The sequence below is a fragment of the Thunnus maccoyii genome, chromosome 3, assembly GCF_910596095.1.
Source record: "Thunnus maccoyii chromosome 3, fThuMac1.1, whole genome shotgun sequence".
NCBI classification, from domain to species: Eukaryota; Metazoa; Chordata; class Actinopteri; order Scombriformes; family Scombridae; genus Thunnus; species Thunnus maccoyii.
In genome coordinates, this window is record NC_056535.1 from 32,484,508 (window position 1) to 32,728,300 (window position 243,793).

General features: G+C 39.3%; 8 protein-coding genes across 15 annotated transcripts in view; 3 read left to right on the forward strand and 5 right to left on the reverse strand.

Moving 5' to 3' along the window:
- Nucleotides 1-48,475, reverse strand: part of chd6 (chromodomain helicase DNA binding protein 6) — a 105,659-nt gene extending 57,184 nt beyond the window's left edge. For 4 of the 8 annotated variants that reach the window (XM_042407555.1, XM_042407557.1, XM_042407556.1 and 1 more), the window contains exons 1-3: nt 48,174-48,254; nt 28,691-28,740; nt 1,205-1,841 (exon numbers count right to left, since the gene is read on the reverse strand). In XM_042407555.1, the coding sequence (XP_042263489.1) occupies nt 1,205-1,841; nt 28,691-28,720 (667 nt within the window). In that variant the 5' untranslated portion in view covers nt 28,721-28,740; nt 48,174-48,254. Of the gene's footprint in view, nt 1-1,204; nt 1,842-28,690; nt 28,741-47,302; nt 47,452-47,776; nt 47,858-47,877; nt 47,954-48,173; nt 48,255-48,392 lie in introns of those variants that run through there. The other 4 variants (XM_042407552.1, XM_042407554.1, XM_042407553.1 and 1 more) reach the window with 4 other exon arrangements.
- A 68,427-nt stretch (nt 48,476-116,902) lies between these two features.
- Nucleotides 116,903-157,521, forward strand: ripor3 (RIPOR family member 3). Its single transcript, XM_042404830.1, has 26 exons — nt 116,903-116,969; nt 122,152-122,250; nt 125,973-126,128; nt 127,552-127,630; nt 127,800-127,823; nt 128,662-128,715; nt 129,849-129,998; nt 137,699-137,762; nt 137,858-137,901; nt 139,013-139,138; nt 139,353-139,498; nt 141,688-141,814; nt 142,514-142,674; nt 142,841-142,970; nt 143,001-143,098; nt 145,475-145,571; nt 149,526-149,792; nt 149,900-150,045; nt 150,134-150,299; nt 150,878-151,007; nt 151,246-151,410; nt 151,762-151,926; nt 155,531-155,733; nt 156,979-157,062; nt 157,167-157,257; nt 157,355-157,521. The coding sequence occupies exons 1-26, from the start codon at nt 116,932-116,934 to the stop codon at nt 157,453-157,455; spliced, it is 3,111 nt and encodes a 1,036-aa protein (XP_042260764.1). The 5' UTR covers nt 116,903-116,931; the 3' UTR covers nt 157,456-157,521.
- A 6,282-nt stretch (nt 157,522-163,803) lies between these two features.
- On the reverse strand, nt 163,804-169,626 carry LOC121894075 (bladder cancer associated protein). The gene is made up of 2 exons (XM_042406402.1): nt 169,500-169,626; nt 163,804-165,378 (listed from the first exon to the last, which is right to left on the reverse strand). The coding sequence occupies exon 2, from the start codon at nt 165,125-165,127 to the stop codon at nt 164,864-164,866; it is 264 nt and encodes an 87-aa protein (XP_042262336.1). The 5' UTR covers nt 165,128-165,378; nt 169,500-169,626; the 3' UTR covers nt 163,804-164,863.
- A 1,487-nt stretch (nt 169,627-171,113) lies between these two features.
- podxl2 (podocalyxin-like 2) lies at nt 171,114-197,329 on the reverse strand. The gene is made up of 13 exons (XM_042407490.1): nt 196,892-197,329; nt 187,075-187,421; nt 185,218-185,581; nt 183,848-183,957; nt 181,941-182,157; nt 180,634-180,816; nt 180,316-180,554; nt 180,167-180,247; nt 178,123-178,279; nt 177,566-177,627; nt 176,312-176,491; nt 176,001-176,162; nt 171,114-175,791 (listed from the first exon to the last, which is right to left on the reverse strand). Exons 1-13 carry the CDS (start codon nt 196,941-196,943, stop codon nt 175,732-175,734), a joined length of 2,214 nt encoding a protein of 737 aa, XP_042263424.1. The 5' UTR covers nt 196,944-197,329; the 3' UTR covers nt 171,114-175,731.
- Nucleotides 197,330-198,821: 1,492 nt separating this feature from the next.
- mcm2 (minichromosome maintenance complex component 2) lies at nt 198,822-207,814 on the reverse strand. The gene is made up of 19 exons (XM_042406940.1): nt 207,720-207,814; nt 205,786-205,979; nt 205,517-205,689; nt 205,288-205,418; nt 205,044-205,182; nt 204,843-204,940; nt 204,154-204,483; nt 203,857-203,991; nt 203,490-203,681; nt 203,255-203,348; nt 203,021-203,099; nt 202,704-202,875; nt 202,473-202,599; nt 201,597-201,709; nt 201,328-201,492; nt 200,910-200,984; nt 200,275-200,457; nt 200,019-200,174; nt 198,822-199,672 (listed from the first exon to the last, which is right to left on the reverse strand). Exons 1-19 carry the CDS (start codon nt 207,723-207,725, stop codon nt 199,562-199,564), a joined length of 2,673 nt encoding a protein of 890 aa, XP_042262874.1. The 5' UTR covers nt 207,726-207,814; the 3' UTR covers nt 198,822-199,561.
- Nucleotides 207,815-207,905: 91 nt separating this feature from the next.
- Nucleotides 207,906-214,837, forward strand: LOC121892077 (tumor necrosis factor ligand superfamily member 14-like). Its single transcript, XM_042404878.1, has 5 exons — nt 207,906-209,474; nt 211,866-212,072; nt 213,395-213,428; nt 213,515-213,571; nt 213,734-214,837. The coding sequence occupies exons 1-5, from the start codon at nt 209,274-209,276 to the stop codon at nt 214,081-214,083; spliced, it is 849 nt and encodes a 282-aa protein (XP_042260812.1). The 5' UTR covers nt 207,906-209,273; the 3' UTR covers nt 214,084-214,837.
- Nucleotides 214,838-215,698: 861 nt separating this feature from the next.
- Nucleotides 215,699-228,931, reverse strand: pigu (phosphatidylinositol glycan anchor biosynthesis, class U). The gene is made up of 12 exons (XM_042407628.1): nt 228,751-228,931; nt 224,978-225,042; nt 224,727-224,786; nt 224,292-224,354; nt 223,570-223,679; nt 223,381-223,481; nt 222,856-222,953; nt 221,527-221,681; nt 220,895-221,038; nt 219,822-219,946; nt 219,463-219,605; nt 215,699-218,238 (listed from the first exon to the last, which is right to left on the reverse strand). The coding sequence occupies exons 1-12, from the start codon at nt 228,878-228,880 to the stop codon at nt 218,125-218,127; spliced, it is 1,308 nt and encodes a 435-aa protein (XP_042263562.1). The 5' UTR covers nt 228,881-228,931; the 3' UTR covers nt 215,699-218,124.
- Nucleotides 228,932-230,961: 2,030 nt separating this feature from the next.
- Nucleotides 230,962-243,435, forward strand: psmf1 (proteasome inhibitor subunit 1). The gene is made up of 7 exons (XM_042407653.1): nt 230,962-231,198; nt 232,524-232,676; nt 235,074-235,156; nt 235,347-235,547; nt 239,325-239,381; nt 240,819-240,980; nt 242,540-243,435. Exons 1-7 carry the CDS (start codon nt 231,070-231,072, stop codon nt 242,589-242,591), a joined length of 837 nt encoding a protein of 278 aa, XP_042263587.1. The 5' UTR covers nt 230,962-231,069; the 3' UTR covers nt 242,592-243,435.
- Nucleotides 243,436-243,793: the final 358 nt, after the last annotated feature.

The following is a 243,793-nucleotide window of genomic DNA, read 5'->3' on the forward strand; positions in this document are numbered from 1 at the left end:
AATACCTGGGACTCCCCACCAGTAAGTTAGCACTGAAGAAGCCCCTCGGATGAGAGGAGAAACGTCTTCAAGTATCTACAACCAAGTCCAGTTGCCCTCGATACAACCCTCGTTGGAGAACCACAACCTGGATGACTGACAATCTACAAATCATTATTTCTTTCAAGTTTAAAAGCAGATTTTTGCTCCTGAATGAAAGTTAATGGTGGTTTTAAATTATTCTTTATGGTTAGAACATGACAAACACTTGCCAAACAATGGAACATATCACACATTTGAGGTAGAACATTCAAAACAATTATAATGATAAAATCTTTTTTCAGCATCATCAAGCGTAAAATGAAGTAAAATCCTTTTACAGTCCTTTATACTCAACAAAATAAAAAAAATAATTGCTACAGTGTGATACAGCACACATGACTGCAAAGTTAGTTACATGTCCAGTAACACATGATAACCTGAGTGTAACTCAGCAACTTTCTTGCTAATCCCACAGTTGTTTACAAGCTATTCAGATCCGCTAGTTCCTTTAGCTTAGCAGCTAGCGATAGCTTCCCTCTCTCCCTCTAACTCTCCTGCTCTCTCTTGCTCGGTGTGTCTTATGTTTAGCTATTCTTCTGCCTCCTTTAGTGATAATGGTACATGTAATAAATGTAGTTTATTTGCCATGATGGAAGCAAAGCTCAGTGAATTAGACGCACGGCTCTGCAGTATGAAAACCCAACTGTTAGCTGCCGTAGTTAGCCAGCACAGGCCAACCCAGCCTCTCAGTTTAATTATATCAAACATTTGTTATATTTCTGTGGAGGAAAATTATATCAAGATAATTATTTTTATCTTTTTATTGCCAGTACAGTATGTCTATAATCAATTCTTGTATAAAGTAATTAATGGGCACATTTAACTCCCACCCAGACAATCCTGAATCAAACACTGAACCTCTGTGTTTAAATGATCATAACGTCCTCCCACACGACAACCTTAACCCTGCCCCAGTCCACACACACACACACACACACAGACACACAGACACACACACACACACACACACACACACACACACACACACACACACACACACACACAATCTCCACTCAAACACACAACCACTTAAAAACAATCACCAACACACAAACTCTATATACACACACACTACAACAACCCACAGACACACTCAAAAAACCACACTCCAGTCAGTGCGTACCTTGATTTGTGGGTACAGGAGGTAGGATTTTGACCTTCGGCTTCCTTCCTCTTTTGCCAGGCACCTTGACGGGCACCTCAGCCGGCCCGGGGGCCACGGCGGCACCTGCCGATTTCCGCCCCGCCACATTCTTTAGCTCCGTTACACTTTCTTTCCTGCCCTCCCTCCCCTTGGTCCTGCGCTCCTTTCGCTCCTTGGCTTCCTTGGGCTCCATGCACTTCCTCAGCGTGACCACCGTGGCCTCCTTCTCCTCCTTTCGTTTCTTTGGTTTGCTGCTTTCCCTTTCCTCCGCCTCCCCTCCTCCTTTCTCCCGCCCTCTCTTGTCCTTTTTCTTTCGTTTCTTCTTCACCCTACCTCCGCCTCCTCCATCGTCCTCCTCGCTCAGGGAGGAAGGAGGTCGCGGGGCTCCTCCGGAGTGCTTAGCGGCGTGGGCCCCCGCCACCGTGCAGTGATTAGACGTCGCCGTGCTGCCCACGGGGGTGAGGAGGCGGAGCTGGTCCTTGGGGCCCACGACCAGGTGTCCCCGTGGGATTGTGGGAACTGTAGTTTGTGCGTTACTGTTTTGGTCCGAGGCAGAGGAGGAGGCTGCTGCAGCGGAGGCCGGAGGTGGCGTGTGCTTCAGGAGGCCAGTGAACATCTGAGGAAGAAAAAATGTGTCATAAATTAAATTTGTTTCATTAAATTTCACTGATTAATCGCAGTCAGTTCAAGCGTTTTCTCAAACATTGAAGCAGTGTTCATTTCGTGGACAAATCATTTTCATCAACAACATTTTTTCGCTGACGAAAACAAGACGATAACTTAATTAAAGCTAATTTATGATGCAAAAACTACGATAACATCTGCTGACACTTTGGTCAACAAATAAAAACAAGACAGTTGTTAGGGAGACGAGTTGGGGAGAGATCAGACATATAGATACATTTCACATTTGACGTCAAGGGAAACAAGACCCTTTGTAAACCAGTAAAAACACCTGAAATTCATGCAAAGGTAAGAACACTTAAATGTTTTGTTTTTTTCCAAGCTAACATTGTTTTATCAGCTAACCGCAGCTGGTGTGTTTTTGCTAAACTTGTAACTTCTGATTAGAGAAGTTGCTAATCTTAGATCATAAATTTAAAGATTGACTGACACATTAAAGATAATAAGTGTAAAATTGAAAACAAATATGTAACAAACAGAAAAACGCACACATGAAGGAATGTTTACACCGATGTGTCAAAAAAACATGTTAAATTTAATGTTCATGCTAACTTAATGTTAAGACATATGACAGGAGAAAAAGGAGCAGAAACGTAGCATAGAGACAGCCTGGAGCTGTGTGTGTTGATGAGTGAGAGACGGGGAGGTTGGGGGGGGGGGGTGAGAGAGAGAGAAAAATCAGAACTTGATTATGTTTTTTTTTTCTTCCTTATTCAACCTCACAGATACAGAAAGACCTCCGATGACGAGGACGGGGCCCGACTGAGTGCAAATAAAGCCGGTGCATCCCAGCAGAATATTTCAACAGCTCTTCTAAGTGCTTCTAGGAGGAAGGGCATAGCTAAATGGGATTGGGCGCACAGGATTACTGGTCACAATGACTGAAGATGAGGACTTTGTTCTAATGACGGAGACAGTAGAGTATATCCAATTATTCAGGGGGAGCAGGTCTAATGCGTACTGGTGTTACTTTGTTATTGTCTGAGACGAAATTTTGCAGAAAAAGCGAGGCCATGTTCTTTCTTTTATATGAGAGTAGGTTTTATTTGTGTATATTTCATCATCTAAAACTAGACAAACTAAAACAATTCAGACGACTAAAACTAAATGACGTTTTAGTCAAAAGACTGTGACTAAATCAAAACTCGCTGTCAGAAATGAACTCTGCATTGAAGTTACGGTCAAAGAAACTCAACAGTTTTTCTGCACAGATGTTAACATTAAAAAGCCCTTCAAGCAACAGCTCAGAGGGACCAGCTTTTATTTGTTTGTGCTGGACATTATTTCAGTATTCGTGGTAGAACTAATATTATTCAGCTGCACACATTTAACATTTCAGTGGATCAAATGTGTAATGTGAAAGGAGAGAAATACCACCAAAGCTAAAGAAGACATATTTTTCTCAGAAGTTTGTGGAGCCCAAAATAGATCCTCCCCCACCACCACCCCCAAAAAAAACACTTAATGCAGGTTTGAACACGTTGGAAATATGTTGGAAATACCCCTTTATTTAAATTATTTAAATCTAATTTAAATTTAACTTAAAACATCAGATTGGCGAGACCCCCTGATTATCTAACAGGATGAGAAATAAATGTGGAGAAGAAGAAGGAGAAAGCCAGTAAAGATGGCGAGGACGAGACGAGAGAGGAAGACGTTATTGTCGAGACACGGGTTCTTGATTTTTTTTTTTTTTTTTTTTTTTTTATGTAAACCAAATTGAAGATTTAATGAATCATGGGGCAGCAAACAGTGAACCATGGTGAGGAAAATTCACTAAATTACATTCTGGGCACGTGCTGTTTGATGTGTGAATCATGCAACGTGACTAAAAAAAAAAAATAAAAAAAAAAACTTAATATGCAGAAAATTCTTCCATCAACCCCGGGACGTTACAGCCTTTTATTACACATCCCAAAGAGCTGTGCCACCGAGGATATATCTACTACTTTTTAACCCCAAAAATCAAATAGTTCACAGGAGGGCAGGCTGGCAGGTTAGAGGGCAGGTCGTTTCTGGCTGATGATTCGACATCTCCTCCGCTCACAGTGCAGCCGGTAGTGATGAAGGAGTGATGTTCAGCGCTGCTACCATGTGACTGTGTTCAAAGTGGTTTACATGAATCCAGTAGAGAAAGAGCCCCCTCCCCCCCCCCAGCATACATACACTAAAAAAAGGACCCCAGGGGAGTTAAGAATAGATATTACTACCCCTCTGCAAAAAAAATAACTGAAACATGAAACGCATCACTTCCTGTATACTGCAGAAGTGTTCCCATAAAAAGCCCCCGTGCTTAGAATAGTAAATGTTATTTAAGTTTACAGTGTTTACACATCAGCATCAATCACACTATGACTGCAAAATGTCAAATCACAGTGAGGGTTCACATGTAATGTAAACCATCATGGTATATTTGAGACTTAAATGCCAACAAATCTACTTCAGATTAAATTTTTAAGGATGACCGAACTCCGTCACTAGCGTGGTCATTTCTTCTCCAACCCTCAGAGACACTGTGGTAGGCCGACACACTGAGAAGTGTATCCATGTCCTGGGTAGTCTGTGTGACATCACTGTTTCCATCATCCTCATCCCAAAACTGTTGAACCACAGTATCCAACCTCCATTCCCCCTTAAACTCCTCCAAAGTGCTTCAGCAGACCGGCAGCTTTCTTCCATCGTGCCTCACAGAGTCGTACACGATATCATGCTTGATATGCTGCTGCTTCCCTTGTTGCCATCACCTTCAAGAGATGTGAAAAAGGGGGGATTTTTCCAACATGGCTACTTCTGTGATACAGGCTAAAGGCTCATTTACACTGTGCGATTTTGGTCTATCGGAGACGAAAGTTAATGATCATGAGGGGAAATATGGTCAAATCTTTGGTCATCGATCCAAAACAGTGCTCCTAGATCTCACTGTGAGACTCGTCCACTGATGAACCACTTGGAGCTTTGGCAACCAACGACAGTGAGACAGAAATTTAAGATAAAATTCTCAGTGTGACTGCAGCTACTACAAGCCAACCAATCAGAATACAGTGTTTCCCCTGGGTTGAGTGGTTTGGCCTGGCGGTGGTGATGGTGGTGGCTATTTCTCTGTTTAGCATCATCAGGTTAAGCTAACCCATTGTTGCTAGCTTCAGAGCTAAACCCCTTCACTTTTCCAGCAGTTGGGGAGACAACAGACTTTTCTTGGTCTTGACAAGCTTATTAACTGACAAGCTGTAGTCTGTCTGTACTGTACGCACTGCCCTACTCCTTAAAAGGAGTTCCACTATCTGCAGTTTTCCATAACCTTTTAACTTAGGTTGTACAGATTTTGGGGATATGAAGCATTTTAAGATATTCTGGGAAATGACATTACAATAAGCAAATATACCAACGTAGGCACTGGGGAAATATGTCTAATGCAGATGAAACTAACAAAAGGCCTTTGCACTCTGCTCATAAAAATGAGCATATCTCCAAAACTAAAAAATGTACATAGTTCAAATAACTTAAGGAATGTTAAGAAATATTTTGTTCGCGTTTCTACATTCAGAAATGTTTTGGATCAATGTGTTTTGTGTGTTTATTCAGGAAAATTTGATGAAAAAACATGTCCAATTTTTGTATTTTTTTTTCAATATATGACACAATTTCAATATCTATTCTATATCAATTATTATGGTTTATTGACTTACATAACCTTTTAGCTTAGGTTGTACAGATTCTAGGGATATGAGGCATTTGAAGATACTCCAAAAAATGACATCACAATAAGCAAAAAATACCAGTGTAGGCACTGGCGGACCATTTCTATTTAGGAGTTCAAAAGGTTAAATGAAGTTTAAGGGGGAAACTCACTGATTTTCCTTTATATCCGCATCACTCACAAAACACAAAACGATGGATGTGAAATAAAAAAAGAAGTTTCTGTGACTTTTGCTGCATTTTCACAACATCAGATGATGACGTGTCTCTGTTTTCATAAAGCAGAGCTACGATTCACCACGCATTCATCTCAAAATCTGACACCTATAATTCATATTTGACACAGATTGTGACCAATATTTAATTATCTGCATCTCGCACAATGTGACATTTAATACACTTACAGGATTATTGTCGTGTCACAGTCTAAAAGGGAACTTCAGTGTCCAACCATCCACCTCTGATTTTCACACCAGGTTGTCTGCTCAAAGACATTAAGTGTGAAGCAGAGCTTTAAATGCGAGATATTATGCTCTAGATATTATAATACATAGCTGCTGTGTGCATAAACACTCGCCTCCATTAATATTCATGAGTAGTAGGTGGACCTCAAGGTCAGAACGGCATGTGGGCAAATAGTACTATCCGTTTAAAAAACAAAAAAACGCTTCAATATTCACTGGTGACTTCATATCACGTCGACTGAGACTGGAATTCCCCAGAGGTTAAATACAGCTTGTAATGAATTCTGTAATATTTTAATCAGGTATTATTGAACCATTGCAGCCACTGATGTACTGCAGGCTACATGAGAAACAGAAAAATTTAGCATGAAGCCAGTTTTCATCATTTATTCTGTACATTTCTTACAGCGACTTCAATTTCTGCCACATTAACAGCTTTTTTTTTTGGGGGGGGGGGGGGGGATATGCAAGTTAAGACTCTGCAGTCAGATCCGACGTCCTCTGCAGAGCCCTGACTCACCCCGATGGCTGTGATGCTTCACTAAGGATTAGAATCAAAGAGGTCTTTAGCACTATACGGAAAAAAAAAAAGTATGAACATGACAAGTTAAAATTTAATAACTTACTTCCAGATGACAGCCCATATGTAAATAATCCTGCCGCCCAGTTCTGAACAAAAGCCTGACTGATACTAAAGGCTGCTACAGATATCAATACATGACAGCCAAAGAAATTAATCTGAAAAATGACCTTTTCTGACACTATGTTTACAAAAAGAGGGCTGCTGTATTGATTGCATTAGATTGAGTACACATGCCTTATTAAGCCCTTATAAAAAATTACAATGTTCTCCGATATTTCCAGAAAGTACAACAAAAAAAAAAAAAAGAGGAAAGATCAAAGCTCCAACGCTCCAACAGTAGCTTTAATAAATATCACTTCCATTATCGGACGTACGGAGGGGATTGATTGGTTGGATCTTATTTTAGCGGAGGAATGATTTGACCTTGGCCCAGCTGTGGAACATTAGCTAATGTGTATTTGCTGCTTGGCTCAGGATGTGACGGTGCAGTCGAGTTATACTTGGAAACTGCATCAGACTCCTCATCCCCCCCCCCCCCAAAAAAATGCCTCAGTTTCCCAAAATGCACCAGGATAAATGATAAATTAAGGAATCTTTGGTTTTGATTTGCTGCTGCGCTTTTGTTTCCAGTGTTATTTTAGTTTGTTCTGTCATTTCTGACTTCTTGTTATTGTTTGTTGTCATGTAGTTTTAATTCATTTGTGGGGGGTTTTTTATATCGGCATCTTGATTTTTTAACGGCGACTGGAGTTATGTGGTGATGTTTGTCCGCATCCTTGGGGCGTTGTTCACAGTTTACTTTACATTTCATTTATTCGTTTATTTATTTATTCATCATAAATCCTGCCTGTTTTTCCTCTTCAGTGATTTCTGTAATCGTTGTAACTTATGCCTTGTTTTGTAATTATTTCAGCTCTCTGTTTACACACCGTTGAATGAATTAAGCTGAATTAACTAAAGACTGCAGCATTGCCAAAGAAGACTGAGATTAAGAAATTATATTACAAAATCTGCTCACACTTTCTTCTACAAATATGAGTTTCAGCGTGTGTGTGTGTGTGTGTGTGTGTGTGTGTGTGTGTGTATAATGAGCTTCATAATGAATAAAAAATGCATGACCTGATTGATCCTTGCAGGTAAACTCTGACCGCTTAGCCGCAACCCGGGGAAAGGTCAGAGCAAAAGGGTCAACTATTAAAAAAAACAGCCTGCTTTAACCGGTGCAGAGCAAGTGTCCCGCTCGGTAGGGTGCAGACGAAGGCTTGAAATGGAATCACAATGTTGAAACAACCTGCCAACTAATCTAAAACACCCCGAGGCTCCCGAGCAAAAAATCTGCTGTTCTGGCCTTGTTTTCAACGCCGTTATTGAGCAAGTACAGTATGAACGGCGGCGTAAACTGCCAGAAACTATGACAACCGGTGGCTACCTTTCCCCTAATGACTTAAATAAAAGTAACCCTAACCTTAACCATAACCCTAACCCTTACCCTAACCCTGGCCCTAACCCTGGCCCTAACCCTGGCCCTAACCCTGGCCCTGCCCCTAACCCTAAATCTAAACCTAACCCTAGCCCTGGCCCTGGCCCTAACCCTAACCCCGGCCCTAACCCTGACCCTAACCCTGGCCCTAACCCTAACCATAACCCTGGCCATAACCCTAACCCTGGCCCTAACCATAACCCTGGCCATAACCCTAACCCTGGCCATAACCCTAACCCTGGCCATAACCCTAAATCTAAACCTAACCCTAGTCCTGGCCCTAACCCTAACCCCGGCCCTAACCCTGACCTTAAACCTAACCCTAACCCTGGCCCTGACCCTAACCCTAAATCTAAACCTAACCCTAACCCTAACCATAACCCTAACCCTGGCCCTAACCCCCCAAAAATCTTTTTCTATCTATTTCTGACGTAAAATCATGCAAACCTAAATCAAGGACCATGACGTCAACCAAGAGAAGGACAGACACTGTCTATATTCTAAAAAAAAACAAACAAGCAAACCAAAGAGTATTGATAGAGTAACAAACAATTAGGTGATCTATCAATGTTTTAAACCGGTCGATACTGAATGACCGCCGAGTGTCAGGAAGAACTGCCTCAATGTGCCTTTTCCCCTCATCTGAAGGTCGTACAGCGGACGGGGAAGTCAATAAACTGGGATGCTGCAGCTCTGAACAACAAAAGCTGTGTGTGTGTGGTTGTGTGTGTGTGTGTCCTCAAGTGAATCTGACAGCAGAGTGGGACTGATTTACATCGACTCAAGCCGTTGATGGACACTTGGCCACCAAAAGAGTTTTCTTTCTGATGCAAACTATGGAGCACTTTACATTAGAGGCCACATGACTGTTTGTGTTGTTGTGACCACTGACTCTGATTTGTTTGGTAGAGTTTCTGTTTGTTTTTCTGCAGATTATGGGATGCATCTGCGCTCTGCACGAACGCTACCATGTAACTGTTAGCAGTAGAGTTTTTGCAGGTTGACACGATTTATAAATGAACAGACAGAAGAGGAACCTGCACGGTGGTGGAAAATGACAACTGTCGTGTTGAGGTTCATGATGCAACAGATCTGAAGAAAATTCTCACGCCTTCTCGCAGCTTCACATTTTCATATCTGAGCATCATACGTATGAAAAGCTTGGCATTTTAGCACATCCTGCTGTGTTCTGCTGAGTGAAAAGGTCTTATTTGTGTTTTTTACAAGTGTGCGTTAGTAAACCAGACTTCCCTGAGTGAGACGCTAAATTTAGTAAGTATGAAAAGTTTAGATTTAAAAGAGGGATCTGAAACACATCATTATAGTTTACATATGTCTGGATATGAAAGAATCCTATTAGGTTAGCTGGGATATAACAATACAGTTCAGTCTATTCAGTAAACAAAGAGAGTTTATTGTTTGATTTGACAAACAACTTAAATGTGTTCTCCATAGAGAGAAAAGCAAAATAACATCTGTTTAACATACAGAAGACCTCTTTGCATGTAAGCAGGTAACTGACTAACAAATATCATATACTGACTGACATTAAAGAGCCTGCAAACACACTCTTTGCACATGTGTGGAGTATGATTAGTCACAACATGTTACACAAGATCCCTTCCAGACATGTTTAAGATATATAAAAATACTCTGCTTGGAATAATAATGTGTTTTAACCACAAAAAAAGCCAATTACCTCATTAAAATCCTTCAAATTAAATCTTCTCCCTCACTGAACAATTGAGATCCATGAATATGTAAATATTGTTCATTTTAAAAGTCTCCTACTTCACTATAAAGTTCATTCTCAGAGTTTGTGCACCAAAGGCTTCAAGTTTCCACATCACACTTGCGGAAGTTGCATAACGGACCATGATTGGCTCCGAACTAGTTGTGATGTCACAAATCGTGCTCAAAGCTACATACCTTAAACCCAAGATTTTCCATTAGCAGAGAGAAAAACTTTCCCCCCTTTCAACAGATGAAAGTGAAAAAGTGTGCACATACATCAATCTGCACAGAGAAGCTCAAACATCCAACTGAAAGAACAGGAAGCAAAACATATTTTTTGAGGGGAATTTCAGAGGGGAATTTTATAAAAACCATTTTCTTGAACCCTGATGTAGTTTTGCCTTGTAGTCTTGAGTCTTGGAGAAAAGCACTAAACTTAAAGCAGGTTTGGTTTTAAACAATCTCTCTCCTCAGCATGACCTCATAGGTCAGTTCAGTAGACATCGCCCGACCCTCCTAGCAACCCATTCTGGAGTCCTGATTGTTAAATAAGCACCGTCCTACTGTAGAGTCCCAAATATGAACTGAATCAAGACTACAGGCATCACTGCAGCCTCACAAGAAGAGAGAAAGTCAATATTCATCAGAGTCACTGCTGGAGACTGAATCTAAAGCAGGTTTATTCTTATGGATGAAAAATCTATAGAAAAGTTAATTTATTCTCATACAGTGTGGATGTGACACTTTTTAAACAATATTTATAGAGTTTAACACTTAATAAAAAATAAAAACACAAAGATAAAAAGCAAAGACAAAGAAAAAAACTACAAAACCAATTTGTTTTTATTTATAAGCTACTTAAAGATACCACTGATGAGTAGGTGATCAGCCCTAACCCTAAACCAGTGAGATTAACACAGATTTTCTCAATAAAGACTGAAAATGTTATTAATATTGGAGCAAATAATCATTAATGCTTTTGCTTTCCTTTACAGCAACTGTCATGTCCCAAAAAATAACTTTAAGATATAACAAATAAATCAAACTCCTACATAAAAAAAGCTCCACATCATCTAACACATCCTCGGTCTGGAAAACAAATCCGCATCGGTGTCGGTGAAAAGGCAGAACCTTGCAAAATCAAATCTAAAAAAAAAAAGGTATGAATTTCACAGCCGCTTCAGCACAAACTGTAGCTGCAGCTTTAATTATTAAATACACATTAAATTCATCAATTAATGATACGGTGAGCTGCCTCTTGAATACAAACTTCATGCATAAAAACAATCAACGGATCAGGACGGGGAAGGTTGTATCTAGATTTATAACTACAGGTATCGACCGACAGCTGCTACAGTGTTTGATACACATACAGTCATGTGTGTATATATAAATATATATACAGTCTTGTGTGCAGCATGGTCCGCCGTCTGCTCTGTCTTCCAACACTGCTGTTGGTGGGCTCCGTCCATCTGTATGTAACGTGACAGACTATACGTGGTCCGTATGTTTCCGTACTAAAGTCGCCGCCACAAACTGTGGCACCGTTTCTTGGCAGAGGAAGTGATCTCTGCAAAAAAAAAAAAACGAAGCGGCGCTGGCTCATTACTGTAATTATGTGGAGTTCTGAATTAGAAAGGTTGAAGCTCGGCTAAAACACGGCTGATGAAAATACACACTGACATCCTTCGGAGGGCCTGTAGCAACAACACGGGCTTTTCAAAGCTGTCGATCCCCCCCCCCCCCCACCCCCCTTCCTCCCCCTTCCCCCCCCTCCTTACACACCTACATGCACGCATGTATTTGTTGCAGGTTGTCAGAGAAATCACTGCATGGCTCCTATGACAGCGAAGCAAAAGCAGAGAGAGTGATGAAGGGTATAAAAACTAAAAACCGGCTGCGGCTCTATTTAGAAAGCAGTGAACGGGGGGGAGGAGGGGGGTGGGGGGACGCACGCACTGTGGAGGGACTAACATGCCAGGTCAGAGCGATCTGGAATGACTGAGTGAGTGACGTCTGTGCATGTTTTTGTCTACACGCAAATTCCCATGTGGCGTGTGTGTGTGTGTGTGTATTTCCGTCTACGTGATATGTGTACATGTCATCATATTTGATGTATAGTCGGCGTGTGAAATACGTGGAGCAGGTGTGTGCGTGTGTGTGTGTGTGTGTGTGTGTGTGTGTGCGTGCGTGTGTGTGTGTGTGTGTGTGTGTGTGTGTGTGTGTGTGCGTGCGTGTGTGTGTAAGCGCTGTTTTCATGCAGCAAGAACGAGTGCGACCGCCTTGTGTCGTGAGGCCGTGAATGCAGATGCGCCGACGGACTCACACAGGTATGAGGAATCATCTCAATGAATCACACACACACACACACACACACACACACACACACACACACACAGACAGAGAGAGAGAGAGAGAGAGAGAGAGAGAGGGAGAGAGGGAGAGAGAGAGACACGCACAGCGAGCTCAACGGCCTCGTCGTCATTTAGTTCGATGTGGGGGGAGTGGGGGGGGGGTGGTATCAGGGCTGTTGCCATGGAAACTGGCTCTCTGTGCCAAAGCTGCGGGGAGGCAGACGTAAACACGTGGTCACCATGGTAACCCTTTCATTGCCACTGGCTCCCAACTGTCTATCCATTCAACTGTCTGTCTGATGGATGGACTGGTTCTCTGTATCTGATGTTCACCTCCTTCTGTCCGTCTACATATCCAGAGATATCGGTCCGTCTGTGCTTCTGACTTCTCCGATGAGAAGACAGAAGAAGAAAACAAGCCGTCGTGTGTGAGGGTAGAATAACATCAACCATGTCTGAAGGAAGTTCGGGTCACGCATCCTTTTAATTTTGGCTCGATAGGCCGGCTGACGTCAATGCCGGTTAAACTTAAAATACATCTCTGTCCTCTTTTGACTAAAATGTGGTGCAGCGTATCAGATGTCAGAGACGTCTCGTCAGCCAGAGATTGAAAAAAAAAAAAAAAAACAAGAAAAAAAATAAATAAATGAAGGTTTTTACGAGGACAAGTCTGATTTGTCATGATTTTTAAAGAGAAGCCTTACAAATCAAAGAATCCTACAAATAAAAAAACAAAGTCAATCCAGTCAATCTGGTATCTAACAGGCTGCAACCAGTGATTGTTATCAGTATTGATTAAACTGACATTCATTTTCAGTATTAATTAATGAAATATTAATTGTTAATAGTTTATAAAGTGTCAGAAAAATCACATCACAACTTCACAGAGTGTCTCATGTCTTCAAAGTCTTTGTTTTGTCAGAAAAGGACAAAAGATTTTATATATTTAATTTATTATCATAGAAGACAAAGAAAAACAGGAAATATTAATATCTGAGGAGAGTATTCTCCTCCAACTCATCATTTATTTCTTAATCTAATATCTTATTTTCTTCCACAAGACCAAACTAAAGTTGCAGACCTTTTATCTTTTATTTGGAAAATGCTAAAAAGAGTAAATGTTTTGTCATAAGAAATAATGTTTAATGGACTTTTTGAGATATAATTTTGGATTATTGTATATGACTGAAGTGCTTTTATTTTGTGTGTTTGTTTTGTTTTGTTTTTTGTGTCCTGGGGTGGAGGGACTGATGTGCACCGTTTGTAGTTTCTACAGATTGATGAAATAGAAAATAATAATAAATATATTCAAAAAAAAGGGGGGAAAAAAATGACTTCATAATCAAAATATTTGAAGGTTAATATTCTTTCAATCAACTAATCAATTCATCATTTTGTTACATGTTGTGTTGTGAAGCCATGTGCTGTCGGCGCGGTCGGTGATGAGCAAAACGCAGCAGATTAAATTACATATTTTTATTTAATGGATTTAACGTGATCAATACTGACCTCCAGAGAAGATACAGCAGACCACACGTGAGACATAACGCTTAGCTTTACAGGGATTATTATAATTTCACTTCCTTCACTTTCAGATTAGTTTGGACTCGCTGTCACTTTGCTGGATTCTTCAAATTGTCCAATAAACAATCTACTTGTGAGTTTCTGCTTACATCGTGTGATTCACTTGTGATCGTGCAGCTCGAGTCTCCACAAAGCAAACAAAGAAAAACAAAAGGAAAGTCAACTTTTCCACCGGTTAGAGAGAGAAAGACTGCAGGTGTTAAACAAAGAGTCAGCAGCAGAGTAACCAGTCTGACTCTCAGGGCGAGACGCTGCTCTGCTGAGGTCAACTGCTCGCCCTTCATCCAACCGAGGAAGAGTCAAGAGTTAAAACATCATCTATTCTCTAATAAAGGGTGTGACATATCTTTATGTGATCTGAACAATCACATGTTTATCTTTTAACAAGTTTTCACCTCACTGATTTTTCTTAAAATATATTCTTTTGGTTTATCACTATTTCAGCTGAGCCAAATTACATTTTGTAATGTAATATATATATATATATATATATATATATATATATATATATATATATATATATATATATATATATATATATATATATATATATATAGTGTGCTGTGTGAGAAAGACTAAACAGACAACATTTATTATTATTAATAACATTTATTTATTTTTTACCTCTAACTGCTGCTGTAAAACAGGAAGTAGTATAATAAATAAACTTTCCCTGTTTAAATACATCTGTTTTTACAAACTGGTACATGTGGTATTAATATACATTAGTATTATATATATATATATATATATATAGATATAGATATAGATATATATAAATAATGGTTGAGATGACTGGAAGTTTCATAGTTTTAAAAACAGGACTCTGTTTCCTGTCTGTTGCCTCTTCAGTGAAAAGTGAAACCTGTTTGGTTTCTGCTGTTGCAATAAACTGTTTTAGCTTCGTCTGCTCTTCATTTCCAACTAAAACTCCATCACATGTTGTTACAGTAAACAACATACATTTATAAACTACACTGTATGAAAAAATCAGTGCTCAAAGGGAAGAAATTTCTGTTTTATATTTTTTAATATTTCCCAGTCTGACTGCCAGAGAATTTCACTACAAATAGCCAAGTTTAACTTTATTTCACTGTATTTGAATAAAGCAGTAACTGTAATCAGTCCAAAAGAAGCATTTCTCATTTATCATAAAAGTAAGGATGTGTAAAAATGTTTGTTTATGATAAATACATCATGTCTGAAAAAAATAATGCTTAATTGATTTAATTGCAGCAAACAATTAAAGGTAGAGTCAGTGATTGTGGAGGAAGATTGTTTAACACACTCTTTGTTAAATTCAGTGAATATCTCCTCGTGCTCTGCTGTGTTCATACACATTCCTGGCTCTGTAAACACATAAACAAACACAACACTATTCCAGCCAATCAGCAGGGGGCGTTAATGTTTACGGACAAGACGGGGGGAAGTCATCGGAGCGGCCGTCTGTGTGAGGACACGACGGAGCCGTTGAACGGTGGGAGAGAGAGAGAGAGAGAGAGAGAGAGAGGTGTTTTCTCACCAAACACACACGCTTCTGTTTTATTAAACGTATCAATCCAAACTGGATCCCAGACGGTCTCACCGAGACCCCCCGTATTCATTTACGCTCCGAATGCGTTCCTGTCGTGTTTAGTGAAGCGTAATCTGAGCAGGCGGCTGTTTAAATATCACACAAACATCCCGAAACTTATCAAACTGTATCAATGAATCAAGAAATTCAAACGCTGTCTGTTTCTTCCTCCGGAGTCGACATGCAAACTACTCTGGTTGAGTAAATATCTGCTGTCGGTCAGTCCGGTGAAGGCAGTTTGTCCTCTCGGCTCTCCGGGAGCTGCAGCTGACGGACGAGACGCTGAACGCAGGTCGAGTGAGGAGTGAGGAAGAGGAGACCGCGGAGAGACGGAGAGTGACGATGGACTGTTTTTTTTCCCGCTCCTGATAAAGTGTGAGAAGAACAGAAGTGACTCAACAGCTGATGCATCTCTCTGGATTATTTCTCTTTTGGTCGTTTCCTTGGCAACGCATGAATTTAGAGGGGTGTGGGGGGGGGGCTTCTGAAGGAGCACGACAGGAGGAGGAGGAGGAGGAAGAGGAGTATTTGTTTGGGTGTTTAGTTCAAATATCAGTATTTCTCCAGACTGACTGACTCTTGCTTAAACTCTTCTTCCTCCCTGCTGCGCTGCTTCACTGATCCCCACTGGTCTCGTGCTCCTATTCACAGCGAGGTCAAAGGTCAAGGCATCCATGAAGCCCGGTAAGGATTCAGTGTCTTGCTCAAGGACACTTTGGCGAAGCAGATATTTCCTGTCAGGGTGGCTTTTGATTGTATTGATTGTATGTATCACACAGGAAGTGTCAAAATGATGAAATGATTAAAAATAAATAAACAGACCAAAACAACAAAAACATAATAAGTCGATTGAGCCAAAAGATTTACTTTCATCTAATTGAGTGCTTGAAGATGTCGGCCAGGGAGCAGAACAGATTTTCTTTCCTCTCCAAAAAAAAAAAAAAAAAAAAAAGCAGTTTAGATTAACATCTGCGATGGAGCACTGGCCATTCCACTGAAAGACTTTGATGACTTCTTTAAATAGACTTTAATCCGGCCGGTGGACACGTGACCGCTGGAGATCAGAAGCTCTGAAAACATCAGCATGGATCCTGCTGGGAGACGAGGACCTGACCGGGCCTTAACTGAGCACACGGGGGCCTGAGCAGCACCAGAGACCTGATCCTGACCCTCCTGGGCTTTACTCTAGGTCCTGACTAACACCTGGGAGGCAACTAAAACAATGCAACAGACTGAAACTACAAGGTGAGAGGAGGAAACCAGCGATACACTGGGTCAGAGGTTTAGGACTGAGAGCTACTACACAGGCTGAGCTCTGATTGGACAGTTTGCTTTTCTACACTTCCTCTTGTTGCTGCTTGGATACTGTCGTGTTGTGTATTAAGTGTTAGGATGTAGCTGCTTGCTGTGCTGTTTCTGAGTAGTTAGGATTTGCTTTTCGAAGAGGGGGGGGGGTATTAGCGATCACCCGCTTTGTTTTTGACTCTTTTCAGATTCTTTTGTGGTTCTGCGACGGCGGGATGAGCTGCCCAGCTCCACACGGTCTGCTGATTCCCTCGGTGCGTTCAAGAAGCTTGAAACTTTCTTGTTGTTTATGGTATTTATTATGTGTTTGTCTACTTCCAGTACTTCCTTACTTTATTTATTTATTTATTTATTTATTTATTTAACTTTTGTCTCAGGCTCTTCCTCACTGCAGTCAGCTGCTTGAGACGTGATATTGCAGCTCTTTTGACTCACTGTCCTCCAGGCCTGTCACTTTTTATTCAAAAAAATTAGAACTTTAGTTTGAACATGTGGACAAATTACTGTTCCAACTTCAAAAGTTTACAGTCTATAACCGCGACAGACGGTTTGAAGTAGTCTGACTTGTGATCCTGCAGATCAGCTGTTTGACAGTAAACTCAGCTAATAAATAAAAAAGGAGAAAGACAATAGCGAGCAAAGCCATGCTAATCAGATAATTACAACATAAAAGCATGTGAGAAGCAGCTTGTATTAGTATTTTTGGGGGGGGCTACACCATAGACGGAAACATTACCAACAAAGACAGCTGCCTTACTCTAAAACAACAACAACAACAACAACAACAACAAATCTGAGGACTCAGCAGCTAGTTTGACACACAAGTGCAGCAGCGGAGGCATCAAACCAGCGGACCAACGTCAACTCTACAACCTCGTCTGACACAGTGTGATCTCAAGACATGTAGCGCAGCTGCAGGACACAACAAGAGACGCTCTCTCTGACCGCTGACCATGACTGGTCGTATGTGACAGCGACAGCAGACTGTATCTCAGACACCTTACGCTATGTGGGTTGAGCTCCACTTAGTTCCAATTTGTTCAAACTTTTTTGAAAAAGTGACAACCCGACTGTCCTCTGATGCCTGATTGTGTCGCCTCGCCTGTAAGTCACTTTGGATAAAAGACAAAAAAGACAAAATATACTGGGATCTTTATTTTAGTCCAGTTTGGATTACAAGGCAAAAAAAAGGGCCCAGAAAGTCTATCTGGGCAACATTGAGAAGTGAAACAGGGTTAACCAGGTGTTATTAATTATTCAGAGCAGCATACATTTATTCAAGATGATTTTTTTTTTTTAACATGTTGTTTCCATTAATAGTGTTTTCAAGCTAAATACACAACAAATGAAATGAATCATTCAAAACTCTGCGTGCAACGTGTGAAATGATGAAGGCCGCTCGCACCAGAAACACAGAGAAACACAACCAACAAATCACTGCTCGTCAAATAGACCGCACAATTTGCACGACGCCACAAACTTCACCTGACACCAAGAAAAGCAAACCGAAGCGAAGAGCGAGTGACGGCGTTGTGTTGACACCTCTCTGTTGACTCAACACTGTAGATCAGACGACTCAGGTGCACGCTAGACAGGATACTATTATTTTTAATCTCTACATTTTAATTCTTTGCAGCTGTAATGACCCGTATTTCCAACAGATCGATGACATTCATCTTATAACCGTTTAGCAAATGTCATCTCTCCACCGGCTCCATTTACTCTCCACTACTGTAGAAACTCTCATCACTAATAGATGCATTCACTCCCAGTATCAACATATTAAAGGCTTCTTTATTATGTTAAATACTGTTGTTTTGTTATTATGTGTGAGTTATTTAATTATCTTACTCCGTACAGTGTGTGATTTCTGTATTTCACAGTTTTACACTCCTGGTTCTCTGTTTTCCCGTAGAAACCCATGTCATCAAACGCATCACGAATTGGGAAGTGAGGCAAATCTGGTTATTATTATGAATCAGTAACAATTTTAACAACTAATTAATTATTTACATAATTTAAGCAAAAATGCAAAAAAAATTATGTGGTTCCAGCTTCTTAAATGTGAATATTTCGTGGTTTTCTAGTCCTGTATAAATGTTAAATTGAGGATCTTTGGGTTTTTGTCTGTTTGTCGTACAAAATAAAACATTTAAAGACATCACCTTGGACTCTCGGACAATATGATGAACATTATTATAGACCAAATGATTAATCAAGATTAAAATTGGCAGTTTAAATTGTAAAAGAGAGAAGTAACAGTCCCTCAAACCGCCGGTGCTCATGGAAGGGAATAAATATGAAGAAGAGAAGAAGAATTATGACCGAAAAATGGCATAAAAAAAATCCAAGTCCAGGCACTCGAGGTGGGTTTGAAAAATAAAAGGCCTTTATTTCAGTGGGTGAGAGTCATTAAAGCACACACCAACGCATGTTGGCTTGAGCCTTCTTCTTCTTGTGGAGAAACAAAGCTTTATGTCTCCACAAGAAGAAGAAGAAGAAGAAGAAAGAAGAAGAAGAAGGAGGAGGAGGAGAAGAAGAAGAAAAAGAAGAATAAGAAGAAGAAGAAGAAGAAGAAGAAGAAGAAGAAGAAGAAGAAGAAGAAGAAGAAGAAGAAGAAGAAGAAGAAGTGTGTTTTTTAGTGACTGAAATAAAGGTCTTTTATTTGTCAAACCTTACTCTAGTGCCTGGACCTGGATTATTTATGCCATTTTTTGGCAGTTTAATTATTAAAGAAAATAAATATTAATTGCACCACTAAACAAGTTTTTTTTCCTAATATAACAATTAATTACAGAACTGTTCATACATCAGTAGGTTCATAAACTTACTTGAAATGAAGGAAAACTGAAGTTATTAAAAATATTTTAAAAATACCCCACAAAATATTCAACAACTCGTTTTAGCTGCTCTGTCAGTGTTGGTCTCCATCTTTATTATTCCAGAGTTTAGATGTATAACACCTCATCTTCAGGTTTGAACCTCTGTGCTGTTTACATGTCGATCAGCACTTTCACCCCCAATGATGCGCCACACAATGATTCAAGAAAGGCGTTACATGAATAAAAATAAACTAAGAATCGATCTCCGTCCTCACCTCGCTCCATCTTCCCTTCCTTTGTTTCCTCGCACAGAAAAAAACGACTCCACACACACACACACAGTTACAGGTAACCTAGAAGCTAAAATTAGCCGCTAAGCTAAGTCAGGCTCAGTAATGACCCGAGCCGCTGCCATCCATCTCCACAACAACAGAGCAACTGCAGCCCACACACACACACACACACACACACACACACAACATAGTGGCATCACGTCATGGTTGAATGTGCTTACATGACTGACTGACTACACACACACACACACACACACACACACACACTCTAAGAGTTTCTCCCTCACTCCCACACTGACACTGCATGGCTCAACGTGCTTACATGACTGACTACATACACATACATGACTCACAACAGCCCCTCTTCAACACACACACACACACACACTCACACACACACACACACACACACACACACACACACACACACACACACACACACACACACACACACACACACACTATCTAACACAAACACAAATTCACAAGCTTCATGGCTGAATGTGCTTACATGGATGACTACATGCTTTAAAAAAAAAAAAATACAAACACAGGGTCTGTCTCTGTCTCAAGCAAACACACACTAACACACAAGATTTTGTGTCTTCACACAAAGTCTCTCAGACACACACACACACACACACACACACACACGCAGCCTCCAGTGACGTGCTGCAGTGTAGCAGGCTTTGCCAGCCCAGTAAAGCCGAGAGAACACAGCTGAGGGAGGCTGCCTGCAATCACACTGCCGATGAATCAATAATACTGCCTCACAAACAAGCAGCGTGCACACACACACACACGCACACACACACACACACACAGTGTCCGTCTCTCTGTCGAATATAGACCGTGAGCACTGCTGCAGTCTCATCAATGCTGCCGCTTCCTTTCACAGCTACAACAGCTACAACAGCACCAGACAACGTAGCTAACAGCTATGCTAGGCTAACAACCTTTTCACCAGTGTTTGTGAAAAGGGGGTCAACATGCGTACAAAATCCTCGTACGTGACCTCGCATCCCAGCCGGGGGTTTAACACCGGCTTGACTTTTGTAAAAACAGAGTCGACGCTGAACACTGATTTTTTTTTTTTTTTGAGCTGCAGCTATTAAATATTTTTATGTTTTGTCTACAAAATATCAGAAAATAGTGAAAAACACTGCAAGAGAAAAGACAATTCTCACATTCACACTGAAGCAGCTGATGTTACATCACGGCTGATAAAGAGCATCAATCTAATACTGAAGCTCTTTATTATTGTCTATTGAACATCTGAATATTTCACTGATTGGGATCATTTCTCAGTGTATAGATAAAATAAAATCACTTCATAACCAGAAGCATCAACACACTGATTCATTTCTTCAGTTTTATACAAAGAAGTTTCTTTTTTTTTACAAGATGATACAAAACAAATAATAATGATTCAGTGTATTTGATGTGTGTGTTGATAATTGCAGTAACTTTGTGATGTAACGTGTTCGTGTCAGTTATACCTGCTGTGGATCATTATGAATTAATCTGACAATTATTTTTCCAGATTAATGAATTAATACTTTAGTCTATTAAATGAAAAAAAAAAAGTAATAGTGAATAACTCCCGTCACAATTTTTCAATTTCTCTTCATTTTTTAAAAAACTCACAAAAATAAAAATAAAAAACTCAACAATATATAAACAGACAACAGCAGCACATCTTCATCTTCATGTGAGAAGGCTGAAACCAGTCAATGTTTGGCATTTTTTCTCAATAAATGACATTTAGTTTATAAAATGAATAGTTGCCTGGTAGACTGGAGGTTTGAGGGACTGACTGTGTAACATCGTCCCCATTTAAAGAAGACCAACACTGGACTTCTGTTGCTTTCTCTTCCCTCATTTCTTGCCTTTCACTACTGTGTAATAAAGGTATAAAAAACACTTTCACACACTGTATTTTCCCGTCTTGCCTTTAATTGTTTTCTTCATGTTGCTCTTCTGTTGTTTAAATTACTACAAATCCTTTGTCATAATCTTCCAATATGTCGTTTCCTGTCGTTCGACCGCGTGACCTTCTGCTGCACTTTCAACCTTCTCATAAAGAAATCTATAACCTCGTTGTTCTCTCATTTAGCATCGTACTGATCAATCCTGACATCAATCTTTAACTGTAGAAAGCGATATCATCTTGATTCATGAATGAATCTTTATGCTTTTTCAGTGTAGCGATCTGCTTTTAAAAAAAAACATTGATGAAGGATCGCTTAGGAAAAAACATTGCGAGCTGGATGTAAGAGAAGCACGATGCTTATCTCTTCTAAAGCCTGACCAGACCCTAAGCAGAGACTGTGACAGTTATTAATGTTATATCTGTAGAGATGATTTGCATGTAATGCTGATGTCTTAGGGGGGGGGGATACGGTGCATGCACGTCTATGCTTCTGATGCATATTGTACGTTTTTCTATGTATTTTTATGCGCGCTGCAGCACATGTTGCCCACTTGGGACAAATAATAAAACTCGAAGTTGAACAAATCCCTTTTATCTCTCCATCTAGCAAAAAGCCATATGAAAATCCCAGATTAAACTGGAAAACAAGAGATGTATGGGCTCCACCGAATGGCCTGAGAAAAAGGAATTCCAGCTCAGAGGAGTTCTACATTCTTGTTGTTCCCTATTGGAAAAAAAAAAAAAAAAAAAAAAAGATGGAAGGAAAAGAGGAGGAGGAGGATGAGGAGGAGGAGGAGGAGGGGAGAGAAAGAGCGTTTCAGCTGTTTGGGTGAGTAGAGAAAAGATGATCAAAGTGACTGAATCTGGGCCTCAGACAGACAAAAGAATCCAGTCTTTGTGTCTGCTTTACCTTGAAGTGTAGAAATCCCAGTTTCACACAGCGTTTGCTGATTCATAGATTGTGGTGGGAAAAAAAAAAAAAATATTCAAGGGGGGAAGAAAAAAAAAAAAAAAAAAAACTGCTATCTCAGTGTAGAGAACAGTTCCCTTTGTGTGCGTTCATCACAGTACGGTGGGAACGCTGCCGTTACTCATACAGGTCGTTAGAGCTTTTAGATTAATTAGCGCCGAAACAATGAATCAATTACTTGATTAGTCGATTGACAGAAAAATGACCGTCATAGATTTTGACAATTATTCGTTTATCAAGGAAAAAAACGCCATAAATGTGTCAGTTCCAGCTTTTAAAACGTGAGGTTTTGCAGATTCTCTTTTTTTTATATCATTGTAAACTGAATTTTGGGACAAACAAGCATTTTTGAAGACTTGCATCTCTTCTCTCTCTCTCTCATCCTCTTCTTCCTCTCGTATTTTAAAAACGGAGAATATCAACTTCATTCAGTCTTTGCTGTTGTTTAACCAAGATGTGTGTCAACTTCTTAAACAGAACTGCAGAAGGACGCAAAATAAATTTGATTGTAAGCTGACAATCATGTTATATCGTATTATTAGACACCACCTTGACTTTTCAGGAATTCTTCACTATTTTCTAACATTTTATAGACCAAACGATTGATTCATCATATAAATAATCATTGAAAATAACCATTTCAGCCCCGCAATTAATTGAAAATAAAATAGTTGATAATTCTAAGCACCTGTAAGTCCGATTTTTCCTTGTATATAAGCCTTCTATAATCACCCGCCACAAAAACTAGATTTCATGTAAGAGGAAATCGTTCCCTTTTGTCAAAAGGAGGAGCCTGAACCTCTTAAGCTTACACACACACACACACACACACACACACACACACACACACACACACACACACACACACACACACACACACACACACACACACACACACACACACACACACACACACACAGAGGGATTTTCCCCTGACATTTTCAAGCACTGAAAAGGGGGGAAAAAAAGTACAAAAAGCTTCTTTCAGATCAAGCATATCATACCGCATAGACAATATTCATCTACACAACACATGTTTCCTGAAAGCCGTGCAGCACCGCAAATCCAGCACAATATACCTAACCACTCTGTCAATTATGTCAATCACAGAGCAAAAAAACGGTCACACAGATTTCAGAGAAAAGTGACAAATAGTCACCTCAAAGGAGACAAGGAAGTAACTAATGTCTGTTATTTGTACAGAGTAGTTCCTCCCTGTGATCACCTGTCGGATCACTATTCAATAAAATGTTTCCGCTATCACCTCTATAGCAACCTGCCGCCACGGAGTACAACATCTCTATCTCCTCTTTTGTTGTCATTCTTCCATCATGGTGGTACCGGCCTCCTCCAAAACTCCTACCAGACATACGATGACGTTATCGCTCTGTTGTTTTAAGATGCGGCGGGCAGATTACCAGATAACTTGATGGCCACTTGAAAATGTAGATGAGATACCAGACACTCCATCATCTGCATCATCACCTCCCCGCCGATGCAAACTGTAAAACCTTCTCCACGCTCCTAAAAAAATACAGGCCGGATTATTTAAGGATGCAAGCCAGCGGGTTCTTTCTGCCCTGACATGCTCTTTTATAACTCCATCTTAAACACCATGTTTTGATGTGGTGCTGTAGGCTTATAATCGTTTAAACTGTGGCTGCGCTGCAACCGAACTTTCCCCTTCTGGGATAATAAAGCTCATGTGACTGAGGGAAAATGATCAATACAACCAGTATGATAGTGAAGTACGAGATCACGTAGACTAATTTCACCTGAAGAGTCACTGATTAAGCAGTTCAACCTTCTCAAGTCTCTACAAATCAAATCAACACTCATTAAAAATGCAGCCACCAACAACATTTCAACACCTAAAACAGAAACACAGTTTCATAAAGAACTGAAATAGGGATGCACCATATTGGATTTTTTGCCAACAACATCCTGTCAGCCAAGGTGTTTCCTATCTGTGCAGCCGAACTTAGCAGCTCTTCGAGAGACTGTTTCTCCCTGACAGTCCCGGTGTTTCCTCTGTAGGCTGCACTTCACTCAGCTGCCCGTCAGACCCGCTGCTTCTTCCCACTTTAACTTGAATAACAAACCGGGGCTCAGTGCTCCGGTTGGATCCACATGGAGAGCCGGGGCTAACGTTAGCTGAGAAGCTAGCAGAGCATTAGCAGCAGCATGGCCGGAGGGAAGCACAGCAAGCTAGCCTCCGCTATTTTTACTCTTTTCATAATAACATAAAACATCTCTAACGTTGTGTTTTGCGCTGTTGCTTCAGCGATGTTGAAGCTCGTGGTGCTCGGGACTTTGTTGTCAGGTTTGTCTGCAGGTGAGTTGTTTATGTGAAATGATTGAGGTGTGTTTTCACTCAGCTGTTCATACGGGTAGCTTTAGCTACTAGCAGCCGCTACTACCTATAGGCATGCTAAGCTAACCATCACGGCTCCAAGTTAACACAAAGCTGCAACTTCAGTACGTCATATTTCACCGATAAGGAGAGGAGTTACTGAGAGAAAGCGTATTTTAATCTGGTAAAAAAAAGACTACACAACAGTTAAATATTATCTGTTTTCAAGCATCGGTTTGCAATGCAGGACGACAGCATGACCAACTATAAATGTTAAAGTCTTATCTTAATGTTATCTAAGAGCAAAACTAGGAAACAAACGGCTCTTTTCTGTTTCTGTGCTCCGGTGCCGAGTGCAGAGAAGTCGGCTGGACTCATTTTGAACCAGACAGCGGTGCAGCCCGCTGTGGTCGGTTCCTTGGCCGCTCACATTGGCCTCAGCCCGGGTTTCCAGAGTGACTGACAGGCTGCGCAGCCTCTGAGCTGACAGCATGTTCAGTGACACCCTGGAAGTCTCAGTTCATGCAATTAAAACAACTGATATCTCTGAGCACAAAACATTAAATACAAATATATTCAGTTTATTATCATGTTTGACACAAAAAAGTTTAAAATCCTCATATTTGAGAAGCTGCAACAAATACATTTTTCCCTTTAAAAAATATTATTTGTTTAGGAAAATAGTTGCTGACTGATTTTCTGTCAATCAACTAATCCATTAATCATTGCAGCTTTAATTTTTTGACCTGCTGTTTTCTGCTGTTATATTTGCTGCGTCATCACCATTCATCTATACAACCAATGTGTTTATGATTAAACTGTTTACAAGAGCACAAAGTTCTTCATAGATCTAGCCTCTCAAAGTGCATCAGATTGATGCTTTTAACTTTAAAATGTACAAAAACTTTCTTCCGGGGGAGGAGAACGCCCCCCCCCAGACCAGCATAGAGGGTCCGAGGTCCACCCACCACAGTCTCACAGAGTCCTGTGGGAAACGCTGGCTAAACTAACTGGATCTGATGAGCTTAAAAACACTTTTAACAAGGACAATCATGAAAAAATGTGTTTTAAAAGGCTGAAGTAGTATTTACACAGTCTGCTCAAACTCACAATCATGAAAAGAGTTTTAAACTATTTGTTTGTCTTGAAAATGAAGGACATCATAACCAGCATCGGTGGTTTTCTTTTTGTCTATTTTTTTCCACTCTAATCACAATGTTTAGTTTATATTAATGTTTGTGTGTTTAATCATTTTGACAATATAAAGTCATTAAGAAGAGAGCTTCAAAATCAAATTACACATTACAGCTTTTAGAGATCCAGCGTGTTCCTCATGAAACTTCACCGCGGCCGGAGTTTAAAATTTATGACGATCTGTCGACTTTCTATCTGTAACTGCGGTCGGAGCAGGAATCCTCTTCATCGTGCTACAACACTGAGCTTTCACCTTCATAAAAAAAAAAAAAAAAAAAAAAAACTGCTGAGATTGAACGCATTAAACCTTTGTAAAAGAAATCTCACAAAATGTCACAAGTGTGCAACGTCTTTGAAGTCATGCACCACAGCAATAAATAAAAAATCATGTGCTCCATTTGTACAAATGTGCCGTTTGTTAAGGAGAGAGAGATGTTGTGCATTAGAAAAACATGTCCTGGATGTTCTTTGTGGGTTTTTTGTTCTTGTCTGCTAAAGAAACGTACGAGAAAAGGTTTCTGAAACAAATAAAAAAAACAACACCGGCACTCGTGGATCTAACTACTTATTGTTTTTTTACTGTCTGTCCACAATTAAACAAAAAAAAAAACACAAGAAGAAGAAGATAGATCCGTTTGTATTGTTTGTTTTCATCTCTACAAGACATTAAAACCTACAATCTGTCATTTATCTGTTATTCTATATTAACCGACCGGATAACTGCGCCACATATGTGAACTATAAATATATAAGATGATGATAATGAGGGGCACGACCATGTTTTGCTGTTGTGACAGTGCTAACACTGTGTCACTGCAGTACGGAGGCCTCGTGCCTCAGCTGAGAGACTGCTGTGTCACCTCGCACTAACAGAAACTCTGAGTCATCACTCCGCTCAGCTTGACTCATAAATATTACAAAACAGTGAGACATCATCCCAGCGCAAACCGAGGAATATTAAAATATCTCCGACAGAGAGAAATTATACGTCGAGTAAAGACCTGGAAAATGTTAACGGAGGCTTTTAAGGGTTGCACCCTCTGTCGGTCGAGAGACACGTTGACCCTACGAGCTACGGACGTCCCGAGTCCATCCTAAAGACGATGATGATGTCACAGCCGAGCCTTTCGTTACTCTTCAGCCTGCTGCTCTACTTTACCACAGCTTACGGTGCAGCTTTTCCCCTCGTATATGAAAAGTGGAAAAGAGAGTGAAAAATGATTTGAGCACAGCGGGGTGAGTGGTTGGTAAAATATATGGATTAAAGTCTGATTCTAACTCTCTCTTCCTCACTGGAAAAGTCACTTTCTACAGTTAAAATGATCAGCTGTCGCTAATTAATGTTAAAATTGAACTTAACTGTTGTCAGTTTTTGTATGTTTGTAATCAGACAAAGATCATTTATGAAGGATGATCCTCCACTCTGTAACGATAGCGAGTGTTTTTGTAGTTCCCACAACTCTAAACAGGATCACGTCGCTTCAATTTGACAAGTCTCCAGTTCAACTTCCTTTCATATCAGATCAATAATTTAATATGTGCTAGATACATATTAAATCAACACTGTAAATCTTCTGCTGCTATGAACATGTAAATATCAGATCAGATTCTGTGTCGGCAGATATTAAAGGTAATCCTTACTAAAAAGGACAAGATGGGTTTTTTGTGTGAATTTTTGAGGGTATTACACCGTGCATGAATTTTACACTGAGAATTCATGCAGTTAAAAGTAAATGTAGTACATGAAAGGAGCAAATCAGGACTGATTAAAGACTCCAACATTAGACTCTGGGTGATTGGTTATAAAGTATTAACAAAATACTTCTTGTAAACGTCATAAATCAAAAATGCAGCTAAACGTTTGCCTTTTTTTGAAGATGAACTACATGATAACTCCTGGCAGGTAAGTTCCACCTTTTTCCTTCCATCAATATACAATTATTAACTCTTTTTTTGCCATCTGTGAATCAATTCAGAATCACAGAAGATACAACTTCCTCTGCTACTCTCTCACGTGGACGGCCGAGCTGAACGCCACGAATACCTTTGAGTAGGGACTGTCGGCGCGTCTCACCTGCCTCTGGTCTTTCAGAGCAGGTATATAAAGACTTCAGACGTGTACAGACATGTCTTTACAAACCGTTTAGTTTGAAGCACACCGAGACCTTCACTCAAGTGCTCTGTTGCCATCATAAAACAGTTGACAGCGTTCGTCATATCGATGTAGATCACGAGCCTCCACTCGTGTGTGTAAACGTACAACAACAGGATCTGATGTTAAGCTGCGTTAGAGAATAAAAAGCCTTGTGAATATGTCTAAAAAACACTCATTGAAGCTTAAAAATCATGTTGTGTTTGGTCTCCTGTGTGTACAGAGGTTTTTAAATGACCTACTTTTCCTTGTGTGCACGTGAATGTGTGTGTGTGTGAATACAATACAAACCTGCTGCTTGTCCTTCTTGTGTATTTTCATCTTCTATCCCTTCACTGCATCTGTTAAAACACAAAACAACATCATTCATATTACTTCAGGAAATGCACCCAAAACAAATAAAACCTTATTTTACCCTCCGATGATTCAGCCGTACTTCTTCACATCGCACATAAAATAAATACCCACCAGTATGAGGCACTGAAATCCCCCCAAAAAACAGAATTATGCATATGTATCCTTGAAAATGCAGATTACAACTTTATCCTTTCTAAACCATATTAGGAGAATGTTTTACTGAGCCAAATATTTCCCAGCAACAACCTTCTTCACATTCCAGTTACACACAATTACTTCTGGAAGCAACAGTCTTCTGCTGTCGGTGCCTTGCTAAAGGACATTAAGGCAGCGGCGACGACTTGTTTGACCGACCTTCACTCTCCCAGCTTACAATGCCGCTGTCATCGAGGGGGCTTAAACCGGTGTTAAAAGGACAAATCTGTTGTTTACCGACCAATAGATGAAGAGGATTTCGCTTCACAAGGTTCAGCTTGAGATTTAACATTAAAACGGGATATTTTCAATTATTTGCACTGACTGAAAAATGAAAAATATCTGTTGGTTGTTCTCTGGGGCAGCCACAGTGGGGATTATTAGCACAGAAGCAGATTCAAGGTGAACTTAGGGTTTGTGGAGACGGACATTTACGAGACATTTACACCATGTGGTCTAAAAGAGTGCCGACCGCATTTAAACACATGAGTTTGAATTAACTGGAGTAAAGGTTTTCCTGTCTTACCTCCCTCAGGGCTTTAAGAAATCTGATTCTAACCTCTACTGGGTTTATTTACTTGTACTTGAACGCAGCGGCGTCTCATCTAATCTGTAGTTTCATATTTCAGCTGGACTGCGGTGTGATTCTAACGTCAGGTGGAGTAAACGCAGCATAAATCTACAAAAACAACCTGCCGTAGTGACACCGCCGAGCCTCGTCGGGTAGTCGGACGTCTCTGAATATACGTTGAGAACAGGTCAGACTGTGGGACAAGCAACTGGTTACACAAGGATATCAATCCATTGACACTTCTCACCTCTCTGCCTTAAAGGCGAATACCACTGACATCACGTCAGCCCCGAAACATCCTGAAAGCATTTCAAGGGTTTCAGTTCAGTGTGTTATACGGATATATTAAGCAACGACAGAGAATACAACTGAAAATAGTTTCCTGCACAACAAAGACAGAAAAAAAACCTGCAGGTAAAGGAAGCTGAAACAGAGTCACATGTAGGGGCTGCAGCCAACGATTATTCTCATGATCAATTTATCTGCAGATTAACCTCTCAATTAAATCACTGCATCTATAGAAATGTCGTGAAAAATGTTACAATTTCAGTTTACTTCCACATAAATAAACAAAACCTACATGGAAAAACACTGGATCATATTTGAGAAGCTGGAACAAGAGAATGTTTTGTGTTTTTGCTTGAAAAATTACTTAATTATCAATATATTCCATTTATTTTTGGTCAACAGATTACGTGTTTCAGATCTAGTCATGTGACCCCTCTCATCCTAACATACAAACCTCAGCATTACAGAAAAATTAACATTGAGTATATTAAAGCAAATTCAGCTTATTAAAGCTACTAACTGGGCTGATCCTGGATGTTAATTAGGTTTGCAACAGATAATTTCTGGATATTATCGTGATAGATTAGCAGTTTCATCTATATAATGTCAGAAAATGGTGAAAAATGCTGATTATTGTTTCATTAAGACCGAGATGACGTCTTCACCGACAGTCCACAACACAAAAATATTCAGTTTTATATCACAGAAGATTAAAAAAAAAAACACATTTGAGAAGTTGGAAGTTGGGGATTTTTGGCAACTTTTGCTTAAAAAAAATGGTTCAGTGATTCAACCAATTATCAAAATAGTTGACGATTAATTTTCTGCTGATCTATTAATCGTTGAAGCTCTAACGTTATCAGATTGAAGATATTGTTATAATTCTTCTCACTCTCACCAGCACATGCAGCAGTGTGCAGCGCTATAAATAATAATAATAATATTTTATCTCTAACAGAACTTTTCTTACAGAGGTAGAAACTGCAGCTGCTATGACACAGATCTGATGTTTTCTAATCAGTGAGCAGAAAAAAATCTGCATGGAGTCACATGTTTCCTCTAGTTTGTATCTGGACCACAAGGGTGTGAGGTACAAAATCACATCCCTGGGCATGTGACCTACATGCAACTTACATTTGGACACTGAATATTAGAATCCGTCTGCACCACAGGAACGATGGGTAGAAGGTACAAACACAGAAATTTGTAGTTTACACATGCATATTAGCATAAGTTGTTTTTTGGAAAAATATGTGGGTTACATCCTTAAAATAGATATAATCATCCAAAACTCTAAAAGGAAAAAAAAATGAGTTGCAGACGGAAATTTAGCTGTGAAAACCAGTGATGGATTACACATGTACAACCAGGAAGTTGTTTCATTAACACTCAATAGACTCGACTTGGACTGACATGTCTTCAGCTTATAGATCATCTGTGTTTTCTGCAGTTAGTTTCCAAACATACAGTATCTCATAAAGCCTGGTTTCATTGGATGCTGCCAAAGTTGCTTCCAACAAGTTCTCTACGACATAAACAGGAACACGAAGCACTTTCAGCTCTTCCAACAGCAGGTTCGGAGGTGCTGATCTTGCAGTCTAACAGTACAGACAGTACAGGTTCAGTACCGGTGCAGTGGAAACAACTAAATATCTCCAGTTCACTCTATGCTGTACATGATACAGTGTGTGTGTGTGTGTGTGTGTGTTGTCACAGAGTCGGGGTGGAACCGATTCATTCCGTTCATTTCTTTCTAGGGAAGATGAGGAACGAGTGTTGCCTATTACTTCACAACGTCTTCCAGATATCAACGCTTATTATGCAACTCCCTTTGCTTGAAAAATGCAAATATCACGGCTTTGCAGGGAGAGAGAACGTCTTAAAGAGCGCAAACTCAAACAAATAACGAGACGGGTTGTGTTGCTTTTCCTTGTACCGTCAATTAATCCAGACAGATGTTGATTTTCCAGCTGTTTTAACAAGCTCTGCAGGTTTTTTCCCCCTCTAATCTAAATCTAAGGCTCCCCCTCAACCATTTAAGTCAAACTGGAAAAAAAAAAAAAGACACATTGCTCACAACGCATTAGCACAGAAAGTGCTGAGAGGAGCAGAAAACAATCATCAGAAATCAGGTGTGTGTGTGTACAGTTTAATACGCCGTTAATGCAAACTCGACACTTCCTGCGGCATCTTTACGGTAAAAGAGAAGCAGCTGCGGCCACTAGAGGACGGGGGGGGGGGGGGGGGGGGGGGCTGTGAAATTATCAAAATAAGATCACAAATCTGCACTCACTTTTATGTGACGATTCTGCGGTGTTTGTGTCAAATGAAAACTGAGCTGCATCAACAAATAAGGAACCGTGCACAGGAAGTGAGGGGAGGGACCCCGGTCTAAATAAATCCAGACAGAGCAGTAAAATATGGGGTTGTTTTTTTTTTAGGCAGAATAAAGACGTATCGGACACTTAGTTCTGACCAAAACACTAGACTTTTGCATCATCTGTTGTTTGGATCTGAACTCCAAGACGATGATGACAGTCAGAAGCATATATGTTGCTTAGCAACCGCCTAAAACGTCACAAAAAAAGCCAGAAAACTCTAAAATCTACATCTCCTGACCACTTAAACAGCCAGCAAAACATTTAAAAGACTACAGAGGCTTTTTACTACATGAGCCACAGACTTGGCTCCGGTCACCGCTTCACAAAAGAAAAGAATAAAAGGCTTCAGTAAGACAAACACACTCAGAGCCTCCCCGCAACTGTTGTGCTTCCTGCTCCGGTGTTACATTATTGTTAAGTGTGGAGGAGCGGCAAGGGCAGCGGTCGAGGCAGAAATGTGAAAAATGCAATCGTTTTGAGGCCGAAAGCAGATTTATGGTCAAGGTGAACTATGGAATCATACATGAGCCTGATAGTTTGTTGTTTTTTGTTTTTTTTTTATCTGTAATGATTTCATCAGGAGTCTGCAGACTGTGAGGATCCTTGAGGGTCTTAACAGGACTGAAGTAGACTCTTAATAAGTCTGAAGGTGGAGAAAATTTTCTAATAATGGATCAGACACTGAAATCAGTCTTCTTTTATAACAGGAGCAGAAGCTACATCCAGCTACAGGTGAAATGTCTGTAAACAAACACACTGGAAAACTTTCTTAAAAAATGTTTTAAATGGTGCAAAACAGCCTCAGCTTATTGTTCTTAAATGTAGCATTTTATGCAGTTACATATGAGCAAACAGTTTATTTTGAAAATAAAAAAAGCATTACCTTTACCAGAGGGCTGATAAATATTTATAGTTTGTTCTGTCTGCGTAAATTAATAAACTAGTCAAAGGTTTGGAAACAATTCTGAGTGAAAAAAGAAAATCATGATCAGTTTTGACCAGAATCTTGTCCTACTAGCTTAATTTAATTGGGTTTTAATGAATTTTTTATTGCTTTTCTGGCAGCAAATCACATTTTAACCAATCAGGTGAGCAATTCTGAAGGTTTGGATGAATTTAAAACGATCGATGTGAGCGATGTCTTTTCATTTTCTGGATTTGAACGGGTGATAGCAGCAGCTTCACTATGCTTGATGGAAAGAGCAGGTGTGTGCTCCTGCTCCATATATTTTGTACACTCAGTACATGACATTCAGTAGAATCGCCCTCTGCCTGCTTAGCACATGGATGATAAAACGGTAGGTTAGTAGTCTGTGGCAGCAAAACAGTCACAGACACTCCCACCACCTGTCTCGTTGTACCATCAAAGATTACCGCTGGATCTGCACACAAGTTCAGCTCTGACTCATAACCGCCATCTTTTTTAAAAAAGTGTGGCACTTAGCTAATCCTTACATCAAACACTGTCTTATGTCAATATAGGATTTGATTGCAGGTGAAGAAGACAGTCTGTGTGGTTATTGTGCAAATTCATTTTCTCCTGCACACCTGGTAGGATAACTAACACAGAAGTGGAGCACAAATACTTCTTTTTAGAGCATTTTTAGGGTACCTGCATGACTGTCAAGCTCATCAGTGAACCAATTTTCATTTTAATTTACAGGATTCCCCCCCCCCCCCCCCCCCCCCATAGAAAACTGTTTAACAACGTTTACCAACCGATATATCCCGACAGGTGTTCACCTAGCAGCAAATTCATGACAGCTTGGACATGTGCGGTTTTAAATATCTGGCATTTGACACACAGGAAGTGATTTGATAGTTCTAGCATCAGCGTTTTACTTTGAAATTTAGAAAAGCTGTTGCTGGCATGACGGATGATAAAAAAAAAAAAAAAGAGCGTTACCAATAAATGTAAGCCTCAACACAGAAACCGTAGCTAAAGCCGTCAGATTACCACCCACGCTGCAGGTGATCTCTGGGAAATGTAGTGCAGAGACACCAAAGCGATACACGCACATGTAAAGTGACTGAAACAAGCTGGTAAGTCTGATCAGTTAAGTGCTTTGAGGTAATATGGGACACCTCGCACCCCCCCACGCCCCGAGGCCCACCGACACCCACGCTACTGTAGTAGAGTACGCTCGCCGCTCTACCCTGAGGGGCGGGGCCTGTGTGATGTCTGTCATGTGCGGGGGGGGGGGGGGGGGGGGGGGGCATGCGGAGGGCACGCGGTACTGTGAAAACATCACTATCCAGCATCATGCCCTCGTTACTTCATCTCCTGTTGCCATAGAGATTCTAAATGAGATTGTGCAGCTTGTCAATCAAGTGTTCTGTTGTGTAAATGAGCAGTTTGTGTAACATATTTTCAAAATAAAGTGATTCTCAACCACAAATCTGTTTTATAGTTTTATTCCACTACTGCTCTATTATAATTATTATTATTATTATTAGCAGTTGACATAAGTTGAACCCTTTAGTCAAACCTTTGCTTGTGACTTTGTTCACTGCTTGTACAAACTTGCTTTTATGTCTTTTGTTTGTCTTGACTGTGATACATTTTATTTAATGAAAGCTCATGAAGTTACTACTCAGTAACTTAGTTATGATAATATCAAGTAAATAATATTTGGATCATAAAGTGCTTTAGTTGCAACTGCAGTTTGTTATGTTTGTCTAGATCAGTTTAGTCTCCTCCACATGTGATTCAAGTCATTTTTAAGTGTGAAAGATTATCACTGTTTCTACATGTGATACACACACAATACTGCATTAAACTACTGCAACAATTATTAATATGTAAACTGGGTGATATGAACAAAATAAAGGTCAAAATATTTATAATGCTGATGTGCTGAGTCAACATTTACATAACTCTACATTCAGTGCAAGAAAACTACACATGGCACATTTAAAGTATTATAATCAATATTGATCATAATAATATCTGAGCTGATAATATGTTGGTTGTGGCTTGTAGTGATGAACCTCTGCAGCTCCTCTCAGCTTTACGGAGCTTTATAGTGAGTTTTAGCTCATTGTTTATCTGTCCGGCTGAAACTTCACTGTTTTGGTTCTCTCTCAGCGCTCTAATAGCGTCGTTTTAGGTCGCAGCAGGCAGCTGTTTTCAGAGGAAAAAGCTCTAAAAATCCACTATACACTACCTGCTCAGCACCAAACAACAAACAGACACAGTTAACTGTAGACTAGCTGGTGAACATGGTGGAGCATTTAGCAGCTATATATTATTTCCCTCAGGAGTCGGTAGAGAGTTAAAACAGAGCTAAAAGAGAGTGAATATTGGACTTACACTCACCAAACACGACTTTAAATGAATGATAATGTGTTCACTTCTTGTTTTTGCTGAAAACTAGTGGACATAAAGTCAGTTAATGCAGATTTAAGTATTTAATAATCACATTGTATAAAGTTAAATTGATCTTCATGTCATTGAACGCAACATTTTCTGTATTTAACTTTTTTATTAATTAAATTATCCGATTATTTTCCAAACATTTAAGTAATAAGACCTCATGGCGTGACATTTATTACGTGTAACGTTAACTCATCATCCCTTTGTGTTAAGTAAACATTTTAGAAACAAGAACCACAATAATTCAGTAGAAGAACTGTGTCACACTGCGTTTATCTGTAGAGACGATAAACACAAATATTGAATTTCTGCTTTACCCCGCAGGAAACTCAACCATCTCCAGCGACACCAGACGTTCAAAATAAATGGCTTCATTATCTTCAATTTTGATCTGTTTCAATTGCAGGAAAAATAAAAAAAACAGTTTAGGATGAAACACATTTAAGCTGCTTTACTTTACTGCATGTCAACAACTCTTACTGTCACTCCTCGCTTAAAAAGGCCAGCGATCTAGTACAGTTAAAAGGCCACAAAAATGACCTTTAAAAATGACAAGGAGATGGTTTCATGGTAGATTCACCTCTACATACACACCTAGCCTCCCTTTTCCACTTCACACTTTGCATCACGTGTCTCCTACAGGTGTCACATCAAATCCCACCGGAGCTTTTTATATCCTTTGAAAGATAAAATACATTTTGACTCAAACCTTTCAACAGGTGATACAACTTAACCTCCTCGTCAATTTAACAATAGACAGTGAGCAAAAATACACCTTGATGTATAAACAGAAGAAGAGCAAGAAAAGAGAAATGGCGAGGTGAAAGAGGTGTGGACTTCCTGTTCTCCGTTTTAAACCATCCAATAAAATGAAAGCAGCAAAAAAAGCCTTTTTTTCCCCAAGTTTTGTGTTAAGTTGTTTTATCCCTACACACCTGTCACCCATGAATATTAATGCAAGGGTATGCTGTTTTCAGAATTGAAACAACCCGTCTGCTCCTCGCTCATTTTGCAGCCTTGTGAGGCAGAACTTGTGCACATAAACACATAAAACACACAAACACATAAACACACACACACACACACCAGATTGCATGTGTACAAAAGAAAGGGAGGCCACATCTGAATGGAAACTAATTTCTTCGTTGGCAAAAGAACAGAAAAAGTCAAATGAGAGGATTTACCCTTTTATATTATTGCAAATTAAATGTCTTGAGTTTTGGACTGTTAGTCATAGAGAGCTTAAGTCATGACGTCATTCGATGCAATCTCTCATTCAGTGTTTCTTTCATCACTCTTTCTGAAAAAAAAAAAAGAAGTGTAGCCGGCAAACATCTAGGGCTTATGGGAGATGGTGTTCGTTAAAGACCGCTAAAGAAACATAAATACTGGATAAACAACGATATTAGATTGTTCTTTGTCCTAATCTGAACATATGAAGCGAGCCACCTGAGGTTTTTCCTACTTCTGGAGCCGAATCCAGAAGTTCCGGTTTGACTTTGGCTCTGTATGAGGCTGGGCAATTAAATCGGAAAATAACCAAAACCAACATTATGACTCTATTCAATCTTATTTTAGTCATATTGATATGCTCCATAAAGTCATTCCTTCATACGTAGTGTCCACCTGCAGTTCATAGCGATGTAATTAACCAGACGTGTCCAGTGAAGAAACGACTCAAGTGTTGGAGAAATGCAGCGGGGGAGGGGGGGGAGTGCAGAGGAGAACAAGCTGGTACAGGGAAAAAAAAGAAGAAAAAAAAAAAAAAGATGTTTTGTCGGTTATAAGGGCACACTTTAGTTTCAGTCAACACCATACAGGACAACACGAAGTTAAACAGAAATACAGTCAGAGAGTTCTTTGGAAGCGTTCAGTGTGGAGTGTGTGAGGAGCTCAACAGCGTGGTATGCTGTATATGAGGTATTAGTATCTTTTTTTTTTGTGAAAATCAAGGTATGTTAGTCTGATTATGTGCCAGTCGAAAGGAGCAGCAGTACCTGACGAACACGGAAAACACTTTAAATCGTGTTGTGACAGGAAACAACGTTGGCTTTGACTTGGAGTCTGGCTGGACGCACCTTTAGACCGTATGATTGGTGGAAAACTACTTTACTCCGACAAAATGTTCAAACAGGTGTGTTTTTAACTACTGAGCATCAGTGCCAACCAACTGAGGTCAGCTCACCCCGAACCCAGCCCCGTTATGAGGGCTGGGAGCCAGGTTAGCTTGTTAGCCTGGATGCTAGCTGCGGGAGGCTCCATGAACTCAGTGCACGAGATGCTAACCAAACAATTAATCACTTAATCAAGAAAATAACCGTTAGTTGCCACTCTAGTTAGAAGTAAATGTTCAGTATGAGCTACAGTTTGTCAGAAAATAAAATGCTACAATTCTTTAACAACCAAGAGAAATTCAGAGTTTAACACGTTGACATATTCAGCTGCTGTTACGCAAAACTAACAACGTTAGCTAGTGTGGACCTGAACCTGTAACGCAGCCTCCTCTGTGCTTCCTGACCGAAGCTTGTTTCAGACGCAGCAGTCAGTTACACAAGTGTTAAAATAATAAATAACAAAACAACTTCACATTAAAAGAGCCAGCAAATAATATAATGAGACAACAGAAGTCATAAAAGTGTTTATTAAATCTATGTATTACTTTTTTTTGACATTCGCAAGCAATGTTAAACAGAGCCATATTTGACTCTGAATTTCCTCTTTTAGCAAACAAATATCTAAAAGTGTTGTTAACTACTGAATATGGAAGTCATAATTCAGGGTTTATTTTAGTACAAATAATAAAGAGCTGCACTGTGTGGATGGAGAATCTTGTGTATTTAATAAGATATCATCTGATTAATTATTACAGAGAGAAATGTGACAATTAATCGTGATATTGCTCAACCATGAGTTCTTACAAATTGTGATTTTTACTATTTCCTGGTGTTATAAAAGCCAATTAATTGACAAAACAATAAGTAGTGAAAACAATAAAAATAACTCAGATGCAGATATATTTGAGTTATTCTTATACTGTAAACATCCTTTTTGCAGTTTCAGTATCACAAGTGGAATCATTTCTAGAGTAAAAAACACCTCCAGATTTTATTTTTATGACCTGGAAAAAGTAGGTGTGCTACACAGCAGACTTTTGCTCAGCAGCCGCAGACAGAAACCCTCAGCGGAGAGACCCGTTCTCTTTTTCAATGACCTTATTCCCTTCGCTCAACCACTTGCCCTTGCACAGAAGAGCAGAGGAGCCCTAACTGTTGCTGCGTCTGAGAATCATCAGGAGACGACTCGCTTGAGGGACGAGGAGGAGCAGCCGGCTGTGCTAAATCAGAACCAAATTCAGCGCTCTTTTCCTAAACGTGTGTGTGTGTGTGTGTGTGTTAGTGTGAACAAAGAGGGGGAATGCATCTTTAAAATGGAACACAGCTCCTCCTCGCTCCTTCCCGGCTTCAGCCGTACGACGCTCCCACGAGGGAGCAAACAAAAGGAGCGGACGGCGTTGTCAGTGGGAGTCTGGCCCGGGGGGTTACGACGCACTGAAACTCAGCATTCTCATAGTAATTAAATAAATCACTAATCACCTCAACTTCTGCAGGATCTCCTGATGACACACTTTCCTCTTGTTTCCCCCCCCTTCATGCCCAGGATCTAGCTGACCTAGTCCGCTGCTACTGTGACATTGACATATTTACACTATTGCGTGCTATATTTAAGCCCACAACTGAATCCTCCAGCTTTTTCCACTCGCTGAATCACATCACCACACTGAAACCAGTGCTTAAGTTACAGCATTTTTAGGGAAAGACTTGCAGCTGACAGTGAAGACCTACATACAGTTATACTGTACGTGTATATTTCAAAATGTTTGGATTCAGAACTATAAAGTTTAACATTGCTTTGCACAAGAAGGTCCGTTGTGTATAACAGGGCTGCAACGAATGATTATTTTCATTATCAATTAATCATTTAGTCTATAAATTGTCAAAAAGTAATAAAAATCATTTCCCGGGGGCCAAGATAACGTCTTCAAATATCCTGTTTTGTCCGACCAAGAGTCCAAAACCCAAAGATATTCAGTTTATAATGACATAAAACAGAGAAACACCGAAAATCCTCACATTTGAAATACTGTAAAATGTGACTAATCGATTAAAATCAACTAATCATTTCAGCTCCAGTCTATAATTAGCACCTCATCACCACTTCTTACCTCCTTCCCGCCTTTTGTTCCCTTTGACAGGGTCAAAAAAATGTATATTTCCATTAATTTTACTTAAGAATTCATCTTTTTTTCTATAATTAGGCCTAATTGATTAAATTAAAAGTAAAATACATCACAATTTCCAAATCAATCAAATCAGTGAAGGTTTGGCCTTTTTCCTTGATAAATGACTGAAACAACTAATCAATTATCAAAACTTTAGTCCATCCTATCAATGAATAAACTGATCTTTTCAGTGATAATGCCCTTTTGCAGTTTTTTGGGGGGTTACCAAGTAAACACACACTTTCCCCTCACAGAAGATACTCACTGATTCATTAATGTCTTTCATTTTCTGTCATCTGCACACTGACTTATCAAGATTATTTTCAAGTACCTCACAATTGTTCCTCTTATTTGGTTCAATTATCATGACAAAGATTAAACAGAAGACGACCGACGTGACGACCTCCGACAGCTTTTCTAACAGCTCTACGCACACGTTTTGTGGGAAAGCTTTATAAAGAACAGTTGATATCACCATTAACGTGAAGAAGAAGAAGTAAGTGTACTGCGCTGGAGCACAGCCGTCTGCTCAGCCTAAAAACACAAAGCGAGACGACAGCTTTCCATCCCCCCACTAATTGAGATTCTGATTGACACTAATTGAGATACTAAACTGAGACTCACCCAATCTGCTTAAATCACATTTCTCCTGTCTCCACCGTGAGAAGCGACAAACCGAAACTACATAGAAATAACACAGAAACCGTCTACCGAAACAGCAGAGAATGTGAACTCCGAGAGAATGCTGAGACGACCAATATTGAATAGTTTTCCTCTCTCATCCCACTGGTTTCCTTTAGTAAGAAACATAACAAAACATCTCAGACTGGCTGGGTGAAAATGTGTTGTGGGAACAGCAGGGGTACTCAAATACAAGTCTTAGGAGGTCCACTTAAAGTCAAGATGAAATGAAAACTGACTTTTTAACCCTTTTAGATCACATCTCCAGTCATACTGTGCACTTATTTAACAATATATACCAAGAAAAATACAAAAAAAATCAATTTCTTTGTATTTTTCTATCAAAATCCAGTCATGTTTTCTTCCTGTAGAACAAAATATGACGTGCATTTACGTAGGCTTAAACCAACCAATAATATCATGACATCCAGCCATGAATCAATCTTCAACTTTTCGCAGCACAGACCTAAGATTGATTGATTGACACGCCAACTCCTCAACGTTCAAATCATAATCCTCCCAAAGTTACGTCCCGTCTGTCTATCCCGTTTCACTCGGAAATACATCACGATAGGGAAGTTAGATACTATCGAAATGTCGTTTCACATGAACTACCACATTAAAAAGGTCCAGTAAAGTTGCATTACATGATGGTATTTCAGTATAAAAACTCTAACTTCTGTATTAAAAGGGAGACCTGACATCTTCATTGTGTAACCAAGTCCTTAAACTTGGGCATATAAAAAGGTGTGATGGCCAAGAGGAGACTGAGTTTTTCACTGTTTTTCACATGGTTGAAAATGTTTGGTTTTACATTTATTCTGCTGAAGTCTTGACATCATGACTTCAACTGGTTCAGTTTTGTGGTTCTTTTCTCTGTTTGGAGGATAATATTGTTCAAAACGGGGTATCTTCGGTGTCATAGTGGCGTTTTTTGTTCCCACTCTTTATTATGACCACTGTGTGATTGCAAATCAAGCACAATCAAATGCATGTTTTTCACTCTCAATCTTTCTCTTTTTTTTGTATCGGCTGGTTTTGAACAAGACATTTTACTTCATCAACCGGAGCTCCTACATTCCACAACATCCTTGTTAACTGTGGCGACAGCCGGGCTGAATGATGGCAGCTGAGGTGAAGTGACAGTGATGTGTCACTCAAAAGCTGTCCGTGTCGGGTTGAGGTTACATTTTGGTCCTGGTCCTGATTAAATTGTTATTTGGTCCAGATATGGACCAGAGTCTGCTTATTGAGTATCTATGTCTAGATATTAAAGTCACCGTCACCTGTCTCTGCCTATACTTGCAGCTGACAGGCTGAATTATGGACAAAGTGGGTAAACAACCCCAAAAGCTCCAGATTCACTGCATGTCAATTGTTATTTGAGGTGTAAATTTGTACCAATAAATCAACTAAGGCTCATCCTGCATTATTACCCAACATTGTGTCATATAATCTAGTTTTAAGACTTTAATTGTTTTTGTTTCACATTGTCCGTATTCCCAAATAAACCACATTTATTCAAATAACCACAAACTAATTTACACATAGAAATCTTGCAGCCAGGTTCAGCAGAAGCCTCAGAGCTCAATTTTGTTTCAGGCCCCCAAAAAGTTAAGACCGGCCATGGCAGCTGGAAATCGAACCTGTGAACCCATAAAGAATGGATGAGGCCTATGAGGAAAAGCATGATACAGTAATTTTTGCAATTATCAGGAGTCAAGCCAGAACAACATTGAGATAAAAGCTAATAAGATATATTTTATACACTTTAAATGGGATTTTTTAACTTTACATAACATCACCACATATATGCACCTGTTCTTATGTCTAAATGCTTAATAAACCTGTTTTTTTTAACTTCCATATAAATAAAGGTTTTTAGTATCAAAACATTAGCTCCATTTGGAAAGAATGCATGACTCAAGCAATGATTACACTTATTTTAGACAAACTAGGGCAGCTGTTCAATTTTCTGGTTGATTTAACAAGACACTTTGATTCAATACTCAACCATAAATACAGGGTTGCTTTATATTTAATGTAAAGATGTGGGATGACAACCTGAGAAAACCAGGCACGTGACGGTATCGTATGCCTCTTGACGGGAGTTTGGATCATCTTTTTGACATTCTAAAAACATAAAGTTGTAATATGACTATAGCAATTTGGAAAGTTACAGAGTCTGTTATGTTGCTGTTTTTGGAGTCTTTCTTGTGCGATATAGCTGGAGCCAACAAATTCTAAATTGACGTTTGCTTCATAAATTGGCATTCGGTTCTGGCTTTGAACTCATCATACGAGGATTAACTTCATCGTCAGTTTAAAACGGTCGAATTTATTAGTCACCTGCTCTTACTTCATGTGCTCCTTTTCAATGCCAAAGTGCTTCAAAAACAGCAGATGCATCGAGATGTAGCTTTTTTTATTCCCTACAAACAATTATTTTGGACGGGTTTCTTCACTCGTTTTAAAATTAGACGCAAAAAAATCCATGAGACACTAAGTCATTTACTGCATAAAAAACAAACCTGCAACCAAAACGTAATTAATATTAAGTTGTATTAAATTATTTATTAGACAGATGTAATAGTTTGCTGTTAAGATGACTTATGAAAAAGCCGACTTCATTAACTTTCATTTTCTATAAAGCGGTAACATTGTCTGCATAGTTTACAATGGTGGACTTGGACTTTCCCACATTTTGCAGTGTTACAACCTGGAATTCAAATTGATTTTATTGGCCTTTTTACCATTTGATTAACACAGCATGCAAAGTGCTTTGAAGGTGCAAAATACTTCTTGTTGTGACACAAACAATAATTAAGACAAAAAAGCAGACATCTGTTGGATGCACAAGTATTCAACCCCCCCCCACCCCCGCCCCCCTGAGTCAATACTTGGTAGAACCACATTTCACTGCAATTACAGCAGCAACTCTTTTAGGGTATGTCTCTACCAGCTTTGCACATCTACAGACTGCATTTTTTTTTGACTATTCTTCTTGGCAAAATAGCTCAAGCTCAGTCAGATTGGATGGAGACCGTCTGAACAGCAATTTTCGAGTCTCGCCGCAGATTCTCAATTGGATTAAAGTCTGGGCTTTGACTGGGCTCTTCTAAGACATAAACATTCTTTGCCTTAAACCATTCCAGTGTAGCTCTGGTTGTATGCTTAGTATCATTGTCCTGCTGGAAGGTGAACCTGCATCCCAGTCTCAAGTCCCTTGCAGACAGCAACAGGTTTTCTTCTTTTTTTTTATATATATTTTTTTAATATTTGGCTCCATCCCTCTTGCCTCAATCCTGACCAGTTTCCCAGTACCTGCTGATGAAAAGCATCCAACAGCGTGATGCTGCCACCGCCGTGTTTCTCTGTGGGGATGGTGTGTTCAGGGTGATGTGAGGTGTTGGGTTTCTACCACACACAGCGTTTTGCACTAAGGCCAAAAAGTTCAATTTTGGTCTCATCTGACCGGAGTACCTTTTTTTTTTTCCACATGATTACTGTGTCTCCCGCATGGCTTGTGGCAAACTCTGAACGGGATTTCTTATGGCTTTCTTTCAGCTACGGCTTTCTTCTCACCAATCTTCCATAAAGGCCCGATTTGTGGAGTGCATAACTAATAGTTGTCCTGTGTACAGATTCTCCCACCTGAGCTGTGGATCCAGCTCCTCCAGAGTTACCATTGGCCTCTCGGCTGCTTCTCTGATCAACGCTCTCCTTGCCCGCTCCGTCAGTTTAGGTAGACAACCTTCTCTTGTTAGATTTGCATGTTCTTTCCATTTTCCAATGATGGATTTAATGGTGCTCTGTGAGCCTGCTTTATACTTCTCCACAACTTCATCCTGACCTGCTTTGCGAGCTTCTTGGTCTTCATGATGCTGTTTGTTCATGTAATGTTCTCTAACAAACTTTGAGGCCTTCACGGAATAGGTGTATTTATTTGAGATTCAACTAAACACAGATGGACTCCATTTAACTAATTATGTGACTTCTGAAGGCAACTGGTTGCACCTGATCTTATTTAGGGGGTTTCACAGCAAAAGAGGTGAATACATGTGCACTCAACACTTTTCAGATTTTTATTTGTAAATCATTTTAAAAAGCATGTCATATTCCCCCCCCCCAGTTCAAAATGGACTATTTTGTGTTGTACATACAACCCAATAAAATCCATTTTAATTTGTGGTTGTAACATAACAAAATGTGGAAGTTACTTAAATTAAAATGCAGGAAACATGTCATACTTTAGGTAGCATTTCTGTACAACAGCTGGGTCCTTGAAAATGTCCCCCATAAGATGATGCAGGTCATACTGTCACCTGAAGTTAAAACCTTAATTAAAAGTTGTTTATTCTAAAGTTTTTGTAAAATAACAAAAAAATGGAAATGTGTGCTATCCATGGCTTTAATTGTTATCTGTTCAAAAACGGTTATTAATTGTCACATATGTACATACATAAAACAGACCAAGTACTGATCAAATGAGCTCATAAGCTGGTAAAGGTGAGCTGTAACAGAAAGGTCACATGTTCACTCGCTCTGCGTTGCCTCTATGATCTCTATGTTTTCTCCACAAACAGAAGCAGAAAACATCTGCCACAGTGTTTATCCTGCATCACTATTAGCATTATACCGCAGACGACTTGATTTTTGAATGAATGTAACGAGTAGAACTAACTTGGCGTGCTGTAACATACACAAAAATACACTACTGTCCCGTCTTCTGTTTCTACTGTCAGCTGTCTCAACAACCGGGTGCAAAAGTTGTTGTTTTTCTGTCACCCAAGCAACTTCTCTTGGTGATGATGTCAAAGTGCAGCAGAAGTTTTGCAAGCAGGCAGTAAAACGTAAAGCTAACACTATGAGTGAACGAGCAGGCATACAGACAGACAGACGGATCCAGATTAGAGGCTTCATATTACATAATTTTCGCTGTGGGAGGACACAGGACAAAACGGGGGGGTGAACATGCAAACACAACATGAGGATGCAAAGCCAGACGAGGCGCTTCATTCATTCATTCATTGGTGTTTAAAGGCTGACCTGCCTGATGATGAAACTTTGCAGCAGAGACGTCCTGCTTGTTTGGTCCATAAAATGTCAAAAAATGGTGAAATATGTCAATCATTGTTTCCCAAAGCCAGACATGGCGTCCTCAAATGTCTTGCTTTGTCCTGACCAACAATCCATAAACCACAGATATTCAGTTTACTGTCATGGAGGACTAAAGAAACCAGAAAGTATTCACATCTGTGAAGCTGGAATCAGAGACTTTAAATTACTCAAAACGATTAACTGATTATCAAAATAGCTGGTGATTAATTTAATAGTTGCCAACTCATTAATTAATCAACTATTTGTTGCAGCTCTACCTGAAACCACACAGATCTTCACAGCTAGTCTTGAAAATCGAACCAGCGTCCTTTCACCTTGTCACAAATCTATCTACCAAATGAGAACAAATAACACATCATTCTCACTGGCAGCTGCTAATTATTCTACCAAATACAAAGGTTTCTCATGAAAAAAAAAATCAGTGGAGTGGAGGGCAACTCCCTTTCCAATACCATCTTGACAGGTAGGGACAAAACGTCCTTTGTCCACGCTCGCAGCAGAGTTAATTGAAATTGCACGTTCACATTTGGTGCAATTATCCATTAAGTCAGACCACAGAGACTGACAGTAGACATAGGTTAGCTCCTGGCGCACCCTTTGTCTGTTACCCGGGGGTGTTATACCTGGGCAGGTGAAGGTGTGACTCCAAGTACGTGCATGACTCACTATATACCTGCACATATGAGAGAATTTGGACTACTATTCCTTAAAAAATGACTCAAAATGATTAATTGATGATCACAATAGTTGCTGATTGATGTGATACTTGTCAACTCTACTTGAAACCACACAGATCTTCCCAGGTAGTCTTGAAAATTGTACCTGCGTCCTTTCATCTTGTCACAAATCTATAAAACTGCTACCGAATGAGAAGAAATAAAACCCATTCTCATTGGCAGCTTCTAATTTTTATGCCAGATAAAAAGGTTTTTCATGATAAATGAGTGGAGGACAACTCCCTGTCCAATACCATCTTGACAGGTAGAGACAAAACATCCTTTGGCCGTGCTGGCAGCAAAGTTGATGGATACTGCATGTTCATATTTGGTGCAATTATCCATTAAGTCAGATCACAATGATTGGGGTTAGCTCTTGGTGCACCCTTTGTCTTGGGTGTTACACCTGGCCAGGTGAATGTGTTGTCCGTTCATCCACACACAATCACTTCATGACTCACTATACACCTGCACACACACCAGACTGCTGTATCTACAAATGTTTCAGGAGGCTAGCAGGCTAACAACGTAGCTTACACCTTCTTTTGAGGCTTTGGCTGTAATTAATGCTAGCAGACGCAGGGGCTAACACTCAGCTAGCTTATGTATAGCCAGCCACTGGATTGCCACAAGTTGGGAGATCAAGCTAGGAGGAGGAAAAAAAAAGAAGTTCCCGGCGAGCAAAAACGGCGACTTGTGATGAAAAACACTAAACACACACTACACACACCGACAGAGAGAAAGGAGACACTGTGTCCTATTTCATGTTAGCACCCGTGGCTACCGAGCTAGCCTTCCCCGCTAGCTGTGTAATGTCACTGCATCGCTGTTGTAAATACATTATAACAGCCCCGCTCCTTACACGTGTGGACAGCCTCTAAAAACTCCTTCTCGGGGACATCTCTCCGCCGAAAAACCCTCCCCGGCGGACAGCTCACCTGCTCCGGACACCGGACACACGCTCTCACCGGCGACACATCCTCCAGGTTAGCCCGAAAAACACTGGCGCTTTTTATTTCCAAGGACACAAAATCGCCATGACAGTTTAGAAAAATGCATAAAAAATTAGCAGGCAGGGGAGGGAGGGGAGAGGAGAGAGAGAGAGAGAGAAAGAGAGAGAGAGAGAGCGAGAGAGGGAGAGAGAGAGAGATGGGGAGGGGAGGAGGAGGAGGAGGAGGAGGAGGAACTCCGTGCAATATCTATTTAATCCACATAAAGCTATAGCAGCCCCGCGGAGTTCATTCAGTCTGGATGCCGGAGTCCTGCACTGTTTTGCCACCACAGTCCAGTCTAGACACCACACACACACACACACACCTACCTATCCCCTGCACACACACACACACACACACGCACACACACACACATGCACAAAGCCGAGCCGCATCCAAAAGTTAAAGGACGCTTCTTACCTAAAATGGCCACTGCAGCAGCCAAAACACAAACAGCTTTTTATTTGGTGGAAGTTTCAGCAGCGGCGGCGGTGTGGCTGCTGCAGCCAGCCTAACCTTACCATTTGGATCCAGTAGCAGCTCAGCATTTCAGATTTTTCCATTGGCTGCAGCCTAGCGCAGCTGGCTCCATGCATATTTCCATTGGCCCTGCAGCTGTCAAGCAAGCAAAACGAGCGAGTCTGACCCGGGTTTGTCTGAGAGCTACAGCGGCAGCCCCAGGCAACACCATTGTGTATTGTGTACGGGTTTTTTTCTCTCTCTGTCCCTTCCTGGTGATTCGCATTGATGTGAGCCTCACGCACATTGCCTGTTGTTTATTCTAGGTGGTGGTGTTGTTCTGTTGTTGTGTCCTTACCGCAGACTTGCAGGGAAATCCTTCTCGTACCGGGGGAAGCTTCCCACCGCACCGCCCGGCTGGCTCCTGCTGTCATTGTAGGAAGGAAAAGGAGAAAAAAAACAAGAGGGGAGCGTTCAGTTTTCAACCCCCCCGATGCAACAAAACGAAGGGGTTTACATTTCTCCTCTGCTGGCTGCATCCACCAATCATGTCGCTTTTTTACTGCTCCATCATTACCGGGTTTGAAGGGCGGAAGAAAAGAAATGAGACATTCCACGTCTTTTGCAGATCAGGTTCCGTTTCCCGGATGTGCAGTTTGTTTGCAGGACTTAAAATTGCTTTTTATGAGCTGTCTGTTAAGCATGCAGTGTCCTCTTGTTTTTTTTAGAGGCGTCTTTTGGGCTGTAAGACTGATGGGGAGTGCTGCTTTTTGTGGGGTGCCTTCTTTTTCCAACTTCACCTGATGTGTGTGGAGCTTCAGCTTGGTCCTTCTGTCACTGCTGTCCCCCTGTTATTAGGAGGAGTGAAAGCTGCTAAAGTCACATTTTTATACAAAATACACCTCTTTTGAGACTAATGTATCCACCTCTAACAAGTTGAGACAACACAGATGTACCATTTATCCAAATTAAATTCTAGTGCTGTTCAGGTTACAGGATGGGTTCACTTTTTCTCAAGATTCAGATTGCTTCATTGTCCTTTCAATTTACATAAAATAGAAATTTGTCTTTGGCACTGGCATATGAGACAACACACACCGTACACACAACAATACAAAATAATTGTACATTAAAGGGGACCTATTATGCTTTTCCTTATTTTCAGTTATATATATATAATGTTACAGTGTTGGATATTCATATTAAATGTGGTCAAAGTGTCAAATAATGAGGTAAACATGAGTAGAAGTAATCCCTGTGAGCAAAAAGCATCAGTTTCAGACTGCCCTGAATGTTCGGTTTCCAACTTTTTTTCTACTTTCAGCCCGAGCTGACATTGGCTTGTGACAGATTTCTTTATATGGTCATCTGCTTCTCACACAGCACGCCAGTTTACTGCTCTGCTCCGCTAACATTATGGTGTTTTTCCATTGTTTTGGGGGTAGTCATGCCAAGCCATGACTGGAGTTGAGCTCTGTAAGTAAAATAAGTAGTTTACCTGTTGGAGGTGTGCTGATTTTCTGCAGCTCTTCAATAAACATCATCATCACTATTCCTCCCTGCATTATTTCTAATTGATCCACTGAACAAAGAGTTCCAAATATCTCCATATGTTCATGTGTCAAAGCTCTGCTAATTTTGTCAGGAATATGTTTAATTTCCCGTAAATTCTTAACAATAAAATTCTCCCATTATTTAGTCATTTAAAAACTTTTAATATGAAGAAGTAAAGCAGGAAATGTTGGGTTTTCATCAGCAGTAACTTAACACAACTGATAGGGCTGACCCTTGGCAAGCCTCCAGAAAGCTGGCCAGTCAGAACAGAGTGGGCTCATCGGGAGAGGGGCCTTAAAGAGACAGGAGCTAAAACTGCCTGTTTCAGACAGAGACTGAACTGAAGGGCTGCATAAAGGGCCAGTATAAGATAAATTAGTTTTTTTGAACTGTGAATCATGAAAAGTTATTCTAGTGGAGTCCCTGAATAAAAATATAGAGCTGGAAATGAGCATAATAGGCCACCTTTAAGGTAAGGTGGACTTTTAAAGTGACTTAGTGGCAAGTGGCAGTAATAAAAGTGATGAATGGATTGTTCGCCCACTGGCATGCGAGGCTGTCATAAATAACCATCGCAGCAATGCATAATACACAGTTGTACTTCACACCAAATAAGGTGATGGTGTTGGTTGCAGAATGTCCTGAAGAGCAGCCTTGAAAAAGCCTTAAAAAACCTTTAAACAAGAGGAAGGTTAAGGGAAAGGGTTTAAAAAAAAGTGTGTGTGGGTGGAGAGGTTGGTGGGGGAGCAGGGGAGTTTCAAGGGGCCTATTTAAACAGGCTCTTATTGACGATGGTCACAGCTGATGGAATAAAGGATTTCTTATAACCGTTCTTCCTGGCCATTGGGACTTTCAGGATTTTTTCAGGCAAGGTTTGATGGCAGCAACTGAAATGCTGAGTGGAGGGGATGGGTAGGATTGCCTTTTTGGTTGTGGATTGAGAAAATAAATCCAGAAGTTGGAGCTGTTTGTCTCCAATGATCTTGCTGGCCTGGTTGACAACTTGTGTCAGTTTGTTCTTTTGTTTTCCTGAGTGGTTTCCATACCATGAAACAATGTTAAATGGGGGAACACTCTCAGTAAGTGATTTGTAGACCATGGACAGGATCTGCTGGCAGCTGTTAAAGCTCCTCAGTTTCCTGAGAAGAGTGAGGCGCTGTCTTGCTCTCTTGTAGATGTAGTCAACACTGTCCTGAAAGGTGAGTTTATTGTCTACTACTGTTGAAGTGGGTGACCTGCTCCACTTCCTGGCCCTTCATACTGATTGGCTTGTAAGTAGGACCTGCACTGCTTACTCTCCTATTTCCTCCTAGACATAGCTCCTTGGTCGTGGTGACATTAAGGTCCAAGAAGCTGTCGTCAAACCAGGAGGCCAAGCTGTTGATGTACTGGCAGTCAGAGGCGCTGTTCATAACCTGCTGGAAGGAAACCAGGGTCATATTATCCACATACTTGATAAGGGTGAGGTCACTGCTCTTACACTGGACTTCATTTGTGTATATTGAGAACAGTAGGGGAGATAGTACACATCCCTGAGGGACTCCTGTATTCAGGACAAGGCAGTTAGAAAGGGTGTTGTTGACCAGACTACTGCTGACATTCAGGTCACACAGGCACTTTAAGAGGAGGTGGGGCTGGACTATATTAAAAGCAGAGGAAAAGTCCATAAAAACAATACAGACATGAGTGTTGGCTTTTTCTAGATGACTCTATCAAAGAGAATGAGTTTAGCCTCTTCAACACCTTGATTAGTTTGGTAGGCAAATTGCACGGGGTCCATAAACTTAGCTGTTTGAGATGAGAAATCTTTACACATTAGACACTCTGTAGTAGAGGTGTGAGAGTGATGGAACCGAAGTCATTAAGAGATTTGGCATGAGGTGTTATTGGTACAAGGATGATGGTCGCTGTCTTCCAGGCCTGGTGGACAAAGTTTGAGCTGAGGAATATTTGGAACAGTTGGGTGAAAATAAGTCCCAGTCGAGCCACACATTCCTTTAGAACCTTCCGCTTGAGTCTGGGCCAGGAGCCTTGGGGGGTTAACCCTTTGAAACACAGAGATAACCTCCCTCTCCTGTAGGATCATAGGGTATGGGGTCCAGTGCAGACAGCCTCACACTCATCACTGAAGTCCTGTTTATCAAATCTGGAGAAAAATGAGTTCAGATTGTTTGACAGACTGAGGGTGTCTTCACACTTAGGGTCTGTTTTCTGCTGCCTGCCCATCTATATACTCTGTGCTTTTTTGATCAAGCGTCCTGTCTCCTTGTTTAGCTCTTTCATTTTTTGAGACTCACCCTGCAGGAGGGCCTTTTTCTTCAAGTTTAGGTGATGTTTCAGTTCCTTGTTAACCCATGGTTTATTTTTAGTGTAGATTCTGACTTCCTTTGTTTTAATTCAAGAGTTTGCACAAAAGTTTACATAGCTGATAATGGTGTCATTTAGTAGTTCATAATTGTTGAGGCAATCCTGGTCATTGAGAAATAAGCCCCACTCAACAGACTTAAAGCAGCCCCTCAGTGCTTCCACTGAGTCATCTGTCCAGGCCTGAACATGCTGGACAGAGGGTTTAGTCCTCTTTAGTAACTGACAGTACTTTGGTAAAAGGTGGATAATTAGAGGAGGGCACGACCTAGGCACCGTCCAAATTACCAAAGCATTGATCCAGAGTTTTGTTCAGTCTCGTCAGGCATGTTACAAATTTTTCAAGATTTGGCAAGAGTGTGGCGACATTGCATCTGTTAAAACCTCCAAGTAGGAAGACCGGGTCATCGGCAGAATTACGCAGCGCCTTGTTATAAATGGAGGCTATGCAATCAGCTGCAAGTGCATAGTCTGGCCCAGACACAAGTCTGTCCTAAAACAACTGTCAGGTGCCCAAATGAACACTGACACATGTTTTTCTTGCTGTAATCATTCCTCCTGTTCATACTGACGATTAGAAGATCCTTTCATGATGCACTTACAATGTAAGTGATTTTTCTGTACAAAATGTATTTAAAAGTTTATTTGAAGCTAATATGAAGTTTCAGCTGTCCAAATTAATCAAATCAAGTCAATATTTTTAGTGCTTTTTAATCTTTTTAGTGCCAAATTCTCTATTTGTGTTACTGTACTTCCACTGCTGCTCAACAAGAAATTACTGTCTGTCAAAACACAAAGAAAGAAATTTCTTCTAACTTTGGAAGATATCCACTTTATCTGAATAAACTTTTGAATACAGTTTTTAGTATTACAAGTGGGAATGATAACAGCAAGAATAATGAACCTCTTTCAGTGTACAATTGGACACCTGACTGTTGTTTTCAGACAGACTTGAAAAACTGTGAAGCTATCTTTGACCATTTCTGCCCACAGACAGTGATGACAAAACTAAACCTTCCAGGCTTCTGTGGTCAAAAAACACTGGGAAACTGTGACCAGTACATTTTTCACCTCAGATTTGATTGTGTTCATGGTATAATGTGACAAAAAATATGAATGCACACAAGACTCCTATTAAGAAATATCAGGAATGTGACGGCTGCACCAGTCTTTCACTGGTGTTGCTAAACAAAATGGAAAATTAAGCCTCAAATTTCATTCTTGCTGGATTATTTGCTGGATCCGGAGTTGGCGACTTGCACAGAGTGACTGGCACCCTGGCCTGGTTCCTAGATTTCAGCATTTTGCAGAGCCATGCAATATCTTATGGTCTACACCAAGTTGGTCAGGCGTTCATCCTACAGCAAGATAATGATCCAAAACATACCTCAAGGCTGTCTGAACTACCTTAGAAGAAAAGAACAAGACGGTAGACTTCAAATCATGCAATGGCCGGCAAAGTCATCAAGCTAGTTTTGGATGACTGGACAGAAACCAAAGCAACCTACAAGTGAACCGCATCAGGAACAGTGTTGGGAAGAACTTTCCAAACAGTCTTTGATTTCAATTTTAGAAAGCATGCAATGAGTGTGTCTGCAGAAGGTGGCTACCATGATGAGTCAAAAGTTTAGACTCAGTTTTGTTAAAAAGATTTTTACTCCAATTGTTTATTTGTTCTATGCTTTAATTTCAGAGTACATCGTACATTATTCAATAAACAGACCTTACTGTTATGAATTTAGACAGATATAGTTAATCACTGTCATATAACTTCAATTTATTAAAAAACAATATGAAGGGCTGACATTTGATATTGCAGATATTGATTAGTGAGACTTAGTAACGGTGTACTCCGCATACATACCAGTAACAACTAAATTGCTGACACAGACAGCTCAGATCAGCCAGTTCAGAGTCTGGTAGATCTTTAGAAAAAAGGAGTAAGAGGGAGGAGGTGAGAGTGACAGAAAACAAAAGGGAGTATATTGAGAAATATGGCAACTACTACTGAATTTGACACCTGAATTTTGAAGACTGGTTTTAGTCTAGTAGTGGTATGAATTTGTTTGTCCTCAACTGTCACTCAACGTTCTCACATTCACTCATCGTTGGCGCCAAAACCCTGAAGAAGTTAAGTGGGTATAAAATATAGATGGATTGAGGATCTTTTTCCTTTTTTAGTATATATTTTTATAACCATTCAAATGTCTTTTAAATTGCTAATGTAAATTTAATGGTTAACCCTAACAACTGGAAAAAAGTAATCTTATATAAGGCGTTTATGTTTGCTGAGAAGCATGGCAATATTTAAGTGCAAGATTTCACTGTTTCACTGAGTGTGATGAGACATTAGTAAAAACAAGATAACAGTATTAACTGCAAGTAAAGATGCTGTAAGATAGAAATGTAGTTAACAAACCAGATGTGTAAAAACCACACCTGTTGAAAATTCTAGATTATCTGGGAAATTCTGGCCATTGTAAGGGAATGAGAAACTACAGTAGTACCACTTCAGTGCCACAGCATGAGACAAAAAAATCCCCCAAATCCCCAACTGCTCTGTTACCTGAGAGAGTGTGAAATGACCACTTTGACCAGGGGTTGACAATAAAAAAAGAAAAGAAACAGATGAAAACAGTTGTAAGGCTGAAAATGTTTAATACTTTATTTGTATATTCCGTTTTTAAAAAATAAAAATAAAGGGCAATCTAATAAAAATGAATCAATCAATAAATAAAAAGTGGTTTTAAGCAAAAGTTATGAAGTCATGACACCACAACCGCCCCCCAAATTATACAATTACACATATCAATATAGGCATAAACACATATATACATATACATATTTTTTTCCATAAGTTATAGATGCAGGCATTGTGCATCAAGATGAATATTAGGTACATTTTATAAAGCCCACAGCTGAAATAAGTACATTTTTAGAAGCAGTTACATTGTGACCCCACCATCCATATGGGTAAAAAGTAATAAGGTTAACCGATGAGCATACAAATGTACATTTAAGGCATGTAGCTGATTCTCATATCCAGAGTAACAATAAGGCAGGTAGGAGCTCAGTGTGCTGCTTTAGGACAAACTGCAGCGACAGGAATCAAATAAGTGACCTTTCAAAACCACAAGGATACCTTCATTATACACTACGCATTTGAAAAAGCATGTTGGACCATATTTGCTCATGACAGTGTGCTGGGTCTTTGTATTACAGAGATGCTGTAACTGTGTTAACCCTCAGCCGGACCAGCATGTTTTTTGAGGTTCATTAGACGAAAGGTCATGGTTTGTATCCGACTGAGAATATGATGAATATTCCTGTAGGCAGTTTTGAAAATCATCCAATAAAGCAAAAGTAAGTTGAATGGCACAATTTAGATGGCTAGAAGTCTACAGTCTTAGGAGCCCTGGTGGCCCAGAGGGCTTATTATGAGCGGGTTTGCGTCAGGTATCAAGCATGGAGAGATTTCTTACATCACTCCCAATCTCTGTAGTTTATTAGGCTGCAATTAGGCTGTAATTGTTATCACGTATCAGAAAATAAAACAGTTGGATCCATGAAAAATGGATTCCCAGCTTTACTTTTCTAAGATTCTTAGCACAAGTAGGATAAAAATAAACACTGGCCAAAGCGTGGCGCCAGAGAAATCACCATGGTTTATCCTTTATCCGCTGCATAGAAAATGAAATTAATCAATGTCAGTTCAGCTCATGGACTGTTTATAATATACATTATTTAGCCTACCTTTACATACAGTCCATGGTTCAGCTGTGCTTTGAGCCTTAGCATGCTAATGTGCTAACAGTAGGACCTACAATAAGCATGTTAGCATACACGTCAGCAATATTGGATGTTAACATGATTAGTAATGAAACACTTGAGGTATAATTTATTAGGGGTGTGCTCGAATACAAATACGTTATTCAGAAAAGCACAAATAGTGGGGGGTTTTTACGAATATTTGTTTCATACAAATATTTTAAAAATTATTTGATTTGGGGAAGAAAAAAAACACAGTTATAGTCGCTACCTCAGTGTCTCTCTGCTCCGTTGTTACGTCTATCAGCAGGTCTCAATGAGAGGAGTCACATCCACCTGTTACATGACGCATATTTCTTAATTTGGACATCACTTTAATTTTCATCTTTAATTTTCTAAAATTATAAGCTGAATAAAAATAAAAACAGGATTTTTAAGCCTCTTTCCACTTTTATTCAAATACAAATACAAATAATTTTGCTGCCTCAACAAATACAGATACAAATACAATTAAAGCTGCAAGCAGCGATGATCGGGCCCTCGCACCCCAGCGCATGTCGAAGTGACGCTCAGTCGAAGGGCTTTTGTCAGTGACTTGTTGTGTAAAGTTTGAGGCAGATCCAACCGTGTACACTCAAGTTATATCAATTTCCTCTGTCATGGCGAAACATCAAAACTCAACGCCACGCCACGGCCAAACCATCATGATCATACACTAGTCTAGATGACACACACTGATTTTTAAGTCCTTACCATGGATTCTGTAGGAGGAGTTCTTTAAAATACAAGGTATGCGAAATGGCCAAGAAAAGGCGAAAATGTACCATTTTTTTCAAGATGGCCGACTTCCTGTTCGACTTACAATAAGGCTTCAAGAGGCTTTTTTGTGCGTGTTGACATTATACATGTGCCCTGTGAATTTCATCTTTCTACATTAATCTGGAAGGCGGGGCTGCAATTTCGAAATTTTAAAGGGGGCGCTGTTGAGCCATTTTGCCACGCCCATTCAAAGCGACCACATAGGATTTTAGCTGACATCACTCTAGACATGTGTGTCAAGTTTCATGACTGTAGAGCAATCCCTTCTCCCTGAAAAACAGTATCATATTTCATGGCGAAGGATGTGTCGCCATGGCAACAGCATTCAGTTTTGGGTCATGAGCTGCCAAATGTAGCATCACCAAGGTCTTGTTTATTAGCTGACTTAATTTCAGGTGCATCAGCCAAATTTCCTAGGAGTAATTAGACAAAGTACGACGCATGATACTTCCTGTTGCCAGTAGGTGGCGCTATGACTTTCGCTAAATATGAGACTGAACATGTGTTCAGACCGGGACTCTTAACAAGCATATGAAATTTGGAAAAGATCAGACCACGTGGAGTCAAGTTATGAGGCATTGAAATTTCATGGCGTCACATCGAAATTCGCCGCGTCGCCATGGCAACACCTTTCAACGAAGGGTCACCAACTTCATAATATAAGATCTCCAAGGTCTTGAGGCTATTCTCAGTAAATTTCAGCTGGATTCCATCACCGTGCTGCCCACAGGGCGTCAGAGCGTAAAACATGTAACTTCCTGTTGCCAGGAGGTGGCGCTATGACTCATATCCTGTATTGTCACATGGACCCGTTCAGGGCGGGACTCTTATGAAGCACAAAAGGTTTGGCTCTCTTAGGATCATGTATGCCGGAGTTATAGCCGTTTCATTTTTCATGGCGAAGGATCGAAATTCGCCGCCCAGCCACGCCCCCTAGGAAAGACTAATGAGAATTGTTTTAGCAACTTTTAATCTCCTATGCCTGTAGATGATACGGACCGAATTTGAAAGTCCTGGGGTCAAATCTCTAGGAGGAGTTCGTTAAAGTATGCGGGCTGGAAATGACAAAATCGGTGCAAAATTTCAACTTTGATACAAAATGGCCGACTTCCTGTTGGAGTTAGGCTATGTGTCCTTGAGACTTTTTGGTGCGTCTGGTCATGATACATATGCATACCGAATTTCGTTCTCCTACGACAATCTGTATCGAGGGGCTCAATTTTCTTGACTTTCTAGGTGGCGCTGTCGAGCCATTTTGTCCCGCTTTATTTCGAGACCCATAAAATATCGAAATTTTCGCCAGTCCTGACATCTGTGCAAATTTTCATGAGTTTTCGTGCATGTTTAGGCCCTCAAAAATGCGTTTGTTTCGGAGGAATAATAATAATAATTAAAGCTGCAAGCAGCGATGATCGGGCCCTCGCACCCCAGCGCATGTCGAAGTGACGCTCAGTCGAAGGGCTTTTGTCAGTGACTTGTTGTGTAAAGTTTGAGGCAGATCCAACCGTGTACACTCAAGTTATATCAATTTCCTCTGTCATGGCGAAACATCAAAACTCAACGCCACGCCACGGCCAAACCATCATGATCATACACTAGTCTAGATGACACACACTGATTTTTAAGTCCTTACCATGGATTCTGTAGGAGGAGTTCTTTAAAATACAAGGTATGTGAAATGGCCAAGAAAAGGCGAAAATGTACCATTTTTTTCAAGATGGCCGACTTCCTGTTCGACTTACAATAAGGCTTCAAGAGGCTTTTTTGTGCGTGTTGACATTATACATGTGCCCTGTGAATTTCATCTTTCTACGTTAATCTGGAAGGCGGGGCTGCAATTTTGAAATTTTAAAGGGGGCGCTGTTGAGCCATTTTGCCACGCCCATTCAAAGCGACCACATAGGATTTTAGCTGACATCACTCTAGACATGTGTGTCAAGTTTCATGACTGTAGAGCAATCCCTTCTCCCTGAAAAACAGTATCATATTTCATGGCGAAGGATGTGTCGCCACGGTAACAGCATTCAGTTTTGGGTCATGAGCTGCCAAATGTAGCATCACCAAGGTCTTGTTTATTAGCTGACTTAATTTCAGGTGCATCAGCCAAATTTCCTAGGAGTAATTAGACAAAGTACGACGCATGATACTTCCTGTTGCCAGTAGGTGGCGCTATGACTTTCGCTAAATATGAGACTGAACATGTGTTCAGATTGGGACTCTTAACAAGCATATGAAATTTGGAAAAGATCAGACCACGTGGAGTCAAGTTATAAGGCATTGAAATTTCATGGCGTCACATCGAAATTCGCCGCGTCGCCATGGCAACACCTTTCAACGAAGGGTCACCAACTTCATAATATAAGATCTCCAAGGTCTTGAGGCTATTCTCAGTAAATTTCAGCTGGATTCCATCACCGTGCTGCCCACAGGGCGTCAGAGCGTAAAACATGTAACTTCCTGTTGCCAGGAGGTGGCGCTATGACTCATATCCTGTATTGTCACATGGACCCGTTCAGGGCGGGACTCTTATGAAGCACAAAAGGTTTGGCTCTCTTAGGATCATGTATGCCGGAGTTATAGCCGTTTCATTTTTCATGGCGAAGGATCGAAATTCGCCGCCCAGCCACGCCCCCTAGGAAAGACTAATGAGAATTGTTTTAGCAACTTTTAATCTCCTATGCCTGTAGATGATACGGACCGAATTTGAAAGTCCTGGGGTCAAATCTCTAGGAGGAGTTCGTTAAAGTATGCGGGCTGGAAATGACAAAATCGGTGCAAAATTTCAACTTTGATACAAAATGGCCGACTTCCTGTTGGAGTTAGGCTATGTGTCCTTGAGACTTTTTGGTGCGTCTGGTCATGATACATATGCATACCGAATTTCGTTCTCCTACGACAATCTGTATCGAGGGGCTCAATTTTCTTGACTTTCTAGGTGGCGCTGTCGAGCCATTTTGTCCCGCTTTATTTCGAGACCCATAAAATATCGAAATTTTCGCCAGTCCTGACATCTGTGCAAATTTTCATGAGTTTTCGTGCATGTTTAGGCCCTCAAAAATGCGTTTGTTTCGGAGGAATAATAATAATAATAATAATAATTCCTTCAGTTCCAATAGGGCTTCGCACCGGTCGGTGCTCGGGCCCTAAATACTGGGCTCTCTGCACATCCCTATTATTTATACAGCAAGTTGCTGTCGTGGCTGCCGCAGCTCCCTCCCGTCCTACCAGCATGTACACCACAGGCTGCTGCGATCCACCAGTGCAATCTCATCACGCTGCTAAACAGAAACAGAGCAGAACAGGACATGATGAGCAAAACATTGTTTTGCTGACTAATAACATAAATATTCTTTATTGTCTCAAACCAGATGATCAGACTTTGAGGCTGATGTTGCTCTGATACTGTTTCTCTCCATCGATCTCTGTTCTCTGCTGGTGAGGAAGTGAATAATTCAGGAAACTCAGATACCCTATGAGTAAAATCAGCTCCTGTATCGTTTCCCAAATGTGTTCCCCTTGCTGTGGTTTCTGTGGTTGTCATGGTTACACAGCGAGTTGTGGCATGTTAACTTGAGACTGACTAATTAACAAGTTGTTTTTAGAGTAAATAACATGGCATATTAGGTAATGTGCTAATGTTATGTGTCAGTATATTAGCATGCTATGTTAGCATTTTTCTTAAAATACAGATGAGCTGAGAGTCGGTCATTTGTTTTAGAGGTTTCCTGTCATGAACGGAAGTGTTTGACAAATTAGTGGTGCCACATCAGGGGATCAATAAAAGCTGTGTGTTCAGAGGCAACAGCATACTGTAGCTACAGAGTCTATGCATGTTAATTCCTCACATCAAGTAACGCTAAAATCATCAGGATTCATCCTCTGGGAACCATGAATGTCTATACTAAATTTAATAGCAATCCATCTAATAGATGTTTGTCTTTGGCAGGTGGATAAAGATATTTACTTGGCACCCAGGTGTGATGGCACATTTGAAACTTTAAATAGCAAAGATCACTGATAAATAATATGCTCTAAGTTCATATAACTATATTTCTGAGTTACTACAAATCTGAGAAATTTCACCCAAGTCTGTTTAATCCTTTTCAGGACTCAACAAAGACTTATTTTCTAGGAGTTCATTTTTTTTATCCCCGTTTTCAATATTTTACTGTGATTTCATGTTCATATGCACTTTGACAACTGTGCCCTTTGTCAAGCACTACATAAATACAATTACTCTAATTGTTATTATTACAATAACATAATAAAACTCAGATTTTCAAAGACTTGCATCTGTTATTTGATTCACACAGACTGCTTCCACTGTGTTTATACACTTTTGCAGATCTGAGAGGCCTCATTAGGGAAAATGTTTTTTCCCCCCCCTCGATTTCATTATATGGTCATTTCAAAGAATAACATAATCAGACGATCACACATCTAAATTCCCCGGGTAATGATGGAAATTAGTTTGACTTTTTGATGAAACAAAGACAAAAACACCACAGATTCTAACACCGTGATGGCGTTTTTATGATCTGCAGCTTTGCCTTGCATTATATCATGAGCCTACATTTTATATGACATAAAAATCATACAAAAGACGTCTACTTTTATAACATGATTATGTCACAGCCCGGCTCTGGACTGTGGCGAAAAAAGGGAAGTCACCTGGATATTCAATATTACAAAAGTACATTTATTTAAAACAAAGTACTCAAAACAATAAAAAAAATAACAAATGAGTAGGATAAGTCAGTAATGCAGGGAGTGGATGAGTGAGTATGTGATGTGTGGGTGTTGAATGGTGAACAAAGGGAAAAGAATCAAAAAGCAACACAGGAGTTTTTAGGTGAGAGAAGAGAAAGTCTGAACTGTCAGCTTCTCTGGTTTTATACATGAGGAACACCTGGTCCAGGTGTGTCCCATCCTGCTAATCAGGAACCTGCTCCTGCAGACAGAGAACACACAGCGAGGTTTTTGTTCACTTTCACAGCATGCGACCTGAAATTAAAGCAGAGATTTTGAGGTTTTTAGTATTTAATGGTAATGTGAGAACACTTCAAAACAAATGCCATCTCAGGTTTAAACATACCCAGATATAGAACTAGAAGTTTTATAGACCAAAAAAAAAAAGCTTTTTATGTTAGATTTTACAATAAATGAATTGCTGTGTTTTTACATTCATTGCAAATACAGGTTATATATGTATTGGGTAGTTAGAAAGTCAAACCACATCAACAGATAATCCAAAGCACAACACACAAAATCAACTAATAGAAAAATATAAATATAGTAAATGAAATGACCTAGACAGAGTAGCTGATGATCCTCCTCCTTTACTTTAGTGCACTGTAGATCTAGTTGTAGTGGTTGTACTGGATTCCCTTCTAGTGTAAATGTATCTGACTTCATGTACAGTATGTGTAGAGCAAAGTGGTGCTGAAATGTGTTCAACAGACCTTCATACATTTCATGAAAAAAAAAAATGCATTTGCAGTCGTATCTGATCTAAATGCGTTTTACTTCACTCTCAGAGTTTTAACAAAGCATCTTATTGAGCTGCTGAGTTGACTGAACCTTCAGAAATAAAAAAAAATGTAACAAACAATATTATGAGAGCATATTGCTGCCACCATGACAAAAAAAACATTTGCTCAGTTATAACAAAAAAATGGTTGAATAGGTGTGCTGTCCTAGCCGCCTTCTTTATTCAATTTCAGTATTTTAAGGATTCAGCACCCAGCTTTTTGATTGTGAGTTGAGCGCGTTGTGTTAAATATCTCAGTTATAACGTTATAATGAGAAAATGTCTCATTTTACAAGAGAACTTTCTTGTTTGACTGAGTTTAAACGACAAAAGGTTTCTCATTGTAACGTAAAAATGTATTTCTTTATTACGAAATTACAAAAGTAGCGTGTCATGATGAAAAGGTTTTTATCATTATAACAAAAAGGTTTTCTTGTCATATGGAGAAATTGATAAAATAATGTTTTGTCATGGTGGCAGCAATATGCTAACAACTATCTCTTAGTGAATACAGTGTAAGAACTCAGATCACATCAATGATAATACATATCTGTGAAAACGTTTCAATACATTTGACTAGAAGTGTGGCAGATTCCTGAATAATTAAGAAGTAATTCATTTCGAAATTGTTATGTCACCACAAGTCTTTATCGGCCCTTTTCATGGTATTTGAGTTTTAATCATGAGAAAGAGGAGAGCACTCAGGTGAATTAATAAAATTGGGAGCTATTTTATGATATAACATTATGTAAATTCAAGGTCGGCTTACCACACAAGCTGAGAGCTGCCATGTTACGATGAGTTTTTTTTTTGTTTTTTACAATCCTGTTACCTCAAGATCACAAGTCTTTTCCTGATCTTGGAATAACAGCCATTTATGATAATGAAATTACTTTCTCCTTGAAAACAAAAGGTTGTTTTCTGAACTTGATGTCACCTAACTTTGTCAAAACAAACGGTCATCTTCTTGAGATGAAGAGATCTTAACAAAATGACCTTTTTTTTCGGCGTGATATGTAGTAAACAAGTTTATCTCGTCATTAGTTAATTAGCTGGACTTCCATAAAAAACATATTTTTAAAGACTGCGACAAACTTTCACGACTTTAGTAGCTGTTGACAGCTAAATGCTAACATTGCTAGACTGAACTTAATGTTCAAGGTCAGCTAGGCTAATTAGCTTAGCATGGGTGACTTGCTTGTTTCTTTTACTATTCCATTAGTGTTTTCTTTTTTTACAGTGTGTTTTCTAACTGGGCTTCTGTTTGTTCTTTTCACCTTCACACTCCGACACCCAATGAAACACAACGAGATGAGAATTAAAGTCCCTCACACATGAATGTAAAGTCTGTACTATTTTTTTTAGAATTTACCACAGTCTTATCAGTGTAATTCAGCACTTCCTGTGTTCTGCATCTTGAAAGAATCAGTAGAAACTGCACTTCTGTTTTTTTGTGCGGTTTACAGTCAGGTGGAAAATACCGTAGCCCAGCATGCAGTTTAATAAACTCAAGTTAAGGATATAATCGCTAATATCTTCTTATTTTATAGTCTTATCTTAACTGTGATGTACTGTATGTACAACCTTTTGTTAACATTTTAGGAAGTATTTTTTTCTATTGCGTATTATTATCAAATAGCCCTGGTAATGTATGAGCTTCTGATTGAAATAAATAAACTGGAGTAATTGGTGCAACAGACTGTCTGTATCTGATGCTTTTTATGTGCTCCAGTAAAAATAGACCACACCATACCAAAATAAACATCACCCCTCTGACCAGAGAGCTGAGAGCTTTAACAGGCACTGATGTTAAAACCTACACCATGTGCAAAATATCACCTCCGTCAGATGATGGACAACCACTGTCAACAACTTCCTCTTAGACACGTATAAACAGAAAACACACAACAAAGGACCTACAACTGAACTCCAACCCATTTATAGAAAGAATTTGATTATTTCCATTCGTGAAATGCTTTTCTTGACTGATTCAGAGACTGCTGGAAAACCTGAGTCATTGTGTTTTGTGCGTGCCGCAGAAACTTAAAAACTTTTGAATGTTTACGGATCACGGAAAAAATGCTGTTTTCTGAATTTAAATATCAATTTATCCGAGTTAAGAGGTAGGACGCTGAAAAAAAAAAAAAAATAGGGGTGAGGTTTGCTATGAATAAGGGTGAGGTTTGCTATTCCAGATAAGCTGTGAGGTGCAGTCACAGTGCAGCAAATGTTTCAGGCAGACAGCCATCCATGCATACATAATTAGTGTGCCAGCCATTGTAGATGTTTACCTGACTCTGTCTATCCTGCATTTTCTAAATGATGTCTCTTCTGGGGGTTGGAGGGATGAGAGCAGCGCTGCATCATGCATGTAAAAACTGGGATATCTGTTATGGCTGAATGTGGATGTGAATATCAACCACAGTGTTGCTGGTTTTTGCTGCTATATTTGATCATATCAGGCATCATAAAAGCTCAACATCCTGCAATAATATCCATTAATCACACTGGAACATCCACTGCAGCCTATCGTTTATTAAATGTTTTAGATAATAATAGATTCAAAACTCTGATCTATTAAAATATTACTCGCTAGACTGTTATTTGCACCATCTAATTGGTGAGAAAGGTACAAAATATGAATTTTACACATGCAGTTTGGTGTTAAATGCCAGACTAACACTAACGTAAGCATACTGTCAGAAAGAAAGGGTGAAAGTGATATATTTATATTGATATAAAAAGAGTTCTTGCCCTTCAGTTATCATTATACACAGAGCATTTGGTCTGAATACTTGATTTTGTTCACTTAATTTGTAAGTTTTTCTCCATTTCGGTCAAACTCTTTCAAATTAAGCTAACAATCATCAGTCAGAGCCTCTCATTGGCTATTGGTCTTCCACACATGACATCATAGTCAAAATTGCAAATTATTTGGGACAATATTTCCAGAAATTAGGAAACGTCTTGGAATTGTTGGGAGACAAATCAGCCAGATTGTGCAGCAGGTATATAGACACTGAACAGTTAGCATTACCCAACCATTGCATGGTCACTTCTTTACTTCTCATAGTGATCAAACAACTCCGCCTCAATCTAAATGGCTTCAATCAACCTTTAATCAACTCTGGGCCACGTTTATGCTCTTTTGTGCATGAATTACTGTAAATGACACACAGTTTAGTAGCCAATGTGTCCATTTACTCTTGAACCCCTAAACTTTAGGCACTAAATGTGTTGAAAGGACTGTATCTCACACACAGTTCCTTCAAGCTGAATGTGCTGAAGCACAGAGCCTGAAGAACAAATAATAATGTGTAACTGTCCAAAATTTCTTTTCAGTTTTGTTTTGGTTTCATGTCTCTCTGTCTAAATTGGATTAACATGAAACTTGGAAAATGAAACTGTTTGAGAAGGTTTACGTGATGATGTTTGACATTCACTGTCATCATCAAGACCTTTCAAGAGAAAAAGCCTTTCTGTTATCATTTTGTATGTAAATACAGCCAATCAGACAATATACATGTATGTATTGACAAATCTTTATGTTTAGGCTGTCAGACGACTCCATGAGAATAAAAAAGTGATTTGATTAAGGCTCTTAAACGCACAATATGTCATTTCTGCCAGTAGGGGTCTCTCAATCAATGATGTTGTGAAGTAGCGTGAGATCATGGGAGTTGTTGTCTTCATTGTTAAACAACCAGCCTGTCCAAGTTAGGATTACTTCAGTATTCATCGTTCAGGATGTTTTTACTGGGAGCCGAATTATCCACAGAGGTCTCCTCCTCTCCAGAACAAACAGACCTGGGGATTAAAACAGGTCAAAACACTGAATAAAACAGTTTCACGTTAAAAATCAGTGTTTCTCTGACGCTGTTCGGTGGACACAGGACATCCAGGAGAGGCTGCTAGCCAAGCTGCTGCTAACGTTTGCTCAGCTTGTTTCTCTGATAACTTAAGATTCAGACATTCAGCAGGTTTTTACCAGGGGCCCAATTATCCACAGAGGTCTCCACCTCTCGAAAACAAACAGACACAGGGATTAAAACTAGTAAAAACACTGATTAAAGGAGTTTCACATAAAAAAATCTGTGTTTCTCCGGCGCTGTTTGACACAGAACGTCCAGGAGAGGCTGCTAGCCGCTAACTAGCTGCTAACGTTTGCTCAGCTTGTTTTTGGCGAACTGACTGTGACCTTGATTAAAATTACAGATTTTGTTGGAATTGTTGGAAACATTTGAGATAACTGAAGTACAAAACTGAACAAAATATATAACAAAGGTCGAGTCATTTTTAGACATTTTAATGCGGAATAGTTACATATTATAGCTTTAATTCAACAGCTCAGGAATTACTGGTCTCTATGAGCCACGATCAAATCACTATTTTATACTCATGCAGTCATCTGACAAAATAATTGAAAATATGTCAATGAGAACACCTTAATCTTGTGTTTGGCTTTCCTGAAATGCACAATAAATAATCACAGAGAAGATGTATGGGACTATAAACGAACTGTTGAGAGCAAATAGAGCAACCATGTTTATCAAAATTAATTAGTCAATTCCATTTTGCACCAAAAGATGTAAGTTTCATCAGGTTGTTTACACACGAAAAGAGGCAGAAGAAACAATTTAGCCTTTGTTTTCCCTGTTGCAGTGTTTTAGAGTGGAAAGCCTATTGTAGACTAATACATTTAAAAAGCTTTATATGCATTTCGGTGAAGACATCCCCTAAAATTCATCAATCGGTCAATCAAGGACCCAAACTACTAGCTATTGTTAGAAAGGATATGACAAATGTGATTGCAGCAGTTGTTTTTCAGGAATAAGTGCGAGTGGAGCTCTCTGTCTGGCACAAAGCTTTTCAACTGTGTTTCTAATCAGGCGAGCTGAATGCAGAGCCCACTGAGCGGGACGGGCTTTGGCTGAGGAAGAGTTAAATTATTCTGCATCTGTTCCATGCACCCCTGCAACCCCCACAGATCCTGCCTGTGCTCTCTCCTGCTTTTCCCCTCCCTGCCTCCCTCCCTCTCCCTCCTCTTCATCCCTCCTCCCCTCCTCCTCTTCGCCCTCCTTCCTTCCTCCCCTCGCTTGGCCCCGAGCCCAGAGAGTGCTGGAAGGAGGAACAGATTTTTTTTTTTGGTCTTGGTTTTTTTTTTTCCTCCCCAAAATGCTCAGATCTTGTGATGATTTTTTTTTTTTTTGTTACCAGATGTAAAGTGTTGATTTCCTTTTGTATTTCCTTCTTCTCTCGAAGGCAACTGACCACAACTTCCACCTTAACACCAGAGGAAATAAACTACAATATGAAGCAATTTCTGTGTGTTTTTTTTTTTTTTCGTTTGTTGTGAAGGTTGTGAACTCATTGGCCTCCCCTTCCCACACGGCTGCGGAGTATCACATCATTTCCTAATAATCTATCCTACGCTGGTAAACCTCTGCTCACCTTTTACGTTCTCTGTTTCCTCTTATGTCTGAAAACATCAACACAGGTATTTCTCAGTTCTGCTGTGCTGAAAGTGAACAACCTCAGTGTTCAATCATAATACAAGTATGATATGATTTATTTATGGATTACAGACACAAAAACAAAATCCAAGGGATAACATGTAAAAGGATATGGCTGCTGATTTTCTATATTTTTGTTATTGTCAACAAATCTCATGTGCAGAGCCAAACCAACAGTTGTGTGTGTATACAAAGCTTAATATGTCTTATTCCTCTGTGCTGTAGCTTGTTGTGCAACATATCAAAACAGCTTGACTTTATGCTAAAATTATTTATAATGTATAATGTAGTACAAAGTCAAGAGGTTGTGATATGTAGCACAGTAAGCTAGCTTGTTCCTGCACATGCTCAGTGGCGTCTGCCTTACAAAGAACTACTCTCTGGAAACTGAAAACGTGATCGCTGTTATTAGTCTTTGGAGCCGTTTCTAAACAAACTAATGTGACCAAAACTCTTCATAATGAAGGAACATGTCACCCAGTGCAGCGGTGTGGCTCACTGACATGTTTTTAATAGTTTTTGGACAACAGTGGAGGTCTACGGCACAGATATATATCAGGCTTTGGATACAATACTTGTTAGTAGATGAGTTTGTTGTTGGTTTGGCTCTGCACCTGAGATTTATTGACATAAAGAAAAATATAGAAAATCACCAACATGGTCCCAAGATGTTAAAAGACAAAGAAACACAAAGAAACACAAGACATTCAACATAAAACTGACAATAAAATCCTGAAATTCAAAACATCACCAAAAAAAGTAACTGATGGACCCAAAAAAGACTTGCAAATGATTATGAAGCAGCTCATTGAATGATAATAAACTGGACATACAAGAGGAAGATGAAAGAAATGAAATAAAAGAAAGAATGAAAAACTTTTGAAAAATAAACCAGTGAATAAAATCTGATAAATTAGGATCCAACACAATTTATGAACACAGAACATTAAGTTTAGAAAGGTCATATTTAAATAAACAAAAGGATTTGCAAATCAGTTGAACAATATTTTTTTTAAAACAAAAGTGAAAAAGCTTCTTTTTTAAAATTTGCACTTTATTTACAAGTTTGATCCCAGTTACCAGTTTCATTTTCAGTTTGTAGCCTCAATTAGTCTAAACATGAATGTAATAAGATCCTTTATTATGATCTTATGATATTAGTCATCTGTAAAGTCTTATTACTCCCAAAACAAAACATATAATCAATTTTATAACCAAGTTTTTGCAGGTTTCTTTAGGTTTTACAATACTGTATTTAGTCTCCTTCTCTTTTTAACATCTATATGGATGATCTGTCAATGCAGTTAAAAGGAAGTGGAAGAGAGTGTATGGTTGGTAATTCTCTCATTAACCACCTCATTAACCACTCTTATTTTCTGTCCATGTAGCATCAAATATAATGAAAATAAGAGTAATATTATGAAAGTCAGAAGTAGGGAAGACAGAATATTAGTGTTTCCTCATTTCCTCATCCTCTGGCATTGTAATGAGGCTAAATATTTGGGCCGTTACGTAACCGATGATCTATCAGATGATAAGAACATTTACAGACAGTGTCGAAAGTTGTACGCACAAGCAAACATGTTGGCTTGTAAATTTCAGTGTGTGTTCAGTGACTGTGAAGACCTCTCTTTTTAAAGCTCTTTGTGCCCCCACTATATACTGCCCACCTGTGGCGTTGCTACAGAAAAGGCAGCATGCAGAGACTCACAGTGGGTTATAATGACGCCTCAGTGTGAGGCTGCTGCTTAAAGCTCCAAGAAGCTGCAGCGCAAGCCAAATGTTTGTTAATGTTGGTTGTACCTACCTGCTCTGCTGTAAGACCAAATATTATATATATATATATAGATGTATGTGCAGGTTGGGGTCTGATTCTGCTGACGGTATTATTTCAGCTTTAACCAACCCTGAGCTGAGTCCCGTCAGGTTCTTGTCTAGAATGTGGAAACATTGGCGTTCCAGCCTGAATGCAAATGTCTGATCATTGTGGAAAGGAATTCATTTTTTTCCCCCCTCCTTCTTCTTCTTTGTATTTTATTGTGCTACAGACCCCCCATGAATCCTTATTAACTAAACTATAAGCTGCCATAAACAGAACTTTCATATAAGTTTAAATCAAAGAAACAAAACATGCATAAATAATATAAATATAACCTTTATTTTCATGCTTCTTTTGATGTTTATAACACGCAGCATCACGTCTTAATAAAGCTGCACAAGGTGGCAGCAAGAGGTAATGGTTTGACGATTTTGAACCCTCAAAAAATATACTTCAGTTTGATGTGTGGAAGCTGCACACAGCAGGTGGAGCTTTTTATTCTGCTCTGTAGTTTTAATTTTCACCTGCTGCTATGGAGCTGTGAGTATGTCCCGTCAAGCCTTTCTGTTGCAACCGAACTGTGATTTGGGGCTGAAACTCTAATCTGATGCAGCTTCATTGAAGTCTAACACAAATACTGTATGTAGGGACCGAAACTAGGCCCACGGATGCTGTGAAAAACAATCACACACACTTTTTTATGCGTGTTATTTGATTAAGTCATGTTTTGACTACATGTGTCAGAGCAGATTAGTGATATTTCAAAGGAGGTAGAGGGAAGCTGTGCCTCAGCAGGCTTCTGTAGACAATTGTTCCTCAATGTCTGTGTTGATTAGCATTAAAAATTAGATAGAAATTGCTGCTCTTCTTTGCTGTTCTCAAGTTTATAATTTTTGCTTCATTAAAGGGAATATACTGCAGACATAAAAATCAGGCTTCTTCATACAGTAACTCATCTCAGGTTTATTTACATCTCGTCTAAGTAGAACAAAGCACTGCTGAAGTCTGGACTTCAGTTGCCCTGCATATGCTGTAGATAGTGCATGGTGCTAACATGCTAACACTGCAGAGAGCTCTAACTTTCACATCCACAATCTAAAAATGCACTCACGGTGCGGTGCATATATTTTTAGTTAGCTGCTTGGGCTACAAGCATCCCTCACATGTCTCATGTTATTTTAAGTATCATACCAGACTCAAAACCAAGACTCTATGGACACTTAGAGCACATGCACAATGGGAGTAATTATTTTTTGATTCTGTTTACATCATTTTATTATTATTTTATAAGTACATTTAATCTAAGACATTCACCTGCTTGATACGCTCCATTTGACAGGAATGTATGCATGATCTGCTTACTGATTATCATAATCAGATGTGCAATTTTAATGTTAGAGTCCATCATTCTTCACTGAATTATAAGTGTGCATGTAAACATACAAACTGTTGGTGCATGGCATGTTCTTCAGCTCAGCTGACCTCCTGAAGCTGAATATTTTGGACAGCACAGTTCTAATTTTACCATGAGGTTTCATGTCCCACACAGCAGATGTGTAAAATCTTGTAGACAATATAGAAAACAAATAGTTTGCATATAAAACACAGAACTGATTCTTAAAAAGAGGATTTCCCTGAATACAGGAAGGTTACAAACCAGTGCGTTAGGATGTTGTGCTTGTCTCTCATGTGTGAAACCACACTGACAGAGGCAGCTTGGCTGCTGCAGTTCCCCCTTGGCAGCCATGTTGGCTCCACAGTATGGTTCACGGCTGTTACTATAGTAACTGATGCTGATCTCCAGTGTTGGGCATCTCGCCCTGGCACTGCTGTGGAGGACACTGTAACATATTTGCAACAGGAGCAGCAAAACTAGATTAAGGAATAACTGTGTTCTCTGTGAAATCCCTATCACTGACCTGCTGAAAGCTGAGATCCATGGCTGATTTCATCTATTAAACATTTCAAACCATGAAATATGATTTTATTCTCATTCAGAGTTATCTGGCCATGTGAAAAGTTTTAATGTGATTTGTTGAGGTTTGGCTAAAGTTCAGCAGGGCTCGAGAGACTCGGTTTAAGCTTCTCAAAGCACCAAAAATCATGTTTTAAAAAACTGAAAAGCCTCCTTCCATGCAAATAAAATAACATGAATTCTGCACAGTCTACAAAGAAAAATACAGGTGATGTTTTGTTTTTTTTGTTACAGTTGTTTTGCACACGCTGTAGTACAATGTGTGATTAGGACATCTCAGTCTGTTCACAGTAGTATTATACATAATGGCTTTTGTCCAAAAACTGGCTGGAATCTGTTTACACTGTGAGGATTCAATTCTTTACATTTTATTTCACAGCTTAGAAAATGACACAAAGAGACAGCACAGTGATGACAGCACAGACAGTCATGCTGTTGTGCACCAGACATTGTCTCCTTTGGACCAAATCTCAAAAAGAAATCTGTGCACTGCTCTGTGTCTCCCCCTGAGGACCTTGACATGGAAAACTTTGAGCGTTAAAAGTGCAAGACTTTCTTTATTTAGTACACCGAATTAACAGCAGAGGGCATCGTGCTCATACAGTACAGAGGCACTCTTCTGTTCAGTTCATATAATTTCAGTTCAGTACAATGGGTTTCACAATATGTATTACTATATCAGCAGTCAAAGGTTGTGATGTCACGGTCATGACAGTGCCTCCAGTTTATCCCCTGTGTCTCATGTGCTCCCCTGTCTGTATATGTGTGTGTGTGTGTGTGTGTGTGTGTGTGTGTGTGTGTGTCTGTGATGTGGGCGTGGCACTTCTCTCACTCTCTCCCTGCTTTCCGTCCAGCCTACACACCTGCTTCGATCCATACACCTGCAATCCATCAACTCATCTATCAGCAATATATCTTCATCCACTCATCGCCCGATCGTTGTTTCAGCAACTGTGGTAGATCACGTCCCAGACCGCTTTGAATTGTGCATTCATAGCTTAGTCTCGTGTTGTTTCGCTCATTGAAATAACCTTGTCTCTCTGTACCACAGGATCACTGCATGACTGCCTGGTTTCCTGCTTATCTCTCTGCCTGCTGACCAGTCATGTGGTCGACCCATCTACTAGCTTCCAAGCTAGCTAGCTTCATCCAACCATGCTCACATCCTTGTCTTCGTCCTTGCTCTGCGCTGCTTCGCCGGCCACCAGCTTCCCCCTGCCAACATCCTCAGTCAATAAACCTCTTATTCATGTGTCCTACGTTTTGGTTCCCCCCTGTCGTTCGTAACAGAAGGATCTGGCTAACATCAACCCAGCGGACACAGACTCACTCCACCAAGCCCTTGCCAGCCAAAGCGCTCCAGTGAGCCAGCATGACCAAATTCTCTGGGATGTCATGGAGAAGCTCAGGACTCTTTCAGCCCAGGTGACATGGATCAGGAACCAGGTGGTCATTGCCTCCATGCACCTCTCCCAGCCAGCCTCTCCTACTCCGCCAGCCCCCCTGTCCAGAGTATCTCATGTCCCAGCGCCAGAGCGTTACGCTGGAGATCTGGGGATGTGCAGGGCTTTTTATTCAGTGCCTTACTGTTATAATATATTATAGAGTCATTTCATATTAGTGTTGGGTAGATTTGGTTGATCAAAGATGCCAGCAAAGCAACACAGTACATAAAATATACACAACAGAAATGTCATATAAGTAGAACCACTGTGTTTAACTACATATGTTTAAAAGTTACAGTTACGGCTGAGAATGACAACAGAAATAAACAAGTTTGCTGATTTCAAATATTTCTCCGCAATTCAAATCAGCTGCCAGTTGTCTACCCAGAGGTGACTGTTGCTGTTAGTCATAGTCATTCAGTCTATAGTGAGGGTTGTTTCCTCTTTATGATTAAGCATTAATATAACTGCATTTCACAGACTTTCATGAAGAAGCAGCAGCAGCAGCAGTTTTCCCAAAACCCTGACCCTAACCTTAACCTAAACCTTATTCTAATTTTTACTTCTTAAACTAAATCTAAACCCTCAAGCAGCCCTTTTAAGGTATACTATACAGGATTTGTCGGTTGGTCAAAGTTGGCCCCTCCTCACTATAGCGAGAGAGAGAGAGAGAGAGAGCAGCAGTGGTTGAGCGAGCTAGAGAGTGAAGAGAGGGAGCTGTGCTGGTGAGAACAAAGCAGCATGAATCAGATAAATAAAACATTATTTTCTGATTGTTTCACAGCAGTTACATTCTAAAGTCCAGATAAACACACCCACACACCTCTGCACACCTCCTCACAACCCTGCAGGAAGGTGCCACATTACCGGGTTTTGTGTGTGATTGCAGAGCTTCATCCTGTCCGCTGTGGCCTCTCTGCTCTGCGTGTGTGTAGCTCGGTCAAGCAGACACACAGACCTGCATCTCTTTATACATCCATGACACAGAGACAGAGCAGAGCGGTGCAGAGGAGAGAGACGGAGACAGTCATGTAACCTGGGGAGTATACACCCACTGCCCAAAGGTTGATGCCAAGAAACGTACCGAACACAGCAAAATAATAAGAAAATACAGGCCGAAGACAGAGTCTCTGTAGATACATACACCACCACACACTTCTTGTGGGTCATAAGTGATGATTGTATGAGTGTATATATTGTTTTTTTAGCAAAATCCTGCATAGCATACCTTTTAAATAACTCAAAGAGCATACATACATACATATACGCACAAACACACACACACAAAAATTCACAGTCAGCTGTTACGGTGAGTGTGCGGTGAGGGAGTGGAGGCCTCCGGATACACAGGATGCATTCGTCTCTTCCTCCTTATCGCTGCCTGCCATGTGTTTGTGTGTGTGTGTGTGTGTGTGTATGTGTGTGTGCGTGTGTGTGCGTGTGTGCTTATAAAATGAACGTGCCAGCTGAAGTAAATATCAGTGTACGTTTCTGTGTTAGCAGCCAACTCATGATGTATGTGGGTGTGTGCGGTATGTGCATTTGTATATGTGTGTGTTACTTAAGAGATCTAAACTATGACAGAAATATTTGTGTATTTCAAAACATGTTTGGGTGTGTTTGTAGGTGTGTGTGTGTGTGTGTGTGTGTGTGTGTGTCTATCTCGGCAGTCTCTTCATATATATCGAACACTGGCAGCTGATTGACAAAACTGATCAGAAATTGAACTAACACACTCATGTTAGAGCCTTAATGTTGGTTTATTTAAGCATAAATCAATCATAAATGTACCTTTGCATGTTGTAGCACATTATCCACAAATCCTATGCAGCATATTAAGATGTTTTACTGAACATTTACTGAAGCATAGCGTACGTTTTTGTGTTTTCTGACTTTATATTTCCTTCCTTTCCAAACACCTGTCATCTTCCTGATATATTTTAATTTCATCCCAGTGAATAGTCCGTTGTCTGTTTTTCATCATAGCTATTGTTGAGTTATAATTCAACTGAGACCATTTTCAGAACAAAGTAGTGCCACCAAGGACGCCCTAACATCCGAGGACTGATAGTTTAAGAGAAGACAAACAATAACCAAACACATTTCTATGAAACAGAAAATGTCAGTTTGGTTGCTTTGCTCCCAGATCTCAGCAATTATTTTACTGATAATAATTTGTTGAAGACAGTGTTATCATAACTGAGATATACAATGACCAGAGATACAAAGATAAGATCAAAGTTGTAAAACAGTAAATTTTTTCACACTGCATTATTGGACACAAATCACACAACTTTGAGAAAAAATAAGCTGTTCAGTGTGATAAATATTAATCAGGTTTTACATAAGTGCAATTTCTTAATCTTATGTCATCACTATGCAGTAAGCTAAAAGGGTGATGACAGCAAGTGTGAAACTGTGAAAATAGTACAGGATAAAAACAAAAAGAAAAAAAAAGATAGTGATTAAAATCAAAAAACTATGAGATTAAGAGACAGACCAAAGGTACTGTAAGAATGAATTAGTATCATAATAATATTTGCATAAAAACAAGGAAACTGGATTCACAAAATAATAAATTAGCTGCTTAATTAGAATAAGAGAGTAAAATTCATAGCAATTAGGGTTAGGGTTAGGGTTAGGGTTAGGGTTAGGGGGTTAGGGGTTAGGGTTATGGTTAGGGTTAGGGTTAGGGTTAGCTGTTAGCCCAACAGTAAATTAACAGTTAGCAACTCATTAACCTCAGACAGCTAGTTTAATGGCTACCATGGTTAGCACTAAACCAATGGCAGGGAAACTAAATTAACAAATCACAAATCTTTGTCAACAACAAAGCTCCAGGTATTCTGCGTGCTGGAGATAAACTCGAAGAGCAGAATAACATGACGTCCATATATGCTACATAGCCAAAGCCGCAGCAGCTTTAGTCTGACAAACACATGTCTGCACAGGAGGCATTTTTCAGTCCTTTGTCCTCTATTTCTATTTTAATCAACACAGTTGTCTACTTTGGCTGCATATCGGCTCATGTTTCATATGTGCTTTATGCAGGTGACCGTACCCCGAAACGTATTTTCACGCTGCTTTCTTCTGTTTTAAATGTGTTAATACAGTGATTGTGTGTTGGGCTGAGCGCTGCAAAAACACACTCAATACTTTGCCTGAACGCATCCTCTGTGGGAGGACTGAAGCTGCTGCTGCAGTTCTGCTAACATGCTGCTGAATGTTAAGACTTTTTAAAATCTATATCTGGATCAAGATCTGCATCACAACTAACACTATATGGTCAAAACATGTAGGTCCATGTAGAGGACTAGACTTGTTTCTTTCAAATAAAAAACTGTTCATGAGAAAATAATCATGGAACGTAAAGACATCCTTTAATCACTCCTTTGCCGACTTTGCTTGAAATTCAATTGAAATCTGTTAAGTTCTTGAGAACAAACATCAGACAACCAACCAAACAAAAAGGAACCTAAAACATTCTCAGCTCATTATAGTCCATTAAGTTGTCCCACATGACCCTTGGTGTCAACATCCCCACATCACAGTTCCCCCCCCACCCCAGCAGGCCGATCTGGAGATTTTCACAAACACGACAACTTTGAGCTTAATTGCAGGTTCAAGGACTTCAGTCAGAGTACGAAGGCTTCTGAGGTTTTTCACACGGTGGCGGAGCAACGCCTCTGGACGGAGCAGATTTTAACAATCCTGCATACTTCACTTCATGTTCAAAGGCTGTGTATTTCTGTCTGACGGCATCTGATGTGATAATAACAGAACAACACTCACATTTATAAGACAAAGCTACAAAAACAGAATATAATGAAGGCAAGGCAAGCAAGTCTATTTGCATTAGCACCTTTCTACAACAAAGTGCTTCACAGTACATAAGACAGTAAATAACTGTACTTTGCATCTTCTTAACGGTAACTGAAGGCTCACATAAGATTATATGAAAAATAGAAAATGCTTTTAACTGACCCAGTCCAAGTTATTAATTTTCTCCCTCTCTAAAAATTGCCTAAATTGCACTGAGGTGGAGGCAAGAATCTCAGAGGGGGACGTCTCAAAACCTGAGCAAATAAAAGAAACAAAGAAAACCGTCTGCATGACCGGATACAACACTGCCCCCTAGAAATTATGTTTGAGAAAATGTTCATTTGTAATCAGGATGAACTGAAGCTTTAATGTTTTGTTTAGTAAAATGTCAAATCACAGGAAAACACCAGTGAAAAAACTCACTTATAATCTCATATAACAAGACAGACGTGTGATGTTTCTTTGTTTATTACTCAGGAGATTATTCCATCAATCTACTGACATATTTTTGCATATAAACCTTTTCCATTCACAATAAACCCCTCCACCAAACAATGACTTCAATATTTTTATGCTCACTTTTTCTATTTTTATCCACTAGAGTTAAAGGTTTGCTCCACTTTTGTGCACAACTGATAGACTTTCTCAAACATATACATCCAAACCTGCAGATCTGAAGAGTCTACTTTCAGTATGCAATGTTTATTTTCATAAATGCATGGCTATCAATCAGGACATGAAGCTGCAGTATTAGTGATGTATGTGGTCTGCGCCGGAGCCAAGTTCTTTAGTTTAAAGCCAATCTGCCAAACATGATACTCACCAAGCGGAGAGAGGGGGGGAAGGGGAGACCGAAAGAAAAAGAGAGGAAGGAAAGGAAAGGAGGAGGAGAGCTTCTGAAACATTTTTTTTTTCATTTACAACTCTGACAGACAGAAAGTAACAACATAGAGAAGAGAAAGAGTTGAAAGTAAAGAGGACTTAAAGAAGAGATATCTTAAGAGAGCAGAAAGAAAAACAGGGATTTAAAGGTAAACTTCACTATTTTTCATTTTCATTTTTCAACCTGGACCCCATTTTCCCATACTTTTGTGTCTACGAGCCTGTCAGTAGCAAACACAACGTACATTGACAAGACTCTATTGCCCCCCAAGGATTACACTGCAGCCTGTTCAGCAGCTGCCGGCTGCAGCGTTTTCTGGACCAATTTCAAAAATTGTTGTCCCCCATTAGTCACTTAGACACAAAGAGATGAGAAAATAGGGTCCGGGATGAAAAAGTTTCCCCTTTAAATAGAGAAAAGGAAAGAAGAGAACGGGAAGATCTGGCAGGAAAAGAGAGCAGAGTATGAAAAAGAAAAGAAGGAAAATTACAGATCAGAGATGACAGAGAGAAGCAATGAAGCATCTTGATGAGTGAAAAAAAAGAAGAGCAGAAGAAGGAGAGGAGGGGAAGAAAGGAGGAAAGAGTTGGAGGAAAGGAGGAGTGTATGGTGAAGGAGGAGAGGCAGAGAGGAAAAGATAAATAACTGAAAATAACAAGGGCTGAGAGCGCTGAAGGAAGGTGAGAGAAAGAAAGAAAACAGTGAGAAGAAAGAGGAGATGACAGTAAAGTCAGTTTGTTAATTGAAACTGACAAAAGGAAAGGAGCAGATTGGAAGAGTGGGATGTACTGAAAGAGGAGGAGAGAAACAGTCAAAAAAAAATAATAAATGGGAGTGGAGAAGAGCTAAGGAGGAGAGAGAGAGAGAGAGGGAGAGAGACAGGAGAAGGAGGCAGAGCTGTGTGACAGAGAAAAGAGAGAGAGAGAGAGCAGGCGTGAGGACGAGTGAGGAGAGCTAAGAGAGAAGAAGAACTTGCGTTGTGTGTTTTCAGTCTCTCCCTCTCTCTCTCTCTCTCTCGAGCCGCTGCAACGCTGAACGCTATCAGGACTGAGCAGGCAGCTGCCAAACCCACTGACACACACACACACACTCACACAAACACACACATTCACATACACAGAGAAAGCAAACGGAGGAGCTCCCCAGCAGTGTTGGATATGACTCGTCCGCTGGAGCAGTTTGGTGTGGAGTGACAGTTGGGAATAACTGGTTCTTCATCCAGTCAGGTAAGTTTAATATGCTTTTAATGGCTGTAATGGATCATTTGGAGATGTATTATGTGTGTTTAGTGTTTCTAAAGCTTTAATTCAGAATGCAAGTGAAGGTTTAGTGTCTTGTTTGAGGTCCATTTGGAAGGAAAAGCTTAAATGTTTACTTACATGAAGGAGATTTTGCATAAAGCCTCTTGAAACAGGCTGGAATAAAAGCTTGGAAAAGTTAAGTTTCACTGGTTGCCATGACATTTAGGAGCACACAGCTGACTGTTGACGTTTGTTTGAAGAGCTGCTAAGTGTGTGTGGGGGAAAATCCAAGTCTGAGTCGTGTTTTGAGACACAGCTGACCATCAGTTGTGTTGGTTTCACTCTCTTTCTTTCTCTCTCAGTTGTTACACAGAGCAGGGCCGGGATGCTCAGTCGCAGTAGTAGCTGCAAGTTGTTGAGAACTTTTTACTTTGGATCTTTAGTTTTATCAAAAACAGCAGCGACCTGATTGTTCTTGTAGAAATGTTGGCTGAACTCAGTTTACTTTGTGGTCCAGTGTTACAGAGTCTTCAGATGTTCATTCATTCAGTCTACTCAGGTTTGGAGACTGATACTGAGAGAGGTGAGTGAGAAAAGTCAAATTTATTTGCATAGCCCAATATCCCTAATCACAAATTTGCCTCAGGAGGCTTTACAACACACAACATCATCTGATCTTAGAAGTTTACATGCACTGAAATAAACTGATTGACTCTAAAACTCACATTTACACGTCTGATCATATTTTCAAACTAAGTCCGGCGTGTTTTATGTTTTTTTATGTGAGTGCTTTATGACCCTGCAGCTCACAGTTTCATCTGAACTTTAACAAAACTTTTGTTCCACATTTAGCTGCAGAAACCAACTTGTTTAGACTCATTTCAGTTTCAGTTTCACATTAAGTCAGACTTTGGATTGAATTATTTTTAATGAAAGTAATTATGGAAAAACTGAAGTATTTATCTAAATTACTTTACATAAAAGGGGAAAACCATCAACCACTCTGATTATCAATTAATCTGTCAACTTTTTTCTTGATTAATGCATTAATCATAATGAAAAAAATGGCCCCCACAAGTTCCTGAAGTTCAAAGTGACGTCTTCAAATCGCAGTCCAAAACCTGAAGATACTGAGTTTTCATCACATCTGACAAAGAAAAGCAGCAAATCTTCACAATTATGAAGCTGGTAACAATGAATTTTTGGCATTACTGATTAATCTTCAGTTAACAACAGTTAATTAAGTTTCAGCTCTTATCTCACTGCACTTCTGTTAGGAAACCTCTGAAGTCTTTATCTTTCACTATGTAAAAGACTATGACAACATTCACTACACAAACCAAGTTTCTCCTGCAGAAATCTAGCTGCGTTTAGTGTTTTTTAATCCTCTTCAGTATTCTGTCCTCTTTTGTCTCCTCTCTTCTGGTCTCATCTTCCTCTCCTCCCCTCTCCTTCATCATTTGCCCTCCTCCTCCTCCTTTTTTGCTCTCGGAGCCAGATGAGCGTCAGTTTCTCATGAACCCCCTCAGCGAGTGCAGCTCGAACTGACGAGCTGCCAGATAAAACATCAACAAAACAAGCCGGGTCAGGATCTGCTCGCTCGCCCCCCCCCCCTCGCTCTGCCTCTTCCTCTCTCTCTCTCTCTGTCTCCATCTCTTCTCCTCTTCATCCCTTCAGTTTCTTTTCTCTTTATCTATTCCATCAACTTCAGCTCTTGCAGTGTATGTGTCTTTGTGGTGGTTTTCACTACATGGGTCATTAGATGGACCCCAGGAGTTCACTGGTTTAATTGTGGTTGAATTAAATGCTAACACTTGTCTCTGAGGAAAGTGTGTGTGTGTGTGTGTGTGTGTGGTGATGAGAACACTTTCAACAATAAGAAAGCTGGCAGAGTTGTCTTTGTTGTTCAGTGAAGTGTAAATCTGTTCCGCGTTTATCGGCTTCAATCGTAATCGGTTCAGACTTCTCAACAATGGCTTGATTAGCGGTGAGGATGCCGGCACGTTATAAATGGTTGTGACCATTGTGAGATTAATAGTGTTTGTCTTTGTGGTTTAATGAAGCATGCAGATGTTTGGTATTGTAGCATTCATGGTTTTATTGTCACTGTCGACCGGTGGCATGTGTGTGTGTGTGTGTGTGTGTGTGTGTTTGTGTGTGTGTGTGTGATCTGAAAATCACAGAGGAAGTGTCGTTTCCACTTAAATGAAGTGTGTTTTTGAAATGAAGGAGGGCACAGTGTGTTAAGTATCATAAAACAGAGTCAAAAAGCATTTCATTGGTTTAGAGCTGCAACGATTAGTTGATTGACAGAAAATTCACTATTTTTGGTAACAGATTAATCGTTTTGAATTATTCTCAAGTCATTCTCTGGTCCCATCTTCTCAAATGTGAATATTTTCTGGTTTCTTTGATCCTCTTTGATAGAAAACTGAATATTTTTGGGTTGTTGACGGTTGTTCAGGACACAACAAAATATTTTTGGATATTTTGTTCTTGGGCGTTGGGAAACAGTGATCAACATGTTTCATCATTTTCTGACAATTTATAGATCAAACTAATCAAGGAAATAATTGACAGACATAATTGATAATGAAAATAATCATTAGTTGCCGTATTAGTTTGGACACATAACACACTTTTCCACATATTGACGAGGAAAACTAACAAACAAAAGCACACAGATTCAAACCATAAACATATAACATAGACATCCAGAAACAAGGAAAGTGTCACATATAAAACTGAAGCATATCTCGTTTCCATAGTAGTTCTGACCTTCGCAGAATCAAGACGACAAAGATTGTTGAGCTGCGACATTAAAGAGCAACTTGCAGGTTGAATTTCTTTCTGGATTTACAGTTGTGTCCTGTGGACTGTTTATTCTCTGTACTACACTATCATTGCTTTGGTTTGGATTAGAGCTGCAACGATTAGTCGATTAATCCATTAATCGATAAGTCAGTCGACAGAGAACTAATTGGCAACTATTTTGGTAATCGATAAATCGCTTTGATTGCATTTTTTGACTATTGAAGAGGCCTTAGCCACTGTGATGTCACCCATTGGTTGGTAGGTTACTGTTTTGAAGCCTTGAGTTTGGCATTTTGGCCGTCGCCATCTTGGTTTTTTGGAGTCAAAAGTGAATATATTTGGACGAGAGGGTGGAGCTAACCCTAACGTTAGCACTAGCTAGCTAGCTTGGTTGGCAAGGTGCATCCGTAATTCACGTTAACTATGATATTAATTGGGATGCTAATTTAGCTAGCGAAAAACAGGCTTAAAACAAAATGTACTTAATATACTTAAAATCTACTTACCTGAAAAACTGAACAGACTCCTTAGAGGATCTTTTAGTACAACTGAATGCTGAACAAGACTATTTAGGCGATCAAAATGTTACAATTAACTTTTTTTTAATTAGCTAGTGGAGTCGTCCCCTGCTGGCCATTAGAGAGAATGCAGGTTTAAGACACTTCCTCATTGGCTTCACTTTTCAGACCCAGAGCTACCAGGTTGATCTGACTATATAATTCTGACACATGTATGTGTTGGTCTCTAGTGGGCTCAAACATCTGAAAATAATCTGGTGCCATTAAGACATTTTATACACGACTTGCTGCAAGATACTGAACCCTGTTAGTACATGTTAACTATTGTAGTGATAATAAAAAATCATCTTTTGTACAATCGATTTTGTTCATATTGTTATTCACATCATCTCTTTATCTCTTTTACTTATATTCCATACAGTCATTGTGCTTTGGACAAACATGAAATGTCATGTCAATAAATCCTGTTTTAACTGAATTAAACTGAACTCTATTGGAGGAGGAGTGTTTGTGTGTTTTAAAGAAAGCTTTGCTAGGTGTAAAGGGGTAATTAAGAGTGCTACATGAAGCACTTCTACATCCAGAAATCTCTACCCAATTAATTAAGACACATTAGCATAATCACAGTAAACAAACAAGGGCAACCTCTTTGCTGTATTATATTTTAATGGGACTATGTTTGATTTGGAGGAATATCTTGCAGACTGCAGAAGTCGAGGGTAAACAGGGGTACAACTAACTAGTGACGACAGCATGATTCAGTAAAAACAAAGAGATTATATTTGTAACAGGAAGCTGCAGCTTTAACTGAAGCTGTTGTCTTAATATGAAGGAACAGCAGCATTAATGTTATTATTCTTTATTCGTAATTGTTTGTTTTGCAAGTTTTGCAAGTTTTTGCATGTGTCGATCGTGTGTGTGAGGTTCTGCATGTACCTGCATTTGTGTCTGCAGTTGGTGAGACAGCTGTTGGATGAATCATCATTTTTGCAGAGGTGTCCTACATGCATTAATCTGAGGTGGTTAGTGGTTGTATGTGTGTGTGTGTGTGTGTGTGTGCATGTGCTGTAACGTGAGCATGTGTGAGTGTGTGCAGATTTACAGCCTCAATGATTTATAGCAACAAGATCATCCTGTCAACAAAGAGCTCTATTCCCTGATGCCTCTAACTCCATTTACTATGCTTAAACACACACACACACACACACTGACACACACCTACGCTGCTTCCAATTAGTCACATGACATCATCCAACAACCACTTTACACATGCAAGCAGAGACACACGGAGAGCTTATCTAGCACTGTGCTCCGTGACCTCTGGGTCCACGAACCCTCTGGAGAAATGATGAACTGAAAGAAAAATCCTTTCCTGCTGCTTCACATGAGAACTTTCTGACACTGGATTATTTTAAGTGTTTGTTTCTGGGGAAAAACAAAAGTACCATAAAGCTGTTTAATTGCTAACAAATCAGTCAGTGTCGATTGAGGGCGGTCATCCAGAGCAACAGATGCGATGAAGAACGGTGACAGGTTAAATTCTTTCCACAAACATTTCTGGAGGCAATAAGAGCAAGTTTAGCCAAAAAGGACGATCTCTGAATCACTGCAGAGCTCCTGTTTTATCTCTGTTGTGGCTGGTTAGAGGTTCACTTGTGATTGTAAAGCAGCAGAAAACTGGAAGAGTGACAAAGAAATCAAAAACTGTATGCATAATGCATTACTCCTCTAGTTTGACTGCGTCGTTTAAAGATGTTTTATGTGGTGAAGACATTCCGCAGGTTATTTTGTAAAAGTGGAGCTATATTTTATGTGTATCTACTTTTCTTCAATCAGCTTTTTCTTCAGAGAACATGTCTGAATTCGTTGCCCTCTGCTGCGATACATACATACAGACGGGTGTCGAGAACCTGCTCTGAATCTGTTGCTGTATATAATTTAAAAAACAACAAGAAATATTGAATTCATTACAGAGCATATGTTTCATATGTTACTGATTTTAACACTCCTGGAACAACTTTTTTAAATTTAGACCTGCTGTTAACATAACATAACAAAATCTGGCATCATCCAAAATTGTTTCATTTGCCTAAATCTGTTTGAATTTAATATGTAAATCAGGAATTTTCAGGCTTTAAAGATGTTTTTTTTCCTTTCATCATAGTACTGTATCTTGGTTTCATTTCTTGCTCGAATAATATGCAAAGAATCTGCCAATTTTCCATAAAAATTTGAATTTGCATTGAATTTGGGGAAGAAGAAAGGAAGAAAAAAGTGATACAGTAGTAAAAGTGATAAAAACAGAAACCTCTGTATCTTTATAAGCGCTGTTTCTACCTGCTGCTTCAGTCGGAAGCAGGAAGACATTTCTTACAGTGTCTGCAGCCATGTTTCAAACATCATAATCAGTTTTTTTTTCTGATCTGAAAAGGCATTTAACTACAGCAGTGTGGAAAAGGAAACTCACTTTCCAACTGACTCAGCAGAGCTTTAGTGGTTTGATGGTGCTTCTTCTTCCTCAGTGTCATTGTCCTCTTAGCTCCAGCTGGTGACCCGGAAAGGTCAAAAGTCTCTCAGTGTCTGAAGATTTTGGCACTATACGTTCAGTTTTACTTAGTTTTACTGCAGTAAATATAGTTGTTAAAGCAACAAAGCAAATAGTTTTCTCATGCTGAACAAGTTGTGTTGGGTTATTGTTCATGAAATTCAAATTCAACACTCTGTTCCTGTTAATTTCACGGGAAAATCATCAGGGGAATCTCAGGGCTGATGTCCAGTGTTTGTATCATCGTCTCCTCAAGTTTCTCTTGTATAATGAATGATCTTTACTCATGTATTGCCAAAAACAAACCAGTGGAAGATAGAGATTAGGGAACTGAGGGATATATATTTTGATGCATGAATAATCAAATGTAAAGACTTAATATTTGAAGGGTAACTAATGTTGTTAAACCGTTCAACAATTTGGGAAAGAAGCTTATTCGCTTTCTTCCCAATACTTGGATAAGATCGATACCATTTTCTTACATATGAAGCTGCAGCCAGGAGACAGTTAGCTCCAGTTTAGCAAGCAGCTAGCTTGGCTCTGTGTAAAGGTAACAAAATCAGCTTACCAGCACCCTTAAAGCTCAGTAATTCAAACTATGTATCTTGTTTATTCAATCCTTACAAGTTCTGACTTTACAGGGGGTTATGTGCCAGACTATTTCTATGCCAGGCAACCAGCTGAGACTCCAGGAAGTCACTGCGCCCGGCCAAGAAATAATTCAGTACATAACCCCCCCGCCCCCCCGTAAAACCACAACATGTCATTTTTACACTTTGGTTTTTCATATAAATTGTTACTCGTTGAGCTTTAAGCCAAGCAGACACTGTTTGGATTTAGGCCGATTTTAACACTTCTACCAGATCGGTTGTTGTTTCACATGAAGTTTGAGGTCATGACGCCTGAATAATTACCCAAACGATCTGGCTCTCAGACTATCTGGTGGATTTCTTGCAGTTTGAGCAGTTCCATGATCAGAATTCCCACAAGTCAGAATAAGGTTACCTCAACGTGCTAGCGGTCATTTTGTTCGAATAGAACTCGATGGACAAACCTGTTCGATCCCCCTGTGAGAGGCAGCAATGTGCAACAAGACATCTAGTCTAGTCTGCATGAAAATCCATATGAGGAACAAGAAAATTGTGTTTGGGGGCTTCATGTAAATGTTCAGTGTTGTTCAGTGTGAGCACTCATGTCATGACTGGTCGATTGCAGTGTAAGCACAGAGGTTATAGGATAAAGAGTCGATTAAAATGTGTAGCGTGATTTAACACAACGTGCATTATAAATAAGAACAATGCACAGCATCTGCCCGGCTTTAGAGGTGCTGCTAGACAGATTTTGTTATCTTTAGACAGAGCTAGGCTAGCAGTTTCCCCCTGTTTCCAGTCTTTATGCTAAGCTAAGCTAACTGGCTGTAGCTTCATATTTAGCGTGTAAACAAGCCTCTTTCCCAAAAGGCCAAACTATTCCTTTAAGATCTGTTACCATGCTGCCAACATCAACATTTCTTTGACTTCAGATTTCAATAAAAAATTGTTCATATGCTTCAAAATGATGATTGACAATCATTCAAAAAGAATCTCAACCCTGGATGGTGTCCAACTGTAAGGTGACACAACCGTTTATAAAACAATACTCTGGCTCCAGAAACCGCACAGTAGTCGACAAGCTCAGGCTCGACATAATAATCCACATAATCTCAAAATACCATAAATGGCCCCCTTTGCACCTTGCATCAAATTGGGTTGCAATCGGATAGTGTTTGACCGCATGAAAGTACAGGTGTAAATGCACTCAAGACGCATTGAGGACAGATTGTGATCCGATCAGGCGAACTACCTCTAGATGTGCAAGAAAGCAGCAAGAAAGCAGCAAGAAAGCAGCAAGAAAGCAGCAAGAAAGCTATGGATATTCAAGACATTCATGGATGGAGTCAAGATGAGACCAAGTGTCTGCTTCCAATTTGATCAGACGAAAGTATACAAGAGAAATTTCACGGATGATTTGGACCCACGCAAACGAGAGGAGGATGTCACGTTTGGTTGTTTGAGCTAGAAAGAGCGATCGCACACAGGAGACACATATTAATACCAGGTGTAAATGCAATCAGGTTAAATCATTTCTAGATACAATCTGGACACGAGACACATTTTAATGTAAGGTGTAAAGGGACTCTGTTGGCAAGGAAATGGTACCATTAGGCAATATTTTTAAAAAAACAGATGATTCTTCTCTCCAAGCCATCTGTATTTGCAGGTAAAGACCTCACTCAAAGCACCAAAATGTACTTTACATCAATGAGAAAAATTATACCTTCAAGAGTAGGAGTGATTTCTTTTTCAAATGGTTGGATATCAGATTTTTTTGGGGAAGTAAAATTTTCCATTGTTCCACGTCTGCTGGAGTGAAATATGTTTTTAGTTTTTTTAAGTGGGAGTGGAGACAGACAGAAATCTTTTTTCTATTAGAATACATAAAGGGACTTTTGTATCTGGCCTCTGAGGAACCTGAATGGAAGAACTCCACTCCCTTACTGGTTTAATCAGCTCAACTGGTCTATCAACTAGTCTTAGTCTGGCCTACAAGTATAAACAAATCTTTGTCCAGTGTCTGTCATATGATGCATTCATACAGTCCACCCATATTGATTAAAGTCAGAAGCACTTAATTCAACATTATTTTTGACGTACAAGGATTTGTTCTGGTGGCTTTGGAGCAACAACATGTCAAACAATCCTGTTGTTGGGCTTTTAAGATATGTGGCAAGATTAGAATTTATTTATTTATTGATATTTATTAAGTCAGACTGAAATTAAATTGCTTTTTTTTATCTACTACAGCTGTTGTGTAGTGGAACCAGAACGGGTGTCTTTCAAACTGAGCATATTTATTCTCCTCCAACATGCTGCAGTTTACAAAACAGGGAAAACAACGAAGCTCACGCCCGACGTCTCGAGCGTTTTCTACTCTAAAACTAGTGACAACAACAGGCTAGGTAATTTCCCGGAAACCTTCAAAATAAAAGCATTTGCGTTTAACCCGTAAACCAGGCATTTACAGCGTATTCTCCGTATAAACACTGAATAATTACCATTTCCAGGTTTATCCTGATGTGTACATTTTTTACTGTAAATGCTATAACTGTAAATAAATGTAAATACTGTAAAAAGTGCATTCTGTATTTTTAACATACAACTCAAACTAAACATGAATTGCCTATCTTCATCACTCGTCATGTGTGACACCACCAAAAAAAAAAAAAGAAATTTATATTTTAAATTCTTTGGTTTCATGATTGTGCTCCCTCATTTTACATTATTTTGATTTAATACTGTTCCGCCATCTGTTTACGTAGCTGGAGTCCTTATTTGGATACAGAAAGTCAAATTTTGAATAAAACAGCAACTTAAAGATCACTGTTAACTGATTGTGAAGCTGCAGTTTTGGCCTCTCTACACTGCTACTGACGACCGATTCTCCTCAACTCCAACAGCTACAACAAGAATATTACAACATATTACAACTTATTACTCTTGGATCAACCAGAGGGGTTTATAGGATCTGCCAAACCTTTCTGCTCTATTTTTAACATTGGAAAAAAATCTCCATCAATGAGTTTTACTTTGTCAGTCAGTGGACAGTAAAGCTTTGAGGTCAAGATCTTTAATACTCCTACAACATAAATTCATGTCACCTCATCCTAAATTGTTTCGTTTGCCTAAATTAACTGTTGTGATTTCAAATTAAGAGCCTTCGAAAGTAATTTTAATGTTTCATATATTAGGTTTAGGACTTCCTGTGCAGTCAGACACACACACTTGGCACATTGTTGGGTTTTTTTTTTAACTGTGCACAGCCACCGAGAGGTCCTGTCTGCCCTCTAACATATTTCCTGTCACAATTCACTGCACTATGCTGCCTATTAAAGCAAGAATGCAGTAAAAGTCCTAAAAATAAGTTCTCTATTTATGATCCACAGCCATATATTTTTTTTATTGTTTTTGCACACAGCAGGTAAGGGGAGGGGGAGGCTTTTCAGACAGACTACCACAGTTGATCTCAATTCTCAATTAGCTCTTTTATTTGCCAACAATTGTAAATGATTACTGGGTAATCAGTGATACTGAGGTATACAATTAAAGAGTCAAAAATTAGGGGTTTCATTTCAATTAAATGGTAATTAACTCTTTTGTAAGTGTTGTTGGGAACCTGAGCAGGGTGTATTATGTTATTCCACAGTCAATCATGTTTCTAGACTACTTGAAAAATATTTCATGTGTTTTCTGTCTCACTCCAGAATTAAAGTCTTCAGTCATCTAAAAACCCTGTTTGACCTATTGCCACTGCCCAGTGGGAAAATATTGGTTTAACAGAACCATTAGATGGACCTGACAGCTTGTTCAGTAAATCACAGTCCCCGCGAGTCCAATCTAACAACACGGAGCTCGACCTCATCAGTCTGCTTCACCAACGTCTTTAAACATCTTAACTATAGAATAAACTGCGGGGAAGGAGAAACTATTCTGTCACTTGGTTTCTTAAGTTTCACCAGCAACTTTCATTATTATATTATTATAAATAAACCTCTAAAAACAGCTGTTTTCTTCTTCTTCTTCACTTTACCCAACTGGATGTTTAAATATATATAGACTAAATATATTTTAGCAGATATGATTTTAAGCTTTCCAGTGTGCTGCTGATACTGAAAGCCCAATAAGACATGTTTCTAATTTTATGAGCGCGTATGTGCGCTAATTTACATAAAACTTAAACAGCGGTGCATATACTTTGGTAACAAACCTGCAAAACCCATGAGACTTTTCTGAAATAATGGCTGCAGTGGTGAACAAGGTAGACTTTGTACTTCACCTTATACAGAGCAACACATTGAGCGTTATTGCTGTAATAAATCTGTCTTAGTTATTTGTGTACAATTTAGCAGAAATGAGCGGCGCTCCAGGTGGATAGATTAATACAATATGTCTTTATTCTAAATTAACTACAAATACTGCGAACTTCATATTACTGCTGCATATTTTCCAAAACTTACAATAAGTTTTTATATTGATTTCCTAATTTCCAGACAGACATTGGTTTCCTCTCAGTTTAGTAAACTGGGACACTGAGAAACGTGCTTGAGATTCAGTGGTTAATCTATCAGATTAAACAGTTAGTTACATTTGCATTTACATACCTATCTGTCTGTCTTTTCAGTGTTAATGTTGTGATGCAGTCAAGAGCAATGACAGGTTTGAAAAGTTAAAGGATATTCAAGATCAGAGTTTGAGAGATCCAGGAAAAAAATATGTTCAGCACTAAAATTGACTCCTGGAAAACAAATAATGAGCAAATGGTTACATGTTGCACAACTGGAACATTTTAAACAGCCAGTTTTCAATGTCAGAGCTTCCATGAGTGCAGGAGGACGTATCGAGGTGTGAAGTCACCCGTCGTCACCCGAGTTGAAGCTTATGGTCGACGCCATATTTTCCATTTGGAGCCAGGAGCTTCCCAGTAACACACATACGCACAGACACGCATTTGAAGATGCAGCAGGGACGACAGGACTTCATACACGAGCCAAAGACGCAGCTTAAGTCACATTTTAGTCCACACTTTGAGGTCAAAACTCTGGAAAGTTCATCCAGGCTCCACAGTGATCTACAAGCCCCACGAGTCCAATCTGACAATACACACTGATGCAGCAACACTCCCAACGCCCACGACACTGGCAGCTACTCAAGGTCAAAGGTCAGACCCGTCTTCTGATCCGTGACAGGTCGGCAGTGTTCAAAACACAAACCAGATACGAAATAGCTGTGAAAAGAAATGTGAAGGTCAATCTCACGCTCACACTAAGAGGATTTAAAATACAGCATGTGTGTGTGTGTGTGTGTGTGTGTGTGTGCATATTACTGATGCTGTGTGAATACCTCATATCTCTAAAGCATCAAACTTTAAGCAGAAACTGAAAACAATGCTGATGTATTTTTAGTGCAGCTAATTTACCTTGAAGTTTCTCATGAATACAAATATCAACCACACTGTCCAACACCAACAATATGCTCATAATATATACATAATACCCCTTCGTGTGTATGTGCATGTATGTGTATGATTGGATGCAACGTTTGCATGTGCTCATGCTCATATTTCGGTACGTGTTTGTTGGTTTGTTTTATCATTTTCTAGCATGCGTCCTGCTGCACTGACTGAGCCTCGGAGCCTCTCCTCTGTTTTCTACTGATAGAAGATAATGTCCTCCTCTGTGTCAGCCAGACGCACAAAAATACACAAAATACACAACACTCCTGAGCTGAAGCGGGGCCTGTTCCAAATAGCAGGTTTACTAAATTATAGAGCTCATCATCCCCCAAGAATAAAATTATTCTGAGCACCTCACGATTTGCATATAACGTCAAGCCTTTTAATAACTGTAATCACAATCGTTCCCTCTCATATATCAATCATACTGAAGTTGCACTGAAGTGAGAATTTGAAAAATGTTGGCATTGGGTGTAAAAAAAACAACAACTTGTCATTGAATGTAATCCAGGGTTTTGCAGAATCGTTCATGCAGATGTTCTTGTCTCATTGAAATTATATTCAGTTCAATTCAAGTTTATTGTTATTATACAGGACAGAGAACATGTACAATGAAAAGTGTCTTGTGGCTCCTAAAAGGCAGATACACAAACATAAAACAATATAAACATGTGCAACAACAAAAGAAGGAAACACTATTTAACACTATAACATTATATACATGTACAGTGTGTTTAGGGGAAGAGAGTATTTACATGTGCGTGTGTAAAGCAGACAGATAAGTGGCCTTTAGATATGAATAAACTTGCAGATTAAAACAGTTTTTCAGTCCTACATTTTAAGGGATTCCTGAGTTTATGATCCAGTAAACCTGCTTCTTGGAACAACAACATGAACATCTGTACAACTCAAAATTATTCATGTAAGCAAACTTTAATTCAACCAAATAAGTTCAAACTAATGTTTAATTCATATTCTTTTGACTGCATCAGTGTGATGTTTTGCCAAGTTACTCAGAGGGTTGAAGATTTCTTGTTTCCAACTTTATTTTAAAACCGTCTCTTGTGATCACACAGCGTTGACAACCAAAGAAATACGTTCTCTGTTTTCAGATTCTTCTTCTAATACAGCTGAGTTTTACTCTTGGTTGTCACTTCTGTGAATGAAACTCATCCATAAACAGAGCAGAAGATGTTCATCCAGTTGAAACAAGCAATATAGGAGAAGTTTGGTGGTTTTGGAACATTTGTACAAGGAAACCTGATGGAAAAACACAAGAGACATTTAAGGAAAAGAATATGAAAATGTTCTTACATGAGGCCTGTTGAATCCAAAGGGATAATAATGTTAAAGTGAGAACATTAATTTCCACCATGGCTCTAAGATATTAAGACAACAGCTTCATACACGTCCACCAGGAGCTTCTTATTATGGTGCAGGATCACTGCTTGCATTTGTTGCAAGAAGTCAGGCATGTTTCGAGCCACCCGCGTACTAAAACAGATTTGTAGCGGTCCTCGTCATAACTGTGGTTTTCCTAGAGCATCTGGTTTTTGCTCCACCTGCTGAGGAGAAAAGAAACCCAGTGAAACAGAAAAAAACTTTCTCTCTTCGCTCAGGACGACAAATCACTGTTGATCCGTCTCAGGTTAAATGAAAAACAAGTGTTGTGTTTTAGTGCGGATTTTCACTTGAACCGGCTGAGACATCGATGAGCCAGGAAGCCCCCCGCAAGTGTCATTTGTTTGAGTAAAATGCTCGTGGCCTCGGGAGGCAGAACAAGAATTTCCATTTCACACATGGGTGAAATTCCAGATTGGCTCGGCTCACACCACAGGGCCCTTTCATTGGCCTACATTATGCCAAGTAAAGTCAATCATGTGAGAGGAAAAACACTGGCAAAAAGCTCTCCACATACACAGGATATAGCTTCATATTTATATTTTAGGCGTTCGGCCGACTACTTCTATCTGAGTGAGTTATGCAAACTGAAAACACAAGAATAAATCATCATATTCTCTTCCAAATGGCCTGATAACAAGGAGAACGAGTTGCAGAAATGCTACAAAGTGCAGTCATATATATATAATAATATGCGAGAGGAGAGCTTTTTAAGGATTCAGTCTTATGACATTTGGCAGATGGGGGTTTATCTACGGTAATATGAGTGCATACATTTTTAACTCTGGACCCCCACATGCGTGGCAGCACTGCGGATTTTGAGCCAGATTTTTCAAACCTTATCCTGCTGAGCCTTGTCTTTGTGAAGCGCTGCACGCTGTGCCACATATATGCATTCTCCTCATTTTCAGATATCAGGTTTCCTGCTCCATAAGGGTGCCGGCCTCACTGATGCAAAGCAATATCTTGGCTGTGAGACAGAAATGCAGAAATTAAGACAACATTATACAGAGAGGGGGAGGTGGGAGGGGGGTTAAAGGAAGTTTGGAGAAGGGGGGCGTTTTAGTTTAAGTCTGAATATAAAATACAGAATTCCCAATTTCTGGAGATAATCACCTCCATGTGCAGGATATATGTTAGTTATAGGTTTGTGTATCCAACCTGTGATGTGACCCTCAGGCTGACAAAGGAATCCGATAAAGTGACTTCAGACACCTTCGACTTTCTCTCCTCAGCAGTTTAAAGTGTTTGACTTGCTGTAAGCTGTATTGTGTGTATTCTAAAATTTAGGTGTAATGTGTTTTCTTTAGCATATGTGACTGCTTGTGGACTTGTTTCCTGTTTAAAAAATTACAATTCTGATTATGTGGGGGGAAACTAATGCTTATCATTTTAGTGCTTTAAAATTGTGAAGCATTAATTCAAATCAAAGCAACACGAACATTTGTGTCGATGTGTCAGTTGTGGCAAAAATGTTGGCGCTGATATTTGAGCTGATACACAAAACTGTGTGTAGTTACTAAGGAATGAGTGAGTTATTAGGGAGGTATTAGAGTTATTAATGATTTATCAATTATCAGGTCGTTTTTTAACCCATTCCTCACTCGTTCCTTATGAACTACACACAGTTTGTACTGTACTGTTTTAACCCTCCTGTTGTCTTTGGGTCAATTTTGACCCGAGAGGACAACAGGTGTAATTATGTGCTGTCAATGAATGGTTTCAAAACAGTATCCTGACTAAGAAATTATGAATTATTTTAACTATAGTTGAGATCAGAGGAAAATATGTTGATGGATTATAGCAGACTGGTATATGTAAAAGTTTAGTCAGGATACTGTTTTAAAACCATTTCAGTTTTTTTGATGACAGCACATAACGACGCCTCGGGTCAATTTTGACCCGGGAGGACAACAGGAGGGTTAAGGTACATTATGTTTCATTTTTAGTTCATTATCACTATCAGACTACAAACTGTAGCGTCACTGTTATACACTGTTTTGGGGCAAAGTGTGAGGAAATTTTGGTGAACAAAAACGTCATGTGGCTGCACCTTTACCTGCCTGATTTACTTAAACAGCAGACAAAGAGAAGAGGCTGTTACTTAGGCAGCAAATAAACCAAAAAGGAGACAGACACAAGTTATCAAAAACAAGCAAACAAAAGCCCTCACAGTGTAGCAACTAGAGAATATAAGATTTAAAGACATACTTCTTTTGGACAAATAATGTATTGGCACCATTAACGTATGTTATTATCATTTTGCTTTTTTTGATGATTCATGCGGTTTCTTTGCAGAGGGTTGGGAACCAGTGACTGTAACTGATGAGACAAGCACGAATTGTTGCAGTTTGAACCTGCTGTAGAAGTTAACAATGTACAGAAAAGATACAGATTTCAGAATGAGCCACTGGTGAAACATTCAGAGAAAAAAAAACATTTATTTATAGGAGTCATGTGTGAATTATTGGTTTAATAACTCGCCACATCCCCACTGTTACAGTATTAGATCACTTCCTGTGAAGAAATCTAAAGGAGCGAGTGAAAATCAGGTTTGTGTTGTGTCACGGTTGTACCTGATGAGCCAACTGGACACCGACCGACCCCGCAATTAAATTACCTGACAACCAATTAGCCATGAAGCTCAAACTTTAATCAGCTGAGAGGAGAGATCGAGTCTCTGCCTGTTGTGCTACGATGGAGCTCCAGATCACCTTACTGACAGACTGCTGCGCTGAAACCAAACAACAGGCCAGTGTGTGTGTGTATGTGTGTGTGTGTGTGTGTGTGTGTGTGTGTGTGTGTGTGTGAATGTTTCTAAGTTTCTAAGTTGAATTTGTTCTTTGCGAGGTTGAACCCACTGGCCTCACTCCCTACAGGGCCACTGGGTATCAAATACAACACACACACACACATGCAGGTTCCCACTGTGTGATCTTTACTTTTGCAAACAGCGTGTGTGTGTGAGTGTGTGTGTGTGTGTTTGAGAGTGAGAGTGTGTAAAACAATTTCATAACAGAAAAAACTAGGTCAGAATGAAAATACAGTAATGTGGCAGGTGGATGAAGTGGAAACGGTACAAAATCTTCCTTTGTTAGATGCTCAGTTCAAATAAGGAAAGACTTCTTTTCCCAGGAAATAGATGTTGTGTGTAAAGACCAACGATAGCAAAATTACAAAAATACAGCCTGAACAAACAGGATGACAAAAACATAGATGGATTGATAACATTTATCAGGGGAGCAGCATCCGTTCAAATGAGACCTTTGCTAACATCAATATGACTCGAGTCGACACGCAGATATTTTATGCTACTTTCTGATTTATTATTTTAAAATCAATCAATTTTGTTGCCAACAAATCAATGACTAAGTGCATGTTGGCATATGAAAATAAAACATTAATGTAAAATCACATAAAGCAGAAAAGAGAAATGCAACAAATATTCATCCATTTCCCTATCAACTGACAACAGTAAATCACATGTGTTTTAATATCTGTATCATTCAGTAATTATACATTTGAATGCAGGTTATAGTTAGGCTAAGAATAGCCGTACCAATCAATGTTGGCACATGAAAATGACACAATGTAAAATTACAAACCGTTGAGGAGAACAAACAGCCTCAAAGAAGATATTTTTTCTTGTTCATACAACTTATAACAACCATAATTACAGATGGTGTTTAAATGTCTGAGTCATTAATTAGAGGCTACATTTGAATTAATGGTAGTTATAAAACGGTTATCCATTTTCCAGAATAGCTGGTTCAGATACTGTGTTCAGTCCAGCTGCCTTGATCAGCAGATTTAGAGTCCAGTGCGCTACAGTAACTATGGAGAAAAGGAGAGAGAGAGCGAGTGAGTGTCTGGTTCTACCGATGGGCTTAAGCCACAGATGTACTCCAGAGCGGATGCGTACATGGACATCTGTGGACGCCACGGTGGCGTAGTAGTTCTGTTTATACTACTTTCTGGAGTCTGCTTGGAGGACACATTCCACATGTGCGCAGTTGATCAGCGTCTACAGGAAAACAGCATGTGGCCACATGGTCACAACGGATTGGTGACGTGGATGTCCGCACAGAGCCTACGCGTACACCCTCCGATGATGAAATTTACGTCACGCGGGGACCAGCTTCATTAAGATGTCCATCAGCTGATTGTGCAGTTTGGACAAAGTTCATCATCATTAAAAGCCTTCTCACATAGATACGTTGTCCCAAACATGCAAAGTATCTTAGATGCAAAAGCTGTCATCTTGGTGTAATTTGGTGTCAGTCATTGATAATTGATAGATTCCAAACCAACAGACGTGAATTTATCCTTCAACGCTACGCTATACTGCAGTTTGATCAGCTCCGTTTGGAGTTTCTCAGGCACATCTGATGTGTTGATGGTGAACGGAAAGTGAAAGAGTGCAAAGTCCCTCTCCAGCTGAGTGAAGACAGTGAATCAACTCACATACAAGCCTTGACAGCATGTCCTTGTACGTATCCATATTCCTATTGATTGACAGGTGGAGAGTTCAGACGGGGGAAGTGGACTGGGTCATGCTGGGATAGCTGTGTCTCCCACAGAGCCAGTTTCATTTGGAAAGCACGAATGCCATCACAGTACTCAGCGATGAGTTTGTTGCAGCCCTGCATGTTCACATTCAACACATTCCACCGTAAACCAGTCTGGCTCTTCCAACTCTGCCACTGGTTTTCCTTTCTGTTCCATGAATTGTCCAATCTCCGTTTGAGCTCAGCTCAACCGGCGGACCCCGGTGTGGTAGAGCAGGCTGTGTGTGTTTAGCCTCTGTTGGTGGTGCGTTTATATTTCTGTTAGTTTATTCCAAACAAACCAGAAACATAAACTGCACAACTTCCTGTGGTTTGGCAGACTTTTCTTCAGAAAAAGCTACCTGATACCACATGAAAGACTGTTGAAAAACAGTAAAAAGGTTAAAGAGACTTCCTTGAATTGGTTTTTAGGTTAAATCACTGTTTCTAAATGGACATCTGCTATGAAGATTTTGCAGATAACTACTTTTATGAATGAAAGATAGTTACCTTTTCTGCCTCAGTCCAGTCTATTTAAATAATCTTCTAAATGAAATGAAATGACCTTAACAAACCCTAAAGCACACTTGCACATCATCTGGAGTATACATAACAGAAATATGGCGAGGCTTTACAGAGCATCCTGCACAATATGTATGTTTTTATGTCCCTGTATCATGAAGCAGCTGAGACTCAAGGGCAAGAAACTTGATCATGACACCAGATTCATTCTGTTTTTTCAAATTTCAGTGCAATTGAGTACATAAATAGATGGAGTTGACCACACAAAGTACAGAAGTCTCTTGTTGTGTTTACAGGTAGAATAGTTGAAGAGATTGTGATTTAAAAGTAAAAATTCAAACTTAAGGTTAAACAAGACTCATCTCAGTTTAACTGGTTGTCTAATTCGATCCTAGAAATAGCTTTCAGGCAGTAATTTAAAGTTGTGTGAATCCTAAACTGCAGTAACAGCTGTAGGACCCTCCAGTACGATAATAACCTCCAAAGTGCATCCTTCCTCATCTTCTGCTGAATCCATCAGACTCCGTGTCCACGAGTCAGTTTTGGATTTATAGAAGTTCATAGTCCAACAGATGTTTCGAGGATTAAGTGGCTACTGAAAAGCCCTTTTGAGTCATCAAGATTTTGCAAAAACATACTAAGCTGTCAGTGAAGCTACAAACACGCAACATTTAAAATGACTGGAATATGACTCTGGGACACAACTAATGTTTTTATGTCTGTGACTAATCTGTGAAATGCTGAAACAGGTAAGGTACAAAAAAAGAAGCTGTTTATGCAGTCTTTAGAAACAACGTCGCCAACATTTGGGCAGTCAGCAAAGACAAAAATATCCAAAAATGTAGCAGGCAGACAAACAAAAGAAACAAATCAGGTTAAAATCATGAGGCAAGCAAAAAAGGGATGTTTTCCATTTAGCTAATTATACTTCCTTCTGTCTTTGCTCCTCTGTCCTCCAGCCTTTAACCTGGAAATCAATCAGGGTCTGCCATCATCGAGGATGTTCAGATCACTTAAATGTGCATCAGAGTGAGGAGAGAGGTTTATCCTGCAGATGTTTTTTACCAGACAGCAACACTCCTCCAATCCAAATCTGTCTATCGACTGGTCTGCTGATCTGATGAGACAGTAAAAGAGCTACTGAAATATTAATAATACAGCATGATTGTAATACTGTTGATTAGTTAATCCTCCTGTTGTCCTCGGGTCAATTTTGACCTGGGAGGACAACAGTATCCTAACTAAGAAATTATGAATTATTTTAACTATAGTTGAGATCAGAGGAAAATATGTTGATGGATTATAGCAGACTGGTATATGTAAAAGTTTAGTCAGGATACTGTTTTAAAACCATTTCAATTTTTTTGATGACAGCACATAATGACACCTGTTGTCCTCCCGGGTCAAAACTGACCCGAAGACAACAGGAGGGTTAAACTACCTGGAGAAACAAGAACAACAACACCAGATATAAAGTTATTCAAATACATTCATGAATAACAGTATTACATGTGTAGAATCTGACTCATGAATGAATTATAAAAACATTTTTTGCATCTTTGTTTACTTTTTCTACATGAGCCGATATCTTCTTATTTTATGTTCCAAGTGCATCTTGGATGTTATTTAGAACATTTATAGGTGTTTTTATTGTTCTCTCATATCCGTTTGGTTCTTTCAGGATTAATTGTTTATATTTGCTATTTATATCAGTCATCAGGGATCCTCGCACCTCTTCCGTGCATCCTTTTCTTGTATGTGTTGGTAAGAGCTGAGGCATGAGGAAGAGATACGTGAGAAGCCTTCTGCTTTCTGTTTGTTATCCAAACAGAAAGCAACCAAGACCTGCAATGTTTAGGCAGTTAGCAAAGGCAAAGAAAAAAGGGACACGCAAAATCCAAAAGCTGGTTGAGATCAGGAGCAAGCAAACAAGGACTGGAAAAGGCTGAGGCAAAAACACAATCTAGTACAGTGTGTGGGTTTGAAGTATATATATAGATATTTGCAAACTCATGCAGCAGGATGGATGAGGTGTGGAAATGACAAAGAGTGCAGCTGGCAGGTATGAAAAATCAGCAGAAAAGTGTAAAAATCAACTAAGACGAAGCAATTTCCAACTTTCACTTTTAATAAAAAGACAAAAACTGAGAGCTTTGGGGATGAAGGATCACGAGTGAGTTTGCTAAACTCTGACTATTTTGAGTATGACTGTGTATGAGTGTAATTTATATGAATAAATTACACTCATAAATGAGAAGTTTTGATTTATACCAAATTACTCTTTGTTTTTGTCGTCTTTAAACAGCATATATATAGTTTTTTATTCTCTCCATTAAAACATTAACATCAGTTTGGAAGTGAAGGTAGTTTCCAGTTCTGTGTTTGAAATTTTACCATTTTGTATTAGAGATGGTGCCTTTAAGTCAGTGCTGGTAGCACTGGTTTCATAAATACATCACAGCTTTAAGTTTTAACAAACTTCCACCCAGTAGTTCAGATAAATCATAGTCTGCTGTAAAAGGACCCTCAGGTATCGTATAATATACATCTGCTGTCTTTCCAGGTTCTGTTGAATCTATTAGCGTCTTAAACCAACAATTGGATGCTTTAAGCATATGGACGTTTAAATCCTACAGACCAATTAGACTCGACACACTTAAGACAGTTATTTCTCTAGCAGAGAGTTTTCAGTACGGTACATTAGTTACAATGAGTGTCCTAAAACCACAAAGTGTCCAGTTCAGTCCCAGGATGTTTCTTAAAGTGTCCACAGTAAAGTGTGTTGAAGTGATCTGGAAAAAAGCCTGTAAATCTACGTCAGATTATTATATCTCAATATGATACACGCTGCAACTTTATGCTACCATTGTAGCATCTGTCTGTCCAGCGCACAGTGTTTAAAGCACAATACCTTGACAAGACAATAAGTTAATATCTAAAATACTGCAGAGGTTTAGATGATCTGGTTAGATGAAATGAATGAAAAATACAGTTTTTTTGTCATTAAATAAACATTATAATATGTAGCTTTGCTGATTATTAGCAAAAATTTAATTTATTGCAGATATTCTGTGAAAACAACTGTTGATACAAAAGTCCTTCTTTAGGACATGTAGACTCAAACACACATACTGTACATGCAGGAAAGAAAGAAAAGATAGAAAATAGCAAATCTATTGTGTCAGAAAAGAAACACCATTGCTGGCAGAGTTTAGCAGGACTCCAGATGAAGATAACTGTGTGGTCAGACACAAGGAGCAAAGGAAATGATGCAAATGATTGTTGTAAGGTTTAATCACTAATAATGATGATGATGCACGACTGACTGTTTTTCTCTGAGTAGAAAGAACAGAACATGCCATGTGAGTTATATAACAAGATCAATTTAATAAATAATCAATCAGCACATTAACGCAGAGCAAAGAAACTGCTGGTTGTAGAAAATGTTTCACACCTTGACAAAAAGTAGCACAATCAATTTCCATTTAGGAGAGTGTTTTGTACGCATCCTATCGCCTCTGGTATTTTGTTTTTTCAGTATAATTACACAAACAAAGTCTTTTAGATAATGTTGCATTAAACATTAAAACCTTTCACTCATATGAACAAGTGTTTCATCACAGAACTACGACAGAATAATAATCGGAATAGGAAAAACATTTCAACTTAGTTTTAATAAACCGAAGTGACATTTTGTTTTGACAGTCATCAGTTTTCAGTCATCGTGTATCCAGCTGACCCGACTGAACTCGGTCACTGTCAGTCTCAATCTGATTGGATGAGAGGAGGAGCTGATTTTTTTTGGTATATAGCCAAACTTTCTTGTACAATGGTACAAAAAGTAGGCCAGATTATTACACCCTATTTATAACCGTCCAATTAAATGGAAAGCTGGAAAACCGTCCGATCTGCCAACGCTGCCTGGTGTCTTCCTCCTTTTAACAGGGTTCTGTCAATCAGCCGGTTACAGGCCCTGCAGGTCCGGTTTAACTCTTCCCTCGCTGCTCTTCATAACAACCATGTTGCATCTGTCATGAAAAGTGTGCGTGGATGTGTTTGAAGATAAGAGAAAGAGAGGAAAAGTGTGTAATTCTATGTAAGTCTGGAGTATTGGAGTGTGTGTGTGCGCAGCATGTTTGGGGCCCAGTATAAGTGATGTTGACAGCAGGGCTAATGAGTGAAGGACCGTGGAGAGATGGAGTGATTAGAAACCCAGAACTCCTCTCCTCTACATTTCCTCCTCCTCCTCCTCCTCATCCTCATCCTGTCCTCTTCATTTCCTCATCCTCCTGTCCCTCACAGGGAACCAAGAGACAACCTCAGAGAGACAAATTAGGCGAGCCAGAAACGAGAGAGACGTACATGCAGACGGAGTGATGTCTCTTTATCTGCCCAGTTATTTCTCTACAGAGATGGAAACTCACATCTGGTAGCGAGGGAACGAGATGGATGAGGAAAGAAGAGGAAAAATTTTGGGATTCCCTGTTTCTTTCCACTCAGCTGTGAAAATAAGAGACCGGGACTCAGACAAAGAGAGAGAGAGTGAAATAGACGAATGTGTCTCAGATTGGTCTTTTCCACTACGGGGACTTAAACACCCCGTAACTTAAGGTGCAGAGCCGTCGCTTCGGGGCGAGTTCCTGAACCTAAATTTCAGCACTTCTCAGGAGGTAGTACTAAATCCAAGCTCCAGGGGGAAGGAATGCAACAGCTGGGTGGTAACATGGAATACATTAATAATGCAGGACGTGTGCTTAGATAAGTTTAGATTGGTTTGTTTCAATAGAATACATTTAGACTAACCATGGAAGCAGACATGTTTGGAGTTACCGCCCCCCCCCTCCAACAGATGATGGCAGCCTGTGTGAATGTGGATGTTATTCAGTCTCTAAACACTAGTTTGAAATGTATTAGGATCCAGGTTTTGTGTTGTTTCTGTCTGTCAAACTCCATGATTTCTGTCATTGCAATCAGAAGAAATGCACCATTTCAATAAAAATCGAAGATACTGTAAAAGTGGAATTTCATCCAGGAAATGTAACACAAGCTAAGCCAAGAGATATGTGGGGTGGCGGCTCACTATCGCTCCACCTTTAGCGTTCCCTGGTCGGTCAGAACGGGATGGAAACATAAGGATTTAAAGGAGATTTATGGAAGCAAAATGGATTTAATGGAGCAGAGGCTTATGACTTTTAGTTTCCATTATTTCCATATGTTCAGTTTGTTGTTGGAACAACTGGACTGAATTCCGTTGAAAAGTTAAGTTCAGTAGATGATAATCTATATGTTAATGGCATTTGATGACTATATGTATAACTGGTTCTACAGGATCTCCTTGACCAACACTGTCTCCTAGAAATTACATTCATATACAACTAAACTGTTTTCCCAACTGGGTTGACAAACAATAAAATGCTGCCTGGATTATGTTCACAGCTAATGTTTTTTTGAATGAATGAAGAGCTACATTCATATATTGCTCTGAAGTCGCAGGATGCAGGACTCTGACACCACAGACCCAGATTCACCTCCCGAGTCCTGCGTGTGGTTAGGTTTAGGCAACAAAATCACTTTGGTCAAGGTTAAATATTAATAAAAATGTTACGCTTCAAGTCACTGCAGACTTTTTATTTGTATTAGCTCTTCTCCTAACCTCAACCAAGCGCTGCCAGTGACTAAACATGCCCATAAAAAGTTTTGTATTTTTGTAGTTTCTACTAGCAGATATTTTACTGCAAGATCAAATATTTTGGTGAAACAAAAACGACTGTTTCACTCATACGTTTCTTGGCATCATACAGATTTCTTGGCAAAAGTGCTTAAAAGCACAAACCATCAGTCACATGAGTGACCTCTCCTGTTCTGACGTTTCTTCCATTTTTTTCCCTGTTAAAGGTTTTTTTAGGGATTTTTTTCATATTTGAATGGAAGGTCTGATGATAGAGGATGTTGTATTGCTGTATAGATTGTAAAGCTCCTTGAGGCAAATTTGTGATATTGAGCTATACAAATAAACTGGACTTGACGAGGGAGAGCTAGTGGTTATGGGTCATTAAGTTACCATAGTGGAAAAGAGCTAATAAGAGATATTCTGCTTTAGACAGAAGCTGATAGAAAAGCATGTGGAGAGACTGTAACCGCATATTGTAGTTTAATATACTGCTATATCTAGTGCATGACAATATTTCAGTTACTGCAGTCGTCCAAGGGTGTGGTGGGTAAATTTCATTTTTATTTTTAGTTTGTTTATTTATTTTTTATTTATTATTGTTGCAATTTCCCCTTTTTTTTGTCTCTTGCCGTTGTGGTTTTTCTCTCTTTGGTCATATGTATGTTCACAGGAGGAAGGCAGAACAGTCACTGTAAGAGCAAGATGTAAAACTGTTTAAATTTGATTTATTCTCTCAATAAAAAACTGAATTTTTGAATATTTAATACCCCAGTGGGTCCGAACTCCCCACTCCTACTAGTTTTTTTTATGTGATTTCCCAACACTTTTGATAAGTCTTTTAAATCATTCTTCTTTTCTGGATGCTGCTGCCCTGATGAAAGTCTAAAAGTTGGCCCGATGAACATAAACAGCCTGGATTTAAAGTGTAATCCACATCTGGATGCCAAAACTATCATTCACATTGCTCGCATAGTTCCTCACTCAGCTGTTTATTGATGAACATAATCAGATAAGGATTACATTCATCAACTTGCCACGCATGCATGTTTTGGAGCCGGCAGATGTTTTTCATCCTTTGTAGAGAAAAAGATGCATGTGAAAGTGTTTGTGCAAAGTTGGGAAGTACAGATGTTTGTATCTTTTTGTGGACTTAAAAAAAGGCAGGCATGTGCATGTGTGTGTGTGAAGAGCTCAGATGTTTGTATCTCCTCAGGAAAATAGAGATGTACGCTGTGTGTGAAAGGGTTTATGTCAATAGATTTAAGAGATTAAGTTACTTTAGAGTCTTTTAGTCTTTGCTCTGGCTCGGCCTAAACACACAGGAACCGTGGATATCACTACATAACACAATACACGGCAGGGAGATGGGGACAAAGGGTGGTCCGCACAATGAGTTAAAACTAGAGAGAGAAGAGAAACAGAGCAAAAAAAAGAGATACAGACAAAGAGAGTGATGGAGACGGGGGGGGGGGGGGGGGGGGGGGGGTGAAAGAGAGGCAGACAGGCAGAGATAAAGAAATCTGAGAAAATGGAAAAAGGAGAGGAGGGAGGAGGCACACCAGTGATGTGAAAGATGGCTAGCTGAAACATGAAGCCAGAGAGATGACAACTGAAGAGGAGGATAACTCCTCTCACACATTCTCTATCCTCTCTGTCTCCTTTAATCAACATTTTTTTTTCATTATTTCTAGTTGACGAACTGAATATTGCCTTTTCTCCTCTGTTGTTTGCGCCGTTTGCTTTATTCATGCAGTATGTATGAATAAAAGGGCAGGTACTTTCAAAAAAATACTTGGCAGGTGATTGGATGAGCCATCTGTCTGTCACATACAGATGGCGAGATCACGCGAGAATCCTCATAGGACGCTGATTGGTGGTTCGGACATAAGCGTATAACTTGAAGCCTGACGAGATGGATTCTCGCGTGATCTCGTGATGTTGCGAATCTAGCTGCCTCGCGAGGTAAGTTATCGCTACCTGAAAACCTAAATTTGCCTAGAACGAAAGAAACTTTGCTTAAATACTTGCAGTTCCTTAAAAGATCTTAATACTTCTCCCACATGTCTGTAACATTTAGTAATTCGGGTACACACAAAGGAAAAGTTTGACATTTTGGGGAAAATGCTTATCTGCTTTCTTAGAGGAGTTAGAGGAGAAGATTGAAACCACTCTCCAATTGCTTCCAGTAAAAACCTCAAAGGCAACCAGCTGTCTTCAACTTTTATTAGAAGTATGTTGAACTTGCTGCATAGTTGCGCATCTGCGCATTTAAAATTACGCTACAGCCAGCAGCTCGTTACCCTAGCTTAGCACAAAACAGATTGCTTGGCCAGGACTAGAAACTCCCTCGAGTTTCCATTAGTTGTCTGGCAACTGCTCCCAGCCAAGAGATAGTTTACTATATGATCTGTTGTACAATGGTGAAACATTAGTTTTTGTGTGGATTACACAAACAAGACATAACATGTTAATTAGTGAGATTTAGACGTGCTGTTAGGCAGATTTTGTTATCTTTGGACAGAGCCGGGTCGTGCTAAGCTAACCAGCTGCTGGTTGTAGCTTCATATTTAACGGACAGATATGAGATTGTATCAATCTTCTAAATCTAAATCTCTCTCAGAAAGTGAATCACCATATTTCCCAAAATGAACCAGTCCTTTGAGGAAATGTAAACATTTGTTTCCCCATATAAAAAGACAGAAATACAATGCAAAACTTATAAATTCCTGGATTTTTAGCTGAAATTTGACATTTCGTATATTTTGAGTTCTCCTTTGGCTGCACTTTGCAATTGATATGACAAAAGATCCTTTATTATTTATCATGTGTTCCCATCAACACAAGCATTTCAACCCCCAAACCACCTTTATCTGCCTCCTCTTACCTCTTTCCTGACATGACCTTTCTTTCTCTCCTAATAAACACTTTGACAGAACAGTCTGTTGAAAGATGATGTTAACAGAACTCGAGTTCAGTGCTAATTCACTCACTTAAAACAACAACTGATCGAATGACTTGAAGAAGAAAAAAAAAAAAAAACTCAGCTGTGAGCGAAAACACAAGGGTATGATTTAAAACCTCTCAAGGTTATTAGTCATAGCAGATCATACCAATGTGATGTGTTATCACCAGTTATAAATCAAATGTTTTTAGATGTTTGGCTTGTCTAGCAGCCATTTCGGAAGGAAACCAACCATCATTTTGAGCTTCGGTCCAAGAATAAATACCACGTCGACTCTGTCATGTGTGACATATTTATTTCTTCCCTCTGCCCTCGACTTTTGACACGCAGATTGTGTTTGTATGTCAGACGTTTTGATGCCCCAGTTTAAAACTTAAAGGACCAGTGTGTAGAATTTAGTGGCATCTAGCGGAACGGACTTAGCAGAAATGGAAATATAATATTCATAAGTATGTTTTAATTAGTGTATAATCACCTGAAAATAAGAATCATTGTGTTTTCGTTGCCTTAGAATGAGCCCTTTATATCTACATAGGGAGCAGGTCCTCTTCCACAGAGGCCGCCATGTTTCTACAGTAGCTCAGAATGGACAAACCAAATACTGGTGTTTCACGGCTTCTGTAGGTTCTCCTACACGCTTGGAAGGGGCGATCTAGCAACCTCACTGCTAGATACCACTAAATCTTACATTCCTACACTTATTGTAGAATGATAGTTTAGTTCTCTCCCTCTCCTCCACAAACACTTTAATTACTCATATCGAGTTGTGACCATAACGCCTTGTAAAACAGTAAAAAAAATCAACAAAAACAGATAAACAATAGAAGGCAGTGATGCAACATTATTTTGGATAGAGAGTAAGAAATACGATGTCTGTCCACACCTCTGACTTTTCTCTTATTAAATCTGTTTGAACACAAGTAATAGCAAAAGCCTAAGTGCTGACTTGACTTAGTTTCTTCCAGTCCAGGAAGTTTGACATCTTTATACCAGACAGAAGACAAAAAGAGGTTGCAAGTCATAAAAATGTTGATACTGAATGAATGAGTAAAACTTTCAGTGACAACATATTTTTATCTGATCTTGTAGTACAACATCCATTTGTGCTGACTAGCATACAATATTATTATTACATTGTTTTATGGTTATGTTTAGGCACTGGCAGCATTTAATTAAATGGGACCTATTCTGCTTTTTGTGATTTTCTGTGATTTATATCCTGTTACGATGTCCCATATCTACATTAAACACGGTAACATTCCGATATTTGAGGTGAACATATGTAAAAATGCTGCCTGTAAGACAAAGCCCAGGTTTCAGCCTGCTTGATCAATTTGTTCACATGTTTTTTCTTCTTACTTTCACAACAAGATGATGTCAGCTCGCCATGCAAGTCAATAAACAGCCGGTTATTCCATAGCCTTTGTTGCTGTTGTCCACTCTCATATTCCAGATCTGATTCAGGCAAGAACTTGTACAGATGTATTTGAGAAGTTGCCATTTCAAGTAAAGAACAAGAAAAAGAAGTGAAATCTTACTACCACTGTTTGTATACGTAGCCTCTGGAGCCAGAGGAAGCTTCCTGAAGCTGACCAATCAGAACAGAGCTGGCTCATCGGGAGGAGGGTCTTAAAGAGACAGGAGCTAAAACGGCCTGTTTCAGACAGAGGCTGAACTGAGGGGCTGCATAAAGGGCCAGTATAAGATAAAAAAGGAGTTTTTTAATCTTTAAATCAACTTCAACCTCACTTTATTTAAATTGCACATCACACAGAGAAATCATGCAGAGATATTCCAGTAGAGCCCCAGAATATAAATATAGGAAAATGGAAATGTGCATAATACCAGAAAGATGAGGGTCTTTGTTAAGTCTGCAGTAAAGTGAAGCACAAGACATTATGTGAATTACATTTTAGCCTCAGTCCCAATGAGTCCACTCTGGTTGATTAGGTTCTGGACGCTGCATCTCAATAGACTTCTGGCAGCACCGGTGGCTAAATAAAGAAACAGTAGTAGTAGAATTTCACTTCTCTTTTTCGTTCTTTACTCTAAATACACACTTCTCAAATGCATCCGAAATATAAGAGTGGACAACGTGAACAACCCATGGAACAACCCCTAGCAACAACAGCTACGAAATGGACGGCCGTTTGTGGGCATGTGTGAACAATCTGACATCATCACAAGGAGGAAGTAGAGGTAATATTGCAAATGAAGTGTTCAGAGCAGGCTGAAGCCCTGGCTTTTGACTTCCAGGGAACATTTTTACATATGTTCACCTCAGGTTTTGGACCTTTGACCATGTGTAATATAGACATCTGACATCTGACACCATAACAGTATATAACAAACAGAAAATCACAAAAAGAGCTAGAATCTTTTACTAAATTTAACACAAGTGCTTTTGTTGCCTAAATCTAACAACACACAGCACTCAGGATGCAAACCCTGGTCTCTGGTGTCAACGTCCAGCATAAGTTTGTGTACCCACCATCCCCCTCCCTTCCACTTCAGTGCAGTACATAAATTTAACGCTTCATTCATTCGAAAAAAAACATTGCCTGTAAACATAATCCAGGCAGCGATTATGTTTGTTAACGCAAAGTAATCAGGAAAACAATTTAGTCGTATATGGATGTAATTTGTTGGAGACAGGGTTGCTGTGCATGTGTGTGTGTGTGTGTGTGTGTTTTTCTATCCAGAACAGCATAGTTCTTCACCCTGGGGGACATGAGTCATCTATGACCTCTGACCCCTCAGCAATGAGCCAATCAGGTTTCAGCTGGCACTGAGCCAAAAATGAGCTTCTTCTTTCTTTCTTTCAAATACTCTCTTTCTCTTGTCTTGCTGAAAAATCTCTCTGAATGGACGATTTATGGCGACTAAATGTACTTGCACAACTCTCAGCTAAGATAGATTTGTTCATTCACTGCTCTTAATTAGATAAAAGATATTTTGTGGATTCAAAGTAATTTAAGGCATAGAAGAGAGAGAGAGAGAGAGAGAGAGAAAAAGAAAGGAAAGGAGACAAAGCAAAACCAAGAAGACAGAGGACACAAGATAACAAAAAAACATGTTTTCACTAACAGAGAGATGCCAGAAATAAGACCCCAAACAAACACACTCACACACACACACACCAGGACCCTGGAGATTGAGGATGTACATACAGAATGTGTTTGTCATGTTTCAATAAACAGAGATTCAAACTATTCCCCATATGGTCCGCTTACACACACATATATACACCACATACACAGGGATTAGCAGTATTTATGTATGTAGCATAATGATGTTTTGTCTTTATATCATATTGGAAACTTAAACAATTTCAGATCCAGATGTCCTTGGTAACGGCTTTGCTGTCTGAATGCTTACGGTGGCTTTACAGAAGTCATGAGCAGAATGTGCTTTGTGTGCATTTTTCTGTCCAAAAATATTGTTTAAACCTTCACTTGTTCAGAATATTGTGTTACTGTGTTAGTTTTTGTTTTGTCTACAGTCTAATTACTGTAAACCACAATCATCAAAAAGGAGTTTCAAAGACTTGTATACTTTATTCATAATTACCGTTTTCTAACTCAGCACTGTAATGACCATTTTTATGCTGATGACACCATCTTGTATGTCATCGGCCCTACCGCAAACCAGGCCTTCTCTAGGTTACAAGTCTGCTTTTGATGACCTCCAGACCTCTGATTGATTTTGTTTGAAACTAAAAAAAGACTAAATATGTGCATTTTACAAGAGCACAAACCGTTGATGTTCCCAAACCTATCCATGTTTTAAATGGAGGTCTAACTAATACTTAGGACTTTGGATGGACAGCAGATTTTCCTACAAAACTGTTTGAAAAATGTTGAACATCTTGCTCAAAAACTAAAAATTCAAATAGTTTTCTGGTACAAGAACAGAGCTTGCCTCTCCTTTTTTTTTTTTTTTTTTTTTTTTAAAAAGAAAAGCACATTATACAGCCCACCGTTCTGAATAAGGAGATATCCTGTATGCTAGTGCTGCCTCCACGACCCTTAAACCAGTATCTACCACAGTGCCATCTTGTATATATATATATAACCTCTTGTCTGGTCTCTCTTGTAAAGGAGTGAATAAATAAAGCTTAACAAACTGTATTGATTTGATATAAATTTATTGTGATTATTGTAGTTTGTGATTTTCATTACACACACAACAGTATTTTTATTGTTACCTTGATGATGATGATGATACATTGAACAGAATATTCATTTTGCATAAAGTTGATTTATATATTTTATTTCAGTCAATTTCATATATTATTTAAATTCCAAATTCATTCTCATTAAGATATTATAATTCTTTTAATTTATATATTGTAATTTTGCCATTTATTAAAGAGGCAGTAGAGAAGTGAAAGGAAACGGGTGGAGAGAGAGATGAGGTACGACATGCAACAAAGGTCCGCTGTCAGACTCAAACCACAGATGTGGCAGTTATGAGGGAGGCAACCGGTGCAAACCAAGGTGTTATAATTCTTAGTTCTCTCCTTGTGGAGAAGGGCAGACTATCTGTCAATGACTTGTACAACAGACCTGGGACCTCATTTATAAAACTGTGCGGAGGATTCACATCAAAAGGTTGCATACGGACAAAAAGCAGAAACGCACAAAAAACGCACAAAAAAACTCTGATTTATAACACAGTACACATGGATGTCCCACACCGATTTCCCTTTATAAATCACAATCAACTCAAAATTTGGTGCACGTGCGCATGCTTCTTGTCCTACCCCTTTTAATGCCCATAGTTGCCTATAAATAGTCGGTGAAATGCTCCTAATTAATATTAATCCATGCTGACGGCATGATGACAATGATGGCATATTCTGACAGAAAAGCTAAATAAAGAAATTTCACCCAGCGTGACATTAAAATTCTTATTGGTGAGGTTGAAGCAAGAAGATATTGTTTGGTGGGCACAGTGTGGGCATTACAAAGGCTTTTGAGTGGCAGCATGTGGTGGACGCAGTGAATGCTGTTGGCTCAGAAGGTCGGACCCTCTCCAAAATAAAAAGAAGCGGTCTGACATAAAAGTAGAAACCAAGCCCCGCCGGGTCCACCGCACCTTATGTGTCTCCAAGGACAAGGAGTTAAAAGAAATGACTTGTTTTATGTGACATAAGCTGTACACTTAAAGATCTACTTAATAAATAGTGTTATTTTTTCCATACCTTGTGTTTTTACAAGCAACACATCACATACTCACACTGGCGCATGGTAGCAGCCTTTGGCTCAAATGCCTGGGGATAGGGGTCGGGGTCAGGGCCAACACAACCAACAGCATCAGGGGGTAAAGCCACATTCTTTAGCTGCGCCGCATTATGTAGCATAGCAAACGCCCTCACAATTTCGCAAACCTTTATGGGCTTGTATAAAGGTTTTCTGCCTGTGGAATCGAGGCAACACCATTTGCCCTTCAGACGCCTGATGGTGCACTCCACAAAAGGGCACGCCTGGCAATGGCGCAAATTGTAGTTTCTCTCCTCTGTGCTCTGTCAGTTGGAGAAAAGGGTGAGCATTCACTGCTTGAGGGGATATCCACTGTTGCCTGCAAGGTTAGTGAATGGGTTTGGCACTGCAGAAGAGAAAAAATGCAATTGATTTAGAATTTCTGAATTAATCATCTATACCTAGAAGTCAGCCATCACGATCAGCTCCAGCTTCATGTCTGTGCCCAACACTGCTGCTTCTCTATATGAATAAGTCATGGGTTGACCCAGGCCACCGAGCCACTACATTAGTATTCTTTAGGGCATCGCTATATTGTGATTGACAAGTATAGGCGTCACTATTTCAGTGTGTTTTCAGTTCATTCAGTGAGAGTTAATTGTAACATTTTGGTCACCTAAAAGTCTTGTTCAGGGTTTGGTTTTCCTAAAAGACCCTCTAAGGAGTCGGATGTTCAGTTTTTTCAGTAAGTACATTGTGTTTTAAAGGTTTTAAGCTAGTTTTTTGCTAGCGAAAATTAACATCAGCATTAGCATTATCACAGTTAAACATAGACTGTAAATGCACCATGCTAATCAAGCTAGCTGCTAGTGTTAGGGTCAGCTCCACCCTCTTGTCTAAATATGGTCATGTCTCATCACTTCTGGCTCCAAAAATCCAAGATGGCGGTGGTCCAAAATGCCAAACTCAAGGCTTCAATACACGAGTCCACAAAGCAATGGGTGACATCACAGTGGCTCCATTATTTCTATACAGTCTATGACCCACAGTCACATGACCCAAGACCCGTGGTTAGAAATTGAACAATCAGAATGCAATGAATTGTGCATTAAAGATCTACTATTTCTCTCAACAAAAATACAAAAACATACCTGCTACAGGAACACAATCATTGCCACAACTCTGGAAGCTTGGTGGAGAACCAATAAGATCACACACCCTCACCATGTAAATTCACCTCAATTTGGAGCAACCCAGACTTCATGATCAACAAGCATACCTTCTCTTTTAATTCATGGAAAATCAAAGGAATTACTCACTTAGAACACCTGTTTGAAAAATATCATATTAACGCTCCATAAATTAACCCAGAAGTTTGTTCTCACTCAAGAACATTTTCTACAATATCCACAATTCAAGAACACAAACACACAAAAAAAACTGGTATCACACACAATGACTTGCAACCACCACCATTAGTAAAAGACCTATTTACAATATCAACCAAAGACTCCACCATAACCATCCCCACCACAGACTGGGGAAAAGATTAATCAATTCATATTGACGCCACCTTCGGGAAACTAATTTGCAATAACATCTTCTCGATTACCAGTAACCCCAGACTACAGCTTGTTCAATTTAAGACATACACAGAACACACATAACGCAACACAGGATGCACTTAATGGGTTTCACAGACACTGACATATGTCCCCAGTGCACTCTCAACACCAGACAACTACAACTACTTTCACTCTGTATGTCTTTGCACACCAACTCAAAATTTGTGGAATAACATAATAACCATTTACCAAATCTTGGGTCACAGGTTTTCACTTTCCCCTTCCCTCTGCCTCTTAGGAGACCTCATACCCAGCTCACACAAATACTACAATGCCATACTTATCATCTTGACCATTGCAAAAAAGACAGTATTGCTCAACTGGAAACACAGACACAAAATAACAAGGTCACGATGGCTTGATTTGTTGGCAGAACATCTCTCAATGGAAGAAATCACTGCATCTAATAAAAACCAAACAGCTGAATTTCATGACACCTGGGCCTCCTTTCTGAAAACTCTGAATCTGTTGACCGTTTAAGGAAACCTTATGTTGAGATGCATCAAACCAATTATACCTCCTAACACGTCTGGCATAACACAGCTAAAGTTTGGCTGAGAGATCCCTGACCTGTCAGCCAATTCCCTTTGACAAGTGCCGGTTGCCAGAAATCTGAGGGTTGTCAGGATTTGAAGTGGGACTGGCACGTCTTGGTTTCTGCGGGTGCTTCTCTGTAAAGTTGGGCCCAGTACATCACAGAGATCCAAGGGAACAGCTCTTGGAAATCAGAACCGGCTCATAAGGCACACATCATCACTGGCCAGTAAATCTTGCTGGTCTCTGAAAATTCGTTCTCTCCGAAGTTTTCCATTCGCCAAGTCTTCCAACAGTGCCAAAGCAGCCATTGTGCGTCATTATGCATTGTAATTGTATGCCTTTTTATACCCACACATTTGAAAAGCTAACACCTTCAGATGTGTGAATTACTCTGATTTTAATTGACAATGAAAGGGCCACTAGCTCATTGACAGCTCTGTGCAACAAACATGTGACAACAATATATGAAACTATGCTCTCGTATCCGCCCGACTGAGGCATCGAAAACAGCATCAGTTTAAACGCACTGTTCACCTCATTGTTTATGAGAATACATTTCATAACATGTAAGTATTGTTTTATAACTACCGATCCAATTGAATATGATTCCTGATGAAACAGTACAACATATTTGAGGGGTTCTTTTGCAAAAACAGATATCTGCGTTATTGTTGTTTTTGTGTATGTTCACTCCATCAACCAAACAGGGGCTTGTGTATTCATTTAAAGAACGGCTTTTATCTGTTTTTGCAAATTAACTCTTCATATATAATAATGAGAGGTAATATTTTGATGTATTTTACACAACGGTATCGATTTCAAACTGGTTCTCGAGTTTCATCCTTCTGCCATCCGAGTCACACTTTCTCCGGTTTATGTGCCTACCCATGGGTCAAAGTTTCCTTGGAGGACCGCACGTTCTCCCGTCAAGTTTGTTTTTTATTAATCCCAAAGTTTACTTAGAAAGTGGCGTACACCTTCTTTAGTGCCTATGCAACTTTTATAAATGAGACCCCTGGACCACTGGCGAATTTTGTACCTTGAAGAAAAATGTAAGTGTGAGAAAATCGATGAATGCAACAAATTCTTAAAAGCAAGAATGTGTTCTTGCACGAGTCCTGTTGACTTGTCAGGAGTTCTCTGGTTTGGAGGGGTTTGAATCTGCTGTCACTTACAAACCTGTTTGTTTGATGTCTCCGACCCCACTGCGACTGAGGGAAGGAACTGATCATTGCAGAGTCAAAACCAGGCAAACATGGAAGTTAAATGACGCTAATTACGCCGAGTTGGAGGGGAGAGATTACCGAAGAGACCGCTGAAACCACATTTAAAACACACTGATACCACACCCAGAGAAAGAGAGCAGAGAGAGAAAGAAGAAAATCATTTCCTTCTGCTTGACTTTTACATGGAATTTTAAACTTTGTGTGTGTGTGAATGTAAACATTTAAGTGTTTGACGTGTGTCTGCTTGTGTGTGTGTTTACCACCACAAATGATGTATGGGCCTCTTGTGAGGGTCTGCTGCATGATCACAGCTTTGCGGCCAGACACACATACACACATATATAGGCCCCAACCTCCTACCTCCTCACCACATGGGACCCCGTAAATCACTTGCAGGTCAAGGCTAATTTTTTAAGACCGGGGGGCCAGATGTATAATCGATGCATACACACAAAAAAAAACATGCATACATGTTTTTGATGTGATGAGGTGGGAATATAAGGTGAGAGATGGAATCTTTTGGTAAAACATTGTTTAGGTTGATAACCAGCTGCACTGATTGTGTGATTTTTTGCATTTACACATCGATTACACGGCGATTAACAAACATAATGTTGATTAATCATTTCTGTTAGATTCATTTTATCATTCTTTTAATTTACATGAGAGTCAAAATTTTATTTGTTGTTAATAATCTTTTTTATTGACACACCTTGTAAAGTCAGTTTAGATATGAGAGCTATAAACATTACATTTGATTACATTTCTGAGATAATTTACAGCTCCATATAATGAATTAATGATACGAACGCTATAAAGAGCCACACAGCCGCATGTAATGACAGCTGTTCTTCTGTTGGAGAACCTCACCGGCGCAACACAAACTGTGAAACTGCACGTCTTCTTTCCCGTTTGTTTCATTGACAGATTGGTGAAGCAGTTGGCGAACTGATATGAAAACAGCTGGCTAAAGGCTTGTCTTCATCCATTTATGGATATTTGTGGAAATGGGGCTCGTGCACATGCACTGAGCTCCACAATCACTGAGATTTAGAAAACACAACCAAGCGTAACACGGCTTTATAAATCTGACAAAAAGAATGAGTATGCATATCTCTGGGTTTGTGCATACACAGTTTTTTTGTTTGCGCAGCTATCCCTAGTGGGACATTGCATTGACTTCCATTCATTATGGACAGCCTAACCCAAACCCTAACCCTAACCTTAACCCTAACTAATTCATGCCTAACCCTAACCTTGACCAAACTTCAATTCACACCTAATCTTATTTAGGACCTCAGAAAAGATGTTTTGCCTCATTGGGACCAGGCTTCGATCCTCATGAGGACTACTGGTCCCAACAAGGTTGGTATTTATACCAGAAAACGTCTCGAAGAAGTAACAGAAATGCATGCACAAACATACAGTAGGGTCCAAAAGTCTGAAACCATTTTCACAGGGGAGAGTGGTCTCAGACTTTTGGACCCTCCTATACTCACAAACACACACCGTCCTCATCCTCCCTGAATTCTTCATCACTCTTGGAATGTGCCTCCCTCATTTTTACATTTGAATCACCTCCCAAATGTGATTTATTTCTGAAACATTTAAACATTTTCTGGCAGTTTTTATATATGCTCATTGTTCAGTTGCGTTCACACAAGTGGCTCTAAGTCATTTTTAATCACAGTGAAACAAGAAGCTGCAGATTGTCATCCCAACAAAATGCTGCACCAGCTGCAGTCAGCAGCCGCACACCTCCAGCCAACAAGCATATAATCAATCATCAATGAAATCAGCTGGCGGGGTGCAGGTTTAAATGAAAACAGCAGGATCTAAAATCATGACCAAAACATAATCTACAAGTTGTTTTATTGGCCAACACATAGTGGAGCACTTAGCAGCTAAAGAATCAGATATATCCCTCAGGAGTTGGTAGAGAGCAAACAGAACTAAAAGAGAGTGAATGTTGGACTTACATTCACCAGGCAGACAGAAACATGCCTCCAAATGAATGATAATGTTGCCACGTAACCGCTGGATGTTGAAATAAACAACTGTTTTCCAACAAGTTCAACATATCAACTTAAAAAGGTGACAATATGTCAATTTTATTTTCACAACATTTCTGCTTTTATCACATCATTCTTCTGTAATTCTAAAAACTATTTACTATAACAGCAAAGAAAATGTAATCTGAAATCATGCTGCTTGTGGTTTATGATTTAAGTAGCATTGGCTTGAGGCTGAAGCCAGTGCAGAAGTCCCTGAAAATGCCAATGATGGTGGCTAGATGCTCTAATTGACTCCCATTCAAACAGCGTCAACATATCTCTAGAAATACTAAGTCAAATCATTTTCTTTTAACAAGTCATTATAGCCTCAATCTCTAAATTAAGGCCCTCTAATAAGTGTGCTAGTGGTCATTTTGGGAAATTATTGCTCCGTTAATAAGATTTGAAGACTTATAGTAGCTTTGATGTCTGCCGTGTGGGTGTTGATTGACAGCTGTGATTGACAGTTGGCTCAACTGCTGCTCTCCCCGGCTCTAGGACTCACATTGAGTCAGACTATTGTTGCAATATTTCACTAAGTTTAATGTTACTTGATTACGATACCTGCCCTGTTAGCACAATTTAGCTAAAGTAGTTAATGGTAGCCCAAGTGTGCAGCGCTCACTGTTCCAGTAAGCTAGCATTAGCTTAGCACACTCCTTATTTGGAAGGTTCTGGCTCCAATGGAAAAAATGGCGCCAAACATGAGATGCTACTCTGTGCTTCAAACCAGCTCCAAACCAACAGGTGACATCACACCTTGCTACGTCCATCTTTATATTAACCGGCTTATTTCTTAGACAAACTAGTAAATTTAAAAATGGTTTGACACTTTCTGACTAACGAGTTCATTCTCCATTCATGAACCTTGCTCAGATCTTATATTTCTTTCTCCCTCTTTCCTCTGTTTCCCTACAGTCAGATGTGACTTCTCACCATGTTTCTGCTCTATTTCTCTTTTTCCAGCAGACTCTCTCTCTCAGTGTAAACAGAGGAGGTCTCAAGCAGCTTCAGCTGTGCGGCTGTGTGTGACCCAGAGCTCCTTTAAACAGCTCATTTACAGGAGTAGAGGGTGTGTCAGGATTTTAAACATTGTTAAAGGAGATCTGGGACATTTCATGTGTGTGTGTTGCTCTGCTTGTTCTCCACAGATGTTTAGGATGTTTAGGGAGCCTTTATAATGTACTGTATATCTTTTTTTTTAAGTATTACTCGTCTGTCTTGTAATTTTACTCATTTTTCCCATTTCCATAACACCCAATCTATCGTTCTTTCTTGTTTACTCATTACACTGATTGTTACTTCCTTTTAAAATCCAGCTAACAAGCACAACTCTCCCTCCTCCTCTCTGAAAGTCTGTTTGTCTCCCTGCTTCGTGGTCACGTGTGGCGGTGATTCGGTGGTTCAGAGGAAATCCCTAAATTCCTCTGAACAAACACAAAGTTAGAGAAAAAGTTGGAACACGTCTTGTGTTTTTTTTCATGCAACATGAGAGCAGGAGGACTCATCAGCTCTCAACAACTTGAATTTAAAGAGCAGTTTCTTTCTGCTAATCAGAAGTAGGACTCAAACATGCAGACATTCATCTGTGTGTAGTAAAACAAGACAAATACATGATGTGGTTTTAAAGCTTTTTCCAAGTGATTTTTGTGCGCTGATATATTTTAAAAATGTTGTGTGTACAACCAGAGACTGTAACTGAGCAGACAGGTGTTGATGGATGTAACTGAGACAGCAGAAATAGACTTTATGCTTGTTTGAAGGCGCGATGTGTTTTACATTCCTCACATCACTTGTTACAGTTGGTTAATGTGGCACTCAGCCAAGACTGAACTGTGTTATTCTGCTGCGCTCAGCTGAATACAGCTGAGCTGATCCCTCCAAGTTTGTCATTTATTAAAGCCTATACTCAGCAAAAAAGTAGTTCAAAGTTTTTTCCTACCAATGCCTCTGAAGTAAATTCTTCTCAGGTTTATAAAGCACATGAATCTAAATCTCTTGGTAGTCAAATGCCTCTTATACACACACAAACACACATAAATATATACTGAACACAACATTTAAATAATAAAAACTCCACAATTTAAGCCGACCTTTCAAGACATGGAAGACTGAATGATAAATTAATTCAGTTAAGTGAAAATGGTGAACTGGCCATTTTGATGAAAAAGCTCAAAAGACGGAGTGAAATTTGAGTTTGAAGAGATTCTCCCAGACAGTCAGTGGTGAAGAAGTCAAAGTAGCAGCACCACAATGTAGAAGTACACACATCACATCAGTGTTAGAGCAGCATTGTACTGTTGTAGCTGCTCTTGGTGGAGCTAGTTTGAACTACTTTATATATATAGTTCGGTAGTTCAGTTCAGAGATTCCCAACCTCGGGATCGGGCCTCTCCAAATGGTCTGTGGCTCAGGATGTAGAGCAGGTCATCCACTAACCGCAGGGTTGGTGGTTTGATCCCCGGTTCTTCCTGCCAATGTGTCCAAGTGTCCTTGAGCAAGACGCAATTCATTGTTTGTTTGATAATTTGACCAGTTTGAAATGTCTCTTTGGTGGAACTGTTAACAACTGACCATTGATTTGATCTTTAACAATAATTTAAAATGCATTGTACTGTTTTTACTGTAAAATCTTAATCTATAAAGTATTGGTACAGTTGTCAAATAAATGTAAAATTTATTATTTTTGCCTATCCTATACAATCCATAAGATAACCCAGAATATCAGCAGTACGAAAGAAAGACAAAAAAATGTGCATATATATATAAGACTCTTGATTCTGAGTAAATGCACTCTTACTTTCCATCACATCAGACAGTTGATAGAATTTATTTAGGGAGACAAATCGTAATAGGACACAGTCAAGGTTGACATGTCTCCTGTGTCTCCCAATAAAATTACACCTATAGCCTTGAAAAGTAAAACGTACATTTCTCAGAGCTTTTGGCAGAGCTTCCTCATCTAAAACCTTAAGTATGTATGTTGTTGTCATGGGACTCTTTGACCCTGAAATACCAAAACCTTTTACTCCTGACTTCCTCTACTGGGAGACATGTAGGTGGAGGGTAACGAGCAACAAAGGCTTGTGTACTATAGTATAGTAAGCGCTTACTTGGCCAACTTTGGTTCAAAATCATCAGACCTGGTTTCTCCATCCCCATGTGTTATGTGTGGTTACTAGGCGACTGCTTGTTGGTTTTGGCATCAGGGGCCAGAGTATTTTACATTCTGGGTCAGGACTCCAAACTGGGTTACCCTGAGCTACTTTCACTGGCAGCATATTTCTGACATGTTATTGGTTCAAATCTTATTTATGAGGGCTCTGAGTGTGGATGAGGTGCACAGGAAACAAAAAGGAAGAAATACTGGCCAAGACAATCACTAAAACTGCACATTCATGACATTTAGCTACATATCATCATCATCATCAATTCCTAAATAAGATGCTGAGTTAGAGTTTGGACTATTGATCCTTTTTTTTCCGTATTAGATATTCAGGAATAGTAAACTACCATTACAAAGGTTTCAACAGTGACTCATTCTGAACTCATTTAGAAGAAAACCACTGACGACCGTGTTAAGAATAGTGTTGTTGTTGTTGTTGTTGTTGTTTTAACTCCAACCAACCTCATACTTCACAGGAACCACATGAGAGGCTCGGAGCAGATGGCATCCAGACTGTGTTTGTGTGTATGTGAGAACATATTTTTACTATAGGATGATACACACAGTGTTTTTCTGTGGAATTGCAGCGCATTTATCTGTGTATGCAAACTACCCATGATGAGATTTATTTTAATACCGCCTGCTCCTCATCGCTGATTGACATTTTTATTTTCTACCGCAATTTTTTCTCTTCACTGTCTTAAAGGAAAAGCTTTTGTGGCCACATTTTTATAGAATAATTCAATTTTGTCTGAATCACAACTACAGTCAGAGCTGTCATGCCTGTTCAACTTGAGCATTGGTCGTTTTTCTTGCATCAGTATTGTTCTCTTTTCTGATTCATTCTAGTGAGACCAGGGCGAGTCCTGGCTATGTTTGGTGCCCCAGGCGAGATTTTAGATTGGAGCTCCCCCAAAAAAGTGCAACTATAGCAACACCAGCCCAGACAAAGTCCTCTAGACAAAAAAAGCAAGTGGTGGCTGTTGGGCGAAAACTGACCGACCAGTAAGGCTTTGAGAATCAAACCAAATGAAAACCATGCAAGTCAACGGGGAGAGAGAGAGGAAGAATGTTAAGAAGAGAGAACAAGTGTGTATTTCCAAAAGCTGTATACAAGCGCACCTGTTGGTAAGAAAAACAGAAAAAAAAGAACATGTCCCACTCATTTGGTGCCCCAGACTGAGGAAGACTTTGTATATTTGCAATTGGAATTGCCATATAGAAATTGAATTATTGTGTTGAGTTGCATTATTCAGCTATTGGCTACATCTATGTTGGCTCTTCAAAAAGAGACACACACACCTGAGAGCCTCTCGTTGAGAGCCGCTAGCCCAGCGACAACGCAGGTATCACACAGAAACTTTTAGAAAAAGGCCATGAATGTGCTTCTAGTGACTGTCCTCACTTTGCTGTGGTCTTTCAGTGTCCCCAAAACCCCCCACATGACAAGCCACACCTCATATTTGGCTCCTACTCCTCCGCTACATTTTTAAAATAGTCTGGGAGGGAGGGCTCTGCCAGACTTTTTGAGGGTGTATTTACTCTTTAAAGAGGCCAAACGAAGCCTGTTGTGAGTGTGACACATGAACACTTTACCCTCAAATGACACTCTGCCGTCTGAGGCACTCGGCTTGATGTGATATGAAATCAAACTATCAAAAAGAGTGATTATGATTTGATAAAGTCAAGACCCAAGGGATGTTAGACGTTTGTGTACACGTTCATGTTTGTATGCACATGCATGTAGTTAGCGTGACTCTTTTGTCTGAGGCTTTGTTTTTTTCTTGGTGTGTCCCAGAGATGCTGGAACTCTGTTTCCTGTCTGGGGGAATAAGTGAAGTTGTGTTTGAGGTTTACTGTGTGTGTGTGCGTGTGAGAGTTTTTAATCTTGTTCTTTAACATTTGTGAGCGATTTTGCATTTTAGACCTTGAGAGTGAAGACTTTTTGTCTGGTTTGGGTTTACAACCTGTTTTCAGGGTAAACTTAGGCGTGTGGTTGTAATGGTTAATGTTGGGCATCATGGTTATTATATCAGTGAGGATCCGCACATGTAGTAGATGTACAAATGTCTGTGTGTGTTAGTAAATGAGTTCAAACCGCTAACAACAATAATAAATTATAAAAAGGCATGAAATTTAAACAGAAAACTACTAATATTCATTAAAATTTTACATTCTTGGCTTAAGCAGCTACTCTTACCTCTTCACATACCACCACCACTCAACTACAGTTGCAATCATTGTCAGAAACTAATCATTTTTCAAAGCGTTTTCTGACCAGGAGTTGGTGATGCTTTCTCATTGTTCTTGCGCAGCCACAACTCTGTCTGATCAGGAACTCGGGGGTCCGGAGAGGACATTGTTAAAGAATGTTGTGAGAACAAGATCTTTGGAAATATTGAGGCAGCCATTTGAAATCGGTTTATGTTTGAAAATGCTGGTTTGGGTGGAAAAAACTTGAGACTTGTGAAATTTCATCGGTTTGGAAATAGTGTGGTTGAATTTCCCTGTCTTGTAAAAGTCATGGAGGTCTGGCGAAACAGATCCATCAACAGATCAATCACTTGTAGCATCATCTATGACTCAGCTGGGAGTGTGTGTGTGTGTGTGTGGCTGGGTGCAGTTAATTGGGATCGAAGGGGAAATAATAATTGGGAATTTTAAAGGGTGGGAACTTTTATTTCCTTGCAACGCCCCGCAGATATGATTAAAGTGTTGCTCGGTACTCCTTCAACTCTTCTCTCTCTTTCTGCGTCTCCTCAGGATGTCGGTGAAGCTGCGATTCGACTCTCCCTCGGATGGAGGTTTGATCCACAGGAGCCGTTCCTTCACCGGTTTCAGCTCTCTGACTGGACGACGACGGTGAGTGACAGACTGTTACGGCCAATGAGAACGCAAGTAAAAACCAACCGGTCAGTAGAGATAGAGAGATTTAATAATGACTAACAAAGATGAAGAAATCATGTCTTTGTATTTCATTTATGTCCTCCGCAGGATGTCCAAACTTTCTGCTGACTGGTTGATTTTACTGACAGTAAAACAGATCAAATAAACATTGAAAAGTGTGGTTTAAGCTTATACACGTACTGCGGTTTACTGTCTTAATTTGATTATAGGCAGTCAGTTTATAATAATACACGCACATCTTTCTTGTCCAAGTGCTGTCCAAGAAAAATATAGTTACTCTGTGGACTCACAATATTCTTCTTTATTACACATCAAAATATATTTTTTTCTTGTATCTGGCTTGGAGATGTGCTCTAACTCTGGGCTTGTAGCCACATCACTAGAAGGGACAAAGACTATTTATTCCATGACACACACCTGAGTCAGTTTGATGCCTCTGTTACCTGACGAAGAGCCAATCTGGATTTGAAACGTTGTACTGTTATTGATTAGATTGTAGACAATAGAAATACAAGTATATGCACAAGTATATTTTACACTTCTCAAGCTACTGTTGTATATTGTGCTGCCAAATAGGGGTGTGCCCGAATACAAATACGTTATTCGGCAAAGCACAAATAGTGAGGTTATTTTTACGAATACTTGTTTCATACAAATATTTCAAAAATTATTTGTTTTCAGGAAGAAAAATAAACCATGTCATATACCAGCATGCAGGTCGGTTACATCGCTATCTCAGTGTCTCTCCTCTGCTCCGCTGTGATGTCTATCAGCAGGTCTTAATGAGGGGAGTCACATCCACCTGCTACATGACGCATATTTCCTAATTTGGACATCACTCCCAGAGTTGGGAGTGTTCCCCAAGAGATAAAGCTGAACTACTGATACACACTTCATGAACACTTATTGTAACTCTTAAATTTTCTAAATAAAAACAAAAACAGGATTTTTAAGCCTCTGTCCACTTTTATACGAATACAAATACAAATAATTTTGCTGCCTCAACAAATACAGATACAAATACAAATACTGGGCTCTCTGCATATCCCTGCTGCCAAATGCCAGTTTACTCACCGCAGCAGGTGGTCTGGTTCTTTAATGACATCCACACAGCTGGGAAAGTTTGTGGTAAACCCAAAAAGACACATCCTAAAGTTAAAAAGAAAACACTAAAAATCATATGGCATTATTTAACCATTTCAGGCGATGGTGTGCTGGTATGTTGAGCTGGGTCTCACGAATATGTTGCTTGCTAAAGTTCAGTTTGGCCAACCAGCACACATCACATTGATTGAAGATAAATGTGGCACCTCGTTTAGTTGCCTGTGTAAACACACCAAATTCAATTGTGTTTGCAGTGTAATCTGAGCTAAAAACAGGTAATTAAATGAGGAAAATGTTGATTTAGTATTAGGATTTGGTTAAGATCATTTAAGAAAGTTTAGACTCCTTTTTTTGGGTCTAATTAGTAAAAATGCAAAAATAAATCTAATGCACGCTCTGCCCAAAAAACAGTAGGTAGCATGGTGTCCTTTTATAATGTGTTGTGATTTTACCTTACGTTTGGACATTTAGTGCTGTCTACATTTATTCAAGGTATGTTTTAAATACTCAGTAGATTTTCAAGAGGTCAAAACACATCTTCTACAATATCAAACAAACTTTAAATGAACTGCTGTCTAAATAAAACAAAAGTATGTAAGGCGATAAATTTTTGAGGGATTACGTCCCAGAGGAGACTCGCATTTATTCCCGTATCTGTCAGGATGACAGGAAACATAAAGCAGGAATAAACAGAAACTTTGACCAAAATCTGGGCTCATGTTGACAGTAATAGATCATCCGTCTGTGGAAAATGTTTTTCCACAATGTAAAACAATAAAGGAGAAAAAAATAAAATCTGTTTTCGTCCTTTAAGATTTAGAGCTAAACTGTTTGATGGCATGTGGAGGGAAATCCCTTCACCCTCAGACGAGCCTGTTCCTCATTGACGGGCAGACAGTGAACGCACCACAGACTTTAAATGTAAGATGTTATTTCTAATCGAAGGAGGAACAAACACACAGATGTCAACCGTCGGTCCCTCGAGAGCGACGGAGAACAAAATGTCACTTTAGGAGACGCGGAGCTGGAATGTACTTCCTGTATGTGTGTGTGTGTGAGAGAGAAAGAAAAAAAAAAAAACGTAAATATTCAAACACACATTCACACTGTCTCTAGTCATCTGAGCATCTTGTGAGTCCCCGTCCTGACAGCACAATGCTTTGTGGTCTCTCGTGATTCTTAATATGGAGGTTTGATGTTGACAGGAACCCGACACAACTCAGCTATAAACCACACCACACACACACACCGAACCACACACACTGACAGAGGCGACAAATATCACACATCATGAAAACACTTTTATAGCCATAATATAATCCGTAATTACAGAAATATGGCTGATACACCAGTTTATAGATGTATGTTTGAACACTGAAATTCTGTGTGTTACTGTCTCCACACAAAGTACCTGCTTAACCCTTTAACATCCACCCTTCATTTGAAAGGTAACATCTTCTAGTTTCTGGAAATGTGCTTGTTTAACATGTGGCTAAAACAAAACCAAAACTACATCAGTTCAAATATGACTCAAAAGAGTTGTTTTTGGTCCTCGTCTATAATGAGTCATATGTGAATAACAATAACTAGGACAAGCTTTACGCCAGAACTATGCAGACATATCACCACATACCTTCTACATCTTGTCAACCATAAAATCCCAGATCTCTAGACCTAACCTTAAATGATCTAGGCAATTTTTAGTTTGTGGTGTCACTGGTGTCCCCGAACCTCTCCGAAACATCTACAAGTGGCCAAATAGTGTCAATTGCTCATTACTATGTGATGCTAAGCTGCTTACAACTGGCTTCAGTGGATGTTAAGAGGTTAAAAATGGTTGAATACTTTTTTTTATCTTATTTCATCGCATCTGAGAATCTCAGCCTGATCTGACATTACTATAAATACTTCTTCTAAGGAATTGTCCTTATAAAAAAAATGTTTTCACTGTCAGTTACATTAATTCATTAAATTAAACAAAAGGCTATGTGACTAAAAAAGTGGTTTCACTTCAGAGACATGAGCAAAGGAGGAAGTCAGATGTCGTTTTTCTAGAGCGACAAAGTACGTGTAGGAAGAACGTTGGAGTGAATAAATGGATCAACCGAAGACTTAAACACTGGAGATCGCCACCAACACTCAACAGGCATTGTTTTTTACCATGACCACAGTCGTCCACCGAACATTCCCAGGCATGGTTATTATTGTAACCATGACAACAAAGACCAAAGTCTACAAATACGACAAAGTTGTAATTTTAACCCAAACCATGATCATTTCCTAACCCTAACCAGACCATACTGTTGTCAAACCATAAAACTGATTTATTTTTCCAACAGTGATTTGAAACTATTTTGGAGGCCAGAAGCAAATGATGATGTTCTCCTGCCGATATGAGGCATAAGATCAGAAAATGCTTATATTTGTTGTTCAGGAGAGCAGTTACAAATGACATATTTTGTTGTTTAATATGAAATGCCTTGAAGAAAATCTTCAATTGAATTCTGAGACTGAAACTTGCTTTTTTGCTGATGGATCACTATCTCATTCTGTCTGTGTATCTGTGTTTTTAGGCAGTCCTCTGTTCGGACCTCTCTTCGCTCCAAAGCCATAGCCGGAGGTAAATCTCCCAGGATGCAGCTGTCTCCCAGCAGAGGAGGAGGAGCTATCTGGTCTATGCAGCCGGAGGAGGTCGACAGGGTCTTCCAGGCGCTACGCAAAGGACTCAAGTACGTACACAACTGTACAGTATACAGAATACAGTATACAGATAACTGCGACCATCTCCCTCTCAACACTAAGATGATTTCTAAACTTTAGAACTCTTAAATTTCAGTTCATGAGCTAATGTTTGAAATTGGAATTTGGTACAGACATTCATGTTCCCCAGAGGATGAATCATACTGACTTTGGAAATAATCAGAGTTTTCTTTTAGTGCCACTATAAGGTTCACATTTTAGTTTTTTAGTGAAATATACTGACAACTATTGAATGGATTGTCACGAAACTTGGCGCACACATTCACAGGATGGATCATAATAACTTAAATTTAACTTTTCCTCTAGTGCCGTCATCAGGTCAAAATACTTTGATTTATGACCAGAACTAATAACATTCCCATCAGCTTCAGCAGCACTTTTGTATTTTGTTCTAATTGGCAAATGTGAGCATGATAACACAGTAAACTAACATGGTGACAAAGACAATACCTGCAAACATCAGTTCGTTAGCATTATCACATGTTGCCATGCTAGCATTAGCATTTAGCTCAAAGCACCGCTGTGCTTTAAGAGCTCAGTGAGCTGTTAGTGCTGCTGTAGACTCCTAATCTCGTTTTCCATTATAAACATTGTTGTGTGCGAGTAAACATTATTTGCATTTACCAAACTAACAAGAGATGAGTGTAGTTGCCTTGATTGACTGATGAAGTATCAATTTCTGTAATATTTAACGCTAAGTCAGAAAAACATGAGAAAGTTGTAATAACCACTTCGGTGTTGACAAGAGTGGTTTTTACAAGCTGGAAACTGGTAAATATGGTGAAAACATGTTTACCCCACTGATCCTGGGTCCTGAGTGTAGCATAGACTGTATAAAAATATGGACGTAGTTACCATGACGTCAACCGTTGGTTTCTGAAGAGCGGTTTTGAAACTCAAAGCGAGCCGTTCCAGCCATCGCCATCTTGGCAGTGTGTGACTCTGCCCAACTTCCAGCCAATCAAAAATGGGCAAAGAGGCGGGCCGAATGGCTGAAACAAGCCACCTAGCGGCTGGCGGACCTGTCACTCAAAGCAGCCATGTCCTTCATTATGCATAACTTTACGGCTTAATAACATTTAAACGGGTTGTACGGGCTGTACAGTTGTCATGAAAGGGGAAATTAGTAATTAGTTTTTTGTACCAGGCTGTAAACATGTTTATTTCTGCTGTAAAGTTGGGCATTTTAACATGGGGGTCTATGGGGATTGACTCGCTTTTGGAGCCTCAAGTGGCCATTCAAGGAACTGCAGTTTTTGGCACTTCCGCATTGGCTTCATTTTACAGCCCCGGAGGTTGCCGCTTGGAGTGTAGCTGCCTGCTGCAGCTCTGCTTCAAATGTTTCATGATTTCACCATGAATTTCACATGATGCTGACGTAACTGTCTGCAGGGAGTATCTGGAGGGTCACCAGGCAGAGATGGACTTCCTGTCTTCACAGCAGAGAGAGACCAAGAGAAACTCCAGACTGGTGAGGAGCGAGAGGAAGAAACTGAGTGTGTGAGCGTGTGTTGGTGGGTGGGTTCTGTGCAAAATATGTATGTATGGGTGTGGGGATAGTTTGATTTGTTTTGTGGGTGGTTATGGTGACAGCGACAATGATGATGATGATGATAATGATGTTTTTGCTCTGTTTCCAGGCCTTTCTGTATGATCTGGAGAAGGTAATCTTTGCACCAGAGCCACAGACACATTTCTCTCTGGAGATCCACATTTTCAACCAATTTTTCTTTCAGTCAAACCAAAACATATTTTAAGTGTTTTCACATAGCTCAACGTCATACCGATGCCATACCAGCACTGTGCAAAAGTTTTAGGCACTTTGGATGTTTGCGTTCTTATCCATAATGCAACACCATCAGGGAGGCGTCTGATCGGTCCCAGATTTATTCTGCAGCGTGACAATGAGCCCAAACATCCAGCCAGGGTCATAAAGAACAACCTTCAGTGACAAAGTCAAATGAGACGCCTCAATCCACAGAAGAACTGTGGAAACGTCTCCAAGATGCAGGAACAACCGACCTGCCGAGTACCTGAAACACTGTGGGCAGGTGAACCGAGGAGAACTGAGGTTTCTTCCATCTGCTCAACTTTGTATCGAGTTAATTGGATTTAAATTAATTGTTAAATAAAAACTATTCATGAATTCATTATTTTTAAGCATCCTGACTTTACTTTTAGTGCCTAAAATGTTTGCACAGCGCTGACTGAGTAGAAATGGCACCATGATGCCAAAAACTACAAACACTGAATGCGTCGTATCTCATTTCATTTCACGTATGTGTTGTTGTTATCATTTAATCAAATATGGACCTGCTATGTGCTTAAAATAAGTTATCTTATCTCCCAGCCAGGAAGTGGTTTCACTTCACTTTAGTACAACATAAAAATCGCCTTGAAGAGACTTTAAACTTTTAAAGCTCAACTAAATAAAGACTTACATGTATACAGATAGGTAAACACTGAAAAAAAGTATTCATATCATATGTTTTGCTTTCACAGGAGATCAGAGCGGTGGAGAGATACATACGAAGATTAGAATTTCAAATCAGCAAGGTAAAAAAGTTTTTGTTTTTTACATGTTTGCCTCAATTTTCTGCTTTAGGGTTTGATCTTGGGTTTACGTGATGGTGATCAACTGATGAAGGGACAGTTATTCATGTATTCATTCAAATAGAGAACTTTAAACAGTTTTGAATAGATTAAATCTCATCTAATCTTAATCTATTTATTTAAATGAGGAGGAAATTTGATTTGAGTACTTAAACAGCCACAGTCCATGCAAAGTACAGCCTACAGTGTCTCCACCGGAGCTGAGTTTCATGTAAATAAAGACAAGACAAGTTTATTTATAAGGCACATTTCAGCTAGGGCAATTCAAAGTGCTTTACATAAAACATTAAAAGCATTGAGACAAAGTGCAAAAGAAACACACCAAGAAAGGACATTTAAATACGACCGAAAAACAGCCATTAAAGAGCCAAAAGAATAGAAAACAAAACCTAGCTAAAACAGAACAAGACAGGTATAAAATACAAGAGTAAAAGTTACAGCGCAGTGTAAGAAATGAATAATTATTTGGTTTAATCAAAGGCAAACAGAAAAGTCTTCAGCTGTCATTTAAAAGAATTGAGAGTTGCAGCAGACCTGCAGTTTTCTGGGAGTTTGTTCCAGATATGTGGAGCATAAAAATAAAAACTGAACGCTGCTTCTCCATGTTTAGTTTTTAACTCTGGGGACAGAAAGCAGACCTGATCCCAGACCACCTGAGAGGTCTGGATGGTTCATAACGTAGCAGCGGATCAGAATATTTTGGCCCTAAACCATTCAGTGTTTTATAAACCAACAGCAGTATTTTAAAACCAATTTGAGAAACAGGAAGCCAGTGTAAAGATCTGAGAACTGGAGTGATGTGATCCACTTTGAGGACTCAAGCAGCAGCGTCTGATCGATTTTTCAGGGAGACCGTTACAGTTGTCGAGTTTACCGAAGATGAATGCTTGTTGCAAATGCAAGTTTTTCCAAATCCTGCTGAGACATAAGTCCTTTAAGTCTTGATATATTCTTCAGGTGATAGTAGGCTGACTTTGTAACTGTCTTAATGCGGCTGTAAAGAAATAGATTATTGTTTGACTGTATTGTTCTCAGCCTGAACACACAATGTCTTTGTCTGTCTGTTGTCTCTGCAGGTGGAGGAGCTGTATGAGACGTATTGTATCCAGTGGAAGTTGTGTCAGGGAGCGGTCAACATGAAGAGAGCCTTCTCGCTGTCCCCGTCTACCCGAGCCTCCAGAGAGAGTCTGCTGGAGCTCAACCGCAACCACAAACACAGCCTGCAGGTACTGCTCAGACCAGAGAGTGTGTGTGTGTGTGCGTGTGTGTGTGTGTGTGTGATTTCAGTTATGACTGCAGAGCATGTTTGAAGTAATTTTGGATATTCCCAGTACATTTATGCTTCAAACAGATTTTCTGGAAATTTTCTGAGTAATCTGCAGGTATTTAATGAGTCATTTTTACAGAGGCGGTGGTGCAATTTGGTACAAATTATAAGGAAAGTGGAAAAAGGTGGCTTAGTTGTTTTTTTAATGAAACAACCTAATATGCTGATAGATCGTTTAACACACAAAACTACACTGAAAAGTATGTTTTTTCAGTTAGAGAACTGTATTATACAGAGCCTGGGAGGGGCCATACTCTCATCTGACGTACTTGGATCTTGCTCTTAGAAATGTGGATATACTTTAAGAACAACACATATTAAATGTTTTCTACAGGTTATATGATAAAGGATCTTTTTATAAAGGAAATTTTTCACCTTAAACACTTTCATGCTCCATGCGGATGTCATCCAGTTCATGAAAACTCAGCTTCAGGGTTGTGGATTTGGATGTATAACTGTATATATACTGTATATATGTTATGTATTATGGGAAATTGAACTGACAAGCGTTACACGGACCGTTGTGGAGCCCTTCCTGGCTGCCGCGGATCCAGTTTGGATCAGTACCTGAGGTCACGGGGGAAATGTCTTCTTCGTTGCTTTCTTCACATTTCCAACTGACTGAATGTGTTTGGTGACTTCTACAAGAGAGGAAAAGGCAAAATAGTTAGAGTGAGAGCACAAATGATTGATTTTTAGTTTTTTTCTCCTCTGTGGCCCCTCCCAGCCTCCGTAGTATTATCTGTTTATGTTCACAAATAATAAACTTTATTTATTCAGCACTTTTCAAAACCAAGTTACAAAGTATTTTATATGGTTGATTATATAAAAAAGAGGCAAATAAAAGCAGACAATCAAAATATTGAGTATAAAACCCAATAACAATATAACACAAAAACAACAATAATAAAGACAAATAAGACATGTTGTGAATAAAACAGTTCACTAGCATTAATAAAAAGCTTTTTTATAAAAGGTAAAAGTGATTTAAAAGATGCTGGTTCAGACAAACCTTTCAAATCAAGCACACAGCATTTATTACAGGAGGAATACAGTATATAACACATGTCTCTCGTGCACTTCTGGTGCTGTTAAAATGTATCTCAGGTGTTTGACATTAATCACCGTCATGCCGTGATGTGTTGATATGTGCAGCAGACGGGAGGTCACAGAGGGCTGAAACACAACTGAACACAGTCGCACATGACGTCATCCGACGTATGATGAACGACCAGAAGTCAGAGGACAACATCCTGTTTCTGTCCAGCGTCCTCTGTTTACAATCATTTTATTTTCACTCTAATGTTTTAGCCCCAGTTTCAATATTTCATTACAAACATTAGCAAGGAAATGATGCTACTTTTTTTTACATTTTAACATAATTTTCTCAATTTCTTGTTGATGATTATATGCTAAAACACTTTTCAAACAAAAACACTCAGATTCATGTGAGAAATTACCTCCTTTCATGTGGCATCTGTGTAACATGCAGGAGTAATTAACAGCTGAACACCGTCTACTGCAGGTCAGAGCTGCTGCAAACAACTTCCAGAGCCTGAAACAGAGCTGAAGGTTATTTTACTTTTTATTAAAGCTCAGTCAAACTGTTCGTGTTGTTACTGTGAGCGAGTGTATTTATATTAGTGTGAAGCAGGGGGGATATTTAGAAAGAGCGTTAGATAAATCTTCCCTGGAAGAACAGAGACTAAATATAGGCAAGAGTGCTGTATGTGGGCTGTAACTGTTTGGGCAATGTTACTGTAATGAACAATCTAATCTGAGACATCATCTAAAGCATTTTGTCTTGTGAAAAGACGACCCTTCAGCACGGGTTATGGTGTTGGTGCGGTCGTATTGTGAGCAGTGATTTTTCATCTTGGATTTGTCTCATATGAAGGATTTTAAAGGCCTGAAGAGGTTTTCAGTATTTCACAAGAGAGAAAAAAAAACAATTTTCTGTAACAGATTTTTTTTTTCTTTATCCATTTAATCATCTAGTTGCCCCTCAGATATATCTTTGGACCCCCTTAAGAAGTCCCAGCCTCCAGGTTGGGAATCACAGCATCACCTAATGCATAGAAATGATAATAATACTACTACTACTACTAATAATAATAATAATCATAATAATAATAATAATAATACACAAAAAAACACAAGGAATCGTGCAAATTGTTGCCTTTTTAAAATTAATGTTCTGTGTTTATTTTTCCTGCAAACCAGTAACTGTTATTTTCAGTCTGAACACACCTTAAAGGTGTCAATAGGACTTTTATGTATTAGAAAAATGCTCAACCTGATCAATAATAATCACAGAAAAGATTAATATTTTGTTCATCAGGAAATACATTTTGGCGGGAAGTTATAGCCTCTGAATGACATCGGATAGAAACTGTGAACAATCGCACAGAAAATTAGTTGATAGTGTAACAATTCATCCACTGGAATAAACAGCAGCTGCTCTGTATGAAAGCTTTATGACGGTATTTTGTTAATACTGAAAAATTGAACAATTTCATCACCGCAGCAAACAGATTCTTGTGTTCTGAGTTATCATGGAGAGATTCAGTAATTGAAACATATCAAGGCCAGAAGTGGCTGCCACTTAAACATCATCTCCTTAGAGCAGAAGGCCAACGCTCGCCTCTAATGGTCATAATGCTGCCAAATGAAATAATGTGGTGTGTGAGTGATGGTCCCAGAGGGATTCTTCTGTTTGCAGCCGCAGGCTAAGGGTCATTAACAGACAACTGAGGACTCATTCATACCCGCTGTCTGTCTGTCTGAGACATTTCTTCTTTTTCTCAGAACCAACCAAGACTTTTAAAACACATTTATGTCTATTTATGTTTTTTTTTTGCTTTCACCTCCTCACTATTTTTCTGAATTTTCCCCTCAATGTTTTGACAACTCTCAACTTTACTCATCAAGTACAAGTTTTCCTCCTACTCAGATCTCTTTTCTGCTCTTTCTTTCTCACACACATAGACAAACATAAACTAAGACAAAGAACGCACTCTGTCACATGTTCATTCAGAAGGAAGGAGCTTCACGAGTAAACAGGACGTCCGCTGAGCCTTTCAGTCAGAGGGAGGTCAACACCTCGGCCTCTAACGCTGCCATCTGTGTGTGTCTCTAAAAACTGTTTTTGTGTTCTTGGGTTGTTATAAATAAGAATGAAGACGTTCCAAGAATGCTGAGATCTCCGGTCAGTCCATAAGAGGAACCATTTTCTAGGAAAATCAATAGTCATTTTTTGATACATTATCTAGATTAAATAAGTGTTTACATGCATCTAAAGGGGACCTGTAGAGTTTTCTTGTAAAGAAATAAAAGTTATGTTGATATTGAGTGTTACTCACCAGAAAGCAGGGACCCACTCATAATAAAACTTCTCTATAGCAGCTTTAAGTACCTTTAAGAAAGCGCGTTACTGTCACCTTCAGCCTATGTGAAGAAGTGATTAACGGCATACGTGTGCGCTCACTCTGAAATACTTGTTCGTGGAAGTGTTCGCTCTTAGAAAACACTTCTAAGAATGATCGTCATCAGGAAACGAGGGCCCTTGTTTCTTAAAGGAAGTCTCTTTGCATAATGTCGGTCAGAGATTAGAGAAGTCTGGTTAACACGGACAAACTTCTGCTGTAGAACACATGTATGTGGTTTCTGTACATGCGACCAGGCATGACAGAGACAGACAAAGCGGTGCATCGTTGTATCCTGAATAAATTCATTCAAACTCTTATAAAAACTGACACAAAATGTAAAAAGCACTACTAATAATTAACTTTATTTGTGTAAAGTAGCACTTTTTGAAAGATAGTTTAAAAAGGGCTTTAGAGAAGAATCTGAAAAATGCAGAAATGCTTGTAGAAAGTGTTTTTTTTTTATAGAGATATAAAGGAAGTCACTGGGGTAGCATGACGAATTTCACGAATTCACGTTCTGCCTTTGCTTTCAGACAGGAACGGGGGGGAAATGCTTGCAAAGTGTTTGTTTTGTGGAGCGTAGCAGGTGGACCTAAACGCAGGAGACTTCAGCCTGAGCAAAGCTGAAAAATAACTTCTTTATTTTAAGGCTCGAGCAGGCGAAAACAAAGCCGGCAGATCAGAACAAAACAGAATACAGAACGAGACTTAACAAAGGATCCAATAAAACCAAACTGAAAAGCGGGACTTAATATACTAACTGAACTAATGAGGAGATGAGGTGCAGGTGGGGAGAAGGGCAAAGAAACTCACGTGAGGAGAATGAGGAGATGAAGAGGAGAACGGGAAAGAAGCTGATTGAACACAGGAGGAAAAAAAAACACAAACTGGCAAACTGGAAACCAAAAAACCCAGCATACACATAAAATCATACTTAGCAAACAAATAAACTTCAGCATTACATCGCCAACCTGTGAACCTTAAAGACTAGAAACATTCTTTGCTGTTGACATTAACATGTGGAGTGTTTCTGCATATTAAAGCTGCATGTCACAACAAAAATAGGACTGAAAGACTGTTTGCTTGTCGCTCTGAGTTTCACCTCACTTTTGCACTTTTCTACGAGGGTGAGTGCGGAGCAAGCAACAGTCCTCAGTCACATTTCCTTAAGAAAACAACTAGTGTGAAAGCAAACTTCAATTTCCTGTACAAGGGCCTTCTCACACTAAGTCCAGTTCAACAAACAGGGGAGAAAGTCCAAGGGCATCTGGTGCACTGGTGGAAGGGACGCAGAGTCAGACTGGGACAGAACCAGAACAGTGTTAAAGGATCTAAAGGTTGAGTAGCTGCTGGAAGTCTGAATAAGTCTTTTTTTATCCACAACAGCGACGGTTATTAGTGAAATTCAGACGCTGTATGGAAATCCTGTACTCTCTCTCACTACAGAACCTGGTAGGGGTGTGCCCGAATGCAAATACGTTATTCGGCAAAGCACAAATAGTGAGTTTTGAAAGAATATTTGTTTCATACAAATATTTTTTTTAATTATTTGTATGCCAGAAGAAAAAAAAAAAAGTCAAATACCAGCACACAGGTTGGTTACATCGTTATCTCAGTCTGTTACGTCTATCAGCAGGTCTCAACGAGGGGAGTCACATCCACCTGCTACATGACGCACATTTCCTAATTTGCACATCACTCCCAGAGTTGGGGGTGTCCCTCAGAGATAAAGCTGAACTACTGACACATGTGAAGTGCTCTCAAGGGACTCTCCATAACCTGTTGTTCCCCTTCTTCTTTCCATGAAGTTAGGTTGTAAAAAAAATAGGCAATAAATGAAAAGTGCAAAGCAATAATCACCTTTGAAATCCTTCCCTACATGTTACACGCTGTGCTGTCTCTGTGTTATGGGTGTATAAATAGCTAGAGGTCTGTCTGCAATGAGATGGACCTCCTTCATAAGGTAGTTTATTCATGTATACTTATTATAACACTTTAATTTTCTAAAATTTAAAGTGTAATAAAAACAAAAACAGAATTTTTAAGCCTCTTTCCACTTTTATGCGAATACAAATACAAATAATTTTGCTGCTTCAACAAATACAGATACAAATACAAATACTGGTCCCTCTGCACATCCCTAGAACCTGGTCTCTCATCAGTCCTGAGCAGCTGTAGGTCAACACAGGTTTTAAAGTGACCGGGTTACTGGATTGAAAACAAATGATCTGATTCATTGTTTTAATCTGATTTCTTTCAGAAATCTGATTTCTTTTATGTAAATTATAGATGTTGTTTTTAACCATGTTGGGATTGTGATGACAGGTATAAACTGTTTTCCTTCTTGAGAAAGCGTGTAAAATACCATTAAAGTGGGTCAATATCCATTCAAACATGTCCATAATACAAGTAAACATTGGATATACAAATCATGACACACACACTCCTCTGAACGTTACCGCAATCATTTGAGCCTTGTTTTGTTGCGCTTTGGTGAATTTACCATCTGTGCTTAAATGTAGCTTGACTCTGTGTTTAGACTCAGTGTTACAAACTCTCCAAGAGTCATAAATTGGCCACTTGGTTCTCAGTTTTGGCCTCGAGCATGAAGCTGGTCTGCAGCGTGTGGCGAACAGCCGTGACCTCCCGAAATGTCAGCCCACACAGGAGGAGGCATCGGTCTGCTCCGCACATGCTGCTTCATCTGCTGTCGTAAACTCTAAAGGCTCTTTCTGAGGAATTCATTATTATAATACGTTTCACTTTTGATCATTCGCGTGACTTCCAATAAAATCCATTCAATGACCCGTAGACTCATTTATGATAAAAGTAAGATGTGATATGAAACTTAATGGTTATTATGAAAGATCATTTGCTTTTATTTTTAACGTGGGAGACAAACATGTTGCATTTTATTCTGCTCGTTTCTTTTTATCAAGCCCCCTGTTAAGTTTCCAATGTGTGGTTCTAAAATAAGTTCCAGTAAGGGAGAAAATAACTAGTGTGTATGATGTGATGTCCGAGTACTTTGGAAATCAAAAGTGTTTATAGTTGTTCCAAAAGGCAGCACTTGGCAGCACAATCGGCCATCATGGAGAGCGGGGGGTGGAGGGGGGGGGGGTTGTGGGGGAGGACGATGATCATGGATAATTAAATGGTGCACATCTTCAAACAGTTTCTCTTGAAAAGCATTCATAGTGGTTGCAATCAGTCGTACACACATGAAGCGCCAGAAACAGTGCAATAAATTGTGTAATAGTATAATGAGTAACAAACAAAAACAAAAGACAAGATGAGAAGTTCAAACTCCGGCTTCTTTCTCACCAGTGGGTGCTGAATATCAGATTGTCGGTTTTGGAAAGTTAAGAAATTGACCCCATAATTCCAGTGTCGGAAAGGTGTGGAGGGAGGGGGTTTCCGAAGCCGGCAAGCAGTTCTGGAAAAGCATAGTGGTAGTTTAACATGGTTAGCTTTCCTTTAAACCTGCACGATGCAGAATTTACATTGTAAAATGACAGCAAATAAGAAATGTCAGCACCATTTTCCAAAATGCATTTCTCACGTCTCTTTAGTCATTGCAGAAAAATCCCTTTAGTTCTTAGTAGACGACGAATGAAAAAGAACAAAACAGGAGTGAGTTTGCAATCTTTCCAGAAAATGACTGAAACTCCGTTTAATTTTAAGACGAAGGCATTCTCTTTTACTGATGACACGTTAGCTGATTTCCAGGTTATGAGGCCTTCAAACTTTTAAAAAGTTCAAACTGCTTCCTGTCTGTCATTTCTGCTGCCAGAGTGTGAAGCTGCCCAGTGCGGCTTCGACGGATGGAAAGCATTACAAGCATTCCTCAGTAGCTTACGGCTCATTGTGCAAACTTGTTTAAATGAAGTACGCTACTAGTAAAAAAAACACCTGTTTTTGTTTTCAATTGAGAGTCACCACAACAAGAACCAACAGTCAGCAAGCTTTTAGCGTGAGAAAAAGAATATCTGTTGCAGTAAAATGTCCCCGAGAAAAACTTCTGACCTCAATGTGGAAAAAAAAAATACACAGAAAGCATTACAGAAAAAGTGCTTGGTTGACAAAAATAATAACTCTTAAGGCACCCTGCTAAAGATTTATTTACTCTTTCACAAATTCCACTTTAATCCATTTTTTTTTCTCTCGGCAGGACATGTCAGTGATGGAAGGAGAATTAGAAATCCTCCTCGGAGAGCTACACATCAAAATGAAAGGTACACACACACACACACACAGAGTCTCAGAGCAGTTTACAGGTTATCAGTGTCACGTTATCTTCCAAATATTTAACATGTGTTTGTACTTGCAGGTCTGATCGGCTTCGCTCGACTCTGCCCTGGAGACCAATACGAGGTGAGCTTTTCTAGTGAAAGACATTCATCACACATTTCAGCATCTTTTGAGCCCGGCGGTCTCACAAGCTTCAACACAATGAGTAGACGCCTTAACATGCAAATAAAACGAAAAGAAGTAGCTATAAACTACGGAAAATCTGGTTTTCCCACGTTTTGGTTTCATCCACTGGGATTTCTCACAGCATTGAAAAATGACATTTGACAAATTCAGCAGTAACATGTCTGTTTAGAAACAATGATGATCTATAGACCTCACTGTGAATCAGTGAGAACCAGTAAGGTGTGTTGATTATCCTGATTAACCTGCAGCATCGTTTCTGGGAAGTTACTTGTGATTCAGCGTTTGGACTCACAGAAAAGTCTCAGTCTGTGGGTAGTTGAGCACAAGAGAAAACTAGATCACACATGTTTCCTCAGCAAAGTTTATGTGTCAAACATTTGACTCTGATGAAAATCCATGTTAGTACCTGGTTTTGGAAAGTTACAGAAATTGACCCCACAATTCCAGTGTCAGAAAGGTGTGAAGGGAGGGGGCTGAAAAGCATAGTGGCAGCTTAACATGGTTAGCTTTCCTGTAAAACCTTCACAATGCAGAATTTACATTGTAAAATCACAGAAAATAAGAAATGTCAGCACCATTTTCCAAAATGCATTTCTTATGTCTGTTTAGTCATTGCAGAAAAATCCCTTTAGTTCTTTGTAAACGACGAGTGAAAAAGGACAAAACAGCAGAGAGTTTGCAATCTTTCCCGAAAATGACTCCACTTAATTTCCAGGTTATGACACCTTCAGACTTACAAAAGTTCAAACTGTTTAAAGTGTTTTCTCCTGGGTTCAAGTACAGAGTGTTGTTGTTAAAAAAAAAAAGTTTTTTGTGCAATTTAGGTGAACTGGCCCTTTAAATGTAACCGTTATCGTTTTGTAACTACAACAAATGTATCATAAGTATGTTGGAACTGAGTAACTACAGTTTCATTTTACTGAAAGCATATGACATGCAGTATTTTCATGTTCTTGATCTCTTTAACCCTCGACCTTAACATAACTTACCGATGTGTTGTGTGAGTTATGGTCGGTGATGTCATGTCTCGATGATGTCATGTGACCAGGTGGTGGTGCGGCTGGGCCGCCAGCGTTGGAGGATCAGAGGCAGGATCGAATCAGACGACACACAGTCCTGGGACGAAGAGGAGATGGTCTTCCTCCCACACATACACCACAACTTTGAGATCAAGGTTAGAAGAGGAATATTTTTACTGATTTCAATGGGAACTTTTATTAAAATCAGAGTACCCATAATTCCTTGCGTTTGTGGCAGTACACCAAAGTTTTCTCCTGTGACTTTTATTACGCTGACCTAATATCCTTTCCTTCTTTCCAAAATTTTTGTCTCAACTGCACTGGAAGTGATTTGCGTAGATGTCTAATCCATCAGATTTCATCTTTCAGGTGATGGAAGCCAAGGGTTTGGGTTGGCTGCTGGTTGGCATGGTAACGTGTGCGAGCGCAGACTTCTTTGTGGTGAGGCCGCAGCTGATGTTGGTGGACGTCACGGAGCTGGGAACCATCAAACTGCAGCTGGAAGTCACCTGGAAGTAAGAACACACAAACACACAAACACATAAACACAAACACATAAGAATGACATAGAAAGACGGAAATAACAGACTACGTGATGACATAAAAATAACATCATGATGTAAAGGCGCGGTGGCATTTCCTCCGATGAGAATGAAATCAAAGATATTCCAAAAAAGAAAAGCACAATAACTGGATGATATGACGGGGGAATAGGTGTGGACAGCTGTGCAAGAAAATTAAATTTGTAGCGTAAAAATATAAGAATGTCTTTTCTGAACTTGTGTCTCGACCTGAGAAGTGTCCCGTATCCCTGCTGCCTGTGTGAGTATCATATTAACTGATGAATCACATGAATGACAAGTGCAGCTGGTCCGCAATCCAGTCAAACAGCCACCAGAAAATTTCACATTTTCTACCTAAACATACAAGAAAAATGGAGAGTGATGACATGACGGAGTGAACGGCTACTGTTGGAAAACAAAACGAATGAAAACACACAAAAAATACAAAGGAACATAAAGAAGCACAAAACATCTAACATAAACTAAATGATGAAACTGTGAAATCCACAAACACATCACTACAATTTAAATAAAAAATAATAACATCCACATCAAAATACCAATTTCATGGCACAAATGTCAGTGAAGATTTCATTATAAACCCTGTTCCATAAGTAAATCCTAACCTGACCTCTATAAGCATCTTTCATTTTCATTTTCTGGCTTCATTATTTACTTGAAGGACTTTACATGAATGCACACTGGCCCTGCTGTTATAGTTGTGTATGGACCTTTGTATTGTACCTGTGATGCAGCTTCTGTTGCTCTACTCTGAGCTGTTCTGGCAGAAGTCCCACCTTCTGAATTCCTCACAACTAACATGAGTTTGAGGGGGATGCATTCAGCAAATACCAAACAAGATTATTTTGCATCACCTGCAGTTTGTTCCTAAATTTAGCTGTGAAACGACTGCACAAAGCAGGACAGTCAGAATCCAAATGACACTGCATCAAGGATGAAAAGCCTTGTTTTGTTCTTCACTGAAATCTCAAACATCGTCCTTACAATACCGTCTTAAAAAACAAGGCCAAACACCAAACAACGAGATGTAAACAACAACAACAAATGATGTGTTGCAATATTTGAAATTCACGTCCTGCAGAATCTATTCTTATTGTTCTCTTCATTCGCTGCCTCTCTCCTCGCTGTACCTCTAACCTGAGCCAGCTGTCGCTGAGCAGCTGATTGAAAACAGAGTGTACACCAAATACACACACACACGCTCAGACACACACACACATAGCAACACACACACACACACACTGCTGTGCCCTTGCACCATGACAGATCACATTTCAGGGTTTAGAGAAGCCAGGTGGAGGACTTTTCATGGATTCTCCTCAGAGAGATGGAAACTCGCACAAGGCTGCCGAATTCACACACACACACACACACACACACACACACACAGTATGTAATTCTGTAGAGCCCCTAAATGAGTCACATTTCAGTGATTTCCACCAGTGTTGCTGCCATATATGAACTTTATATCACCAAAATGACAAATTGTGTTTAGCAATTACAGAATCCAGCTGTGGGCAGCAAGATGAGATGGGAAATGTGTTGTTTCAAGCTGGGATTGATGGGAGAAACTGATTTAAGTAAATGAAACCTCAGTGGAGACAAATATCAGCGGCTGCGCTGCAAAGTCCCCCAGGAGTGCATGTCTGAAACCAATGAATATGAAGCAGGATGTTGGCAACCTCCAACACAAGTGAAGTCAAGGCTCCCAAAAGACCAAAATGTCCTTTTACAGACACAGACTGATGATTGTACTCAATTGTCAATAAAATGAATAAACAAATCAATTCCGTGGACTCAGGGGCAATGGAAATTACACCGATCAGAACCATGAAACCACAAAATCTATGAATTTACATGCACTGTCACTAAGAAGTTGCAGTAAGTTTAGTTTTTTCACATGCTATATGCACACACCAGGATTTCCACAAAGGTCTTCAGAGTGAGGAAAGGTATAGAAATGTTGTGTTTGGAAAAGCATAAAAAGTTTAGAAAAGATATTCAAGATCAGTAGTATTTGCTGGTTTATTGTCAAATGGATGACATGTATTCAGTATGTTTGTGTGTAATGTTCATTTATATATGTGTGTCTAAATGTTTGTGTATATTTGCACCTGCAGTCCATTTGACAGCACGGAGAAGATGCGTCCGCTGTCTGTCAGCAGGCAGTCGGTCTCCAGCAGAAAGAGTTCAGTTTACAGCTGGACGGCACCGAGCACCCCCTCCTTCACCGAGAAATACTTTATAGTGAGTATATATACACACACACACACTCAAGAAGACACTGCATTGAGTTAAATTCCCTTGGGACTTACCTAATCTTAACTATAACCACTACATGCCTTAACATTAACATTAAACCAAATCTTAACCCTAAAATTTAATGATTTACGTCATGAGGACATGAATTTTGTCCCCAAAAGGGCGCCGAGTTCCCACAGTGTGACCGTGTATGCAGCATAATTTCCCTACAACACACAAATACATGCACACACACACACAGAAGAATAAATAGTGACAGGGTGGTTTGTAGCAGCTGAACAGAGAAGTACAGTCATTGCAAAGCACAAACATACATAGAGTATATACACAGATTTATGCATATACACCTACACTCATGCATGCTCTTTCATAACACACTATACTGCAATGCACATGTATTAGTAGCCATTATAACCATGGTGCATCTATGTGTTACTTTGCAACACCTCTTTTGGTGTAGCAACAGTGGATCAAAAATTAGCAGAACTAGTGTCAATGTGCATTTGATACTTTATGCTCTCTATAAATACTCTATGTATATGACTTCTATTTTTTTATTATTTCCACTTTGGCTAATTTCGATTTCCCTGAATCTCTTCATCACGTGTCAGTCAGTTACAGCGAACCATTTTACAGTTTGATATTTGCATCAATATGTGAGTCCCTCTTCTCTTTCCTCCTCAGTCGATGGTGCGTGAGCTGCGGGATCGAGAAGGTTCCCTCCCTTCACTGGTATCTAAAAGTCGTCATAACAGAGGAGGCGTGTCTCTGCTCAGCTACCTGTCCAACCCTTCGCACACCGCTATCACGTCACACCACAGCCCTCAAAGCCCTAATACCCCGAGGTAGGGAGCGCTGGTCGCTGGTTCTATTAACAAGTATGTTCTATAGTCTGATATAGCTTATGCTTCTGTGCCATAGAGCTCCATTGTTGTCCAAAAACGATGAAAAACATACTCCATCATAAATTAGTCGATCAAAATCAGTTTCATCTTTGTTTTTCCTCCACAGTCTCATGTGGACTCACAGCTACCCTTCCAGCCCCAGTCAAGGCACCAGTCTGGTAGGAAGCCAGACTCACCTGTCCCTGGGAGAGGAAGGATCCTCAGAGATCTCCACAGAGGAGAGGGAGGAGAGGAAGATGATGGATGAGAAGGAGGGGGAGGAGGAGGAGGAGGAGGAGGAGGAGGACGACAAGGAGTGGGGAGAGTTTGATTCTCCATCCACACCAGCAGAGAGTAAAACATTTTCCCTGCCGGTTCTACAGAGGTGAGGATGACAGTTTAGATTGTGTCTATTATCTGCACTGGAATTGTAATTGTAAATCTGGGGCTGTATTCACAAAATATCGTAAGGCTAAAAGTGGCCGAGTTAGGCGAGCTTTAGGAGAACTTTATGACTCCTCAGGTGTTGGAATAAGAGTAATTCACAAAGCATTTTAGTGCTGAAAGAAGCACCAAGGTCAGAAAAGTTAGAGCTACTCCAGACAACTCCCAAGTCACTAAGACCTGCTCACAAGGCGAAGGTAATGTGAAGGTAATGTAAAGGTACTGTGAAGGTAATGTGAAGGTAATGTGAGGGTAATGTAAAAGTAATGTGAGGGTAATGTGAAGGTAATGTGAGGGTAATGTGAGGATAATGTGAAGGTAATGTAAAGGTAATGTGAAGGTAATGTGAGGGTAATGTGAAGGTAATGTGAAGGTAATGTGAGGGTAATGTAAAGGTAATGTGAGGGTAATGTGAGGTTAATGTGAGAGTAATGTAAAGGTAATGTGAAGGTAATGTGAAGGTAATGTGAAGGTAATGTGAGGGTAATGTGAAGGTAATGTGAGGGTAATGTGAAGGTAATGTAAAGGTAATGTGAGGGTAATGTGAAGGTAATGTGAGGGTAATGTGAAGGTAATGTAAAGGTAATGTGAGGGTAATGTGAAGGTAATGTGAGGGTAATGTGAAGGTAATGTGAAGGTAATGTGAGGGTAATGTAAAGGTAATGTGAGGGTAATGTGAAGGTAATGTGAGGGTAATGTGAAGGTAATGTGAGAGTAATGTGAAGGTAATGTGAAGGTAATGTGAGGGTAATGTGAAAGTAACGTGAGGGTCATATGAAGGTAATGTGAAGGTAATGTGAGGGTAATGTGAAGGTAATGTGAGGGTAATGTGAGGGTAATGTGAAGGTAATGTGAGGGTCATATGAAGGTAATGTGAGGGTAATGTGAGGGTAATGTGAAGGTAATGTGAGGGTAATGTGAAGGTTATGTGAGGGTAATGTGAAAGTAATGTGAGGGTCATATGAAGGTAATGTGAGGGTAATGTGAAGGTAATGTAAAGGTAATGTGAGGGTAATGTGAAGGTAATGTGAGGGTAATGTGAAGGTAATGTGAGGGTAATGTGAAGGTAATGTGAGAGTAATGTGAAGGTAATGTGAGGGTAATGTGAAGGTAATGTGAGGGTCATATGAAGGTAATGTGAGGGTAATGTGAAGGTAATGTGAGGGTAATGTGAAGGTTATGTGAGGGTAATGTGAAAGTAATGTGAGGGTCATATGAAGGTAATGTGAGGGTAATGTGAGGGTAATGTGAAGGTAATGTAAAGGTAATGTGAGGGTAATGTGAAGGTAATGTGAGGGTAATGTGAGGGTAATGTGAAAGTAATGTGAAGGTAATGTGAAGGTAATGTGAGGGTAATGTGAAGGTAATGTGAAGGTAATGTGAGGGTAATGTGAGGGTAATGTGAGGGTAATGTGAGGGTAATGGATTTTGGAAACATTCAGTGATAATGATAACTTTGTAAAGCATATTAGTATCATATCAGTGAACCAAAATATTAAAACAACTCAATAACACCAGAGATGATGGTTTACACATCTCTCCACTACATGGAAAAAATGCAGTTTGGAGCGTTGATGAACCTGGAAAATAACTGCCGTCTGTCAGAATGATTCATTAAGTCTAATATACACTCTTCAGGTTCTGTTTTATGTAACAGTTGAAGTGAACATTAAATAATCACCAACTGGGGACAAATAAATAAACTAGAAAATGCATTTCCTATGGAAAATGCGTCATCAACATGGTGTTTGATGTCAGATACAGTCTGCTTGACAAGTCAATATTTTACTTTGTTTCACGGATGACATTTGTGTATAAAATATTTGTTTTGAGGCTAGTAACACAGGAAATACGGGAGGCAGACAAAAACTTTGAAATTGGAATTAACTTCTGATTATCACCACTGCAGACAGTTTTTTCCTTTATGTTCCTGTCAGTTTGTTCATCTTATAACTGTGTTTGACAAATGTCGTCATGTGTTACATTCACATAATCATTTTTTATTTCACCAAAACACCTGCAGTTTGAGCACAGATCATTTGGCCTCTTTAAAGCTCTGTTATTTGTCTCATTTTGCTTGTTAAAACTCACAGATCAAAGTGTAACAATGTTTTATCTTTATGGACAAAACATGCTGTTAAATGTCCATTAATCAAAAAGGATCCACTTTTGTAGCAATGCTTACAATTGTTTTCACATTTTTTTGTGGGGGTTTTTACATTTTTCATATACCACCATACAAAATCCTGAAATAATAATACCGCTTTGACCTTTACTCTTTCTCACATGAATAAGGATGATATATTTGCTACTACAGGTCCAGCACTCCTGACATCCTGAGAAAAAACACAGCTGGAGAACCAGATGTTGAGACGCACAGAGCAGCCCTAGAACAGGACAGCGTCAGCGTGCAGGTAAAAAAAAAAAACCCTGAAGGCTCCACTCGTCATGTACAGCTTTGAAGAAATTGAATTAAACACTTCATTAAAAACCTGATTCAAATTTAAAAAAGCTAAAGAGAGGATCCTTCCCTGATGTGTGAGGAAGCATCTGTCCGATTAAAGCGTCATCGATTAAAGGGCAACACACACAAATCAAAACAAAACAGTTCTGGAGACGCACCAATTGTTTTACATGTATGTGAGGCCAAACTCAAGTTCAAGTTTATTTAATTGTCATTATAACCATATCCATAAGAACACAACACATGGCAGAATGAGAAGTTGTTCCTCGGAGAATCAGGTAATAATAATAAAAAACATACAATTAAATAAATCATGACAGAAAAACATATGTCAGTGCTTAAATATATACACACTCAGGTAGTGTCTTGCATCAACTTTTCAGAAGAGCAGCAATTTCACAACACATCCAGTGACACTGCTGCTCCTGCTGTCTGCTGGTCCTGTGTGGATTTCACACATTATGTGTCGGGACACTGTGTGAAGCGGCCGCTGTTTGTTGCTCTTCAGACACTGATGCTTCCTTGTTAATGACTCTGACCTCTGACCTTGACGAACCTTGCCTTTAGTTTTTCTAGTTATATATTTACAGGTGGGCTTAGAAGTGGTTCAGTGGCCTATATGTGCTCATAAGCTTACATACCCTGGTAGAACTGGTGAAATATTGGCCATTTTTTGGAAAATATGACTGATCATGCTGAAAACTTTTGTTTTATTTAGGGATAGTGGTCAGGTGAAGACATTTATTTTCACATAGTTGTGTGTGCCCTTTTTAAATCATAATGATAACTGAAATCACCAAAATGGCCCTGATCAAAAGTTTTTTTTGTTTTTTTTAACCTTTTATTCGTGAAGATTTTCAAATTAAGTTACATTAAGTAAGTAACAAGGAGACATTGAGAAGTAAATAAATAATAATGAGGAAATAAAGGATAAGAACCACCAGTGACACAGATATATATATATATATATGAAAAAAAAAGGGGGGGGGGGGGGGGGGGGGGGGGTCAACAGTCACAGTAATGCCATCTGTTCCACTGTACAGCTGTCCATATTATCAAAGAGGTACATGAGCAAGATAGGAGGGTAAAGAGAGTATCATTGGTCCTTCATGTGCTCCAGCACTGGACTCCATATCCTGGAGAACTTCAGAGTGTTACCAGAAAGTTCATATCTCAGTCTTTCCACATGCAGGATGCCTATGAGTTTCTTCAGCCAGGTCTCAAACGTGGGAACTAGATCAGACTTCCACAGTTTCAGGATACATCTCTTGGCAATCATCGTACCATGAATCAAAGCAATACGAATGTTACAATCCAAATTTTTCAAAGTGTTGGAGTGTCCTAACAGAGCAGTTTCAGGGTCTGGTGTTATAATGATGTCACCCCTGATCAAAAGTTTACATACCCTTGAATGTTTGGACTGATAATAAACACACAAGTTGATACACACAGCTTTCAATGGCTATGAAGGGTAATTTTCCACACCTGTGACTTGTTTGATTGTAATTAATGTCTGTGTATAAATAGTCAATGAGTTTCTCAGCTCTTGAGACTCCTGCACATTTCATCCACTGGTACTGAGCCATGAGGAAAGCAAAAGAACTGTCAAAGGACCTGTGAGAAAATGTAGTTGAGCTTTATAAATCAGGAAAAGGATATAAAAAGATATCCAAAGATTTTAAAATGTCAATCAGTAGTGTTCAAGCTCTGATGAAGACGTGGAAAACTAAGTGTTCTGTTGATACCGAGCCACGGTCAGGTAGACCGACATAGATTTCAGCCACAATTGCCAGGAAAATTGTTCAGATTGCAAAGGAAAACCCACATACAACTCCAGCTGAAAGTCGCATGTGGCTGTTTCAAGATGCACAATAAGGAGATACTTGAACAAAAATGGGATGCACGGTCAAGCTGCCAGAAAAAAGCCATTAGTGTCGCAACGCCACAAAACAGCCTGCTTACAATACGCCAAACAGTACCTAGACAAGCCTCAAAACATCTGGAACAAAGTTATTTGGAGTGATGAGACCAAAATTGAGCTTTATGGTCACAACTACAGACACTATGAATGATACACATCTTACAGATTCTGCCAGGGTATAACTGTATATATTTTACCTTGAAGGAGAAAACCTAAAAAGAGAAATGATTGATTTGGACTTTTTTAATGGCTTGTAGAATCTGCAAACTGCTCTCTGCTCTTTGTCAGATCTGATTGATGCCTGAATAAGAAAATAAAAGAAACAATGTGGGAGCAGAGAACAGGCTGCAGATCGATGCATGATGTTGGATATGTGTTTTTTTTTTCTCTCATAATAATAAGAAGCCAATATTGTCTGGTCTAAGAATATCTAATAATAACATATCTGGCACAATTTCAAATGTACCTACTATCTGCAGTGGAATTGTAATTATTGATGAGAATCAGTTAATTTGCAGCTAGAGTGATTATTTTCTTCTCTTGGTTGAAATCTCTTCTAGCTTGTCTCTAGTCTCTAGTTCTCTTCTCTTACTGTCACATCTTGTTAAATAAACAAAACAAAACAGCGGCACTCACTGATCCATCTACTTATGTTTTTTTAATTGTGGACAGAAACGCTCACGGCTGATGATTTCTTCACGCTGAAACGTCTTCATTTCTGTTGTTTCTGTCCATAATTAAAAAAACATAAGAAGATGGATCAGTGAGTGCCGATGTTTTGTTTTGTTTGTTTCATCTTTACCACAACGGTGCGCCCGATACTCTCTTAAGATTTGGAGCTGTGCGCACCGCTGCTTTTTACCACATCTCGTTAAATCCCTTCTTGTTTTAGTTTCTCGTTGTCTTTGCTCTTGTTTTCACATCTTTTGTCATCACTTCTCATCTCATCAAGTCCCATCTGGGCCCGTATTTATCAAGCTTCTCAGAGTAGGATATCAATCCTAACAGGCCAAAAGTTCTCAGAGTGACACATTTTGGTCCTATTTTGTTCATCCTACTTTTTATCAAATTTTTTAGAAAATCATTCCCATCTCAGCCAATGTTTAGGAGAGCTCCAGAGGAGTCCTGACCTGTTAGGAGACGGTGCTCAGGCAGAGATAATCTGTGAGAGGAGAGATGTTTTATGAAAACTTGATGTGAATAAATGTATTGAAAGATCATTTTTACCAAAAAAAAACAAAACAAACGGGGAGCATGCAGCTTTGCAACAGTGATATTGCACATGTGAGAGTGAACTAAATCCTATATTAACACATTCACGTCCCCCTGGCTGGATAGCGTAATAATTTCATTACAACTGGTATTTTTATAAGGTCTTAAGTCTTATTATGTACTTGAGCTGGAGATACACTGTTCACACGGTGCATTTCCCAACACTGTGTGACATTACAAAAATAATACTTTTCCCGTCATGTAGGGAACATAAGTTAACAGGAGGTGTAGTTAAAGGTGAATTGGACCGTGGAAGAGAAGATGTCATACAGTGGTGACCACAGAGCACAGTTTGCAACATGTGTCTGTGCAATATGTGTAAGATGATGCAATATTATGGGAAAGGATGTGGTTGAATGGGGCTGATTTCACACAGTTGAGTCATTACTATTTCAATTTACTTAAGCGGCTGCTTAAGCTTTGTTTACAGTCTATGAAGTCTAAATAGTGTGTATATATCTATGTAAGACAACTACAACATGTCATCATAGTTTCTACGTTTTGGTTCTGAGTGTCGTTACACTCTCTCCTCACTGAGAGTCAGAGTAGGACGCTTCATAAATGAGTCTTAAGTCCTGCTCTGAGGTTTTCTCTGAGTATTTTTAGTCCTAAGTTAAGTAAGTTAACAGCGAGATTCCTGGGAGTGACTCTGAGAAGTTTGATAGATATCTCCTCTCCTCTCCTCATTTATCTCTCTGACATTTCTTTCAGGACTCCCCAGAATGTCAGTCATATTCTGCCCCAGCCTCCCCCTCACCACCCACTCCTCTGCCCCCAGCTGTAGCCCCCTCCTCACCCACGGCAGCCGCTCCGGCCCCGGGGAGGCCGGGGGTGAGCGGCGCCCAGCGCAGGGCTCAGGCCCTCAGGCTGGGAGCCATGATAGCAGAGCTGGAGAAGACGTTTCGGAAACAGAGCTGCTCTGAGAAGGAGCTGAGAGCTCTGGACAACAAGATACTGCACCTGGCAACCATACTGAAGGTATCTGATGGATCTATACACATACAAACAAACAAGCACTCTGTGTGTTAGTGTTTGTATCTTCAGGCCCTTTAGCTTTATGAATGTGTGCACGTGTTCTCCTCCAGAACGACCTCTCCCTGTTGAGAAGCTCATCATCAGAGGAGACTCTGGCTGTCGAGGAAGTATTGGGCAGCTTTGACTTCCTGTCACATGACTTCAACGCAGATGACGACACTTCCTGTTTGGGCAGCATGAGGCTAAAAGACAGCGGGTGAGTTCACAGAATAATCAATGAAACGCTAAACATTCCTGTATTGTGAAACAACTCATCTCTCCTTTTTTTTATTTTTATCCAACAGCATCAGTTCTCTCCAGCAGAGCACGCTGAGGAGTCTCGGCCTCCTCTCTCAGGACAGCCAATCAGCTTCTGAGGAGGAGCTGGTCATCACCCCTCTGACTTCTGGGAATTGGGGTCTTGACCAGGCTCTGGAGACTCACCTGGACATCTGCGGCATCCTGCTACAGGTGCAGTATGTTCCTGTAGGATGTCACGTCTGCAACACAACAGAATATTTTGTATATATTTGGACTTTAATACAGTGTCACCCAAGATTTAAACGAGGAAATTGACATAAAACACCTTTTTATAAGAACACCAATTACAAAAATGTGATTTCCTTACACCTTCTTATATATATGTCTCCCCCTTGTGCCAAGTCCTAGAACTTTCCTTCTCATGCATATTCTGCACAATGTACACACCTCTCTTTGCTGTTTAATAACAATAATAATGATTTAAAATAAACTACATTGTGTGTTTTGTCCGTACAAAGCAAATTTCTAGGGGTGTTATTTTGCATCATGTGATCTTTTCCTGTGCATACATCGCTTGTCTTCACATTAATGTTCGCCTGATGAAGACCATGCAGGTCAAAACGTTGCAATAAACTTAAAAGGTTGCAGACGTCTCCTTTTCTTTTTTGATGCTTCTTGTCCTGCATCTCACTAAGTTGGGACGTGCAAACTATCCATCTTTTTTTGCTTTGCAACACGTAGGACAAACAGGGATCCACTGATCTAATGTGTTTGTAATGTTTCCTCAGATGATGAAAACGACTGACTTCAGCCCGTCTCGGAGGGATCTGCTGGAAGAAATGGCTCTCCAAGCTGAAGTCCTGGACAGAGTCAGCTGTTTGCTGCTAGAGAAGAATGACAACATCTCTGCCATTGACAGTTAGTGGAAGATTTATATATTGTCCACACTTAATACATGATAAGCATGAAATAATTCACAACAGGTTTTCCCAACTTATTTCTTTACACTTTGCACAAAACACTACAGAACTATCTTGTTTTTTATTGTTGTATTTTTATATGTTAAGCCTGTTCAGGTTCTCATGATGTGTACGGATAAATTAAGGTGCAAATAAAATTTTTATTCTCCTCCTCTTCTTCTGCTCTTCCCGCTCAGTCCTCCCTAAAGCTCAGAGAAGGAGGGACACGCTGTTGTTTTGGGAGGAGTGTGTTAACGACAGCAGCTCGCCTTTCTGTTGCCACACCGACTGCTTCTCCAGGACGCTAAAGAAACGTTACACGCACAAGGTGAAGGCCAAGCAGCCCGGCCAATCAGAAAAAGGTACTAATGTTAATAAGCTCTTCATTCATTGTATGATACTTTTTATTCCCTCGACACATCTCATCTGCTTCTACTTTATTTTATAATTACCTACATTTCCCATGATGTGTTTCTGCAACTCAGATGATGAGCATTGACTTGTTGCATGTGCAGGGAGCCTGGTATGTGCAAGAGATGGAAAAAATACACCACCAAACTATAAAAGGCAAACATAAACTACTAAAGGCAGTGTTGAGGCAGTAATAGATGTTGGCTCCTGCACACTGATCAAACACTGCACCGACTAACTCGACCACAGGCGGTGTTTTTGCTCGCAGGCCGAGCTGAACGTGCTTTCTCTCTCCTCTGCAGTGTTTTCTCAGCTGCTGCAGCAGGTCCAGACAGCCTGCCGGGTGGTGCCCAGCCCTCGGCCCGTCTGCAGCCCAGAGAGAGTCACCCTCTTCCAGCTGTCGGTGTATCTGAAACGCTGGAGCATCCAGGAGCTGGGAGAACACATCTCACGCCTCTCCAAAGAAGGTATGGCTATACGTTTAAAACTGAGATTTTACATCTGAATTTTGTGAGGACATAGTGTTAAAATGTCATATATTTTACTTTTATCTTTTCTTATCTTATATTTTTATAAAAGGGCATTAAAGGGTCAGATCATCCATATTAAAAAAAACTAAAAAGTGATATCTTTTGCAGTATCTCGTGCAGTCTCGTTGATTTCTTCCTCCACCCCAATGCAATGGAGGTGTTTGCAATTTTGATTGTGCTGCTCAAAGCATGAACACTTTTCAAAGGGACTATTTCTTTGGCAGAAAGTAGTTCCACTGAAATGTCATTTTTTTAATGCTGTGAGCACCACAAACTAAATCCCATCCACCTACATTGTATTGAGGTGGAGGCAGAAATCTCAAAACCAGGACAAATAAAACCATAAATATCTACTTTATTAGACCTTTAGAGCTAAGTATGAAAATATGTTTTTGTAATTTGGGTGAACTGAACCAAACTGGTGGACAAAACAATGTCAGTTAAACCGCTGCTGCTGTGTAACTGTGACAATAGGGGTTGCTATAGCAACAAAATGTTCAACCGTAACTAACTGTTGGCGGGAGATGAGCCGACATGAAGAAAAAACTTTGCAAAGGAAGTGTTCAGAGCAGGTTGAAGCCCTGATTTTTGACTTGCAGGCAGCATTTTTACATTCGTTCACCTCACGTTTTTGGAACTTTGACCATGTTTAACATCCGACATCATAACAGGATATAAATAACAGAAAAACACAAGCATAATACGTCCCCTTTAATATCTGGTCACTTGTTCACTTTTAATTTCTGGGTAATTTTTGAGTAAATTCTAACAACTATGGTGTCACGTTTTGTTTACAACTTCATCGACAGTGTTTTGAATTCATTACTGCTCTGATTCACGCCCATGGATTCTTCTGCAATGGCAGCTGAGGCTCGTGGGTATTGTAGTATTCTTGGCTGTCCAACATGCCAAAAAAATACTTGAAACTGGTGTTCGTAGTATAAACCTATGAGATCGTCACATTATCCAGGAGAGATCTGAGTTTCTATGTTCAGTAATATTGAGGAGACGGTTTAAAGAAACTAACAAAAAGTTAGAAAAGCAGAGAAAAACAAAAATACTCAAATATCCGGTGTGAAAGAAGCAAAACTGTTTTTAAAAAAATGGCAGTCATAGTAAGAAGCTGATTGAGAAAATATGTTTTCTGGGCATTTAATGATTATAGACCAGCGAACAACACTGAACACACTGTATTAATTTAAAACTAAATCCATATTTATTTGTTTCTACTGTACTGAGTTCACAGGTGAAAGGTGACTCCTCCAGAGTTTGTGTATAAAGATATGTACATGTACAGTGTGTGTGTGTTTTCTGCTGGTATCTGTTGAGTATTTGAGGAATGATATTCTGTTATAGTTCTACTAGAGAGCTTTAGGACCCGAGAACGTTCCAGAAATTCCAGCAAACTCGAGGCATCTGGTAGCTTGACATCGCCAGACCAATAAAACATGGTCTCACAGATTCGTCTGGTTCCCAGACTAGGCATCTGGATCATCTGTCTACATCACTGCCAACAGGTCACACCAAACAAACTGCGTGTGTGTGTGTGTAGCTGTAGAGGCTGCATCTCTGCTTAAAGGATTTCATAAGAGCCACATGATTCATCTTATTGCCGAGATATGATCAGATATGAACACCCTTCCTTCCTTCCTTCCTTCTTTCCTTCCTTCCTTCCTTCCTTCCTTCCTTCCTTCCTTCCTTCCTCTCGTTCCTCTCTGATGCTGACGTCTGCTGTTTATTAAACTGTTAAACCACATTTTGGTTTGCATAGCACGTCGCTTCTAAAACTGCTGGAACAACAACATCACAGCGTTTCTGTGAAGAAGTCGATCTGAGATGAATAAAAGCTGAAATAAATCTTGGCACTTGTTTTGACTCACTTTTAAGACCAAGCGGGTGGAGTTAACAGCCCAGTGTAAGAGAGAGAGAGAGAGAGAGAGAGAGAGAGAGAGAGAGAGACTGCCAGAAAGGTTAGATCAGATTAAATTTACTTTTCTGAGATTTTCTGTAGAGATTTTCATTATCTTGAGTCTTAGGACATTAAAAACACAGGTATGTGATCGGCAAAGGACAAAAAAAAAGCAGCCCCACCTCCCAGATTAATCAATAATGATAATCTTTTGCTGCAGCTCTAATCAGATTATATATTCTCAATTAAATTATTAGTTGTTCAGTCTGTACGGTGACAGAAATCAGCTAAAAATTATAAAAAATGATGATTGCACTGTGTATGAGTGTTACTATTTTATCTAGATCTTGATAAATTGTTCCTGTTTTGTGCTGCAACATCAGCAGACTTATCAGTTTGAGGTTAAAGGAAGTTCAGCGTTATATTTATAAAGAGGAAGATGTAGAAATTAAAATTGGTTGGAGACAGAGTGAGACATGTCATCAAGGGGTCAGTTGGACAGGATGGCTCCTGGACAGGAGGACTGTAAACAGACATGACGTTATTTATAAGTCTGTATTTGATAGATTAAGAAAAGAACTGTAACGCCCACTTCAGGTGTATAAAACCCTGTTGCTCCTCTTTGTAACCTCATCCTGTGTGTTGCACTGTGAAACGCTTATACAAGACAATTAATTCTGTTAAATTTCGTTCTCTATTGTTTAATGGTCATTAAGAAGAAAGTTTTTTCACTTTTCTACGAGTCCAAAGTGACGTGTCTGAATGTCACTTTGAACTTTAAGCATTTTTAGTTGGAAAATAACTCAAATGATTAATTCATAACAACAACAGCTGCCAAATAATTTTCTGACAATCGATTAATCAATTACTCGACTATTTGCTTAAACCCAAACTCACATGTTCTCAAAAGCACTCAGAGTGTTTGTGAAACCTCCTTAATGATATAATTCATGCACAATATTTCATTTAGACATGTTTTTTTTTTTCTAAAACAACAAATCATTTCTCAAGCAGAGTTTTTGACAGGTTTCGAGGATGATTTACACACTTACTGCTCATCATATCATTTGAAAAGCTGAAAATCTCAAACTTTGAGACCATAAATAACTAATTTGAGAGAACTAGACAAACTATTTGCGGCCAAGTTCATTGTGACTTATCGATCTCACTGTTTAGAAGCAGAAAAATAACTTTATTTCAGCCTGAATTCTTTCTAAATGTGCAACATCTGTTAGTCTGGATGTTAAAACTCGTGTCCTCTCACTATACTTGGTGACCCATCAGATTCTGTCACCTGCAGTCTTGGAAGTAGAGCTCAGATCTTTATTTGTAAAAATACTTCATTACAAATAAAGATCCTGCATAAGTAAAAGTATAGAAGTATTACCAGCTAAATTTACTCAAAGTACTAAAGTAAAAGTACTAATTTTGCAGAAAATCAGGCTGTGACGAGAACCTCAGATGAAAAAAGGAAATTTGAATATCTACAATGCAAACTTCATCTGCTGGTAAAGACCATAGAATATGATTGAAAGCTCCAGATCAGCTACTAAATGGACCTTGTGACGAGACTGTTCTCTCATCTAAATTATGTGTGTTACTCATTCGTCGGTCATTCGTTATGTGTTTCAGAGTACATCCTGTCTGCCCTGAGGAGCCCTAAAAGGAGGCGGGGTTTAAATAAACTGAGGGGGCGGAGCATCTCGGAGCTCCTCCCGCTGGCGTGCACGCTGCAGACTCTGGCCGCCCTGCAGATCGACTCCAACCACAAAGTCTGCAAAGCTGCTGCCAACTGCCTCTGCAGAGCTGCAGGCTGCAAGGCCTTCAGGAGCAAAGTACATAAACATTAAACTGTTAGTGTTTTAACATTAATAAGACTCTACAGCCATGCTAGCAGCTTTGTAAGGCTTTGAGCTAAATGCTTATGTTTACAATGAACGCTCACAGTAAAAAACTTACCATGCTGATGTTAAGTAGGTGTAATGTTTACCATGTTTACCGGTTAGCATGTTAGCATGGTAACACTTGCTAATTAGCACAAACACAAAATACAGGTGAGGCTGATGGTAATGTCATTAGTTTTTCAGGTATCTGGTCATAAGTTGAAGTATTGGACATATTAAATTTTGGATGAAAACCTACTGAATCCTACAGACTGCAGAAGGGTCCGACTACAGACCTCATGTCTGTGGACTCCAGGTCTGTGAGCCAATGGGAAGAGAGAAGGGTCCCCATACATGAGGCCTGTCACTTCCTAATTTGCCACAGAAGTATATGAGCTAACTTATTTTACGGTTAATTTAAATGCTTTTTGTTCAGAATAAGAAGCGAACAGTAAAAAATCTGCTACATGTGAAATAAAAATCCAAGAAAGCCACACACAGTGAAATGTACAGGTTTTACTGGGCAGATATAAATGTAAAAACATCACCTGCACTTTATGTAACAGGTTGTATTTTTTTTCTGTAATTTAGTGTAGTATTTCTTTCACACTTAACACACAAAAAAATGAATATTTAGCTACTTTTTACATGATAAAAACACGACTTGAGCAGAGAAATGTGACCCATTTGCAAATCTAGTCAAATAAAAGTTGATGCACCACACGTCTGGGGACCCTACTCTCTTCTGATTGGCTCCCAGACCTGCCGTCTCCAGAGGTGACATCTGCATTTGAACCCTCTTGACCTTGACCTGACCTTGGTGATCCTCTGACTTTTCCTCGAGCACCATCATCAGATCAAATAATCTGTCCAGTACTTTGTTTAATGACCAATTACTTAGACAAAACTAATGACATTCCCATCAGTCTCAGCTGTTTGTGCATAGTGTTAATTACTAAAAGTTAGCACACTAATGAGTAAAGTAAACATTATACCTGCTAATCATCAGCATGTTAGCGTTGTCATTGCCGAGCTGCTAGCATGGCTGTAGACTCATAGATATCTCTGACACACAGTAGCTCAGGTATATCTGCAAATTACAGCTTCCCTCTCTGGGTTTAACAGTAAGTGCAATGATGCAGCTACAACAACAATAATATCACATCTCTCTCATTTCTCTCTAACCTTCCTCTCCAGGCGGTAGTTTACTACACGGAGAGTCTGAAGAGCACTAATGCTCAAACCCAACAAGGCTCCTGTCTGGCTCTTAAATGTCTCAGGGTGAGCAACACGTATTACACAAACTCTCAGCAGACACAGAAATACTCACGGAAATATCACCTGGTACTCTATCAAGTTTTGATATGTGTGTGTGTTCTTGCCAGGCGACAGAGAGCGTGGACCACATAGCAGATCTGTGGAGATCAGCGGATGAAGATCTTCGCAGCGCTGCCAGAGAGACTGTCCTCTCTTTTGGTACAAACATTCATTAATCTACCATTTTTTAAAACATTTATTCATAATTCAGCTGTTCAGTTTAAGGTATTTTATTCTTTTTCTTCTTCATCTGCAGGTAAAAAGGGGTACCTGGCCTTCCAGCGGATGGACCAGCTGTACGCTGAGTTGCAGGAGGAGGCTTACCAGAACCAAGAGACTGAGATTACGATCCTATAAGTAAACAAGTCTGGACCTAAAAGAAGCTTGTGGGTCTTGTATTTTTCTGGTTTGGACCCAACATGAAGAGTCCTCCTGAGCGTCGGGGCGAGAGACTAAAATTAAACCCAGTTTGTGTGTTTGAGTTGGATAAAGTTTATACGCCAGGAAGAGGCATCTACCTTCACAAGAAACGATACCAAAGTGCAGACGAAGATGTTGAAGATGACTTCAGCTTTCTCTGGATGGATCGCTCACTCGCTGATGTTTAGGGACCGTTTGGATTTTATTCATCCTGCAGACAGAGAAGTGACTGTACCTGATAAGTGAATTTATGTTGGGTGGTAAAAATGCCGACATGCAGGATCTCCTCGGGATCTCCAGTGTAGTACCTCTTAGTTATTTAAAGGACGAGTTCACAATTTTTCAAGTCTGTCTTTAAACAAGTAAGGAGCCCAAATAAACAGTGAAACATGTTTTTCTTGCCATAATGATCATCCACAGTCCTCCTTCTGTATAAAAATGTATTTAAAAGTTTATCTGAAGCTAATATGAAGCTTCCAAATGAGTCAAATCAAGTAGATATATTTCAACATTACAGTCTTTTTAGTGCCAAAGTCCCTCTTTTTGTTACTATACTTCCACCACAGTTGTTTTAAGACACACTTGAAAAACTGTGAATTTATCCTTTAACTCTAATGTGATGTCTTGTGCAGCCTTGCTTTCAATAAGGTCAACAAATCCTCATGTTTGTTTTATTACAAAAGTGAAGGACAAATATTATTATTATCTCACATAATGGAGTGAAAGTGTGTATTTGAGAGAAATATCACACAAAAACATTCAACTCTGAGGGACCAAATAAATCCTTAATAACAGCCACAAACAGTGATTCAAACCTCATAGAGGAGAAGTCCACAAATCTACCTGCAGCAGCTTTACTTTTCTCTCCGAGTTGTATTTACTTTCCTTTTTTGTTGTTGTTGTTTTTTTTCATCGGTTCCTGGACGTTTAGTGGAAGGAACATAAAATGGCTGCTGAAACGTTTCCGCAAACAGGAGCTGTGACATTCAGGGACACCGAGGGATTATCGTACAAACAACTCTGGCAGGCAGCCAAACAGCTTTTTATGAGGGTTTTTTTTACGCTTCTCTACTAAATCTGTTCTTGAGGATAAAATAGTAATATTTGCGAGTGAGTTAGTTTCCTGCTTTTGCAGATGATACGGATGATGCAGCTCTTCTGGATGTGATCTATGAACGTGTGGATTTGAAGTGTTGCCGTTTGCATCTGCATCGATTTAACTTGGATGTGACAATCAGCCGACATGTATGACACACTCTTATTACTGCTTGGTGAAGAATTTCTAGGAAACACATGTAACACTTTACTTTAAGTGTCTCTATTTAGCATTTAGAAGCACATATAAATGGTTTTAACACGTCATAATGTGGTTGTAAACAGAGATAAGTGTTTGTATAAGTGTCTTGTTTGCATCCATAAGTGGAGGCTGCTGTATAAATATATGAATATAATTAAAAAACACAGCTGTAATAATATAAAATATGTCTTCATAGAAGAAGTTCAAATACTCTACATTAGTAAACACTTAAAAATGTTCTTATAACTACTTATAACTACATTATAGTGTGTTATAAACCATTTATTAAATGTTTATATACTTCTTATAAATGCTAAATTGTGTGACTTTAAGTTCAGTGTTATTAACGCATGAATTAATGCAGGATGTGTCATAAATTCCTGTCGCTCATCATTAAAAAAATGATCAAGTTACTATGAGTTTATCTGATTAGTTAGTTCACTTAATGGATCATCAGTTAATGAATTCACTTCATACAATAATTTATATGCCACCAACGTAGCTGTAATGATGAGAAGCGATGATTTACTCTCAATAGTCACTTTATTGATCGGGCCCATCATATACGGCCCCTTCTGTTAGCTTTAAAGCAACGATTAGCTATTAATCAGCTAATCAGTAATCAGCAACTATTTTGATAATCAATAATCATTGTAGACTTTTTTTTTAAAGCAGAAATGCCAAATATTTGCTAGTTGCAGCTTCTCAAATTTGAAGCTTTTCTGTATTTCCGCCCTGAAGTCAAAGCAGTCGGTGCTGAAACTTTGCTGTGGAAGCACATGACCAAAGTCACATGACATAAATCCTGTGACGTCTCATGAGGTTGAGTGTGGTCAACATCAAACTGGAAGTTGACCCCCCAAAAAAGCAAGAGGTGAGAGAAAAGACGTATGCTTCAGCTTGATTTTAATGTGAGGGTATAAAATTCGAATGACTAATATATTGTACATATAAGTTATATATAAACATGTATGATGTAATAGTGTACCAAAATAAACATATATTGTTTTGGATTTATGTTTACATTTTTTAAATCAGGACATTTTCTCGGTGTCTCGGCATGTTTCAGGTAAATTGGAACCACAGAGATGCAGCCGACAGACGACTTTAAAGTACAGATTAAGACTTTTTAATGATTTATGAACAGACTTCAAATTGATGCCTACACAGTAACCTTTATAATTTGGTCAAATTAGCATCTCTCAATCATTTTCTCTGACAATGGTGAACAATAAAGCTTAATTTAAATATTGTTTAGTATGTTTAGGGTGCAAATAGTGGCCTAACAAGGAATTTATTCTAACCAAGCAGCAATGTTGGTGCCTGCTGATGCAGATCATTTAGTTTAATCCACAGTTTATCTTCTATCAATGATGAATTTAAGGTCTATTGCAGAATAGAACGACACCCAGGAAACAAACAGCCAGACAGGGAGCTAATACATAATATCAAGTAACATTAGAGATACATTTAAGGTTAAGAAAAACAAGAAATCAGTTTAAAATATTATTTGAAATATGTCATCAGGGTTGAAAGCAATAATGAAACTGTGTCCCAAATGACCAAACATGTCACTAAAAAGTAGTTTTGTGTCAAATACAACAAAATGATGAGCCATGCTTTATATAAAGAAATATCATACACACTAAATTTCTTCACATAAAGAAAGTAAACACTTTCTTTCAAGAACATGATCTCAAGATAAAATTCAACTAAAAACTATCCCAATATTGCTGAATTCACCCAACATCATTCTGCTAAATCATCCAACTGAAGTAAGAAAAACACATTTCTGATCTGAGCAGGACTTTAAGCATGTGTACTTTTATTATTAGCTGTGAGAAAATGTAGAATTTATTCCACATTTTTCTCAGGACAGTCTACGTCCTCAGCTTCAGACACTGAGACTAATGCTGCCCCCTGCTGGCTGCTCCTGTAAACTGAAGGTTGGGAACGGGACCTGACCTGAAGATACTTTCACTGGCCACAGAATCCATTTGGCTTTGGTTAAACTGACCTTTGACCTTTGTCTGACTCAGATATTTAGAGACTGTTTGGGAGGTCAATAAAATGGCATGGGAAGAAGGTACTGACGTTTTTTTTCTTCAGCCTCATTGTGCCCATAGTTGCTCAACACAGGTCAGATCTGCTTCATTTTTAGGAAGCGGAATAGTTTCACATCCTCAGTCTCAGTACAGCTACGATAAATATGACGTCTATTAAAACTACAGCTGTGATATCTTTGCATCATGGAGAGAAGATACACCTCAAAAACCAGGGATATCAATGACAATATGCAGACTTTCTTGTTTAAAGCTTCAACAAATACAATTAATTGTGTAGAAAGATCATTTCCACGCAGTTCGAGAGGTTAATCTCACATCCTAAGAGAATTAAAGCACCTCAGATGTATTTAAAACACAGCGTAGGAATAAATTAATCAATGAATGCATGTTTGCACTGTGCCCGCTGTGTCTCTAATCGATAATAAAAATAAATTTTCATTGTAAAACCATAATCTTATATAAAAATGTATCTGAATGCCTTGTGTGCAGCATCTTCACCGCAGTTATAATTCATCATAATCTCTTTAATACTCATTCTGAGTGGCTTAAAGCTGTATTTTGTGCAACTAATTAAACCAGTTTCAGATGATTTTAAACTCGTTGAACCACGCCACGCAGACAATGCATAAAAAGTGAAGAACATTACAAAGAAATGAACTTTATCTTGGCTGTTTCTCATAAGGAATAAAAGTGCAAGAGCAGAAGAGTCGTGTTCGTAAAAAAAAAAAAAAAAACAACCTGTAAATCAGCTGTTTGTTCTGCGCGGCGGACTGTTTCAGGATGATGAAAAAAAATATATCATTTAGGAGGTGAAAGAGGACGTTAAAGTCTGCGGGGAGTATTTGGAGCAGGTTGTTTGCTGTGCTTGCACTTGAGTTGCATCATCTGAGACTCACCTCCAGCTCACGTACCGTCAGTACAGTTTCCCCTTGTTTGTTTCATCCTCCGTCATTTATCTCCTCTTCATCCCTTCACTGATGTCCTGACGCCGTTCTTTTTCCAATTATTTCTGTTTAAATAGATATGTTAAATTAATTAGTTACTTACTATCCAGCTGTAAAACAAACCTTCTGTAATGATTCGAGACGCCTGTTGCATCTCTAATCCTGACTGACATGTTGATCTCTTGGATCCGACCTGATGAGGTGTTTCTTCCAGACTCTCAGTTCTCATCATCATCTACTGGGAAATATTTACTAGCCAAGAGAATTTCTAACTAACAAAGTACTACAAGATGTGAACAAAGCAGGCGAAGAGCTTCTGAAGGTGATACAGACGGCGTGCTTTGGAAAATAGTCTCATTTAATACTTTTGCATGATTTACTTGCGATGTGTTTGTCATAAGAACTGTTTATTTTCTGCAGGATAATTTAACACAAAAAGGCAAAGATAAGGGTCTGATACTAACAAAAGCTGAAACAAAGAAAGTAGAGAGTTCTACCTCCCAACTAAATTTCATTATCAATTAAACTGCCAATTATTTATTATTGATTTAAATGACAGTTTCCCAGAGTCAGAGGTGACATCTCTAGACGTTGTTTTGTCAGTTTTGACAGTTGTCACGTTTAACACAGAAAATCATTCAATCATTATTCGAGAAGCTGAAGAAACCAAATTTTTTTGCAGTTTTGCTTTAAAAAAAATGACTACAACAATTATATGATTATCAAAAAAGTTGCCAATCAATTTTCTGTCGATCAACTCATTGATTAATCGACTTATCGTTGCTATTCTACACCTGGAGCTACTGCACAGGAACTTAATTTGGATGAAAAATAGATTTAGTTCCTGAAAATGATCTTGGTCCCCTGGGGGAAGATCTTATTGAGACTACAGTCGCAATGATTAATCAATTAATTGCTAACTATTAAATTAATCTCCAATTATTTTGATAGATCAATGAACCCTTTAGAGTCATTTTTTAAGAAGAAAATGTCTAAATTCTCTGATTCCAGCTTCTCAAATGTGAATATTTTTATTGTTTCTTTGGTCCTCTATGATAATAAACTAAATATATTTAAGTTGAGAACAAAATAAAGACATTTGAGGACGTCACCTTGGGCTTTGGGAAACACTGATCGACATTTTTCACCATTTTATAGACTAAACAACTAATTGATTTATCAAGAAAATAACCGACAGATTAATAGATAATGAGAACAGTTCTTAGTTGCAGCCCTGGATGAAACACCTTGAATGAAGGCCTCATCTGACTACAAAAATGCGTTTCTACAAAACCTTTTAACTAAATCATTTGTCTGATATGATAATGAATGAGACACAGTTGAACACGTTGAGAAGAAAAAACTTTATTTAAATTAAAACCAAAGCAATCATGTAGCAGTGGAGCATGTTCAGCACCGCGACAGGAGGCCACACACACACACACACACACACACACACACACACACACACACACACACACACACACCAATAGGTACACAGTATAAACACCTTAACCTGCGTCTGACAGCTAAACATAACACTTAAAACAGTGACACACAAGGAAACTTAATGACAGCATCGTCCTTCTGATTACCAATAAACTTCTAATCGTCAGTGAAAAAAGTTTGATTTCTTCAGCTGGCGTTGTGTATTGCTTATTGTTGCTGGAGAATACTGACCGTTTACAGTACGTTACCTTGTGTTTCACCACATTTTACGCTCTTCAGCATGTCATGATCACAAGAGAATACACACCTATCCCTCATAACACACATGGTCTTTCATTCACTCAACACACACACACACACTCACACACACATTCAGACTTTTCTACCCTTTGGAAACTTTCAGCATTTTGTTTTAATGAATTAAAATTTTTGTGTGTGACCTTAATGAAAAAAAAAAAAAAAAAACTAAAGGCAACCCATGCACAAGAAAAAAAACAAACAAAAAAAACCGGCAAAAAACAAACAAAAAAAGTTCAGATCGTGAGTGTGGTGGTGGAGGAGGAAGAGGAGACGAGGAAGACGAGGAGAGGAGGAGGGGGGGGCAGCGACAGAGCACGGCGGCGGGTCACATGTTTCTCAGCATTATTACACCTTGTGAGGTGTGTTTATGTGTGTGTGTGGCGATGCGGCGAAGAGAGGGGAGAATTATTCACAGCATAGTTATTGATTGTCCAGTGTCGTGTGTGTGTGTGTGTGTGTGTGTGTGTGTGTGTGTGTGTGTGTGTGTGTGTGTGTGTGTGTGTGTGTGTGACAGGAAGTTTGGTCACGTCGGACTGTGAGAGGCGGGCGTGTTGCTCCTCGTTTCTATGGAGATGTTCTTTAACACTACCTGGTACACGGAGCTCAGCCGCTGCAGGTCTGAGCGGCGAGCACGGCCATGTCCGAGCTCTGTCTGAGACTTTAGGAGAGGTTATGTCGGGATTTTTGGCAGTTTGAGGTGAGTTTTATTCTAAAAACAGGGTTTTTTTAGGAGAAGCTGTTGAGAGAAATACTGAAACACAGCGGCCGTTTTCAGTTGACGTCCCAGGTGGTTTATTTATTTATTTATGTATGTATATATATCGTTTACTTTTCATCCCCTTTTTAAAATGCTGGAATTCAAGTTGCTGAAAATGAAATGTCACACGCCCCTCCTCCTCCCCGGTCTGTAACATTAAAGTAACACGAAACGTCTCCTCCGACGCCGCCTCCCCCTCCTCTCCTCCCACCACCTCAGATTCAAGTCTGTCTGTCTTTACAGCATGGCAGAACAGCCCCCGATAATCCTCGAAAACTGGCTCTCCTCCTCCTCCTCCTCCTCCTCCTCCTCGTCACCGCCTTCAGCCCAGCGCTCTCGGCAGTCTTTCAACACCGCCTCTTCACCGCTCTCCCGCCCCCCAAAGTGTAGTCCATCCCCTCTTCCAGCATGGCAGTATCATTCTACAGTAATTCCCCAGCAATGCCTCGTCACCCTTCACCACATCTCCTTCCCCGCCCGCCCCAACCTCCTCTTCGATATCGCTCTCTCTCTCTCTCCCTCTTTCTCTCTCCTAGGTCCCGACAATCGCTGGGTCGTGGGCAGCGTCCGGCAGTGAGGCGTCCTGGCAGTGGTAGAGGAAGCAGTTGCCCCAGCAACTGTAGCAGATGAGGAAGAGGGCAGCCAGGAAGACCAAGGCACAGATGGTGCAGGGCTTCCTCTCCAGCAGGAAGCTGAGCAGGTAGAAGCCCATGAACATGGAGTGATTGAACCACAGCGCCGGGTTCAGCGGTTTGGGGATGAGCAGCACGGGGAGGAGCCACTGTAGGCAATACATTGTCTCTCTTTTTTTTTTTTTTTTTTTTTTTTGTAAAGGACGCCGGCAGAGTCTCTCTGGCTTGTGTTGGATGCTGTGTGTGTGTGTGTGTGTGTGTGGGGTTGGTACAGTTCAACCCCGGGTTGTTGGAGGTCTCTGAAGGAGGCCCGTAGCAGGTGGTTGGAGATGTGGGAGAGGCGTCCTATCCCACAGAGCTGGGATGATGCAGGAACAGGTCGAAGAAGCCAGATGTTGCTGTCATCAGGTCATCCCTGGAGACAGCAGAGGACACAGAAGAGAGTCTGAGGATTTCAAATTCTGAACTGTAGTACGGCAACAAGTTAAAGGACATGTTCACAATTTTTCAAGTGTCTTAAAACAACAGTCAGGTGTCCATATGAACAGTGAACAAGGTTTTCCTTGCTGTAATCATTCCTCCTGTTCATACTGGTTATTAAAAGATCCCCTTCAAATGTGATTTCAATGTCAGTGATGGAGGATAAAATCCACAGTGTGTCCACACAGTCATTTAGTGCGGCTTCAGCAGTCTGAGTTAGTCATATCAAGTGGATATCTGACACATTTACAGTCTTTTTAGCATCAAATTCTCCTCTTTGTGTTTCCTCGGACAGTGTTTCCTTGTTGAGCTGCGGTGGAAGTATAGTAACAACAAGAGGAACTTTGGCACTAAAAAGACTGTAACATTGAAAGATATCTACTTGATTTGACTGAAGCTTCATATAAGCTTCAGATAAACTTTTAGATACATTTTTGCACAGAAGGAGGACTGTGGATTTTGCCCTCCATCATAAGTGCATTATGAAAGGATCTTCTAATGGTCAGTATGAACAGGAGGAATGATTACAGCAAGAAAAACATGTTTTACTGTTCATTTGGGCTCCTGACTGTTTTAAGACACACTTGAAAAACTGTGAACGTGTCCTTCAAGAACTATTAGACATACATACAATAACTAAGTATGACTATCTTTGCATGGACTCATCAGCCTGGACTCTTTATACAGCAATGCAGCATGTGGATGAAGATGTTTTTTAGAAGAAGCTAAATAATGTTTAACTCTGGTTTCAGATTTGCAAATGTGACAGTAAACTAAATTTCTGGGCTGTTTTGGCCCCAACAATGAATCAAACAATGGAGAAAATAACCACCTGATTAGTCTATAATGACAATTATTTAGTTCATTTAATTTTTTTTTTTATACCTATTAGAGACTTTTGTTGTGTTTGTGCTGACCTTAAGAAGAGGAACAACATTTATTCACTAAATTTACATATATAAAAGAAAATACACTTTTGTATTGAATTTAAATTTAAATCTAAAGCTGCAACAATTAATCAATTAGTTGCCAACTATTTTCATAATTCTCAATTTCATATTTCCTAGTTTCTACAGTAAACTGAGTAACTTTGAGTTTGGGATTTTATGGACCAAACAACCAATCGATTAATCAACAGAATAATTGTCAAACTGATCTATAATGAAAATAATCATTACTTGCAGCCTTATAAAACTCTACACACACACACACACACACATCATCATCTTTTAGTACCATGAATAACCTGCAGTTCATGCAAATTCTGAATAAACACTATAATTAGAGCGACTCCTTTTATAGAAGTACAAGCCTGCAGATTTAACGTAGGCGTCACTCTGGTGCATGTAAATATAGTAATACATGTACATTAATAGACTGATAAGAGTCCACCTGACGTGCCAGTTAGCGGTGGTGGAAAATTACCACGTACATTTACACAAATACTGTACTTAAGTACAATTGTGAGGTAATTACTTTGAGTATTTCCATTTTAAGCTACTTTATACTTTCACTCCACTACATTTCAGAGGGAAATATTGTACTTTTAATTGTACTTTCACAGCTTTATTAGTTATTAGTTACTTTTCAGACCAATATTTTATATGTAAAATGTATATTAGTAAAACATGCATAGTTACAGATTCATTAAAACAGTGTAAGGTGTTAAAATGACCTCTATCTGACATGTGCACATCAATTAATCAGTTTTAATATCCAAATAACGTATATACACATGTATGATAAATATAACACCCTAAATTGGGCCATTTTGCGCTGTGACTACTTTTAATACTTTAAGTACACTTTGCAGACAATATTTATGCACTTTTTTGATAAACAAATCAAGATTCTTGCATCTTAGATCACTTAAAAACCTAAAATCATTTCTGTCTATTGAGGATTTGGAGACCATAGTGCATGCTTTTATCTCCTCCCGCATTGACTATTGTAGTTGTCTGTATATAGGAATCAGTCAGTCAGCTTTATCTGGCCTGCAGCTGGTTCAAAATGCTGCAGCGAGACTCCTCACTGGAACCAAAAAGAGAGAGACCACATCACTCCTGTACTGGCCTCTCTACACCGGTCACCAGTGAAACGCAGAATTGATTTTAAGAGAGTTTTATTCTTTTTTTTTAAAAAAAAAAAAAAAAAAAAGCTCTGCATGGACTGGCAGCTCCTCATCTTTCCCCTATTCTACTGCCAGACCCCTCAGATTTGCTGACCAATCACTGCTCTTCATTCAACGCTCCCAGTTAAAATCCACGGTACAGTGGAACAGTTTGCCTCTTTATTAGATCCTCCTCCTCAATTGACATTTTTAAAACCAATCTCTCTCTTTTCTTCAGCATTTTAATAGTCATTATGAAGACATGACTGGTCACACTCTGTATTTATTTTTTCTGTCTAATGCTGTCAGTTTTTTTTAAATTAAAATCCAATATTTATTAATTTATTCTACACTTTAATTATTATTTTTGGATCCTCATAATGTGTTTTCATTGTAGTTCTAAAGCACTTGAGTCAGCTCTTGTTGTTTTTAAATATGCTCTATAAATAAATTCACTTGACTCCTTTTACTTAAGACTTTCAATGCAAGAATTTTACATGTAATTGAGTATTTTTTTTCATTGCAGTATTACTATTTTTACTTAAGTAAAAGATCTGAGTACTTCTTCCACCACTGCCAGTTAGTCAGGATAATGTGTGAGAGTTTGCATACGTGTAACATTACTACGTTTTGAATGGCAGCTACAGAAAGGATACCATTACGCCACACAATATCACAGTCATGACTAATCAGTGCCACAGCCCAAATTCATTAATGACTTCCAAAAGTAAACATGTAGCCAACTATTCATAAGAGGGTAACTTCCTTATAAAAGGGCCTGAAACACACTGGTAGCCGCTCAGCTAGCCAGCTACGCACTAAGCAAACCTCTTGCTATTAAAACTGATGTTATGATGGTATGACATAATGCTAACGTAAAGTTATCTAACCGGATTTATAGGACTGACTTTGCCTGGATCGGATGAAACATGATGAAAAATGACGTTGTTTCGGTGTCGAAATCCGCATTAAAAGCAGCTCGTCTCAACATGAAAACTGGCTGCGGCTGGTTGAAGGACAAAAGCTGAGTTAGTGTCAGTGACAGCTGCCAGCATCCCCTGACTGCCGTGTGACTAACTGGCCGACACATTCATATTTCTGTATTTAATAACTGACTTCACTAGTGTTAACTACTTAGTATAGTTGTTGGGTTAAATCGGCAAACATTCAGCTGGACAACCTAACCTCGCTTCGGTACATACCGGTAGTTAACGTGATGTAACGTTACGCTTGGTTGGTTAACTGCTAAATAACTTTACACGGTTTGGTCTTTGACTTAAACATTTAAAGTTACTTGACGTCAAATTAACCAATCTTCCTCCTAGATGACAAGGAACAAATAACATATCTAAAGCTAGCCGAATATCCAGTGTATGACAGAAAGACAAACCAAACTCCGTTCAAAAATCTACTAATTTAATATTTTGAAGCTTGCAGGTGAAAGGAGATCAACAATAAAACATCACACTGATTGATTTTAAAGTCCTAAGCAGCCGCCGATTACTTCAGTGTACTGTTAGTACAACAAACAGCATTAATGATGAAGTAATTTTAGCATTTTTACTGTCTTCACCTCCAATATTCTACCACAAAGATCCATCGCAGTGGGCGGTAACGTTAGCACGCAGCGTGAGAGAGGTCTAAAAGTGGATCATTATGGTGCTGAAATATTTTTACTCAGAAGTAAGAAGGCAGCCTTAACAAAATGTGACAACATTTCAATTAGGGTATACACCGTTTTCTCTAAGTTTACCGTCAGTTTGACATCAATATTTTCCTCATAGACGGAAGAACAGTACTGAGAGCTAACTAGCTACGTTAGCTTGACACACAACAAAAGATTAGGCGGATGTTTTAAGCTACCTAGCTATTAAAGTGACACAGTTTGACACATTTGCAACAGTCGGGGTGTGTGTTTGAGTGAATTGTCAAAAATGTGGACAAACCTGACATCTTTCGGGCTCATTCTCAGCAGAGAGAAACCACCAACATCTGATCTGTCTCAACTACTGACTGCGTACGTAGCAAGCCAGCTAACAAGAATTAGCGTTAGCAAAAAGGACCCCAAGCAGAAAGTTTAGGAGACTAGTGGTCTGCCTGAATACATTTATCTTCTCTTTAGCAGGGTTAAAGGACGTGTTCACAGTTTTTCAACTCGTTTAAAAAACAACAGCCAGGAGCCCAAATGAACAGTGAAACAGGTTTTTCTTGCTGTAATCATTCCTCCTGTTCATACTGACCATTAGAAGATCCCCTCATAATGCACTTACAATGAAAGTGATGGGGGACAAAATCCACAGTCCTTCTGTGCAAAAATGCATTTAAAAGTTTATCTGAAACTAATATGAAGCTTTCGTCCAAATGAGTCAAATCAAGTAGATATCTTTCAACGTTACAATCTTTTTAGTGTCAAAGTCCGTCTTTTTGTTACTATACTTCCACCACAGCTCAACAGGGAAACACTGTCCGAGGAAACACAAAGAGGGAATTTGATGCTAAAAAGACTGTAAATGTAGCAGATATCCACTTGATATGACTAACTCAGACTGCTGAAGCCTCATATAAGCTTCACATCAACTTTTACATACAGTTTTTGCACAAAATAACTGTGTGGACGAAGTATTTATCACATATTACTTATGTGTAATATACTTATTTATCTTATTATCACCTATGTGCAATAACACACTTGCGCACCAGTGTGCAATATGATGTATATTTGCATATTTTTTTGTCTCTCTTATCTTTCTCTTCTCTCTCTCCTTTTTTATAATTGTAAATACTTATTTCATAATCTAATTGGAACTAGAGCTCCAAGAAGCCAAATTTCACTGCCTTCAGTGTTGCCACCCGCTGTGTTGCTGTGCATGTGACAACAAAAGCTATTGAATCTCTTGAATCTTGGACACATTGTGGATTTTGGCCCCCCATCACTTACATTGAACGCACATTTAAAGGTGATCTTTTAATCGCCAGTATGAACAGGAGGATTACACCAGTCTCTGCACTGGCTACCTGTCTGCTTCAAAATTGATTTTAAGATCCTTTTATTGGTTTATAAAGCTCTTAATGGTCTCAGTCCTATCTGTTTATCAGATTTGCTTTTATCCCATAAACCCTCTAGAACCCTTAGGTCTTAATTATCCCTAAAGTCAGAACAAAACCCCACAGTGAGGCATCATTTTATTATTATGGTCCACATCTCTGGAACAGCCCTCCTGAAGACCTGAGGGCAGCAGAGAATATTGTTTTTCAAACATTTGTTAATTAGCACTAAAATAACCAAACCAAAGTATTGGATAAAATTTATTTTTGACCAGTTGATGGTGCTAGATGAAAAGTCAGGAAATCAAAGTTATTAATTCATTCTCTGAGGAGCATGGTGTTGCTAGAGGAAAAGTCAGGAGTTTATGTAAGTGAGTCAGACTCATCCCCTCTGGACTATGAATATCTGTAAAAAATAAGTTTTTAATATATTTCAGTCTGAACCAAAGTGGAAGACCTACAAACCCTCAGACACAGAAATTACCACCCTGAGGTTAGAATGAAAATGGCCAAGATTAATGAGCTATGATGAGCCATTTATTCACAATTAATTTAACTTTGAAATACATACAAAAATGAAATCATCAATCTGTTCATTTATTTCCTAGATCCTATTAACCAGTTCATTGTTGCAGGGGCCAGAATTAACAAGAAATCACATTTTCTCCAAACGTTTATTTCTCACATTTAACTTATTACACAGACAACCAAAAGAATGAGACAGTATATGATCAAAATGCATATAAACAGACATACAAAAAAAACATCTTTAAAATAAATGAACACAAATAAATACCCGGCGGGAATGAAAACTCAACCTAACTTTCTATCTTTATACAAACAAAGGGTCATTTGTTTTTGTTTTTTCGCTACAACTGAGTGCCCATTGACTTGCACTAGCACCGCTAACAAATGCAAACATACGTGAGGCTGCCTTTAGATTCTGAAAAGAAAAAACACCTGTGAAAACAAACTTAGTTGATCAGAATCTTGTAAGCGTTCAGTTGATTTCTAGCGAACAAAAAGCAACAAACTTGTCTCCATCAAACTCTCTTATTTCGGCTTTCAGCAAATAAAAGCAACAGAAGCTGTAAGTTCTGTTATATCGGTGCTCGCTGCAGTGCTGAAAGCTACATGCTCATCTATTTGGTCTTCCTGTGGATGATCAGGGGACTGTGTCCTCCCTGCATCTTGTGCTCTCAGAAACAGATAATTACATTGCAGACAGTCATTTAAGGTATTCAGGATGGACGGTTCTCAAGTCCCCGGGTGTCCTGAATGCTCCATAAATCCTGCTTAGCTGACAAAGTGCATATCAATCAGCGTAGTTTATAGTGAAGCCATATACAGTATTGTTACATCGAGAAAAAGTCAGAGTAAAAGAGCTGAAACACAGGCGACATCTTGATGAAATGCAGATGGGCAATACTACCTGTAACAGGAATGGAGACTGAAGAACAAAATCACTGTAGAAAACGATCTGAATAAAAGAAAACAAACATTCAATTTTCTATCTCCATTCCAGTTAACTGCGCAGTGACTCGAGTCAGACCAAAATACCTCAAGGTGGGTTAAATTATTTCTGTTTATCTGATGTGTGAGATTTCTGTTTGTGCTTTGACGGTTGGGTAATTAGCCAGAAATATATTATTGGAGCCCTGGATCAGTCAAGTCCAGCATAAGTCCTGCTTTTGATGACTTGCACCTTAATTTGGACTTTAATGTTAGACATGACCAGCTGAAGGGACTGTAGATGAAAATTAGCTATAAGCTAAATCTGGTACAGAACATCAAATGGTAACATTTATGTTTAACACTGTACGTGGTCCCAATAAATAAATAAGATCAGATCAGACGTGATTGTAGTGACTCAAACATGATCTTAGTGACTCGAACATGACCGTAGTGACTCGGAAATATCTGTAGTGACTCTGACATGTACTTACTGACTCCGCATGACCGTAATGGCTCAGACATGATCATAGTGACTCGAACGTGACTGTAGTGACTCAGATATGATTGCAGTGACTCGAACATGACCATAGTGACTTGTACATGATCACAGTGACTCAAACATGTCTAATAACTCCGACATGACCATAGTGACACATTTGCAGTGACTCGGACATAACCATAGTAAGTCCATGACATGACTGTAGTGATTTGGACATGATTGTAGTGACTTGAACATTACCATAGTGACTTGGACATGATCACAGTGACTCAAACATGTCTAATGACTCCGACATGACCATAGTGACACATTTGCAGTGACTCGGACATAACCATAGTAAGTCCATGACATGACTGTAGTGACTCGGACATGATTGTAGTGACTTGAACATGACCGAGACATGACAGTAGTGACTCAGACATGACCACTGTGCCTCGAACATGACCATAGTGACTTGGACATGATCACAGTGACTCAAACATGTCTAATGACTCCGACATGACCATAGTGACACATTTGCAGTGACTCGGACATAACCATAGTAAGTCCATGACATGACTGTAGTGACTCGGACATGATTGTAGTGACTTGGACATGATTGTAGTGACTTGAACATGACCGAGACATGACAGTAGTGACTCAGACATGACCATAGTGACTCAGATATGATGGTAATGACTTGGACACAACCTTAGTAACTCAAACAAGTCCTTAATGACTCTGGCATGGCCATAGCGACTTGGTCTTGATCTTAGTGACTCAGACCTATACTAACTGGGACATGACTGTAGTCACTCAGACATGATCATAGTGACTCGGACATGACCATAGTAACATGGACATGATCGTAGTGACTTGGATATGACCATAGTGACTCAGACATGACTATGACACGACTCTAGTGACTCGGACATGATCGCAGTGACTCGGACATGACCATAGTGATTCAAACATGACCATAGTGACATGGACATGATCATAGTGACTCGGACATGACTATGACACGACTCTAGTGACTCGGACATGACCATAGTGACTCAGACATGACTATGACACGACTCTAGTGACTCGGACATGATTGTAGTGACTCGGACATGACTATGACACGACTCTAGTGACTTGGACATGATCGTAGTGACTCGGACATGATCACAGTGACTCGGACATGACCATAGTGATTCAAACATGACCATGGTGACTCGAACATAAGCACTGTGCCTCGAACATGACCGTAGTGACTCAGATATGATGGTAATGACTTGGACACGACCTTAGTTACTCAAACATGTCCTTAATGACTCTGACATGACCATAGTGACATGGACATGATCTTAGTGACTCAGACCTATACTAACTAGGACATGACTGTAGTCACTCAGACATGATCGTAGTGACTCTGACATGACTATGACACGACTCTGGTGACTCGGACATGAACGTAGTGACTTGGACATGACAGTGACATGACTGTAGTGAATCAGATTGCTGTGACTTGAACATGACCGTGGTGATTCATACATGATTGCGGTGACTCGGACATGATAAAAGTGACTTGAACTTAACACTCAAACGTTGAAGACTTGGGGCTCGACTTGGACTCGGAGTTTGCCGACTTGACTTCAACACTGTAACTTGTAACTTTTCATGCTTTTGTTGCCCATGTGTCATGGCCTCAAGATTTAGCCAGGAGCGTACAGCAGCCATTCCAACACTATTGAAAAAGCATATTAGGCTAACAGCACATACGTATAGCAAACACGTGACTTGTTGTAGAGTGTACAGTGAACATCCTCAGCAGTTACAACCATTCCTATAAGCAAAATAGAGATATTTCAGTCACTGTATGTAATACATTTAACATGATGCAGCATTTCAATGATGATAGTCACTATTTCCAAGAGGAATCGATAAAGTGCCAAAACCTTACTTTCAAAGTTAATACAGGCTCTACTTCCTGTTCAGTGATTCAGAAGAGTAGCTAAGAGGAGTCGCCTGAGTCAGACTTTGGGGTAAAACCATTGACCATCTCTGAGGTTGTGATAAATTTTAGGATATTCTTGATTAGACTTTTTGCATTTCTTGCTGCTGTGAGCAATTCTTGGCTGTGGCTTTTACCTACAAGTTTTATCTACACTGGTGGAAGAAATATTCGCATCTTTTACTTAAGTTAAATGAAACAACACTGCATTGTAAAAATACTCCATTATAAGTAAAGGTACATTCAAGTATTGGTAGAAAAATGTACTTGTTATGCTAAAAACTATATTATATTATTGGATTACAATTAATGATTCATTAATGTGTAAATATGCCAATTTAACTACTTTCTATACTGTTGGTGACTTAAATCTATAATAATGCATCATATTTTGTAAGCACATTATATGTTTTATATGTAAAATATTAATTTGTACAGAAAACTAGTGACTGCAGCTGTCAGATAAATGTAAAGTACAAAGTAAATGTACTTATCTACAATGCACCACTGGTAATGAAAGTAAACAATGTCTTTTTGGGTATTATACTTAGTTTCAGCTTTTGTTGGAGCCATTTCGTCAAAGTATTTTGCTTAATGTGACACAAAAATGGCAACCAAGCTTTAAAAGCTCCTTTACATTCAAACATAAAAGGTGATTTATGTTTTTATTAGTCTCTAGTTTTATGTTTAAATTGTCTCGTGCAGCCACAGTGCAAAAAGCTAAAAGCGTAAGGCACACTAAACAGAAGAGTTTGATGTAAAGACGACATTATCTTACATCGCGTAGGGGTATGCAGCTCTATGAAATTCTCAACTTTCCCAATCAGAAGTCCAACTTTGTTAACTCTTTCAAACAGTGGACATCTTAGAGTTTGTCAAGTTTACTGTCTGTCTATGAATTCAGATTTGACCAAAGCGTCCAGTATGTGACATGTAACCCAGTATGTAATCCCCATGATGATGTCAGTGACTCCTCCTGCTACGTTCCTCCTAGCATCAGTCCTACTTTGACTCTGATTGGACAACAAATCCACTTTTTTTTCCTTCTCTCCACCGAAGATATTTTGTATTCTTCCTCCTCTTATTCTCTTCTGTCATCACTGTCATCTTCTTCTTCTTCTTCACTCAAGGCTCCATTTATATAATCTGTCTATCAAAGGCGAACGTCCTTCATAACCTGTCTCCTCTTCCTCTTCGTCCATCAGAGATGTGTGTCCTGCTCCTCTTCTTCCTCCTCGGTTGCTGCTTGATTGACAAACACCTAAAAAAAACAAAAGATCAGAGGTTTCATGCTGTTTGTCGGGTAGAATAAAGTTAATTTTACCATAAGAAACAAGACAGCAGATTATTTATCATGTCAAAAGTCATTTTATGATCTTTCTTCATGTGTGAGTCCCTTATTTGTCACAGACTCTGAAACAGTTTGTGGAAAAAAAATCATCTTTTTTAAAAAATCAGTCGTCCAATCACCTGCCAGCGACTGCTCTCCTCCCCGCCTCCTTCTCTCACCCCTGCCAGCCCATTGGTGCTCGGCTTTTTCTCCTGCATCTCAGGCTGGCTGTCATTGGTTACGTCCAGCGTGGGGTTGTCGTGGCAACCGTTCTCCACAAAGTGAAGCTCTTCAGCGCGGAACTGCGAGGTGAGAAAACACAAGAGCTTCTGTTTATGCGCCTGTACGTGACACATTTACTCCTCTTACAGCACGGTTAGGACAGGCGTGTGTGTGTGTGTGTGTGTGTGTGTGTGTGTGTGTGTGTGTGTGTGTGTGTGTGTTTACCTACCGTAGTCTTTGTTGCAGGCAGTCGTCTTTGCCAGCAGATGTATATGAATCCCGATGTGATGATGACCATGCAGATGGAGCCGATGATCACCAGAACCACAAATAGCTTGCCGTAGTCACTGCGTGTCTGACTGGGCCGAGACTGACAGTTACTGGCCGCGCTGAAGTTAGCGATGCCCACCTGAAGAAGCAAACACACACACACATTTAACTGGATATGAACAAAAACAAAATGTCATTACAGAAAAAGCATGTTCCTGCATTACAACACGTATTTTTCCATATTAAACAAAACTTGTTTATATGTATGTGTTGATTAGCAGCGTTGGCATAGTTTCTATAAATCTGTACAATATTATATTTGCAAAGTACTTATTTTTTTATTAATTATCATCAGTACCATCATTCATAATCTTATGTATCATCATTATGTACATTTACTTACAGATAATAGTTTATATTTTATATGTAAAAGTAGTCGACAGATAAGGTCTAAAAGTGAAAATCTTATTTCATGAAATTGAGTAAAATTCCCTTTTTTTCACTTTATTAATTTCTTTTCTCTCTTTTTCTAAAAACTAATAGCGGACTGATATCAAAAAGCACTGGATCTAGTTTTTGTGTTATGATATTAATCTTGCAGTGTATGTTGTTACATGGTTGATTTAAGTGCTGTCATGGTTTTTTTTATGAGTTTCTGTGTTTGAAAAATTAATAAAATGTATCAAAAAAAAAGTTTAGGAACATTATTTAAGATTTTCATACAAACACACATTTCCTTCTGTTGCACAAATTCACGATGACACCTTATGCTGGTGTCTGATATCTTTCATAAAATGACAGTCAGTAGTTTTTTGCAATTTTTGTAATTTACGTGTCCAATCCTGAGCGTACAGGTCCTCAATCCCCCCAACAAATCTCATGTTTCTGAATCCAGTCAGTAGAAATTTATATTTCAATAATTAGTTATTGATAACGACTGTGCAAACACAGATTTGGAATATTTTTGCAACTCTTCATACAATTTTACCTGGAAACTCTTTGTGCAATGATATAGTTTTAACACTGACGTCACCATAACAACAATATTGTCAACTTTGACCTTTAACATAAACAAAAGTCTTGTATGTTATGTTTAACAATTAACACAGACTCGATTCAAATTACAAGTTCAATTAGAAACGTTGAGATCACTGTTTACATCTGTAGAAACAGACAGTTTTAAACATTTAAACAAATTATTCAGACAGTGTACCTCATGTAAACATTTCCTGATCTCTCCCAGCATTCCCAGCACATCCTTGGTAGCTATCACTCCTGGAAGACATGACACATATCCAACAATGTTAACATCCCAACGTCTGTGTGTGTTTGTACAGTATAAGTGTGTCTGGATGTGTTGGCTAAGCAGCTCTCAAAGCATCGTTCATCATGTCTGAGTTAGCCGGTCTGCATGTACTGAAGCAATTACTTATTTGGAAGATTCCCTTTATGTCTTGTTGTCTGACATTAAAATCTGAGTTTGCTACTGATGTCTCAGATTGTCGAAGGTTTTCACACTTCATGGTGGCTGCTGAAAATAACTGCGTGTGAAATCACACCTTCTATTTTTGTCTATTTATCCAAATTAATGAAGAAACTGCAGACAAATAACAACACAAAGCTGCTTTTATGACAATAATCAAATGTTTCAGAGTACAGAGTCATTACTCAAGATTAAGGTTAGTGTTGAGCATAAAGAAATGTCAGTAAAATGTCCTTTATTACTTTATTTTCCATTTAATTCTATAACAAAATGTTGTGTGTGTGTACCATGCTCAGACGCCACGTTCATCAGCAGCTGGTGTTGTTGGTGTGTAGGCTTGCTGAGGTAGAGTACCCACGATCCCTCGGGGCTGTTCATTCTTCGTGCGAACACTCGCTCCATGATCTTCAACAGTCGGACGCCCTGGTCTACACGGAACTCCTCCTGTTACACACACACACACACATTTTTCTACATGTTACCACTTGATCTCCATGACGACATCAAAAACTTTTTCATCTTTCTCTCTCTTGTGTCAAAGGAGAGGAAACAAGAGAAGGTTGGATAAACTGTAGGAGCACAAGTTTAACTCTATTCATGTTGCCGTAACAATCATAAAGTCACTGCGGCGGCTGTGTGGGTTTGTGTTGCTGCCATGGCAACAGACACCATGGTGAAGGTCCTTCCTCCCTCACTACCACACACACACACAAAAACAGATGGCCTCCAGCTGTTCAAGTCCTGCTCCTCCGCCTGACAGCATGAGAGAAAAGTCAAGCCGACATTCATGTCTGCATTCAAAACGAGGATGAGGGATGTTTATTTTTAGGGAATAAATGGATGGAAAAGAATCAGAGCACTTTAATGCTTAAGGGTGACTTTCACAACTAAATTGTGTGGTTCAGGTCAAAAGAAGTCTGGTCTGTTTGCCTGTTTGGTTTGGTTTGTTCAGGCTGAGGAGAAAGCTGTCAATCAAAGTCGAAGTCAGCGTCCAAACAGACTCTGGTGCAGTTTGTTTGAGCTGAATAGATTAACTTCAGGAGTTTGTGAGAGTAAATATGTGATTTTATCCTTAATTCAAAGATAAACTACTATTAAATCCATTGAGAAAGTGATCTACCAATCTCTATAAGCCATAGACTTAAGCTAAAAGACTTAAGCTAACCTTCCTCTACCTGCCTAACTGCTTCCTGGACGAGTGAAGCCCTAGAATCTATAAAGCCTGTGACAAACCCTCTGGGAACAAAGAAGCTGGCTGATCTGTTTGTATATGATGTGTAAGTTTGCTTTATCTGATAGTTTCTGAAGGCATTTAAAGCTTTAGTAGCTTATGATTTGCTATTTTTCTGTATAAATTAAGTTTAAAGTCTTCCTCCACTCAAAAATGTGTTTTTCCTCTTGCTTCTGTTCTTGTTCTGTTTCTCTGAGCTCATTGAAAATCCTGTTTTAAGAGGCGGGAGTACAAGCGTGATTCGTGACATCACAACTAGTTTGGAAGCCAATCCTGCTGCAATATTCAATTTGCATAAGTGTGAAGCGGAAACCTGAATCCTCCAGTGCACAAACACTGAGAACGGACTTTACAGTGAAGGAGGAGACATCTTGTGTCCAGCAGTTAAAGTGGAGTATTTTACACACATCTTAAAACATGTCTGGAGCAAGCAGCAACCTCCGGGGCTGTAAAATGAAGCCAATGTGGAAGTGCCAAAAACTGCAGTTCCTTGAATGGCCACTTGAGGCTCCAAAAGCGAGTCAATCCCCATAGACCCCCATGTTAAAATGCCCAACTTTACAGCAGAAATAAACATGTTTACAGCCTGGTACAAAAAAAGGTTTTGGTCTCTGTAGCTAATTTCCCCTTTCATGACAACTATACGTTTATAACTCACCCATTTAAATTTTATTAAGCCGTAAAGTTCTGCATAATGAAGAATATGGCTGCTTTGAGTGACAGGTCCGCCAGCCGGTAGGTGGCTTGTTTCAGCCATTCGGCCCGCCTCTTTGCCCATTTTTGATTGGCTGGGAGTTAGGCAGCGTCACGCACCGCCAAGATGGCGACGGCCGGAGCAGCTCGCTTTGAGCTTCAAAACCGCTCTTCAGAAACCAACGGGTGACGTCACGGTAACTACGTCCATATTTTTATACAGTCTATGGTCTGGAGGGGATCTTTAGTATGTTTAGACAATAATTGTGTTTGAAGTTAAATGTCTAGATTAATATCGTATGTTATCCTTTTAAAAGAATGGACTATCCTTAAGATATGAGTATCCAATCAAAATAACTCTACAGCCTATACTGATAGAAGTTCATTTTGGTAACCGTGGTACTCACACAGTTGAAGTTTTGTGTCATGTTCAGGATGACGTAGCCGCGTCCAGTCAGCTCGCTCCAGTCGACACACACAACCTGAAACTGTCAACGTTAAGAGTTAGAACGGAAATGTAAAGACTATCTGCATATATGTTTGTGTGTAAATGTACCTGCTGTGCTTCGTCCATCTCGTTGAAATCACCGCCCAGTAAGAAGAACTCTGTGACTCCGTTTCCCCTGACCTCTGACCCTCGGGTCTGCGGGGGCACGGTCTTTTCCCGCCAATCCCAGGACGGGTCGGTGAAGCCGACGGAGGGTGAAGGATCTGTGGTGAGCGGGACGATGTGTCTGATTCTTGTTTCCTCTCCATCAGTCTTTCTCCACTCCTCCTCCTCCTCTTCCTCTTCACCTAATAGAAAAACAATGAGTTTATGATGCATTTATTAAATAAATGTGTTAATAAATGTAGTAATTTAATGTCTCCTCACCTTTTAACTCATGTTCTTCTTGTTGCAGCTCCTCTTCTTCCTCCACGCTGGGCTGCAGAGGCTGTCTGCTGGGAGCCATGCCAACCTCTGGCACAGTGGGATTCTGGGTAAATACACCTATGTGTGGCAGACCTGTTTCTTCCTCTTCCTCCTTCCGCTCTGCCTCTTCGTACTCTGTGTCATCTGCAGGAACAAACCAGACGTAAAACAAAAGCAAGAAGATGCTTTTTAACCTTTTCTTTACTTATCTCATTGCTGTGTTGTGTTTCTGGCAAATGTAGTTTGACAAATTCTCTCATGCAAGACAGACATGTTCGCATATTGCAAAAACCAAACTCTTTAGTCTGATCTTCTGTAGCAGTGCATTTTTGTTACCTTTGGATAGAGACATTCTAGCAGTTTCCTCTGTTTCCAAAGACTGACGGCAGCTTTACATTAAACATACAGACATGACATCTAACTCTCCACGTGAATAAGTATATTTCCCAAAATGTCAAACTATTCCTTTAATCTGCAAACATGAAGGCATATACCTTTACTTGTAGGGCATATTTTTCATCCCTCCTTTATTAATTAACAGCACACACACACACACACACACACACTCACCGAGCACTTTATTAGGAACACCTGTGTAATCTAATGTAATCCAATACAACAGCTCTGCCATAAATTCTACTTTTATGAAGCTTATACACTTTCAGTTTCCCCCCCTCATGTATGTTAATGGGGTGGAAAAAATATCAGGAATAAATTTCAATATAATGTGCTCCAGTACACCACCAGCACCCACTATGACCTCAATAATAAAGATAAAGGAGAATTATCACCGTTCTAACTATGCCAATGGCAGAGCTGTTGTATTAAATTGCATTAGATTGCACAGGTGTTCCTGATAAAGTGCTCAGTGAGTGTATATATGTAGTATACAGGTGTATACACAGATACACACACTCTAGGTACACTTGATTGCTCATGTAATTATCTGTTACTGGATAACTTAAATATATAAAGCAACTGTTAAAAAAAAACAAATTGAAGGGAACCTCATCGAACACTTTTATTTATGTTATGGGTTGTGTAAAGGTGGAAAAAGTCTCTGCACACCTGAATATGTGACAGATGTGTCGGAGGAAAAGCACAACTTGAATAAAAATGAGATAAACTCCCACACACTGTCTTGCTGTTACTGCTGGAATATTATTAGTTCACAACGTTTCCTTCATCGGGTATACACCTGATGGTTTGTGTAAAGAAAATTAATATCAGCCAGTATATCATGATCAGATTTATTTCATTCAGAGTACCTTTTGTATAACTTCCCAGCAGCCCAAAGTCTGTGCCCGTGTCAGTCTCAGGAGTGGCGGTCCCTTCAGCGTCTCCAGCAGCAGCAGCAGCAGAAGTAGAAGCAGCAGTAGATGTAGTGCTAGTTATAGTGATGGAGGAGGGAAGGTCTCCGTAGCCACTGGAACGACCGTCTTCATCCCCCTCCGCCTCCCACGGCTCTCTCTCTAAAGGAGCTCCCTGTACGGTAAACATCAAGCTATCAGGAGACGAGTCATGGTGGTGGAAGTGTAATAAAAAGGGTGAAATTTCCATTTGTTTCCCCAACATTTTAAAGATTTCAGTTTCATTTACTCGCTAAAATCACTCTGTTGTCAACTAGCAGTCCAACCACCGTAAATCAGATGAGAGAAGCTCGGATTTGATTTTAAAAAGCTGATCTATTAATCTGGATCGCCTCTGAATCTTAAGTTTGCATGTTAATGAAATGTGTCATTTGAAAGGTTAATTATATGTAAATAAACTGCACTCACTAGGTTTTACTTTCCTGGTTTCCTGATTTCCAGACTTCATTGTGTCCCCCCCAATTCTGAAGCTAATTATTGCTGATAATGGTAGAAATAATAGCAGTAGTCACATTATTTGTAGTACTGATGGTTGCAGTAATACTGATATTGCAAGTAGAAGTTGTTGTAGTAAAAGTAATACTATGGTAATATTTATAGTAGTAGAAGTAGCAGCAGTAATAGAAACAGTGTTGTTGGCGGTAGTAGAAGTAGTACTAATGGTGGTTGTACTGTATGTTATAAGAGCATGAGTAGTAGAGGTGATATTACTGGTAGTATTATAAGATCAGAAGTAGTGTGTAGTCATTGTAGTGAAGACGATACTGACACATGTGGTAACAACGTGACTCAAGGGGCTCTTGCGTGTGCTGCTATTGATCTGTAGATTAATGGTTTAAGAAAAATTAGTAAGAAAAACAGCATCAACACAGTCTTTTGCTGTGTGGCTTCTCCCCGCTTGCTCAGTCATTATGAGTCGACGAGACACCGCTAATCACATAAAGAAGTTAAAGACTAAGACATTAATTCAGCGCAAGGTTAGTAGGTGAGCCCTGGATTACATCTGATTTACTTTGATCCAATTAAAGCCAAACTACAGCTGATGATTTCTCTTTTTATTTATACTGTCTTCAAACCTCCTACAGTATATGTTTATTTAAAAGTAGTAAACTGGAACTTTTTCACATAAATACACTTCAATTTTGCTACTCTTTGTCACAGACTGATAAATCGTGGCCAAACTTCTCTGTCTGCTAGTCTTGGTATGCTTGAAACAAACTAATTCATGGTTAATTAACTGCACTTATAGCGCTTTTCTAGTCTTATTGACTACCTCCTCACACACTGATGGCAGAAGCTGCCTCATGAGGTGCCAACCTGCTCCTCAAGAGTGATAAAGAAGCGCCCCACAACGTTTCTATGCTCATCCATTCACACACACACTCACACACCAATTTGGGGTTCAGTATCTTGCCCGAGGACACTTCGACATGCGGACTGGAGGAGCCTGGAATCGAACCACCTTCGACCTTCTGATTGGCGGATGACCTGCTCTACCTCCTGAGCCACAGCCACGCCAAATGCACAATTCATATTCACAATAATTCATACAAAGTATCGTCACGTCTCAAAAAGTGTCAATACATGTTCCAAAAGCAACTACTGAGGCAGGCGACCCTGTTACAAACCACATACATGTGTATTTGTCCGAGGAACTTTTATGAGGAAGTTTGTATTGTATATTTGTATTATATTGTTTATTACATATGTGTAAGTCTAAATTTTATACTTTGTATGGCCAAAAACACAAAAACAATAAACAATCGTTATCAAGGCATCTTTTCTCTGCCTTGTTCTGTCCTCACCTCCAGGACCGGGGTCGTACGATGCTCCTGTAGCCCAGAATCGTGCACCTCAGCTGGGGAGGAGATGCTGGGCTGCTTGGAGCCGGACGGGAGGAAAGACGGACTGTAGCCTGTGTGACACAAAGAGACGTCAGAGATGTCAGAAACACGTTTGCACACTTCTCATGAATAAACCTCTTGCGGCATTCTTCAGTCTACAGTTGCCAGGAGGTTTTGACAGTCTGCTTGTATCGAAGACTCACAGTAGACACGAGAGCATCTGCTGCTGTGCAAATTAGTTAAACATTAACATTGTGTAGGTTTAACAAAGACATGCTTATTTAGCTTTAAATATGTAAAAGAAATAAAGAACATTTACGCTAAAACAGTATTGGTTAGCTTGTAAGGTGACATCATGAAACAGTCAGTTTATTAACAGCTAATTGGTTTCCAATCAAAAAACAGCACAAACATTACACACTGAATTCACTGAAATGACCGAGTTGCATGTTAGTAAATGTACACAACCTTTTCCAATAATAATATGGCTGCTGATGTCACATTGAAGATATTTATTATTGAATTATTATTGATGTTTAGTGCTTGTTCCGATTTATATTTTGCTGTTTAATGTTTAACATGTTCACCATCTTAGTTTGGCTAACAAGCATGCTAACGTTAGCTAATTAGCACTAAACACAAAGTAAAGCTGAGGCTGATTTGGAAAGTATTAAACCAAAAGTGTTGGATAAATTAAAATTTTGACCTGATAATGGTGCTAAATTAAAATTCAGGGGTTTACCAAAGGCATTTAAATTTATCCTGAGGGGGACGTGGATGTCTGAACGAAATTTCATGCTAATCCATCCGACAGTTAGCGAGACATTTCACTCCAAACCACAAATGTCAAACTCATGGTTCACTCAGGGATCACTAAAGTCAGTAGGATTCAACCTTTTGCCACCATTGCAGACGTCTTCTGTCTGCCAGGAATTAATATTTGAATGTGGCAAACTCAACACTTAAACCAAGTATTTCCAAACTTCGCTGGACATTTCCATGATCTGCCACAGCTAGCGCAGAACACTTGATGCTTGTCAGACAGATAAATGTACAAATGTTTGAATTTAAACATTGGTTATGCCCTGGGTAAACATTTTATCATTCAGGCAGTCAGTAAACATCTGCAGGATCACAAAATGCCTTTGAAGATGCAACCTGCTGCTGGACAACAGCATGTTTTCCCTCAGGTTTGAATAGGGAACAGTGTGTGACCGGATCATGGAGTAATGTATGAGCGCTGAGGTTACTAATGGATATAATATGGCTGCCTGAGGATGAGCTGTGTGATCTCAACAGCACTTTATTGATTGAAGATCATTTCTACCAACCGATTAGAGCGTCCAGATCTGGCGTTGTGTGGTTGACCTCCAAGGCATCCTGGACATGAACATCTTCGATGTCTGTTCCTCCTCCCCTCTCTTCTTCTTCTTCCTTCTCTCTCCTCCCTCTGTCCTCCCCCATGTCTCTCTCCCAATCGTCCTCCCCCCTCTCCTCTCCCACTCTTCTCTCTCGGTCCTCCCCTCCCTCCTCTCCTCTGTCTCTCTCCTCCGTGTCCGTCCCGTAGAAGCCGGAGGCCTCCAAGGAGGCGTCGCCGGCTCCCGGCCCACCGAGGAGCTCCGTCTCTGGGTCAGTGGAGTCAGTCTGTCCCCGGTAGCTTTCTGGATCCTGGGGGACTGCGAGATGAACCATACGCTGAAAGAGGAAAGATATTTGGACAGAACAGTCAGACCGACAGATAGAATTCAGAGCTAAATATTTAAAAAACTGAAAATAAGGAAAGGTGCAAGTGTCTTTCACATCTTTTATAAATATTCATCCTATAAAACTCTCCTGCACTGCTGCAATATTCCTCATGGCTCGAATGCAGAATGTTTTTAGGTTTATTGATTAATATTAGTGACTAACTGGCATTCAATAAATACTTTTGCTGATCACACAAATGACACAGCATTATTTCATGTTGATGTTTTGTATTGATCGCTGCTCCTGGCTTACTCCTCTTTACTGAGAGAACATGACTCTAGTCTTTGTGCAGGCTACTGTAATGCAAGAGGACATCATGGGTGACTTACTGAGACTGTTTCACTTACACTGCACCTTCATTTTATTACTTCATTTACATTACTTACTGCCTGCATAAAGGAAAAGTAAAAGGAGGAAATATATTACAGATAAAACACGTCTCCACACATTCACATACGCAAAATGGAGACGATAGGAACTTTGAGAAAGATCTGCACATCTCTGCTCAGGACTGTGACCCTTAATGAATAAAATATGCCTTATATATCTCTCATTATAGTGAGGAAGATGTTATAACTTTCTCATTATACAGAGAAAAATGTACTCGCTTTTTTACGCAATATGTTTCGTGCTAAAATTAGAAACTTTTCTCATAATCATAGGTGCAAACACATCCAACGGGCTTGGTTCTTTCTCCAATAGAGACACAATGTGGACAAAATCCTTCAGAGTGTCTGTATGCTGATAACAAATCCATCTAGGATGCTTAGTATGAGCAGAATTTCACTATGCCTTCGCCCTAAAAGAAAGTAAGACTTAGTATAAGTATATACAGTAGACAATAGGCCACTGGTATTCATTCAAACATTCACACGCATCTATTTCAGTAGCAGCTCATTGTAATGAGAAAATGTACTTGTTTTAATATGAATAAATGTTCCAACGAGCTGTTTATCTCATTATAACGAGTGAAAAAAAACATTTATAACGAGAAAGTATCACGTTATAATGAAAATATAACGTACAGTACCAGTCAAAAGTTTGGACACACCTTTCCATTTGAGAAAGTGTGTCCAAACTGACTGTTACTGTATATATATTGAGAAACTGAGCAAATATTTGTTTGTCATGGTGGCACCATTACGCTGCCGTACACTGAAATGTCATTTTTGTGTTTCCAGTTTATTTCCTTATTTATTCCACATTCCTCATTTACAGGTTGCATCCATTTAGTCTTGCTGAAGTTGTTACTGCACGAACAGGAAACATGAAACGGTGACAGACTCTTTTTATACAATCAAAACAAAACACGTGTTCGAGTTGAAGCAAGGATGCAGGTATTTACCTGTACTGCTGCTGCTGTTTGCAGAAAAAAATCATTTCATCAAGCTATATTGTTACTCTGCACAGTTTAATACACATCACCTGATACTTGTCCTCACCTCCATCTCGTCCTCCACGTCTAAGTTTTCATCCACAGCTGCATGGGTACTGGCTACGTCCTGGCTGGCAGAGGACAGAGGTGGGTTTAACTGGGAGGAGTTAGCCGAGTCCATCTTGGTCTGTGAACGAGATGTTTCGTGTATCTCCGGCCAGGCCATGTCATGAACCAAATGAGGTTGGACTCGCACTAAGTCGTGGACTGTGTGGCGTTTGGTTCTGACTAATTCCTGGATGAAATGTGGCTGGGCCGGGCCTTCATCCCGGAACAGACGAGACACCGGAGAACCGAGGGGGATGACACCCTGGGAAGAACCGAGTCTGAAGGCATCGCAGCCGGTTAGAAGAGCTGCAGGAAAGAGAGAGAAAAACACTTAAAAGATGATTTGTTATGTACCACAATGCCTTGTTAGATTAAAAAATGGAGGTGGAATCCTTACGTCTGAAATGAAATTTTATTGATCTCTCTGGGGAAATTAAGTTGTCACATCAGCAGAGGTTTTAGGATTCAACGGGGTAAAAGCACTCAAACAGAATATAAAACAGGCAGTAAGTGGTGAGAATTATATGGGTGGCAAGAAATAAAGCACAAACAAATAAGATGAAACACATTAATGTATGATACCAACAATTTTTAACACTTAAGTACATTGCAAAGTGGGAATTAATGGACTAATAAATATGAAAAAATTTGAATAAAATCCAATATATTTAGGAACAAGCTTAATCGTATACATCCTTCAGCTGTTTGGTTTAATATGGTGACAGAAGCATATATCTTTCAGGGCTGTGTCTTCAGTTTTATTCCGAGCCATTTTGCATCTTTGCAAGCAAATAAAAGTAAAGAAAACAACAGAAGGTTGATGTCTAATTTAGTTTCATGGCATTCAATTTTCCTAAAGTGAAAGTCTGAACAACTGAAGAAGCTCAATTTATGCAGCGTCACTGTGCGATGACACATAATAAACCTAGCGCGGCTCATAAAAATAAGTCAAATGAAAAGCAAAAAAAAAAAAAACAGAGGTCAAATAGATCGGAGTGAATTGACAGATCAAATCATTTTAACGATTTCTCTCTCCAGATTTAATGCAGTTTTGTTTTGCAAAACTCTGAAGACCTGCAGCACAGAGAAAGAACAGAGATAAGAGCGCTCTGTTGTCTGCATTAATACATTCAACTCATTTAATTTACTGCTCTTATATTTACTGCACTGCTGCCCTTGTAAAGTCACTGCAAACCTCTTTCAGTTCAATTTCTCTCATCACCACATCTACTCTCCATTCATTCTCTCATTCCTTCATTTTCCTAATCAGTTCATTTACTCATTCATGCGTTCACGGACGGTCAGTACTTTCATTAACTTGAAACCTGCCACCCATTCATTGGATAATTTAGTCCATCAACTCATTAATTTATCTATTTATAATCATGACATCGCTCATCTGTCCCGTCCGTTCGTCCATCATTAATCCCCGTCACTGAAGCCCTCCCTCCAGTCTCCCTCATGTATCCCATAGTGCTCCCTGTCTGGGACCACAGATGGCCGTCTGACCTCAAGAGGCTGACTGAGCAGATTATGATATCATCGCCAACATGTCTCAAACACGTCTGCAGCATGTTAAGCTCTCCGGCCCGACACCATAGAGCCTCACAAGGGTACGAGGTGACGAAGATCCATCAGTTTGCTCATGATAACTAAATTATTTTAACAAAAAAAGTGTAAGTTGCTCATATCTTATATCAAATCTAACTTTCAAATCGAGTTATCTCAGTTTGTAGTTATCTCCGTATAGAGAGATGGATCACAGGCAGCCGCTGCAGAACCTCCTTCCTCATAAAAGATGTTTTATGATAAATAATTCATGAACAAGACTGAGACCGCATCTACACTAAGCCATCTGAATTTTAAAACGCCAGGGTTGCTGTTCCCACCTGTGGTTGCCGCTCATATTGCTGAGCATGAAGAAGAAACTGCCTCTGAAGCTGCTACTTTGGCAGATGAATACGTGTTGGCACATAAAGGAAAAAACGGGAAAAAAACTGTGTTTCAGATCATTTTACTGCTAAAGCTATTGGTCACTCCATTAAACTTGCTTGGTTTGAGTCTGCAAAGATGAATTGTGGTCTATGTTCGGTTGGTTTTGGTCAAGTTTGTAATTATTGCCATTGACAGGGGTCATTGGAAAGCAGAGCATCCTGTACTGAAAAGCAGCGTAAATCACCCAGGTGGTAAAAACCAGCTGCTCTCGTTGCTCCAGTTAGGAAAGTTCCAGTTGTCTCTAAGGAGGCGCTTCATGCAGTTAAATCTGAAACTCAGAAATATCCTGGTTTTAAAGCTTTTGTGTCAGATTGGTTTATATCTCTCACTGGTATTAAAGTGCCTGTAAACATTCTACGAGATCCCATTTCTAAGGACTCGCATACTGGTGATAGACTTGGAATGGGTTTAACCACTCTGTTTGTTCCTTTTGCACAAAGCCAGTCCCAGATAGCGAAATTGCTTTGGCCCAGATCCGGCCCACATACTGCGTGGAATGATGGGCGGTCCGTTCCTGTTTCCCAGATCTGGGCCACAAGCAAACCGCATATCAACCAAGAACAAACCAGATAAACCAGAACTGGCCCACATCCAGAACACACATACCTGAGAGTGCCGCATCTTTACCAAAAAAAGGCTCACATTTCATCTGGGATATTTGGGCCATGTTTGCTATTTTACATGTGGGCCGTTTAAGGCCATTTTGTCCGGGTCAGAGGAAGGCCAGCGGTGCCTGAAGTGGCCCACTTCCGTATGCTATCTGGGGACTGTCTTGTGGCCTAGTGGATGGTCAGTTTCTCTTTTAATGTGAAAACTTGCATCCACACTTGTATTCCAGGTGGTTTTTATGGAGACATCTTTCCACAGTGAAACAACTGCACAAGAGGATCAGCTGAATCTCTTCTTCTTTGTGCTGTTTTCAGTTGCCACACAAATAAAATGCACATCACGGCCAACATGTGGTGAGGAGCAGAAGAGACTTATTTTATCATCACAATGTAGTCTGATGAAATCTACTTAAGTACAGGTTAATGACGACAGCGGTGCCGTGAAACTGGCTCTATTGCCATTTAAAATGATCGATCACAGAAAAAGTTAAAGGTGACAGAAAGATCTTCTTAACTTTACCGACAGCCCCGTTTGCAAAAGCTCCGTTTTCCCCCGGACACAGTGAAACACCGAGCTAATAATATTCCCTTCAACCTCAGCTGTGCTTTGTGTTGTGTCCTAATTAGAAAATGTCAGTATATGCAAATGATGATGATGGTGATTATGAAATTAGTGAAGCAAATTAAAACAGAATAACAGAATCGCTCTGCTTTAAGAAAACAGAAGCTGCATCTCAGGCTTTCTTTGACTGTTTTCTATAATATTTTGCATGGTGTGCTGCAGATGAGTGTCGGTGTGGATCTGCTGTGGCAGGAAGCTTTGGACAGGAGTCAGACAGCCTCTCTTCATCTAAAATAAATACTGAAGTTCAGCTCCAGTTTTTGACAAACAGCAGTTCTGCTTCACCTGCAAAATGTCACTGACAGAGACGCCAAACGAATATAAATGACGAGGCGGCGGTCTGTCTGTCTTTGTGGGAGGAGCAGGGGGCCAACTGTCTCATAATGAGTGATGTGTGTGTACTGTTTTTGACTGGAAAGTGATTTGCAACTGATAAACTGAGTATTTTTAATGATAACAAACCTTGCAAAGTAGCCGTTTCTGTTTTAGTGTAAATGCTAATGACTCTTAATCTTGCTAATAATTTTGTGACAAGAATGGAGCTCGATATGTCACAGAGAAATAAGCCTTAAAAGGCTTTGGCTACACAGGTAATTTGTAGGATCAATTCACAGTTGGTTTTTGGTCTTTTCATGGATTTGATGACAAGAAAAATATAGCAGGCAAGGTGCAACAAAAACATTAGGTCACAGAATAAGCTGTTTGATTATATGCTAACACTAATATCTCCTGTAAAAATCAGGGAAGACTTTTAGTTCACCTCTAAAAAGTGCTTGTTTGAAAAACCAGCGGTCTATAAAATGTCCTTCTTGCCCCGCTGCTCGCTGTGGATGACCGGTCCAGTCCAAGCCGGTCCAAGAACAGGAGGAGAGAAAGATAAGGCGCCTATCAGACAGAGCACTTTTTAGCAGCCTGAGGCGGCTTTTTGTAATTGTTTTCAGTGAGGGTGCAGCTTTAAGCGCTCTGCTTTTGTGTTTTTTCACTCTATGCATCTCGCGTTTTTGCAGGAGCGCCCAATCGGATGAATTGAGAGGCGGGCCCTCTGTGGTGGTGATGACAACAAGTGGAGATAACAGTCATGGAGGACAAACTAGTGGTGGCTGTTGCTGGATACCCGGAGCTAAATGACTTTACCAATTTAGTTATCATGATCTGAACAGAAACAGTAGACCTGGACTGAGTTTAAAATTGTAGGCTTCAACAAAAAAGGCAGCGCAGTGTGCCTCAAGTTTGGCAACCTGCGAAAAGCGCTCTGTCTGCGGGATCCATCACCCAGTGGAGAGGTGCTGCAGTTGTTTTAATTCCTCTCTCCTTCCCAAACCCCAAAGTCAGCACTGTGTAGACATAACTGCATGTTGATAAAGTGTGTATATGTGTGTGTGTGTGTATGTGTGTGTGTGTGTTTGGATTTCTACCAATCTGAGGACCAAAAACATCCTCAGAGGCCAACTAACAACATAACTAATAACTTTGATTTGTGAATATTTGGTTGAAGAGGGAGGAGATGTTGGAACAATAAAAGCCCAAAGAGTGTTTTAAATGTGCAACGTGTGCACTGATGTCTCTCTTTAAAGCACATTTCCTGATGCAGTGTTATTGTGCCATATACCCAGGAGATATATTTCAGAAGATCGTGCAGCACAACTAATGCACTGGTACTAAGATGCTCTGCCCACTAAATAAACAGTGACTGGAGCCTCGAACCTTGCCAGTATTAGCCTCTGCTCTTTGTGCTGAGCTCTACTTTACTCTGTGATTGATTTGTTCAAACTAAAAAAACAATCGATGGAGATAAAGAGCACTAGCTCTCTTGTTTTTCCCCCCTAAAAAGCATGACAGGTTGACCTTGAGGTAAGCAGCTTTGGGGATAAGTCCATCACGAGAAAGAGGACGACTGAAAGTCCAACTTGAGTCAACTCTTATGTCGATGATTCACTCATATACCCGGTAGAACAAGAGGACAAGAGGATGATACTTTAATTCTAAGATCAGACAACACATTGGGCCTCATGCAAGAATATTTTCATATTCTTATCCTAAACCTCTCTGACTTTTTTCTGTGAGGTTTGTTTGTACGATTGTTCCAAGGCAACAAACTCACAAACTTGTCATAAATCACTCGTTTCAGCCTGATGAACGTCACCTGTTCCTGAGGAGGTGAATGTTCCTGAGATTTCATTATTAACATAATTGACAATCCTAAAATGTCCATGTTCAGCTTCGTTTGTTAGTGACTTTCATTCACAAAAATGTTCCCAAAGAGTAAAAACAAGACTTCAAGTCCTGCTTACAGAAATCAGCAGACAAAAACATAACACGTTTAGAAGTGTTTCTCCCCTTGTCAAGACCTGTTCATGACTATATGGCAGGTCTGAACTCGTAAATTTCATAACTCAGAGAAAATTCCAAGTACAAGAAAACTGATGAATGCCACAAATTTTCTTAAATTACTCATACATGCTTCTCATGAATTAATCTGTTTATATGATTGGTTCTTGCATGACGCCCATTGTTTTTGTCTTTGGAGATGGTCACTGTGTCAGATTATGTGATCATTTAGAGTATTTCAACTGCGTGAACTTTCCAGGAGACCAAGAACATTTTTAGGAACTCAAGAACTAAACAATAGTTCCAGGTGACAAAAAAGTCCTTGCTCTGCGTATGGTACTTTCTACTTTCTAATAGTTAAGGAGCTTTAAGGGTGGGGTTTGCGGGGCTGATTGGTTAGACACAAGTCAGGTTTCCATCCAAATTTTAACTGAAATTTCAGAAAACTGATAAAAGAAATTGCAAAATGATCTGCGTTTCCTTCCACCACTGTTTTGCAAATATTAATAATTGAGCGCATCAAAGTAAACAGCTGATGTTGATGATGAAGTGGCGCTGATTCTCCAATCGAGTGCAGTAAACCACAAGAAGAAGATGATGCCGCAAAATAATGACGCAATTAATTGAGCGACAGTCAAAGCTGAAGGAAAATGTGATACACATCCTGGTGATGGAGAGCATGATGGTCAAACAGCTGACATGGAAGCATTTTGATAACAGCCCTAAAGACATATTCTACCAGTTTAATTCCTCTGGTTCCACTGGTCCTGGAACTTTTTCGGTTGAAAAAGTTTGACCATTGGTAGCTCTGATAAACCAACCGACAGACACATTTAGTGACTATCTGGTGAACATAGTGGAGCATATTTCCCTCAGGAGCTGGTGGAGACCAAAACCAGAGTTTAAAGAGAGTGAATATCGGACTAACATTCATGATGTGGTCAGAAACGTTAGTGCTGCTCCAGGCCCACTGGATAAAACAACAACAGCTTTATAAGGTGATGATACGTAGATGTTTACAGCTTGTTGCTGCCAAGTAGCCATAAGCTCCACTAAAGCTGTTGTTTAGGGCTACAACTAACTATCATCATTGATTAATCTGCCGATTATTTTCTCGATTAATTGATTAGTTGCTTGTTCTATAAAATATCAGAAAATGGTGAGAAATGTTTATTACTGTTTCCCAAAGCCAAGATGACATCCTCAAATGTCTTGTTTTGTCCACAACGCAAATATGTTCAGTTAATTGTCACAGAAGACTTCAGAAACCACACAACATTCACATTTAAGAAGCTGGAATCAGAGAATTTGGACATGTTTTTCTTAAAAAATGACTCAAAACAATTAAGCGACTATCAAAATAGTAGGCAACTAATCGATAAATCAACTAGAGTTGCAACTATACTGTTGTTATTTTATCTTTTTATAATTATCAGCATTTCACATAAGCCGTAGAACTCCAGTGTTGTCCAAAAACTATTAAGAGCACAGAAAAGTCAATTTCTCTCATGCTGCACACCCTAGTTTCACCGCTACACCATGACCTTGAAAATTGTGTCTACAAAGGCAACTTTGCAGCGTAATTACTTCAGAAAAGTCTTCCAGCATCCATCCAGCTGGAAGAATTGAACAGTTGAGTTAGCCTTATCAGCTTAACACAGATAAGCTCCATGCTGGCGGCTGGGTGCCACAGGGGGGGAAACGAGCAGGTGCTGGAGGGGAGAGACCCTCCGAAGTTCATCAAACACAACGAACCTGAGATTCCAGGTGCAGAAAGAAAAAAACCCCCTTGACGAAAAACTGATTTGTGGCTGCACACAGCAGACAGGTAGGAAATCAGATCGTCGATACCAGACGTCACACGGTGTGATTTAGTTAACTGCAGCTCGCTTCATGTTAATCTGGCTGCTCTGTGATGCTTCACATCAACGATTCCTTCGGGACAAGAGAAGAAAACCAGAACGCTGACTTGTTTGTGTTTTCAAAGCAGAATGGCATCTAAATGTCTTCAATGTCAATGAATCATTTTATCTGTTTAAAGTACGCCTGCAACTAGTGATTATTTTTCATTATCGCTTCATCTGCATATAATTTTCTTGATTAATTAACTATTTTGTCTATAAAAATGGCAGGAAATCGTGAAAAATGACACAGTTTCCCTGACAACCTGAGGTGACATCTTCAAATTGCTTATTTTTCTGACCAACCGTCTAAAACTCAACAATATTCAGTTAACGATCACACACAGCAGTTGTAAATGTCCAGTTATTTGATAAAATCTGATGATGAAGCCACATTTTGCTCATATAGTCTCTGGCTTTCATTTTGTGTCTGTTAGGGGGGGAGTTGCCCCTTAAGCCTGCCTCTCTCCGTGCTTTAACACCCCTCAGATCAGATTATGCTGGACCAGGACCCTCCCCCAAATCCCCTTCACCCCGACCGACTGAGAGATGGACAGGTTGGTGACACAGCTCACCGTCCTCTTCCTCACCCTGTCTCTTTTTACTCCATATTGGAAAAGCAGGAAAGATTTCTCCCAAATGTTTTATGATTAGCACAAAAAAAAGAGTATTTTCTCTCTTCTGAGTTTATAACCAAACTGTAGCATGAAAACGTTGCACAGTTTACGTCTGTGTAGCCTCACAGACACAGAGACAGAGCTGAATCTCCAGATTTCACCAGAAAGAGCTGGAAGCTGCAATATCAAAAACACATGAAAACAAAGAAACTCCTTTTGTGCTGCTGCTGCTGCTGCTGCTGATGAGCTCTGCAGGGAAGCAGTGAGACAGTTTTCATCCCATAAACAATCATCAAAATGTGCATTAAAATAAAAACATTACGTTATAATTATGTCGAGGTTGTGATGATGATGATAATGATGATTATCTCTAATTATTATTAGCGCTGAAATTAATCCTGAAAATAATCAGCAACAATTTTGCGAACCACCTTATTGTTTAAGTAACTTGTCTTTTTAACTAGTTCCAGCTTTTACTGCTTTTCTCTAAGGCTGCAACTAACGATTATTTTCATTATTGATTAACTGATAAGTCGTTTTAGTCTTTAAAATGGTGAAAAATGTTGGTCACTGTTTCCCAAAACCCTAGATGACGTCTTAAAATCTCTTATTTTGTCTCCACCAACAGTCAACAACTCAAAGATACTCAGTTTACTGTCATAGAAGACTAAAGAAACCAGAAAATATTCACATCTGACGAACTGCTTTTTCTGTCAGAGATGATCCGATTAATCGATTATCAAAATAGATGGTGATTAATCTAATCGTTAGCAGCTAATCGATTAATCGACTAATCATTGCAGCTCTACTTTTCTTTGTTTTATATTGTAAATTTAACATCTTTAGGTTTTGGACTGAGCAATTTAAAGACATTTAAGCCAATTTTCACTATTTTGTAACATTTTATAGACTAAAAAAATCAATCAATTGCAGAAATATTAATCAGACTAATTGATGATAAAAATAGCCATAATTATTATAAATATTATAATTATATGAGCCAGTATTTTTACAAATAATCACAACCGAAGCATCACGTTGGTTCATCACATAATCAATAACATTTAAAAAAATATATATTATTGTTATTATCCATGACAGTGCAAAACTGCTGATAGTCAAATGAACGCTGACTCATGTGTTGATGATGATGATGATGATGATGATTATTCCTAATGCCATGTCTGGTGCCCAACAGCAGGTCCTTGTGTGTGTGTGTGTGTGTGTGTGTGTGTGTGTGTGTGTGTGTGTGTGTGTGTGTGTGTGTGTGTGTCAGACACTGCAGTGTGTGTGCTCTGATTTAAGTGCACTGCGCGCCTCCCACACAGTCAGCCTGAGCATCTACTTTGCAGAATTTAACCTGAACCAGGTCATTAATACAGATTACTGCTGGTTACATTATTATTATTATTATTATCATTATTATTATTATTATTATTATCATTATTGTTGTTGCTGTTGTTGATTTTTAGTGCTACTGCATGGCACATTTACAACACATTTACATTCTTACAGGAGTTAAAATGTGCTTTCTGCTCCGTCGGGAGTTTATCTTCCTCTGTGATGTTTTCCAAAGTCTCCAAATATTTATCTGCTCTCATTTTCTAGAAGGATTTTCCTGTTTTGTTGTAAAGTATTTGTGCATCCTATTAAAACCCCTGAATCACTGTGTGACTGGCTGTAATAAATGAAAAGAGGGACTCACCTATCAGCGTGATGTGCAGCAGGCCAGCCATGTCTGCTGCAGTGCACAACATCCCCGCTGCCCTGCTCGGCTCTTAACGGACGGACGGAGGTTTGAAGGCTGCAGACGCGCTCTGGATGTGAATGGAGGCCCGTCAGGAAAGCGCCGCGCTCATGGCTGCCGGTGTGTGTGTGTGTGTGTGTGTGTAAGTGTGTGTGTGTGTGAGAGAGTCCGTACAGAGAGACAGACAGGATGTGTGTGTGCGGATAGAGATGCGGTCAGAGCAGCATCTGATCCGCTGCACCACCGACGCTGGAAATAACCGCCGACAGCTGCGTGTTGTTCTTCATATCGGCCGCCAGATGTCGCAGCTGCGCACTGATGCGGCTCAGACCTGCTGCTGCGTTCAAGTGCTCCTCGTAATTTTTATAAAGCAGTAAACCAATACAATGAAATACCAAAATACCACATGACTTGCACTAATGTATTATAGCATATTAATATCAATGATCAGTGTACACTCAGCAAATGGTGTATTATTGTTACAGATTATCCTGAAACACAGCTGGAAACAACACTGATGTGGTGGTCTTTTTGTTTCTTTTTTAAAGACAAACAGAAAAGGACTTATGTGAATTATTTACCTCATAAAATCCCTTTTTTTGTGTGAGCGTTACATTATAGTTATAGATTTATAATAAAACAGAAGAAACTATTCCAGCAATGCAAAATAAAAGAAAAGAAAATTAAAAAGAAATAAAAGACTCAAGTAAAATCAGGAAAAGTTCTCTGATAAATGTATGTTTTAAAGGACAAGTTTACTATTATTCTAAAGATCCCCTTCAGACATGTTTTCAAATGAATGTAAATACTCTACTTTGAATAATAATGTGTGTCTGATATGGTTTTTCCCACAAAACAAACTAATTTATCTCATTAAAATCCTTAAAATGGCATCCTCTCCTTCTCCTTCATTAAAAATTCCAGAATCTATAAATATGCAAATATATTTCATTTCAGAAGTTTAACTGCTGGACACAAGATGCCTCCTAAAGACCCGGTTCTTCTGCAAACACCTCTGCACTCGATGGACTGAAGGAAGAGGAAAAAAAACTGCTTCTATACAATCTGTGCACTATCTGTTGGCATCTACGTCCTATTGGACTCAGATTTAAGCATAATGAGCTCCTCGTGTTGTTCTCTCCTGACTAGATCCCTGCTTGTGTTGTATCAGCTCTCAGATGTATGTTCCTTTGGATAAAAGCGTTTGCTACATTAAATTGTAAATTGTAAAATTGCATATTGTCTCTGAATGTTGGAGCAGGACTGGCTTTCAAACTATTTGTGATGTCATGCTCGTAGGCCCGCCCCCCTTAAAATTGGATTTTTAATGAGCTCAGAGAAACCGGAGGGGGACTTTAAGTCTGTCTGTCGATTTAAAGATCCCCTTCAAATGTGCTTTCAGTGTAAGTGATGGAGACCATAAAGGTTTATCTGAAGCTTATATGAGGCTTCAGCAGTCATATCGAGTGGATATCTTTGTATTAATGTGCTTTGTACTTATGACTTATAGTAAAGATTATATTGTGAATAATGTGTGTAAACAACATTAACTGATACAAGTAACACTGTCATATACCAGGTATTGATTTCAGGGAGACAACAACCCCATGAGAAATACAGTTCTGTCTGGATGGATTGATTTATTTTCATGATTGGAGACACTTGTGGTTTTCTTTGGTTACGCTGGTCTGAATAAATCTGCCTCTCATCACCTTCCCCCCCCCAACACTCCGGCTAAAAGCTTCCTCACAAACTTTTGTTTCCAGGTTGGCAATTTGGGAAAACTCATGTTTTCTATTGACAGTAAACACATATAGCTGCTATAGCACAATCAGATCAGTGTTCATTAACGAGTCCCTGTGGAGATGAAGTAGACTGAAGACCAATGTTTAACAAATACAAGTTTAATATCAAAAACAGACCTACAATCCAACATCAAGTCAAATCCAACAGTAGAAACAGCAAAACTTGATTTATTTTTACCTCTTTAAGTACTTTACATGTGTTTTTTTCTGCTCTTTTGTCATCAGTATGGACAATACAGTTCCAGCTAGTTTCTCTCCATCTGAACAAACAAACCTGAAACTGAACAGTCTGAAATATATCTTAACAGCTACTAACAGAGGAAATCTTCAACAATACAGACACAAACATGTACATTTATTTACAATCAGCCCAACCTGAGGGCGGATACAGACGATCCCAGGAAGAGAAAACAGGAGGAGACGTTTCCAAAACATTTAGCATTTGTAAATTAGTCTAATTCCTTTTTTTTAAAATTCTATATCTTTGCTCTTATTTTGGAAACAAACTCTTCATCTGTGGTGACGTAGCGAAAACATAATTTGACCTTCTGAATGTACATTTCATCCACTGTGAAACATTTACTTCCCGTCACCACAGATGCTCAAACATCCCTCTGGAGACGCTGAACGATGAGCCACAACTTCAACGTTTTTCCGGGCATCTTCCCTCTTAGACCCAAACAAGAGAACATCTCAGTCCAACATGATGAAAACCCAACGACCCATTCCTGGTCCTGAAATTTAGTTCATGTTTAGGGGGCAGCAGGAGGAGGAGGAGGAGGAAGAGGAGGAAGAGGATGATGAAGGGAGGTCGAAGAGGCTCTTAGAACTGCTGCAGGATCAGCTTCTTCTTGCCGTCGTGACTGAACTTGTTGGAGCGGAAAAGGTCGCTGTCGTAGAAGGACGTCAGGTTGTGGATGTTGATCTGTCTCGCCTGCAGGAGGAGGAGGAGGAAGGTGGAGGAAGAGGAGAGGATGTGTCATCATTAACTTCACTTGTGTCTGAGCCTCTTTTATATAAAAACTGTAGAAAACATTCATACTCTAACCTGTAATAACACACGGCGCTGTTTGCATTTATAAACTTTACTGAATGTTAAAGTGTAGCGAGAGAAAATTAATATCCAATTATTTTGATAGTTGATTAATCATTGAGTCATTTGAGCTGCTTTTCTTCGTCTTATGTGATCATAAACAAACAATCGAGAGAATAATGTGACTGTATGTGATGTAACATTTAGCATTTTAGCATGTTCACTATCTCTCTCCTTGTGTCGTTACCTTATCATGCAGGTCTTTCTCTGGTATCTCGATGGTGTCGTTCTGAACTCCGTATCTGTTCCTCTGGTAGGACACCTGCTCAGCCACCAGCTGTTTGAGGATGAAGAGCAGCAGCTCGTTGTTGTCCCTGCGGAAGGCCAGGTAGCGAGCGAACGTCTGGACGGGAAACACAGACAGCATCGAGTTAAATAAAAAACATCAGGACTGACGTTGGGATTCATGTCTCCGTGAAACTCTGATCCTCTTTAAAACGCACCTTCCTCATGCTCCTCATGACGCTGAACTTCTGCGTGTCGATGAAGCTCTCCAGCATGACCCTGATGGCCATGTTGACGTCGTCCTCCACCACGTAGTCCCTCAGGTGCATCTTGGCGTGAGCCTCCGCCATGCGGATCATCGACTCGATGTGACGCACCGTGATGGGGATGCTGCCCGTGGCCTGTTAGCGAGACCAAACCAGCGTGAACATAGAGCTGAAACTAACGACTTCTCCCTGATATTTACTTAATTAATTGTTTGGTTTATAAAACTGCAGAAAACTTCACTTCACAATCATGTAAGATCAAGAACTTCTGCTTTAAAAAATGATGTAAATGATTAATTTATTATTAAAATAGTTGCTGACTGAAGTTCTTTAATCGATGCAGCTCCACATGAATGTTTTGTCGTCATAGAAACAGCAGCAACATACTTACAGAGAGCTTAGAAAAGGTCAAATATGACTACAAATGATGTCTGTTCTGTAAATGTTATTGTATCAATTTGATTTCTTTCTTGGTTTAAAATCTCTCAGTCGCTGCTCAGAATCAGTTTCAGTCTTTCTTTCGGTTTCCTGACTGATTTAACTGGAGGTGAGAACATCGTTAGATCATCAGAAGGACTCAGACTCACCATGGACTCTTTACGGAGGTCGCTGTAGATTCGAGCCACTTTGTCCTGATCCATCTGGTTCAGTTTGGGGTGAACCTGCAGACACCAGAAAAAAAAAAACATTCAAACCAAAGAACCAGAGACACACAAAACTTCACATTTCATGACTTTAAACTGAATTTTGCCTCTAAACTTAAAGCAGCTAAAATATATCTGCTTTAAAGACACAAAAGGTCATGAAATACACAAAGATTAATTTTCAAAGTGGTAAAATGTTTATTTTCTTCTGCATCATCATCATAAAACAGATCAAATTTAACAAAAACTACATTTTTGTCAGTTAAAATACTTTAAACTCATTTAATCACAACTATGAAAACTCTCAGACTAGACTGCGGTGTATAAGCGTGTGTGTGTGTGTGTGTGTGTGAGTTCGTACCCGCTCCTTGGCGTACATGATGTACTTCCTCAGGAGTTCCTGGGGAATAGTCGGCACATCTGACGTGTTGGGCAGAACCATTTCCTCCAAGGCCACGCCCCCTTCCTTGTTGCTAGGGTGATGCTTGATGTGGGAGCCGACCACGAAGTGCGCCAACATCTCGTCCTGGACGGTTAAAAAAAGGAAAACGAGAGATTTAATTTATTTTTATTAAAGATTCGGTTTTAATTAAAGGCTTGTGTCACGGACAGGTAAGAAGGTGTTTGTACCTGTACGGGGTCGATAGTGTCTCTGACGACACACAGCACGTCGAAACGAGACACGATGGGCTCCGTCAGGTCCACGTTCTCAGCGAAGGTCAGGGAGGGGTCGTACCTGCCGCCTGCGGGAACAACAGGAGCACAGCAAGTGTTTTATTTACATGTGATCAGTACAGACTGAGAGAAAACATGAACACATTTATTATCAATGAATCTTCTGGTTGATGAAATGTGCTCGTTACAATTAACTCAAGTTAAAAGTGACGTCTTCAAACTGCCTGTTTTGTCCGACTAACAGTCCAAAACCAAAGACGTTGAGTTTACTGTCATATAAAACATCTGAGAGGCTGAAACTAGGTCATGTTTACCAGAACATTAAATTAAAATCTAAATATTTGCTGATTAACTTTTTTGTCAACTGACTGATTGACTTATTTCAACTCAAATGTGTTGAATGAATTTTCTTCCTCACAAAACATTTGCAAAGCAGATATTTTTAAATCCTGCATTGTTAGCATCCATGTTTACTAGCATGCCGTCTTCTGTCCCGCCTTTATTGGTGCAACAATGTGTTTCCTGGCAAATTACAGCCACGTGTAGATCACCAGAATAGTGAACATTAAAAAGAACTGCTCCATAGCACTTCTAGAGGTCAGGGGAACCTTTAAAAACAAGCTGCTGTTCAACAAGCTACTCTCAACACACACGTCAGTTTCCCAGCAGCACCTGAACGCACCACACTGACCAAAGTTTAACCTCTATTCAAGCTTTTTACAGCATAGCGTAGTGATCATTTTAAATGATGTCAACCAACAGTGATTTAAGGCATCTATGATTTGTTTTAAATGTGTAATAACGTTGACGTTGCCATGTTTTGTTATGTACCGATGGGGTTGGAGGCGGCGATGACGGTGCATCTGGCCTGCAGCGAGGTGACGATGCCGGCTTTAGAGATGGAGATGCTCTGCTGCTCCATGGCCTCGTGGATACTCGTCCTGTCTGCATCGTTCATCTGGAGAGACGGAGATTATTTATTCATTTATTCCATCTTCAGACTGACCGAACACAGGAAGGATTATTATTATTATTTAGCCCCGGGTCGGCGTCTCCGCTCACCTTATCGAACTCGTCAATGAGACAGACGCCGCGGTCGGCCAGCACCAGCGCTCCGGCCTCCAGCGTCCACTCGCGGCTGACCGGGTGTCTCTGCACGTAGGCGGTCAGACCGACGGCGGAGGCCCCCTGACCCGTGGTGAACACGGCGCGGCTCGCCACCTTCTCGACATACCTGCGGAGAAAAATACGCCTGAAGTTCAGATCCATGACTCATTTTTCCACACATCAGTATCTGTATTTATCTCCATATCCTCTCACAGTCGGTGTGTTTCTAGCTTTGGTTTATGTGTTTTCATGCTTTCAGTGTTGCTTCATACTTGAGAAACTGGGACTTGGCGGTTCCCGGGTCTCCACACAGCAGCACGTTGATGTCTCCACGCACCTTGTGTTTACCACCTGGAGGAGAGAAGAGAGAGTTTATAGATCACAGACTGACAGAACAACACTGTATCTGTGAGGACTGATGATAAATAAAGAGAAAAATCTGTTATATGATGCAAGAAAATAGATGAAAAGTTGCCACCAGACTTCTTCTTCTTCTGGGTTTTTACCTGGATTTTTGGGCTCTCCTCCAAACAGCGACAGAGCCAGAGCTCTCTTGATGTCCTCGTGAGCGTAGATGGACGGCGCCATGCTGGCAAAAATCTACACATGTGAGAGAAAAATGGAGGGAAAGTTTAGGAAACATCTGTAATATTATAAAAACAAGCCAGCAGCCTTTATCTCTATATATATATATATATATATATATATATATATGTGAGGGTTTGTGCGTCGACTCCTCACCCTCTCTCCGATGCGTTCGTCCTTGGAAAGGGCGACGATGGCTTTGACGTCTTCGTCGGTCAGCTCGGCCACGGCGACGCCTTCGTCTCGGCGGGTGATGTGGTTGGCGAGGATCACGGTGGCGAACACCGGGAAGCCGTTGGCCATGTTGAGAGAACCGTCGTAGTTGTTGTGGTAGATGCCCGTCAGCTCCTGAGACGGACATAAAACTTTAAGCATCAGGGAGCATTTCTGATCCGACTTGTGATTTTTTTAAAACTTTTTTTTAATGCAAGAGAGTCACATGATGTTCTTGTAACACATCTCCAGCATTTTATTCCTGTTTTTAAAAGGCGAGATGTGTATTTATGATCTTATATCTACTCACGATCTCGTCTCCCGGCTTGCAGCTGTCCACCAGGTCGGCCAGCAGGATGGCGTCTTTAGAGCGCGGAAGGCGACCGGCGGCGACCTTACCGGGGCTTTCCTGGATGGTGATTCTCTGGTAGTTCTGGTACACGGTCTGCAGGACGGAGACGATTGGTTAACTAATTAATTAACTGAGACGAGGAGACTGATCATTGGTCGATACATGACAAGAGGTGGAAAGGATTTGAACGTATAACACTCTTTGTTGCATAATAAATATATAAATGTTCGTATCCTTCGTGCCCGAGCCTCTCACCTCCTCCATGTTGATCTCGAAGGGTCCTTGGGACTGACACTCGGGACAGGAACCCGGCTTCACCTCCTGGTTCTGGGACTGGAAGAAGGGTCCCAGCACAAAGTTACACTTGTTACAGTTGTACTTGACCATGGCGAGCTGAGGGAGGACGCCGGTGCAGCTGCTCACGACGCCGCTGGTCCTGATCAGCTGGTTCAGATGGAGCTGCCTGAGTGAGCGGATCTCCTCGACCAGCGGCAGGTTGCAGATGCGGACGTGGATCTCGTGCGCGATGCGGTCGTATTTCGGGTACATGGCCAGCACCACTTCTTTAGCTGCTTCGTCAAAAACCTGCAGAAAAAATACAGGTTTGTTTTGACGGAGCTCATATTTAATTCAGTGATTAGTAGCCAAAGATTAGAAACTAACAGGCCGGTCTTCTAAAAGACGCTAAAGTCAACGGAGGTGCAAGGCGATTGTCACATGACCCACAAACCCGAATCGATATGTTACTGATACGGTAGAGCTGCATGTTGTAGCAACACTAACCAGGAAGCAGGAAATGATGCGTCAATATAAAGGAGTTGTTCTGGAAGTTTGCTACATTTCAAAGTAGTTTTATCGCTTTAACAAAATTGACCCAAATGCTTGTGACTCGCTTCACAACGACGCAGCGGTTTTCCATCAGCTGGGAACTAAAGTATTCTCACCTTCAACATTTCAGCTGGAGCTTCAGGTAAGAAGTAGGCCAACACATGCTCTCTGGCTGCAAGATCTTCATAGTTGACGACCAGACTCTCCTTATTCTCTGTTTAAAAAAAAAAACCAAACAGGAATCAGTTAAACATCCATGACAAAGATTCACCAGCGTGTTCGTTTCCTCATATTTCAAAGCTGAAAAGCGGAGCAACCTTTGCACATGTCGCTGATCTTCTCCTTGAAGACGTTGTGGCCGTTTTCGTCGACGTGCGTACGCAGGAAGTTCTTGAATCGGTTGTAGATCTCCAGCCGTGGAGCCGCCATGGACACCCACTCCCTCACGGTGTGACCCTGCGGACGGAGGAGATGATGATGATGTCAGAGCTTCTAACGTTGCTGGAGACCAATCAGAGCTGAAAAGCACCTTTTTTTTTTTTTCTTTTTCATTACACAAACCTTCATGTCCTCCAAGTTCTCGATGCTCTCTATCATTTCCTCTTCCTCTCCGTCTACCACGCCCTCTGCCGCCCGCTCGAGGAACCGCCTTCGCCGGGCCGCGGGGCGCCCGTCGTCCTCGTCTTCGCTATCTACATAACAACGAAAAATGAACGATAAAGATCAATAACAACTTCACAAGAGGAGTCACGTCTCCTTCTCCGAATCCGTCCGCTCTCTCCTTCCTCACCGTAGAGCAGTCCTCTCCTCAGCCGCCCGCTGACGCCCTGCTCCCTGTCCCTCCTCCTCATGGCCTCCTCGGCGGCGGCTCGGGCTCCAGGCGACAGCTCCGACAGATCCTCGTCATCCAGGTCCAAACCCTCAGCCTCGTACTGATCCAGCGCCGGGATGGCACGGTAATCCCTGAACGGAGAGGAAGAGGAAGAGGAGTTGTTATCATCTCATCATTCGAAACAACATCCCTACTTTCCAACACAAGGCAATTTTTCCCATCCTCACCTCTCCATCCCGTCCCCGATCAGTTCCTCTCCGTCTCCGTCCTCCTCCTCCTCTCCGGGCAGGGGTCCCTCTCCCAGCAGCCCCTCCGACTCATCCTCGAAGGGCGGCAGGTCTCTGCCGGGGCTGGAGGTCAGGTCTCCTCTCCTGGGGCCTCGGCTGGGGCTGGTGGCCATGTGGAACGACTCGGAGGAATCCTGTCGACACAACAAGGATCGCCGACTACTTCAATACCGGAACATGACGTCATCTACTCAACTGGGAGCCATCGTTGTACGTTTTATATTGTTTAAAGTTAAAGAGTATCTAGTGTTTCAGTTCAGTACGTTACTTGTGTATTTCTATTTGATGCTATTTTATAATTCTACTAGTTTTAAAAGGGAAAAACAGAACTTTTGATTTAATTTGACAGTTACAAATAGTTTGCAGGTTATATTTTTATGTATAAAACATGATAAACTAGACTTCAACTCAAACTACAACATTAAAATGTCAATGCACCAGTAATAATAAATCAACTGTGATATTTTTACTGTTTCTACTTTGTTATTGTTATATGTGTCAAACAGAAATTTCTTTTACTGTTTGACAAAGTTTCTTGAATCTTAACAGACATAATCTGACATTCTGCTTACTGAGTGCATTTACTTTTGATATTTACATACATTTTGCTGATTATAATTCTGTATTTTGTAACTTGTAGGTTTTTAATGCTTCACATTTACTTGCAAGTGTGTTTTTATTTTAGCGTTTTTATGTCGTTCGGTCTATAAAATGTCAGAAAATAGAGAAAAATGTTGATCGCTGTGTCACAGACGACTAAATAAACCAGAAGATATTCACATTTGAGCAGCTGGAACCAGATAATTTGGACATTTTTGTCTTTAAAAAAGTATTTAGAATGACTAACTGTCTGCTGATCTACTAATCGATTGATCAACTACTCAGTTTTTAAAGGATGAGAGTAAGTTTTCCACCGCTGATTGTTGTCAGCTTAATAAAAGTTTAATAAATGTACAGATAATGGCTTTCTTTATGGCAGCACTGTCTCTGTACTCCATTGTGACCACATCACAATACAATACAAGACTGTGGTCTCAGTAATAATCAGTAAGAAGCTGAACTAACACCAGACAAACAATCTCAACAAAAGGTAATACATCATGTTGGTTGAGTTGCACATCTGTATCTCTTTAAATGACTGTTTATCATAGTAACAGATCTCTGAGTTAGACTAAATATGATATATTAATGAGAAAATGAGTTATGACTGATGTGGATGCGAGAAATGAAGCTACTGCTGGAGACAAATCCAGCTACAGGAGGTAAAATGATCAAATATTGAGGTTCAAACACTTGAATTAGAATAAATCGCCAACTGAACTTCTTTGAAGGGTCAATAGATGTGAGCACTTATCAAATGTAGCTGGAAACAGAGTTACTGATGAAAGTTTTGAGTTTCAAGATGATATGCGTGTGTTTTATCTCTTATTCTGTGACGTCTCTTGTTATTTTTCCACCTGTATTTTGTTATTTTATCTGCTTAAAAGCCGCTTCTGTAATCCATCTAATCTGACACTTAATCTAACGTTAATTTAGCAGCCACATGGCGAGTCAGCAAGACGACAAACAAAGCAGATACATCACAGATTATTGTTCATGCTCGCAGTGCTGAACATTAGTTAGAAAATGTATTTTTAATTCTGTGCAGATTTAACTTTAAAAGCATTTTGGTTTATGGTTCAGTCAGATAAAAAAAAACTCATCCCGTCTCTGTCTTCATTGTTGTGATGCTGACAACTTTATTTACTGTAAGAAACTCAAACTACAAACGTAAATCTGCCTAATTTAACTTCTCACTCCTTCAGCAGACACATGAACATGACAGTTATATATTTTAGTCTGTATTAATCTGATTTTTAATCGTTTTAACTCACCGCCATTGCTGCACGTCTGTCTGTTTCTGCCTCTTGTAAAGAAACTTCTTCTTCTTCCGGCCGGGAGTCGCTTTTCGCGCGAAACGACCACGTGGTACTGAAAGCCCGCGAAATGTAATGAATATTCAAATAACCCGATGACGTTGCGCTTCATAATTGGTCGGTGCGATTTGAAGAGGCGGGAATATAAAACACAATGCGTTTGGTTTTAATTTCAGCACCAACGAGGCTTATTCGGCAGGTTTGGCGGTGACGCCTGTGAGTGAAAGCGGTGCAGCCCGCAAAATAAAACAAACGCATCCTTCTCAGAGTGCTGTAGCAGGCGGACGTTGACGGGCGGGGTTTATGACGTGATATTTTTTCCCGGGAATATTTGGGGCGCGTTCAAATCCGTTTCACTGCCTCCTTTTTAAAGACTCGCCTTACTGAAAGGATACTGTTGGCTTTTGCTACGTGGTTTTCTTCCTTCACTTACTTTCACTTTCTTTCACTACAGTATAAACCACCTCCGAGTCCACATTTCCAAATTAAATGTGGCCTAGAAGATGTAAATGATTAATTGTGCTTTCTTTATATTTTAATCCCTCTTCTCTTTTTCTGTCAAATGTCAAAATATTTTAATGACTTAGCTTGAACTTGGGAGCAGTTACATACATTTATGCTATCAAGTGATTCAGGATGACTAGCTAACCCTGCATCATTTAAACCCACATTTAACCGTAGTTTATATCTTTCTATATATCTTAGTAGGAGCAAGGCTGGATTACCAACCGGGCAAATTGCCCAGGGTCCCTGAGAGCACAGCTTTACTCCATATTATTTGGGTCTACATCATTTTACTAATCACAAATTTGTTAGAAATTTGAACCACTGAACAACAATATCAACTCTGACAGGTCCTCCATCTTCCATCTTGTGCTTGTGGTCTTGAGGAGGGACTCAATATCTAAGACCTGAATTGTTTTAGTTTATATCATGTTTGTTTGCTGTTAAGTTGTGTTATAATGTATAAAATATAAGAAAATAGTGAAAAATGACTAATTCAGGTGACTTGTTTTGTCTGTCAGTCAAAAACCCAAAGATGTAAAGATACAATCTGTTCACCCATTGGCAATAGAAAGCGATTAATACATGTAAATAGCTTCACAGTTCTTACATATTGCATGATACACAAGTTTAAAGAAATAAAGTTTAAAGAAAGAAAAGGAAGATGTAGTGAAGATGTGTCTGTGGATTTCGGTCCACATTTGGTCCATTTTGGTCCACACACACTTCATGGCAGGCATCTGTATGAAGCTGAGAGATTTTGAGATTAGAGCGGAAATGTTGAAATGTTATCGCATGAAGCAGCATATGAACTGTGCATGATTATCTTCTAATCATCTTGCAGACTCTTAGACAGCTTATAAAAAGGAAGTCTTCTGGTCTCTTTGTTTTTTTGAGTGGCATTCAACCATTAAACCCAAAAACCCTCTTTGTCTCGCTCTCAGTTTGTCACTTTGACCCTTCACGACACTTTTTAGCCAACTTCTTGAGGATATTTCTGCAGCAGGAATGGAAGAGGCTGACGTCCAGTATCACTCTGTGTCTGTGGCAGACGGCCATGTCACCATCTCTCCGGTGCCACAAAGATCAAACAAGGTGCGACGGTGTTTCAGAGCAGCACGAACCCCGCTCTTTATACTGGTGGGCTTGGCACTGTTTGGCCTCACCATAGAGGCCTATTTCATCAACCTTCTCTACCATCTCCTGCCTGTGAGTATCAGTTTGGTCTTTGATTTTTGCACCTTCAGTTTTATCTTAAAACACCGAGGGCCAGTTAGGCCTTACATTTAGGTAAAATGTTGCAATTAATACCAAAGTATTCAGCATGTATATTTTGGTTTTTGCATTGTGTTTAAATCAACTTTGAATCAATGAGGTAAAATGTTAGAATATTATGTGTAGTTTTATAAGTCTCTTTTTATCTACATTTGTGATTATTATTGATTTTATAAAAAGTCTTTATATAGACTTTTCAAAACCCACATTGCAGGGCAGCATAAATTATAAAACCATCAGGTTTCATGATAAAACAGATAAAACCAACTCCCATGAAGTAGGTTTTAAAAAAGAAAATTAAAAAAATAAATAAGTGTAGAGGAAGGAAGGAAGAGATTTAAAAGATAAAGAATCAGTTACTGTAACTGGTTTTGTTTTCATGATGCACCTGTATGTATTAAATGCTCTGCAGCAGTAAAAGTATATACAATAAATAAAATATTATAAAGTTGTCATATATATATATATATATATATATATATATATATATATATATATATATATATATATTCTCCTGTTTTACAAGCATTTCATTTTCTTTTATGTTTCCTATTATTGTCCAATTATATTTCAAAGCACCCAATTTATAATTGATGTATTTTTTAAGATTCTTTGTTTCACGTTGTAATGCACATCATAAAGTTATACCAGTGTTAATCCCAGTCACATAAAAACTTGATTAAGAAAAGTCTTTATTCAGAGTTGTAGCTAAAAAATGCGAAAGCAGACTCATCTCTGAAGTGAAGCATGTGGGAAAGTTATTTGTGGTTTGAAGTTAGAATCATTTGAGGAAGTTTGATGGCTGCTGTTCACTTTAACTCCTTCGTATGCTTCGCCAGATGTGAAAAGATAAAGCTGACAGGAAAGGTATGTTTCCCCACAAGAACTGCAGTCACACTTATGAAATGTCGCTGGTTTTATATCTGACTATAAAATTAAAACTTTCCCAGGAATGTGATATAAAGACAAAAGAACAAGTGACAATTAGGAAGTACGTACACCTCACACACATCAGTACTGACATGTAAAAACAGACAGGAGTAAACCAACACCTCTAGTTTAATAACTATAATCATCATTTATGACATGGACGTGGTTTTTATCCTTCACTTGCTTTCACTTTCCACCATTTCAGTATAAACCACATCCGAGTCCACATTTCCAAATGCTAAATGTTTTAAGAGTATAATGTACGGAAGTACAGAAGTGCATTGCATTCACTGATGGAAAAAAAAACAAACATTTGAGGCTTTATCTCATAATTATGAGAAAAGATCTAATTACAGAAAAAGATGTCATAATTATGAAACCCACATCTAGTAATAGTGAGATACTTATTTCATAATTATGAGATAAGGACTTTTTTTTCCTTTGGTGAATGTAATGTGCTTCCGTACATACTGTATGCATAGCCTTGAAGTTGTAAAAATGTCAAAATTCAGTTCCATTAAATCATTCATTGTGGTTTTTTCCCCATCATTTTAGAGCACACTTCCAACACTATGTTTAATACAAAATATAAGATGTTATCTTGTAGTTATTTATAACTTAAGTTTCTTCAAATGTTAAACACTAAATGTAAATGGATTCAATAATAAGGGATTTGAAGGGATTCAGATTTGCAGATTCAACACTGAAATCAGACTCAGTAAGCTGATTTGATGCTGGATAAATTCTTTTTTACTGTTTACTTTCAATTATGCATTACAGTAAATCCTATTTTTAATGTTTCAGCATATGTACACTGAAACGAAAATACATTTTCCAAGTTCTTGTCCTTTGACCCTGTGTTAATTATTCATTGATCTCTTGTTACATGTTACATACTGTGTATGTTTATGTATTTTTTTCCCTTCAATATCTAAACATCTCTGAACTGTTACATTAATAAAATACAAGTTATTTTCTCTGAATATTATACAGTATTACAATGTTAACATGAAGAAAGTTATGCCCTTGAAATAGAAATTTACAATACACAAGTTTAAAGAAAGAAAAGGAAGATGTATTGAAGATGCACTAGTGGATTTCAGTTCACATTTATGTGAAAACATGACCTTTGATCATGGCAGGTGTGTATATGAAGCTGAGAGATTTTGAGATTAGAGCGGAAATGTTGAAATGTCACCGCATGAAGCAGTATATGAACTGTGCATGATTATCTTCTAATCATCTTGCCAACTCTTATCAGCTTACGAAAAGGAAGTCGTCTGGTCTCTTTGTTTTTTTGAGCAGCATTCAACCATTAAACCCAAAAACCCTCTTTGTCTCGCTCTCAGTTTGTCACTTTGACCCTTCACGACACTTTTTGGTCAACTTCTTGAGGATATTTCTGCAGCAGGAATGGAAGAGGCTGACGTCCAGTATCACTCTGTGTCTGTGGCAGACGGCCATGTCACCATCTCAAGATCAAACAAGTTGCGACAGTGTTTCAGAGCAGCACGAACCCCGCTCTTCATACTGGTGGGCTTGGCACTGTTTGGCCTCACCATAGAGGCCTATTTCATCAACCGTCTCTACCATCTCCTGCCTGTGAGTATCAGTTTGGTCTTTGATTTTTGCACCTTCAGTTTTATCTTAAAACACTGAGGGCCAGTTAGGCCTGTATGAGGTGAACACCATAATAATCAAAATATTTAAGGATATGTTCACAAATTTTCAAGTGTGTCTTAAAATAGTCAGGTGTCCATATGAACACTGAAAGAGGTTTTCCTCGCTGTAATCATTCCTCCTTTTCATACTGGCTATTAAAAGATGTAAGTGATGGGGGACAAAAACCATAGTCATTTAGTGTAAAAATGCATTTAAAAGTTGATGTGAATGAGGCTTCAGCAGTCTGAGTTAGTCATATCAAGTGGATATCTGACACATTTACAGTCTTTTTAGCATCAAATTCCCTCTTTGTGTTTCCTCAGACAGTGTTTCCCTGTTGAGCTGCAGTGGAAGTATAGTAACAAAAAGAGGAACTTTGGCACTAAAAAGACTGTAACATTGAAAGATATCTACTTGATTTGTCTCATTTGGATGGCTGAACAGTGGTGTAACCAGGACATTTTGACTGGGGTGGCCATGGCATAGTGAACCTTAATGAATGGCAAGTGATCAAAACCTGTAAATACAGATGTTCAATGCATCGCATCACGTCAACCTATGCAAAGATAAATCATAAATGAATTCCAAAACTCATGTTAGCGTCAGTTGTAATGTTTGTACTCAAGGCCAGGTTGTTGCCTTGCATGGTTTGTAGGAATACTGTTAAATGAGGCTGTGTAATATCTGAAAATGATAAATAATCAAGATCTTACCTCAGCATGAGGCTAACACCTGGGACACACAGCCTGCATGAACCTCAGCAGTGTGTGTGCGTTGCTGAATTGCTGCCAGCTTTATCTTTCTACATTGAGTTTGGCTTTGATAATGGCTATCAATAATAGCATGTTTCATATCATTTAATTATACATTGTATTTATGTTTATTTTAGTCAGAAAATGATTAAGAAGCATGTGCTCAATTTTTAAAAATAAATAAACAATATTTCATTCTGATGGACATGGTGGGGTCTGGTTGGGGCTACTTCTGTCAGCCACATATGCTCCTCAAAAAGGACTTTTTTTTTTTTATTGATTATATTAATCATTCCGCCAGTTAAACCCTGCTGTCACCGCTCCAAGTGAAGAAAATCCCTCCAGACAACACAAAGTTCCCCAAACAGGGAAGACAGACTTGAAAAACTGTGAACCCGTCCTTTAATGACAAATGTGCAGCATTGAGGAAATGTTTCTATCACAATTAGTGCAACTGCACGTGTGCATCCAGACACTGAAGCAGTTACCTGTTTTTATCTTCCATTGCAGGCTGTTTCAACACAGACCCCCAACACCACACCAGGTACAGAATATATCATACATCATATATTAATGTTAATTTCTTCATTTTCATTCAATAATTTGATAGCATTTGTGTTCCTGACATAGGACAAGATGGACCCAATCTGAATCTGTCCTGCAAACCATTTGCACATGTGGTAGCTGGTAAGATAACTTTCTGTGTTTTTAATATTACAGAGGCAGTTTAGATCTGCAAATAAAAATGTGAATCTTCAACACTTTGTTAGTGTTTGTGGCACCGGCCCCACTATTTAACTGAGCTAAACTTTTCATTACTGGTATTTTCTTGTGTCATTTTCCCCTCAGATGTACATAATGGTGGTTGGCCGACTGACAGCTGTGGGATGGACTACAAAGATGGGAGGCTTATAGTCCAAAAGGAGGGACGTTACTATGTTTATTCAAAGGTTTCCCTCAGAGACAGCAGCGTGATTCAGCACTCTGTTGAGCTCAGCACTCCTCAGTATCCTAAAAACCTAACCCTCATGAAGTCAACAAAATACTCACAGACAACACACGAAGAAGACGTATCAAACAGTTACCTGGGTGGAGTGTTTCACCTGTGTCAAGGCTGTTACTTTTTTGTGAAAGTGAACTACATGCAAAATTTGCAAAAAAATTCATATAACAATTTCTTTGGTGCATTCATGATCTAAATAGATTTAGATATAGGAAGGTTTAATGCTTCATGAGGAGGACGAGATACATTTTAATCAGTCAAAAAGACCGGCTGGTTTGAATCCTTCCTCCACCATCATCATCACCTGCTGCTTCATCAAAACTTTCAGGTGCCAATTTTCATCCAGTAAAAATGTGTATTTAAAATTGTTGTGCATTAAGAATTAATGTAAATGACTTATGTAGTTATACTCTCATCACAATCATAATTGTGGTAACTTACATTTAGGTAAGATGTTGCATTTAATACCAAAGAATTCAGCATGTATATTTTGGTTTTTGCATTATGTTTAAATCAACTTTGAATCAATGAGGTAAAATTTTAGAATATTATGTTTAGTTTTATAAGTCTGTTTGTATTGACATTCGAAATTAATATTTTACAGAAAACCCAAAATTCCTTTTAGAATTAAATCATACAAGAACTAAAAAACACAATAATAGTCTTTATATATCAAAACTCACGTTTCAAGACAGCATAAATTATAAAACCATCAGATTTGATAATAATACATAAAACCAACTTCTGTAAAGCAACTTCTAAAAAAGAAAACTAAAAAAAACAAATAAACAACAGCTGAATTAAAATAAAATAAGGGGGAAAAAAACGTCCTAAGAAGAGATTTAAAAGAGAGAAAATCAGTTACTGCGGCTGTTTTTGTTTTCATGATGCATCCGTATGTATTAAACTTTCTGCGGCAGTAAAAGTATATAAAAATGTATAAAATATTATGAAGTTGTCATATATATATATATTCTCCTGTTTTACAAGCATTTCGTTTTTTCATGTTGTGCAATTTTAATTCAGTGCAACCAAAATTCCTTTATAATTGTTGTATTTTTACAGGTTCTGTGTTTTTTCATTGTAATGCGTATCATAAAGTAATACCGCAGACTGTATAAAATAGTGGACGTAGCCACCGTGACGTCACCCATCGGTTTGTGGACTCAATGGATGTATTATGAGAGCTGGACACCGGACTAAAAATGGCGCCAATTCAGTCCAAAAAGAATTGCTCGGCTGGCACATACACCAAAAAAAAGTTTCTAGCTACCGGGGTTGCTTGTTGTGCGTGTGTGTTTTTTTCCCGCTCGGCCCATAGACTTTACATTATGATGACATCACGGATTTTTAAATCGCTTTTGCTCGTCATTTTTGGAAATTATTGCTCCATTACTAAGATTTGAAGACTTATAATAGCTTTGATGTCTGCCGTGTGGGCGTTGATTGACAGCTGTGATTGACAGTTGGTTCACCAGCTCCGGGACTCGCACTGAGTCGGGCTTATTAATATATAAGTCTTATTATGCATCCATGGTCGGAGTATTGGCGCCCTGTTAGCACTACAGTGGCTAACGATAGCCCAAATAGTTTGTGTGTGTTTTTAAATCACCATAATACATTCTTTATTTGTGCTATTTTTTCAAATTCATAGTGGTTTATAATGTTATTTTGGTATGAAATGTCTCTAGTCTTATATCTGTCTGTTAAATTCTGCAGGGATGTAATATGAAAAACAACAAAACAAGTGACGGTTAGGATGCACTGACACCTCCCACACATCAGTACTGACATTTAAAACCAGACAGCAGTAAACCAACACCTCCAGTTTAATAATAATCATTTATGACATGTTCACTCATTCATTCATCAGCTTGAACATCAGCCCCTCTCAGACACAGCATTTTAATATCTGTAATAAAACAAAACATTCATATATATATACAGTATCAAAACAACATAAGAGCTCCTCCTTTTTTAATGAAACCAAAAAAAAAAAGAAAAATTAAATCTCTTTGCAAAGTTTTCAGTGCAGCAAATAAATAAATATCACAAATTACCTTCGACTCATTGGTATCAAAATCGACCTTCAGCCCAAACAGACGAGGGGTTTAAAAAAAAAAAAAAAATCACGTGAGAAAGCAACTGAACAGACTGATCTGTGTTTGTTTTATTTTATTGTTTGTCTACAAATAAAGAAACTTATTTTTTTTCTATAGATCTCTAAATACCTTCAATAAAACTTCTGTTGTTGCTTAAATTATTTTCATACGGAGGCCAAAAACAAAAACATTTACCTGCGGACTTAATATTTTAATTCATATTTTCATTCATTCATATTTTAATATAAAGTAAAAATATTCAACAAAAGATCAATCTTAATATCACCATCTGAGGCTGTTTAAGGCTTATTTTAAGGATGTGAATTAAATCATTTTTTAAGTAGATATACAGAACTGTGCAAAAGTTTCAGGCACTTTAGATGTTTAGATTCTTCTTCATCTGATGGAGAATCTGAGGATCAGTCTCAAATTTATTCTGCAGCACGACAACAAGCCCAAACATCCAGCCGAGGTCATGAAGAACGACCTTCATCAACGAGAAGAACAAGGAGTCTCTGTTCTCAACATCATGGAGTCAGTCTGGGATTAACAGGAAGAGACAGAAGAAGAACTGTGGCAGGAAAACATCCGACCTGCCGAGAACCTGAAACACTGTGTGCAGGTTTACGGAGGAGAACTGCTGCCAAGCTGCTCACAACAAATACTGATTTTCTTTAGGTTTCTGCTGTTTGATCAACTTTGTATCAAGTTAATTGATGAATAAAAACTAAGTGTCTAAAACTTTTGCACAGTTCTTTATGTCAGTAGCTTCTAAGAAAAGGCAAAAATATCATTAGCATGTCATGGACATCCTTGACTACAGTCTTGGTTTCCTGATTGTGTAAAAAAGTCATTTAATGGGGGGAATAATTGAAAATCATGCATGCTTATGATGTTTGTTCATGTCACGTTAGAGGAAATGGAAGATACAAACTTCCAACTTAAAAATACCGTCAGCTTTCAAGACTCTGACGTCACTAACAATCATTTTAAATGTTAAATTCAACCATGACTTCATTAAATAAACTTGATTTTACATGCAGAAATTGAGCAAAATATGAAACTTTAACCGTTTCCAGATTCATTCGTTGGCCCGAACTTTGTTAACTGGCTGGAATTTTGTCTATTTATTAATCTTAATTATGAAACTGTGATTTTGACAAGAGGAAAACTTCTGTTTCTGCTCTTCACACATCCTGAACCTTCAGTTGTTAAAACACGTTCACTGTTGTCTTAGTCAGACTTTCCTCTTCTTCTTCTTCTTCTTCATCATCATCATCATCATCATCATCAGGCTGTTAACGGAGCTGTCTGAGCTTTAGTCATTTCTGTATCTCATCCTTAACTTTGTTTGTTTGTAGGCAGGTGTTAAGGTTTATGAACCACGATGAGGTGAAGCGTTGAGATGAAACACTGATCACACGTCACAAGTTAATTAATAGAGAAGTTAACAAAAGGATGAAAAGCAAACAGTAAGAAAGTGGTGAAAAAGAGAGAGAGAGACAAACTGATATTTTTAGGCTTCCAAACACAAAGGGTTTCTTCTTCTTTTTCCCCACAATAAAAGGACATAAATATAATCATCTGGATATCAGGAATAATCAATCAATGGAGGTTTTCCTACATTTTTGGTGGGTTTTTTTTTTGGTGTTTAAAGAGGAACCAAGGTTTAAAATAAAACCCACTGCAGCTGAAGTTTCCTTCCAGAAAAACAAACAAACGAAAAAAGAAAAATCTGCATGAGTGATGGTGCTTCAAAATAAAAGCTGTCCAGGAGGGAGCTGCAGGATGAACAGAGTGTCACAACAGGCTCCGGGTGGAGTGAGGCGTCGGAGTTAGAGCGCTCCAGAAGACAAAGAGAAAGGAGGAGAAAGGATGTTTTAGTCGTTTGGCAGGAGCCAGGATTTCTACATCCAACATCTGTCTGTCGTGTAGTATGTTGTGACTTGTGGTACCAGGCAGTGTGGCCTCTGGAGTCTTTTATCCTCCTCAGTTTGTGTTTGTTCCCTTTGAGGATAACTGAGACCTTGAGCAGTTTCTCCCTTCCTGGTGGAGGCGGCCAGCCAGGTGGTTTGTGTATTAGTGTGTTTGTGTGTGTGTGTGTGTGTGTGTAGCTGTGTGTGTGTGTGTGTGTTTTATTTAAGAACTAGTGTAGCCTCGGAGCCGTCTTTCCTCTTCAGGTATAGTCCGTAGGTGAGATGGTGTTCTCTCCTCAAGAAGGCGTAGAAATAATCCGACACCAGCAGAATCTGAGAGGAAATAAAATATCAGGACACTGATGAGTGATTAAGAATAAGAGTTTGGGTAATTTCCCTCATAAATAATAAAAAAAAAAAAACAATTCGAACTTTGTAATGTTGTAAATAGCTTCTATGTTGTTCAAACATACAGTTACAAGCTGTGATATTCATCTGTTGCCATGGTAACTAATGCTATGTGAAATAGTTGTTTCTGAGGTCGTCATTGATTTTATTAGAGCGCCGAAGTCAAATCATGTGTTTATAATGACACTTGTTTTTTGGAAAACATTCAAATATCGTTGTTTATCCAATATATTTTTTTTTTAAGTAGTCTTGAATGAACACCATTTCCCATAAGCCCTAGATGTTTGCGGGCTAAACGTAACGGCTCGGCAGAGGAAACGAGTCCAAGAAAGCGATGAGTTTTATGGATGAAACTCTGTTACCATGACGCAAGTATCTGCACTGCTGCACTTGTAGTTTTTTTTATTTATTTATTTTTGTTTTTGTTTGGAGTTGTAGTTTTTTCTGTGCTCACAAAGTAATCATTTAACTTCTGATAGCAGCTGCTGCAGTGGAGCCGAGTGGTCTTAGAATATGGAAAATAAACTCCAGCAACACGCTTCAAAGACTGATGAAAGAGACGCTGAATGAGATCTTGCATTGAGTCACAGAAGCTAGCGAAACCAAAGCTACACAGAAAGTGACGTCATGACTTCTGCTCTCTATTTACATCAAATAATGATGCACGAATCGTCCTGGCCTTTGAACTTCTGAGAGGAAAAATCATAAAAAGTCAACAATGACTTTAAGTCGTTACTGGATGTTTTCTGTCACTTTAAATACTTAAAACACAGAACAGCATACGTATTCCTACAGATAGATATGGAAGAAATGTTATTCTAAATCAAATTTCTCATAACTTTAAACATTTACGAATACAAAACACCAACATCAGACATAATTGTTAAAAACTTATTGAAGCTCACAATGGTCTGCACCTTGTTGTGTGTGTGTTCTCAAAGCAGAAAAAAGATCCCTCCAGACAAGTTTTAATGTTTACACTAAAAATTTTAATGACATTGTTAAGAATTCTTTAAAACAATTCCTCTCTCATTGGGAAGAGGAAGAGGTTTCCTGGTTTATTTTTAAAAAAGAGCAATCATAGATCCAGACGTGTCTCCAAATACCTAATTAACGAACTCCCCTCGGCTCCTGTACAGACTTTCCTACCTGTGCCACGTTGAACAGCAGCGTTATGGCGTAGTAAAAGTTGGAGTTGGCGCTGCCGGCGTAGATCCAGAGGTGCCAGAGAACAGGGAACAGAGCCGAACAGGCCAGCAGGACACAAGACACCAGGAAGATGTTCCTCAAGACTGGACGGGAAGAGAGACCAGAAAAAAGGAGTCATTTCCCCCAAAATCTCAAATATTCATAAAAATCCTCGTTACACAGCTACGTAGCTGTGCAGTCTGAACTTAAGATCACAGATGAAAATAAACCTTCACTTTTAGAGGTGAAAGTGTTGAAACAATACAACAAATATGTTGAAACAGTTAATGTACAACATCTTCTGTGTTTCAGACACTCACATCTGTGCAGGTGACTCCACACAGGCAGGAAGGCCAGGTAGAGAGCGATGTCGCCCACAGTGGGATACGACTTAAAGATGGAGATCACAGCTAACTGCATGAAGATCAGAAACACTGGATGCTCCCTGTAACACAGACACCAGCAGTGTAATATTACACATTTAAACACATTCTGTAGGACAGGAGGCATTTTATATTAATAAAACAGTAATGCTTTATTTTACAGGTCCTTTCATTTTAGTTTAACTTCCTGAAAATTTTGCAGTAATTTGCAGGTTATTTAATGGTTAATTTTAATTTTTTAATCATGAGAAAGTTGGTTTAGTATGTGCCCACTTATCATATTTGGGTTCACAGTTGTTAATTTGCAAAAAATCTAAATAAATATCTAAATATCCTCCTCCAGTCCGCATGTCAGAGTGTCCTCGGGCAGGATACTGAACCCGAAGGCTGTGCCATCAGTACGTGTGTGTGTTTGAATGGGTGAATGTTGGCAATTAGTGTAAAAGCTCTTTGAGTGGTTGAAAGACTAAAAAGAAGTTTTGTAGCATATTAGGTTTCAGTAACACTTTATGTTGCAGATGTTTTACTCTCTCACTAACTTCAAGGGAAATTTTTCAATAATTTCCTAAAAGTTGCTGCTGTGTAACTGTTCACTCTTAGGATCTTTCTCTGTAAGTGTTATGTAATTGGTAATTTGATAGTATTCAGGAAATGCGCTCATTTTCATAAAGAATCTAACATGCTGACACACAGAACTACACACTGAAAACTGCAAATTAAGTATTAAATAACTATGACCCCAAGTATAATCTACTACTTACCTTTGTTCCACACTGCACCGCCCGCTCTATAAAATAAATTACTTTTTAATTACTTAATTAACTAAAATTTCACTGTAAAATACCTGAAAATTACTTCAGGAACTTAGTATAAAATTAAATTAGTATAAAAAAATTGAAGGACCTGTAAAATATAGCGTTACCAAAAAACCAGCCTCACATTAACTTATTGTAGACGAAGTTGTTATGAGAGTAATAAAAACATGGCGGTGCGACAGTCGGAGGACTTACTTGAGTTTGACGGACAGAGGGATGGTGTAGAAGAAGACGTTGATCTGGAAGACGCAGAGGAAGAAGAGGCGGAAGTGTTCGAACATCTCGGCGAAGAAATACCAGAAGAGGCCGATGTTCGGGGTCAGGTCCGGTACTGAGAGACTGGAGGGAGAGAGAACAGACGGTCACAACGGAGGACTACAGCCGGACCGGGACGCCTTACTGATATTTGAAAAATTAAAAGATCTGATGACATTTTACGAGCTAATATCCTCTTTTAAACATAAACACACAGCATGGACAAAATGTTTTATTAGGATCCCTTTAATTAGATACTAAAAAAGCTTTATTTACTCAGTGAGAGGAACATTTTACAGTTGATAAACTCGTCAGTGCTCTCTGGTGGACAAACTATGTAATGACGACAAAGTTTCTAAATGACCTAAAACATAAATTTGATATTTTTGTGCTGCAACTTCTTGTTGTCAGCAGATAAACACACTGATATTAACTGTGATGAGCTAAAAATGACCGATAATATCGACCATGCTGACATGTCATGTCTGACTCCAATCAACACACTATTTCTATACATTATATAGACCATTATTAATATTTAGATGCTTCTTTAAAAGCTCTTCGACACTCACATGAAGCCGTAGACGGAGGGCAGGTAGTCCCAGGAGCCCAGCAGGAAAAAGGAGAGGCAGATGATGACGAAGAGGCTGCCGAGGTACATGAAGGCATACTGCGCGATGAACCACCAGAAGCTGACCCGCCGGAAGTTCACCGGGATGTACTGACGCTGGAGGGAGGGAGAGATGGAGATATTAGTGGACACAAATCCATGAAATTATATTCAGATTTATTTTAAAAACGGGCAGTGAAACCAGATAGGAGTGGCTGGAATGAAGAGAGGGAGGAAGGAGGAGAACAAAAGATATTAATATCAAATATTGATAAGGGGGAAACAGGAAAAACACTGGCCCGAATGTCTATGTGGCCCCAACTGGAGGCAATTTGTTTAGAAGATAAGGATGAAACATTAAAACATTTCAATTTATGACAAAATACAGCACCCTTTGTTGGAGAGTGTGTGATCTATTAGGTGATTTTACACATATTTTTTGGGCTTTTAGGAGAGAAAAGTTGAATTAAAAATATATTCTTGAACACAGACTTATCCTTTAAGCCATGAAACCTCATTTTAAGGAATTTTCATACAGACATATGAGATAAAAATAGAATATACAAGCTCAGAGTTCTGGCGTTTTATTTTCCGGGGGGGTTATTTTTTAAGCCTTTATTAAAGCGACAGTAGAGAGACAGGAAGCAAAGGGGGAATAGAGAGATTGGGAGTTGACATGTGTCTTAACCAGAAGGCTACAGAGTTCTGGTATTAATAAAATAATAACCATAAATCGGCTGAAACAAAACCCACAAACTCTGGAGCAACGGAGGCAAAGGTTGAAAAGGTAAATTTCATGGAGAATATTACAGCTAATGTTACTGCTTTTGTTTTCTTCTTCTACATGCTTTTGTATATGTATTACTGGATATGGATTACTTTTATAATAATATAATAATTGCAGCATCTTGTAATCCTATGTGGGATGAGCCAGATGTTTGGCATGACACAGAAATAAAAATAAAACAAACTATAGAGAAAGACGGTCCTCTGTAGTCGTGTACTTATCGCAATCACTAGTATTATAAATCTAGGCTCAAACTGGATGTATACACTGCATATGTGTAATAAAATGTGTTTACTGCACATTTAAGTTTAAAAATGAGGGTGTGATGATGTTTTTTTATGTATTTATTTTGAAATTTTGTGCGTCTACTCATTTCCTTCACTTATGTCTTTGTTTATATACTTGAGTATTTTTCTAAAATACCCATATAAGACAGCGGGATGCTTAATCTGTAGTCTGTGTTCATCAATAAAGTTAAAAAACATATATATATGCACAACATACCTGCATCAAATACAGCAGAGCTGGAGCGCAGAGAGTCAGCGGATAGATGGACTGATATGTGGCCAAAGCCAAAAATATGGCACTCAGCAAAACATTTCCTGCAAAAAACAAACAAACAAACAAAAAACAGAGAATTACTCAAACCAGTTAATCAAATAATCACTTATTCTGTTACGTAATCATTCTGTGGTTTCAATATGGTTGTTACAGCAGAGTTAAAGTGTGTTTCTGCTGGTGGAGTCGAGCAAAATGCCTGAAATCTAAATGAGATCATTCTTTAAATAACTTTTACACATTTATTATAAAGCTTTATTATACAGTAACTACGAGAATACAATAAGAATGGATAAAAGCTTGAAGTTTAAGCCAAAAAGAGACACAAAATTCCTTAATGACCGATCATAACAAGGTAAAACAACAACAGGAAATAGTTCTTCCCAGTTAAAGTGGGACTTAGATCCCATAAATGTGAAATGACCTTTAGAAAAACCATGTGAGACTCTTGTAGTTAAAATCAAATTCTACCCTTTATTGTAGAAAGGATGAAGGTGGCGATGACGGCGTTGTTCAGACCGCAGGTGGACTTGGCGACGCAGGACAGGATGGTGAACGGGTTCAATAGGTAACTGTGAGAGACGGTAGAGAAGACATAAACTCGGTCATAACTGTGCGTTTACTGGTTTAAAGTCACTCCGGGAGGTTCGAGGTACTTACAACATGGCGACTTTCAGAGGGATGTAGAACATTTCTTTGGGGCTTCTGATGAGCTCGTGACAGTCGTGGGGGTAACGGTCTGCCTCCAACGCATATTTCTGTTTCCTGAACTGAAACAACATTAACGTCACATGAAATATATCACAACACTTTTACTACGAGGACAGAAAAAAACCCCAAAAAACTACAACACAAAAACACCAAATAACAGACTGTCAAAGTTTCAGTTAGTTTCATTTACTAATAATGAAACCTTGTCTTATCTGTGGAAACTATATAATTTATTGATCATAACTCAGTCATGTAGCAGTGAAATAAGAATATAGTTCTATCATATTCATTGTGAGGTAGCTGCAATGATTACTTGATCATTAAAAAACAAACATTTGATAGTTCTGGTTTCTCAAATGTGAGATTTTGCTGAATTGTTTTGGTCTTATGTTAAAGTGAAACTGTTTGTCGGACAAAGCAAGAAATTTGATGATGTCACCTTGTACGCTAGGATACTGTAACGGACATTTTTCCCTCTTTTATACATAATTAACCGATTCATTGAGAAATGAATTGTCAGATTACATCTGCACTGTCTGTATCAGTATCATGTTACTTATGTGACTGATTCCACTCAGACAATAAATCAGTTTTAGCCCAAAACAACTTAAGATGAAAATGCTGGGATTTGTTTCTCTGTATTTCTAGAAGACACAGTTGTGTTTTCTCACCACTTGTTTGTTGTATTCCTTCACCGCGATGTAGAGCGCCACAGCAGTGATTACATCGGCTAACTGAAGAGACAGAAAGACAGAGAACGAACAAAAATAAAATATATACAGTTTACTTTCTTCTTCAAATCACTAAAGGCAGAATTTCCTTATCGTGGCAGAGCAGTTTCACCAAACACAAAGCTTTCCCATCACGGCTCTCTTCCCTATAAAATCCTCCTTTATATTCAGCACAGTAAATCCGTAGCATTAGCATTTTTTTTTTTTAAACCAAATGCTTAAAATGTCATTTCAGTCCAGCTCAAATGAGAAAGTTTATTGGTATTCACACTGGATCATACTTAAAATATCCACACCAAAATGCCACTTCTTTATTGGCTTATAAATACATGAATCTGCCTCTAAAAAGAGGATGTTTCTCATCTTTCTACTCACCATAAATGTTATTTCTGCATAGTCCACCAAAAAGTGAAAGAGGTAAATGATGAGAGGAGTCTGGAGAGAAGGGGAAAAAAAAAAAGGGACATTTAGGATCAGAGCAGGAACACGAACACATGCTGCCGGGATCATAAAACATTTATAAAGACCAACTGAAACAATCTGGAAACACACACATGTATAACGGACATGCTGCTCATATTTATAGATTCATACAGATACTGTATGTGTGTGTGTGGATTTCTCACCTCATGGAAAACATCTCCAGAGTACGGTGAGACTCCTAAGTCAAGCAGAGCCAAACCTTCAACCACTGCAAACAAACAAACAAACAAACAAACAAAAACAGGTCATGTACTGTAAGTGAAAGATTCTCCGGCCTTTATGGAGGCTTTAAGGGGAAGAAAGACTCCAGTTAAATGGTTCAACTAGGGCTGCATTTTGTCTATAAAATGTCAGACAATAGTGAAAAATATCTGACTTAATAGAAAAGAATAAATCATAAAGGCCTGGGTTTCCACTAGTGCTGCAACTGACCATTATTTTCATTATTAATTAACGGATTCACCAGGAATTAATCATGTCAATGTCTTTTTTTGTCCAACCAACAGTCAAAAACCCAAATATATTCAGTTTACTATCATGTATGACCAAGAAAAACATAAAATCCTCACATTTGAGAAGCTGGAACCAGCAAATGTTTGACATTTATGCTTAAAAAATAACTAAAATGATTACACAAGTATTGAAAGTTGATATTATAGTATTAATTTTTTGTGTGAGAGGCATCAAATAAGAATTTACCTGCTTGTTTTGATGCTAATTTTCTGCATTTGTAGTAAAATCACAGAGGAGAGGAGAGTCTCTCACAGGTGAAGCTTTAATGGAGGTAAATACTGTAGTACACAGATGTGCATAAAGATCATGAGGAGGAGAGTTAACACAGCTGAGGATCTCAGAAGAGATGCAGACAAAAAAAGAGCTTAATTCAAAGGATTTACCTTCAATAACACTGCTAATAACCCTGAATAAACTCATTAAAAACCACTACAGATACATCATATCATCACTAAAATACAGACTGGAGAAATATGTATAATCATCCCAGAAGTAAAGGGTAATTACTGTCTATTATATTTATAATAATACTGTCGTCAGCCATTGTTGTACGAGCAGTAACAGACAGAAAGGATTTCTTCAAAGACACAGATCCAGAAGGAGACGATAGATGAGGTCGTCTTCATCCTTTCTCCCGACTCTAACAGCTACAGAGTCTTTCTACACTTCCTGTTCCAGCTGCCTAATGAACAATTCATGATGGGACAGGATGTGGTGCAGTAATTCCCACATTAACAAGCACATGCATGTGTGCCGCCACTGCGACCCTGAGTGTGATTAATTGTCACACCAAATACACTCGTTTCAGCTGCTAAAATGTGCATATTTGATTTGTTTTTGATGATCATACACTGAACGCTTTGGGGTTTTTGACAGCTGGTCTGAAAAAATAAGCAATTATTTTGAATCTGACAACTCTGACTGTGAGGGATATTTTTCACTATTTTCTGACATTTCACAGAACAAATTATTAATCAAGAAAACAATCAACAGATTAACAGATAATGAAAATACAAGAGTTGCAGCACTAGATACTGTGATTTAAATCAGTGGTAGGCAAATACTGGTCCCCAGGCCACATCTGGTCCTCCTAAAGAAATATTTGGCTCCCTGATGAAAGCTGAAGTTTTGAGTTTAGATCAAATCTACTGCAGATAACAAAATCAATACAAGGCTCCTGTAAATGCCAATTACTGTAATATAACCTTGTTACATCTAATACTGCCTCCACACAAGGAGAAGCATTCAAACCAACCACAGTGTCCAACTCAGAACCCAGAAATGACATTTTAATGTATGAATTCAAACAGTTTGTTGGACCAGAACAGATTTATTCTTCACAAACACAAATAGGTGGCATTTGATCAGAAATGTTGATGCCAATTTTTTTCCTAGAAAACAACAACAGAACTTTCAATCAAACATAAATGAAGCGAGCCGATGTTTATTGTGTGGATAACCAATAAAGTTCATCTGCAAGTGCAGCACAGAACATATATTCACATATGAGTATTAAAATAAACCAACTAGAAGCTAATTAACTCTGCACATCTTCCAGCTATGTGCAGCTGAATCAGGTGTTTCTCAGGTCGGGGAAACAAATGATGTGAACAGACTGAAGAACACTGATTGATCTGCAGCCGTTAATAGTGACCGACGTTTCAACACTACTGTGTCTTCATCAGGGTCAAAAGCTAAATGAGCTACTAGTCCTCACTTACTAATCTGACCTCAGATACAATCCTAAACAGTAGAGCTGCAATGATTAGTGGATTAATCAATTAGTTGCCAATTATTAAATTAATCCTCAACTATTTTGATAATTGATTAATCGTTCTGAGTCATTTTTTAAGAAAAAAATCGCAAATTCTCTGGTTCCAGCTTCATAAATGTGAATATTTTCTGGTTTATTTAACCCTCTCCTGTATATAGTAAACTGAATATTTTTGGGTTGTTGGTCTGGACAAAAGAAGATATTTCAGGAAGTGATCATTATCCATTAATCGAGAGATTAAGCCTTATTGATCTGTGCCTGTAAACAGCCCCCCAAATTAAAAATCCTGATAAAACTGGCCCATGGTCGAACCTACACGCAGTGGTGGAAAGTAACATATATTTTTGAGGTGCTTGTACTTTACTTGTGTTTCCATGTGATACTACTTTATACTTCCACTCCACTACATTTCAGAGGGAAATATTGTACTTTCTACTCCACTACATTTATTAAACAGCTTTAGTTACTTTTCAGATGAAGATTTGACACAATAGATAATATAACAAGCTTTTAAAATACAACACATTGTTAAAGATGAAACCAGTGGTTTCCAACCTTTTTGGCTTTTGACGTCTTACAAAAAGCAGTGTGTAGTCGGGGTCACATTTCACATGTCTATGAGTTGTTAACAGCTCCACCAAATAGTGATTTTTCCCTCTAAACTTCTCACATGCTTTCATTTCAATAAATGTTCAAATGATCCAATATTTCAGCAAAAATCAAAGATTAGAGAAAAAGTCCAAAAACTGAAAACAGATTTGTGTATCAGAACTTTGTTTTTTCTTCTTTCCTCTCCCATTAATCATCTCACGACCCCTCAGATTTATCTGCTGACCCTTTGGAGGGGCCCGACCCCTAGGTTGGGAACCACTGGACTAAACTAGCTAACTGTATATAAAAGTAGTGTAAACTAGCTCCACCTCCAGCAGCTACAACAGTAACATGCTGCTCTAACACTGATGCTTCACTATTAATAATCTAATGATGTCATATATAATAATATATCAGTCAGAGGGACCAAACCACTACTTTTACTGCAATACTTTAACTACATCAAGCTCATAATACTTATGTACTTTTACTGTAGTAGGATTTTTCATGCGGGACTTTTACTTGTAATGGAGTATTTTTACACTGCTGTATAGATTAGTCCCATCAAAAGATGTGTAGTGGAAGTGCAAACCCTCTAAAAATCTGAAACATTTGTGTGAAATTCAGGTACTTCATTGCTGTGCATGAGTGCAGCATTTAAGGAAAGTACTCAGTTCATTTCTATCTCCTTTCTGAGCCTGTAAAACTCAGTTCAGGCTTGCAGGTCGCTGCTGCAGCATCTTTAAACCAGACAAACACAATCACTAACCTTTTTTACTCACAAACAAGAAGAAGATACGCGTCAAAACTACTTTAAATCTTCACAGACAGAAACCTAGCTGCTATATTTCCTTTAATATAGCGTTAGTGAGCTGTCTACATGTGGATTTAGCCAAGCAAAGCTGTATCTATGTAGCTAAACCGGTTTCCCACTTTCCTCTCATTATTCTGTGGTAGCAGCGCCGAGGAGAAGGGGGCAGCCGCAGCGGCGTTTCAGCCTGAAAACTGGCCCCAAAAAGCCGCTGAACCCCCGCTTACCTCTCTTCCAGGCGGTCAGCGGAGACACCACTTCCACTCTCTCTGAAATTAAGTCCGCTAAACTGGATCTGAAGAGAGCAGCGCGGATTGTAACGGCCACAATCAAAAGTAGAGTCAAAGGAGCCGCCATTTTGACAAGGAAGCGCCCTCTCTCCGCCCTGCGAGAGGCACGACGGGAAATGAAGTCCACTGCTGCAAAGGGACACTGAACACGGTAAATACATAAATAAATACATTAACTATCAGCGTTTTGTGTCCTATTTAGAGCTGTAATGATTTTAGATTAATTGATTAGTTGAAAAATTAATCGCCAACTATTTCGATAATCGATTAATCGTTCGATCGTTCGAGTCTTTTTTATTTTTAAATAAATAAGTCAAAGTTTCTCTGATTCCAGCTTCTTAATGGTGAATATTTTCTGGTTTCTTTAGTCCCCTATGACAGTGAACTGAATATCTTTGGGTTGTGAACTGTTGGTCGGGACAAAACAAGACATTTTATAGACCTAACGACTAACCTATTAATTGAGAAAATAATCAAGAGATTAATTGATAATGAAAATAATCCTTTTTATTTCCTTGCTGCATTGTTGAGGAGCTGAAACTTAACATTTTTACTCTCTTATACTCGTGTAATGAGATGTAACAATAAAGGACGTCAACCTAAACTTGTATTGTTTTGCTTGCTTGTTTGTTGTTTCTTTATTTCTTCTTCTTTTTATCTGTTTTTATGGATCTTTTATTTGAATTTGTCCTGATGTTCTGATTTTGTCATTTGCATGTAAAGCACTTTGAGCTGCAACCTTTGTATGAAATGTGTTATACAAATAAAGTTATCATTATTAGTTATTGTTTGAAAGCATCTCCTTGGGCTCTGGGAAACAGTGATTGACATTTTCTCCATTTTCTGACATTTTGTAGACCAAACTTTAATTGATTAATTGAGAGAATAATCAACAGATTAATTGATAATTAAAATAATCGTTAGTTGCATCCCTAGTCCTATTATTTATATTTTACACTAGTTGTTCATTTCTAACTCTTTGTTTTAAGTAAATGACTCTCCCTACATTTGACACATTTTCACAAAGTCGGTAGAGAGAAACAGTGAGATCTTTTTCAATAAGCCACTGTAAGGATTGCAGTTTTAGAAAGCGGAACGTAAATTCTGAGCATGTGTTCACTGCCGGACTCTTTACGTGTTGGATCAAAACACAATTGATAAAGCTCTATAAAGTTAGAAACAATACACCACTGATTTTCCGCTGAGGATACTTTCCTTTTATTAAAACAAAACTCACTCAGATACTGTCTGTTTTTATCCACGGACACATTCAGGAGTCAAAGAGAAAGTATAGACGTGTAAAACAGGATACAGATATATCCTGGTTGAATAAAGGTTTCCAAAAATTAATGATGATTATATCACAAATTAAAAAAGATCAGTTAAACTATATCAGGATTTTTCTGACCTTTAAAAAAAAAAAATCAAATGTCCACAGAAAGTATAACTCAACACCTTTGCTGCTACTTCTACTACATCTACTGATAATTTAACATTATCACAAATTGCAAATGTCAATTTGTGTGCAATAGTTGAATGAGTGGGTTGGGATTGAGATGGTGGTGGTTGGCCTGAAACTGAATAGAAAACAAAGTGATCTTATTTAAAGTCGCCCTCCACTCAAAAATATGTTTTCTTCTTGTTCCTAGAGTTGAATGTCTGACCTTCACTGTGCAGAATGATGTATGTGCAGATTTTGTTTTCACATTCATCTGCTGAAAGTGGAAAGTTTCTCTGAGCTCACTGAAAATCCAATATTAAGGGGCAGGCCTACAATCATGAACCAATCGTGGTCCAATAATCAACTTACAGTAGTGTGATGTGGAAAGTTGAAGCCTCCAGTGCACAAACACTGAGAATGGACTTTACAGTGAGGTAGGAGACATCTTCTGTGAAGTATTAAATTTCTGAAATAAAATATATTTGCATATTCATAGACTGGAATTTTTAATGAGGGAGAAGGAGCAGAATCCATTTTAAGGATCTTAACGTGGTAATTATACTTTTTGTAGACACACAATATTGTTCCAAGCAGAGTACTTTTATATGTCTTAGTACATGTCTGGAGAGGATCTTTAACTGCATGAAATTGTTTTTGTTGTCAGCATATTTTTGATCCTTATTTTGAAAGCGGCAGACAGGAAGTGTCTACCGTTGCTGGCGTCTTGACGTCACGGCTTGACTGTCAAGACTTTCGTTTTCCCTTCTGCAACAACAAAACCAATGTTGACGTTATAGTTGCTGCAGATTAGAGACATGGCAGGCCTGGAGGTGTTGTACAGCTCTGTGGCCGGCAGCATCAGCTGTCCACAGGACGCAGTCGTGTGTTTCGTTCACTGGGAAATGATAAAGAGCGGATACAGGTGCATCGGCTCTGGAGACGAGGTGAGTTCAATCGGCTAACGTTAGCTAACAACAACCGAACGTAACGTCAACGCTTTATAACGTTACACCAAACCCCCTTTAAAATCCAGCAGTTTAACGCTTCCTTTGTCATTCGCCAGTACTGCAGTTACGTTAATTTGAGTTGCTACTTTTGGAGAAATTTGTGTATATTTATGATTCATGAATTACGACTAACTTTCGACAAGATATTAACTTTGAGAATCGGTTTTCACTGCTCGCTGAATGATATGGTGTTAATGAAGAAGGCCAGAAGTTGATCTAGATTTTCATTAAAATGTGCTGCTTTGTGTATCAAACATACGCCGAACTGAAGAATGGTTCTTAACTGTACATGTAAAGGATTTATAGTCTGTATTTAGAGAAGTTATTCTCCTGTACTGCTCAGGAAGAGATTAAACAAGCCGGTTTTTCAATGGACTCTCGTATCATTAGTCGCTGACTCACTCTTTACTTGCTAATGAAAACCAGCTTCCTAAACCGGTTAGCTACGTAACCAACGTCAGTTATTGAACTGTAATAGGTTGCCATGTTTGCAACAAAAAAACCTACCAAACAAATACCACCAGCTGCATATATGAAAAAAACAAACTTAACAGAACAAACAAACAAAAAAAACATACAAAACCAGTCAAGTACATCAATTTATTTTCCATTTGGAAGCTCAATCAGCAGTTTAAAAACTTAATTATCAAAAAGAGGGGAAAAAATAAAGAAGCTTCCCGTTGTAGTTAAAAAATATAACTATTAATATAACTATATATTTAGAGGATACAAAATTAGAACAACATAAATACACAGTATATGCATATAATCCTCTTGTCCTATATATAGTTCACCATGTTCTATGATATTTTAACTCCAACTCTCTCCCTGACTCAAAATATCCCACCCATGTTAAAAATCTAGCTTTTGCTCTTTATTCTCACTAATATCCTTTTCAAGAGTCAGTTGATACTTCAGTAGTTGTCTTTTAGTGGCTTTAAATATATATGCTTCTGCCATCATAATGATGATGTTATTCAGCTTTTGTCCTTCTTCGTTTGTAATCCTCAAATCCCCAAGCATTATAGATAAAGGACAGCCATAGAAATTTGAATAATAAATGCCATGTTATCTCCAGTCATTTAATGCTGTACCACTTGGGGTCAGTCCAACTTAAACATTACGGTTTTATTTCCATAGAAATTCTGATGAGCTTGTCATGATGATACACACTCTCACTGTCCTCTAACCTTCACTATCTTACCTCTTTTTCTTTATCACTCTGTTTTTCTGTATCTATCCCCCTCTCATCCCACCTCCAGCCCCGCAGCAGTGATAAGAAGTCAGAGCTGCTGCCTGCTGACTGGAGCAGCAACAAGGAGTTGTACAGTCTGAGATATAAAGCCAAAGACGGTGACATCCAGTTGCTGCTCAAAGCTATCGCTGTGGATTCCACCTTGATCTTCAACCTGATGGTAGGAACACAAATCTCTTCACAGACTGTACCCGATGTCGCCACTACCAGCTGTCAGTTTTAAAAGTTGGACTCCTGAAAGAATTGATTTAGGACCCTGCTGCTTTTTTCTTGCCTGCACTACAAGCTAATTCAGGGAAACAATTATATCAAACATCTACATCTAAATTAGTTGAACACTTGAGGATTTAGTACACATCTCCTGCAGACAGATCTAAATCTGTTGTACTGTAAATTAACCAGAAACAGTGTTTACTGGTTTTCCTGAGGTTCAACATAATATTCTTGACTTGATCTCGTCTTCAAACAAACCTCAGCTGCGTCTGACTTTGGGACTTTCTTTGTTGGGAGTTCTATGTTGCCTGATTTTTAATCTCTATAAACAGATATCTCCATATGAATGCAGGAGAATGCAGAATGCATTTTGGTACTGGAAGTGTTCTGGTTTCTGTTTGTAGTCTGAGTTGTATCGACCAATCACATTTGAGCGAGCTTTGGTTGCATGCAGGTAAACAGTCTGTGTGGAGAGCAAAAGAGGCAGAACGCATTGACCGAAATGCAATCTCAGAACCTGTCAGCTATCATCTGACGATGCTTTTTATTAGCTTTTTTAAAACGTATCTATGTTTATATGCATATATCTGTTTACAGAGATTAGCCAAAATGTCGTCTGGATCGTCTCAAGTTGCTAATCAAACTGTAAACAATGACAGGTGCAGGGAAGAGGAAGTCTTGGCCTGCATATCTGTTATCAGGTTATTCGTTGGCTACGCTGGAACTCCTGAAATATTGGCTGTTGCCCCCAGAGGCTAAACTGTTGTCAGACAGATAATCGATGGGTCTTTAGATTGCCTGATTCTAGACGTTGCTTTACGCTGAATTTTCCCCAGAATTAGTTGTGTCTACTTGTGAGTGCTAGTGTTTTAGTACATGCTATGAAAACAAATCAAATGCAATCACCTGTATACGTTTCCTTTTATCGTTTGTTGCACCTCTGAACACACCTGACAGCACTGTTGGGTGAGGACAGAGATGTGCTCTGTATCACCTGTAGTCAAACCAAACAGTGATGTCACAGTAGCGTACACCTGTACATCACTGCAGCAAGGTGAGAACTTGCTTTGACCACTGGAGGTCAGCAAAGACAAGATTTTCAGGTGTTAAGCTGCTCTTTAAAGATGCCTCGTCTAGTTTTCCTGTAAACAAACAAAAATTATTTTTACCTTGAATGTTACTCACCAATAAACGCGTTGAATGCATTTCCTTCTTCATAAAACATTTGCAAAGCAGATTTTTATAAACATTTTAAAACCTGCATTGTTTACATCAATGTTTCCTTGCCGTCGTCTTCTTCTCTGCCTTTGCTGCCACATTGCTGAGTATCTTGGCATGTTGTCGCAGTCGATCAGTGGAATAGAGTGAAACCGTCAGCAGGATTGTGCATTGTGTCACCTGCACGTGTGTCTGTATGCGCATGCAAACAAACAAACAAAACAGCTCCATAAAGAGCCGAAGTCAAACCAGAACTTCCTGTTTTAACATGCTAATAACTAAAAATCCAACCTTGGAACTGAAGCTTTCTCAACAGTATGTCAGGCGGCTCGCTTCATATAAGGACGGGAGTTTTTTTTTTAATCTTATATAATTTATTCAATATTAATGGTTTTTAGCAGCCTTTAACGAACATCATTTCCCATAAGCCCTAGATGTTCACGGGCTAAATGTCACAGTTCAACAGAGGAGTCGAGTCCATGAGCGAGTGGAGGGGTTGTGGCAAGTTCAGACATGTCTGTAATAACAGCAGGACAGTCGGGTAGATTAGAAATTACAAAGCGTTGGAGAGTTTTATGGATATGTACCCGCGCTGCCATGCTTGTAGTTTTTTCATGGGAAATGTTTTTTCTGCGCTTGCCATGTAATTGTTTAACTATCTTAAAATAACCATCTATCTGACGTTTCTTTTGTGCTTATTTTATGTACTTTGTTGCTTTGCTGGCGCCTTTGATAAATAAAATCTACCCGACGGCGTCATCTCACCGTCGGTCAGACTAGCTGCTAGTTTTAAACTCAAGCTGTGTTTTCTTTAGTCTGTGGCCCATCATGTCAATTAGATCTCCAACCTAACAGTAGTGATAAATGAGATGTTGTTTTCTACCTGGAAGTTACTGTAAACAAACATGTTGTTTCTATAGAGGTCAAAATCTTCACAGGGTACCTTTAATATTCATGGTCTGCTCAGTTTGGCCTCATATGTAGTCTGATGTCATTGGTTATTTTTGGCTCAGTAGCCTTTTTTGATTTGCTGAAACAACAAATCTATAACAGGTATTGATCTTTTTCTTGTATGTTTCTGTGTTTGTGTGTCTGTGTGTGTGTGTATATATGTGTGTTTGTGAAGAACTCCAGCACACAGCAGGTGTCGGACTTGACGGTGAACATCAGCGATCATGTGGATGCTGACCAGTTGCGCAACTTTGACAGGTTGGTGTGTGATTATTCATCGTCCGAGGACTCATTTTCACAATCACAGTGAGAAATACCAGCATTTATTCACTAGCGATGAAGAGCTGCGACCTCATCAACCAGATGTTTAAATAATGCAGTGAAGACAAACTGATCAAGAAGCTTAGTCGGCTTTATTTCCATAAAAATGATCTATCGTTGTTTTCAGTGTATTCAAGGACGCAGACAGTTTGTCAGAGAAGGTGAAGACTCAGCTGCTTCCCTCCCAGGACAGACCGAAGGGACAGAAGACGGAGAGGAAGAGTCGGAGGGATGAGGAGGAGGAGGAGCAGCAGAGACGAAGAGGAGAGGACAGCGACCCCCTCCGCATCCCCAACAGACATCCTCGCCAGGGAACACAGCCGCACTGGTCAGTAACGTCAGGAAGAAGAATATGTCTTTCTTTGTGTTTAACTCACAGACGTTTACACACATTAAACTATATATAATTATCTTCTAAAAGCCACAATAGTAATTCCAGGTTAACTGCAGGTTTGTCTTAAAATACACTGATTTTAGCTTCCTTAAGAAAAAGCCTTTACAGGGTATTAAAAGTCTTAAATATTGTCTCTTGCCTGCTGTCGGCAGTAAAGTTGGTCATTAAATATTTTTTGATTGTTGGCTGTCGGAAGATGTTCCTAATCTATAAACTACAAGTGAGACTGGTGCAACAACATCAGTCAGCACCATCAGACCTGCAGCAAACACCATCACTGCTGCAGCTTCAGTAGCTCAGAAGCTCATCGGCTCACCGCGGACGAGTCAAGATTTCAGCAAACATTTAATCCCGAGTGTGACAGAGAACAAAAACACTACAAACGTGCGAAGGACTTGATTTTGAAATGGTTTCCCACACATTCACACACAAATACACAACAACCGCCTCCTAACTCTCATCTCTCGCACGCACACACAAACACGCACACACACACCTCTCACGACATGCTGAGGTTGTGGTTTGTAGGAAGTCTAGACAGAGGAGCTGTTGGTCGACTACAACTGCAGAGAGTAAATGAGGACAGAGCAGTGTGGGCAGTGTGTGTGTGTGTGTGTGTGTGTGTGTGTGTGTGTGTGTGTGTGTGTGTGTGTAATGGTTGGGGGGGGGGTTGCCACTGCAGTATCTATTCAATATTTACAGCAGGGAGAGAGTGAGTGAGGAAGTTTGGGCCAGAACTGTGTGTGCTTGTCTATATTTGTGAGGACCGATTTGAGATTTAGACCTTGAGAGAGTGAGGACGTTGTTGTCATGATTGTTTGGGGTTTGGTTTTAGGGTTCAGGTTAGAAGTGGATCTGTGTTTAGTTTAGGGGAAGGGTTGGGTTTAAGGCATGTAGTTGTCATATTGTAATGGCAAAGGAACATGTCACCCAGTGCAGCGGTGTGGAGCCAGAAGTGACCATATTTGGAAGAGAGGGTGGAGCTGACCCTAATGCTAGCTGCTAGCTGCTAGCTTGGTTAACACAGTGCATTTACAGTTCATAGTTAACTGTGATAATGCTAATGCTAATTTTGGCTAGCGAAAAACAAGCTTAAAAGAAAAATGTAGTGAGCAGCTGACTCCTTGGAGAGGCTTTTACTATAACCGTATACTGAACAAGACTTTTTTTAGGCGACCAAAATGTTACAATCAACTTTCATGAACTGAAAACACTAAAATAGCAACAGCTACGTCTATGCTCATATTCTAATCTGGGGTTACAACAGGTAAGGTACATAACCAACTTGTCGCCGTGGTAGTGACATGTCAATCACAATGTAGCCACACTTAAAGCATACGCTGCTTTATTATCTATTCATCATCCTTATTCATCATCTATTTACTCTAGATGGGACCATAACTTACAAAATGAACATCATGCTGGCTTAGAGTGCAGGTTTAAGGCACTTCTGCATCGGCTTCACTTTTCAGACCCGGAGCTTGCCGCTTTGTTTGACGTAACCTCTGGAGTGGCCAAAAATCGGCCGTGACGCAGCTTCCTGAAGCTGACCAATCAGGACAGAGTGAGCTCATCAGGAGGCGGGGCCTTAAAGAGACAGGAGCTAAAACGGCCTGTTTCAGACAGAGGCTGAACTGAGGGGATGCATGAAGGGCCAGTATAAGATAAATAAGGAGTTTTTAACTGGAAATCATGCAAAGATATTCCAGTAGAGCCCCAGAATAAAAAATATAGACCTGGAAATGTGCAGAATACATCCCCTGTAAGGTTCAGGTAAAGAGCTAGAGAATGCATTATGTCAATGAGGGTCCTCATAAGGATAGACGTACAACCAGATGTGTGTGTGTGTGTGTGTGTGTGTGTGTGTGTGTGTGTGTGTTTGTGTGTGTGTGTGAGCTGCAGGTCAGATTCACTCCTTTTCACTTCTTGTCTCATCTGCCTCCCCTCCTCCTCCTCTCCTCCCCCTCCGTCCGCTTAGCTGTGACCAGATCAGATGAGATGTGAGGTGATGTCAGCACTTTATCGACCTCGCTGCTGTCGCCTCCTTGTCCTCAGAGAAAGACGCAGAGGGGGGAGAGAGAGAGAGAGAGAGAGAGACGGGGAGAGGGAGCAGATCAAAACAATGACAGATGGAGAGAAAGTAAACCAAAATCTGACAGTGTGAGGAAAGTCGTAATGGGAGAGAAAATAAGAAAAACAGTTAAGAGGCAGAGAAGAGGGAGAGAAAGGACGAAGGAGCGATAGAGATACAGAGAGACAAGGAGACAAGGAATGATGAATGAGAAAGCAAAACCCGAGTCAGGGCTGCGGAGAGCTGAAAGTGTGAGAAACAGGCAGGAGACAGAGAGGAGGAGATGGGATCTGGACAGAGATAAAAGACATTTCTTCTTTTAGTGCTACTTTTATATACTTTGTTCTATTTTATTGACAATTTAATAGTTTTATTCTATTCTAATATAACATATTTTAATATATTGTCTGTGTGTGGCGTGTAGGCGGCTATAACTGCTTTTCATTATGCAAACCTGAATAGTGTCATGACATTAAAACAACCTTGAACATTGAAAAGATGGAGCGACAGGAAAGATCCAGAACATCTGAAGGCAGGTTGGATCAGATACAAAGAAAGACGACACAGTTACAAAAGAGCTTCTGCTACAGTGTTTTTCATCCATTTATTTAGTTAATTAGTTCATTAGGAATATTATTATATTATTAGCATTTAAAACAATACAGTACAGGACGAACATCAGAGACACAAAATGAACAAACAACCTGATTTAAAATACATAAATACTGAACAATAAAGAGTTTTTTTTAAATGGGAGAAGTGCCAGATGTTCATCCATTGGAACAAAAACAAATCCAATAGAAAGTAAACTCAAGCCTGACTGTGATTAATTATGAATAACTGCAATGATGAGTCAATGAGAATGAATCACCAGCTATTTTTATAATCTATTAACAGTTCTGAGTCATTTTTTTTTTATAAGAAGAAAAGATTTATTTCTCTGATTAAAGCCTCTCAAATGTGAATATTTTCTGGTTTCTTTAATCTTCTATGACAGTAAACTGAATATCTTTGAGTTGTGAACTGTTGGTCGAGACAAAACAAGACATTTTATAGACCAAACGACCTATTAATGGAGAAAATAATCGTTAGCTGCAGCCCTAATGGGATGATTAATGGGTGAAAGTCATTTATAATGTTGAGGTTTACATCAAAATAAACTTTAAAGCTACTTTAATCTAAATATGTTGTTAATGTATTAAATGATGTGTAATTCGTTGGTCGTGGTTCGTAGTGATAAACATACAGAGAGTTATCAGCGACTCTGCAGACTCCTCTCGGCTTTAACGGAGCTTTTATAGCCAGTTTCAGCTCATTGTTTATCTGTCCGGCTGCAACTTTACTGTTTCGGTTCACTCTCAGTTCACAGACACAGTTAGCTGTAGACTAGCTGGTGAACATAGTGGAGACATTTAAGCAGCTAAAGAGCCAGATATTCCCCTCGGGAGTCGGTAGAGAGCAAAAATAGAGCTAAAAGAGAGTGAATACTGGACTTATAGTCACCAGGAGGACAGAAACACGACTCCATGATTATGAGAATGAAGGATAACGTTGCTCTGAATGTGTGTGTGTGTGTGTGTGCAGGTTGGAAAGACACATTTATATACAGTTTGTTATCTGTGTGTGTGTGTGTGTTTCAGGCCCGACCCCATGGTTCCTCCGTTTGCAGCCGGAGGTGCAGATCTGGATCCTTTCGGGTGAGTCTCTCTCTCTCTCTCTTGTCCGTCCCCTCATAATAAATCCTACAAATGATTTTATGGAAGTCATTTTCAGATATGTATTTAAGCATCAGTCTGGTTTTGTTCTAATCTGGGATTTTGGGGGATAAAGAGTCAGTCTACCACAGTAACACACAGACAGACAGACAGACAGACAGACAGCAGCGGATTACTGGCGCTTGTCCAGACTCCCCTCCGCCAGCTAAATATGAAGCACAAACATCAGAGCTTCAGGAGGCGCACTGCGGGGGAAAATACCGAACCAAAGCAATCCAGCAGCACACGCTGAGTCTGTGTTTAGTCTCTCCATTAATGTTTCATCAATTTAAGCTTATTTATTGACCTTAAACAGACTTTGCAATTGAAGTGTGGTCACGCCGAGGCTCTTTTTAAATCACAGAACGGTCAAGGTTGATTTAAACTGTAACGGATATTGATTGTTTGTAGATGATTTATTCACAGTGAAGTGAAAAAAAAGAGACTTCTTTCTCACCTACTTAGTGAGTTTTATTTCTTTAATTTTAATGGTAAAATATCACTAATTTAACTCAAAACTTCAGCAATAAAAGCATCACAGAGGTTTAAACGATCTTACACCAGGGTCTGGGTGAATACTCATAAAACCGTTCAATGCACACGTAGTTCGGCTCAAGTTTAATCACCGTTCTTAAATTCATCCGCTACCCAACCTGTAACCATGGCAACATGAAAGAGCACAGCTGTCAAAGCTTTCTCGTTATGAAGTTTTGACGAATGAGACGCACCAGAGGAAAAAGAAATGGAGAGGAAGAAAAGAAAGAAACGAGGAATGTCCGACACCCGAAGAGCTTAAAATGATAGAAGAAGAGAAGAATGAGATTAATACAACTTTCTCTTTCTCTACCAAAAACAAAACAACATGATGTGGAGACAAACTCTGTGGTTATGCTTAATAACACCTTATGTGAATTTTATGCCTCGTTGTCATGACAACGGTAAGCTCTTGCTTCATAACCTTTCGATTTTGAGCACAAAACTTTCACCAAAAATGTGCGAATGCTTTAATGTTATAATGTAGGCAAATGACCATAATATAAGCAGGATAATCAACTTGTAGGTGAACGTTCAACAGTTTTAAGGCTTCTCGTCTCGCCTTAAAACTGTTGAACGCACACCTACTCATTGATTATCTCTTACTTCCTCCATCAAATAAAACTCCCGCTGATATGCTATTGGTTTGAACTTTTGAGAAATATCAGTGTCCTGCCAATAATCAGACAGTCATGAAACTGAAATTAAGAGGAAAAAGTTTGTGAATGAAAGAGACAAACACATTTCCTTCTCTTAAATCCTCCCTCGACTCTTCTCTCTCTCCCCCTCTCCCCCTCTCTCTCTCTCTCTCTCTCTCTCTCTCCCTCTCTCTCTCTGACCTCGCAGGTCTCGCGGCGGTGGCGGGATGATCGTTGACCCGTTGAGGTCGGGGTATCCTCGCTCTGGTTTCGACCCCTCCAGCGGGATACCAGACATCCTGCCTCCCGGAGCCGTTCCCCCCGGAGCCCGCTTCGACCCGTTCGGACCCGTCGGACGACACAGGCCAGGGTGAGACGCGCACACACACACACACACGCACACACACACGCACACACACACACACACGTCTCTTTGTCCATTTGAAGGATAAGTTCACAATTCTTCAAGTCTGTCTTAAAATAAAACACACATGCTCATATGTACATTATGACACTGAAGAGATCCTTCCTAATGTGGATCCAGTGATGCTGAACAAGATCCACAGTCCTCGTCCTCGTCTGAAGCCCACATGAGGCTGAGTTAGTCAAATAAAGTGTGTTTCTTTAAAAGTTACAGTAATTTTAGTGTGAATTTTAGTGAGCGCTCATAGAACTACATAGAACTGTGTAAAAATGATCAAAATTAACACCTCATCGTACCAGAGGAAATGTGACTACTTGCACGTTTAAATAAATCAATCAAACCAATGTGCATCCATCATCGTTTAGTTAAAATGATCTAGTTAATTAATTCAGTAACAGTTTATATAGCCTACGCTTCCAAACCCTGCACAACCAACTGCATTATCACTTTGCAAAACTCAATATGCAGGCAGTGAAGCGGCACCGTAGGCAGCAGCCACGTAGACGAGTCTTATTTTTGTAATAGTTTATGTGGCTACAAACATGGAGTCTGTGTAGCAGATAACCTGCTCCGCCCCGTCTACGTGACTCAACGTGTCCGTGCCTGGTGTATTTCAGCCGTAGACCTCTGCTGTTGTCCATAAAGTATTAAAAACATGTCAACGAGCCACACTGCTGACATTTCTTCATCATCACGTCTCTTCATTATGAAGAGTTTGGTCATGTTAGTTTATATAGAAATGGCTCCAGATACTAAAAACAGTGATCAAGTTTTCACTCTCAGGAGAGCAGTTCTGTGTAAACACGGTTCTGTTTACAGCTTCATCAGGAGATGGGAGACTGTCGTGTCCTCACACAGACAGCTGCTCTGATGACTTGTCCTCCTGTCCTGTGCACGAGCATGAATGCCCCCTGCTGATTGGCTGGGATAGTGTCGTGTGGATCAGTCCGAGCCACTTTATGTGTATGAACACCGGATTTTTTTTCAGCGCACATACAGAACAGACAGCTAGCGGACTGTGAGGAGGCAAAGATTATTAATCTTGTCTGTTGTCTGACTAAACTTCTCTCTGCAAGCTTTTGTTTGTACTCAACCAAAGATCATTTGTGAGGGAAGAAGCTCCACTCTGAAGGTTTCTTTAGTTGCAACAGAGCGAGACGTTTTCTCCTCAGATGATGTCATCTTCTGTGGTCACATTCTCCAGTCAAACTTTCATTCATATATCAATAATTTAAGATAATCAACTTAATAGTTTTGAATGAGGACCTTCAGTATTTGACACAAGAAAAATAAATCATGTTAAATCTTGGTCACACTGTTTATTTTTATGTGTTTAATTTAGTCAACACTGCATATCTTCTGCTGCTCTGTATATTATTATTATTTTTACTCTAATTTTCAGGTTGTAGTTTGTGTGCACTGAGCAGCTGTGTCTTTTAGATAAATATAAGTTATAAATTATATAACAGTAATAACATTGCCGTGTGTCTGTGTTTATTTTTTAGGCCGGATCCAGACCACATGCCACCACCCGGCTATGATGACATGTTCATGTAGTAACCAGCAATGTTTCCTGCTTTTCTACTTCCTGTTTGCTACTCACAACGACATCCTGTCTACTAGCCAATAGGAGGCAGGGGAGAAAGTTGTCATCTTCACCTCCTTCAGGGTTGGGTTTGATCTAGTTTAGTTGCCTGAAAATAATATTTTTGCCTTTTTTTATTTTGAGAAGTTAGAGTAAGTTGTTTTTCTAATCGTTCATTTCATACAACTAATGTGTAACTTTTGTAGAACTGGCGTTAAATATACATCAACAGATCAGACAAACTGTCTAATGTAAAATATGTTTTTTGATGTCAAACTGACAGAATAAAAGCTCTTTTTTTTTGTATTACAAGTTAAAACACAACATCAAACTAGAATAAATTGACCGATTAAATTACTCATCTAATCTCATATTTTGTCTCGTTTACTGGCGTCTGAAAATCTGGAAATTGTGTATTGCGAAGCGTTGAGTTAACGTTTAAAAACAGGCGAGTAGAGTCGAGTTGAGTTGGTACCACGTAGAGGAAATGACGTAGTGAGACGGCATCTGGTCTGTTGAATCTTTTATTTCTCTCCAAAAGAAAAACCCTCTTTCCTCTGGTTCCTGATCGATAGAAGAAAGACGAGATAGTTTGTTTAGATTCTCATGATCCCATTGAACTGCATCCTGTAGTTTATATTTATTCATAGAAGAGAACAACTCCTTGAATTTTCTTGTATTTCTGTTGTGGATACATTGGGAAGTTTGAAATATTAGAAATCTGTACAGTTTGTTTGGACTGTTGTTGATTGAACAACACAGTTGATGAAGTGTATCTCCTGCAAAAACATCTAATAAAAATCTTACCTGACATTCGGGGCTGTGTTGTTGTTGTTGTCGTCATATTTCATGGCAGTGAAAGAAAAAGACGCTGAAATGTGAGTCTTGAAGGTAAAACTTAACATATTTTATGTCAACTACTCTGTAGTTCAGTTTCTTTTAATTAGGACATATAAAATATCACTTTTTAGAACCAAATATCACTGAAAGTCATCCACAATTTCATACAAAACATGTTTTTCCACTTACCTGTAGTGCATCTAGTCATGCTTTTAGCTTTGTTCATATTTCCTGAAGTTTTGAAACATCCTGAGACGTCTGCTGCTACCCATTACTGACAGTTAAATAATCAGAAAATGACTTTTGAAAAACACAGCTTACTTTCCAACAGTTT

Excerpts from the sequence above, each read along its gene's own strand:
- psmf1 (XM_042407653.1), top strand. The coding sequence starts at position 231,070 with ATGGCAGGCCTGGAGGTGTTGTACAGCTCTGTGGCCGGCAGCATCAGC. Across the intron at positions 235,548-239,324 it reads CAGGGAACACAGCCGCACTG|GCCCGACCCCATGGTTCCTC; the intron begins GTCAGTAACGTC and ends TGTGTGTTTCAG. Across the intron at positions 240,981-242,539 it reads GTCGGACGACACAGGCCAGG|GCCGGATCCAGACCACATGC; the intron begins GTGAGACGCGCA and ends TTTATTTTTTAG.
- LOC121892077 (XM_042404878.1), top strand. The coding sequence starts at position 209,274 with ATGGAAGAGGCTGACGTCCAGTATCACTCTGTGTCTGTGGCAGACGGC. Across the intron at positions 209,475-211,865 it reads TTCTCTACCATCTCCTGCCT|GATATTTCTGCAGCAGGAAT; the intron begins GTGAGTATCAGT and ends CAACTTCTTGAG. Across the intron at positions 213,572-213,733 it reads ATTTGCACATGTGGTAGCTG|ATGTACATAATGGTGGTTGG; the intron begins GTAAGATAACTT and ends TTTTCCCCTCAG.
- ripor3 (XM_042404830.1), top strand. The coding sequence starts at position 116,932 with ATGCTACTCTGTGCTTCAAACCAGCTCCAAACCAACAG. Across the intron at positions 126,129-127,551 it reads GCGCTACGCAAAGGACTCAA|GGAGTATCTGGAGGGTCACC; the intron begins GTACGTACACAA and ends AACTGTCTGCAG. Across the intron at positions 150,300-150,877 it reads TCTGCGGCATCCTGCTACAG|ATGATGAAAACGACTGACTT; the intron begins GTGCAGTATGTT and ends ATGTTTCCTCAG.
- pigu (XM_042407628.1), bottom strand. The coding sequence starts at position 228,880 with ATGGCGGCTCCTTTGACTCTACTTTTGATTGTGGCCGTTACAATCCGC. Across the intron at positions 224,355-224,726 it reads ATGCAGAAATAACATTTATG|TTAGCCGATGTAATCACTGC; the intron begins GTGAGTAGAAAG and ends CTGTCTCTTCAG. Across the intron at positions 219,606-219,821 it reads GTGGAGTCACCTGCACAGAT|TCTTGAGGAACATCTTCCTG; the intron begins GTGAGTGTCTGA and ends CTTCCCGTCCAG.
- podxl2 (XM_042407490.1), bottom strand. The coding sequence starts at position 196,943 with ATGTTGTGCACTGCAGCAGACATGGCTGGCCTGCTGCACATCACGCTG. Across the intron at positions 183,958-185,217 it reads AGATCTGGACGCTCTAATCG|GCTACAGTCCGTCTTTCCTC; the intron begins GTTGGTAGAAAT and ends TGTGTCACACAG. Across the intron at positions 182,158-183,847 it reads GTACGACCCCGGTCCTGGAG|GGAGCTCCTTTAGAGAGAGA; the intron begins GTGAGGACAGAA and ends TTTACCGTACAG.
- LOC121894075 (XM_042406402.1), bottom strand. The coding sequence starts at position 165,127 with ATGTATTGCCTACAGTGGCTCCTCCCCGTGCTGCTCATCCCCAAACCG.
- mcm2 (XM_042406940.1), bottom strand. Across the intron at positions 204,484-204,842 it reads CTCCAGCTGAAATGTTGAAG|GTTTTTGACGAAGCAGCTAA; the intron begins GTGAGAATACTT and ends TTTTTTCTGCAG. Across the intron at positions 200,175-200,274 it reads TCATGAGGAGCATGAGGAAG|ACGTTCGCTCGCTACCTGGC; the intron begins GTGCGTTTTAAA and ends TTTCCCGTCCAG.